Genomic DNA, 288,358 nt, shown 5'->3' on the forward strand with positions numbered 1-288,358 from the left:
AGGTGCAGAGAGTCAGAATTCGGCTCAAAAATTACGCTCAGGAGTCAAATTTCCGACATTTCAGACATTTTATAAACTGCACGGGGGGTTTGGGCAAAATATGACCCAACGCCGTTTTCAGTAATTGGCATATTTTCGGTTTGAAACGTCGTAATTTGAAACTGAAAATTGGTGCAGAGAGTCATATTTCGGCTCAAAAATCACGCTCAGGAGTCAAATTTCCGACATTTCAGACATTTTGAAAACTGCAGGGGGGTTTGGGCAAAATATGATCCATCGTTGTTTACAGTAATTGGCATATTTTCGGTATGAAACTTCGTAATTTGAAACAGAAAATAGGTGCAGTGAGTCAGAATTCGGCTCAAAAATCACGCTCAGGAGTCAAATTTCCGACATTTCAGACATTTTATAAACTTCAGGGGGGTTTGGGCAAAAAATGACCCATCGCTGTTTTCAGTAATTGGCATATTTTCGGTATGGAACGTCGTAATTTGAAACTGAAATTAGATGCAGAGAGTCAGAATTCGGCTCAAAAATCACGCCCAGGAGTCAAATTTCCGACATTTCAGACATTTTGAAAACTGCAGGGGGGTTTGGGCAAAATATGACCCATCGCCGTTTTCAGTAATTGGCATATTTTCGGTATAAAAAGTTGTAATTTGAATCTGAAAATAGGTGCAGAGAGTTAGAATTCTGCTCAAAGATCACGCTCAGGAGTCAAATTTCCGACATTTCAGACATTTTGAAAACTGCATGGGCGTTTGGGCAAAATATGACCCATCGCCGTTTACAGTAATTGGCATATTTTCGGTATGAAACGTCGTAATTTAAAACTGAAAATAAGGGCAGAGAGTCAGAATTCGGCTCAAAAATCACGCTCAGGAGTCAAATTTCCGACATTTCAGACATTTTAAAAACTGCAGGGGGGTTATGCAAAATATGACCCATCGCCGTTTTCAGTAATTGGCATATTTTCGGTATGCAACGTCGTAATTTGAAACTGAAAATAGATGCAGAGATTCAGAATTCGAATAAAAAATCACGCTCAGGAGTCAAATTTCCGACATTTCAGACATTTTATAAACTGCAGGGGGGTTTGGGCAAAATATGACCCATCGCCGTTTTCAGTAATTGGCATATTTTCGGTATGAAACATCGTAATTTGAAACTGAAAATAGGTGCAAAGAGTCAGAATTCGGATAAAAAATCACGCTCAGGAGTCAAATTTCTGACATTTCAGACATTTTGAAAACTGCAGGGAGGTTTGGGCAAAATATGACCCATCGCCGTTTACAGTAATTGGCATATTTTCGGTATAAAAAGTCGTAATTTGAAACTGAAAATAGGTGCAGAGTCAGAATTCGGATAAAAAATCACGCTCAGGAGTCAAATTTCCGACATTTCAGACATTTTGAAAACTGCAGGGGGTTAGGGTAAAATATGACCCATCGCCGTTTTCAGTAATTGGCATTTTTTCGGTATAAAAAGTCGTAATTTGAAACTGAAAATAGGTGCAGAGTCAGAATTCGGCTCAAAAATCACGCTCAGGAGTCAAATTTCCGACATTTCAGACATTTTGAAAACTGCAGGGGGGTTTGGGCAAAATATGACCCATCGCCGTTTTCAGTAAATGGCATATTTTCGGTATAAAATGTCATAATTTGAAACTGAAAATAGGTGCAGAGAGTCAGAATTCGGCTCAAAAATCACGCCCAGGAGTCAAATTTCGGACATTTCAGACATTTTGAAAACTGCAAGGGGGTTTGGGCATAATATGACCCATCGCCGTTTTCAGTAATTGGCATATTTTCGGTATGAAACGTCGTAATTTGAAACTGAAAATAGGTGCAGAGAGTCAGAATTCGGATCAAAAATCACGCTCAGGAGTCAAATTTCCGGCATTTTAGACATTTTGAAAACTGCAGGGGGGTTTGGGCAGAATATGACCCATCGCCGTTTTCAGTAATTGGCATATTTTTGGTATAAAAAGTCGTAATTTGAAACTGAAAATAGGTGCAGAGAGTCAGAATTCGGCTCAAGACTCACGCTCAGGAGTCAAATTTCCGACATTTCAAATATTTTAAAAACTGCAGAGGGGTTTGGGCAAAATATGACCCATCGCCGTTTTCAGTAATTGGCATATTTTCGGTATGAAAAGTCGTAATTTGAATCTGAAAATAGGTGCAGAGAGTCAGAATTCGGCTCAAAAATCACGCTCACGAGTCAAATTTCCGACATTTCAGACATTTTGAAAACTGCAGGGGGGTTTGGGCAAAATATGACTTCATCGCCGTTTTCAGTAATGTGTATATTTTCGGTATGAAACGTCGTAATTTGAAACTGAAAATAGGTGCAGAGAGTCATATTTCGGCTCAAAAATCACGCTCAGGAGTCAAATTTACGACATTTAAGACATTTTAAAAACTGCAGGGGGGTTTGGGAAAAATATGACCCATCGCCGTTTTCAGTAATTGGCATATTTTCGGTATGAAACGTCGTAATTTGAAACTGAAAATAGGTGCAGAGAGTCAGAATTCGGCTCAAAAATCACGCTCAGGAGTCAAATTTCCGACATTTCAGACATTTTGAAAACTGCAGGGGGGTTTGGGCAAAACAAGACCCATCGCCGTTTACAGTAATTGGTATATTTTCGGTATGAAACGTAGTAATTTGAAACTGAAAATAGGTGCAGTGAGTAAGAATTCGGCTCAAAAATCACGCTCAGGAGTCAAATTTCCGACATTTCAGACATTTTAAAAACTGCAGGGGGGTTTGGGCAAAATATGACCCATCGCCGTTTTCAGAAATTGGCATATTTTCGGTATGGAACGTCGTAATTTGAAACTGAAATTAGATGCAGAGAGTCAGAATTCGGCTCAAAAATCACGCTCAGGAGTCAAATTTCCGACATTTTAGACATTTTGAAAACTGCAGGGGGGTTTGGGCAAAATATGACCCATCGCCGTTTTCAGTAATTGGCATATTTTCGGTATGGAACGTCGTAATTTGAAACTGAAAATAGGTGCAGAGAGTCAGAATTCGGCTCAAAGATCACGCTCAGGAGTCAAATTTCCGACATTTCAGACATTTTGAAAACTGCAGGGGGGTTTGGGCAAAATATGACCCATCGCCGTTTACAGTAATTGGCATATTTCGGTATGAAACGTCGTAATTTAAAACTGAAAATAAGGGCAGAGAGTCAGAATTCGGCTCAAAAATCACGCTCAGGAGTCAAATTTCCGACATTTCAGACATTTTAAAAACTGCACGGGGGTTATGCAAAATATGACCCATCGCCGTTTTCAGTAATTGGCTTATTTTCGGTATGCAACGTCGTAATTTGAAACTGAAAATAGATTCAGAGATTCAGAATTCGGATAAAAAATCACGCTCAGGAGTCAAATTTCCGACATTTCAGACATTTTATAAACTGCAGGGGGGTTTGGGCAAAATATGACCCATCGCCGTTTTCAGTAATTGGCTTATTTTCGGTATGAAACGTCGTAATTTGAAACTGAAAATAGGTGCAGAGAGTCAGCATTCGGCTCAAAAATCACGCTCAGGAGTCAAATTTCCGACATTTCAGACATTTTGAAAACTGCAGGGCGGTTTGGGCAACAAATGACCCATCGCCGTTTTCAGTAATTGGCATATTTTCGTTATAAAAAGTCGTAATTTGAAACTGAAAATAGGTGCAGAGAGTCAGAATTCGGATAAAAAATCACGCTCAGGAGTCAAATTTCCGACATTTCCGACATTTTGAAAACTGCAGGGAGGTTTGGGCAAAATATGGCCCATCGCCGTTTACAGTAATTGGCATATTTTCGGTATAAAAAGTCGTAAATTGAAACTGAAAATAGGTGCAGAGAGTCAGAATTCGGCTCAAAAATCACGCCCAGGAGTCAAATTTCGGACATTTCAGACATTTTGAAAACTGCAAGGGGGTTTGGGCAAAATATGTCCCTCGCCGTTTACAGTAATTGGCATATTTTCGGTATGAAACGTCGTAATTTGAAACTGAAAATAGGTACAGAGAGTCATATTTCGGCCCAAAAATCACGCTCAGGAGTCAAGTTTCCGACATTTCAGACATTTTAAAAACTGCAAGGGGGTTTGGGCATAATATGACCCATCGCCGTTTTCAGTAATTGGCATATTTTCGGTATGAAACGTCGTAATTTGAAACTGAAAATAGGTGCAGAGAGTCAGCATTCGGCTCAAAAATCACGCTCAGGAGTCAAATTTCCGACATTTCAGACATTTTGAAAACTGCAGGGCGGTTTGGGCAACAAATGACCCATCGCCGTTTTCAGTAATTGGCATATTTTCGTTATAAAAAGTCGTAATTTGAAACTGAAAATAGGTGCAGAGAGTCAGAATTCGGATAAAAAATCACGCTCAGGAGTCAAATTTCCGACATTTCCGACATTTTGAAAACTGCAGGGAGGTTTGGGCAAAATATGGCCCATCGCCGTTTACAGTAATTGGCATATTTTCGGTATAAAAAGTCGTAATTTGAAACTGAAAATAGGTGCAGAGAGTCAGAATTCGGCTCAAAAATCACGCCCAGGAGTCAAATTTCGGACATTTCAGACATTTTGAAAACTGCAAGGGGGTTTGGGCAAAATATGACCCTCGCCGTTTACAGTAATTGGCATATTTTCGGTATAAAAAGTCGTAATTTGAAACTGAAAATAGGTGCAGAGTCAGAATTCGGCTATAAAATCACGTTCAGGAGTCAAATTTCCGAGATTTCAGACATTTTGAAAACTGCAGGGGGGTTTGGGCAAAATATGACCCATCGCCGTTTTCAGTAAATGCCATATTTTCGGTATAAAAATTCGTAATATGAAACTGAAAATAGGTGCAGAGAGTCAGAATTCGGCTCAAAAATCACGCCCAGGAGTCAAATTTCCGACATTTCAGACATTTTGAAAACTGCAGGGGGGTTTGGGCAAAATATGACCCATCGCCGTTTTCAGTAAATGGCATTTTTTCGGTATAAAAAGTCGTAATTTGAAACTGAAAATAGGTGCAGAGTCAGAATTCGGCTATAAAATCACGTTCAGGAGTCAAATTTCCGAGATTTCAGACATTTTGAAAACTGCAGGGGGGTTTGGGCAAAATATGACCCATCGCCGTTTTCAGTAAATGCCATATTTTCGGTATAAAAATTCGTAATATGAAACTGAAAATAGGTGCAGAGAGTCAGAATTCGGCTCAAAAATCACGCCCAGGAGTCAAATTTCCGACATTTCAGACATTTTGAAAACTGCAAGGGGGTTTGGGCAAAATATGACCCTCGCTGTTTACAGTAATTGGCATATTTTCGGTATGAAACGTCGTAATTTGAAACTGAAAATAGGTACAGAGAGTCATATTTCGGCTCAAAAATCACGCTTAGGAGTCAAATTTCCGACATTTCAGACATTTTAAAAACTGCAAGGGGGTTTGGGCATAATATGACCCATCGCCGTTTTCAGTAATTGGCATATTTTCGGTATGAAACGTCGTAATTTGAAACTGAAAATAGGTGCAGAGAGTCAGAATTCGGATCAAAAATCACGCTCAGGAGTCAAATTTCCGACATTTCAGACATTTTGAAAACTGTAGGGGGGTTTGAGCAAAATATGACCCATCGCCGTTTTCAGTAATTGGCATATTTTTGGTACAAAAAGTCGTAATTTGAAACTGAAAATAGGTGCAGAGAGTCAGAATTCGGCTCAAGACTCACGCTCAGGAGTCAAATTTCCGACATTTCAAACATTTTAAAAACTGCAGAGGGGTTTGGGCAAAATATGACCCATCGTCGTTTTCAGTAATTGGCATATTTTCGGTATGAAAAGTCGTAATTTGAATCTGAAAATAGGTGCAGAGAGTCAGAATTCGGCTCAAAAATCATGCTCACGAGTCAAATTTCCGACATTTCAGACATTTTGAAAACTGCAGGGGGTTTTGGGCAAAATATGACCTCATCGCCGTTTTCAGTAATGTGTATATTTTCGGAATGAAACGTCGTAATTTGAAACTGAAAATAGGTGCAGAGTCAGAATTCGTCTCAAAAATCACGCTCAGGAGTCAAATTTCCGACATTTCAGACATTTTATAAACTGCACGGGGGGTTTGGGCAAAATATGACCCAACGCCGTTTTCAGTAATTGGCATATTTTCGGTTTGAAACGTCGTAATTTGAAACTGAAAATTGGTGCAGAGAGTCATATTTCGGCTCAGAAATCACGCTCAGGAGTCAAATTTCCGACATTTCAGACATTTTGAAAACTGCAGGGGGGTTTGGGCAAAATATGACCCATCGCCGTTTTCAGTAATTGGCATATTTTCGGTATAAAAAGTCGTAATTTGAAACTGAAAATAGGTGCAGAGAGTCAGAATTCGGATAAAAAATCACGCTCAGGAGTCAAATTTCCGACATTTCAGACATTTTGAAAACTGCAGCGGGGTTTGGGCAAAATATGACCCATCGCCGTTTACAGTAATTGGCATATTTTCGATATAAAACGTCGTAATTTAAAACTGAAAATAAGGGCAGAGAGTCAGAATTCGGCTCAAAAATCACGCTCAGGAGTCAAATTTCCGACATTTCAGACATTTTAAAAACTGCAGGGGGGTTTGGGCAAAATATGACCCATCGCCGTTTTCAGTAATTGGCATATTTTCGGTATGGAACTTCGTAATTTGAAACTGAAATTAGATGCAGAGAGTCAGAATTCGGCTCAAAAATCACGCTCAGGAGTCAAATTTCCGACATTTCAGACATTTTGAAAACTGCAGGGGGGTTTGGGCAAAATATGACCCATCGCCGTTTTCAGTAATTGGCATATTTTCGGTATAAAAAGTTGTAATTTGAATCTGAAAATAGGTGCAGAGAGTTAGAATTCGGCTCAAAGATCACGCTCAGGAGTCAAATTTCCGACATTTCAGACATTTTGAAAACTGCATGGGCGTTTGGGCAAAATATGACCCATCGCCGTTTACAGTAATTGGCATATTTTCGGTATGAAACGTCGTAATTTAAAACTAAAAATAAGGGCAGAGAGTCAGAATTCGGCTCAAAAATCACGCTCAGGAGTCAAATTTCCGACATTTCAGACATTTTAAAAACTGCAGGGGGGTTATGCAAAATATGACCCATCGCCGTTTTCAGTAATTGGCATATTTTCGGTATGCAACGTCGTAATTTGAAACTGAAAATAGATGCAGAGATTCAGAATTCGAATAAAAAATCACGCTCAGGAGTCAAATTTCCGACATTTCAGACATTTTGAAAACTGCAGGGGGGTTTGGGCAAAATATGACCCATCGCTGTTTTCAGTAAATGGCATATTTTCGGTATAAAAAGTCGTAATTTGAAACTGAAAATAGGTGCAGAGAGTCAGAATTCGGCTCAAAAATCATGCCCAGGAGTCAAATTTCTGACATTTCAGACATTTTGAAAACTGCAGGGGGGTTTGGGCAAAATATGACCCATCGCCGTTTTCAGTAAATGGCATATTTTCGGTATAAAAAGTCGTAATTTGAAACTGAAAATAGGTGCAGAGAGTCAGAATTCGGCTCAAAAATCACGCCCAGCAGTCAAATTTCGGACATTTCAGACATTTTGAAAACTGCAAGGGGGTTTGGGCAAAATATGACCCTCGCCGTTTTCAGTAATTGGCATATTTTCGGTATGAAACGTCGTAATTTGAAACTGAAAATAGGTGCAGAGAGTCAGCATTCGGCTCAAAAGTCACGCTCAGGAGTCAAATTTCCGACATTTCAGACATTTTGAAAACTGCAGGGCGGTTTGGGCAACAAATGACCCATCGCCGTTTTCAGTAATTGGCATATTTTCGTTATAAAAAGTCGTAATTTGAAACTGAAAATAGGTGCAGAGAGTCAGAATTCGGATAAAAAATCACGCTCAGGAGTCAAATTTCCGACATTTCAGACATTTTGAAAACTGCAGGGAGGTTTGGGCAAAATATGACCCATCGCCGTTTACAGTAATTGGCATATTTTCGGTATAAAAAGTCGTAATTTGAAACTGAAAATAGGTGTAGAGTCAGAATTCGGCTCAAAAATCACGCTCAGGAGTCAAATTTCCGACATTTCAGACATTTTGAAAACTGCAGGGGGGTTAGGGTAAAATATGACCCATCGCCGTTTTCAGTAATTGGCATTTTTTCGGTATAAAAAGTCGTAATTTGAAACTGAAAATAGGTGCAGAGTCAGAATTCGGCTATAAAATCACGTTCAGGAGTCAAATTTCCGAGATTTCAGACATTTTGAAAACTGCAGGGGGGTTTGGGCAAAATATGACCCATCGCCGTTTTCAGTAAATGCCATATTTTCGGTATAAAAATTCGTAATTTGAAACTGAAAATAGGTGCAGAGAGTCAGAATTCGGCTCAAAAATCACGCCCAGGAGTCAAATTTCCGACATTTCAGACATTTTGAAAACTGCAGGGGGGTTTGGGCAAAATATGACCCATCGCCGTTTTCAGTAAATGGCATATTTTCGGTATAAAAAGTCGTAATTTGAAACTGAAAATAGGTGCAGAGAGTCAGAATTCGGCTCAAAAATCACGCCCAGGAGTCAAATTTCCGACATATCAGACATTTTGAAAACTGCAGGGGGGTTTGGGCAAAATATGACCCATCGCCGTTTTCAGTAATTGGCCTATTTTCGGTGTAAAAAGTCGTAATTTGAAACTGAAAATAGGTGCAGAGAGTCAGAATTCGGCTCAAAAATTACGCTCAGGAGTCAAATTTCCGACATTTCAGACATTTTATAAACTGCACGGGGGGTTTGGGCAAAATATGACCCAACGCCGTTTTCAGTAATTGGCATATTTTCGGTTTGAAACGTCGTAATTTGAAACTGAAAATTGGTGCAGAGAGTCATATTTCGGCTCAAAAATCACGCTCAGGAGTCAAATTTCCGACATTTCAGACATTTTGAAAACTGCAGGGGGGTTTGGGCAAAATATGATCCATCGTTGTTTACAGTAATTGGCATATTTTCGGTATGAAACTTCGTAATTTGAAACAGAAAATAGGTGCAGTGAGTCAGAATTCGGCTCAAAAATCACGCTCAGGAGTCAAATTTCCGACATTTCAGACATTTTATAAACTTCAGGGGGGTTTGGGCAAAAAATGACCCATCGCTGTTTTCAGTAATTGGCATATTTTCGGTATGGAACGTCGTAATTTGAAACTGAAATTAGATGCAGAGAGTCAGAATTCGGCTCAAAAATCACGCCCAGGAGTCAAATTTCCGACATTTCAGACATTTTGAAAACTGCAGGGGGGTTTGGGCAAAATATGACCCATCGCCGTTTTCAGTAATTGGCATATTTTCGGTATAAAAAGTTGTAATTTGAATCTGAAAATAGGTGCAGAGAGTTAGAATTCTGCTCAAAGATCACGCTCAGGAGTCAAATTTCCGACATTTCAGACATTTTGAAAACTGCATGGGCGTTTGGGCAAAATATGACCCATCGCCGTTTACAGTAATTGGCATATTTTCGGTATGAAACGTCGTAATTTAAAACTGAAAATAAGGGCAGAGAGTCAGAATTCGGCTCAAAAATCACGCTCAGGAGTCAAATTTCCGACATTTCAGACATTTTAAAAACTGCAGGGGGGTTATGCAAAATATGACCCATCGCCGTTTTCAGTAATTGGCATATTTTCGGTATAAAAAGTCGTAATTTGAAACTGAAAATAGGTGCAGAGTCAGAATTCGGCTCAAAAATCACGCTCAGGAGTCAAATTTCCGACATTTCAGACATTTTGAAAACTGCAGGGGGGTTTGGGCAAAATATGACCCATCGCCGTTTTCAGTAAATGGCATATTTTCGGTATAAAATGTCATAATTTGAAACTGAAAATAGGTGCAGAGAGTCAGAATTCGGCTCAAAAATCACGCCCAGGAGTCAAATTTCGGACATTTCAGACATTTTGAAAACTGCAAGGGGGTTTGGGCATAATATGACCCATCGCCGTTTTCAGTAATTGGCATATTTTCGGTATGAAACGTCGTAATTTGAAACTGAAAATAGGTGCAGAGAGTCAGAATTCGGATCAAAAATCACGCTCAGGAGTCAAATTTCCGGCATTTCAGACATTTTGAAAACTGCAGGGGGGTTTGGGCAGAATATGACCCATCGCCGTTTTCAGTAATTGGCATATTTTTGGTATAAAAAGTCGTAATTTGAAACTGAAAATAGGTGCAGAGAGTCAGAATTCGGCTCAAGACTCACGCTCAGGAGTCAAATTTCCGACATTTCAAATATTTTAAAAACTGCAGAGGGGTTTGGGCAAAATATGACCCATCGCCGTTTTCAGTAATTGGCATATTTTCGGTATGAAAAGTCGTAATTTGAATCTGAAAATAGGTGCAGAGAGTCAGAATTCGGCTCAAAAATCACGCTCACGAGTCAAATTTCCGACATTTCAGACATTTTGAAAACTGCAGGGGGGTTTGGGCAAAATATGACTTCATCGCCGTTTTCAGTAATGTGTATATTTTCGGTATGAAACGTCGTAATTTGAAACTGAAAATAGGTGCAGAGAGTCATATTTCGGCTCAAAAATCACGCTCAGGAGTCAAATTTACGACATTTAAGACATTTTAAAAACTGCAGGGGGGTTTGGGAAAATATGACCCATCGCCGTTTTCAGTAATTGGCATATTTTCGGTATGAAACGTCGTAATTTGAAACTGAAAATAGGTGCAGAGAGTCAGAATTCGGCTCAAAAATCACGCTCAGGAGTCAAATTTCCGACATTTCAGACATTTTGAAAACTGCAGGGGGGTTTGGGCAAAACAAGACCCATCGCCGTTTACAGTAATTGGTATATTTTCGGTATGAAACGTAGTAATTTGAAACTGAAAATAGGTGCAGTGAGTAAGAATTCGGCTCAAAAATCACGCTCAGGAGTCAAATTTCCGACATTTCAGACATTTTAAAAACTGCAGGGGGGTTTGGGCAAAATATGACCCATCGCCGTTTTCAGAAATTGGCATATTTTCGGTATGGAACGTCGTAATTTGAAACTGAAATTAGATGCAGAGAGTCAGAATTCGGCTCAAAAATCACGCTCAGGAGTCAAATTTGCGACATTTTAGACATTTTGAAAACTGCAGGGGGGTTTGGGCAAAATATGACCCATCGCCGTTTTCAGTAATTGGCATATTTTCGGTATGGAACGTCGTAATTTGAAACTGAAAATAGGTGCAGAGAGTCAGAATTCGGCTCAAAGATCACGCTCAGGAGTCAAATTTCCGACATTTCAGACATTTTGAAAACTGCAGGGGGGTTTGGGCAAAATATGACCCATCGCCGTTTACAGTAATTGGCATATTTCGGTATGAAACCTCGTAATTTAAAACTGAAAATAAGGGCAGAGAGTCAGAATTCGGCTCAAAAATCACGCTCAGGATTCAAATTTCCGACATTTCAGACATTTTAAAAACTGCACGGGGGTTATGCAAAATATGACCCATCGCCGTTTTCAGTAATTGGCTTATTTTCGGTATGCAACGTCGTAATTTGAAACTGAAAATAGATTCAGAGATTCAGAATTCGGATAAAAAATCACGCTCAGGAGTCAAATTTCCGACATTTCAGACATTTTATAAACTGCAGGGGGGTTTGGGCAAAATATGACCCATCGCCGTTTTCAGTAATTGGCTTATTTTCGGTATGAAACGTCGTAATTTGAAACTGAAAATAGGTGCAGAGAGTCAGCATTCGGCTCAAAAATCACGCTCAGGAGTCAAATTTCCGACATTTCAGACATTTTGAAAACTGCAGGGCGGTTTGGGCAACAAATGACCCATCGCCGTTTTCAGTAATTGGCATATTTTCGTTATAAAAAGTCGTAATTTGAAACTGAAAATAGGTGCAGAGAGTCAGAATTCGGATAAAAAATCACGCTCAGGAGTCAAATTTCCGACATTTCCGACATTTTGAAAACTGCAGGGAGGTTTGGGCAAAATATGGCCCATCGCCGTTTACAGTAATTGGCATATTTTCGGTATAAAAAGTCGTAAATTGAAACTGAAAATAGGTGCAGAGAGTCAGAATTCGGCTCAAAAATCACGCCCAGGAGTCAAATTTCGGACATTTCAGACATTTTGAAAACTGCAAGGGGGTTTGGGCAAAATATGTCCCTCGCCGTTTACAGTAATTGGCATATTTTCGGTATGAAACGTCGTAATTTGAAACTGAAAATAGGTACAGAGAGTCATATTTCGGCCCAAAAATCACGCTCAGGAGTCAAGTTTCCGACATTTCAGACATTTTAAAAACTGCAAGGGGGTTTGGGCATAATATGACCCATCGCCGTTTTCAGTAATTGGCATATTTTCGGTATGAAACGTCGTAATTTGAAACTGAAAATAGGTGCAGAGAGTCAGCATTCGGCTCAAAAATCACGCTCAGGAGTCAAATTTCCGACATTTCAGACATTTTGAAAACTGCAGGGCGGTTTGGGCAACAAATGACCCATCGCCGTTTTCAGTAATTGGCATATTTTCGTTATAAAAAGTCGTAATTTGAAACTGAAAATAGGTGCAGAGAGTCAGAATTCGGATAAAAAATCACGCTCAGGAGTCAAATTTCCGACATTTCCGACATTTTGAAAACTGCAGGGAGGTTTGGGCAAAATATGGCCCATCGCCGTTTACAGTAATTGGCATATTTTCGGTATAAAAAGTCGTAATTTGAAACTGAAAATAGGTGCAGAGAGTCAGAATTCGGCTCAAAAATCACGCCCAGGAGTCAAATTTCGGACATTTCAGACATTTTGAAAACTGCAAGGGGGTTTGGGCAAAATATGACCCTCGCCGTTTACAGTAATTGGCATATTTTCGGTATGAAATGTCGTAATTTGAAACTGAAAATAGGTACAGAGAGTCATATTTCGGCCCAAAAATCACGCTCAGGAGTCAAGTTTCCGACATTTCAGACATTTTAAAAACTGCAAGGGGGTTTGGGCATAATATGACCCATCGCCGTTTTCAGTAATTGGCATATTTTCGGTATGAATCGCCGTAATTTGAAACTGAAAATAGGTGCAGAGAGTCAGAATTCGTATAAAAAATCACGCTCAGGAGTCAAATTTCCGACATTTCAGACATTTTGAAAACTGCAGGGGGGTTTGGGCAAAATATGACCCATCGCCGTTTTCAGTAATTGGCATATTTTCGGTATGAAAAGTCGTAATTTGAATCTGAAAATAGGTGCAGAGAGTCAGAATTCGGCTCAAAAATCACGCTCACGAGTCAAATTTCCGACATTTCCGACATTTTGAAAACTGCAGGGGGGTTTGGGCAAAATATGACTTCATCGCCGTTTTCAGGAATGTGTATATTTTCGGTATGAAACGTCGTAATTTGAAACTGAAAATAGGTGCAGAGAGTCAGAATTCGTCTCAAAAATCACGCTCAGGAGTCAAATTTCCGACATATCAGACATTTTGAAAACTACAGGGGGGTTTGGGCAAAATTTGACCCATCGCCGTTTTCAGTAATTGGCCTATTTTCGGTATAAAAAGTCGTAATTTGAAACTGAAAATAGGTGCAGAGAGTCAGAATTCGGCTCAAAAATCATGCTCAGGAGTCAAATTTCCGACATTTCAGACATTTTGAAAACTGCAGGGAGGTTTGGGCAAAATATGGCCCATCGCCGTTTACAGTAATTGGCATATTTTCGTTATAAAAAGTCGTAATTTGAAACTGAAAATAGGTGCAGAGAGTCAGAATTCGGATAAAAAATCACGCTGAGGAGTCAAATTTCCGACATTTCCGACATTTTGAAAACTGCAGGGAGGTTTGGGCAAAATATGGCCCATCGCCGTTTACAGTAATTGGCATATTTTCGGTATAAAAAGTCGTAATTTGAAACTGAAAATAGGTGCAGAGAGTCAGAATTCGGCTCAAAAATCACGCCCAGGAGTCAAATTTCGGACATTTCAGACATTTTGAAAACTGCAAGGGGGTTTGGGCAAAATATGACCCTCGCCGTTTACAGTAATTGGCATATTTTCGGTATGAAACGTCGTAATTTGAAACTGAAAATAGGTACAGAGAGTCATATTTCGGCTCAAAAATCACGCTCAGGAGTCAAATTTCCGACATTTCAGACATTTTAAAAACTGCAAGGGGGTTTGGGCATAATATGACCCATCGCTGTTTTCAGCAATTGGCATATTTTCGGTATGAAACGTCGTAATTTGAAACTGAAAATAGGTGCAGAGAGTCAGAATTCGGATCAAAAATCACGCTCAGGAGTCAAATTTCCGACATTTCAGACATTTTGAAAACTGCAGGGGGGTTTGGGCAAAATATGACCCATCGCCGTTTTCAGTAATTGGCATATTTTTGGTATAAAAAGTCGTAATTTGAAACTGAAAAAAGGTGCAGAGAGTCAGAATTCGGCTCAAGACTCACGCTCAGGAGTCAAATTTCCGACATTTCAAACATTTTAAAAACTGCAGAGGGGTTTGGGCAAAATATGACCCAACGCCGTTTTCAGTAATTGGCATATTTTCGGTATGAAACGTCGTAATTTGAAACTGAAAATAGGTGCAGAGAGTCATATTTCGGCTCAAAAATTACGCTTAGGAGTCAAATTTCCGACATTTCAGACATTTTAAAAACTGCAGGGGGGTTTGGGCAAAATATGACCCATCGCCGTTTACAGTAATTGGCATATTTTCGGTATGAAACGTCGTAATTTAAAACTGAAAATAAGGGCAGAGAGTCAGAATTCGGCTCAAAAATCACGCTCAGGAGTCAAATTTCCGACATTTGAGACATTTTAAAAACTGCAAGGGGGTTATGCAAAATATGACCCATCGCCGTTTTCAGTAATTGGCATTTTTTCGGTATGAAACGTCGTAATTTGAAACTGAAAATAGATGCAGAGATTCAGAATTCGGATAAAAAATCACGCTCAGGAGTCAAATTTCCGACATTTCAGACATTTTGAAAACTGCAGGGGGGTTTGGGCAAAATATGACCCATCGCCGTTTTCAGTAATTGGCATATTTTCGGTATGAAACATCGTAATTTGAAACTGAAAATAGGTGCAGAGAGTCAGAATTCGGATCAAAAATCACGCTCAGGAGTCAAATTTCCGACATTTCAGACATTTTGAAAACTGCAGGGGGGTTTGGGCAAAATATGACCCATCGCTGTTTTCAGTAATTGGCATATTTTCGGTATAAAAAGTCGTAATTTGAAACTGAAAATAGGTGCAGAGAGTCAGAATTCGGCTCAAGACTCACGCTCAGGAGTCAAATTTCCGACAATTCAGACATTTTGAAAACTGAAGGGGGGTTTGGGCAAAATATGATCCATCGTCGTTTACAGTAATTGGCATATTTTCAGTATGAAACGTCGTAATTTGAAACTGAAAATAGGTGCAGAGAGTCAGAATTCGGCTCAAAAACCACGCTCAGGAGTCAAATTTCCGACAATTCAGACATTTTGAAAACTGAAGGGGGGTTTGGGCAAAATATGATCCATCGTCGTTTACAGTAATTGGCATATTTTCAGTATGAAACGTCGTAATTTGAAACTGAAAATAGGTGCAGAGAGTCAGAATTCGGCTCAAAAACCACGCTCAGAAGTCAAATTTCCGACATTTCAAACATTTTAAAAACTGCAGAGGGGTTTGGGCAAAATATGACCCATCGCCGTTTTCAGTAATGTGCATATTTTCGGTATGAAACGTCGTAATTTGAAACTGAAAATAGGTGCAGTCAGAATTCGGCTCAAAAATCACGCTCAGGAGTCAAATTTTCGACATATCAGACATTTTGAAAACTGCAGGGGGGTTTGGGCAAAATATGACCCATCGCCGTTGTCAGTAATTGGCCTATTTTCGGTATAAAAAGTCGTAATTTGAAACTGAAAATAGGTGCAGAGAGTCAGAATTCGGCTCAAAAATCACGCTCAGGAGTCAAATTTCCGACATTTCAGACATTTTATAAACTGCAGGGGGGGTTTGGGCAAAATATGACCGTACGCCGTTTTCAGTAATTGGCATATTTTCGGTATGAAACGTCGTAATTTGAAACTGAAAATAGGTGCAGAGAGTCATATTTCGGCTCAAAAATCACGCTCAGGAGTCAAATTTCCGATATTTAAGACATTTTAAAAACTGCAGGGTGGTTTGGGCAAAAAATGACCCATCGCCGATTTCAGTAATTGGCATATTTTCGGTATGAAACGTCGTAATTTGAAACTGAAAATAGGTGCAGAGAGTCAGAATTCGGCTCAAAAATCACGCTCAGGAGTCAAATTTCCGACATTTCAGACATTTTGAAAACTGCAGGGGGGTTTGGGCAAAATATGATCCATCGTCGTTTACAGTACTTGGCATATTTTCGGTATGAAACGTCGTAATTTGAAACTGAAAATAGGTGCAGTGAGTCAGAATTCGGCTCAAAAATCACGCTCAGAAGTCAAATTTCCGACATTTCAGACATTTTATAAACTGCAGCGGGGTATGGGCAAAATATGACCCATCGCCGTTTTCAGTAATTGGCATATTTTCGGTATGGAACTTCGTAATTTGAAACTGAAATTAGATGCAGAGAGTCAGAATTCGGCTCAAAAATCACGCTCAGGAGTCAAATTTCCGACATTTCAGACATTTTGAAAACTGCAGGGGGGTTTGGGCAAAATATGACCCATCGCCGTTTTCAGTAATTGGCATATTTTCGGTATAAAAAGTTGTAATTTGAATCTGAAAATAGGTGCAGAGAGTCAGAATTCGGCTCAAAAATCACGCTCAGGAGTCAAATTTCCGACATTTCAGACATTTTAAAAACTGCAGGGGTGTTATGCAAAATATGACCCATCGCCGTTTTCAGTAATTGGCATATTTTCGGTATGAAACTTCGTAATTTGAAACTGAAAGTAGATGCAGAGATTCAGAATTCGGATAAAAAATCACGCTCAGGAGTCAAATTTCCGACATTTCAGACATTTTATAAACTGCAGGGGGGTTTGGGCAAAATATAACCCATCGCCGTTTTCAGTAATTGGCATATTTTCGGTATGAAACGTCGTAATTTGAAACTGAAAATAGGTGCAGAGAGTCAGCATTCGGCTCAAAAATCACGCTCAGGAGTCAAATTTTCGACATTTCAGACATTTTGAAAACTGCAGGGCGGTTTGGGCAACATATCACCCATCGCCGTTTCCAGTAATTGGCATATTTTCGTTATAAAAAGTCGTAATTTGAAACTGAAAATAGGTGCAGAGAGTCAGAATTCGGATAAAAAATCACGCTCAGGAGTCAAATTTCCGACATTTCAGACATTTTGAAAACTGCAGGGAGGTTTGGGCAAAATATGACCCATCGCCGTTTACAGTAATTGGCATATTTTCGGTATAAAAAGTCGTAATTTGAAACTGAAAATAGGTGCAGAGTCAGAATTCGGCTCAAAAAACACGCTCAGGAGTCAAATTTCCGACATTTCAGACATTTTGAAAACTGCAGGGGGGTTTGGGTAAAATATGACCCATCGCCGTTTTCAGTAATTGGCATTTTTTCGGTATAAAAAGTCGTAATTTGAAACTGAAAATAGGTGCAGAGTCAGAATTCGGCTCAAAAACCACGCTCAGGAGTCAAATTTCCAACATTTCAGACAATTTGAAAACTGCAGGGGGGTTTGGGCAAAATATGACCCATCGCCGTTTTCAGTAAATGGCATATTTTCGGTATAAAAAGTCGTAATTTGAAACTGAAAATAGGTGCAGAGAGTCAGAATTCGGCTCAAAAATCACGCCCAGGAGTCAAATTTCGGACATTTCAGACATTTTGAAAACTGCAGGGGGGTTTGGGCAAAATATGACCCATCGCCATTTACAGTAATTGGCATATTTTCGGTATGAAACGTCGTAATTTGAAACTGAAAATAGGTACAGAGAGTCATATTTCGGCTCAAAAATCACGCTCAGGAGTCAAATTTCCGACATTTCAGACATTTTAAAAACTGCAAGGGGGTTTGGGCATAATATGACCCATCGCCGTTTTCAGTAATTGGCATATTTTCGGTATGAAACGTCGTAATTTGAAACTGAAAATAGGTGCAGAGAGTCAGAATTCGGCTCAAGACTCACGCTCAGGAGTCAAATTTCCGACATTTCAAACATTTTAAAAACAGCAGAGGGGTTTGGGCGAAATATGGCCCATCGCCGTTTTCAGTAATTGGCATATTTTCGGTATGAAAATTCGTAATTTGAATCTGAAAATAGGTGCAGAGAGTCAGAATTCGGCTCAGAAATCACGCTCACGAGTCAAATTTCCGACATTTCAGACATTTTGAAAACTGCAGGGGGGTTTGGGCAAAATATGACCTCATCGCCGTTTTCAGTAATGTGTATATTTTCGGTATGAAACGTCGTAATTTGAAACTGAAAATAGGTGCAGAGAGTCAGAATTCGGCTCAAAAATCACGCTCAGGAGTCAAATTTCCGACATATCAGACATTTTGAAAACTGCAGGGGGGTTTGGGCAAAATATGACCCATCGCCGTTTTCAGTAATTGGCCTATTTTCGGTATAAAAAGTCGTAATTTGAAACTGAAAATAGGTGCAGAGAGTCAGAATTCGGCTCAAAAATCACCCTCAGGAGTCAAATTTCCGACATTTCAGACATTTTAAAAACTGCAGAGGGGGTTTGGGCAAAATATGACCCATCGCCGTTTTCAGTAATTGGCATAGTTTCGGTATGAAACGCCGTAATTTAAAACTGAAAATAGGTGCAGAGAGTCAGCATTCGGCTCAAAAATCACGCTCAGGAGTCAAATTTTCGACATTTCAGACATTTTGAAAACTGCAGGGCGGTTTGGGCAACATATGACCCATCGCCGTTTTCAGTAATTGGTATATTTTCGTTATAAAAAGTCGTAATTTGAAACTGAAAATAGGTGCAGAGAGTCAGAATTCGGATAAAAAATCACGCTCAGGAGTCAAATTTCCCACATTTCAGACATTTCGAAAACTGCAGGGAGGTTTGGGGAAAATATGCCCCATCGCTGTTTACAGTAATTGGCATATTTTCGGTATAAAAAGTCGTAATTTGAAACTAAAAATAGGTGCAGAGTCAGAATCGGCTCAAAAATCACGCTCAGGAGTCAAATTTCCGACATTTCAGACATTTTGAAAACTGCAGGGGGGTTTGGGCAAAATATGACCCATCGCCGTTTACAGTAATTGGCATATTTTCGGTATGAAACGTCGTAATTTGAAACTGAAAATAGGTACAGAGAGTCATATTTCGGCTCAAAAATCACGCTCAGGAGTCAAATTTCCGACATTTCGGACATTTTAAAAACTGCAAGGGGGTTTGGGCATAATATGACCCATCGCCGTTTTCAGTAATTGGCCTATTTTCGGTATGAAACGTCGTAATTTGAAACTGAAAATAGGTGCAGAGAGTCAGAATTCGGATCAAAAATCACGCTCAGGAGTCAAATTTCCGACATTTCAGACATTTTGAAAACTGCAGGGGGGTTTGGGCAAAATATGACCCATCGCCGTTTTCAGTAATTGGCATATTTTTGGTATAAAAAGTCGTAATTTGAAACTGAAAATAGGTGCAGAGAGTCAGAATTCGGCTCAAGACTCACGCTCAAGAGTCAAATTTTAGACATTTCAAACATTTTAAAAACTGCAGAGGGGTTTGGGCAAAATATGACCCATCGCCGTTTTCAGTAATTGGCATATTTTCGGTATGAAAAGTCGTAATTTGAATCTGAAAATAGGTGCAGAGAGTCAGAAATCGGCTCAAAAATCACGCTCAGGAGTCAAATTTCCGACAAATCAGACATTTTGAAAACTGCAGGGCGGTTTGGGCAACATATGACCCATCGCCGTTTTCAGTAATTGGCATATTTTCGTTATAAAAAGTCGTAATTTGAAACTGAAAATAGGTGCAGAGAGTCAGAATTCGGATAAAAAATCACGCTCAGGAGTCAAATTTCCGACATTTCAGACATTTTGAAAACTGCAGGGGGGTTTGGGTAAAATATGACCCATCGCCGTTTTCAGTAATTGGCATTTTTTAGGTATAAAAAGTCGTAATTTGAAACTGAAAATAGGTGCAGAGTCAGAATTCGGCTCAAAAATCACGCCCAGGAGTCAAATTTCGGACATTTCAGACATTTTGAAAACTGCAGGGGGGTTTGGGCAAAATATGACCCATCGCCGTTTTCAGTAAATGGCATATTTTCGTTATAAAAAGTCGTAATTTGAAACTGAAAATAGGTGCAGAGAGTCAGAATTCGGCTCAAAAATCACGCTCAGGAGTCAAATTTCCGACATTTCAGACATTTTAAAAACTGCAAGGGGGTTTGGGCATAATATGACCCATCGCCGTTTTCAGTAATTGGCATATTTTCGGTATGAAACGTCGTAATTTGAAACTGAAAATACGTGCAGAGAGTCAGAATTCGGATAAAAAATCACGCTCAGGAGTCAAATTTCCGACATTTCAGACATTTTGAAAACTGCAGGGGGTTCGGGCAAAATATGACCCATCGCCGTTTTCAGTAATTGGCATATTTTTGGTATAAAAAGTCGTAATTTGAAACTGAAAATAGGTGCAGAGAGTCAGAATTCGGCTCAAGACTCACGCTCAGGAGTCAAATTTCCGACATTTCAAACATTTTAAAAACTGCAGAGGGGTTTGGGCGAAATATGACCCATCGCTGTTTTCAGTAATTGGCATATTTTCGGTATAAAAAGTTGTAATTTGAATCTGAAAATAGGTGCAGAGAGTCAGAATTCGGCTCAAAAATCACGCTCAGGAGTCAAATTTCCGACAAATCAGACATTTTGAAAACTGCAGGGCGGTTTGGGCAACATATGACCCATCGCCGTTTTCAGTAATTGGCATATTTTCGTTATAAAAAGTCGTAATTTGAAACTGAAAATAGGTGCAGAGTCAGAATTCGGATAAAAAATCACGCTCAGGAGTCAAATTTCCGACATTTCAGACATTTTGAAAACTGCAGGGGGGTTTGGGTAAAATATGACCCATCGCCGTTTTCAATAATTGGCATTTTTTCGGTATAAAAAGTCGCAATTTGAAACTGAAAATAGATGCAGAGTCAGAATTCGGCTCAAAAATCACGCTCAGGAGTCAAATTTCCAACATTTCAGACGTTTTGAAAACTGCAGGGCGGTTTGGGCAACATATGACCCATCGCCGTTTTCAGTAATTGGCATATTTTCGTTATAAAAAGTCGTAATTTGAAACTGAAAATAGGTGCAGAGAGTCAGAATTCGGATAAAAAATCACGCTCAGGAGTCAAATTTCCGACATTTCAGACATTTTGAAAACTGCAGGGAGGTTTGGGCAAAATATGACCCATCTCTGTTTACAGTAATTGGCATATTTTCGGTATAAAAAGCCGTAATTTGAAACTAAAAATAGGTGCAGAGTCAGAATCGGCTCAAAAATCACGCTCAGGAGTCAAATTTCCGACATTTCAGACATTTCGAAAACTGCTGGGGGGTTTGGGTAAAATATGACCCATCGCCGTTTTCAGTAATTGGCATTTTTTCGGTATAAAAAGTCGTAATTTGAAACTGAAAATAGGTGCAGAGTCAGAATTCGGCTCAAAAATCACGCTCAGGAGTCAAATTTCCGACATTTCAGACATTTTGAAAACTGCAGGGGGGTTTGGGCAAAATATGACCCATCGCCGTTTTCAGTAAATGGCATATTTTCGATATAAAAAGTCGTAATTTGAAACTGAAAATAGGTGCAGAGAGTCAGAATTCGGCTCAAAAATCACGCCCAGGAGTCAAATTTCGGACGTTTCAGACATTTTTAAAACTGCAAGGGGGTTTGGGCATAATATGACCCATCGCCGTTTTCAGTAATTGGCATATTTTCGGTATGAAACGTCGTAATTTGAAACTGAAAATAGGTACAGAGAGTCATATTTCGGCTCAAAAATCACGCTCAGGAGTCAAATTTCCGACATTTCAGACATTTTTAAAACTGCAAGGGGGTTTGGGCATAATATGACCCATCGCCGTTTTCAGTAATTGGCATATTTTCGGTATGAAACGTCGTAATTTGAAACTGAAAATAGGTGCAGAGAGTCAGAATTCGGATCAAAAATCACGCTCAGGAGTCAAATTTCCGACATTTCAGACATTTTGAAAACTGCAGGGGGGTTCGAGCAAAATATGACCCATCGCCGTTTTCAGTAATTGGCATATTTTTGGTATAAAAAGTCGTAATTTGAAACTGAAAATAGGTGCAGAGAGTCAGAATTCGGCTCAAGACTCACGCTCAGGAGTCAAATTTCCGACATTTCATACATTTTAAAAACTGCAGAGGGGTTTGGGCAAAATATGACCCATCGCCGTTTTCAGTAATTGGCCTATTTTCGGTATAAAAAGTCGTAATTTGAAACTGAAAATAGGTGCAGAGAGTCAGAATTCGGCTCAAAAATCATGCTCAGGAGTCAAATTTCCGACATTTCAGACAGTTTGAAAACTGCAGGGGGGTTTGGGCAAAATATGACCCATCGCCGTTTACAGTAATTGGTATATTTTCGGTATGAAACGTAGTAATTTGAAACTGAAAATAGGTGCAGTGAGTCAGAATTCGGCTCAAAAATCATGCTCAGGAGTCAAATTTCCGACATTCCAGACATTTTATAAACTGCAGTTGGGTTTGGGCAAAATATGACCCATCGCCGTTTTCAGTAATTGGCATATTTTCGGTATGAAACGTCGTAATTTGAAACTGAAAATACGTGCAGAGAGTCAGAATTCGGATAAAAAATCACGCTCAGGAGTCAAATTTCCGACATTTCAGACATTTTGAAAACTGCAGGGGGTTCGGGCAAAATATGACCCATCGCCGTTTTCAGTAATTGGCATATTTTTGGTATAAAAAGTCGTAATTTGAAACTGAAAATAGGTGCAGAGAGTCAGAATTCGGCTCAAGACTCACGCTCAGGAGTCAAATTTCCGACATTTCAAACATTTTAAAAACTGCAGAGGGGTTTGGGCGAAATATGACCCATCGCTGTTTTCAGTAATTGGCATATTTTCGGTATAAAAAGTTGTAATTTGAATCTGAAAATAGGTGCAGAGAGTCAGAATTCGGCTCAAAAATCACGCTCAGGAGTCAAATTTCCGACAAATCAGACATTTTGAAAACTGCAGGGCGGTTTGGGCAACATATGACCCATCGCCGTTTTCAGTAATTGGCATATTTTCGTTATAAAAAGTCGTAATTTGAAACTGAAAATAGGTGCAGAGTCAGAATTCGGATAAAAAATCACGCTCAGGAGTCAAATTTCCGACATTTCAGACATTTTGAAAACTGCAGGGGGGTTTGGGTAAAATATGACCCATCGCCGTTTTCAATAATTGGCATTTTTTCGGTATAAAAAGTCGCAATTTGAAACTGAAAATAGATGCAGAGTCAGAATTCGGCTCAAAAATCACGCTCAGGAGTCAAATTTCCAACATTTCAGACGTTTTGAAAACTGCAGGGCGGTTTGGGCAACATATGACCCATCGCCGTTTTCAGTAATTGGCATATTTTCGTTATAAAAAGTCGTAATTTGAAACTGAAAATAGGTGCAGAGAGTCAGAATTCGGATAAAAAATCACGCTCAGGAGTCAAATTTCCGACATTTCAGACATTTTGAAAACTGCAGGGAGGTTTGGGCAAAATATGACCCATCTCTGTTTACAGTAATTGGCATATTTTCGGTATAAAAAGCCGTAATTTGAAACTAAAAATAGGTGCAGAGTCAGAATCGGCTCAAAAATCACGCTCAGGAGTCAAATTTCCGACATTTCAGACATTTCGAAAACTGCTGGGGGGTTTGGGTAAAATATGACCCATCGCCGTTTTCAGTAATTGGCATTTTTTCGGTATAAAAAGTCGTAATTTGAAACTGAAAATAGGTGCAGAGTCAGAATTCGGCTCAAAAATCACGCTCAGGAGTCAAATTTCCGACATTTCAGACATTTTGAAAACTGCAGGGGGGTTTGGGCAAAATATGACCCATCGCCGTTTTCAGTAAATGGCATATTTTCGATATAAAAAGTCGTAATTTGAAACTGAAAATAGGTGCAGAGAGTCAGAATTCGGCTCAAAAATCACGCCCAGGAGTCAAATTTCGGACATTTCAGACATTTTTAAAACTGCAAGGGGGTTTGGGCATAATATGACCCATCGCCGTTTTCAGTAATTGGCATATTTTCGGTATGAAACGTCGTAATTTGAAACTGAAAATAGGTACAGAGAGTCATATTTCGGCTCAAAAATCACGCTCAGGAGTCAAATTTCCGACATTTCAGACATTTTTAAAACTGCAAGGGGGTTTGGGCATAATATGACCCATCGCCGTTTTCAGTAATTGGCATATTTTCGGTATGAAACGTCGTAATTTGAAACTGAAAATAGGTGCAGAGAGTCAGAATTCGGATCAAAAATCACGCTCAGGAGTCAAATTTCCGACATTTCAGACATTTTGAAAACTGCAGGGGGGTTCGAGCAAAATATGACCCATCGCCGTTTTCAGTAATTGGCATATTTTTGGTATAAAAAGTCGTAATTTGAAACTGAAAATAGGTGCAGAGAGTCAGAATTCGGCTCAAGACTCACGCTCAGGAGTCAAATTTCCGACATTTCATACATTTTAAAAACTGCAGAGGGGTTTGGGCAAAATATGACCCATCGCCGTTTTCAGTAATTGGCCTATTTTCGGTATAAAAAGTCGTAATTTGAAACTGAAAATAGGTGCAGAGAGTCAGAATTCGGCTCAAAAATCATGCTCAGGAGTCAAATTTCCGACATTTCAGACAGTTTGAAACTTGCAGGGGGGTTTGGGCAAAATATGACCCATCGCCGTTTACAGTAATTGGTATATTTTCGGTATGAAACGTAGTAATTTGAAACTGAAAATAGGTGCAGTGAGTCAGAATTCGGCTCAAAAATCATGCTCAGGAGTCAAATTTCCGACATTCCAGACATTTTATAAACTGCAGTTGGGTTTGGGCAAAATATGACCCATCGCCGTTTTCAGTAATTGGCATATTTTCGGTATGAAACGTCGTAATTTGAAACTGAAAATAGGTGCAGAGAGTCAGAATTCGGATAAAAAATCACGCTCAGGAGTCAAATTTCCGACACTTCAGACATTTTGAAAACTGCAGGGGGGTTTGGGCAAAATATGACCCATCGCCGTTTTCAGTAATTGGCATATTATCGATATAAAAAGTCGTAATTTGAAACTGAAAATAGGTGCAGAGAGTCAGAATTCGGCTCAAGACTCACGCTCAGGAGTCAAATTTCCGACAATTCAGACATTTTGAAAACTGAAGGGGGGTTTGGGCAAAATATGATCCATCGTCGTTTACAGTAATTGGCATATTTTCAGTATGAAACGTCGTAATTTGAAACTGAAAATAGGTGCAGAGAGTCAGAATTCGGCTCAAAAACCACGCTCAGAAGTCAAATTTCCGACATTTCAAACATTTTAAAAACTGCAGAGGGGTTTGGGCAAAATATGACCCATCGCCGTTATCAGTAATTGGCATATTTTCGGTATGAAAAGTCGTAATTTGAAACTGAAAATAGGTACAGAGAGTCATATTTCGGCTCAATAATCACGCTCAGGAGTCAAATTTCCGACATTTCAGACATTTTAAAAACTGCAAGGGGGTTTGGGCATAATATGACCCATCGCCGTTTTCAGTAATTGGCATATTTTCGGTATGAAACGTAGTAATTTGAAACTGAAAATAGGTGCAGAGAGTCAGAATTCGGCTCAAAAATCACGCTCACGAGTCAAATTTCCGACATTTAAGACATTTTAAAAACTGCGGGGGGGGTTTGTCCAAAATATGAACCATCGCCGTTTTCAGTAATTGGCATATTATCGGTATGAAAAGTCGTAATTTGAATCTGAAAATAGGTGCAGAGAGTCAGAAATCGGCTCAAAAATCACGCTCACGAGTCAAATTTCCGACATTTCAGACATTTTGAAAACTGCAGCGGGGTTTGGGCAAAATATGACCCATCGCCGTTTTCAGTAATTGGCATATTTTCGGTATGGAACTTCGTAATTTGAAACTGAAATTAGATGTAGAGAGTCAGAATTGGGCTCAAAAATCACGCTCAGGAGTCAAATTTCCGACATTTCAGACATTTTGAAAACTGCAGGGGGGTTTGGGCAAAATATGACCCATCGCCGTTTTCAGTAATTGGCATATTTTCGGTAAAAAAAGTTGTAATTTGAATCTGAAAATAGGTGCAGAGAGTCAGAATTCGGCTCAAAAATCACGCTCAGGAGTCAAATTTCCGACATTTCATACATTTTGAAAACTGCAGGGCGGTTTGGGCAACATATGACCCATCGCCGTTTTCAGTAATTGGCATATTTTCGTTATAAAAAGTCGTAATTTTAAACTGAAAATAGGTGCAGAGAGTCAGCATTCGGATAAAAAATCACGCTCAGGAGTCAAATTTCCGACATTTCAGACATTTTGAAAACTGCAGGGAGGTTTGGGCAAAATATGACCCATCGCCGTTTACAGTAATTGGCATATTTTCGGTATAAAAAGTCGTAATTTGAAACTGAAAATAGGTGCAGAGTCAGAATTCGGCTCAAAAATCACGCTTAGGAGTCAAATTTCCGACATTTCAGACATTTTGAAAACTGCAGGGGGGTTTGGGTAAAATATGACCCATCGCTGTTTTCAGTAATTGGCATTTTTTCGGTATAAAAAGTCGTAATTTGAAACTGAAAATAGGTGCAGAGTCAGAATTCGGCTCAAAAATCACGCTCAGGAGTCAAATTTCCAACATTTCAGACATTTTGAAAACTGCAGGGGGGTTTGGGCAAAATATGACCCATCGCCGTTTTCAGTAAATGGCATATTTTCGGTATAAAAAGTCGTAATTTGAAACTGAAAATAGGTGCAGAGAGTCAGAATTCGGCTCAAAAATCACGCCCAGGAGTCAAATTTCGGACATTTCAGACATTTTGAAAACTGCAGGGGGGTTTGGGCAAAATATGACCCATCGCCGTTTACAGTAATTGGCATATTTTCGGTATGAAACGTCGTTATTTGAAACTGAAAATAGGTACAGAGAGTCATATTTCGGCTCAAAAATCACGCTCAGGAGTCAAATTTCCGACATTTCAGACATTTTAAAAACTGCAAGGGGGTTTGGCCATAATATGACCCATCGCCGTTTTCAGTAATTGGCATATTTTCGGTATGAAACGTCGTAATTTAAAACAGAAAATACGTGCAGAGAGTCAGAATTCGGATCAAAAATCACGCTCAGGAGTCAAATTTCCGACATTTCAGACTTTTTGAAAACTGCAGGGGGGTTCGGGCAAAATATGACCCATCGCCGTTTTCAGTAATTGGCATATTTTTGGTATAAAAAGTCGTAATTTGAAACTGAAAATAGGTGCAGAGAGTCAGAATTCGGCTCAAGACTCACGCTCAGGAGTCAAATTTCCGACATTTCAAACATTTTAAAAACTGCAGAGGGGTTTGGGCGAAATATGACCCATCGCCGTTTTCAGTAATTGGCATAGTTTCGGTATGAAACGTCGTAATTTGAAACTGAAAATAGGTGTAGAGAGTCAGCATTCGGCTTAAAAATCACGCTCAGGAGTCAAATTTTCGACATTTCAGACATTTTGAAAACTGCAGGGGGGTTTGGGCAAAATATGACCCATCGCCGTTTTCAGTAATTGGCCTATTTTCGGTATAAAAAGTCGTAATTTGAAACTGAAAGTAGGTGCAGAGAGTCAGAATTCGGCTCAAAAATCACCCTCAGGAGTCAAATTTCCGACATTTCAGACATTCTAAAAACTGCAGAGGGGGTTTGGGCAAAATATGACCCATCGCCGTTTTCAGTAATTGGCATAGTTTCGGTATGAAACGTCGTAATTTGAAACTGAAAATAGGTGTAGAGAGTCAGCATTCGGCTCAAAAATCACGCTCAGGAGTCAAATTTTCGACATTTCAGACATTTTGAAAACTGCAGGGCGGTTTGGGCAACATATGACCCATCGCCGTTTTCAGTAATTGGCATATTTTCGTTATAAAAAGTCGTAATTTGAAACTGAAAATAGGTGCAGTGAGTCAGAATTCGGCTTAAAAATCATGCTCAGGAGTCAAATTTCCGACATTCCAGACATTTTATAAACTGCAGGGGGGTTTGGGCAAAATATGACCCATCGCCGTTTACAGTAATTGGCATATTTTCGATATGAAACGTCGTAATTTAAAACTGAAAATAAGGGCAGAGAGTCAGAATTCGGCTCAAAAATCATGCTCAGGAGTCAAATTTCCGACATTTCAGACATTTTGAAAACTGCAGGGGGGTTTGGGCAAAATATGACCCATCGCCGTTTTCAGTAATTGGCCTATTTTCGGTATAAAAAGTCGTAATTTGAAACTGAAAGTAGGTGCAGAGAGTCAGAATTCGGCTCAAAAATCACCCTCAGGAGTCAAATTTCCGACATTTCAGACATTCTAAAAACTGCAGAGGGGGTTTGGGCAAAATATGACCCATCGCCGTTTTCAGTAATTGGCATAGTTTCGCTATGAAACTTCGTAATTTGAAACTGAAAATACGTGCAGAGAGTCAGAATTCGGATCAAAAATCACGCTCAGGAGTCAAATTTTCGACATTTCAGACATTTTGAAAACTGCGGGGGGGGTCGGGCAACATATGACCCATCGCCGTTTTCAGTAATTGGCATATTTTCGTTATAAAAAGTCGTAATTTGAAACTGAAAATAGGTGCAGAGTCAGAATTCGGCTCAAAAATCACGCTCAGGAGTCAAATTTCCGACATTTCAGACATTTTGAAAACTGCAGGGGGGTTTGGGCAAAATATGACCCATCGCCGTTTTCAGTAAATGGCATATTTTCGATATAAAAAGTCGTAATTTGAAACTGAAAATAGGTGCAGAGAGTCAGAATTCGGCTCAAAAATCACGCCCAGGAGTCAAATTTCGGACATTTCAGACATTTTTAAAACTGCAAGGGGGTTTGGGCATAATATGACCCATCGCCGTTTTCAGTAATTGGCATATTTTCGGTATGAAACGTCGTAATTTGAAACTGAAAATAGGTACAGAGAGTCATATTTCGGCTCAAAAATCACGCTCAGGAGTCAAATTTCCGACATTTCAGACATTTTTAAAACTGCAAGGGGGTTTGGGCATAATATGACCCATCGCCGTTTTCAGTAATTGGCATATTTTCGGTATGAAACGTCGTAATTTGAAACTGAAAATAGGTGCAGAGAGTCAGAATTCGGATCAAAAATCACGCTCAGGAGTCAAATTTCCGACATTTCAGACATTTTGAAAACTGCAGGGGGGTTCGAGCAAAATATGACCCATCGCCGTTTTCAGTAATTGGCATATTTTTGGTATAAAAAGTCGTAATTTGAAACTGAAAATAGGTGCAGAGAGTCAGAATTCGGCTCAAGACTCACGCTCAGGAGTCAAATTTCCGACATTTCATACATTTTAAAAACTGCAGAGGGGTTTGGGCAAAATATGACCCATCGCCGTTTTCAGTAATTGGCCTATTTTCGGTATAAAAAGTCGTAATTTGAAACTGAAAATAGGTGCAGAGAGTCAGAATTCGGCTCAAAAATCATGCTCAGGAGTCAAATTTCCGACATTTCAGACAGTTTGAAAACTGCAGGGGGGTTTGGGCAAAATATGACCCATCGCCGTTTACAGTAATTGGTATATTTTCGGTATGAAACGTAGTAATTTGAAACTGAAAATAGGTGCAGTGAGTCAGAATTCGGCTCAAAAATCATGCTCAGGAGTCAAATTTCCGACATTCCAGACATTTTATAAACTGCAGTTGGGTTTGGGCAAAATATGACCCATCGCCGTTTTCAGTAATTGGCATATTTTCGGTATGAAACGTCGTAATTTGAAACTGAAAATAGGTGCAGAGAGTCAGAATTCGGATAAAAAATCACGCTCAGGAGTCAAATTTCCGACACTTCAGACATTTTGAAAACTGCAGGGGGGTTTGGGCAAAATATGACCCATCGCCGTTTTCAGTAATTGGCATATTATCGGTATAAAAAGTCGTAATTTGAAACTGAAAATAGGTGCAGAGAGTCAGAATTCGGCTCAAGACTCACGCTCAGGAGTCAAATTTCCGACAATTCAGACATTTTGAAAACTGAAGGGGGGTTTGGGCAAAATATGATCCATCGTCGTTTACAGTAATTGGCATATTTTCAGTATGAAACGTCGTAATTTGAAACTGAAAATAGGTGCAGAGAGTCAGAATTCGGCTCAAAAACCACGCTCAGAAGTCAAATTTCCGACATTTCAAACATTTTAAAAACTGCAGAGGGGTTTGGGCAAAATATGACCCATCGCCGTTATCAGTAATTGGCATATTTTCGGTATGAAAAGTCGTAATTTGAAACTGAAAATAGGTACAGAGAGTCATATTTCGGCTCAATAATCACGCTCAGGAGTCAAATTTCCGACATTTCAGACATTTTAAAAACTGCAAGGGGGTTTGGGCATAATATGACCCATCGCCGTTTTCAGTAATTGGCATATTTTCGGTATGAAACGTAGTAATTTGAAACTGAAAATAGGTGCAGAGAGTCAGAATTCGGCTCAAAAATCACGCTCACGAGTCAAATTTCCGACATTTAAGACATTTTAAAAACTGCGGGGGGGGTTTGTCCAAAATATGAACCATCGCCGTTTTCAGTAATTGGCATATTATCGGTATGAAAAGTCGTAATTTGAATCTGAAAATAGGTGCAGAGAGTCAGAAATCGGCTCAAAAATCACGCTCACGAGTCAAATTTCCGACATTTCAGACATTTTGAAAACTGCAGCGGGGTTTGGGCAAAATATGACCCATCGCCGTTTTCAGTAATTGGCATATTTTCGGTATTTAACTTCGTAATTTGAAACTGAAATTAGATGTAGAGAGTCAGAATTGGGCTCAAAAATCACGCTCAGGAGTCAAATTTCCGACATTTCAGACATTTTGAAAACTGCAGGGGGGTTTGGGCAAAATATGACCCATCGCCGTTTTCAGTAATTGGCATATTTTCGGTAAAAAAAGTTGTAATTTGAATCTGAAAATAGGTGCAGAGAGTCAGAATTCGGCTCAAAAATCACGCTCAGGAGTCAAATTTCCGACATTTCATACATTTTGAAAACTGCAGGGCGGTTTGGGCAACATATGACCTATCGCCGTTTTCAGTAATTGGCATATTTTCGTTATAAAAAGTCGTAATTTTAAACTGAAAATAGGTGCAGAGAGTCAGAATTCGGATAAAAAATCACGCTCAGGAGTCAAATTTCCGACATTTCAGACATTTTGAAAACTGCAGGGAGGTTTGGGCAAAATATGACCCATCGCCGTTTACAGTAATTGGCATATTTTCGGTATAAAAAGTCGTAATTTGAAACTGAAAATAGGTGCAGAGTCAGAATTCGGCTCAAAAATCACGCTTAGGAGTCAAATTTCCGACATTTCAGACATTTTGAAAACTGCAGGGGGGTTTGGGTAAAATATGACCCATCGCTGTTTTCAGTAATTGGCATTTTTTCGGTATAAAAAGTCGTAATTTGAAACTGAAAATAGGTGCAGAGTCAGAATTCGGCTCAAAAATCACGCTCAGGAGTCAAATTTCCAACATTTCAGACATTTTGAAAACTGCAGGGGGGTTTGGGCAAAATATGACCCATCGCCGTTTTCAGTAAATGGCATATTTTCGGTATAAAAAGTCGTAATTTGAAACTGAAAATAGGTGCAGAGAGTCAGAATTCGGCTCAAAAATCACGCCCAGGAGTCAAATTTCGGACATTTCAGACATTTTGAAAACTGCAGGGGGGTTTGGGCAAAATATGACCCATCGCCGTTTACAGTAATTGGCATATTTTCGGTATGAAACGTCGTTATTTGAAACTGAAAATAGGTACAGAGAGTCATATTTCGGCTCAAAAATCACGCTCAGGAGTCAAATTTCCGACATTTCAGACATTTTAAAAACTGCAAGGGGGTTTGGCCATAATATGACCCATCGCCGTTTTCAGTAATTGGCATATTTTCGGTATGAAACGTCGTAATTTAAAACAGAAAATACGTGCAGAGAGTCAGAATTCGGATCAAAAATCACGCTCAGGAGTCAAATTTCCGACATTTCAGACTTTTTGAAAACTGCAGGGGGGTTCGGGCAAAATATGACCCATCGCCGTTTTCAGTAATTGGCATATTTTTGGTATAAAAAGTCGTAATTTGAAACTGAAAATAGGTGCAGAGAGTCAGAATTCGGCTCAAGACTCACGCTCAGGAGTCAAATTTCCGACATTTCAAACATTTTAAAAACTGCAGAGGGGTTTGGGCGAAATATGACCCATCGCCGTTTTCAGTAATTGGCATAGTTTCGGTATGAAACGTCGTAATTTGAAACTGAAAATAGGTGTAGAGAGTCAGCATTCGGCTTAAAAATCACGCTCAGGAGTCAAATTTTCGACATTTCAGACATTTTGAAAACTGCAGGGGGGTTTGGGCAAAATATGACCCATCGCCGTTTTCAGTAATTGGCCTATTTTCGGTATAAAAAGTCGTAATTTGAAACTGAAAGTAGGTGCAGAGAGTCAGAATTCGGCTCAAAAATCACCCTCAGGAGTCAAATTTCCGACATTTCAGACATTCTAAAAACTGCAGAGGGGGTTTGGGCAAAATATGACCCATCGCCGTTTTCAGTAATTGGCATAGTTTCGGTATGAAACGTCGTAATTTGAAACTGAAAATAGGTGTAGAGAGTCAGCATTCGGCTCAAAAATCACGCTCAGGAGTCAAATTTTCGACATTTCAGACATTTTGAAAACTGCAGGGCGGTTTGGGCAACATATGACCCATCGCCGTTTTCAGTAATTGGCATATTTTCGTTATAAAAAGTCGTAATTTGAAACTGAAAATAGGTGCAGTGAGTCAGAATTCGGCTTAAAAATCATGCTCAGGAGTCAAATTTCCGACATTCCAGACATTTTATAAACTGCAGGGGGGTTTGGGCAAAATATGACCCATCGCCGTTTACAGTAATTGGCATATTTTCGATATGAAACGTCGTAATTTAAAACTGAAAATAAGGGCAGAGAGTCAGAATTCGGCTCAAAAATCATGCTCAGGAGTCAAATTTCCGACATTTCAGACATTTTGAAAACTGCAGGGGGGTTTGGGCAAAATATGACCCATCGCCGTTTTCAGTAATTGGCCTATTTTCGGTATAAAAAGTCGTAATTTGAAACTGAAAGTAGGTGCAGAGAGTCAGAATTCGGCTCAAAAATCACCCTCAGGAGTCAAATTTCCGACATTTCAGACATTCTAAAAACTGCAGAGGGGGTTTGGGCAAAATATGACCCATCGCCGTTTTCAGTAATTGGCATAGTTTCGCTATGAAACCTCGTAATTTGAAACTGAAAATACGTGCAGAGAGTCAGAATTCGGATCAAAAATCACGCTCAGGAGTCAAATTTTCGACATTTCAGACATTTTGAAAACTGCGGGGGGGGTCGGGCAACATATGACCCATCGCCGTTTTCAGTAATTGGCATATTTTCGTTATAAAAAGTCGTAATTTGAAACTGAAAATAGGTAAAGAGAGTCAGATTTCGGATAAAAAATCACGCTCAGGAGTCAAATTTCCGACATTTCAGACATTTTGAAAACTGCAGGGGGGTTTGGGTAAAATATGACCCATCGCCGTTTACAGTAATTGGCATATTTTCGGTATGAAACGTCGTAATTTGAAACTGAAAATAGGTGCAGAGAGTCAGAATTCGGCTCAAAAATCACGCTCAGGAGTCAAATTTCCGACTTATCAGACATTTTGAAAACTGCAGGGGGGTTTGGGCAAATTATGACCCATCGCCGTTTTCAGTAATTGGCCTATTTTCGGTATGAAACGTAGTAATTTGAAACTGAAAATAGGTGCAGTGAGTCAGAATTCGGCTCAAAAATCATGCTCAGGAGTCAAATTTCCGACATTCCAGACATTTTATAAACTGCAGGGGGGTTTGGGCAAAATATGACCCATCGCCGTTTACAGTAATTGGCATATTTTCGATATGAAACGTCGTAATTTAAAACTGAAAATAAGGGCAGAGAGTCAGAATTCGGCTCAAAAATCATGCTCAGGAGTCAAATTTTCGACATTTCAGACATTTTGAAAACTGCAGGGGGGTTTGGGCAAAATATGACCCATCGCCGTTTTCAGTAATTGGCCTATTTTCGGTATAAAAAGTCGTAATTTGAAACTGAAAGTAGGTGCAGAGAGTCAAAATTCGGCTCAAAAATCACCCTCAGGAGTCAAATTTCCGACATTTCAGACATTCTAAAAACTGCAGAGGGGGTTAGGGCAAAATATGACCCATCGCCGTTTTCAGTAATTGGCATAGTTTCGGTATGAAACGTCGTAATTTGAAACTGAAAATAGGTGTAGAGAGTCAGCATTCGGCTCAAAAATCACGCTCAGGAGTCAAATTTCCGACATTTCAGACATTTTGAAAACTGCAGGGAGGTTTGGGCAAAATATGACCCATCGCTGTTTACAGTAATTGGCATATTTTCGGTATAAAAAGTCGTAATTTGAAACTAAAAATAGGTGCAGAGTCAGAATCGGCTCAAAAATCACGCTCAGGATTCAAATTTCCGACATTTCAGACATTTTGAAAACTGCAGGGGGGTTTGGGTAAAATATGACCCATCGCCGTTTTCAGTAATTGGCATTTTTTCGGTATAAAAAGTCGTAATTTGAAACTGAAAATAGGTGCAGAGTCAGAATTCGGCTCAAAAATCACGCTCAGGAGTCAAATTTCCGACATTTCAGACATTTTGAAAACTGCAGGGGGGTTTGGGCAAAATATGACCCATCGCCGTTTTCAGTAAATGGCATATTTTCGGTATAAAAAGTCGTAATTTGAAACTGAAAATAGGTGCAGAGAGTCAGAATTCGGCTCAAAAATCACGCCCAGGAGTCAAATTTCGGACATTTCAGACATTTTGAAAACTGCAGGGGGGTTTGGGAAAATATGACCCATCGCCGTTTACAGTAATTGGCATATTTTCGGTATGAAACTTCGTAATTTGAAACTGAAAATAGGTACAGAGAGTCATATTTCGGCTCAAAAATCACGCTCAGGAGTCAAATTTCCGACATTTCAGACATTTTAAAAACTGCAAGGGGGTTTGGGCATAATATGACCCATCGCCGTTTTCAGTAATTGGCATATTTTCGGTATGAAACGTCGTAATTTGAAACTGAAAATAGGTGCAGAGAGTCAGAATTCGGATCAAAAATCACGCTCAGGAGTCAAATTTCCGACATTTCAGACATTTTGAAAACTGCAGGGGGGTTCGAGCAAAATATGACCCATCGCCGTTTTCAGTAATTGGCATATTTTTGGTATAAAAAGTCGTAATTTGAAACTGAAAATAGGTGCAGAGAGTCAGAATTCGGCTCAAGACTCACGCTCAGGAGTCAAATTTCCGACATTAAAGACATTTTATAAACTGCAGGGGGGTTTGGGCAAAATATGACCCATCACCGTTTTCAGTAATTGGCATATTTTCGGTATGAAACGTCGTAATTTGAAACTGAAAATAGGTGCAGAGAGTCAGAATTCGGATCAAAAATCACGCTCAGGAGTCAAATTTCCGACATTTCAGACATTTTGAAAACTGCAGGGGGGTTCGAGCAAAATATGACCCATCGCCGTTTTCAGTAATTGGCATATTTTTGGTATAAAAAGTCGTAATTTGAAACTGAAAATAGGTGCAGAGAGTCAGAATTCGGCTCAAGACTCACGCTCAGGAGTCAAATTTCCGACATTAAAGACATTTTATAAACTGCAGGGGGGTTTGGGCAAAATATGACCCATCACCGTTTTCAGTAATTGGCATATTTTCGGTATGAAACTTCGTAATTTGAAACTGAAAATACGTGCAGAGAGTCAGAATTCGGATCAAAAATCACGCTCAGGAGTCAAATTTTCGACATTTCAGACATTTTGAAAACTGCGGGGGGGGTCGGGCAACATATGACCCATCGCCGTTTTCAGTAATTGGCATATTTTCGTTATAAAAAGTCGTAATTTGAAACTGAAAATAGGTGCAGAGTCAGAATTCGGCTCAAAAATCACGCTCAGGAGTCAAATTTCCGACATTTCAGACATTTTGAAAACTGCAGGGGGGTTTGGGCAAAATATGACCCATCGCCGTTTTCAGTAAATGGCATATTTTCGATATAAAAAGTCGTAATTTGAAACTGAAAATAGGTGCAGAGAGTCAGAATTCGGCTCAAAAATCACGCCCAGGAGTCAAATTTCGGACATTTCAGACATTTTTAAAACTGCAAGGGGGTTTGGGCATAATATGACCCATCGCCGTTTTCAGTAATTGGCATATTTTCGGTATGAAACGTCGTAATTTGAAACTGAAAATAGGTACAGAGAGTCATATTTCGGCTCAAAAATCACGCTCAGGAGTCAAATTTCCGACATTTCAGACATTTTTAAAACTGCAAGGGGGTTTGGGCATAATATGACCCATCGCCGTTTTCAGTAATTGGCATATTTTCGGTATGAAACGTCGTAATTTGAAACTGAAAATAGGTGCAGAGAGTCAGAATTCGGATCAAAAATCACGCTCAGGAGTCAAATTTCCGACATTTCAGACATTTTGAAAACTGCAGGGGGGTTCGAGCAAAATATGACCCATCGCCGTTTTCAGTAATTGGCATATTTTTGGTATAAAAAGTCGTAATTTGAAACTGAAAATAGGTGCAGAGAGTCAGAATTCGGCTCAAGACTCACGCTCAGGAGTCAAATTTCCGACATTTCATACATTTTAAAAACTGCAGAGGGGTTTGGGCAAAATATGACCCATCGCCGTTTTCAGTAATTGGCCTATTTTCGGTATAAAAAGTCGTAATTTGAAACTGAAAATAGGTGCAGAGAGTCAGAATTCGGCTCAAAAATCATGCTCAGGAGTCAAATTTCCGACATTTCAGACAGTTTGAAAACTGCAGGGGGGTTTGGGCAAAATATGACCCATCGCCGTTTACAGTAATTGGTATATTTTCGGTATGAAACGTAGTAATTTGAAACTGAAAATAGGTGCAGTGAGTCAGAATTCGGCTCAAAAATCATGCTCAGGAGTCAAATTTCCGACATTCCAGACATTTTATAAACTGCAGTTGGGTTTGGGCAAAATATGACCCATCGCCGTTTTCAGTAATTGGCATATTTTCGGTATGAAACGTCGTAATTTGAAACTGAAAATAGGTGCAGAGAGTCAGAATTCGGATAAAAAATCACGCTCAGGAGTCAAATTTCCGACACTTCAGACATTTTGAAAACTGCAGGGGGGTTTGGGCAAAATATGACCCATCGCCGTTTTCAGTAATTGGCATATTATCGGTATAAAAAGTCGTAATTTGAAACTGAAAATAGGTGCAGAGAGTCAGAATTCGGCTCAAGACTCACGCTCAGGAGTCAAATTTCCGACAATTCAGACATTTTGAAAACTGAAGGGGGGTTTGGGCAAAATATGATCCATCGTCGTTTACAGTAATTGGCATATTTTCAGTATGAAACGTCGTAATTTGAAACTGAAAATAGGTGCAGAGAGTCAGAATTCGGCTCAAAAACCACGCTCAGAAGTCAAATTTCCGACATTTCAAACATTTTAAAAACTGCAGAGGGGTTTGGGCAAAATATGACCCATCGCCGTTATCAGTAATTGGCATATTTTCGGTATGAAAAGTCGTAATTTGAAACTGAAAATAGGTACAGAGAGTCATATTTCGGCTCAATAATCACGCTCAGGAGTCAAATTTCCGACATTTCAGACATTTTAAAAACTGCAAGGGGGTTTGGGCATAATATGACCCATCGCCGTTTTCAGTAATTGGCATATTTTCGGTATGAAACGTAGTAATTTGAAACTGAAAATAGGTGCAGAGAGTCAGAATTCGGCTCAAAAATCACGCTCACGAGTCAAATTTCCGACATTTAAGACATTTTAAAAACTGCGGGGGGGGTTTGTCCAAAATATGAACCATCGCCGTTTTCAGTAATTGGCATATTATCGGTATGAAAAGTCGTAATTTGAATCTGAAAATAGGTGCAGAGAGTCAGAAATCGGCTCAAAAATCACGCTCACGAGTCAAATTTCCGACATTTCAGACATTTTGAAAACTGCAGCGGGGTTTGGGCAAAATATGACCCATCGCCGTTTTCAGTAATTGGCATATTTTCGGTATTTAACTTCGTAATTTGAAACTGAAATTAGATGTAGAGAGTCAGAATTGGGCTCAAAAATCACGCTCAGGAGTCAAATTTCCGACATTTCAGACATTTTGAAAACTGCAGGGGGGTTTGGGCAAAATATGACCCATCGCCGTTTTCAGTAATTGGCATATTTTCGGTAAAAAAAGTTGTAATTTGAATCTGAAAATAGGTGCAGAGAGTCAGAATTCGGCTCAAAAATCACGCTCAGGAGTCAAATTTCCGACATTTCATACATTTTGAAAACTGCAGGGCGGTTTGGGCAACATATGACCTATCGCCGTTTTCAGTAATTGGCATATTTTCGTTATAAAAAGTCGTAATTTTAAACTGAAAATAGGTGCAGAGAGTCAGAATTCGGATAAAAAATCACGCTCAGGAGTCAAATTTCCGACATTTCAGACATTTTGAAAACTGCAGGGAGGTTTGGGCAAAATATGACCCATCGCCGTTTACAGTAATTGGCATATTTTCGGTATAAAAAGTCGTAATTTGAAACTGAAAATAGGTGCAGAGTCAGAATTCGGCTCAAAAATCACGCTTAGGAGTCAAATTTCCGACATTTCAGACATTTTGAAAACTGCAGGGGGGTTTGGGTAAAATATGACCCATCGCTGTTTTCAGTAATTGGCATTTTTTCGGTATAAAAAGTCGTAATTTGAAACTGAAAATAGGTGCAGAGTCAGAATTCGGCTCAAAAATCACGCTCAGGAGTCAAATTTCCAACATTTCAGACATTTTGAAAACTGCAGGGGGGTTTGGGCAAAATATGACCCATCGCCGTTTTCAGTAAATGGCATATTTTCGGTATAAAAAGTCGTAATTTGAAACTGAAAATAGGTGCAGAGAGTCAGAATTCGGCTCAAAAATCACGCCCAGGAGTCAAATTTCGGACATTTCAGACATTTTGAAAACTGCAGGGGGGTTTGGGCAAAATATGACCCATCGCCGTTTACAGTAATTGGCATATTTTCGGTATGAAACGTCGTTATTTGAAACTGAAAATAGGTACAGAGAGTCATATTTCGGCTCAAAAATCACGCTCAGGAGTCAAATTTCCGACATTTCAGACATTTTAAAAACTGCAAGGGGGTTTGGCCATAATATGACCCATCGCCGTTTTCAGTAATTGGCATATTTTCGGTATGAAACGTCGTAATTTAAAACAGAAAATACGTGCAGAGAGTCAGAATTCGGATCAAAAATCACGCTCAGGAGTCAAATTTCCGACATTTCAGACTTTTTGAAAACTGCAGGGGGGTTCGGGCAAAATATGACCCATCGCCGTTTTCAGTAATTGGCATATTTTTGGTATAAAAAGTCGTAATTTGAAACTGAAAATAGGTGCAGAGAGTCAGAATTCGGCTCAAGACTCACGCTCAGGAGTCAAATTTCCGACATTTCAAACATTTTAAAAACTGCAGAGGGGTTTGGGCGAAATATGACCCATCGCCGTTTTCAGTAATTGGCATAGTTTCGGTATGAAACGTCGTAATTTGAAACTGAAAATAGGTGTAGAGAGTCAGCATTCGGCTTAAAAATCACGCTCAGGAGTCAAATTTTCGACATTTCAGACATTTTGAAAACTGCAGGGGGGTTTGGGCAAAATATGACCCATCGCCGTTTTCAGTAATTGGCCTATTTTCGGTATAAAAAGTCGTAATTTGAAACTGAAAGTAGGTGCAGAGAGTCAGAATTCGGCTCAAAAATCACCCTCAGGAGTCAAATTTCCGACATTTCAGACATTCTAAAAACTGCAGAGGGGGTTTGGGCAAAATATGACCCATCGCCGTTTTCAGTAATTGGCATAGTTTCGGTATGAAACGTCGTAATTTGAAACTGAAAATAGGTGTAGAGAGTCAGCATTCGGCTCAAAAATCACGCTCAGGAGTCAAATTTTCGACATTTCAGACATTTTGAAAACTGCAGGGCGGTTTGGGCAACATATGACCCATCGCCGTTTTCAGTAATTGGCATATTTTCGTTATAAAAAGTCGTAATTTGAAACTGAAAATAGGTGCAGTGAGTCAGAATTCGGCTTAAAAATCATGCTCAGGAGTCAAATTTCCGACATTCCAGACATTTTATAAACTGCAGGGGGGTTTGGGCAAAATATGACCCATCGCCGTTTACAGTAATTGGCATATTTTCGATATGAAACGTCGTAATTTAAAACTGAAAATAAGGGCAGAGAGTCAGAATTCGGCTCAAAAATCATGCTCAGGAGTCAAATTTCCGACATTTCAGACATTTTGAAAACTGCAGGGGGGTTTGGGCAAAATATGACCCATCGCCGTTTTCAGTAATTGGCCTATTTTCGGTATAAAAAGTCGTAATTTGAAACTGAAAGTAGGTGCAGAGAGTCAGAATTCGGCTCAAAAATCACCCTCAGGAGTCAAATTTCCGACATTTCAGACATTCTAAAAACTGCAGAGGGGGTTTGGGCAAAATATGACCCATCGCCGTTTTCAGTAATTGGCATAGTTTCGCTATGAAACCTCGTAATTTGAAACTGAAAATACGTGCAGAGAGTCAGAATTCGGATCAAAAATCACGCTCAGGAGTCAAATTTTCGACATTTCAGACATTTTGAAAACTGCGGGGGGGGTCGGGCAACATATGACCCATCGCCGTTTTCAGTAATTGGCATATTTTCGTTATAAAAAGTCGTAATTTGAAACTGAAAATAGGTAAAGAGAGTCAGATTTCGGATAAAAAATCACGCTCAGGAGTCAAATTTCCGACATTTCAGACATTTTGAAAACTGCAGGGGGGTTTGGGTAAAATATGACCCATCGCCGTTTACAGTAATTGGCATATTTTCGGTATGAAACGTCGTAATTTGAAACTGAAAATAGGTGCAGAGAGTCAGAATTCGGCTCAAAAATCACGCTCAGGAGTCAAATTTCCGACTTATCAGACATTTTGAAAACTGCAGGGGGGTTTGGGCAAATTATGACCCATCGCCGTTTTCAGTAATTGGCCTATTTTCGGTATGAAACGTAGTAATTTGAAACTGAAAATAGGTGCAGTGAGTCAGAATTCGGCTCAAAAATCATGCTCAGGAGTCAAATTTCCGACATTCCAGACATTTTATAAACTGCAGGGGGGTTTGGGCAAAATATGACCCATCGCCGTTTACAGTAATTGGCATATTTTCGATATGAAACGTCGTAATTTAAAACTGAAAATAAGGGCAGAGAGTCAGAATTCGGCTCAAAAATCATGCTCAGGAGTCAAATTTTCGACATTTCAGACATTTTGAAAACTGCAGGGGGGTTTGGGCAAAATATGACCCATCGCCGTTTTCAGTAATTGGCCTATTTTCGGTATAAAAAGTCGTAATTTGAAACTGAAAGTAGGTGCAGAGAGTCAAAATTCGGCTCAAAAATCACCCTCAGGAGTCAAATTTCCGACATTTCAGACATTCTAAAAACTGCAGAGGGGGTTAGGGCAAAATATGACCCATCGCCGTTTTCAGTAATTGGCATAGTTTCGGTATGAAACGTCGTAATTTGAAACTGAAAATAGGTGTAGAGAGTCAGCATTCGGCTCAAAAATCACGCTCAGGAGTCAAATTTCCGACATTTCAGACATTTTGAAAACTGCAGGGAGGTTTGGGCAAAATATGACCCATCGCTGTTTACAGTAATTGGCATATTTTCGGTATAAAAAGTCGTAATTTGAAACTAAAAATAGGTGCAGAGTCAGAATCGGCTCAAAAATCACGCTCAGGATTCAAATTTCCGACATTTCAGACATTTTGAAAACTGCAGGGGGGTTTGGGTAAAATATGACCCATCGCCGTTTTCAGTAATTGGCATTTTTTCGGTATAAAAAGTCGTAATTTGAAACTGAAAATAGGTGCAGAGTCAGAATTCGGCTCAAAAATCACGCTCAGGAGTCAAATTTCCGACATTTCAGACATTTTGAAAACTGCAGGGGGGTTTGGGCAAAATATGACCCATCGCCGTTTTCAGTAAATGGCATATTTTCGGTATAAAAAGTCGTAATTTGAAACTGAAAATAGGTGCAGAGAGTCAGAATTCGGCTCAAAAATCACGCCCAGGAGTCAAATTTCGGACATTTCAGACATTTTGAAAACTGCAGGGGGGTTTGGGAAAATATGACCCATCGCCGTTTACAGTAATTGGCATATTTTCGGTATGAAACTTCGTAATTTGAAACTGAAAATAGGTACAGAGAGTCATATTTCGGCTCAAAAATCACGCTCAGGAGTCAAATTTCCGACATTTCAGACATTTTAAAAACTGCAAGGGGGTTTGGGCATAATATGACCCATCGCCGTTTTCAGTAATTGGCATATTTTCGGTATGAAACGTCGTAATTTGAAACTGAAAATAGGTGCAGAGAGTCAGAATTCGGATCAAAAATCACGCTCAGGAGTCAAATTTCCGACATTTCAGACATTTTGAAAACTGCAGGGGGGTTCGAGCAAAATATGACCCATCGCCGTTTTCAGTAATTGGCATATTTTTGGTATAAAAAGTCGTAATTTGAAACTGAAAATAGGTGCAGAGAGTCAGAATTCGGCTCAAGACTCACGCTCAGGAGTCAAATTTCCGACATTAAAGACATTTTATAAACTGCAGGGGGGTTTGGGCAAAATATGACCCATCACCGTTTTCAGTAATTGGCATATTTTCGGTATGAAACGTCGTAATTTGAAACTGAAAATAGGTGCAGAGAGTCAGAATTCGGATCAAAAATCACGCCCAGGAGTCAAATTTCGGACATTTCAGACATTTTGAAAACTGCAGGGGGGTTTGGGCAAAATATAACCCATCCCCGTTTTCAGTAATTGGCATATTTTCGGTATGAAACGTCGTAATTTGAAACTGAAAATAGGTGCAGAGAGTCAGCATTCGGCTCAAAAATCACGTTCAGGAGTCAAATTTTCGACATTTCAGACATTTTGAAAACTGCAGGGCGGTTTGGGCAACATATGACCCATCGCCGTTTTCAGTAATTGGCATATTTTCGTTATAAAAAGTCGTAATTTGAAACTGAAAATAGGTGCAGAGAGTCAGAATTCGGTTCAAAAATCACGCTCAGGAGTCAAATTTCCGACATTTCAGACATTTTGAAAACTGCAGGGGGGTTTGGGCAAAATATGACCCATTGCCGTTTACAGTGATATGTATATTTTCGGTATGAAACGTAGTAATTTGAAACTGAAAATAGGTGCAGTGAGTCAGAATTCGGCTCAAAAATCATGCTCAGGAGTCAAATTTCCGACATTCCAGACATTTTATAAACTGCAGGGGGGTTTGGGCAAAATATGACCCATCGCCGTTTTCAGTAATTGGCATATTTTCGGTATGAAAAGTCGTAATTTGAAACTGAAAATAGGTGCAGAGAGTCAGAATTCGGATCAAAAATCACGCCCAGGAGTCAAATTTCGGACATTTCAGACATTTTGAAAACTGCAGGGGGGTTTGGGCAAAATATGACCCATCGCCGTTTACAGTAATTGGCATATTTTCGGTATGAAACGTCGTAATTTGAAACTGAAAATAGGTACAGAGAGTCATATTTCGGCTCAAAAATCACGCTCAGGAGTCAAATTTCCGACATTTCAGACATTTTAAAAACTGCAAGGGGGTTTGGGCATAATATGACCCATCGCCGTTTTCAGTAATTGGCATATTTTCGGTATGAAACGTCGTAATTTGAAACTGAAAATAGGTGCAGAGAGTCAGAATTCGGATCAAAAATCACGCTCAGGAGTCAAATTTCCGACATTTCAGACATTTTGAAAACTGCAGGGGGGTTCGAGCAAAATATGACCCATCGCCGTTTTCAGTAATTGGCATATTTTTTGTATAAAAAGTCGTAATTTGAAACTGAAAATAGGTGCAGAGAGTCAGAATTCGGCTCAAGACTCACGCTCAGGAGTCAAATTTCCGACATTTCAAACATTTTAAAAACTGCAGAGGGGTTTGGGCAAAATATGACCCATCGCCGTTTTCAGTAATTGGCCTATTTTCGGTATAAAAATTCGTAATTTGAAACTGAAAATAGGTGCAGAGAGTCAGAATTCGGCTCAAAAATCATGCTCAGGAGTCAAATTTCCGACATTTCAGACATTTTGAAGACTGCAGGGGGGTTTGGTCAAAATATGACCCATCGCCGTTTACAGTAATTGGTATATTTTCGGTATGAAACGTAGTAATTTGAAACTGAAAGTAGGTGCAGTGAGTCAGAATTCGGCTCAAAAATCATGCTCAGGAGTCAAATTTCCGACATTAAAGACATTTTATAAACTGCAGGGGGGTTTGGGCAAAATATGACCCATCACCGTTTTCAGTAATTGGCATATTTTCGGTATGAAACGTCGTAATTTGAAACTGAAAATAGGTGCAGAGAGTCAGAATTCGGATCAAAAATCACGCCCAGGAGTCAAATTTCGGACATTTCAGACATTTTGAAAACTGCAGGGGGGTTTGGGCAAAATATAACCCATCCCCGTTTTCAGTAATTGGCATATTTTCGGTATGAAACGTCGTAATTTGAAACTGAAAATAGGTGCAGAGAGTCAGCATTCGGCTCAAAAATCACGTTCAGGAGTCAAATTTTCGACATTTCAGACATTTTGAAAACTGCAGGGCGGTTTGGGCAACATATGACCCATCGCCGTTTTCAGTAATTGGCATATTTTCGTTATAAAAAGTCGTAATTTGAAACTGAAAATAGGTGCGGAGAGTCAGAATTCGGATAAAAAATCACGCTCAGGAGTCAAATTTCCGACATTTCAGACATTTTGAAAACTGCAGGGAGGTTTGGGCAAAATATGACCCATCGCCGTTTACAGTAATTGGCATATTTTCGGTATAAAAATTCGTAATTTGAAACTGAAAATAGGTGCAGAGTCAGAATTCGGTTCAAAAATCACGCTCAGGAGTCAAATTTCCGACATTTCAGACATTTTGAAAACTGCAGGGGGGTTTGGGCAAAATATGACCCATTGCCGTTTACAGTGATATGTATATTTTCGGTATGAAACGTAGTAATTTGAAACTGAAAATAGGTGCAGTGAGTCAGAATTCGGCTCAAAAATCATGCTCAGGAGTCAAATTTCCGACATTCCAGACATTTTATAAACTGCAGGGGGGTTTGGGCAAAATATGACCCATCGCCGTTTTCAGTAATTGGCATATTTTCGGTATGAAAAGTCGTAATTTGAAACTGAAAATAGGTGCAGAGAGTCAGAATTCGGATCAAAAATCACGCCCAGGAGTCAAATTTCGGACATTTCAGACATTTTGAAAACTGCAGGGGGGTTTGGGCAAAATATGACCCATCGCCGTTTACAGTAATTGGCATATTTTCGGTATGAAACGTCGTAATTTGAAACTGAAAATAGGTACAGAGAGTCATATTTCGGCTCAAAAATCACGCTCAGGAGTCAAATTTCCGACATTTCAGACATTTTAAAAACTGCAAGGGGGTTTGGGCATAATATGACCCATCGCCGTTTTCAGTAATTGGCATATTTTCGGTATGAAACGTCGTAATTTGAAACTGAAAATAGGTGCAGAGAGTCAGAATTCGGATCAAAAATCACGCTCAGGAGTCAAATTTCCGACATTTCAGACATTTTGAAAACTGCAGGGGGGTTCGAGCAAAATATGACCCATCGCCGTTTTCAGTAATTGGCATATTTTTGGTATAAAAAGTCGTAATTTGAAACTGAAAATAGGTGCAGAGAGTCAGAATTCGGCTCAAGACTCACGCTCAGGAGTCAAATTTCCGACATTTCAAACATTTTAAAAACTGCAGAGGGGTTTGGGCAAAATATGACCCATCGCCGTTTTCAGTAATTGGCCTATTTTCGGTATAAAAATTCGTAATTTGAAACTGAAAATAGGTGCAGAGAGTCAGAATTCGGCTCAAAAATCATGCTCAGGAGTCAAATTTCCGACATTTCAGACATTTTGAAGACTGCAGGGGGGTTTGGTCAAAATATGACCCATCGCCGTTTACAGTAATTGGTATATTTTCGGTATGAAACGTAGTAATTTGAAACTGAAAGTAGGTGCAGTGAGTCAGAATTCGGCTCAAAAATCATGCTCAATTGTCAAATTTCCGACATTAAAGACATTTTATAAACTGCAGGGGGGTTTCGGCAAAATATGACCCATCGCCGTTTTCAGTAATTGGCATATTTTCGGTATGAAACGTCGTAATTTGAAACTGAAAATAGGTGCAGAGAGTCAGAATTCGGATCAAAAATCACGCCCAGGAGTCAAATTTCGGACATTTCAGACATTTTGAAAACTGCAGGGGGGTTTGGGCAAAATATAACCCATCCCCGTTTTCAGTAATTGGCATATTTTCGGTATGAAACGTCGTAATTTGAAACTGAAAATAGGTGCAGAGAGTCAGCATTCGGCTCAAAAATCACGTACAGGAGTCAAATTTTCGACATTTCAGACATTTTGAAAACTGCAGGGCGGTTTGGGCAACATATGACCCATCGCCGTTTTCAGTAATTGGCATATTTTCGTTATAAAAAGTCGTAATTTGAAACTGAAAATAGGTGCAGAGAGTCAGAATTCGGATAAAAAATCACGCTCAGGAGTCAAATTTCCGACATTTCAGACATTTTGAAAACTGCAGGGAGGTTTGGGCAAAATATGACCCATCGCCGTTTACAGTAATTGGCATATTTTCGGTATAAAAATTCGTAATTTGAAACTGAAAATAGGTGCAGAGTCAGAATTCGGTTCAAAAATCACGCTCAGGAGTCAAATTTCCGACATTTCAGACATTTTGAAAACTGCAGGGGGGTTTGGGCAAAATATGACCCATCGCCGTTTTCAGTAATTGGCATATTTTCGTTATAAAAAGTCGTAATTTGAAACTGAAAATAGGTGCAGAGAGTCAGAATTCGGATAAAAAATCACGCTCAGGAGTCAAATTTCCGACATTTCAGACATTTTGAAAACTGCAGGGAGGTTTGGGCAAAATATGACCCATCGCCGTTTTCAGTAATTGGCATATTTTCGGTATGAAAAGTCGTAATTTGAAACTGAAAATAGGTGCAGAGAGTCAGAATTCGGATCAAAAATCACGCCCAGGAGTCAAATTTCGGACATTTCAGACATTTTGAAAACTGCAGGGGGGTTTGGGCAAAATATGACCCATCGCCGTTTACAGTAATTGGCATATTTTCGGTATGAAACGTCGTAATTTGAAACTGAAAATAGGTACAGAGAGTCATATTTCGGCTCAAAAATCACGCTCAGGAGTCAAATTTCCGACATTTCAGACATTTTGAAAACTGCAGGGGGGTTTGGGCAAAATATGACCCATCGCCGTTTACAGTAATTGGTATATTTTCGGTATGAAACGTAGTAATTTGAAACTGAAAATAGGGGCAGTGAGTCAGAATTCGGCTCAAAAATCATGCTCAGGAGTCAAATTTCCGACATTCCAGACATTTTATAAACTGCAGGGGGGTTTGGGCAAAATATGACCCATCGCCGTTTTCAGTAATTGGCATATTTTCGGTATGAAACGTCGTAATTTGAAACTGAAAATAGGTGCAGAGAGTCAGAATTCGGATCAAAAATCACGCCCAGGAGTCAAATTTCGGACATTTCAGACATTTTGAAAACTGCAGGGGGGTTTGGGCAAAATATGACCCATCGCCGTTAACAGTAATTGGCATATTTTCGGTATGAAACGTCGTAATTTGAAACTGAAAATAGGTACAGAGAGTCATATTTCGGCTCAAAAATCACGCTCAGGAGTCAAATTTCCGACATTTCAGACATTTTAAAAACTGCAAGGGGGTTTGGGCATAATATGACCCATCGCCGTTTTCAGTAATTGGCATATTTTCGGTAAGAAACGTCGTAATTTGAATCTGAAAATAGGTGCAGAGAGTCAGAATTCGGCTCAAAAATCACGCTCACGAGTCAAATTTCCGACATTTCAGACATTTTGAAAACTGCAGGGGGGTTTGGGCAAAATATGACCTCATCGCCGTTTTCAGTAATGTGTATATTTTCGGAATGAAACGTCGTAATTTGAAACTGAAAATAGGTACAGAGAGTCATATTTCGGCTCAAAAATCACGCTCAGGAGTCAAATTTCCGACATTTCAGACATTTTAAAAACTGCAAGGGGGTTTGGGCATAATATGACCCATCGTTGTTTTCAGTAATTGGCATATTTTCGGTATGAAACGTCGTAATTTGAAACTGAAAATAGGTGCAGAGAGTCAGAATTAGGATCAAAAATCACGCTCAGGAGTCAAATTTCCGACATTTCAGACATTTTGAAAACTGCAGGGGGGTTCGGGCAAAATATGAACCATCGACGTTTTCAGTAATTGGCATATTTTTGGTATAAAAAGTCGTAATTCGAAACTGAAAATAGGTGCAGAGAGTCAGAATTCGGCTCAAGACTCACGCTCAGGAGTCAAATTTCCGACATTTCAAACATTTTAAAAACTGCAGAGGGGTTTGGGCGAAATATGACCCATCGCCGTTTTCAGTAATTGGCATATTTTCGGTAAGAAACTTCGTAATTTGAATCTGAAAATAGGTGTAGAGAGTCAGAATTCGGCTCAAAAATCACGCTCACGAGTCAAATTTCCGACATTTCAGACATTTTGAAAACTGCAGGCGGGTTTGGGCAAAATATGACCTCATCGCCGTTTTCAGTAATGTGTATATTTTCGGTATGAAACGTCGTAATTTGAAACTGAAAATAGGTGCAGAGAGTCAGAATTCGGCTCAAAAATCACGCTCAGGAGTCAAATTTCCGACATATCAGACATTTTGAGAACTGCAGGGGGGTTTGGGCAAAATATGACCCATCGCCGTTTTCAGTAATTGGCCTATTTTCGGTATGAAACGTAGTAATTTGAAACTGAAAATAGGCGCAGTGAGTCAGAATTCGGCTCAAAAATCATGCTCAGGAGTCAAATTTCCGACATTCCAGACATTTTATAAACTGCAGGGGGGTTTGGGCAAAATATGACCCATCGCCGTTTACAGTAATTGGCATATTTTCGATATGAAACGTCGTAATTTAAAACTGAAAATAAGGGCAGAGAGTCAGAATTCGGCTCAAAAATCATGCTCAGGAGTCAAATTTCCGACATTTCAGACATTTTGAAAACTGAAGTGGGGTTTGGGCAAAATATGACCCATCGCCGTTTTCAGTAATTGGCATAGTTTCGGTATGAAACGTCGTAATTTGAAACTGAAAATAGGTGCAGAGAGTCAGCATTCGGCTCAAAAATCACGCTCAGGAGTCAAATTTTCGACATTTCAGACATTTTGAAAACTGCCGGGCGGTTTGGGCAACATATGACCCATCGCCGTTTTCAGTAATTGGCATATTTTCGTTAAAAAAAGTCGTAATTTGAAACTGAAAATAGGTGCCGAGAATCAGAATTCGGCTCAAAAATCACGCTCAGGATTCAAATTTCCGACATTTCAGACATTTTGAAAACTGCAGGGGGGTTTGGGTAAAATATGACCCATCGCCGTTTACAGTAATTGGCATATTTTCGGTATGAAACGTCGTAATTTGAAACTGAAAATAGGTGCAGAGAGTCAGAATTAGGATCAAAAATCACGCTCAGGAGTCAAATTTCCGACATTTCAGACATTTTGAAAACTGCAGGGGGGTTCGGGCAAAATATGAACCATCGACGTTTTCAGTAATTGGCATATTTTTGGTATAAAAAGTCGTAATTCGAAACTGAAAATAGGTGCAGAGAGTCAGAATTCGGCTCAAGACTCACGCTCAGGAGTCAAATTTCCGACATTTCAAACATTTTAAAAACTGCAGAGGGGTTTGGGCGAAATATGACCCATCGCCGTTTTCAGTAATTGGCATATTTTCGGTAAGAAACTTCGTAATTTGAATCTGAAAATAGGTGTAGAGAGTCAGAATTCGGCTCAAAAATCACGCTCACGAGTCAAATTTCCGACATTTCAGACATTTTGAAAACTGCAGGCGGGTTTGGGCAAAATATGACCTCATCGCCGTTTTCAGTAATGTGTATATTTTCGGTATGAAACGTCGTAATTTGAAACTGAAAATAGGTGCAGAGAGTCAGAATTCGGCTCAAAAATCACGCTCAGGAGTCAAATTTCCGACATATCAGACATTTTGAGAACTGCAGGGGGGTTTGGGCAAAATATGACCCATCGCCGTTTTCAGTAATTGGCCTATTTTCGGTATGAAACGTAGTAATTTGAAACTGAAAATAGGCGCAGTGAGTCAGAATTCGGCTCAAAAATCATGCTCAGGAGTCAAATTTCCGACATTCCAGACATTTTATAAACTGCAGGGGGGTTTGGGCAAAATATGACCCATCGCCGTTTACAGTAATTGGCATATTTTCGATATGAAACGTCGTAATTTAAAACTGAAAATAAGGGCAGAGAGTCAGAATTCGGCTCAAAAATCATGCTCAGGAGTCAAATTTCCGACATTTCAGACATTTTGAAAACTGAAGTGGGGTTTGGGCAAAATATGACCCATCGCCGTTTTCAGTAATTGGCATAGTTTCGGTATGAAACGTCGTAATTTGAAACTGAAAATAGGTGCAGAGAGTCAGCATTCGGCTCAAAAATCACGCTCAGGAGTCAAATTTTCGACATTTCAGACATTTTGAAAACTGCCGGGCGGTTTGGGCAACATATGACCCATCGCCGTTTTCAGTAATTGGCATATTTTCGTTAAAAAAAGTCGTAATTTGAAACTGAAAATAGGTGCCGAGAATCAGAATTCGGCTCAAAAATCACGCTCAGGATTCAAATTTCCGACATTTCAGACATTTTGAAAACTGCAGGGGGGTTTGGGTAAAATATGACCCATCGCCGTTTACAGTAATTGGCATATTTTCGGTTTGAAACGTCGTAATTTGAAACTGAAAATAGGTACAGAGAGTCATATTTCGGCTCAAAAATCACGCTCAGGAGTCAAATTTCCGACATTTCAGACATTTTAAAAACTGCAAGGGGGTTTGGGCATAATATGACCCATCGCCGTTTTCAGTAATTGGCATATTTTCGGTATGAAACGTCGTAATTTGAAACTGAAAATACGGGCAGAGAGTCAGAATCCGGATAAAAAATCACGCTCAGGAGTCAAATTTCCGACATTTCAGACATTTTGAAAACTGCAGGGGGGGTCGGGCAAAATATGACCCATCGCCGTTTTCAGTAATTGGCATATTTTTGGTATAAAAAGTCGTAATTTGAAACTGAAAATAGGTGAAGAGAGTCAGAATTCGGCTCAAGACTCACGCTCAGGATTCAAATTTCCGACATTTCAAACATTTTAAAAACTGCAGAGGGGTTTGGGCGAAATATGACCCATCGCCGTTTTCAGTAATTGGCATATTTTCGGTATGAAAAGTCGTAATTTGAATCTGAAAATAGGTGCAGAAAGTCAGAATTCGGCTCAAAAATCACGCTCAGGAGTCAAATTTCCGACATTTCAGACATTTTGAAAACTGCAGGGGGGGTTTGGGCAAAATATGACCTCATCGCCGTTTTCAGTAATGTGTATATTTTCGGTATGAAACGTCGTAATTTGAAACTGAAAATAGGTGCAAAGAGTCAGAATTCGGCTCAAAAATCACGCTCAGGAGTCAAATTTCCGACATATCAGACATTTTGAAAACTGCAGGGGGGTTTGGGCAAAATATGACCCATCGCCGTTTTCAGTAATTGGCCTATTTTCGGTATGAAACGTAGTAATTTGAAACTGAAAATAGGTGCAGTGAGTCAGAATTCGGCTCAAAAATCATGCTCAGGAGTCAAATTTCCGACATTCCAGACATTTTATAAACTGCAGGGGGGTTTGGGCAAAATATGACCCATCGCCGTTTACAGTAATTGGCATATTTTCGATATGAAACGTCGTAATTTGAAACTGAAAATAGGTGCAGAGAGTCAGAATTCGGATCAAAAATCACGCTCAGGAGTCAAATTTCCGACATTTCAGACATTTTGAAAACTGCAGGGGGGTTCGAGCAAAATATGACCCATCGCCGTTTTCAGTAATTGGCATATTTTTGGTATAAAAAGTCGTAATTTGAAACTGAAAATAGGTGCAGAGAGTCAGAATTCGGCTCAAGACTCACGCTCAGGAGTCAAATTTCCGACATTTCAAACATTTTAAAAACTGCAGAGGGGTTTGGGCAAAATATGACCCATCGCCGTTTTCAGTAATTGGCCTATTTTCGGTATAAAAATTCGTAATTTGAAACTGAAAATAGGTGCAGAGAGTCAGAATTCGGCTCAAAAATCATGCTCAGGAGTCAAATTTCCGACATTTCAGACATTTTGAAGACTGCAGGGGGGTTTGGGCAAAATATGACCCATCGCCGTTTACAGTAATTGGTATATTTTCGGTATGAAACGTAGTAATTTGAAACTGAAAATAGGTGCAGTGAGTCAGAATTCGGCTCAAGACTCACGCTCAGGAGTCAAATTTCCGACAATTCAGACATTTTGAAAACTGAAGGGGGGTTTGGGCAAAATATGATCCATCGTCGTTTACAGTAATTGGCATATTTTCAGTATGAAACGTCGTAATTTGAAACTGAAAATAGGTGCAGAGAGTCAGAATTCGGCTCAAAAACCACGCTCAGAAGTCAAATTTCCGACATTTCAAACATTTTAAAAACTGCAGAGGGGTTTGGGCAAAATATGACCCATCGCCGTTTTCAGTAATAGGCATATTTTCGGTATGAAAAGTCGTAATTTGAATCTGAAAATAGGTGCAGAGAGTCAGAATTCGGCTCAAAAATCACGCTCACGAGTCAAATTTCCGACATTTCAGACATTTTGAAAACTGCAGGGGGGTTTGGGCAAAATATGACCTCATCGCCGTTTTCAGTAATGTGTATATTTTCGGTATGAAAGGTCGTAATTTGAAACTGAAAATAGGTGCAGAGAGTCAGAATTCGGCTCAAAAATCACGCTCAGGAGTCAAATTTCCGACATATCAGACATTTTGAAAACTGCAGGGGGGTTTCGGCAAAATATGACCCATCGCCGTTTTCAGTAATTAGCCTATTTTCAGTATAAAAAGTCGTAATTTGAAACTGAAAATAGGTGCAGAGAGTCAGAATTCGGCTAAAAATCATGCTCAGGAGTCAAATTTCCGACATTTCAGACATTTGAAAACTGCAGGGGGGTTTGGGCAAAATATGACCCATCGCCGTTTACAGTAATTGGTATATTTTCGGTCTGAAACGTAGTAATTTGAAACTGAAAATAGGTGCAGTGAGTCAGGATTCGGCTCAAAAATCATGCTCAGGAGTCAAATTTCCGACATTCCAGACATTTTATAAACTGCAGGGGGGGTTTGGGCAAAATATGACCCATCGCCGTTTTCAGTAATTGACATATTTTCGGTATGAAACGTCGTAATTTGAAACTGAAAATAGGTGCAGAGAGTCAGAATTCGGATCAAAAATCACGCTCAGGAGTCAAATTTCCGACATTTCAGACAATTTGAAAACTGCAGGGGGGTTTGGGCAAAATATGACCCATCGCCGTTTTCAGTAATTGGCATATTTTCGGTATAAAAAGTCGTAATTTGAAACTGAAAATTGGTGCAGAGAGTCAGAATTCCGCTCAAAAATCACGCTCACGAGTCAAATTTCCGACATTTCAGACATTTTGAAAACTGCAGGGGGGTTTGGGCAAAATATGACCCATCGCCGTTTTCAGTAATGTGCATATTTTCGGTATGAAACGTCGTAATTTGAAACTGAAAATAGGTGCAGTCAGAATTCGTCTCAAAAATCACGCTCAGGAGTCAAATTTCCGACATTTCAGACATTTTATAAACTGCAGGGGGGGTTTGGGCAAAATATGACCGTACGCCGTTTTCAGTAATTGGCATATTTTCGGTATGAAACGTCGTAATTTGAAACTGAAAATAGGTGCAGAGAGTCATATTTCGGCTCAAAAATCACGCTCAGGAGTCAAATTTCCGATATTTAAGACATTTTAAAAACTGCAGGGGGGTTTGGGCAAAATATGACCCATCGCCGATTTCAGTAATTGGCATATTTTCGGTATGAAACGTCGTAATTTGCAACTGAAAATAGGTGCAGAGAGTCAGCATTCGGCTCAAAAATCACGCTCAGGAGTCAAATTTCCGACATTTCAGACATTTTGAAAACTGCCGGGGGGTTTGGGCAAAATATGATCCATCGTCGTTTACAGTAATTGGCATATTTTCGGTATGAAACGTCGTAATTTGAAACTGAAAATAGGTGCAGTGAGTCAGAATTCGGCTCAAAAATCACGCTCAGAAGTCAAATTTCCGACATTTCAGACATTTTATAAACTGCAGGGGGGTTTGGGCAAAATATGACCCATCGCCGTTTTCAGTAATTGGCATATTTTCGGTATGGAACTTCGTAATTTGAAACTTAAATTAGATGCAGAGAGTCAGAATTCGGATAAAAAATCACGCTCAGGAGTCAAATTTCCGACATTTCAGACATTTTGAAAACTGCAGGGGGGTTAGGGCAAAATATGACCCATCGCCGTTTGCAGTAATTGGTATATTTTCGGTATGAAACGTCGTAATTTAAAACTGAAAATAAGGGCAGAGAGTCAGAATTCGGCTCAAAAATCACGCTCAGGAGTCAAATTTCCGACATTTCAGACATTTTAAAAACTGCAGGGGGGTTATGCAAAATATGACCCATCGCCGTTTTCAGTAATTGGCATATTTTCGGTATAAAAAGTTGTAATTTGAATCTGAAAATAGGTGCAGAGAGTCAGAATTCGGCTCAAAAATCACGCTCAGGAGTCAAATTTCCGACATTTCAGACATTTTGAAAACTGCAGGGGGGTTAGGGCAAAATATGACCCATCGCCGTTTGCAGTAATTGGTATATTTTCGGTATGAAACGTCGTAATTTAAAACTGAAAATAAGGGCAGAGAGTCAGAATTCGGCTCAAAAATCACGCTCAGGAGTCAAATTTCCGACATTTCAGACATTTTAAAAACTGCAGGGGGGTTATGCAAAATATGACCCATCGCCGTTTTCAGTAATTGGCATATTTTCGGTATGAAACGTCGTAATTTGAAACTGAAAATAGGTGCAGAGAGTCAGAATTCGGATCAAAAATCACGCCCAGGAGTCAAATTTCGGACATTTCAGACATTTTGAAAACTGCAGGGGGGTTTGGGCAAAATATAACCCATCCCCGTTTTCAGTAATTGGCATATTTTCGGTATGAAACGTCGTAATTAGAAACTGAAAATAGGTGCAGAGAGTCAGCATTCGGCTCAAAAATCACGTTCAGGAGTCAAATTTTCGACATTTCAGACATTTTGAAAACTGCAGGGCGGTTTGGGCAACATATGACCCATCGCCGTTTTCAGTAATTGGCATATTTTCGTTATAAAAAGTCGTAATTTGAAACTGAAAATAGGTGCAGAGAGTCAGAATTCGGATAAAAAATCACGCTCAGGAGTCAAATTTCCGACATTTCAGACATTTTGAAAACTGCAGGGAGGTTTGGGCAAAATATGACCCATCGCCGTTTACAGTAATTGGCATATTTTCGGTATAAAAATTCGTAATTTGAAACTGAAAATAGGTGCAGAGTCAGAATTCGGCTCAAAAATCACGCTCAGGAGTCAAATTTCCGACATTTCAGACATTTTGAAAAATGCAGGGGGGTTTGGGCAAAATATGACCCATCGCCGTTTACAGTGATTGGTATATTTTCGGTATGAAACGTAGTAATTTGAAACTGAAAATAGGTGCAGTGAGTCAGAATTCGGCTCAAAAATCATGCTCAGGAGTCAAATTTCCGACATTCCAGACATTTTATAAACTGCAGGGGGGTTTGGGCAAAATATGACCCATCGCCGTTTTCAGTAATTGGCATATTTTCGGTATGAAAAGTCGTAATTTGAAACTGAAAATAGGTGCAGAGAGTCAGAATTCGGATCAAAAATCACGCCCAGGAGTCAAATTTCGGACATTTCAGACATTTTGAAAACTGCAGGGGGGTTTGGGCAAAATATGACCCATCGCCGTTTACAGTAATTGGCATATTTTCGGTATGAAACGTCGTAATTTGAAACTGAAAATAGGTACAGAGAGTCATATTTCGGCTCAAAAATCACGCTCAGGAGTCAAATTTCCGACATTTCAGACATTTTGAAAACTGCAGGGGGGTTTGGGCAAAATATGACCCATCGCCGTTTACAGTAATTGGTATATTTTCGGTATGAAACGTAGTAATTTGAAACTGAAAATAGGGGCAGTGAGTCAGAATTCGGCTCAAAAATCACGCTCAGGAGTCAAATTTCCGACATTTCAGACATTTTGAAAACTGCAGGGGGGTTCGAGCAAAATATGACCCATCGCCGTTTTCAGTAATTGGCATATTTTTGGTATAAAAAGTCGTAATTTGAAACTGAAAATAGGTGCAGAGAGTCAGAATTCGGCTCAAGACTCACGCTCAGGAGTCAAATTTCCGACATTTCAAACATTTTAAAAACTGCAGAGGGGTTTGGGCAAAATATGACCCATCGCCGTTTTCAGTAATTGGCCTATTTTCGGTATAAAAATTCGTAATTTGAAACTGAAAATAGGTGCAGAGAGTCAGAATTCGGCTCAAAAATCATGCTCAGGAGTCAAATTTCCGACATTTCAGACATTTTGAAGACTGCAGGGGGGTTTGGGCAAAATATGACCCATCGCCGTTTACAGTAATTGGTATATTTTCGGTATGAAACGTAGTAATTTGAAACTGAAAATAGGTGCAGTGAGTCAGAATTCGGCTCAAGACTCACGCTCAGGAGTCAAATTTCCGACAATTCAGACATTTTGAAAACTGAAGGGGGGTTTGGGCAAAATATGATCCATCGTCGTTTACAGTAATTGGCATATTTTCAGTATGAAACGTCGTAATTTGAAACTGAAAATAGGTGCAGAGAGTCAGAATTCGGCTCAAAAACCACGCTCAGAAGTCAAATTTCCGACATTTCAAACATTTTAAAAACTGCAGAGGGGTTTGGGCAAAATATGACCCATCGCCGTTTTCAGTAATAGGCATATTTTCGGTATGAAAAGTCGTAATTTGAATCTGAAAATAGGTGCAGAGAGTCAGAATTCGGCTCAAAAATCACGCTCACGAGTCAAATTTCCGACATTTCAGACATTTTGAAAACTGCAGGGGGGTTTGGGCAAAATATGACCTCATCGCCGTTTTCAGTAATGTGTATATTTTCGGTATGAAAGGTCGTAATTTGAAACTGAAAATAGGTGCAGAGAGTCAGAATTCGGCTCAAAAATCACGCTCAGGAGTCAAATTTCCGACATATCAGACATTTTGAAAACTGCAGGGGGGTTTCGGCAAAATATGACCCATCGCCGTTTTCAGTAATTAGCCTATTTTCAGTATAAAAAGTCGTAATTTGAAACTGAAAATAGGTGCAGAGAGTCAGAATTCGGCTAAAAATCATGCTCAGGAGTCAAATTTCCGACATTTCAGACATTTGAAAACTGCAGGGGGGTTTGGGCAAAATATGACCCATCGCCGTTTACAGTAATTGGTATATTTTCGGTCTGAAACGTAGTAATTTGAAACTGAAAATAGGTGCAGTGAGTCAGGATTCGGCTCAAAAATCATGCTCAGGAGTCAAATTTCCGACATTCCAGACATTTTATAAACTGCAGGGGGGTTTGGGCAAAATATGACCCATCGCCGTTTTCAGTAATTGACATATTTTCGGTATGAAACGTCGTAATTTGAAACTGAAAATAGGTGCAGAGAGTCAGAATTCGGATCAAAAATCACGCTCAGGAGTCAAATTTCCGACATTTCAGACAATTTGAAAACTGCAGGGGGGTTTGGGCAAAATATGACCCATCGCCGTTTTCAGTAATTGGCATATTTTCGGTATAAAAAGTCGTAATTTGAAACTGAAAATTGGTGCAGAGAGTCAGAATTCCGCTCAAAAATCACGCTCACGAGTCAAATTTCCGACATTTCAGACATTTTGAAAACTGCAGGGGGGTTTGGGCAAAATATGACCCATCGCCGTTTTCAGTAATGTGCATATTTTCGGTATGAAACGTCGTAATTTGAAACTGAAAATAGGTGCAGTCAGAATTCGTCTCAAAAATCACGCTCAGGAGTCAAATTTCCGACATTTCAGACATTTTATAAACTGCAGGGGGGGTTTGGGCAAAATATGACCGTATGCCGTTTTCAGTAATTGGCATATTTTCGGTATGAAACGTCGTTATTTGAAACTGAAAATAGGTGCAGAGAGTCATATTTCGGCTCAAAAATCACGCTCAGGAGTCAAATTTCCGATATTTAAGACATTTTAAAAACTGCAGGGGGGTTTGGGCAAAATATGACCCATCGCCGATTTCAGTAATTGGCATATTTTCGGTATGAAACGTCGTAATTTGCAACTGAAAATAGGTGCAGAGAGTCAGAATTCGGCTCAAAAATCACGCTCAGGAGTCAAATTTCCGACATTTCAGACATTTTGAAAACTGCAGGGGGGTTTGGGCAAAATATGATCCATCGTCGTTTACAGTAATTGGCATATTTTCGGTATGAAACGTCGTAATTTGAAACTGAAAATAGGTGCAGTGAGTCAGAATTCGGCTCAAAAATCACGCTCAGAAGTCAAATTTCCGACATTTCAGACATTTTATAAACTGCAGGGGGGTTTGGGCAAAATATGACCCATCGCCGTTTTCAGTAATTGGCATATTTTCGGTATGGAACTTCGTAATTTGAAACTTAAATTAGATGCAGAGAGTCAGAATTCGGATAAAAAATCACGCTCAGGAGTCAAATTTCCGACATTTCAGACATTTTGAAAACTGCAGGGGGGTTAGGGCAAAATATGACCCATCGCCGTTTGCAGTAATTGGTATATTTTCGGTATGAAACGTCGTAATTTAAAACTGAAAATAAGGGCAGAGAGTCAGAATTCGGCTCAAAAATCACGCTCAGGAGTCAAATTTCCGACATTTCAGACATTTTAAAAACTGCAGGGGGGTTATGCAAAATATGACCCATCGCCGTTTTCAGTAATTGGCATATTTTCGGTATAAAAAGTTGTAATTTGAATCTGAAAATAGGTGCAGAGAGTCAGAATTCGGCTCAAAAATCACGCTCAGGAGTCAAATTTCCGACATTTCAGACATTTTGAAAACTGCAGGGGGGTTAGGGCAAAATATGACCCATCGCCGTTTGCAGTAATTGGTATATTTTCGGTATGAAACGTCGTAATTTAAAACTGAAAATAAGGGCAGAGAGTCAGAATTCGGCTCAAAAATCACGCTCAGGAGTCAAATTTCCGACATTTCAGACATTTTAAAAACTGCAGGGGGGTTATGCAAAATATGACCCATCGCCGTTTTCAGTAATTGGCATATTTTCGGTATGAAACGTCGTAATTTGAAACTGAAAATAGGTGCAGAGAGTCAGAATTCGGATAAAAAATCACGCCCAGGAGTCAAATTTCGGACATTTCAGACATTTTGAAAACTGCAGGGGGGTTTGGGCAAAATATGACCCATCGCCGTTTACAGTAATTGGCATATTTTCGGTATGAAACGTCGTAATTTGAAACTGAAAATAGGTACAGAGAGTCATATTTCGGCTCAAAAATCACGCTCAGGAGTCAAATTTCCGACATTTCAGACATTTTGAAAACTGCAGGGGGGTTTGGGCAAAATATGACCCATCGCCGTTTACAGTAATTGGTATATTTTCGGTATGAAACGTAGTAATTTGAAACTGAAAATAGGGGCAGTGAGTCAGAATTCGGCTCAAAAATCACGCTCAGGAGTCAAATTTCCGACATTTCAGACATTTTGAAAACTGCAGGGGGGTTCGAGCAAAATATGACCCATCGCCGTTTTCAGTAATTGGCATATTTTTGGTATAAAAAGTCGTAATTTGAAACTGAAAATAGGTGCAGAGAGTCAGAATTCGGCTCAAGACTCACGCTCAGGAGTCAAATTTCCGACATTTCAAACATTTTAAAAACTGCAGAGGGGTTTGGGCAAAATATGACCCATCGCCGTTTTCAGTAATTGGCCTATTTTCGGTATAAAAATTCGTAATTTGAAACTGAAAATAGGTGCAGAGAGTCAGAATTCGGCTCAAAAATCATGCTCAGGAGTCAAATTTCCGACATTTCAGACATTTTGAAGACTGCAGGGGGGTTTGGGCAAAATATGACCCATCGCCGTTTACAGTAATTGGTATATTTTCGGTATGAAACGTAGTAATTTGAAACTGAAAATAGGTGCAGTGAGTCAGAATTCGGCTCAAGACTCACGCTCAGGAGTCAAATTTCCGACAATTCAGACATTTTGAAAACTGAAGGGGGGTTTGGGCAAAATATGATCCATCGTCGTTTACAGTAATTGGCATATTTTCAGTATGAAACGTCGTAATTTGAAACTGAAAATAGGTGCAGAGAGTCAGAATTCGGCTCAAAAACCACGCTCAGAAGTCAAATTTCCGACATTTCAAACATTTTAAAAACTGCAGAGGGGTTTGGGCAAAATATGACCCATCGCCGTTTTCAGTAATAGGCATATTTTCGGTATGAAAAGTCGTAATTTGAATCTGAAAATAGGTGCAGAGAGTCAGAATTCGGCTCAAAAATCACGCTCACGAGTCAAATTTCCGACATTTCAGACATTTTGAAAACTGCAGGGGGGTTTGGGCAAAATATGACCTCATCGCCGTTTTCAGTAATGTATTCGTTTGCCTTGTTCGGGTTGAATGTAGACACAGTAGTCGCTTCTGTATATATTTATTGAGTGAGGCAAACAGGTGTATAACTGGCCAGCCGAGGTCCACCTACTCTGGGTCTGTGAGGATAACTGAGGCTGCTGGGAGCATGCTTGATGCTCCTCTGTCTGGCATGACGTCAGAGGCCTACTTGCCTGTGATTGGTTACATTTCAACTGACAGAATTTTGAGTATAACACCGCTCGGACACGCTACCAAGTCGACGTCCCTTGTCGACAAGCTCTGGCTAGCTATATAGTTACAATGATACTGAAAGGACCTCGGTGGCATACAATAATGGCTTACATGTGAAATTTGCATAATAAAACATTGAAAGAAGATCAGGTGTGCGTAATACAAACAACTCGGCATATATGCACCAAAAAAAAAATTCATCATAATAGGTGAAAATCATGGTAACAATGCTTTGATTAAATCAGAGTATTAAGAACATGTGTATGTCTACTGATCAGATATGAACAATACAACTCAAGGTATTGCCTAAACAAAATTATTAACATGTGTCAATGGCATGTGCTTGAAAACCATACAAAATTAAACAATTATTACATTAATAGAACAAAGTTCTGACCTAACAACCACAATTGAATTTCAAGATAGATAATTTTTTTTTTTTTCTCTTTTTTTTTTTTTTTTTTCGAAATATACAATATATTTACAAGACCAATGTACAATATATATAATGTGCAATATATTTACAAGCATATACAAGACCTGGATCAAGAAGACTAACATCTGCGTGATAGCAGTCAGGATTCACTGGCCACAATGTGGTTGCTAGAACAATAATAACTCTTATGACAAGCACTGTAAAAATACAAATGGTAGTAGACTTGACAATGGCATCTAATTCATAACAAAATAAAGTTGAGAAAAACTATACATTATATATAATGGTAATAATAAGACACATGTGGTAGAAATACTGCAAATGAGTTTTTTTTTTTTTCAAAACAAACAGAATAACTGCAGAGTGCATTCAATTATAAATTCTGCGGATATCTACACCTAGCTCATCCAGAGCACTATACAACTCTGGCTCTGACTGAAGGTCCGGAACAGATGAAACTTCATGTGACAAACTATCATCTTGAGAGATATCCTCGTTAACATCTAGCCAATGGACGTGTGGTGAGTGCACGGTTGAAACGAGAGGTCTAGATCTAAGATTATAATTGCTAGTATGGGGTTGCTGAACATCCAGTGGTCTGTCAACCACAGGAGGTGGTGTCCGAGTAGGAGTATCTGTCTGGGTAAGTTCATTGTCATCTTCCTCATCAGTCTCGTCAACAGTCATTTTAGCTAACTTCATGTGGTCTAAATGATCATTTATATACTCTCCTGTTAACAAGTTCTTAAGTCTGTATTTGTTACCTTTAATAAGCTCGATTACCTTATATGGACCCAAAAATTTCTTAGTTAACTTGTACATAGGACCAGACCTGTGTTGGTTAAGTATCATTACTACAGATCCAATAGTTATTTTATTGGGTTTAGCTCGTGCATTCCTTGCTAGAGTGAACTCGGCTGTTGCTTTGGACAGTTGTTCTCGTATTTTCTTGAATACTAATTGCATTTGTCTACGCTTCACTTGAACAAAATCATCAACGTTATATAAGGGAGTAGGAGGTACGTTAATCAATTCATTAGGGAGGATCTTATCTGTACCATAAAGAATAGCGTGAGGTGTGTCACCAGTAGAAACATTAATTGAAGAATTTATAGCACACTGAATTAAGGGTATAAAATCATCCCAATTGTTGTTATCAAAATTCAACGTGACTCTCAAGGCATCTAACACTTTCCTGTTAGTACGTTCAGCTAGTCCATTACTTGCCGGATGATAAGGCATGATGCTACATTTTTTGATGTTATATAAATCACACAAGCTAGTTAGAATACTATTACTGAATTCCGGACCATTATCTGAAAGGATTACTTTAGGCATACTATATCTACAAATTATTTGGTCATGGAATGCGCTGGCTATGGTTTCTGCTGTTTTGTTCGGGATAGGAACTAGTTCGCAAAACCGTGAAAAATTATCGACCATTACAAGCAAATGTTTGTTCCCTTTCTCTGTTTCCGCAAAATTTGTCAATAAATCCATCGATATTCGTTCCCAAGGAGCTTTAGTTGCTGGGTACACCTGAATTGGATTAGGTCCTGAAACATGTCCCTTGTGCTGTAAACAAGTTAAACATCTGTCAACATAATGAGCAATCTCCTTAGCCATTTTTGGCCAAAAATATTTCAATCGACCTTGTTGGAGTGTACGATCTTTTCCTGGATGTGCACTTGCAGGAGCATCATGGATAATTTTTAACACAGTTGGTACCAAGACAGCTGGAACAACTAACTGACAACATTTCCTCGGGGCTGTCCCTAGCTTTACTACTCTACACAGTAAATTGTCCAACATAACTAGTTCTTTCAATGGTACTGGTGGTTTATGAATCGGGCGAGTGTCTTGCTTAGTCAAAAATTTAATGACAGGTGCCCATATGGGGTCTTGTCTTTGTTCCGTTTCTACTACTGTAGCATCTAATGCTGGGTAATTTAACTGAATCGCAGCTACGTGTCGAGAAAACGCATCGGCTACAACATTTTGCTTTCCTGGAATATATCCAAATGTGGGATTGAATTCTTGAATTGTGAGCAAATATCTAGCAAACTTTCCAACTGGATTCTTATTTTTGAACAAGGGAATTAATGGTTGGTGATCTGTAAGAACATGAACTGGGTAATTATAAATTGTATCCTTGAAATGTTTAAGTGCCCAAACAACTGCCAAGGCTTCTCGTTCTGTTGCACTATAATTTTTCTCTTCTTTGGATAATGTGCGGCTAGCATAAGCTATTGCGTGATCTCTGTGACCTTCTGTTTGAAGTAATGCAGCACCTAGACCTATGTCACTAGCATCTGTAACCAACGTAAAAGGTTTAGAAAAATCTGGGTACCTAAGGACAGGTGACGAAATCAAGGCTGACTTGAGTTTTTTGAATGATTGATCCTGGGCCTCTCCCCAAACAAAGGGTTCATCTTTTCTTTGCAACTTGTAAAGCGGAGCGGCTATAATAGAGAATCCAGCAATAAATGAACGATAAAATCCTACAAGACCTGTGAACTGTCTTACGGCTTCTGCGGTACGAGGTGTTGGAAAATCACGGGCAGCAATAATTTTTGATTCATTCAATGTAATACCTGAAGGTGTAACTGTATGACCTAGGAAATTAATCTTTTGCTTTAAAAATGAACATTTTGCAAGCTTTATTTTTAAATTAGCTTCAGCGAGCTTTGCAAGTACTTTTTCAAGGTTCTGGAAATGAGTCTGAACATCTTGCGACATGATTATGAGATCATCAAGGTAAACTAGAAGCGTACTTCCTATCAATCTACGAAATAGATTTGTCATGAGCCGTGAAAAGGTTATTGGACTACTACGCAAACCAAACGGCATTCTTTTGAAATGAAAATGACCACTGGGAGTACTAAAGGCTGTCAATTGTTTACTTTCCTCATCAAGGGGGATTTGCCAGAATCCCTGCAACAAATCTAACGTTGAGAATACTTTGTTTCGACCAATACTTTGCAACAAATCATTGAGAACTGGAAGTGGGAAACGATCAGGTATTGTTACTCTGTTAAGCTTGCGATAATCGATTACAGGTCTCCAAGTCCCATCTCGCTTTGGTACAAGAATCAATGGAGCGTTCCATGGCGAATTACTCGATTCAATTACATCACTCTGTAACATTTCTTCTACAAGTCTATCTGCTTCTGCTCTCTGAGAATGGGGAAGTCGGTAAGCTGGTACATAAATAGGCGTAGTTCCTTGTTCAAGGGGAATTTTATGTGTAATAAGAGGAGTGAGACCTAATTTTTCTCCTGGTAGAGCAACAACAGCTCTATTCTTGTTCAAAATTTCCAAAAGCTGAGCCACAGAGTCAGGAAAATCAGTAGGACTGAGGTGTTGCGCTTGCACCTCTGGCTGAGATCCCTGTTCTCCTGGTGTGAGTGTACAAACAGTATGATCCATGGAGACATCATCCACAACTCGCACCGGTAACGAGTAATGGGCAAAATCTACAACATGGGTACCCGACTGGAGATGGATATCGGCATTACTTGTGTTCGCGATAAAAAGTGAGACAGTACCATCCTGCACTGTGTGCCAGGAGGGTTCAACAAATGTACCATTCACTTTACATGTTTCACTTTCCGCAATCACATCCGACAACTCAGGCACTCCCTGAACCTTAACTCTTATTCTGGTGAGAGAATGAGGGTGTAGCACAGTGTCAGTAGCCGTGGAACCACTGACTTCAGAGATGGAAGCTGCCAGGCGAGCGAGACAACGAGAATCCGTTAGGGCGTCCCCTTCCAGAAAGTCCCGATACTCATTCTCCTTAACAACTGCACAACTACTATGCTTCAATCGAGTGCCTGTTTTCTCGGGTATGCTACCACGACAATGATCTGACAAACCTACGCTTGCAAGGCGGGTGTCAACAAAATTAACATAATCTGATTGAAGGTTGAACTCGTGGCCCTGTCGATACATGCTACACAAGGGTATGACGTGGTCTTTGATACTTATGTTCCAACGATGGGGAAACAATGCAATATTTTCATCAATCATGGTGTACAGACCTAAGAGAATGTCTCCAGGAAAATGAATAATGTCAACAACTAAACATGTTATAGACAATGTGACATCATTGAACTTGAGTGGGAGGTCAATTTCACCCTGAACTTTTACTTTATTTCCTGAAATACCACTTAGAAAAGGTATGTGTGACTGTTTTAAAATAGTAGGGTGCATACTTTCAATGTCTCTAAGAGCTGAGGGCTTGACAATATTAATTTTTGCACCTGAGTCAAGAAAAACTTTTAAAACTCTACCATGTACAATGGCTGATACAAGGGGACCATCACTTGAGACTGGACAAGTTACTATTTTTGACTTATGTTGTCTGGGATATCTGCGTCTTGTTTGTGTCAAATTTACTGTGGATCCGTCAACATCTACAACTGGTCTAGAGTCAGTGTCCTCCTCTGTCAAGTGTCCAAATCTATTTTGGGTAGCTACTGAATACACAGGGAGGGCACTAGGATTGGCTAGCTTGAATTGGTTAGCGGATGGCCTTGGGGGTTTCCCGACGACATGGAGTGAACATTCTGAGCTCCAGCATTCTGTGACTGAGCATTATAATTTGAAGTTGCATTATAGCTGGGCTGGGAGTTGTAATTACGAGAGTTCTGATAATGTCTTGGACGCTGTGAGCCTCGCCAAGACTGACCATGGGAGTTACGAGGTGGAGATGTCCTTTGCCTAGCTCTACAATCCGCAGTGTGGTGACCAACTTGTTTATGGTACGTGCAATATGGAAGCCTAGAATGATTAGATTGATGAGGGGGCCGAGAGAATTGTCTAGGAGGTGATGATCTAGGGGCGGACCAACAGTCCCTTGCAAGGTGGTTACTCTTACCACAATGCCAACATGAGGGAGTGGATGGTTGTGGACTATGGCGTTTCGGCATTTTATGAGGCGGCGAATTTGACTGGGGGCTACGAGCATGGGTACGCTTCTGCGACCAAGAGTTTTGAGAATTTGTGGGAGGATGCTGAGAACTTGTAACTACATTTACAGCATCAGAGGGTGGCAACAGTTGAGCACTTCGGGGAGCTAGTTTATCGGCGGCATTGTTAATAGCCTCAAACACTTCACCAATTTCATGTTTAACACCAAAATTTTGTTGCTCAACGATTGGTTTTGTATGCTCGGGGGCAAAATGCATTAAAGTACCAAATGCTATCATTTTGGCCATAGCCTCAGGGGACAGATTATTGTCTTTATCTAACCAAGTTGAATTATTCATAGCAGAAACTAAGGCATACAGATACTGATCGAGACGGCTAGTAAACGCATTAAACGATTCACCAGGCTGCATGGTGGCATTGGCAATTTTCTTGACTAACCTATATGGGTCAAGGTCTCCTTTATTAACAAAGCGACGGCGAAAGAAATCCTTAAATTCAGGCCAAGACTGGAGGCTAACAATGGCTTTCTCATCAACAACAAAACGTGCATCACCTTTGGTTGTGTCCACGGCTGACCGTGCAATTGCTAAGTATTCGGCATCAGTAGGCTTAGAAAAACGTGCAACTGTTTTTGCTTCAACCTTACTAAACCATGATTCTAATAAACGCGATTCCCCAGCAAAAAGAGGAATAGCCATTTCCTGAGCTGATCTCTGGCCATTGGGACGAGCAACTGTTCCCATTGATTCTGAAGGGGTTTCAACAGTGGTAGGCATTGTCACAGCCGTGGAAGTAATATTTGAACGCAGATTATAATTAAGTGCACCTGGCATCAGAAATAGTATACACAAAAATAAACACAAAAAATATCAACTTGGCTAAAGTAAAAATGGCAGAAATAAAATTATTAAATTGGGCTAGGCAAGAAAATAATTAAGAACAAGCAAATTGTAAACTAAATTTAGCAATCTTTCATTAAAAAATGACTGGAATTAGATGTATGTAAATTAATTAAACCAGACTAAGCACAGCAATTTAGAATAAAAACTGGGAAATGCAATTGCAAAATTTCATTAAAAAGATTCAACACAACAAGTGGCAATGCAAGAAATATGGATGTAGCACATAAACTGGACACAGGAATGTATATAACTCCTATGGTAAAAGTTTAAAATAAAATGCTTAAAGGATAAATTTCAAGTTAGGTCTGGAGAAATTAAAAAAAATTATATTGCACAAATCCTTAACTGCTACTAAAACAAGGATTTCTTAATTCACTGGAATTTGAATTTACCAATAACACTCTAGGAGAACAATTAAAATTCAATGAAATTACTGTAAGAAGCAGGAATGTTGAAATCACACAGGAAAACTGTGGGGAGTGCAGTACTGAACCAGCTCCAATATTTAACAAGTCACTGAATGGTTAATTCACAGGATATTATGGGAATTATTACATAAGTCACTTTTTAACACTTGGCACGTTGTTCTCAACTAGCAATTACTTATCTCAGGGTTGTAATTTATGAGGATCACCAGTAGCCAAAGTAGGAGAAGCGTCGTGAAGATCTGAAGAGGCCCATGTGAGGCGTGTTTACAAACTGGATGCGACGGCAGCGCTCCTGGCGGCGGTGGCGCGAGACTCAGGGACCCCACACTGTTCAGGCTAGAGGCACGAAGATAAATTCTGACGACGACAATATTGCGACGATGGAATAACCAGTTGATACCTGCGACGATGGCTGACGACGATTGCAGTAGCTTGCACCCTCACGAAGCTTGATACTGTCAGCTTGGGTGGCGGTGGTGGTGGTGGTGGGTGTAATAGGTGGTTCCCACGTGGTGGCGCGAGGTTCAAAAATGGCTGGCGCGGGAAGCTTCCTTCCTCCTCACTGATGAGTGAGCGTTCTCACAGGAAAATATTGACCCTTACTTCTAAAACGTTAGCCTGGAGTAGTGGTTGATGGCAGGACCCCGGTCTGGCACAATATTTGATGCGTGGGTGGCAGGATGGCGGCTTATGGCGGTGGCGGTGGCGGCGGTTTTGGCTGGAACAGGAGGCGATGCTGGGTACTGGAACTTTTGCTTCCAGAAAAAAATTTCTGGATCCCACTGCTGCTACCAGTATTCGTTTGCCTTGTTCGGGTTGAATGTAGACACAGTAGTCGCTTCTGTATATATTTATTGAGTGAGGCAAACAGGTGTATAACTGGCCAGCCGAGGTCCACCTACTCTGGGTCTGTGAGGATAACTGAGGCTGCTGGGAGCATGCTTGATGCTCCTCTGTCTGGCATGACGTCAGAGGCCTACTTGCCTGTGATTGGTTACATTTCAACTGACAGAATTTTGAGTATAACAAATGTGTATATTTTCGGTATGAAAGGTCGTAATTTGAAACTGAAAATAGGTGCAGAGAGTCAGAATTCGGCTCAAAAATCACGCTCAGGAGTCAAATTTCCGACATATCAGACATTTTGAAAACTGCAGGGGGGTTTCGGCAAAATATGACCCATCGCCGTTTTCAGTAATTAGCCTATTTTCAGTATAAAAAGTCGTAATTTGAAACTGAAAATAGGTGCAGAGAGTCAGAATTCGGCTAAAAATCATGCTCAGGAGTCAAATTTCCGACATTTCAGACATTTGAAAACTGCAGGGGGGTTTGGGCAAAATATGACCCATCGCCGTTTACAGTAATTGGTATATTTTCGGTCTGAAACGTAGTAATTTGAAACTGAAAATAGGTGCAGTGAGTCAGGATTCGGCTCAAAAATCATGCTCAGGAGTCAAATTTCCGACATTCCAGACATTTTATAAACTGCAGGGGGGTTTGGGCAAAATATGACCCATCGCCGTTTTCAGTAATTGACATATTTTCGGTATGAAACGTCGTAATTTGAAACTGAAAATAGGTGCAGAGAGTCAGAATTCGGATCAAAAATCACGCTCAGGAGTCAAATTTCCGACATTTCAGACAATTTGAAAACTGCAGGGGGGTTTGGGCAAAATATGACCCATCGCCGTTTTCAGTAATTGGCATATTTTCGGTATAAAAAGTCGTAATTTGAAACTGAAAATTGGTGCAGAGAGTCAGAATTCCGCTCAAAAATCACGCTCACGAGTCAAATTTCCGACATTTCAGACATTTTGAAAACTGCAGGGGGGTTTGGGCAAAATATGACCCATCGCCGTTTTCAGTAATGTGCATATTTTCGGTATGAAACGTCGTAATTTGAAACTGAAAATAGGTGCAGTCAGAATTCGTCTCAAAAATCACGCTCAGGAGTCAAATTTCCGACATTTCAGACATTTTATAAACTGCAGGGGGGGTTTGGGCAAAATATGACCGTATGCCGTTTTCAGTAATTGGCATATTTTCGGTATGAAACGTCGTTATTTGAAACTGAAAATAGGTGCAGAGAGTCATATTTCGGCTCAAAAATCACGCTCAGGAGTCAAATTTCCGATATTTAAGACATTTTAAAAACTGCAGGGGGGTTTGGGCAAAATATGACCCATCGCCGATTTCAGTAATTGGCATATTTTCGGTATGAAACGTCGTAATTTGCAACTGAAAATAGGTGCAGAGAGTCAGAATTCGGCTCAAAAATCACGCTCAGGAGTCAAATTTCCGACATTTCAGACATTTTGAAAACTGCAGGGGGGTTTGGGCAAAATATGATCCATCGTCGTTTACAGTAATTGGCATATTTTCGGTATGAAACGTCGTAATTTGAAACTGAAAATAGGTGCAGTGAGTCAGAATTCGGCTCAAAAATCACGCTCAGAAGTCAAATTTCCGACATTTCAGACATTTTATAAACTGCAGGGGGGTTTGGGCAAAATATGACCCATCGCCGTTTTCAGTAATTGGCATATTTTCGGTATGGAACTTCGTAATTTGAAACTTAAATTAGATGCAGAGAGTCAGAATTCGGATAAAAAATCACGCTCAGGAGTCAAATTTCCGACATTTCAGACATTTTGAAAACTGCAGGGGGGTTAGGGCAAAATATGACCCATCGCCGTTTGCAGTAATTGGTATATTTTCGGTATGAAACGTCGTAATTTAAAACTGAAAATAAGGGCAGAGAGTCAGAATTCGGCTCAAAAATCACGCTCAGGAGTCAAATTTCCGACATTTCAGACATTTTAAAAACTGCAGGGGGGTTATGCAAAATATGACCCATCGCCGTTTTCAGTAATTGGCATATTTTCGGTATAAAAAGTTGTAATTTGAATCTGAAAATAGGTGCAGAGAGTCAGAATTCGGCTCAAAAATCACGCTCAGGAGTCAAATTTCCGACATTTCAGACATTTTGAAAACTGCAGGGGGGTTAGGGCAAAATATGACCCATCGCCGTTTGCAGTAATTGGTATATTTTCGGTATGAAACGTCGTAATTTAAAACTGAAAATAAGGGCAGAGAGTCAGAATTCGGCTCAAAAATCACGCTCAGGAGTCAAATTTCCGACATTTCAGACATTTTAAAAACTGCAGGGGGGTTATGCAAAATATGACCCATCGCCGTTTTCAGTAATTGGCATATTTTCGGTATGAAACGTCGTAATTTGAAACTGAAAATAGGTGCAGAGAGTCAGAATTCGGATCAAAAATCACGCCCAGGAGTCAAATTTCGGACATTTCAGACATTTTGAAAACTGCAGGGGGGTTTGGGCAAAATATAACCCATCCCCGTTTTCAGTAATTGGCATATTTTCGGTATGAAACGTCGTAATTAGAAACTGAAAATAGGTGCAGAGAGTCAGCATTCGGCTCAAAAATCACGTTCAGGAGTCAAATTTTCGACATTTCAGACATTTTGAAAACTGCAGGGCGGTTTGGGCAACATATGACCCATCGCCGTTTTCAGTAATTGGCATATTTTCGTTATAAAAAGTCGTAATTTGAAACTGAAAATAGGTGCAGAGAGTCAGAATTCGGATAAAAAATCACGCTCAGGAGTCAAATTTCCGACATTTCAGACATTTTGAAAACTGCAGGGAGGTTTGGGCAAAATATGACCCATCGCCGTTTACAGTAATTGGCATATTTTCGGTATAAAAATTCGTAATTTGAAACTGAAAATAGGTGCAGAGTCAGAATTCGGCTCAAAAATCACGCTCAGGAGTCAAATTTCCGACATTTCAGACATTTTGAAAACTGCAGGGGGGTTTGGGCAAAATATGACCCATCGCCGTTTACAGTGATTGGTATATTTTCGGTATGAAACGTAGTAATTTGAAACTGAAAATAGGTGCAGTGAGTCAGAATTCGGCTCAAAAATCATGCTCAGGAGTCAAATTTCCGACATTCCAGACATTTTATAAACTGCAGGGGGGTTTGGGCAAAATATGACCCATCGCCGTTTTCAGTAATTGGCATATTTTCGGTATGAAATGTCGTAATTTGAAACTGAAAATAGGTGCAGAGAGTCAGAATTCGGATCAAAAATCACGCCCAGGAGTCAAATTTCGGACATTTCAGACATTTTGAAAACTGCAGGGGGGTTTGGGCAAAATATGACCCATCGCCGTTTACAGTAATTGGCATATTTTCGGTATGAAACGTCGTAATTTGAAACTGAAAATAGGTACAGAGAGTCATATTTCGGCTCAAAAATCACGCTCAGGAGTCAAATTTCCGACATTTCAGACATTTTGAAAACTGCAGGGGGGTTTGGGCAAAATATGACCCATCGCCGTTTACAGTAATTGGTATATTTTCGGTATGAAACGTAGTAATTTGAAACTGAAAATAGGGGCAGTGAGTCAGAATTCGGCTCAAAAATCATGCTCAGGAGTCAAATTTCCGACATTCCAGACATTTTATAAACTGCAGGGGGGTTTGGGCAAAATATGACCCATCGCCGTTTTCAGTAATTGGCATATTTTCGGTATGAAACGTCGTAATTTGAAACTGAAAATAGGTGCAGAGAGTCAGAATTCGGATCAAAAATCACGCCCAGGAGTCAAATTTCGGACATTTCAGACATTTTGAAAACTGCAGGGGGGTTTGGGCAAAATATGACCCATCGCCGTTTACAGTAATTGGCATATTTTCGGTATGAAACGTCGTAATTTGAAACTGAAAATAGGTACAGAGAGTCATATTTCGGCTCAAAAATCACGCTCAGGAGTCAAATTTCCGACATTTCAGACATTTTAAAAACTGCAAGTGGGTTTGGGCATAATATGACCCATCGCCGTTTTCAGTAATTGGCATATTTTCGGTAAGAAACGTCGTAATTTGAATCTGAAAATAGGTGCAGAGAGTCAGAATTCGGCTCAAAAATCACGCTCACGAGTCAAATTTCCGACATTTCAGACATTTTGAAAACTGCAGGGGGGTTTGGGCAAAATATGACCTCATCGCCGTTTTCAGTAATGTGTATATTTTCGGTATGAAACGTCGTAATTTGAAACTGAAAATAGGTACAGAGAGTCATATTTCGGCTCAAAAATCACGCTCAGGAGTCAAATTTCCGACATTTCAGACATTTTAAAAACTGCAAGGGGGTTTGGGCATAATATGACCCATCGCCGTTTTCAGTAATTGGCATATTTTCGGTATGAAACGTCGTAATTTGAAACAGAAAATAGGTGCAGAGAGTCAGAATTAGGATAAAAAATCACGCTCAGGAGTCAAATTTCCGACATTTCAGACATTTTAAAAACTGCAGGGGGGTTCGGGCAAAATATGAACCATCGACGTTTTCAGTAATTGGCATATTTTTGGTATGAAACGTCGTAATTCGAAACTGAAAATAGGTGCAGAGAGTCAGAATTCGGCTCAAGACTCACGCTCAGGAGTCAAATTTCCGACATTTCAAACATTTTAAAAACTGCAGAGGGGTTTGGGCGAAATATGACCCATCGCTGTTTTCAGTAATTGGCATATTTTCGGTAAGAAACGGTGTAATTTGAATCTGAAAATAGGTGCAGAGAGTCAGAATTCGGCTCAAAAATCACGCTCACGAGTCAAATTTCCGACATTTCAGACATTTTGAAAACTGCAGGGGGGTTTGGGCAAAATATGACCTCATCGCCGTTTTCAGTAATGTGTATATTTTCGGTATGAAACGTCGTAATTTGAAACTGAAAATAGGTGCAGAGAGTCAGAATTCGGCTCAAAAATCACGCTCAGGAGTCAAATTTCCGACATATCAGACATTTTGAAAACTGCAGGGGGGTTTGGGCAAAATATGACCCATCGCCGTTTTCAGTAATTGGCCTATTTTCGGTATGAAACGTAGTAATTTGAAACTGAAAATAGGTGCAGTGAGTCAGAATTCGGCTCAAAAATCATGCTCAGGAGTCAAATTTCCGACATTCCAGACATTTTATAAACTGCAGGGGGGTTTGGGCAAAATATGACCCATCGCCGTTTACAGTAATTGGCATATTTTCGATATGAAACGTCGTAATTTAAAACTGAAAATAAGGGCAGAGAGTCAGAATTCGGCTCAAAAATCATGCTCAGGAGTCAAATTTCCGACATTTCAGACATTTTGAAAACTGAAGTGGGGTTTGGGCAAAATATGACCCATCGCTGTTTTCAGTAATTGGCATAGTTTCGGTATGAAACGTCGTAATTTGAAACTGAAAATAGGTACAGAGAGTCATATTTCGGCTCAAAAATCACGCTCAGGAGTCAAATTTCCGACATTTCAGACATTTTAAAAACTGCAAGTGGGTTTGGGCATAATATGACCCATCGTCGTTTTCAGTAATTGGCATATTTTCGGTAAGAAACGTCGTAATTTGAATCTGAAAATAGGTGCAGAGAGTCAGAATTCGGCTCAAAAATCACGCTCACGAGTCAAATTTCCGACATTTCAGACATTTTGAAAACTGCAGGGGGGTTTGGGCAAAATATGACCTCATCGCCGTTTTCAGTAATGTGTATATTTTCGGTATGAAACGTCGTAATTTGAAACTGAAAATAGGTACAGAGAGTCATATTTCGGCTCAAAAATCACGCTCAGGAGTCAAATTTCCGACATTTCAGACATTTTAAAAACTGCAAGGGGGTTTGGGCATAATATGACCTATCGCCGTTTTCAGTAATTGGCATATTTTCGGTATGAAACGTCGTAATTTGAAACTGAAAATAGGTGCAGAGAGTCAGAATTAGGATAAAAAATCACGCTCAGGAGTCAAATTTCCGACATTTCAGACATTTTAAAAACTGCAGGGGGGTTCGGGCAAAATATGAACCATCGACGTTTTCAGTAATTGGCATATTTTTGGTATGAAACGTCGTAATTCGAAACTGAAAATAGGTGCAGAGAGTCAGAATTCGGCTCAAGACTCACGCTCAGGAGTCAAATTTCCGACATTTCAAACATTTTAAAAACTGCAGAGGGGTTTGGGCGAAATATGACCCATCGCTGTTTTCAGTAATTGGCATATTTTCGGTAAGAAACGTCGTAATTTGAATCTGAAAATAGGTGCAGAGAGTCAGAATTCGGCTCAAAAATCACGCTCACGAGTCAAATTTCCGACATTTCAGACATTTTGAAAACTGCAGGGGGGTTTGGGCAAAATATTACCTCATCGCCGTTTTCAGTAATGTGTATATTTTCGGTATGAAACGTCGTAATTTGAAACTGAAAATAGGTGCAGAGTGTCAGAATTCGGCTCAAAAATCACGCTCAGGAGTCAAATTTCCGACATATCAGACATTTTGAAAACTGCAGGGGGGTTTGGGCAAAATATGACCCATCGCCGTTTTCAGTAATTGGCCTATTTTCGGTATGAAACGTAGTAATTTGAAACTGAAAATAGGTGCAGTGAGTCAGAATTCGGCTCAAAAATCATGCTCAGGAGTCAAATTTCCGACATTCCAGACATTTTATAAACTGCAGGGGGGTTTGGGCAAAATATGACCCATCGCCGTTTACAGTAATTGGCATATTTTCGATATGAAACGTCGTAATTTAAAACTGAAAATAAGGGCAGAGAGTCAGAATTCGGCTCAAAAATCATGCTCAGGAGTCAAATTTCCGACATTTCAGACATTTTGAAAACTGAAGTGGGGTTTGGGCAAAATATGACCCATCGCCGTTTTCAGTAATTGGCATAGTTTCGGTATGAAACGTCGTAATTTGAAACTGAAAATAGGTGCAGAGAGTCAGAATTCGGATCAAAAATCACGCCCAGGAGTCAAATTTCGGACATTTCAGACATTTTGAAAACTGCAGGGGGGTTTGGGCAAAATATGACCCATCGCCGTTTACAGTAATTGGCATATTTTCGGTATGAAACGTCGTAATTTGAAACTGAAAATAGGTACAGAGAGTCATATTTCGGCTCAAAAATCACGCTCAGGAGTCAAATTTCCGACATTTCAGACATTTTAAAAACTGCAAGTGGGTTTGGGCATAATATGACCCATCGCCGTTTTCAGTAATTGGCATATTTTCGGTAAGAAACATCGTAATTTGAATCTGAAAATAGGTGCAGAGAGTCAGAATTCGGCTCAAAAATCACGCTCACGAGTCAAATTTCCGACATTTCAGACATTTTGAAAACTGCAGGGGGGTTTTGGCAAAATATGACCTCATCGCCGTTTTCAGTAATGTGTATATTTTCGGTATGAAACGTCGTAATTTGAAACTGAAAATAGGTACAGAGAGTCATATTTCGGCTCAAAAATCACGCTCAGGAGTCAAATTTCCGACATTTCAGACATTTTAAAAACTGCAAGGGGGTTTGGGCATAATATGACCCATCGCCGTTTTCAGTAATTGGCATATTTTCGGTATGAAACGTCGTAATTTGAAACTGAAAATAGGTGCAGAGAGTCAGAATTAGGATCAAAAATCACGCTCAGGAGTCAAAAATCCGACATTTCAGACATTTTGAAAACTGCAGGGGGGTTCGGGCAAAATATGAACCATCGACGTTTTCAGTAATTGGCATATTTTTGGTATGAAACGTCGTAATTCGAAACTTAAAATAGGTGCAGAGAGTCAGAATTCGGCTCAAGACTCACGCTCAGGAGTCAAATTTCCGACATTTCAAACATTTTAAAAACTGCAGAGGGGTTTGGGCGAAATATGACCCATCGCCGTTTTCAGTAATTGGCATATTTTCGGTAAGAAACGTCGTAATTTGAATCTGAAAATAGGTGCAGAGAATCAGAATTCGGCTCAAAAATCACGCTCACGAGTCAAATTTCCGACATTTCAGACATTTTGAAAACTGCAGGGGGGTTTGGGCAAAATATGACCTCATCGCCGTTTTCAGTAATGTGTATATTTTCGGTATGAAACGTCGTAATTTGAAACTGAAAATAGGTGCAGAGAGTCAGAATTCGGCTCAAAAATCATGCTCAGGAGTCAAATTTCCGACATATCAGACATTTTGAAAACTGCAGGGGGGTTTGGGCAAAATATGACCCATCGCCGTTTTCAGTAATTGGCCTATTTTCGGTATGAAACGTAGTAATTTGAAACTGAAAATAGGTGCAGTGAGTCAGAATTCGGCTCAAAAATCATGCTCAGGAGTCAAATTTCCGACATTCCAGACATTTTATAAACTGCAGGGGGGTTTGGGCAAAATATGACCCATCGCCGTTTACAGTAATTGGCATATTTTCGATATGAAACGTCGTAATTTAAAACTGAAAATAAGGGCAGAGAGTCAGAATTCGGCTCAAAAACCATGCTCAGGAGTCAAATTTCCGACATTTCAGACATTTTGAAAACTGAAGTGGGGTTTGGGCAAAATATGACCCATCGCCGTTTTCAGTAATTGGCATAGTTTCGGTATGAAACGTCGTAATTTGAAACTGAAAATAGGTGCAGAGAGTCAGCATTCGGCTCAAAAATCACGCTCAGGAGTCAAATTTTCGACATTTCAGACATTTTGAAAACTGCAGGGCGGTTTGGGCAACATATGACCCATCGCCGTTTTCAGTAATTGGCATATTTTCGTTATAAAAAGTCGTAATTTGAAACTGAAAATAGGTGCAGAGAGTCAGAATTCGGCTCAAAAATCACGCTCAGGAGTCAAATTTCCGACATTTCAGACATTTTGAAAACTGCAGGGGGGTTTGGGTAAAAAATGACCCTTCGCCGTTTTCAGTAATTGGCATTTTTACGGTATAAAAAGTCGTAATTTGAAAGTGAAAATAGGTGCAGAGTCAGAATTCGGCTCAAAAATCACGCTCAGGAGTCAAATTTCCGACATTTCAGACATTTTGAAAACTGCAGGGGGGTTTGGGCAAAATATGACCCATCGCCGTTTTCAGTAATTGGCATATTTTCGGTATAAAAAGTCGTAATTTGAAACTGAAAATAGGTGCAGAGAGTCAGAATTCGGCTCAAAAATCACGCTCAGGAGTCAAATTTCCGACATTTCAGACATTTTGAAAACTGCAGGGCGGTTTGGGCAAAATATGACCCATCGCCGTTTTCAGTAATTGGCATATTTTCGGTATAAAAAGTCGTAATTTGAAACTGAAAATAGGTGCAGAGAGTCAGAATTCGGATAAAAAATCACGCTCAGGAGTCAAATTTCCGACATATCAGACATTTTGAAAACTGCAGGGGGGTTTGGGCAAAATATGACCCATCGCTGTTTTCAGTAATTGGCCTATTTTCGGTATAAAAAGTCGTAATTTGAAACTGAAAATAGGTGCAGAGAGTCAGAATTCGGCTCAAAAATCATGCTCAGGAGTCAAATTTCCGACATTTCAGACATTTTGAAAACTGCAGGGGGGTTTGGGCAAAATATGACCCATCGCCGTTTACAGTAATTGGTATATTTTCGGTATGAAACGTAGTAATTTGAAACTGAAAATAGGTGCAGTGAGTCAGAATTCGGCTCAAAAATCATGCTCAGGAGTCAAATTTCCGACATTTCAGACATTTTGAAAACTGCAGGGGGGTTTGGGCAAAATATGACCCATCGCCGTTATCAGTAATTGGCCTATTTTCGGTATAAAAATTCGTAATTTGAAACTGAAAATAGGTGCAGAGAGTCAGAATTCGGCTCAAAAATCACCCTCAGGAGTCAAATTTCCGACATTTCACACATTTTAAAAACTGCAGAGGGGGTTTGGGCAAAATATGACCCATCGCCGTTTTCAGTAATTGGCATAGTTTCGGTATGAAACGTTGTAATTTGAAACTGAAAATAGGTGCAGAGAGTCAGAATTCGGCTCAAAAATCACCCTCAGGAGTCAAATTTCCGACATTTCAGACATTTTGAAAATTGCAGGGGGGTTTGGGCAAAATATGACCCATCGCCGTTTACAGTAATTGGTAAATTTTCGGTATGAAACGTCGTAATTTGAAACTGAAAATAGTTGCAGTAAGTCAGAATTCGGCTCAAAAATCACGCTCAGGAGTCAAATTTCCGACATTTCAGACATTTTCAAAACTGCAGAGGGGTTTGGGCAAAATATGACCCATCGCCGTTTTCAGTAATTGGCATATTTTCGGTATGGAACGTCGTAATTTGAAACTGAAATTAGGTGCAGTGAGTCAGAATTCGGCTCAAAAATCATGCTCAGGAGTCAAATTTCCGACATTTCAGACATTTTGAAAACTGCAGGGGGGTTTGGGCAAAATATGACCCATCGCCGTTTTCAGTAATTGGCCTATTTTCGGTATAAAAAGTCGTAATTTGAAACTGAAAATAGGTGCAGAGAGTCAGAATTCGGCTCAAAAATCACCCTCAGAAGTCAAATTCCCGACATTTCACACATTTTAAAAACTGCAGAGGGGGTTTGGGCAAAATATGACCCATCGCCGTTTTCAGTAATTGGCATAGTTTCGGTATGAAACGTTGTAATTTGAAACTGAAAATAGGTGCAGAGAGTCAGAATTCGGCTCAAAAATCACCCTCAGGAGTCAAATTTCCGACATTTCAGACATTTTGAAAACTGCAGGGGGGTTTGGGCAAAATATGACCCATCGCCGTTTACAGTAATTGGTAAATTTTCGGTATGAAACGTCGTAATTTGAAACTGAAAATAGTTGCAGTGAGTCAGAATTCGGCTCAAAAATCACGCTCAGGAGTCAAATTTCTGACATTTCAGACATTTTGAAAACTGCAGGGGGGTTTGGGCAAAATATGACCCATCGCCGTTTTCAGTAATTGGCATATTTTCGGTATAAAAAGTTGTAATTTGAAACTGAAAATAAGGGCAGAGAGTCAGAATTCGGCTCAAGACTCACGCTCAGGAGTCAAATTTCCGACATTTCAGACATTTTGAAAACTGCAGGGGGGTTTGGGCAAATTATGATCCATCGTCGTTTACAGTAATTGGCATATTTTCAGTATGAAACGTCGTAATTTGAAACTGAAAATAGGTGCAGAGAGTCAGAATTCGGCTCAAAAACCACGCTCAGGAGTCAAATTTCCGACATTTCAAACATTTTAAAAACTGCAGGGGGGTTTGGGCAAAATATGACCCATCGCCGTTTTCAGTAATGTGCATATTTTCAGTATGAAACGTCGTAATTTGAAACTGAAAATAGATGCAGAGTCAGAATTCGTCTCAAAAATCACGCTCAGGAGTCAAATTTTCGACATATCAGATATTTTGAAAATTGCAGGGGGGGTTTGGGCAAAATATGACCCATCGCCGTTTTCAGTAATTGGCCTATTTTCGGTATAAAAAGTCGTAATTTGAATCTGAAAATAGGTGCAGAGAGTCAGAATTCGGCACAAAAATCACGCTCAGGAGTCAAATTTCCGACATTTCAGACATTTTATAAACTGCAGGGGGGGTTTGGGCAAAATATGACCCAACGCCGTTTTCAGTAATTGGCATATTTTCGGTATGAAACGTCGTCGAGCCGAAATATTTCGGCTCAAAAATCACGCTCAGGAGTCAAGTTTCCGACATTTAAGACATTTTAAAAACTGCAGGGGGGTTTGGGCAAAATATGACCCATCACCGTTTACAGTAATTGGCATATTTTCGATACGAAACGTCGTATTTTAAAACTGAAAATAAGGGCAGAGAGTCAGAATTCGGCTCAAAAATAACACTCAGGAGTCAAATTTCCGACATTTCAGACATTTTGAAAACTGCAGGGGGGTTTGGGCAAAATATGACCCATCGCCGTTTTCAGTAATTGGCCTATTTTCGGTATAAAAAGTCGTAATTTGAAACTGAAAATAGGTGCAGAGAGTCAGAATTAGGCTCAAAAATCACGCTCAGGAGTCAAATTTCCGACATTTCAGACATTTTATAAACTGCAGGGGGGTTTGGGCAAAATATGACCCATCGCCGTTTTCAGTAATTGGCATGTTTTCGGTATGAAACGTCGTAATTTGAAACTGAAAATAGGTGCAGAGAGTCATATTTCTGCTCAAAAATCACGCTCAGGAGTCAAATTTCCGACATTTAAGACATTTTAAAAACTGCAGGGGGGTTTGGGCAAAATATGACCCATCGCCGTTTTCAGTAATTGGCATATTTTCGGTATAAAAAGTTGTAATTTGAAACGGAAAATAGGTGCAGAGAGTCAGAATTCGGATCAAAAATCACGCTCAGGAGTCAAATTTCCAACATTTCAGACATTTTAAAAACTGCAGGGGGATTATGCAAAATATGACCCATCGCCGTTTACAGTAATTGGCATATTTTCGGTATGAAACGTCGTAATTTAAAACTAAAAATAAGGGCAGAGAGTCAGAATTCGGCTCAAAAATCACGCTCAGGAGTTAAATTTCCGACATTTCAGACATTTTAAAAACTGCAGGGGGGTTATGCAAAATATGACCCATCGCCGTTTTCAGTAATTGGCATATTTTCGGTATGAAACGTCGTAATTTGAAACTGAAAATAGATGCTGAGATTCAGAATTCGGATAAAAAATCACGCTCAGGAGTCAAATTTCCGACATTTCAGACATTTTATAAACTGCAGGGGGGTTTGGGCAAAATATGACCCATCGCCGTTTTCAGTAATTGGCATATTTTCGGTATAAAAAGTCGTAATTTGAAACTGAAAATAGGTGCAGAGAGTCAGAATTCGGATAAAAAATCACGCTCAGGAGTCAAATTTCCGACATTTCAGACATTTTGAAAACTGCAGGGGGGTTTGGGTAAAATATGACCCATCGCCGTTTTCAGTAATTGGCATTTTTTCGGTATAAAAAGTCGTAATTTGAAACTGAAAATAGGTGCAGAGAGTCAGAATTCGGATAAAAAATCACGCTCAGGAGTCAAATTTCCGACATTTCAGACGTTTTGAAAACTGCAGGGGGGTTTGGGCAAAATATGACCCATCGCCGTTTTCAGTAATTGGCATATTTTCGGTATGAAACGTCGTAATTTGAAGCTGAAAATAGGTACAGAGAGTCATATTTCGGCTCAAAAATCATGCTCAGGAGTCAAATTTCCGACATTTCAGACATTTTATAAACTGCAGGGGGGTTTGGGCAAAATATGACCCATCGCCGTTTTCAGTAATTGGCATATTTTCGGTATAAAACGTCGTAATTTGAAACTGAAAATAGGTGCAGAGAGTCAGAATTCGGATCAAAAATCACCCTCAGGAGTCAAATTTCCGACATTTCAGACATTTTGAAAACTGTAGGGGGGTTTGGGCAAAATATGACCCATCGCCGTTTTCAGTAATTGGCATATTTTCGGTATAAAAAGTCGTAATTTGAAACTGAAAATAGGTGCAGAGAGTCAGAATTCCGCTCAAGACTCACGCTCAGGAGTCAAATTTCCGACATTTCAGACATTTTGAAAACTGCAGGGGGGTTTGGGCAAAATATGACCCATCGCCGTTTACAGTAATTGGTATATTTTCGGTATGAAATGTAGTAATTTGAAACTGAAAATAGGTGCAGTGAGTAAGAATTCGGCTCAAAAATCACGCTCAGGAGTCAAATTTCCGACATTTCACACATTTTAAAAACTGCAGAGGGGGTTTGGGCAAAATATGACCCATCGCCGTTTTCAGTAATTGGCATAGTTTCGGTATGAAACGTTGTAATTTGAAACTGAAAATAGGTGCAGAGAGTCAGAATTCGGCTCAAAAATCACCCTCAGGAGTCAAATTTCCGACATTTCAGACATTTTGAAAATTGCAGGGGGGTTTGGGCAAAATATGACCCATCGCCGTTTACAGTAATTGGTAAATTTTCGGTATGAAACGTCGTAATTTGAAACTGAAAATAGTTGCAGTAAGTCAGAATTCGGCTCAAAAATCACGCTCAGGAGTCAAATTTCCGACATTTCAGACATTTTCAAAACTGCAGGGGGGTTTGGGCAAAATATGACCCATCGCCGTTTTCAGTAATTGGCATATTTTCGGTATGGAACGTCGTAATTTGAAACTGAAATTAGGTGCAGTGAGTCAGAATTCGGCTCAAAAATCATGCTCAGGAGTCAAATTTCCGACATTTCAGACATTTTGAAAACTGCAGGGGGGTTTGGGCAAAATATGACCCATCGCCGTTTTCAGTAATTGGCCTATTTTCGGTATAAAAAGTCGTAATTTGAAACTGAAAATAGGTGCAGAGAGTCAGAATTCGGCTCAAAAATCACCCTCAGGAGTCAAATTCCCGACATTTCACACATTTTAAAAACTGCAGAGGGGGTTTGGGCAAAATATGACCCATCGCCGTTTTCAGTAATTGGCATAGTTTCGGTATGAAACGTTGTAATTTGAAACTGAAAATAGGTGCAGAGAGTCAGAATTCGGCTCAAAAATCACCCTCAGGAGTCAAATTTCCGACATTTCAGACATTTTGAAAACTGCAGGGGGGTTTGGGCAAAATATGACCCATCGCCGTTTACAGTAATTGGTAAATTTTCGGTATGAAACGTCGTAATTTGAAACTGAAAATAGTTGCAGTGAGTCAGAATTCGGCTCAAAAATCACGCTCAGGAGTCAAATTTCTGACATTTCAGACATTTTGAAAACTGCAGGGGGGTTTGGGCAAAATATGACCCATCGCCGTTTTCAGTAATTGGCATATTTTCGGTATAAAAAGTTGTAATTTGAAACTGAAAATAAGGGCAGAGAGTCAGAATTCGGCTCAAGACTCACGCTCAGGAGTCAAATTTCCGACATTTCAGACATTTTGAAAACTGCAGGGGGGTTTGGGCAAATTATGATCCATCGTCGTTTACAGTAATTGGCATATTTTCAGTATGAAACGTCGTAATATGAAACTGAAAATAGGTGCAGAGAGTCAGAATTCGGCTCAAAAACCACGCTCAGGAGTCAAATTTCCGACATTTCAAACATTTTAAAAACTGCAGGGGGGTTTGGGCAAAATATGACCCATCGCCGTTTTCAGTAATGTGCATATTTTCGGTATGAAACGTCGTAATTTGAAACTGAAAATAGGTGCAGAGTCAGAATTCGTCTCAAAAATCACGCTCAGGAGTCAAATTTTCGACATATCAGATATTTTGAAAATTGCAGGCGGGGTTTGGGCAAAATATGACCCATCGCCGTTTTCAGTAATTGGCCTATTTTCGGTATAAAAAGTCGCAATTTGAAACTGAAAATAGGTGCAGAGAGTCAGAATTCGGCACAAAAATCACGCTCAGGAGTCAAATTTCCGACATTTCAGACATTTTATAAACTGCAGGGGGGGTTTGGGCAAAATATGACCCAACGCCGTTTTCAGTAATTGGCATATTTTCGGTATGAAACGTCGTCGAGCCGAAATATTTCGGCTCAAAAATCACGCTCAGGAGTCAAATTTCCGACATTTAAGACATTTTAAAAACTGCAGGGGGGTTTGGGCAAAATATGACCCATCACCGTTTACAGTAATTGGCATATTTTCGATATGAAACGTCGTAATTTAAAACTGAAAATAAGGGCAGAGAGTCAGAATTCGGCTCAAAAATAACGCTCAGGAGTCAAATTTCCGACATTTCCGACATTTTGAAAACTGCAGGGGGGTTTGGGCAAAATATGACCCATCGCCGTTTTCAGTAATTGGCCTATTTTCGGTATAAAAAGTCGTAATTTGAAACTGAAAATAGGTGCAGAGAGTCAGAATTAGGCTCAAAAATCACGCTCAGGAGTCAAATTTCCGACATTTAAGACATTTTAAAAACTGCAGGGGGGTTTGGGCAAAATATGACCCATCGCCGTTTTCAGTAATTGGCATATTTTCGGTATAAAAAGTTGTAATTTGAAACGGAAAATAGGTGCAGAGTCAGAATTCGGATCAAAAATCACGCTCAGGAGTCAAATTTCCAACATTTCAGACATTTTAAAAACTGCAGGGGGATTATGCAAAATATGACCCATCGCCGTTTACAGTAATTGGCATATTTTCGGTATGAAACGTCGTAATTTAAAACTAAAAATAAGGGCAGAGAGTCAGAATTCGGCTCAAAAATCACGCTCAGGAGTTAAATTTCCGACATTTCAGACATTTTAAAAACTGCAGGGGGGTTATGCAAAATATGACCCATCGCCGTTTTCAGTAATTGGCATATTTTCGGTATGAAACGTCGTAATTTGAAACTGAAAATAGATGCTGAGATTCAGAATTCGGATAAAAAATCACGCTCAGGAGTCAAATTTCCGACATTTCAGACATTTTATAAACTGCAGGGGGGTTTGGGCAAAATATGACCCGTCGCCGTTTTCAGTAATTGGCATATTTTCGGTATAAAAAGTCGTAATTTGAAACTGAAAATAGGTGCAGAGAGTCAGAATTCGGATAAAAAATCACGCTCAGGAGTCAAATTTCCGACATTTCAGACATTTTGAAAACTGCAGGGGGGTTTGGGTAAAATATGACCCATCGCCGTTTTCAGTAATTGGCATTTTTTCGGTATAAAAAGTCGTAATTTGAAACTGAAAATAGGTGCAGAGAGTCAGAATTCGGATAAAAAATCACGCTCAGGAGTCAAATTTCCGACATTTCAGACATTTTGAAAACTGCAGGGGGGTTTGGGCAAAATATGACCCATCGCCGTTTACAGTAATTGGCATATTTTCGGTATGAAACGTCGTAATATAAAACTGAAAATAAGGGCAGAGATTCAGAATTCGGCTCAAAAATCACGCTCAGGAGTCAAATTTCGGACATTTCAGACATTTTAAAAACTGCAGGGGGGTTTGGGCCAAATATGACCCATCGCCGTTTTCAGTAATTGGCATATTTTCGGTATGAAACGTCGTAATTTGAAGCTGAAAATAGGTACAGAGAGTCATATTTCGGCTCAAAAATCATGCTCAGGAGTCAAATTTCAGACATTTCAGACATTTTATAAACTGCAGGGGGGTTTGGGCAAAATATGACCCATCGCCGTTTTCAGTAATTGGCATATTTTCGGTATAAAAAGTCGTAATATTAAACTGAAAATAGGTGCAGAGAGTCAGAATTCGGCTCAAGACTCATGCTCAGGAGTCAAATTTCCGACATTTCAGATATTTTGAAAACTGCAGGGGGGTTTGGGCAAAATATGATCCATCGTCGTTTACAGTAATTGGCATATTTTCGGTATGAAACGTCGTAATTTAAAACTGAAAATAGGTGCAGAGAGTCATATTTCGGCTCAAAAATCATGCTCAGGAGTCAAATTTCCGACATTTAAGACATTTTAAAAACTGCAGGTGGGTTTGGGCAAAATATGACAAATCGCCGTTTTCAGTAATTGGCATATTTTCGGTATGAAACGTCGTAATTTGAAACTGAAAATAGGTGCAGAGAGTCAGAATTCGGCTCAAAAATCACGCTCAGGAGTCAAATTTCCGACATTTCAGACATTTTGAAAACTGCAGGGGGGTTTGGGCAAAATATGACCCATCGCCGTTTACAGTAATTGGTATATTTTCGGTATGAAACGTAGTAATTTGAAACTGAAAATTGGTGAAGTGAGCAAGAATTCGGCTCAAAAATCACACTCAGGAGTCAAATTTCCGATATTTCAGATATTTTGAAAACTGCAGGGGGGGTTGGGCAAAATATGACCCATCGCTGTTTTCAGTAATTGGCCTATTTTCGGTATAAAAAGTAGTAATTTGAAACTGAAAATAGGTGCAGAGAGTCAGAATTAGGCTAAAAAATCACGCTCAGGAGTCAAATTTCCGACATTTCAGACATTTTATAAACTGCAGGGGGGTTTGGGCAAAATATGACCCATCGCCGTTTTCAGTAATTGGCATATTTTCGGTATGAAACGTCGTAATTTGAAACTGAAAATAGGTGCAGAGAGTCATATTTCTGCTCAAAAATGACGCTCAGGAGTCAAATTTCCGACATTTAAGACATTTTAAAAACTGCAGGGGGGTTTGGGCAAAATATGACCCATCGTCGTTTTCAGTAATTGGCATATTTTCGGTATAAAAAGTTGTAATTTGAAACGGAAAATAGGTGCAGAGAGTCAGAATTCGGATCAAAAATCACGCTCAGGAGTCAAATTTCCGACATTTCAGACATTTTTAAAACTGCAGGGGGGTTATGCAAAATATGACCCATCGCCGTTTACAGTAATTGGCATATTTTCGGTATGAAACGTCGTAATTTAAAACTAAAAATAAGGGCAGAGAGTCAGAATTCGGCTCAAAAAACACGCTCAGGAGTCAAATTTCCGACATTTCAGACATTTTAAAAACTGCAGAGGGGTTAGGCAAAATATGACCCATCGCCGTTTTCAGTAATTGGCATATTTTCGGTATGAAACGTCGTAATTTGAAACTGAAAATAGATGCTGAGATTCAGAATTCGGATAAAAAATCACGCTCAGGAGTCAAATTTCCGACATTTCAGACATTTTATAAACTGCAGGGGGGTTTGGGCAAAATATGACCCATCGCCGTTTTCAGTAATTGGCATATTTTCGGTATGAAACGTCGTAATTTGAAACTGAAAATAGGTGCAGAGAGACAGAATTCGGCTCAAAAATCACGCTCAGGAGTCAAATTTCCGGCATTTCAGACATTTTGAAAACTGCAGGGCGGTTTGGGCAACATATGACCCATCGCCGTTTTCAGTAATTGGCATATTTTCGGTATAAAAATTCGTAATTTGAAACTGAAAATAGGTGCAGAGAGTCAGAATTCGGCTCAAAAATCACGCCCAGGAGTCAAATTTCGGACATTTCAGACATTTTGAAAACTGCAGGGGGGTTTGGGCAAAATATGACCCAACGTCGTTTACAGTAATTGGCATATTTTCGGTATGAAACGTCGTAATTTAAAACTGAAAATAAGGGCAGAGATTCAGAATTCGGCTCAAAAATCACGCTCAGGAGTCAAATTTCGGACATTTCAGACATTTTAAAAACTGGTGGGGGGTTTGGTCCAAATATGACCCATCGCCGTTTTCAGTAATTGGCATATTTTCGGTATGGAACGTCGTAATTTGAAACTGAAATTAGGTGTAGAGAGTCAGAATTCGGATAAAAAATCACGCTCAGGAGTCAAATTTCCGACATTTCAGACATTTTGAAAACTGCAGGGAGGTTTGGGCAAAATATGACCCATCGCCGTTTTCAGTAAATGGCATATTTTCGGTATAAAAAGTCGTAATTTGGAACTGAAAATAGGTGCAGAGAGTCAGAATTTGGCTTAAAAATCACGCTCAGGAGTCAAATTTCGGACATTTCAGACATTTTGAAAACTGCAGGGGGGTTTGGGCAAAATATGACCCATCGCCCTTTACAGTAATTGGCATATTTTCGGTATGAAACGTCGTAATTTGAAGCTGAAAATAGGTACAGAGAGTCATATTTCGGCTCAAAAATCACGCTCAGGAGTCAAATTTCCGACATTTCAGACATTTTAAAAACTGCAGGGGGGTTTGGGCAAAATATGAACCATCGCCGTTTTCAGTAATTGGCATATTTTCGGTATGAAACGTCGTAATTTGAAACTGAAAATAGGTGCAGAGAGTCAGAATTCGGATCAAAAATCACGCTCAGGAGTCAAATTTCCGACATTTCAGACATTTTGAAAACTGCAGGGGGGTTTAGGCAAAATATGACCCATCGCCGTTTTCAGTAATTGGCATATTTTCGGTATAAAAAGTCGTAATATTAAACTGAAAATAGGTGCAGAGAGTCAGAATTCGGCTCAAGACTCATGCTCAGGAGTCAAATTTCCGACATTTCAGATATTTTGAAAACTGCAGGGGGGTTTGGGCAAAATATGATCCATCGTCGTTTACAGTAATTGGCATATTTTCGGTATGAAACGTCGTAATTTAAAACTGAAAATAGGTGCAGAGAGTCATATTTCGGCTCAAAAATCATGCTCAGGAGTCAAATTTCCGACATTTAAGACATTTTAAAAACTGCAGGGGGGTTTGGGCAAAATATGACCCATCGCCGTTTTCAGTAATTGGCATATTTTCGGTATGAAACGTCGTAATTTGAAACTGAAAATAGGTGCAGAGAGTCAGAATTCGGCTCAAAAATCACGCTCAGGAGTCAAATTTCCGACATTTCAGACATTTTGAAAACTGCAGGGGGGTTTGGGCAAAATATGACCCATCGCCGTTTACAGTAATTGGTATATTTTCGGTATGAAACGTAGTAATTTGAAACTGAAAATTGGTGAAGTGAGCAAGAATTCGGCTCAAAAATCACACTCAGGAGTCAAATTTCCGATATTTCAGATATTTTATAAACTGCAGGGGGGTTTGGGCAAAATATGACCCATCGCTGTTTACAGTAATTGGCATATTTTCGATATGAAACGTCGTAATTTAAAACTGAAAATAAGGGCAGAGAGTCAGAATTAGGCTCAAAAATAACGCTCAGGAGTCAAATTTCCGACATTTCAAACATTTTAAAAACTGCAGAGGGGTTTGGGCAAAATATGACCCATCGCCGTTTTCAGTAATTGGCATATTTTCGGTATGAAAAGTCGTAATTTGAATCTGAAAATAGGTGCAGAGAGTCAGAATTCGGCTCAAAAATCACGCTCACGAATCAAATTTCCGACATTTCAGACATTTTGAAAACTGCAGGGGGGTTTGGGCAAAATATGACCCATCGCAGTTTTCAGTAATGTGCATATTTTCGGTATGAAACGTCGTAATTTGAAACTGAAAATAGGTGCAGAGTCAGAATTCGTCTCAAAAATCACGCTCAGGATTCAAATTTTCGACATATCAGACATTTTGAAAACTGCAGGGGGGTTTGGGCAAAATATGACCCATCGCCGTTTTCAGTAATTGGCCTATTTTCGGTATAAAAAGTCGTAATTTGAAACTGAAAATAGGTGCAGAGAGTCAGAATTCGGCTCAAAAATCACGCTCACTAGTCAAATTTCCGACATTTCAGACATTTCGTAAACTGCAGGGGGGTTTTGGCAAAATATGACCCATCGCCGTTTTCAGTAATTGCTATATTTTCGGTATGAAACGTATTAATTTGAAACTGAAAATAGGTGCAATGAGTAAGAATTCGGCTCAAAAATCACACTCAGGAGTCAAATTTCCGACATTTCAGACATTTTATAAACTGCAGGGGGGTTTGGGCAAAATATGACCCATCGCCGTTTTCAGTAATTGGCATATTTTCGGTATGAAACGTCGTAATTTGAAACTGAAAATAGGTGCAGAGAGTCAGAATTCGGCTCAAAAATCACGCTCAGGAGTCAAATTTCCGACATTTCAGACATTTTGAAAACTGCAGGGGGGTTTGGGCAAAATATGACCCATCGCCGTTTATAGTAATTGGTATATTTTCGGTATGAAACGTCGTAATTTGAAACTGAAAATAGGTGCAGTGAGTCAGAATTTGGCTCATAAATCACGCTCACGAGTCAAATTTCCGACATTTCAGACATTTTATAAACTACAGGGGGGGTTTGGGCAAAATATGACCCAACGCCGTTTTCAGTAATTGGCATATTTTCGGTATGAAACGTCGTAATTTGAAACTGAAAATAGGTGCAGAGAGTCATATTTCGGCTCAAAAATCACGCTCAGGAGTCAAATTTCCGACATTTAAGACATTTTAAAAACTGCAGGGGGGTTTGGGCAAAATATGATCCATCGCCGTTTTCAGTAATTGGCATATTTTCGGTATGAAACGTCGTAATTTGAAACTGAAAATAGGTGCAGAGAGTCAGAATTCGGCTCAAAAATCACGCTCAGGAGTCAAATTTCCGACATTTCAGACATTTTGAAAACTGCAGGGGGGTTTGGGCAAAATATGACCCATCGCCGTTTACAGTAATTGGTATATTTTCGGTATGAAACGTCGTAATTTGAAACTGAAAATAGGTGCAGTGAGTCAGAATTTGGCTCAAAAATCACGCTCACGAGTCAAATTTCCGACATTTCAGACATTTTGAAAACTGCAGGGGGGTTTGGGCAAAATATGACCCATCGCCCTTTACAGTAATTGGCATATTTTCGGTATGAAACGTCGTAATTTGAAGCTGAAAATAGGTACAGAGAGTCATATTTCGGCTCAAAAATCACGCTCAGGAGTCAAATTTCCGACATTTCAGACATTTTAAAAACTGCAGGGGGGTTTGGGCAAAATATGATCCATCGCCGTTTTCAGTAATTGGCATATTTTCGGTATGAAACGTCGTAATTTGAAACTGAAAATAGGTGCAGAGAGTCAGAATTCGGATCAAAAATCACGCTCAGGAGTCAAATTTCCGACATTTCAGACATTTTGAAAACTGCAGGGGGGTTTAGGCAAAATATGACCCATCGCCGTTTTCAGTAATTGGCATATTTTCGGTATAAAAAGTCGTAATATTAAACTGAAAATAGGTGCAGAGAGTCAGAATTCGGCTCAAGACTCATGCTCAGGAGTCAAATTTCCGACATTTCAGATATTTTGAAAACTGCAGGGGGGTTTGGGCAAAATATGATCCATCGTCGTTTACAGTAATTGGCATATTTTCGGTATGAAACGTCGTAATTTAAAACTGAAAATAGGTGCAGAGAGTCATATTTCGGCTCAAAAATCATGCTCAGGAGTCAAATTTCCGACATTTAAGACATTTTAAAAACTGCAGGGGGGTTTGGGCAAAATATGACCCATCGCTGTTTACAGTAATTGGCATATTTTCGATATGAAACTTCGTAATTTAAAACTGAAAATAAGGGCAGAGAGTCAGAATTAGGCTCAAAAATAACGCTCAGGAGTCAAATTTCCGACATTTCAAACATTTTAAAAACTGCAGAGGGGTTTGGGCAAAATATGACCCATCGCCGTTTTCAGTAATTGGCATATTATCGGTATGAAAAGTCGTAATTTGAATCTGAAAATAGGTGCAGAGAGTCAGAATTCGGCTCAAAAATCACGCTCACGAATCAAATTTCCGACATTTCAGACATTTTGAAAACTGCAGGGGGGTTTGGGCAAAATATGACCCATCGCAGTTTTCAGTAATGTGCATATTTTCGGTATGAAACGTCGTAATTTGAAACTGAAAATAGGTGCAGAGTCAGAATTCGTCTCAAAAATCACGCTCAGGATTCAAATTTTCGACATATCAGACATTTTGAAAACTGCAGGGGGGTTTGGGCAAAATATGACCCATCGCCGTTTTCAGTAATTGGCCTATTTTCGGTATAAAAAGTCGTAATTTGAAACTGAAAATAGGTGCAGAGAGTCAGAATTCGGCTCAAAAATCACGCTCACTAGTCAAATTTCCGACATTTCAGACATTTCATAAACTGCAGGGGGGGTTTGGGCAAAATATAACCCATCGCCGTTTTCAGTAATTGGCATATTTTCGGTATGAAACGTCGTAATTTGAAACTGAAAATAGGTGCAGTGAGTAAGAATTCGGCTCAAAAATCACACTCAGGAGTCAAATTTCCGACATTTCAGACATTTCATAAACTGCAGGGGGGTTTGGGCAAAATATAACCCATCGCCGTTTACAGTAATTGGCATATTTTCGATATGAAACGTCGTAATTTAAAACTGAAAATAAGGGCAGTGAGTCAGAATTCGGCTCAAAAATAACGCTCAAGAGTCAAATTTCCGACATTTCAAACATTTTAAAAACTGCAGAGGGGTTTGGGCAAAATATGACCCATCGCCGTTTTCAGTAATTGGCATATTTTCGGTATGAAAAGTCGTAATTTGAATCTGAAAATAGGTGCAGAGAGTCAGAATTCAGCTCAAAAATCACGCTAACGAGTCAAATTTCCGACATTTCAGACATTTTGAAAACTGCAGGGGGGTTTGGGCAAAATATGACCCATCGCCGTTTTCAGTAATGTGCATATTTTCGGTATGAAACGTCGTAATTTGAAACTGAAAATAGGTGCAGAGTCAGAATTCGTCTCAAAAATCACGCTCAGGATTCAAATTTTCGACATATCAGACTATTTGAAAACTGCAGGGGGGTTTGGGCAAAATATGACCCATCGCCGTTTTCAGTAATTGGCCTATTTTCGGTATAAAAAGTCGTAATTTGAAACTGAAAATAGGTGCAGAGAGTCAGAATTCGGCTCAAAAATCACGCTCACGAGTCAAATTTCCGACATTTCAGACATTTTATAAACTGCAAGGGGGGTTTGGGCAAAATATGACCCAACGCCGTTTTCAGTAATTGGCATATTTTCGGTATGAAACGTCGTAATTTGAAACTGAAAATAGGTGCAGAGAGTCATATTTCGGCTCAAAAATCACGCTCAGGAGTCAAATTTCCGACATTTAAGACATTTTAAAAACTGCAGGGGGGTTTGGGCAAAATATGACCCATCGCCGTTTTCAGTAATTGGCATATTTTCGGTATGAAACGTCGTAATTTGAAACTGCAAATAGGTGCAGAGAGTCAGAATTCGGCTCAAAAATCACGCTCAGGAGTCAAATTTCCGACATTTCAGACATTTTGAAAACTGCAGGGGGGTTTTGGCAAAATATGACCCATCGCCGTTTTCAGTAATTGGTATATTTTCGGTATGAAACGTATTAATTTGAAACTGAAAATAGGTGCAATGAGTAAGAATTCGGCTCAAAAATCACACTCAGGAGTCAAATTTCCGACATTTCAGACATTTTATAAACTGCAGGGGGGTTTGGGCAAAATATGACCCATCGCCGTTTTCAGTAATTGGCATATTTTCGGTATGAAACGTCGTAATTTGAAACTGAAAATAGGTGCAGAGAGTCAGAATTCGGCTCAAAAATCACGCTCAGGAGTCAAATTTCCGACATTTCAGACATTTTGAAAACTGCAGGGGGGTTTGGGCAAAATATGACCCATCGCCGTTTACAGTAATTGGTATATTTTCGGTATGAAACGTCGTAATTTGAAACTGAAAATAGGTGCAGTGCGTCAGAATTTGGCTCATAAATCACGCTCACGAGTCAAATTTCCGACATTTCAGACATTTTATAAACTACAGGGGGGGTTTGGGCAAAATATGACCCAACGCCGTTTTCAGTAATTGTCATATTTTCGGTATGAAACGTCGTAATTTGAAACTGAAAATAGGTGCAGAGAGTCATATTTCGGCTCAAAAATCACGCTCACGAGTCAAATTTCCGACATTTCAGACATTTTATAAACTACAGGGGGGGTTTGGGCAAAATATGACCCAACGCCGTTTTTAGTAATTGGCATATTTTCGGTATGAAACGTCGTAATTTGAAACTGAAAATAGGTGCAGAGAGTCATATTTCGGCTCAATAATCACGCTCAGGAGTCAAATTTCCGACATTTAAGACATTTTAAAAACTGCAGGGGGGTTTGGGCAAAATATGATCCATCGCCGTTTTCAGTAATTGGCATATTTTCGGTATGAAACGTCGTAATTTGAAACTGAAAATAGGTGCAGAGAGTCAGAATTCGGCTCAAAAATCACACTCAGGAGTCAAATTTCCGACATTTCAGACATTTTATAAACTGCAGGGGGGTTTGGGCAAAATATGACCCATCGCCGTTTTCAGTAATGTGTATATTTTCGGTATGAAACGTCGTAATTTGAAACTGAAAATAGGTGCAGAGAGTCAGAAATCGTCTCAAAAATCACGCTCAGGAGTCAAATTTCCGACATATCAGACATTTTGAAAACTGCAGGGGGGTTTGGGCAAAATATGACCCATCGCCGTTTTCAGTAATTGGCATATTTTCGGTATAAAAAGTCGTAGTTTGAAACTGAAAATAGGTGCAGAGAGTCAGAATTTGGCTCAAAAATCACGCTCAGGAGTCAAATTTCCGACATTTTAGACATTTTATAAACTGCAGGGGGGTTTGGGCAAAATATGACCCATCGCCGTTTTCAGTAATTGGCATATTTTCGGTATGAAACGTCGTAATTTAAAACTGAAAATAAGGGCAGAGAGTCAGAATTCGGCTCAAAAATCACGCTCAGGAGTCAAATTTCCGACATTTCAGACATTTTAAAAACTGCAGGGGGGGTTATGCAAAATATGACCCATCGCCGTTTTCAGTAATTGGCATATTTTCGGTATGAAACGTCGTAATTTGAAACTGAAAATAGATGCAGAAATTCAGAATTCAGATAAAAAATCACGCTCAGGAGTCAAATTTCCGACATTTCAGACATTTTATAAACTGCAGGGGGGTTTGGGCAAAATATGACCCCTCGCCGTTTTCAGTAATTGGCATATTTTCGGTATGAAACGTCGTAATTTGAAACTGAAAATAGGTGCAGAGAGTCAGAATTCGGCTCAAAAATCACGCTCAGGAGTCAAATTTCCGACATTTCAGACATTTTGAAAACTGCAGGGCGGTTTGGGCAAAATATGACCCATCGCCGTTTTCAGTAATTGGCATATTTTCGGTATAAAAAGTCGTAATTTGAAACTGAAAATAGGTGCAGAGAGTCAGAATTCGGATAAAAAATCACGCTCAGGAGTCAAATTTCCGACATTTCAGACATTTTGAAAACTGCAGGGGGGTTTGGGCAAAATATGACCCATCGCCCTTTACAGTAATTGGCATATTTTCGGTATGAAACGTCGTAATTTAAAACTGAAAATAAGGGCAGAGAGTCAGAATTCGGCTCAAAAATCACGCTCAGGAGTCAAATTTCCGACATTTAAGACATTTTGAAAATTGCAGGGGGGTTTGGGTAAAATATGACCCATCGCCGTTTTCAGTAATTGGCATATTTTCGGTATGAAAAGTCGTAATTTGAATCTGAAAATAGGTGCAGAGAGTCAGAATTCGTCTCAAAAATCACGCTCAGGAGTCAAATTTCCGACATATCAGACATTTTGAAAACTGCAGGGGGGTTTGGGCAAAATATGACCCATCGCCGTTTTCAGTAATTGGCCTATTTTCGGTATAAAAAGTCGTAATTTGAAACTGAAAAAAGGTGCAGAGAGTCAGAATTCGGCTCAAAAATCACGCTCAGGAGTCAAATTTCCGACATTTCAGACATTTTATAAACTGCAGGGGGGTTTGGGCAAAATATGACCCATCGCCGTTTTCAGTAATTGGCATATTTTCGGTATGAAACGTCGTAATTTGAAACTGAAAATAGGTGCAGAGAGTCAGAATTTGGCTCAAAAATCACGCTCAGGAGTCAAATTTCCGACATATCAGACATTTTGAAAACTGCAGGGGGGTTTGGGCAAAATATGACCCATCGCCGTTTACAGTAATTGGCATATTTTCGGTATGAAACGTCGTAATTTTAAACTGAAAATAACGGCAGAGAGTCAGAATTCGGCTCATAAATCACGCTCAGGAGTCAAATTTCCGACATTTCAGACATTTTAGAAACTGCAAGGGGGTTTGGGCAAAATATGACCCATCGCCGTCTTCAGTAATTGGCATATTTTCGGTATGGAACGTCGTAATTTGAAACTGAAACTAGGTGCAGAGAGTCAGAATTCGGATAAAAAATCACGCTCAGGAGTCAAATTTCGGACATTTCAGACATTTTGAAAACTGCAGGGGGGTTTGGGTAAAATATGACTCATCGCCGTTTACAGTAATTGGCATATTTTCGGTATAAAAAGTCGTAATTTGAAACTGAAAATAGGTGCAGAGAGTCAGAATTCGGATAAAAAATCACGCTCAGGAGTCAAATTTCCGACATTTCAGACATTTTGAAAACTGCAAGGGGGGTTTGGGCAAAATATGATCCATCGCCGTTTTCAGTAATTGGCATATTTTCGGTATGAAACGTCGTAATTTGAAACTGAAAATAGGTGCAGAGAGTCAGAATTCGGCTCAAAAATCACACTCAGGAGTCAAATTTCCGACATTTCAGACATTTTATAAACTGCAGGGGGGTTTGGGCAAAATATGATCCATCGCCGTTTTCAGTAATGTGTATATTTTCGGTATGAAACTTCGTAATTTGAAACTGAAAATAGGTGCAGAGAGTCAGAATTCGTCTCAAAAATCACGCCCAGGAGTCAAATTTCCGACATATCAGACATTTTGAAAACTGCAGGGGGGTTTGGGCAAAATATGACCCATCGCCGTTTTCAGTAATTGGCATATTTTCGGTATAAAAAGTCGTAGTTTGAAACTGAAAATAGGTGCAGAGAGTCAGAATTTGGCTCAAAAATCACGCTCAGGAGTCAAATTTCCGACATTTTAGACATTTTATAAACTGCAGGGGGGTTTGGGCAAAATATGACCCATCGCCGTTTTCAGTAATTGGCATATTTTCGGTATGAAACGTCGTAATTTAAAACTGAAAATAAGGGCAGAGAGTCAGAATTCGGCTCAAAAATCACGCTCAGGAGTCAAATTTCCGACATTTCAGACATTTTAAAAACTGCAGGGGGGGTTATGCAAAATATGACCCATCGCCGTTTTCAGTAATTGGCATATTTTCGGTATGAAACGTAGTAATTTGAAACTGAAAATAGGTGCAATGAGTAAGAATTCGGCTCAAAAATCACACTCAGGAGTCAAATTTCCGACATTTCAGACATTTTATAAACTGCAGGGGGGTTTGGGCAAAATATGACCTATCGCCGTTTACAGTAATTGGCATATTTTCGATATGAAACTTCGTAATTTAAAACTGAAAATAAGGGCAGAGAGTCAGAATTCGGCTCGAAAATAACGCTCAGGAGTCAAATTTCCGACATTTCAAACATTTTAAAAACTGCAGAGGGGTTTGGGCAAAATATGACCCATCGCCGTTTTCAGTAATTGGCATATTTTCGGTATGAAAAGTCGTCATTTGAATCTGAAAATAGGTGCAGAGAGTCAGAATTCAGCTCAAAAATCACGCTCACGAGTCAAATTTCCGACATTTCAGACATTTTGAAAACTGCAGGGGTGTTTGGGCAAAATATGACCCATCGCCGTTTTCAGTAATGTGCATATTTTCGGTATGAAACGTCGTAATTTGAAACTGAAAATAGGTGCAGAGTCAGAATTCGTCTCAAAAATCACGCTCAGGATTCAAATTTTCGACATATCAGACATTTTGAAAACTGCAGGGGGGTTTGGGCAAAATATGACCCACCGCTGTTTTCAGTAATTGGCCTATTTTCGGTATAAAAAGTCGTAATTTGAAACTGAAAATAGCTGCAGAGAGTCAGAATACGGCTCAAAAATCACGCTCACGAGTCAAATTTCCGACATTTCAGACATTTTATAAACTGCAAGGGGGGTTTGGGCAAAATATGACCCAACGCCGTTTTCAGTAATTGGCATATTTTCGGTATGAAACGTCGTAATTTAAAACTGAAAATAGGTGCAGAGAGTCATATTTCGGCTCAAAAATCACGCTCAGGAGTCAAATTTCCGACATTTAAGACATTTTAAAAACTGCAGGGGGGTTTGGGCAAAATATGACCCATCGCCGTTTTCAGTAATTGGCATATTTTCGGTATGAAACGTCGTAATTTGAAACTGAAAATAGGTGCAGAGAGTCAGAATTCGGCTCAAAAATCACGCTCAGGAGTCAAATTTCCGACATTTCAGACATTTTGAAAACTGCAGGGGGGTTTGGGCAAAATATGACCCATCGCCGTTTACAGTAATTGGTATATTTTCGGTATGAAACGTCGTAATTTGAAACTGAAAATAGGTGCAGTGAGTCAGAATTTGGCTCAAAAATCACGCACACGAGTCAAATTTCCGACATTTCAGACATTTTATAAACTACAGGGGGGGTTTGGGCAAAATATGACCCACCGCCGTTTTCAGTAATTGGCATATTTTCGGTATGAAACGTCGTAATTTGAAACTGAAAATAGGTGCAGAGAGTCATATTTCGGCTCAAAAATCACGCTCAGGAGTCAAATTTCCGACATTTAAGACATTTTAAAAACTGCAGGGGGGTTTGGGCAAAATATGATCCATCGCCGTTTTCAGTAATTGGCATATTTTCGGTATGAAACGTCGTAATTTGAAACTGAAAATAGGTGCAGAGAGTCAGAATTCGGCTCAAAAATCACGCTCAGGAGTCAAATTTCCGATATTTCAGACATTTTGAAAACTGCAGGGGGGTTTAGGCAAAATATGACCCATCGCCGTTTACAGTAATTGGTATATTTTCGGTATGAAACGTCGTAATTTGAAACTGAAAATAGGTGCAGTGAGTCAGAATTTGGCTCAAAAATCACGCTCACGAGTCAAATTTCCGACATTTCAGACATTTTATAAACTACAGGGGGGGGTTTGGGCAAAATATGACCCAACGCCGTTTTCAGTAATTGGCATATTTTCGGTATGAAACGTCGTAATTTGAAACTGAAAATAGGTGCAGAGAGTCATATTTCGGCTCAAAAATCACGCTCAGGAGTCAAATTTCCGACATTTAAGACATTTTTAAAACTGCAGGGGGGTTTGGGCAAAATATGATCCATCGCCGTTTTCAGTAATTGGCATATTTTCGGTATGAAACGTCGTAATTTGAAACTGAAAATAGGTGCAGAGAGTCAGAATTCGGCTCAAAAATCACACTCAGGAGTCAAATTTCCGACATTTCAGACATTTTATAAACTGCAGGGGGGTTTGGGCAAAATATGACCCATCGCCGTTTTCAGTAATGTGTATATTTTCGGTATGAAACGTCGTAATTTGAAACTGAAAATAGGTGCAGAGAGTCAGAAATCGTCTCAAAAATCACGCTCAGGAGTCAAATTTCCGACATATCAGACATTTTGAAAACTGCAGGGGGGTTTGGGCAAAATATGACCCATTGCCGTTTTCAGTAATTGGCATATTTTCGGTATGAAACGTCGTAATTTAAAACTGAAAATAAGGGCAGAGAGTCAGAATTCGGCTCAAAAATCACGCTCAGGAGTCAAATTTCCGACATTTCAGACATTTTAAAAACTGCAGGGGGGGTTATGCAAAATATGACCCATCGCCGTTTTCAGTAATTGGCATATTTTCGGTATGAAACGTCGTAATTTGAAACTGAAAATAGATGCAGAAATTCAGAATTCAGATAAAAAATCACGCTCAGGAGTCAAATTTCCGACATTTCAGACATTTTATAAACTGCAGGGGGGTTTGGGCAAAATATGACCCCTCGCCGTTTTCAGTAATTGGCATATTTTCGGTATGAAACGTCGTAATTTGAAACTGAAAATAGGTGCAGAGAGTCAGAATTCGGCTCAAAAATCACGCTCAGGAGTCAAATTTCCGACATTTCAGACATTTTGAAAACTGCAGGGCGGTTTGGGCAAAATATGACCCATCGCCGTTTTCAGTAATTGGCATATTTTCGGTATAAAAAGTCGTAATTTGAAACTGAAAATAGGTGCAGAGAGTCAGAATTCGGATAAAAAATCACGCTCAGGAGTCAAATTTCCGACATTTCAGACATTTTGAAAACTGCAGGGGGGTTTGGGCAAAATATGACCCATCCCCCTTTACAGTAATTGGCATATTTTCGGTATGAAACGTCGTAATTTAAAACTGAAAATAAGGGCAGAGAGTCAGAATTCGGCTCAAAAATCACGCTCAGGAGTCAAATTTCCGACATTTAAGACATTTTGAAAATTGCAGGGGGGTTTGGGTAAAATATGACCTATCGCCGTTTTCAGTAATTGGCATTTTTTCGGTATAAAAAGTCGTAATTTGAAACTGAAAATAGGTGCAGAGAGTCAGAATTCGGATAAAAAATCACGCTCAGGAGTCAAATTTCCGACATTTAAGACATTTTGAAAATTGCAGGGGGGTTTGGGTAAAATATGACCCATCGCCGTTTTCAGTAATTGGCATATTTTCGGTATGAAAAGTCGTAATTTGAATCTGAAAATAGGTGCAGAGTCAGAATTCGTCTCAAAAATCACGCTCAGGAGTCAAATTTCCGACATATCAGACATTTTGAAAACTGCAGGGGGGTTTGGGCAAAATATGACCCATCGCCGTTTTCAGTAATTGGCATATTTTCGGTATAAAAAGTCGTAGTTTGAAACTGAAAATAGGTGCAGAGAGTCAGAATTTGGCTCAAAAATCACGCTCAGGAGTCAAATTTCCGACATTTTAGACATTTTATAAACTGCAGGGGGGTTTGGGCAAAATATGACCCATCGCCGTTTTCAGTAATTGGCATATTTTCGGTATGAAACGCCGTAATTTAAAACTGAAAATAAGGGCAGAGAGTCAGAATTCGGCTCAAAAATCACGCTCAGGAGTCAAATTTCCGACATTTCAGACATTTTAAAAACTGCAGGGGGGTTATGCAAAATATGACCCATCGCCGTTTTCAGTAATTGGCATATTTTCGGTATGAAACGTCGTAATTTTAAACTGAAAATAACGGCAGAGAGTCAGAATTCGGCTCACAAATCACGCTCAGGAGTCAAATTTCCGACATTTCAGACATTTTAGAAACTGCAAGGGGGTTTGGGCAAAATATGACCCATCGCCGTCTTCAGTAATTGGCATATTTTCGGTATGGAACGTCGTAATTTGAAACTGAAACTAGGTGCAGAGAGTCAGAATTCGGATAAAAAATCACGCTCAGGAGTCAAATTTCGGACATTTCAGACATTTTGAAAACTGCAGGGGGGTTTGGGTAAAATATGACTCATCGCCGTTTACAGTAATTGGCATATTTTCGGTATAAAAAGTCGTAATTTGAAACTGATAATAGGTGCAGAGAGTCAGAATTCGGATAAAAAATCACGCTCAGGAGTCAAATTTCCGACATTTCAGACATTTTGAAAACTGCAGGGGGGGTTTGGGCAAAATATGATCCATCGCCGTTTTCAGTAATTGGCATATTTTCGGTATGAAACGTCGTAATTTGAAACTGAAAATAGGTGCAGAGAGTCAGAATTCGGCTCAAAAATCACACTCAGGAGTCAAATTTCCGACATTTCAGACATTTTATAAACTGCAGGGGGGTTTGGGCAAAATATGATCCATCGCCGTTTTCAGTAATGTGTATATTTTCGGTATGAAACGTCGTAATTTGAAACTGAAAATAGGTGCAGAGAGTCAGAATTCGTCTCAAAAATCACGTCCAGGAGTCAAATTTCCGACATATCAGACATTTTAAAACTGCAGGGGGGTTTGGGCAAAATATGACCCATCGCCGTTTTCAGTAATTGGCATATTTTCGGTATAAAAAGTCGTAGTTTGAAACTGAAAATAGGTGCAGAGAGTCAGAATTCGGCTCAAAAATCACGCTCAGGAGTCAAATTTCCGACATATCAGACATTTTGAAAACTGCAGGGGGGTTTGGGCAAAATATGACCCATCGCCGTTTACAGTAATTGGCATATTTTCGGTATGAAACGTCGTAATTTTAAACTGAAAATAACGGCAGAGAGTCAGAATTCGGCTCACAAATCACGCTCAGGAGTCAAATTTCCGACATTTCAGACATTTTAGAAACTGCAAGGGGGTTTGGGCAAAATATGACCCATCGCGGTCTTCAGTAATTGGCATATTTTCGGTATGGAACGTCGTAATTTGAAACTGAAACTAGGTGCAGAGAGTCAGAATTCGGATAAAAAATCACGCTCAGGAGTCAAATTTCGGACATTTCAGACATTTTGAAAACTGCAGGGGGGTTTGGGTAAAATATGACTCATCGCCGTTTACAGTAATTGGCATATTTTCGGTATAAAAAGTCGTAATTTGAAACTGAAAATAGGTGCAGAGAGTCAGAATTCGGATAAAAAATCACGCTCAGGAGTCAAATTTCCGACATTTCAGACATTTTGAAAACTGCAGGGGGGGGTTTGGGCAAAATATGACCAATCGCTGTTTACAGTAATTGGCATATTTTCGGTATGAAACGTCGTAATTTAAAACTGAAAATAGGTGCAGAGAGTCAAATTTCGGCTCAAAAATAACGCTCAGGAGTTAAATTTCCGATATTTCAGACATTTTAAAAACTGCAGGGGGGTTTGGGCAAAATATGACCCATCGCCGTTTTCAGTAATTGGTATATTTTCGGTATGAAACGTCGTAATTTGAAACTGAAAATAGGTGCAGAGAGTCAGAATTCGGCTCAAAATTCACGCTCAGGAGTCAAATTTCCGACATTTCAGACATTTTGAAAACTGCAAGGCGGTTTGGGCAAAATATGACCCATCGCTGTTTTCAGTAATTGGCATATTTTCGGTATAAAAAGTCGAAATTTGAAACTGAAAATAGGTGCAGAGAGTCAGAATTCGGCTCAAGACTCACGCTCAGGAGCCAAATTTCCGACATTTCAGACATTTTGAAAACTGCAGGGGGGTTTGGGTAAAATATGACCCATCGCCGTTTTCAGTAATTGGCATTTTTTCGGTATAAAAAGTCGTAATTTGAAACTGAAAATAGGTGCAGAGAGTCAGAATTCGGCTCAAAAATCACGCTCAGGAGTCAAATTTCCGACATTTCAGACATTTTATAAACTGCAGGGGGGTTTGGGCAAAATATGACCCCTCGCCGTTTTCAGTAATTGGCATATTTTCGGTATGAAACGTCGTAATTTGAAACTGAAAATAGGTGCAGAGAGTCAGAATTCGGCTCAAAAATCACGCTCAGGAGTCAAATTTCCGACATTTAAGACATTTTGAAAACTGCAGGGCGGTTTGGGCAAAATATGACCCATCGCCGTTTTCAGTAATTGGCATATTTTCGGAATAAAAAGTCGTAATTTGAAACTGAAAATAGGTGCAGAGAGTCAGAATTCGGAAAAAAAATCACGCTCAGGAGTCAAATTTCCGACATTTCAGACATTTTGAAAATTGCAGGGGGGTTTGGGCAAAATATGACCCATCGCCCTTTACAGTAATTGGCATATTTTCGGTATGAAACGTCGTAATTTAAAACTGAAAATAAGGGCAGAGAGTCAGAATTCGGCTCAAAAATCACGCTCAGGAGTCAAATTTCCGACATTTAAGACATTTTGAAAATTGCAGGGGGGTTTGGGTAAAATATGACCCATCGCCGTTTTCAGTAATTGGCATTTTTTCGGTATAAAAAGTCGTAATTTGAAACTGAAAATAGGTGCAGAGAGTCAGAATTCGGATAAAAAATCATGCTCAGCTAGAGTCAAATTTCCGACATTTAAGACATTTTGAAAATTGCAGGGGGGTTCTGGTAAAATATGACCCATCGCCGTTTTCAGTAATTGGCATATTTTCGGTATGAAAATCGTAATTTGAATCTGAAAATAGGTGCAGAGAGTCAGAATTCGTCTCAAAAATCACGCTCAGGAGTCAAATTTCCGACATATCAGACATTTTGAAAACTGCAGGGGGGGTTTGGGCAAAATATGACCCATCGCCGTTTACAGTAATTGGCATATTTTCGGTATGAAACGTCGTAATTTGAAACTGAAAATAGGTGCTGAGAGTGAGAATTTGGCTAAAAAATCACGCTCAGGAGTCAAATTTCCGACATATCAGACATTTTGAAAACTGCAGGGGGGTTTGGGCAAAATATGACCCATCGCCGTTTACAGTAATTGGCATATTTTCGGTATGAAACGTCGTAATTTAAAACTGAAAATAAGGGCAGAGAGTCAGAATTCGGCTCAAAAATCACGCTCAGGAGTCAAATTTCCGACATTTCAGACATTTTAGAAACTGCAAGGGGGTTTGGGCAAAATATGACCCATCGCCGTCTTCAGTAATTGGCATATTTTCCGTATGGAACGTCGTAACTTGAAACTGAAACTAGGTGCAGAGAGTCAGAATTCGGATAAAAAATCACGCTCAGGAGTCAAATTTCCGACATTTTAGACTTTTTATAAACTGCAGGGGGGGTTTGGGCAAAATATGACCCATCGCCGTTTTCAGTAATTGGCATATTTTCGGTATGAAACTTCGTAATTTAAAACTGAAAATAAGGGCAGAGAGTCAGAATTCGGCTCAAAAATCACGCTCAGGAGTCAAATTTCCGACATTTCAGACATTTTAAAAACTGCAGGGGGGGTTATGCAAAATATGACCCATCGCCGTTTTCAGTAATTGGCATATTTTCGGTATGAAACGTCGTAATTTGAAACTGAAAATAGATGCAGAAATTCAGAATTCAGATAAAAAATCACGCTCAGGAGTCAAATTTCCGACATTTCAGACATTTTATAAACTGCATGGGGGTTTGGGCAAAATATGACCCATCGCCCTTTACAGTAATTGGCATATTTTCGGTATGAAACGTCGTAATTTAAAACTGAAAATAAGGGCAGAGAGTCAGAATTCGGCTCAAAAATCACGCTCAGGAGTCAAATTTCCGACATTTAAGACATTTTGAAAATTGCAGGGGGGTTTGTGTAAAATATGACCTATCGCCGTTTTCAGTAATTGGCATTTTTTCGGTATAAAAAGTCGTAATTTGAAACTGAAAATAGGTGCAGAGAGTCAGAATTCGGATAAAAAATCACGCTCAGGAGTCAAATTTCCGACATTTAAGACATTTTGAAAATTGCAGGGGGGTTTGGGTGAAATATGACCCATCGCCGTTTTCAGTAATTGGCATATTTTCGGTATGAAAAGTCGTAATTTGAATCTGAAAATAGGTGCAGAGAGTCAGAATTCGTCTCAAAAATCACGCTCAGGAGTCAAATTTCCGACATATCAGACATTTTGAAAACTGCAGGGGGGTTTGGGCAAAATATGACCCATCGCCGTTTACAGTAATTGGCATATTTTCGGTATGAAACGTCGTAATTTAAAACTGAAAATAAGGGCAGAGAGTCAGAATTCGGCTCAAAAATCACGCTCAGGAGTCAAATTTCCGACATTTCAGACATTTTAGAAACTGCAAGGGGGTTTGGGCAAAATATGACCCATCGCCGTCTTCAGTAATTGGCATATTTTCGGTATGGAACGTCGTAATTTGAAACTGAAACTAGGTGCAGAGAGTCAGAATTCGGAAAAAAAATCACGCTCAGGAGTCAAATTTCCGACATTTTAGACATTTTATAAACTGCAGGGGGGTTTGGGCAAAATATGACCCATCGCCGTTTTCAGTAATTGGCATATTTTCTGTATGAAACGTCGTAATTTAAAACTGAAAATAAGGGCAGAGAGTCAGAATTCGGCTCAAAAATCACGCTCAGGAGTCAAATTTCCGACATTTAAGACATTTTGAAAATTGCAGGGGGGTTTGGGTAAAATATGACCCATCGCCGTTTTCAGTAATTGGCATTTTTTCGGTATAAAAAGTCGTAATTTGAAACTAAAAATAGGTGCAGAGAGTCAGAATTCGGATAAAAAATCATGCTCAGGAGTCAAATTTCCGACATTTAAGACATTTTGAAAATTGCAGGGGGGTTCTGGTAAAATATGACCCATCGCCGTTTTCAGTAATTGGCATATTTTCGGTATGAAAATCGTAATTTGAATCTGAAAATAGGTGCAGAGAGTCAGAATTCGTCTCAAAAATCACGCTCAGGAGTCAAATTTCCGACATATCAGACATTTTGAAAACTGCAGGGAGGTTTGGGCAAAATATGACCCATCGCCGTTTACAGTAATTGGCATATTTTCGGTATGAAACGTCGTAATTTGAAACTGAAAATAGGTGCTGAGAGTCAGAATTTGGCTAAAAAATCACGCTCAGGAGTCAAATTTCCGACATATCAGACATTTTGAAAACTGCAGGGGGGTTTGGGCAAAATATGACCCATCGCCGTTTACAGTAATTGGCATATTTTCGGTATGAAACGTCGTAATTTAAAACTGAAAATAAGGGCAGAGAGTCAGAATTCGGCTCAAAAATCACGCTCAGGAGTCAAATTTCCGACATTTCAGACATTTTAGAAACTGCAAGGGGGTTTGGGCAAAATATGACCCATCGCCGTCTTCAGTAATTGGCATATTTTCGGTATGGAACGTCGTAATTTGAAACTGAAACTAGGTGCAGAGAGTCAGAATTCGGATAAAAAATCACGCTCAGGAGTCAAATTTCCGACATTTTAGACATTTTATAAACTGCAGGGGGGGTTTGGGCAAAATATGACCCATCGCCGTTTTCAGTAATTGGCATATTTTCGGTATGAAACGTCGTAATTTGAAACTGAAAATAGATGCAGAAATTCAGAATTCAGATAAAAAATCACGCTCAGGAGTCAAATTTCCGACATTTCAGACATTTTATAAACTGCAGGGGGGTTTGGGCAAAATATGACCCCTCGCCGTTTTCAGTAATTGGCATATTTTCGGTATGAAACGTCGTAATTTGAAACTGAAAATAGGTGCAGAGAGTCAGAATTCGGCTCAAAAATCACGCTCAGGAGTCAAATTTCCGACTTTTAAGACATTTTGAAAACTGCAGGGCGGTTTGGGCAAAATATGACCCATCGCCGTTTTCAGTAATTGGCATATTTTCGGTATAAAAAATCGTAATTTGAAACTGAAAATAGGTGCAGAGAGTCAGAATTCGGATAAAAAATCACGCTCAGGGGTCAAATTTCCGACATTTCAGACATTTTGAAAATTGCAGGGGGGTTTGGGCAAAATATGACCCATCGCCCTTTACAGTAATTGGCATATTTTCGGTATGAAACGTCGTAATTTAAAACTGAAAATAAGGGCAGAGAGTCAGAATTCGGCTCAAAAATCACGCTCAGGAGTCAAATTTCCGACATTTAAGACATTTTGAAAATTGCAGGGGGGTTTGGGTAAAATATGACCTATCGCCGTTTTCAGTAATTGGCATTTTTTCGGTATAAAAAGTCGTAATTTGAAACTGAAAATAGGTGCAGAGAGTCAGAATTCGGATAGAAAATCACGCTCAGGAGTCAAATTTCCGACATTTAAGACATTTTGAAAATTGCAGGGGGGTTTGGGTAAAATATGACCCATCGCCGTTTTCAGTAATTGGCATATTTTCGGTATGTAAATTCGTAATTTGAATCTGAAAATAGGTGCAGAGAGTCAGAATTCGTCTCAAAAATCACGCTCAGGAGTCAAATTTCCGACATATGAGACATTTTGAAAACTGCAGGGGGGTTTGGGCAAAATATGACCCATCGCCGTTTTCAGTAATTGGCCTATTTTCGGTATAAAAAGTCGTAATTTGAAACTGAAAAAAGGTGCAGAGAGTCAGAATTCGGCTCAAAAATCACGCTCAGGAGTCAAATTTCCGACATTTCAGACATTTTATAAACTGCAGGGGGGTTTGGGCAAAATATGACCCATCGCCGTTTTCAGTAATTGGCATATTTTCGGTATGAAACGTCGTAATTTGAAACTGAAAATAGGTGCAGAGAGTCAGAATTTGGCTCAAAAATCACGCTCAGGAGTCAAATTTCCGACATATCAGACATTTTGAAAACTGCAGGGGGGTTTGGGCAAAATATGACCCATCGCCGTTTACAGTAATTGGCATATTTTCGGTATGAAACGTCGTAATTTTAAACTGAAAATAACGGCAGAGAGTCAGAATTCGGCTCACAAATCACGCTCAGGAGTCAAATTTCCGACATTTCAGACATTTTAGAAACTGCAAGGGGGTTTGGGCAAAATATGACCCATCGCCGTCTTCAGTAATTGGCATATTTTCGGTATGGAACGTCGTAATTTGAAACTGAAACTAGGTGCAGAGAGTCAGAATTCGGATAAAAAATCACGCTCAGGAGTCAAATTTCGGACATTTCAGACATTTTGAAAACTGCAGGGGGGTTTGGGTAAAATATGACTCATCGCCGTTTACATTAATTGGCATATTTTCGTTATAAAAAGTCGTAATTTGAAACTGAAAATAGGTGCAGAGAGTCAGAATTCGGATAAAAAATCACGCTCAGGAGTCAAATTTCCGACATTTCAGACATTTTGAAAACTGCAGGGGGGGTTTGGGCAAAATATGACCCATCGCTGTTTACAGTAATTGGCATATTTTCGGTATGAAACGTCGTAATTTAAAACTGAAAATAGGTGCAGAGAGTCAAATTTCGGCTCAAAAATAACGCTCAGGAGTTAAATTTCCGATATTTCAGACATTTTAAAAACTGCAGGGGGGTTTGGGCAAAATATGACCCATCGCCGTTTTCAGTAATTGGTATATTTTCGGTATGAAACGTCGTAATTTGAAACTGAAAATAGGTGCAGAGAGTCAGAATTCGGCTCAAAATTCACGCTCAGGAGTCAAATTTCCGACATTTCAGACATTTTGAAAACTGCAAGGCGGTTTGGGCAAAATATGACCCATCGCTGTTTTCAGTAATTGGCATATTTTCGGTATAAAATGTCGAAATTTGAAACTGAAAATAGGTGCAGAGAGTCAGAATTCGGCTCAAGACTCACGCTCAGGAGCCAAATTTCCGACATTTCAGACATTTTGAAAACTGCAGGGGGGTTTGGGTAAAATATGACCCATCGCCGTTTTCAGTAATTGGCATTTTTTCGGTATAAAAAGTCGTAATTTGAAACAGAAAATAGGTGCAGAGAGTCAGAATTCGGCTCAAAAATCACGCTCAGGAGTCAAATTTCCGACATTTCAGACATTTTATAAACTGCAGGGGGGTTTGGGCAAAATATGACCCCTCGCCGTTTTCAGTAATTGGCATATTTTCGGTATGAAACGTCGTAATTTGAAACTGAAAATAGGTGCAGAGAGTCAGAATTCGGCTCAAAAATCACGCTCAGAAGTCAAATTTCCGACTTTTCAGACAATTTGAAAACTGCAGGGCGGTTTGGGCAAAATATGACCCATCGCCGTTTTCAGTAATTGGCATATTTTCGGTATAAAAAGTCGTAATTTGAAACTGAAAATAGGTGCAGAGAGTCAGAATTCGGATAAAAAATCACGCTCAGGAGTCAAATTTCCGACATTTCAGACATTTTGAAAACTGCAGGGGGGTTTGGGCAAAATATGACCCATCGCCCTTTACAGTAATTGGCATATTTTCGGTATGAAACGTCGTAATTTAAAACTGAAAATAAGGGCAGAGAGTCAGAATTCGGCTCAAAAATCACGCTCAGGAGTCAAATTTCCGACATTTAAGACATTTTGAAAATTGCAGGGGGGTTTGGGTAAAATATGACCTATCACCGTTTTCAGTAATTGGCATTTTTTCGGTATAAAAAGTCGTAATTTGAAACTGAAAATAGGTGCAGAGAGTCAGAATTCGGATAAAAAATAACGCTCAGGAGTCAAATTTCCGACATTTAAGACATTTTGAAAATTGCAGGGGGGTTTGGGTAAAATATGACCCATCGCCGTTTTCAGTAATTGGCATATTTTCGGTATGAAAAGTCGTAATTTGAATCTGAAAATAGGTGCAGAGAGTCAGAATTCGTCTCAAAAATCACGCTCAGGAGTCAAATTTCCGACATATCAGACATTTTGAAAACTGCAGGGGGGTTTGGGCAAAATATGACCCATCGCCGTTTTCAGTAATTGGCCTATTTTCGGTATAAAAAGTCGTAATTTGAAACTGAAAAAAGGTGCAGAGAGTCAGAATTCGGCTCAAAAATCACGCTCAGGAGTCAAATTTCCGACATTTCAGACATTTTATAAACTGCAGGGGGGTTTGGGCAAAATATGACCCATCGCCGTTTTCAGTAATTGGCATATTTTCGGTATGAAACGTCGTAATTTGAAACTGAAAATAGGTGCAGAGAGTCAGAATTTGACTCAAAAATCACGCTCAGGAGTCAAATTTCCGACATATCAGACATTTTGAAAACTGCAGGGGGGTTTGGGCAAAATATGACCCATCGCCGTTTACAGTAATTGGCATATTTTCGGTATGAAACGTCGTAATTTTAAACTGAAAATAACGGCAGAGAGTCAGAATTCGGCTCACAAATCACGCTCAGGAGTCAAATTTCCGACATTTCAGACATTTTAGAAACTGCAAGGGGGTTTGGGCAAAATATGACCCATCGCCGTCTTCAGTAATTGACATATTTTCGGTATGGAACGTCGTAATTTGAAACTGAAACTAGGTGCAGAGAGTCAGAATTCGGATAAAAAATCACTCTCAGGAGTCAAATTTCGGACATTTCAGACATTTTGAAAACTGCAGGGGGGTTTGGGTAAAATATGACTCATCGCCGTTTACAGTAATTGGCATATTTTCGGTATAAAAAGTCGTAATTTGAAACTGAAAATAGGTGCAGAGAGTCAGAATTCGGACAAAAAATCACGCTCAGGAGTCAAATTTCCGACATTTCGGACATTTTGAAAACTGCAGGGGGGGTTTGGGCAAAATATGACCCATCGCTGTTTACAGTAATTGGCATATTTTCGGTATGAAACGTCGTAATTTAAAACTGAAAATAGGTGCAGAGAGTCAAATTTCGGCTCAAAAATAACGCTCAGGAGTTAAATTTCCGATATTTCAGACATTTTAAAAACTGCAGGGGGGGTTTGGGCAAAATATGACCCATCGCCGTTTTCAGTAATTGGTATATTTTCGGTATGAAACGTCGTAATTTGAAACTGAAAATAGGTGCAGAGAGTCAGAATTCGGCTCAAAATTCACGCTCAGGAGTCAAATTTCCGACATTTCAGACATTTTGAAAACTGCAAGGCGGTTTGGGCAAAATATGACCCATCGCTGTTTTCAGTAATTGGCATATTTTCGGTATAAAAAGTCGAAATTTGAAACTGAAAATAGGTGCAGAGAGTCAGAATTCGGCTCAAGACTCACGCTCAGGAGCCAAATTTCCGACATTTCAGACATTTTGAAAACTGCAGGGGGGTTTGGGTAAAATATGACCCATCGCTGTTTTCAGTAATTGGCATTTTTTCGGTATAAAAAGTCGTAATTTGAAACTGAAAATAGGTGCAGAGAGTCAGAATTCGGTTCAAAAATCATGCTCAGGAGTCAAATTTCCGACATTTCAGACATTTTATAAACTGCAGGGGGGTTTGGGCAAAATATGACCCCTCGCCGTTTTCAGTAATTGGCATATTTTCGGTATGAAACGTCGTAATTTGAAACTGAAAATAGGTGCAGAGAGTCAGAATTCGGCTCAAAAATCACGTTCAGGAGTCAAATTTCCGACATTTAAGACATTTTGAAAACTGCAGGGCGGTTTGGGCAAAATATGACCCATCGCCGTTTTCAGTAATTGGCATATTTTCGGAATAAAAAGTCGTAATTTGAAACTGAAAATAGGTGCAGAGAGTCAGAATTCGGATAAAAAATCACGCTCAGGAGTCAAATTTCCGACATTTCAGACATTTTGAAAACTGCAGGGGGGTTTGGGCAAAATATGACCCATCGCCCTTTACAGTAATTGGCATATTTTCGGTATGAAACGTCGTAATTTAAAACTGAAAATAAGGGCAGACAGTCAGAATTCGGCTCAAAAATCACGCTCAGGAGTCAAATTTCCGACATTTAAGACATTTTGAAAATTGCAGGGGGGTTTGGGTAAAATATGACCCATCGCCGGTTTCAGTAATTGGCATTTTTTCGGTATAAAAAGTCGTAATTTGAAACTGAAAATAGGTGCAGAGAGTCAGAATTCGGATAAAAAATCATGCTCAGGAGTCAAATTTCCGACATTTAAGACATTTTGAAAATTGCAGGGGGGTTTGGGTAAAATATGACCCATCGCCGTTTTCAGTAATTGGCATATTTTCAATATGAAAATCGTAATTTGAATCTGAAAATAGGTGCAGAGAGTCAGAATTCGTCTCAAAAATCACGCTCAGGAGTCAAATTTCCGACATATCAGACATTTTGAAAACTGCAGGGGGGTTTGGGCAAAATATGACCCATCGCCGTTTTCAGTAATTGGCCTATTTTCGGTATAAAAAGTCGTAATTTGAAACTGAAAATAGGTGCAGAGAGTCAGAATTCGGCTCAAAAATCACGCTCAGGAGTCAAATTTCCGACATTTCAGACATTTTATAAACTGCAGGGGTGTTTGGGTAAAATATGACCCATCGCCGTTTTCAGTAATTGGCATATTTTCGGTATGAAACGTCGTAATTTGAAACTGAAAATAGGTGCAGAGAGTCAGAATTTGGCTAAAAAATCACGCTCAGGAGTCAAATTTCCGACATATCAGATATTTTGAAAACTGCAGGGGGGTTTGGGCAAAATATGACCCATCGCCGTTTACAGTAATTGGCATATTTTCGGTATGAAACGTCGTAATTTAAAACTGAAAATAAGGGCAGAGAGTCAGAATTCGGCTCAAAAATCACGCTCAGGAGTCAAATTTCCGACATTTCAGACATTTTAGAAACTGCAAGGGGGTTTGGGCAAAATATGACCCATCGCCGTCTTCAGTAATTGGCATATTTTCGGTATGGAACGTCGTAATTTGAAACTGAAAATAGGTGCAGAGAGTCAGAATTCGGATAAAAAATCACGCTCAGGAGTCAAATTTCCGACATTTCAGACATTTTGAAAACTGCAGGGGGGTTTGGGTAAAATATGACTCATCGCTGTTTACAGTAATTGGCATATTTTCGGTATAAAAAGTCGTAATTTGAAACTGAAAATAGGTGCAGAGAGTCAGAATTCGGATACAAAATCACGCTCAGGAGTCAAATTTCCGACATTTCAGACATTTTGAAAAATGCAGGGGGGGTTTGGGCAAAATATGACCCATCGGTGTTTACAGTAATTGGCATATTTTCGGTATGAAACGTCGTAATTTAAAACTGAAAATAGGTGCAGAGAGTCAAATTTCGGCTCAAAAATAACGCTCATGAGTTAAATTTCCGATATTTCAGACATTTTAAAAACTGCAGGGGGGTTTGGGCAAAATATGACCAATCGCCGTTTTCAGTAATTGGTATATTTTCGGTATGAAACGTCGTAATTTGAAACTGAAAAAAGGTGCAGAGAGTCAGAATTCTGCTCAAAATTCACGCTCAGGAGTCAAATTTCCGACATTTCAGACATTTTAAAAACTGCAGGGCGGTTTGGGCAAAATATGACCCATCGCTGTTTACAGTAATTGGCATATTTTCGGTATAAAAAGTCGTAATTTGAAACTGAAAATAGGTGCAGAGAGTCAGAATTCGGCTCAAGACTCACGCTCAGGAGTCAAATTTCCGACATTTCAGACATTTTGAAAACTGCAGGGGGGTTTGGGTAAAATATGACCCATCGCCGTTTTCAGTAATTGGCATTTTTTCGGTATAAAAATTCGTAATTTGAAACTGAAAATAGGTGCAGAGAGTCAGAATTCGGATAAAAAATCACGCTCAGGAGTCAAATTTCCGACATTTCAGACATTTTGAAAACTGCAGGGGGGTTTGGGCAAAATATGACCCATCGCCGTTTACAGTAATTGGCATATTTTCGGTATGAAACGTCGTAATTTAAAACTGAAAATAAGGGCAGAGAGTCAGAATTCGGCTCAAAAATCACGCTCAGGAGTCAAATTTCGGACATTTCAGACATTGTAAAAACTGCAGGGGGGGTTTGTGCCAAATATGACTCATCGCCGTTTTCAGTAATTGGCATATTTTCGGTATGGAACGTCGTAATTTGAAACTGAAATTAGGTGCAGAGAGTCAGAATTCGGATAAAAAATCATGCTCAGGAGTCAAATTTCCGACTTTTCAGACATTTTGAAAACTGCAGGGGGGTTTGGGTAAAATATGACCCATCGCCGTTTTCAGTAATTGGCATTTTTTCGGTATAAAAAGTCGTAATTTGAAACTGAAAATAGGTGCAGAGTCAGAATTCGGCTCAAAAATCACGCTCAGGAGTCAAATTTCCGACATTTCAGACATTTTGAAAACTGCAGGGGGGTTTGGGCAAAATATGACCCATCGCCGTTTTCAGTAAATGGCATATTTTCGGTATAAAAAGTCGTAATTTGAAACTGAAAATAGGTGCACAGAGTCAGAATTCGGCTCAAAAATCACGCTCAGGAGTCAAGTTTCGGACATTTCAGACATTTTGAAAACTGCAGGGGGGTTTGGGCAAAATATGACCCATCGCCGTTTACAGTAATTGGCATATTTTCGGTATAAAACGTCGTAATTTGAAACTGAAAATAGGTACAGAGAGTCATATTTCGGCTCAAAAATCACGCTCAGGAGTCAAATTTCCGACATTTCAGACATTTTAAAAACTGCAGGGGGGTTTAGGCAAAATGTGACCCATCGCCGTTTTCAGTAATTGGCATATTTTCGGTATGAAACGTCCTAATTTAAAACTGAAAATAGGTGCAGAGAGTCAGAATTCGGATAAAAAATTCACGCTCAGGAGTCAAATTTTCGACATTTCAGACATTTTGAAAACTGCAGGGGGGGGGTTTGGGCAAAATATGACCCATCGCCGTTTTCAGTAATGTGTATATTTTCGGTATGAAACGTCGTAATTTGAAACTGAAAATAGGTGCAGAGAGTCAGAATTCGTCTCAAAAATCACGCTCAGGAGTCAAATTTCCGACATATCAGACATTTTTAAACTGCAGGGGGGTTTGGGCAAAATATGACCCATCGCTGTTTTCAGTAATTGGCATATTTTCGGTATAAAAATTCGTAGTTTGAAACTGAAAATGGGTGCAGAGAGTCAGAATTCGGCTCAAAAATCACGCTCAGGAGTCAAATTTCCGACATTTCAGACATTTTAGAAACTGCAAGGGGGTTTGGGCAAAATATGACCCATCGCCGTCTTCAGTAATTGGCATATTTTCGGTATGGAACGTCGTAATTTGAAACTGAAACTAGGTGCAGAGAGTCAGAATTCGGATAAAAAATCACGCTCAGGAGTCAAATTTCCGACATTTCAGACATTTTGAAAACTGCAGGGGGGTTTGGGTAAAATATGACTCATCGCTGTTTACAGTAATTGGCATATTTTCGGTATAAAAAGTCGTAATTTGAAACTGAAAATAGGTGCAGAGAGTCAGAATTCGGATACAAAATCACGCTCAGGAGTCAAATTTCCGACATTTCAGACATTTTGAAAAATGCAGGGGGGGTTTGGGCAAAATATGACCCATCGGTGTTTACAGTAATTGGCATATTTTCGGTATGAAACGTCGTAATTTAAAACTGAAAATAGGTGCAGAGAGTCAAATTTCGGCTCAAAAATAACGCTCATGAGTTAAATTTCCGATATTTCAGACATTTTAAAAACTGCAGGGGGGTTTGGGCAAAATATGACCCATCGCCGTTTTCAGTAATTGGTATATTTTCGGTATGAAACGTCGTAATTTGAAACTGAAAAAAGGTGCAGAGAGTCAGAATTCTGCTCAAAATTCACGCTCAGGAGTCAAATTTCCGACATTTCAGACATTTTAAAAACTGCAGGGCGGTTTGGGCAAAATATGACCCATCGCTGTTTACAGTAATTGGCATATTTTCGGTATAAAAAGTCGTAATTTGAAACTGAAAATAGGTGCAGAGAGTCAGAATTCGGCTCAAGACTCACGCTCAGGAGTCAAATTTCCGACATTTCAGACATTTTGAAAACTGCAGGGGGGTTTGGGTAAAATATGACCCATCGCCGTTTTCAGTAATTGGCATTTTTTCGGTATAAAAATTCGTAATTTGAAACTGAAAATAGGTGCAGAGAGTCAGAATTCGGATAAAAAATCACGCTCAGGAGTCAAATTTCCGACATTTCAGACATTTTGAAAACTGCAGGGGGGTTTGGGCAAAATATGACCCATCGCCGTTTACAGTAATTGGCATATTTTCGGTATGAAACGTCGTAATTTAAAACTGAAAATAAGGGCAGAGAGTCAGAATTCGGCTCAAAAATCACGCTCAGGAGTCAAATTTCGGACATTTCAGACATTGTAAAAACTGCAGGGGGGGTTTGTGCCAAATATGACTCATCGCCGTTTTCAGTAATTGGCATATTTTCGGTATGGAACGTCGTAATTTGAAACTGAAATTAGGTGCAGAGAGTCAGAATTCGGATAAAAAATCATGCTCAGGAGTCAAATTTCCGACTTTTCAGACATTTTGAAAACTGCAGGGGGGTTTGGGTAAAATATGACCCATCGCCGTTTTCAGTAATTGGCATTTTTTCGGTATAAAAAGTCGTAATTTGAAACTGAAAATAGGTGCAGAGTCAGAATTCGGCTCAAAAATCACGCTCAGGAGTCAAATTTCCGACATTTCAGACATTTTGAAAACTGCAGGGGGGTTTGGGCAAAATATGACCCATCGCCGTTTTCAGTAAATGGCATATTTTCGGTATAAAAAGTCGTAATTTGAAACTGAAAATAGGTGCACAGAGTCAGAATTCGGCTCAAAAATCACGCTCAGGAGTCAAGTTTCGGACATTTCAGACATTTTGAAAACTGCAGGGGGGTTTGGGCAAAATATGACCCATCGCCGTTTACAGTAATTGGCATATTTTCGGTATAAAACGTCGTAATTTGAAACTGAAAATAGGTACAGAGAGTCATATTTCGGCTCAAAAATCACGCTCAGGAGTCAAATTTCCGACATTTCAGACATTTTAAAAACTGCAGGGGGGTTTAGGCAAAATGTGACCCATCGCCGTTTTCAGTAATTGGCATATTTTCGGTATGAAACGTCCTAATTTAAAACTGAAAATAGGTGCAGAGAGTCAGAATTCGGATAAAAAATTCACGCTCAGGAGTCAAATTTTCGACATTTCAGACATTTTGAAAACTGCAGGGGGGGGGTTTGGGCAAAATATGACCCATCGCCGTTTTCAGTAATGTGTATATTTTCGGTATGAAACGTCGTAATTTGAAACTGAAAATAGGTGCAGAGAGTCAGAATTCGTCTCAAAAATCACGCTCAGGAGTCAAATTTCCGACATATCAGACATTTTTAAACTGCAGGGGGGTTTGGGCAAAATATGACCCATCGCCGTTTTCAGTAATTGGCATATTTTCGGTATAAAAATTCGTAGTTTGAAACTGAAAATGGGTGCAGAGAGTCAGAATTCGGCTCAAAAATCACGCTCAGGAGTCAAATTTCCGACATTTCAGACATTTTATAAACTGCAGGGGGATTTGGGCAAAATATGACCCATCGCTGTTTTCAGTAATTGGCATATTTTCGGTATGAAACGTCTTAATATAAAACTGAAAATAAGGGCAGAGAGTCAGAATTCGGCTCAAAAATCACGCTCAGGAGTCAAATTTCCGACATTTCAGACATTTTAAAAACTGCAGGGGGGGTTATGCAAAATATGACCCATCGCCGTTTTCAGTAATTGGCATATTTTCGGTATGAAACGTCGTAATTTGAAACTGAAAATAGATGCAGAAATTCAGAATTCAGATAAAAAATCACGCTCAGGAGTCAAATTTCCGACATATCAGACATTTTGAAAACTGCAGGGGGGTTTGGGCAAAATATGACCCATCGCCGTTTTCAGTAATTGGCATATTTTCGGTATAAAAAGTCGTAGTTTGAAACTGAAAATGGGTGCAGAGAGTCAGAATTCGGCTCAAAAATCACGCTCAGGAGTCAAATTTCCGACATTTCAGACATTTTATAAACTGCAGGGGGGTTTGGGCAAAATATGACCCCTCGCCGTTTTCAGTAATTGGCATATTTTCGGTATGAAACGTCGTAATTTGAAACTGAAAATAGGTGCAGAGAGTCAGAATTCGGCTCAAAAATCACGCTCAGGAGTCAAATTTCCGACATTTCAGACATTTTGAAAACTGCAGGGCGGTTTGGGCAAAATATGACCCATCGCCGTTTTCAGTAATTGGCATATTTTCGGTATAAAAAGTCGTAATTTGAAACTGAAAATAAGTGCAGAGAGTCAGAATTCGGATAAAAAATCACGCTCAGGAGTCAAATTTCCGACATTTCAGACATTTTGAAAACTGCAGGGGGGTTTGGGCAAAATATGACCCATCGCCCTTTATAGTAATTGGCATATTTTCGGTATGAAACGTCGTAATTTAAAACTGAAAATAAGGGCAGAGAGTCAGAATTTGGCTCAAAAATCACGCTCAGGAGTCAAATTTCCGACATTTAAGACATTTTGAAAATTGCAGGGAGGTTTGGGTAAAATATGACCCATCGCCGTTTTCAGTAATTTGCATTTTTTCGGTATAAAAAGTCGTAATTTGAAACTGAAAATAGGTGCAGAGAGTCAGAATTCGGATAAAAAATCACGCTCAGGAGTCAAATTTCCGACATTTAAGACATTTTGAAAATTGCAGGGGGGTTTTGGTAAAATATGACCCATCGCCGTTTTCAGTAATTGGCATATTTTCGGTATGAAAAGTCGTAATTTGAATCTGAAAATAGGTGCAGAGAGTCAGAATTCGTCTAAAAAATCACGCTCAGGAGTCAAATTTCCGACATATCAGACATTTTGAAAATTGCAGGGGGGTTTGGGCAAAATATGACCCATCGCCGTTTTCAGTAATTGGCCTATTTTCGGTATAAAAAGTCGTAATTTGAAACTGAAAATAGGTGCAGAGAGTCAGAATTCGGCTCAAAAATCACGCTCAGGAGTCAAATTTCCGACATTTCAGACATTTTATAAACTGCAGGGGGGTTTGGGCAAAATATGACCCTTCGCCGTTTTCAGTAATTGGCATATTTTCGGTATGAAACGTCGTAATTTGAAACTGAAAATAGGTGCAGAGTCAGAATTTGGCTCAAAAATCACGCTCAGGAGTCAAATTTCCGACATATCAGACATTTTGAAAACTGCAGGGGGGTTTGGGCAAAATATGACCCATCGCCGTTTACAGTAATTGGCATATTTTCGGTATGAAACGTCGTAATTTAAAACTAAAAATAAGGGCAGAGAGTCAGAATTCGGCTCAAAAATCACGCTCAGGAGTCAAATTTCCGACATTTCAGACATTTTAGAAACTGCAAGGGGGTTTGGGCAAAATATGACCCATCGCCGTCTTCAGTAATTGGCATATTTTCGGTATGGAACGTCGTAATTTGAAACTGAAACTAGGTGCAGAGAGTCAGAATTCGGATAAAAAATCACGCTCAGGAGTCAAATTTCCGACATTTCAGACATTTTGAAAACTGCAGGGGGGTTTGGGTAAAATATGACCCATCGCCGTTTTCAGTAATTGGCATTTTTTCGGTATAAAAAGTCGTAATTTGAAACTGAAAATAGGTGCAGAGTCAGAATTCGGATAAAAAATCACGCTCAGGAGTCAAATTTCCGACATTTCAGACATTTTGAAAACTGCAGGGGGGTTTGGGCAAAATATGACCCATCGCCGTTTTCAGTAAATGGCATATTTTCGGTATAAAAAGTCGTAATTTGAAACTGAAAATAGGTGCACAGAGTCAGAATTCGGCTCAAAAATCATGCTCAGGAGTCAAGTTTCGGACATTTCAGACATTTTGAAAACTGCAGGGGGGTTTGGGCAAAATATGACCCATCGCCGTTTACAGTAATTGGCATATTTTCGGTATAAAACGTCGTAATTTGAAACTGAAAATAGGTACAGAGAGTCATATTTCGTCTCAAAAATCACGCTCAGGAGTCAAATTTCCGACATTTCAGACATTTTAAAAACTGCAGGGGGGTTTAGGCAAAATATGACCCATCGCCGTTTTCAGTAATTGGCATATTTTCGGTATGAAACGTCCTAATTTAAAACTGAAAATAGGTGCAGAGAGTCAGAATTCGGATAAAAAATCACGCTCAGGAGTCAAATTTTCGACATTTCAGACATTTTGAAAACTGCAGGGGGGGGTTTGGGCAAAATATGACCCATCGCCGTTTTCAGTAATTGGCATATTTTCGGTATAAAAAGTCGTAATTTGAAACTGAAAATAGGTGCAGAGAGTCAGAATTCGGCTCAAGACTCACGCTCAGGAGTCAAATTTCCGACATTTCAAACATTTTAAAAACTGCAGAGGGGTTTGGGCAAAATATGACCCATCTCCGTTTTCAGTAATTGGCATATTTTCGGTATGAAAAGTCGTAATTTGAATCTGAAAATAGGTGCAGAGAGTCAGAATTCGGCTCAAAAATCACGCTCACGAGTCAAATTTCCGACATTTCAGACATTTTGAAAACTGCAGGGGGGTTTGGGCAAAATATGACCCATCGCCGTTTTCAGTAATGTGTATATTTTCGGTATGAAACGTCGTAATTTGAAACTGAAAATAGGTGCAGAGAGTCAGAATTCGTCTCAAAAATCACGCTCAGGAGTCAAATTTCCGACATATCAGACATTTTGAAAACTGCAGGGGGGTTTGGGCAAAATATGACCCATCGCCGTTTTCAGTAATTGGCATATTTTCGGTATAAAAAGTCGTAGTTTGAAACTGAAAATGGGTGCAGAGAGTCAGAATTCGGCTCAAAAATCACGCTCAGGAGTCAAATTTCCGACATTTCAGACATTTTATAAACTGCAGGGGGGTTTGGGCAAAATATGACCCCTCGCCGTTTTCAGTAATTGGCATATTTTCGGTATGAAACGTCGTAATTTGAAACTGAAAATAGGTGCAGAGAGTCAGAATTCGGCTCAAAAATCACGCTCAGGAGTCAAATTTCCGACATTTCAGACATTTTGAAAACTGCAGGGCGGTTTGGGCAAAATATGACCCATCGCCGTTTTCAGTAATTGGCATATTTTCGGTATAAAAAGTCGTAATTTGAAACTGAAAATAAGTGCAGAGAGTCAGAATTCGGATAAAAAATCACGCTCAGGAGTCAAATTTCCGACATTTCAGACATTTTGAAAACTGCAGGGGGGTTTGGGCAAAATATGACCCATCGCCCTTTACAGTAATTGGCATATTTTCGGTATGAAACGTCGTAATTTAAAACTGAAAATAAGGGCAGAGAGTCAGAATTTGGCTCAAAAATCACGCTCAGGAGTCAAATTTCCGACATTTAAGACATTTTGAAAATTGCAGGGAGGTTTGGGTAAAATATGACCCATCGCCGTTTTCAGTAATTTGCATTTTTTCGGTATAAAAAGTCGTAATTTGAAACTGAAAATAGGTGCAGAGAGTCAGAATTCGGATAAAAAATCACGCTCAGGAGTCAAATTTCCGACATTTAAGACATTTTGAAAATTGCAGGGGGGTTTTGGTAAAATATGACCCATCGCCGTTTTCAGTAATTGGCATATTTTCGGTATGAAAAGTCGTAATTTGAATCTGAAAATAGATGCAGAGAGTCAGAATTCGTCTAAAAAATCACGCTCAGGAGTCAAATTTCCGACATATCAGACATTTTGAAAATTGCAGGGGGGTTTGGGCAAAATATGACCCATCGCCGTTTTCAGTAATTGGCCTATTTTCGGTATAAAAAGTCGTAATTTGAAACTGAAAATAGGTGCAGAGAGTCAGAATTCGGCTCAAAAATCACGCTCAGGAGTCAAATTTCCGACATTTCAGACATTTTATAAACTGCAGGGGGGTTTGGGCAAAATATGACCCTTCGCCGTTTTCAGTAATTGGCATATTTTCGGTATGAAACGTCGTAATTTGAAACTGAAAATAGGTGCAGAGTCAGAATTTGGCTCAAAAATCACGCTCAGGAGTCAAATTTCCGACATATCAGACATTTTGAAAACTGCAGGGGGGTTTGGGCAAAATATGACCCATCGCCGTTTACAGTAATTGGCATATTTTCGGTATGAAACGTCGTAATTTAAAACTAAAAATAAGGGCAGAGAGTCAGAATTCGGCTCAAAAATCACGCTCAGGAGTCAAATTTCCGACATTTCAGACATTTTAGAAACTGCAAGGGGGTTTGGGCAAAATATGACCCATCGCCGTCTTCAGTAATTGGCATATTTTCGGTATGGAACGTCGTAATTTGAAACTGAAACTAGGTGCAGAGAGTCAGAATTCGGATAAAAAATCACGCTCAGGAGTCAAATTTCCGACATTTCAGACATTTTGAAAACTGCAGGGGGGTTTGGGTAAAATATGACCCATCGCCGTTTTCAGTAATTGGCATTTTTTCGGTATAAAAAGTCGTAATTTGAAACTGAAAATAGGTGCAGAGTCAGAATTCGGATAAAAAATCACGCTCAGGAGTCAAATTTCCGACATTTCAGACATTTTGAAAACTGCAGGGGGGTTTGGGCAAAATATGACCCATCGCCGTTTTCAGTAAATGGCATATTTTCGGTATAAAAAGTCGTAATTTGAAACTGAAAATAGGTGCACAGAGTCAGAATTCGGCTCAAAAATCATGCTCAGGAGTCAAGTTTCGGACATTTCAGACATTTTGAAAACTGCAGGGGGGTTTGGGCAAAATATGACCCATCGCCGTTTACAGTAATTGGCATATTTTCGGTATAAAACGTCGTAATTTGAAACTGAAAATAGGTACAGAGAGTCATATTTCGGCTCAAAAATCACGCTCAGGAGTCAAATTTCCGACATTTCAGACATTTTAAAAACTGCAGGGGGGTTTAGGCAAAATATGACCCATCGCTGTTTTCAGTAATTGGCATATTTTCGGTATGAAACGTCCTAATTTAAAACTGAAAATAGGTGCAGAGAGTCAGAATTCGGATAAAAAATCACGCTCAGGAGTCAAATTTTCGACATTTCAGACATTTTGAAAACTGCAGGGGGGGGTTTGGGCAAAATATGACCCATCGCCGTTTTCAGTAATTGGCATATTTTCGGTATAAAAAGTCGTAATTTGAAACTGAAAATAGGTGCAGAGAGTCAGAATTCGGCTCAAGACTCACGCTCAGGAGTCAAATTTCCGACATTTCAAACATTTTAAAAACTGCAGAGGGGTTTGGGCAAAATATAACCCATCTCCGTTTTCAGTAATTGGCATATTTTCGGTATGAAAAGTCGTAATTTGAATCTGAAAATAGGTGCAGAGAGTCAGAATTCGGCTCAAAAATCACGCTCACGAGTCAAATTTCCGACATTTCAGACATTTTGAAAACTGCAGGGGGGTTTGGGCAAAATATGACCCATCGCCGTTTTCAGTAATGTGTATATTTTCGGTATGAAACGTCGTAATTTGAAACTGAAAATAGGTGCAGAGAGTCAGAATTCGTCTCAAAAATCACGCTCAGGAGTCAAATTTCCGACATATCAGACATTTTGAAAACTGCAGGGGGGTTTGGGCAAAATATGACCCATCGCCGTTTTCAGTAATTGGCATATTTTCGGTATAAAAAGTCGTAGTTTGAAACTGAAAATAGGTGCAGAGAGTCAGAATTCGGCTCAAAAATCACGCTCAGGAGTCAAATTTCCGACATTTCAGACATTTTATAAACTGCAGGGGGATTTGGGCAAAATATGACCCATCGCTGTTTTCAGTAATTGGCATATTTTCGGTATGAAACGTCGTAATTTAAAACTGAAAATAAGGGCAGAGAGTCAGAATTCGGCTCAAAAATCACGCTCAGGAGTCAAATTTCCGACATTTCAGACATTTTAAAAACTGCAGGGGGGTTATGCAAAATATGACCCATCGCCGTTTTCAGTAATTGGCATATTTTCGGTATGAAACGTCGTAATTTGAAACTGAAAATAGATGCAGAAATTCAGAATTCAGATAAAAAATCACGCTCAGGAGTCAAATTTCCGACATTTCAGATATTTTATAAACTGCAGGGGGGTTTGGGCAAAATATGACCCCTCGCCGTTTTCAGTAATTGGCATATTTTCGGTATGAAACGTCGTAATTTGAAACTGAAAATAGGTGCAGAGAGTCAGAATTCGGCTCAAAAATCAGGCTCAGGAGTCAAATTTCCGACATTTCAGACATTTTGAAAACTGCAGGGCGGTTTGGGCAAAATATGACCCATCGCCGTTTTCAGTAATTGGCATATTTTCAGTATAAAAAGTCGTAATTTGAAACTGAAAATGGGTGCAGAGAGTCAGAATTCGGCTCAAAAATCACGCTCAGGAGTCAAATTTCCGACATTTCAGACATTTTATAAACTGCAGGGGGATTTGGGCAAAATATGACCCATCGCTGTTTTCAGTAATTGGCATATTTTCGGTATGAAACGTCTTAATATAAAACTGAAAATAAGGGCAGAGAGTCAGAATTCGGCTCAAAAATCACGCTCAGGAGTCAAATTTCCGACATTTCAGACATTTTAAAAACTGCAGGGGGGGTTATGCAAAATAGGACCCATCGCCGTTTTCAGTAATTGGCATATTTTCGGTATGAAACGTCGTAATTTGAAACTGAAAATAGATGCAGAAATTCAGAATTCAGATAAAAAATCATGCTCATTAGTCAAATTTCCGACATTTCAGACATTTTATAAACTGCAGGGGGGTTTGGGCAAAATATGACCCCTCGCCGTTTTCAGTAATTGGCATATTTTCGGTATGAAACGTCGTAATTTGAAACTGAAAATAGGTGCAGAGAGTCAGAATTCGGCTCAAAAATCACGCTCAGGAGTCAAATTTCCGACATTTAAGACATTTTGAAAACTGCAGGGCGGTTTGGGCAAAATATGACCCATCGCCGTTTTCAGTAATTGGCATATTTTCGGTATAAAAAGTCGTAATTTGAAACTGAAAATAAGTGCAGAGAGTCAGAATTCGGATAAAAAATCACGCTCAGGAGTCAAATTTCCGACATTTCAGACATTTTGAAAACTGCAGGGGGGTTTGGGCAAAATATGACCCATCGCCCTTTACAGTAATTGGCATATTTTCGGTATGAAACGTCGTAATTTAAAACTGAAAATAAGGGCAGAGAGTCAGAATTCGGCTCAAAAATCACGCTCAGGAGTAAAATTTCCGACATTTAAGACATTTTGAAAATTGCAGGGAGGTTTGGGTAAAATATGACCCATCGCCGTTTTCAGTAATTTGCATTTTTTCGGTATAAAAAGTCGTAATTTGAAACTGAAAATAGGTGCAGAGAGTCAGAATTCGGATAAAAAATCACACTCAGGAGTCAAATTTCCGACATTTAAGACATTTTGAAAATTGCAGGGGGGTTTTGGTAAAATATGACCCATCGCCGTTTTCAGTAATTGGCATATTTTCGGTATGAAAAGTCGTAATTTGAATCTGAAAATAGGTGCAGAGAGTCAGAATTCGTCTAAAAAATCACGCTCAGGAGTCAAATTTCCGACATATCAGACATTTTGAAAATTGCAGGGGGGTTTGGGCAAAATATGACCCATCGCCGTTTTCAGTAATTGGCCTATTTTCGGTATAAAAAGTCGTAATTTGAAACTGAAAATAGGTGCAGAGAGTCAGAATTCGGCTCAAAAATCACGCTCAGGAGTCAAATTTCCGACATTTCAGACATTTTATAAACTGCAGGGGGGTTTGGGCAAAATATGACCCATAGCCGTTTTCAGTAATTGGCATATTTTCGGTATGAAACGTCGTAATTTGAAACTGAAAATAGGTGCAGAGAGTCAGAATTCGGCTTAAAAATCACGCTCAGGAGTCAAATTTCCGACATTTAAGACATTTTGAAAACTGCAGGGCGGTTTGGGCAAAATATGACCCATCGCCGTTTTCAGTAATTGGCATATTTTCGGTATAAAAAGTCGTAATTTGAAACTGAAAATAAGTGCAGAGAGTCAGAATTCGGATAAAAAATCACGCTCAGGAGTCAAATTTCCGACATTTCAGACATTTTGAAAACTGCAGGGGGGTTTGGGCAAAATATGACCCATCGCCCTTTACAGTAATTGGCATATTTTCGGTATGAAACGTCGTAATTTAAAACTGAAAATAAGGGCAGAGAGTCAGAATTCGGCTCAAAAAACACGCTCAGGAGTCAAATTTCCGACATTTAAGACATTTTGAAAATTGCAGGGAGGTTTGGGTAAAATATGACCCATCGCCGTTTTCAGTAATTTGCATTTTTTCGGTATAAAAAGTCGTAATTTGAAACTGAAAATAGGTGCAGAGAGTCAGAATTCGGATAAAAAATCACGCTCAGGAGTCAAATTTCCGACATTTAAGACATTTTGAAAATTGCAGGGGGGTTTTGGTAAAATATGACCCATCGCCGTTTTCAGTAATTGGCATATTTTCGGTATGAAAAGTCGTAATTTGAATCTGAAAATAGGTGCAGAGAGTCAGAATTCGTCTAAAAAATCACGCTCAGGAGTCAAATTTCCGACATATCAGACATTTTGAAAATTGCAGGGGGGTTTGGGCAAAATATGACCCATCGCCGTTTTCAGTAATTGGCCTATTTTCGGTATAAAAAGTCGTAATTTGAAACTGAAAATAGGTGCAGAGAGTCAGAATTCGGCTCAAAAATCACGCTCAGGAGTCAAATTTCCGACATTTCAGACATTTTATAAACTGCAGGGGGGTTTGGGCAAAATATGACCCATAGCCGTTTTCAGTAATTGGCATATTTTCGGTATGAAACGTCGTAATTTGAAACTGAAAATAGGTGCAGAGTCAGAATTTGGCTCAAAAATCACGCTCAGGAGTCAAATTTCCTACATATCAGACATTTTGAAAACTGCAGGGGGGTTTGGGCAAAATATGACCCATCGCCGTTTACAGTAATTGGCATATTTTCGGTATGAAACGTCGTAATTTAAAACTAAAAATAAGGGCAGAGAGTCAGAATTCGGCTCAAAAATCACGCTCAGGAGTCAAATTTCCGACATTTCAGACATTTTAGAAACTGCAAGGGGGTTTGGGCAAAATATGACCCATCGCCGTCTTCAGTAATTGGCATATTTTCGGTATGGAACGTCGTAATTTGAAACTGAAACTAGGTGCAGAGAGTCAGAATTCGGATAAAAAATCACGCTCAGGAGTCAAATTTCCGACATTTCAGACATTTTGAAAACTGCAGGGGGGTTTGGGTAAAATATGACCCATCGCCGTTTTCAGTAATTGGCATTTTTTCGGTATAAAAAGTCGTAATTTGAAACTGAAAATAGGTGCAGAGTCAGAATTCGGCTCAAAAATCACGCTCAGGAGTCAAGTTTCTGACATTTCAGACATTTTGAAAACTGCAGGAGGGTTTGGGCAAAATATGACCCATCGCCGTTTACAGTAATTGGCATATTTTCGGTATAAAACGTCGTAATTTGAAACTGAAAATAGGTACAGAGAGTCATATTTCGGCTCAAAAATCACGCTCAGGAGTCAAATTTCCGACATTTCAGACATTTTAAAAACTGCAGGGGGGTTTAGGCAAAATATGACCCATCGCCGTTTTCAGTAATTGGCATATTTTCGGTATGAAACGTCCTAATTTAAAACTGAAAATAGGTGCAGAGAGTCAGAATTCGGATAAAAAATCACGCTCAGGAGTCAAATTTTCGACATTTCAGACATTTTGAAAACTGCAGGGGGGGGTTTGGGCAAAATATGACCCATCGCCGTTTTCAGTAATTGGCATATTTTCGGTATAAAAAGTCGTAATTTGAAACTGAAAATAGGTGCAGAGAGTCAGAATTCGGCTCAAGACTCACGCTCAGGAGTCAAATTTCCGACATTTCAAACATTTTAAAAACTGCAGAGGGGTTTGGGCAAAATATGACCCATCTCCGTTTTCAGTAATTGGCATATTTTCGGTATGAAAAGTCGTAATTTGAATCTGAAAATAGGTGCAGAGAGTCAGAATTCGGCTCAAAAATCACGCTCACGAGTCAAATTTCCGACATTTCAGACATTTTGAAAACTGCAGGGGGGTTTGGGCAAAATATGACCCATCGCCGTTTTCAGTAATGTGTATATTTTCGGTATGAAACGTCGTAATTTGAAACTGAAAATAGGTGCAGAGAGTCAGAATTCGTCTCAAAAATCACGCTCAGGAGTCAAATTTCCGACATATCAGACATTTTGAAAACTGCAGGGGGGTTTGGGCAAAATATGACCCATCGCCGTTTTCAGTAATTGGCATATTTTCGGTATAAAAAGTCGTAGTTTGAAACTCAAAATAGGTGCAGAGAGTCAGAATTCGGCTCAAAAATCACGCTCAGGAGTCAAATTTCCGACATTTCTGACATTTTATAAACTGCAGGGGGATTTGGGCAAAATATGACCCATCGCTGTTTTCAGTAATTGGCATATTTTCGGTATGAAACGTCGTAATTTAAAACTGAAAATAAGGGCAGAGAGTCAGAATTCGGCTCAAAAATCACGCTCAGGAGTCAAATTTCCGACATTTCAGACATTTTAAAAACTGCAGGGGGGGTTATGCAAAATATGACCCATCGCCGTTTTCAGTAATTGGCATATTTTCGGTATGAAACGTCGCAATTTGAAACTGAAAATAGATGCAGAAATTCAGAATTCAGAAAAAAAATCACGCTCAGGAGTCAAATTTCCGACATTTCAGACATTTTATAAACTGCAGGGGGGTTTGGGCAAAATATGACCCCTCGCCGTTTTCAGTAATTGGCATATTTTCGGTATGAAATGTCGTAATTTGAAACTGAAAATAGGTGCAGAGAGTCAGAATTCGGCTCAAAAATCAGGCTCAGGAGTCAAATTTCCGACATTTCAGACATTTTGAAAACTGCAGGGCGGTTTGGGCAAAATATGATCCATCGCCGTTTTCAGTAATTGGCATATTTTCGGTATAAAAAGTCGTAATTTGAAACTGAAAATAGGTGCAGAGAGTCAGAATTCGGATAAAAAATCACGCTCAGGAGTCAAATTTCCGACATTTGAGACATTTTGAAAACTGCAGGGGGGTTTGGGCAAAATATGACCCATCGCCCTTTACAGTAATTGGCATATTTTCGGTATGAAACGTCGTAATTTAAAACTGAAAATAAGGGCAGAGAGTCAGAATTCGGCTCAAAAATCACGCTCAGGAGTCAAATTTCCGACATTTAAGACATTTTGAAAATTGCAGGGGGGGTTTGGGTAAAATATGACCCATCGCCGTTTTCAGTAATTGGCATTTTTTCGGTATAAAAAGTCGTAATTTGAAACTGAAAATAGGTGCAGAGAGCCAGAATTCGGATAAAAAATCACGCTCAGGAGTCAAATTTCCGACATTTAAGACATTTTGAAAATTGCAGGGGGGTTTGGGTAAAATATGACTCATCGCCGTTTTCAGTAATTGGCATATTTTAGGTATGAAAAGTCGTAACTTGAATCTGAAAATAGGTGCAGAGAGTCAGAATTTGTCTCAAAAATCACGCTCAGGAGTCAAATTTCCGACATATCAGACATTTTGAAAACTGCAGGGGGGTTTGGGCAAAATATGACCCATCGCCGTTTTCAGTAATTGGCCTATTTTCGGTATAAAAAGTCGTAATTTGAAACTGAAAATAGGTGCAGAGAGTCAGAATTCGGCTCAAAAATCACGCTCAGGAGTCAAATTTCCGACATTTCAGACATTTTATAAACTGCAGGGGGGTTTGGGCAAAATATGACCCATCGCCGTTTTCAGTAATTGGCATATTTTCGGTATGAAACGTCGTAATTTGAAACTGAAAATAGGTGCAGAGAGTCAGAATTTGGCTCAAAAATCACGCTCAGGAGTCAAATTTCCGACATATCAGACATTTTGAAAACTGCAGGGGGGTTTGGGCAAAATATGACCCATCGCCGTTTACAGTAATTGGCATATTTTCGGTATGAAACGTCGTAATTTAAAACTAAAAATAAGGGAAGAGAGTCAGAATTCGGCTCAAAAATCGCGCTCAGGAGTCAAATTTTCGACATTTCAGACATTTTAGAAACTGCAAGGGGGTTTGGGCAAAATATGACCCATCGCCGTCTTCAGTAATTGGCATATTTTCGGTATGGAACGTCGTAATTTGAAACTGAAACTAGGTGCAGAGAGTCAGAATTCGGATAAAAAATCACGCTCAGGAGTCAAATTTCCGACATTTCAGACATTTTGAAAACTGCAGGGGGGTTTGGGTAAAATATGACTCATCGCCGTTTAGAGTAATTGGCATATTTTCGGTATAAAAAGTCGTAATTTGAAACTGAAAATAGGTGCAGAGAGTCAGAATTCGGATAAAAAATCACGCTCAGGAGTCAAATTTCCGACATTTCAGACATTTTGAAAACTGCAGGGGGGGTTTGGGCAAAATATGACCCATCGCTGTTTACAGTAATTGGCATATTTTCGGTATGAAACGTCGTAATTTAAAACTGAAAATAGGTGCAAAGAGTCAAATTTCGGCTCAAAAATAACGCTCAGGAGTTAAATTTCCGATATTTCAGACATTTTAAAAACTGCTAGGGGGTTTGGGCAAAATATGACCCATCGCCGTTTTCAGTAATTGGTATATTTTCGGTATGAAACGTCGTAATTTGAAACTGAAAATAGGTGCAGAGAGTCAGAATTCGCCTCAAAATTCACGCTCAGGAGTCAAATTTCCGACATTTCAGACATTTTGAAAACTGCAGGGGGGTTTGGGCAAAATATGACCCATCGCCGTTTTCAGTAATTAGCATATTTTCGGTATGAAAAGTCGTAATTTGAATCTGAAAATAGGTCCAGAGAGTCAGAATTCGGCTCAAAAATCACGCTCACGAGTCAAATTTCCGACATTTCAGTTATTTTGAAGACTGCAGGGGGGTTTGGGCAAAATATGACCCATCGCCGTTTTCAGTAATGTGTATATTTTCGGTATGAAACGTCGTAATTTGAAACTGAAAATAGGTGCAGAGAGTCAGAATTCGTCTTAAAAATCACGCTCAGGAGTCAAATTTCCGACATATCAGACATTTTGAAAACTGCAGGGGGGTTTGGGCAAAATATGACCCATCGCCGTTTTCAGTAATTGGCATATTTTCGGTATAAAAAGTCGTAGTTTGAAACTGAAAATAGGTGCAGAGAGTCAGAATTCGGCTCAAAAATCACGCTCAGGAGTCAAATTTCCGACATTTCAGACATTTTGAAAACTGCAGGGGGGTTTGGGCAAAATATGACCCATCGCTGTTTACAGTAATTGGCATATTTTCGGTATGAAACGTCGTAATTTGAAACTGAAAATAGGTACAGAGAGTCATATTTCGGCTCAAAAGTCACGCTCAGGAGTCAAATTTCCGACATTTCAGACATTTTAAAAACTGCAGGGGGGTTTGGGCAAAATATGACCCATCGCCGTTTTCAGTAATTGGCATATTTTCGGTATGAAAGGTCGTAGTTTGAAACTGAATATAGGTGCAGAGAATCAGAATTCGGATCAAAAATCACGCTCAGGAGTCAAATTTCCGACATTTCAGACATTTTGAAAACTGCAGGGGGGTTTGGGCAAAATATGACCCATCGCCGTTTTCAGTAATTGGCATATTTTCAGTATAAAAAATCGTAATTTGAAACTGAAAATAGGTGCAGAGAGTCAGAATTCGGCTCAAGACTCACGCTCAGGAGTCAAATTTCCGACATTTCAAACATTTAAAAAACTGCAGAGGGGTTTGGGCAAAATATGACCCATCGCCGTTTACAGTAATTGGCATATTTTCGGTATGAAACGTCGTAATTTAAAACTGAAAATAAGGGCAGAGAGTCAGAATTCGGCTCAAAAATCACGCTCAGGAGTCAAGTTTCCGACATTTCAGACATTTTAGAAACTGCAAGGGGGTTTGGGCAAAATATGACCCATCGCCGTCTTCAGTAATTGGCATATTTTCGGTATGAAAGGTCGTAGTTTGAAACTGAATATAGGTGCAGAGAATCAGAATTCGGATCAAAAATCACGCTCAGGAGTCAAATTTCCGACATTTCCGACATTTTGAAAACTGCAGGGGGGTTTGGGTAAAATATGACCCATCGCTGTTTACAGTAATTGGCATATTTTCGGTATAAAAAGTCGTAATTTGAAGCTGAAAATAGGTGCAGAGAGTCAGAATTCGTATAAAAAATCACGCTCAGGAGTCAAATTTCCGACATTTCTGACATTTTGAAAACTGCAGGGGGGTTTGGGCAAAATATGACCCATCGCTGTTTACAGTAATTGGCATATTTTCGGTATGAAACTTCGTAATTTAAAACTGAAAATAGGTGCAGAGAGTCAAATTTCGGCTCAAAAATAACGCTCAGGAGTTAAATTTCCGATATTTCAGACATTTTAAAAACTGCAGGGGGGTTTGGGCAAAATATGACCCATCGCCGTTTTCAGTAATTGGTATATTTTCGGTATGAAACGTCGTAATTTGAAACTGAAAATAGGTGCAGAGTCAGAATTCGGCTCAAAATTCACGCTCAGGAGTCAAATTTCCGACATTTCAGACATTTTAAAAACTGCAGGGGGGGTTATGCAAAATATGACCCATGGCCGTTTTCAGTAATTGGCATATTTTTGGTATGAAACGTCGTAATTTGAAACTGAAAATAGGTGCAGAGATTCAGAATTCGGCTCAAAAATCACGCTCAGGAGTCAAATTTCAGACATTTTATAAACTGCAGGGGGGTTTGGGCAAAATATGACCCATCGCCGTTTTCAGTAATTGGCATATTTTCGGTATAAAAAGTCGTAATTAGAAACTGAAAATAGGTGCAGAGAGTCAGAATTCAGCTCAAAAATCACGCTCAGGAGTCCTATTTCGGACATTTCAGACATTTTGAAAACTGCAGGGGGGTTTGGGCAAAATATGACCCATCGCCGTTTACAGTAATTGGCATATTTTCGGTATGAAACGTCGTAATTTGAAACTGAAAATAGGTGCAGAGAGTCATATTTCGGCTCAAAAATAACGCTCAGGAGTCAAATTTCCGACATTTTATAAACTGCAGGAGGGCTTGGGCAAAATATGACCCATCGCCGTTTTCAGTAATTGGCATATTTTCGGTATGAAACGTCGTAATTTGTAACTGAAAATAGGTGCAGAGAGTCAGAATTCGGCTCAAAAATCACGCTCAGGAGTCAAATTTCCGACATTTAGAACATTTTGAAAACTGCAGGGTGGTTTGGGCAAAATATGACCCATCGCCGTTTTCAGTAATTGGCATATTTTCGGTATAAAAAGTCGTAATTTGAAACTGAAAATAGGTGCAGAGAGTCAGAATTCGGATAAAAAATCACGCTCAGGAGTCAAATTTCCGACATTTCAGACATTTTGAAAACTGCAGGGGGTTTTGGGCAAAATATGACCCATCGCCGTTTTCAGTAATTGGCATATTTTCGGTATGAAAAGTCGTAATTTGAATCTGAAAATAGGTGCAGAGAGTCAGAATTCGGCTCAAAAATCACGCTCACGAGTCAAATTTCCGACATTTCAGACATTTTGAAAACTGCAGGGGGGTTTGCGCAAAATATGACCCATCGCCGTTTGCAGTAGTGTGTATATTTTCGGTATGAAACGTCGTAATTTGAAACTGAAAATAGGTGCAAAGAGTCAGAATTCGTCTCAAAAATCACGCTCAGGAGTCAAATTTCCGACATATCAGACATTTTGAAAACTGCAGGGGGGTTTGGGCAAAATATGACCCATCGCCGTTTTCAGTAATTGGCATATTTTCTGTACGAAACGTCGTAATTTGAAACTGAAAATAGGTGCAGAGAGTCAGAATTCGGATAAAAAATCACGCTCAGGAGTCAAATTTCCGACATTTCAGACATTTTGAAAACTGCAGGGGGGTTTGGGCAAAATATGACCCATCGCCGTTTACAGTAATTGGCATATTTTCGGTATGAAACGTCGTAATTTGAAACTGAAATTAGGTGCAGAGTGTCAGAATTCGGATAAAAAATCACGCTCATGAGTCAAATTTCCGACATTTAAGACATTTTGAAAACTGCAGGGGGGTTTGGGTAAAATATGACCCATCGCCGTTTACAGTAATTGGCATATTTTCGGTATAAAAAGTCGTAATTTGAAACTGAAAATTGGTGCAGAGAGTCAGAATTCGGATAAAAAATCACGCTCAGGAGTCAAATTTCCGACATTTCAGACATTTTGAAAACTGCAGGGGGGTTTGGGCAAAATATGACCCATCGCCGTATACAGTAATTGGCATATTTTCGGTATGAAACGTCGTAATTTGAAACTGAAAATAGGTGCAGAGAGTCATATTTCGGCTCAAAAATAACGCTCAGGAGTCAAATTTCCGACATTTTAAAAACTGCACGGGGGATTGGGCGAAATATGACCCATCGCCGTTTTCAGTAATTGGCATATTTTCGGTATGAAACGTCGTAATTTGAAACTGAAAATAGGTGCAGAGAGTCAGAATTCGGCTCAAAAATCACGCTCAGGAGTCAAATTTCCGACATTTCAGACATTTTGAAAACTGCAGGGGGGTTTGGGTAAAATATGACCCATCGCCGTTTACAGTAATTGGCATATTTTCGATATAAAAAGTCGTAATTTGAAACTGAAAATAGGTGCAGAGAGTCAGAATTCGGATAAAAAATCACGATCAGGAGTCAAATTTCCGACATTTCAGACATTTTGAAAACTGCAGGGGGGTTTGGGCAAAATATGACCCATCGCCGTTTACAGTAATTGGCATATTTTCGGTATGAAACGTCGTAATTTGAAACATAAAATAGGTGCAGATAGTCATATTTCGGCACAAAAATAACGCTCAGGAGTCAAATTTCCGACATTTCAGACATTTTAAAAACTGCAGGGGGGTTTGGGCAAAATATGACCCATCGCCGTTTTCAGTAATTGGCATATTTTTGGTATGAAACGTCGTAATTTGAAACTGAAAATATGGGCAGAGAGTCAGAATTCGGCTCAAAAATCACGCTCAGGGGGTCAAATTTCGGACATTTCAGACATTTTGAAAACTGCAGGGCGGTTTGGGCAAAATATGACCCATCGCCGTTTACAGTAATTGGCATATTTTCGGTATGAAACGTCGTAATTTAAAACTGAAAATAAGGGCAGAGAGTCAGAATTCGGCTCAAAAATCACGCTCAGGAGTCAAGTTTCCGACATTTCAGACATTTTAGAAACTGCAAGGGGGTTTGGGCAAAATATGACCCATCGCCGTCTTCAGTAATTGGCATATTTTCGGTATGGAACGTCGTAATTTGAAACTGAAACTAGGTGCAGAGAGTCAGAATTCGGATAAAAAATCACGCTCAGGAGTCAAATTTCCGACATTTCCGACATTTTGAAAACTGCAGGGGGGTTTGGGTAAAATATGACCCATCGCTGTTTACAGTAATTGGCATATTTTCGGTATAAAAAGTCGTAATTTGAAGCTGAAAATAGGTGCAGAGAGTCAGAATTCGTATAAAAAATCACGCTCAGGAGTCAAATTTCCGACATTTCTGACATTTTGAAAACTGCAGGGGGGTTTGGGCAAAATATGACCCATCGCTGTTTACAGTAATTGGCATATTTTCGGTATGAAACTTCGTAATTTAAAACTGAAAATAGGTGCAGAGAGTCAAATTTCGGCTCAAAAATAACGCTCAGGAGTTAAATTTCCGATATTTCAGACATTTTAAAAACTGCAGGGGGGTTTGGGCAAAATATGACCCATCGCCGTTTTCAGTAATTGGTATATTTTCGGTATGAAACGTCGTAATTTGAAACTGAAAATAGGTGCAGAGTCAGAATTCGGCTCAAAATTCACGCTCAGGAGTCAAATTTCCGACATTTCAGACATTTTAAAAACTGCAGGGGGGGTTATGCAAAATATGACCCATGGCCGTTTTCAGTAATTGGCATATTTTTGGTATGAAACGTCGTAATTTGAAACTGAAAATAGGTGCAGAGATTCAGAATTCGGCTCAAAAATCACGCTCAGGAGTCAAATTTCAGACATTTTATAAACTGCAGGGGGGTTTGGGCAAAATATGACCCATCGCCGTTTTCAGTAATTGGCATATTTTCGGTATAAAAAGTCGTAATTAGAAACTGAAAATAGGTGCAGAGAGTCAGAATTCGGATAAAAAATCACGCTCAGGGGGTCAAATTTCGGACATTTCAGACATTTTGAAAACTGCAGGGGGGTTTGGGCAAAATATGACCCATCGCTGTTTACAGTAATTGGCATATTTTCGGTATGAAACGTCGTAATTTGAAACTGAAAATAGGTACAGAGAGTCATATTTCGGCTCAAAAGTCACGCTCAGGAGTCAAATTTCCGACATTTCAGACATTTTAAAAACTGCAGGGGGGTTTGGGCAAAATATGACCCATCACCGTTTTCAGTAATTGGCATATTTTCGGTATGAAACGTCGTAGTTTGAAACTGAATATAGGTGCAGAGAGTCAGAATTCGGATCAAAAATCACGCTCAGGAGTCAAATTTCCGACATTTCAGACATTTTGAAAACTGCAGGGGGGTTTGGGCAAAATATGACCCATCGCCGTTTTCAGTAATTGGCATATTTTCAGTATAAAAAATCGTAATTTGAAACTGAAAATAGGTGCAGAGAGTCAGAATTCGGCTCAAGACTCACGCTCAGGAGTCAAATTTCCGACATTTCAAACATTTAAAAAACTGCAGAGGGGTTTGGGCAAAATATGACCCATCGCCGTTTGCAGTAGTGTGTATATTTTCGGTATGGAACGTCGTAATTTGAAACTGAAATTAGGTGCAGAGAGTCAGAATTCGGGTAAAAAATCACGCTCATGAGTCAAATTTCCGACATTTCAGACATTTTGAAAACTGCAGGGGGGTTTGGGAAAAATATGACCCATCGCCGTTTACAGTAATTGGCATATTTTCGGTATAAAAAGTCGTAATTTGAAACTGAAAATGGGTGCAGAGAGTCAGAATTCGGATAAAAAATCACGCTCAGGAGTCAAATTTCCGACATTTCAGACATTTTGAAAACTGCAGGGGGGTTTGGGCAAAATATGACCCATCGCCGTTTTCAGTAATTGGCATATTTTCTGTACGAAACGTCGTAATTTGAAACTGAAAATAGGTGCAGAGAGTCAGAATTCGGATAAAAAATCACGCTCAGGAGTCAAATTTCCGACATTTCAGACATTTTGAAAACTGCAGGGGGGTTTGGGCAAAATATGACCCATCGCCGTTTACAGTAATTGGCATATTTTCGGTATGAAACGTCGTAATTTGAAACTGAAATTAGGTGCAGAGTGTCAGAATTCGGATAAAAAATCACGCTCATGAGTCAAATTTCCGACATTTCAGACATTTTGAAAACTGCAGGGGGGTTTGGGTAAAATATGACCCATCGCCGTTTACAGTAATTGGCATATTTTCGGTATGAAACTTCGTAATTTAAAACTGAAAATAGGTGCAGAGAGTCAAATTTCGGCTCAAAAATAACGCTCAGGAGTTAAATTTCCGATATTTCAGACATTTTAAAAACTGCAGGGGGGTTTGGGCAAAATATGACCCATCGCCGTTTTCAGTAATTGGTATATTTTCGGTATGAAACGTCGTAATTTGAAACTGAAAATAGGTGCAGAGTCAGAATTCGGCTCAAAATTCACGCTCAGGAGTCAAATTTCCGACATTTCAGACATTTTAAAAACTGCAGGGGGGGTTATGCAAAATATGACCCATGGCCGTTTTCAGTAATTGGCATATTTTTGGTATGAAACGTCGTAATTTGAAACTGAAAATAGGTGCAGAGATTCAGAATTCGGCTCAAAAATCACGCTCAGGAGTCAAATTTCAGACATTTTATAAACTGCAGGGGGGTTTGGGCAAAATATGACCCATCGCCGTTTTCAGTAATTGGCATATTTTCGGTATAAAAAGTCGTAATTAGAAACTGAAAATAGGTGCAGAGAGTCAGAATTCAGCTCAAAAATCACGCTCAGGAGTCCTATTTCGGACATTTCAGACATTTTGAAAACTGCAGGGGGGTTTGGGCAAAATATGACCCATCGCCGTTTACAGTAATTGGCATATTTTCGGTATGAAACGTCGTAATTTGAAACTGAAAATAGGTGCAGAGAGTCATATTTCGGCTCAAAAATAACGCTCAGGAGTCAAATTTCCGACATTTTATAAACTGCAGGAGGGCTTGGGCAAAATATGACCCATCGCCGTTTTCAGTAATTGGCATATTTTCGGTATGAAACGTCGTAATTTGTAACTGAAAATAGGTGCAGAGAGTCAGAATTCGGCTCAAAAATCACGCTCAGGAGTCAAATTTCCGACATTTAGAACATTTTGAAAACTGCAGGGTGGTTTGGGCAAAATATGACCCATCGCCGTTTTCAGTAATTGGCATATTTTCGGTATAAAAAGTCGTAATTTGAAACTGAAAATAGGTGCAGAGAGTCAGAATTCGGATAAAAAATCACGCTCAGGAGTCAAATTTCCGACATTTCAGACATTTTGAAAACTGCAGGGGGTTTTGGGCAAAATATGACCCATCGCCGTTTTCAGTAATTGGCATATTTTCGGTATGAAAAGTCGTAATTTGAATCTGAAAATAGGTGCAGAGAGTCAGAATTCGGCTCAAAAATCACGCTCACGAGTCAAATTTCCGACATTTCAGACATTTTGAAAACTGCAGGGGGGTTTGCGCAAAATATGACCCATCGCCGTTTGCAGTAGTGTGTATATTTTCGGTATGAAACGTCGTAATTTGAAACTGAAAATAGGTGCAAAGAGTCAGAATTCGTCTCAAAAATCACGCTCAGGAGTCAAATTTCCGACATATCAGACATTTTGAAAACTGCAGGGGGGTTTGGGCAAAATATGACCCATCGCCGTTTTCAGTAATTGGCATATTTTCTGTACGAAACGTCGTAATTTGAAACTGAAAATAGGTGCAGAGAGTCAGAATTCGGATAAAAAATCACGCTCAGGAGTCAAATTTCCGACATTTCAGACATTTTGAAAACTGCAGGGGGGTTTGGGCAAAATATGACCCATCGCCGTTTACAGTAATTGGCATATTTTCGGTATGAAACGTCGTAATTTGAAACTGAAATTAGGTGCAGAGTGTCAGAATTCGGATAAAAAATCACGCTCATGAGTCAAATTTCCGACATTTAAGACATTTTGAAAACTGCAGGGGGGTTTGGGTAAAATATGACCCATCGCCGTTTACAGTAATTGGCATATTTTCGGTATAAAAAGTCGTAATTTGAAACTGAAAATTGGTGCAGAGAGTCAGAATTCGGATAAAAAATCACGCTCAGGAGTCAAATTTCCGACATTTCAGACATTTTGAAAACTGCAGGGGGGTTTGGGCAAAATATGACCCATCGCCGTATACAGTAATTGGCATATTTTCGGTATGAAACGTCGTAATTTGAAACTGAAAATAGGTGCAGAGAGTCATATTTCGGCTCAAAAATAACGCTCAGGAGTCAAATTTCCGACATTTTAAAAACTGCACGGGGGATTGGGCGAAATATGACCCATCGCCGTTTTCAGTAATTGGCATATTTTCGGTATGAAACGTCGTAATTTGAAACTGAAAATAGGTGCAGAGAGTCAGAATTCGGCTCAAAAATCACGCTCAGGAGTCAAATTTCCGACATTTCAGACATTTTGAAAACTGCAGGGGGGTTTGGGTAAAATATGACCCATCGCCGTTTACAGTAATTGGCATATTTTCGATATAAAAAGTCGTAATTTGAAACTGAAAATAGGTGCAGAGAGTCAGAATTCGGATAAAAAATCACGATCAGGAGTCAAATTTCCGACATTTCAGACATTTTGAAAACTGCAGGGGGGTTTGGGCAAAATATGACCCATCGCCGTTTACAGTAATTGGCATATTTTCGGTATGAAACGTCGTAATTTGAAACATAAAATAGGTGCAGATAGTCATATTTCGGCACAAAAATAACGCTCAGGAGTCAAATTTCCGACATTTCAGACATTTTAAAAACTGCAGGGGGGTTTGGGCAAAATATGACCCATCGCCGTTTTCAGTAATTGGCATATTTTTGGTATGAAACGTCGTAATTTGAAACTGAAAATATGGGCAGAGAGTCAGAATTCGGCTCAAAAATCACGCTCAGGGGGTCAAATTTCGGACATTTCAGACATTTTGAAAACTGCAGGGCGGTTTGGGCAAAATATGACCCATCGCCGTTTACAGTAATTGGCATATTTTCGGTATGAAACGTCGTAATTTAAAACTGAAAATAAGGGCAGAGAGTCAGAATTCGGCTCAAAAATCACGCTCAGGAGTCAAGTTTCCGACATTTCAGACATTTTAGAAACTGCAAGGGGGTTTGGGCAAAATATGACCCATCGCCGTCTTCAGTAATTGGCATATTTTCGGTATGGAACGTCGTAATTTGAAACTGAAACTAGGTGCAGAGAGTCAGAATTCGGATAAAAAATCACGCTCAGGAGTCAAATTTCCGACATTTCCGACATTTTGAAAACTGCAGGGGGGTTTGGGTAAAATATGACCCATCGCTGTTTACAGTAATTGGCATATTTTCGGTATAAAAAGTCGTAATTTGAAGCTGAAAATAGGTGCAGAGAGTCAGAATTCGTATAAAAAATCACGCTCAGGAGTCAAATTTCCGACATTTCTGACATTTTGAAAACTGCAGGGGGGTTTGGGCAAAATATGACCCATCGCTGTTTACAGTAATTGGCATATTTTCGGTATGAAACTTCGTAATTTAAAACTGAAAATAGGTGCAGAGAGTCAAATTTCGGCTCAAAAATAACGCTCAGGAGTTAAATTTCCGATATTTCAGACATTTTAAAAACTGCAGGGGGGTTTGGGCAAAATATGACCCATCGCCGTTTTCAGTAATTGGTATATTTTCGGTATGAAACGTCGTAATTTGAAACTGAAAATAGGTGCAGAGTCAGAATTCGGCTCAAAATTCACGCTCAGGAGTCAAATTTCCGACATTTCAGACATTTTAAAAACTGCAGGGGGGGTTATGCAAAATATGACCCATGGCCGTTTTCAGTAATTGGCATATTTTTGGTATGAAACGTCGTAATTTGAAACTGAAAATAGGTGCAGAGATTCAGAATTCGGCTCAAAAATCACGCTCAGGAGTCAAATTTCAGACATTTTATAAACTGCAGGGGGGTTTGGGCAAAATATGACCCATCGCCGTTTTCAGTAATTGGCATATTTTCGGTATAAAAAGTCGTAATTAGAAACTGAAAATAGGTGCAGAGAGTCAGAATTCGGATAAAAAATCACGCTCAGGGGGTCAAATTTCGGACATTTCAGACATTTTGAAAACTGCAGGGGGGTTTGGGCAAAATATGACCCATCGCTGTTTACAGTAATTGGCATATTTTCGGTATGAAACGTCGTAATTTGAAACTGAAAATAGGTACAGAGAGTCATATTTCGGCTCAAAAGTCACGCTCAGGAGTCAAATTTCCGACATTTCAGACATTTTAAAAACTGCAGGGGGGTTTGGGCAAAATATGACCCATCACCGTTTTCAGTAATTGGCATATTTTCGGTATGAAACGTCGTAGTTTGAAACTGAATATAGGTGCAGAGAGTCAGAATTCGGATCAAAAATCACGCTCAGGAGTCAAATTTCCGACATTTCAGACATTTTGAAAACTGCAGGGGGGTTTGGGCAAAATATGACCCATCGCCGTTTTCAGTAATTGGCATATTTTCAGTATAAAAAATCGTAATTTGAAACTGAAAATAGGTGCAGAGAGTCAGAATTCGGCTCAAGACTCACGCTCAGGAGTCAAATTTCCGACATTTCAAACATTTAAAAAACTGCAGAGGGGTTTGGGCAAAATATGACCCATCGCCGTTTGCAGTAGTGTGTATATTTTCGGTATGGAACGTCGTAATTTGAAACTGAAATTAGGTGCAGAGAGTCAGAATTCGGGTAAAAAATCACGCTCATGAGTCAAATTTCCGACATTTCAGACATTTTGAAAACTGCAGGGGGGTTTGGGAAAAATATGACCCATCGCCGTTTACAGTAATTGGCATATTTTCGGTATAAAAAGTCGTAATTTGAAACTGAAAATGGGTGCAGAGAGTCAGAATTCGGATAAAAAATCACGCTCAGGAGTCAAATTTCCGACATTTCAGACATTTTGAAAACTGCAGGGGGGTTTGGGCAAAATATGACCCATCGCCGTTTTCAGTAATTGGCATATTTTCTGTACGAAACGTCGTAATTTGAAACTGAAAATAGGTGCAGAGAGTCAGAATTCGGATAAAAAATCACGCTCAGGAGTCAAATTTCCGACATTTCAGACATTTTGAAAACTGCAGGGGGGTTTGGGCAAAATATGACCCATCGCCGTTTACAGTAATTGGCATATTTTCGGTATGAAACGTCGTAATTTGAAACTGAAATTAGGTGCAGAGTGTCAGAATTCGGATAAAAAATCACGCTCATGAGTCAAATTTCCGACATTTCAGACATTTTGAAAACTGCAGGGGGGTTTGGGTAAAATATGACCCATCGCCGTTTACAGTAATTGGCATATTTTCGGTATAAAAAGTCGTAATTTGAAACTGAAAATTGGTGCAGAGAGTCAGAATTCGGATAAAAAATCACGCTCAGGAGTCAAATTTCCGACATTTCAGACATTTTGAAAACTGCAGGGGGGTTTGGGCAAAATATGACCCATCGCCGTATACAGTAATTGGCATATTTTCGGTATGAAACGTCGTAATTTGAAACTGAAAATAGGTGCAGAGAGTCATATTTCGGCTCAAAAATAACGCTCAGGAGTCAAATTTCCGACATTTTATAAACTGCACGGGGGATTGGGCGAAATATGACCCATCGCCGTTTTCAGTAATTGGCATATTTTCGGTATGAAACGTCGTAATTTGAAACTGAAAATAGGTGCAGAGAGTCAGAATTCGGCTCAAAAATCACGCTCAGGAGTCAAATTTCCGACATTTCAGACATTTTGAAAACTGCAGGGGGGTTTGGGTAAAATATGACCCATCGCCGTTTACAGTAATTGGCATATTTTCGATATAAAAAGTCGTAATTTGAAACTGAAAATAGGTGCAGAGAGTCAGAATTCGGATAAAAAATCACGCTCAGGAGTCAAATTTCCGACATTTCAGACATTTTGAAAACTGCAGGGGGGTTTGGGCAAAATATGACCCATCGCTGTTTTCAGTAATTGGTATATTTTCGGTATAAAAAGTCGTAATTTGAAACTGAAAATAGGTGCAGAGAGTCAGAATTCGGCTCAAGACTCACGGTCAGGAGTCAAATTTCCGACATATCAGACATTTTGAAAACTGCAGGGGGGTTTGGGCAAAATATGACCCATCGCCGTTTTCAGTAATGTGCATATTTTCGGTATGAAACATCGTAATTTGAAACTGAAAATAGGTGCAGAGAGTCAGAATTTGGCTCAAAAATCACGCTCAGGAGTCAAATTTCCGACATTTCTCACATTTTAAAAACTGCAGGGGGGTTTGGGCAAAATATGACCCATCGCCGTTTTCAGTAATTGGCATATTTTCGGTATAAAAATTCGTAATTTGAAACTGACAATAGGTGCAGAAAGTCAGAATTCAGCTCAAAAATCACGCTCAGGAGTCCAATTTCGGACATTTCAGACATTTTGAAAACTGCTGGGTTGTTTGGGCAAAATATGACCCATCGCCGTTTACAGTAATTGGCATATTTTCGGTATGAAACGTCGTAATTTGAAACTGAAAATAGGTGCAGAGAGTCATATTTCGGCTCAAAAATAACGCTCAGGAGTCAAATTTCCGACATTTCAGACATTTTAAAAACTGCAGGGGGGTTTGGGCAAAATATGACCCATCGCCGTTTTCAGTAATTGGCATATTTTCGGTATGAAACGTCGTAATTTGAAACTGAAAATAGGTGCAGAGAGTCAGAATTCGGCTCAAAAATCACGCTCAGGAGTCAAATTTCCGACATTTCAGACATTTTGAAAACTGCAGGGGGGTTTGGGCAAAATATGACCCATCGCTGTTTTCAGTAATTGGTATATTTTCGGTATAAAAAGTCGTAATTTGAAACTGAAAATAGGTGCAGAGAGTCAGAATTCGGCTCAAAAATAACGCTCAGGAGTCAAATTTTCGACATATCAGACATTTTGAAAACTGCAGGGGGGTTTGGGCAAAATATGACCCATCGCCGTTTTCAGTAATGTGCATATTTTCAGTATGAAACATCGTAATTTGAAACTGAAAATAGGTGCAGAGAGTCAGAATTTGGCTTAAAAATCACGCTCAGGAGTCAAATTTCCGACATTTCTGACATTTTAAAAACTGCAGGGGGGTTTGGGCAAAATATGACCCATCGCCGTTTTCAGTAATTGGCATATTTTCGGTATAAAAATTCGTAATTTGAAACTGAAAATAGGTGCAGAAAGTCAGAATTCAGCTCAAAAATCACGCTCAGGAGTCCAATTTCGGACATTTCAGACATTTTGAAAACTGCAGGGGGGTTTGGGCAAAATATGACCCATCGCCGTTTACAGTAATTGGCATATTTTCGGTATGAAACGTCGTAATTTGAAACTGAAAATAGGTGCAGAGAGTCATATTTCGGCTTAAAAATAACGCTCAGGAGTCAAATTTCCGACATTTCAGACATTTTAAAAACTGCAGGGGGGTTTGGGCAAAATATGACCCATCGCCGTTTTCAGTAATTGGCATATTTTCGGTATGAAACGTCGTAATTTGAAACTGAAAATAGGTGCAGAGAGTCAGAATTCGGCTCAAAAATCACGCTCAGGAGTCAAATTTCCGACATTTCAGACATTTTGAAAACTGCAGGGGGGTTTGGGCAAAATATGACCCATCGCTGTTTTCAGTAATTGGTATATTTTCGGTATAAAAAGTCGTAATTTGAAACTGAAAATAGGTGCAGAGAGTCAGAATTCGGCTCAAGACTCACGGTCAGGAGTCAAATTTCCGACATATCAGACATTTTGAAAACTGCAGGGGGGTTTGGGCAAAATATGACCCATCGCCGTTTTCAGTAATGTGCATATTTTCGGTATGAAACATCGTAATTTGAAACTGAAAATAGGTGCAGAGAGTCAGAATTTGGCTTAAAAATCACGCTCAGGAGTCAAATTTCCGACATTTCTGACATTTTAAAAACTGCAGGGGGGTTTGGGCAAAATATGACCCATCGCCGTTTTCAGTAATTGGCATATTTTCGGTATAAAAATTCGTAATTTGAAACTGAAAATAGGTGCAGAAAGTCAGAATTCAGCTCAAAAATCACGCTCAGGAGTCCTATTTCGGACATTTCAGACATTTTGAAAACTGCAGGGGGGTTTGGGCAAAATATGACCCATCGCCGTTTACAGTAATTGGCATATTTTCGGTATGAAACGTCGTAATTTGAAACTGAAAATAGGTGCAGAGAGTCATATTTCGGCTCAAAAATAACGCTCAGGAGTCAAATTTCCGACATTTTATAAACTGCAGGAGGGCTTGGGCAAAATATGACCCATCGCCGTTTTCAGTAATTGGCATATTTTCGGTATGAAACGTCGTAATTTGTAACTGAAAATAGGTGCAGAGAGTCAGAATTCGGCTCAAAAATCACGCTCAGGAGTCAAATTTCCGACATTTAGAACATTTTGAAAACTGCAGGGTGGTTTGGGCAAAATATGACCCATCGCCGTTTTCAGTAATTGGCATATTTTCGGTATAAAAAGTCGTAATTTGAAACTGAAAATAGGTGCAGAGAGTCAGAATTCGGATAAAAAATCACGCTCAGGAGTCAAATTTCCGACATTTCAGACATTTTGAAAACTGCAGGGGGTTTTGGGCAAAATATGACCCATCGCCGTTTTCAGTAATTGGCATATTTTCGGTATGAAAAGTCGTAATTTGAATCTGAAAATAGGTGCAGAGAGTCAGAATTCGGCTCAAAAATCACGCTCACGAGTCAAATTTCCGACATTTCAGACATTTTGAAAACTGCAGGGGGGTTTGCGCAAAATATGACCCATCGCCGTTTGCAGTAGTGTGTATATTTTCGGTATGAAACGTCGTAATTTGAAACTGAAAATAGGTGCAAAGAGTCAGAATTCGTCTCAAAAATCACGCTCAGGAGTCAAATTTCCGACATATCAGACATTTTGAAAACTGCAGGGGGGTTTGGGCAAAATATGACCCATCGCCGTTTTCAGTAATTGGCATATTTTCTGTACGAAACGTCGTAATTTGAAACTGAAAATAGGTGCAGAGAGTCAGAATTCGGATAAAAAATCACGCTCAGGAGTCAAATTTCCGACATTTCAGACATTTTGAAAACTGCAGGGGGGTTTGGGCAAAATATGACCCATCGCCGTTTACAGTAATTGGCATATTTTCGGTATGAAACGTCGTAATTTGAAACTGAAATTAGGTGCAGAGTGTCAGAATTCGGATAAAAAATCACGCTCATGAGTCAAATTTCCGACATTTAAGACATTTTGAAAACTGCAGGGGGGTTTGGGTAAAATATGACCCATCGCCGTTTACAGTAATTGGCATATTTTCGGTATAAAAAGTCGTAATTTGAAACTGAAAATTGGTGCAGAGAGTCAGAATTCGGATAAAAAATCACGCTCAGGAGTCAAATTTCCGACATTTCAGACATTTTGAAAACTGCAGGGGGGTTTGGGCAAAATATGACCCATCGCCGTATACAGTAATTGGCATATTTTCGGTATGAAACGTCGTAATTTGAAACTGAAAATAGGTGCAGAGAGTCATATTTCGGCTCAAAAATAACGCTCAGGAGTCAAATTTCCGACATTTTAAAAACTGCACGGGGGATTGGGCGAAATATGACCCATCGCCGTTTTCAGTAATTGGCATATTTTCGGTATGAAACGTCGTAATTTGAAACTGAAAATAGGTGCAGAGAGTCAGAATTCGGCTCAAAAATCACGCTCAGGAGTCAAATTTCCGACATTTCAGACATTTTGAAAACTGCAGGGGGGTTTGGGTAAAATATGACCCATCGCCGTTTACAGTAATTGGCATATTTTCGATATAAAAAGTCGTAATTTGAAACTGAAAATAGGTGCAGAGAGTCAGAATTCGGATAAAAAATCACGATCAGGAGTCAAATTTCCGACATTTCAGACATTTTGAAAACTGCAGGGGGGTTTGGGCAAAATATGACCCATCGCCGTTTACAGTAATTGGCATATTTTCGGTATGAAACGTCGTAATTTGAAACATAAAATAGGTGCAGATAGTCATATTTCGGCACAAAAATAACGCTCAGGAGTCAAATTTCCGACATTTCAGACATTTTAAAAACTGCAGGGGGGTTTGGGCAAAATATGACCCATCGCCGTTTTCAGTAATTGGCATATTTTTGGTATGAAACGTCGTAATTTGAAACTGAAAATATGGGCAGAGAGTCAGAATTCGGCTCAAAAATCACGCTCAGGGGGTCAAATTTCGGACATTTCAGACATTTTGAAAACTGCAGGGCGGTTTGGGCAAAATATGACCCATCGCCGTTTACAGTAATTGGCATATTTTCGGTATGAAACGTCGTAATTTGAAACTGAAAATAGGTACAGAGAGTCATATTTCGGCTCAAAAGTCACGCTCAGGAGACAAATTTCCGACATTTCAGACATTTTAAAAACTGCTGGGGGGTTTGGGCAAAATATGACCCATCGCCGTTTTCAGTAATTGGCATATTTTCGGTATGAAACGTCGTAGTTTGAAACTGAATATAGGTGCAGAGAGTCAGAATTCGGATCAAAAATCACGCTCAGGAGTCAAATTTCCGACATTTCAGACATTTTGAAAACTGCAGGGGGGTTTGGGCAAAATATGACCCATCGCCGTTTTCAGTAATTGGCATATTTTCAGTATAAAAAGTCGTAATTTGAAACTGAAAATAGGTGCAGAGAGTCAGAATTCGGCTCAAGACTCACGCTCAGGAGTCAAATTTCCGACATTTCAAACATTTTAAAAACTGCAGAGGGGTTTGGGCAAAATATGACCCATCGCCGTTTACAGTAATTGGCATATTTTCGGTATGAAACGTCGTAATTTAAAACTGAAAATAAGGGCAGAGAGTCAGAATTCGGCTCAAAAATCACGCTCAGGAGTCAAGTTTCCGACATTTCAGACATTTTAGAAACTGCAAGGGGGTTTGGGCAAAATATGACCCATCGCCGTCTTCAGTAATTGGCATATTTTCGGTATGGAACGTCGTAATTTGAAACTGAAACTAGGTGCAGAGAGTCAGAATTCGGATAAAAAATAACGCTCAGGAGTCAAATTTCCGACATTTCCGACATTTTGAAAACTGCAGGGGGGTTTGGGTAAAATATGACCCATCGCTGTTTACAGTAATTGGCATATTTTCGGTATAAAAAGTCGTAATTTGAAGCTGAAAATAGGTGCAGAGAGTCAGAATTCGTATAAAAAATCACGCTCAGGAGTCAAATTTCCGACATTTCTGACATTTTGAAAACTGCAGGGGGGTTTGGGCAAAATATGACCCATCGCTGTTTACAGTAATTGGCATATTTTCGGTATGAAACTTCGTAATTTAAAACTGAAAATAGGTGCAGAGAGTCAAATTTCGGCTCAAAAATAACGCTCAGGAGTTAAATTTCCGATATTTCAGACATTTTAAAAACTGCAGGGGGGTTTGGGCAAAATATGACCCATCGCCGTTTTCAGTAATTGGTATATTTTCGGTATGAAACGTCGTAATTTGAAACTGAAAATAGGTGCAGAGTCAGAATTCGGCTCAAAATTCACGCTCAGGAGTCAAATTTCCGACATTTCAGACATTTTAAAAACTGCAGGGGGGGTTATGCAAAATATGACCCATGGCCGTTTTCAGTAATTGGCATATTTTTGGTATGAAACGTCGTAATTTGAAACTGAAAATAGGTGCAGAGATTCAGAATTCGGCTCAAAAATCACGCTCAGGAGTCAAATTTCAGACATTTTATAAACTGCAGGGGGGTTTGGGCAAAATATGACCCATCGCCGTTTTCAGTAATTGGCATATTTTCGGTATAAAAAGTCGTAATTAGAAACTGAAAATAGGTGCAGAGAGTCAGAATTCGGATAAAAAATCACGCTTAGGAGTCAAATTTCCGACATTTCAGACATTTTGAAAATTGCAGGGGGGTTTTAGGCAAAATATGACCCATTGCCGTTTACAGTAATTGGCATATTTTCTGTATGAAACGTCGTAACTTAAAACTGAAAATAAGGTCAGAGAGTCAGAATTCGGCTCAAAAATCACGCTCAGGAGTCAAATTTCCGACATTTCAGACATTTTGAAAACTGCAGGGGGATTTGGGTAAAATATGACCCACGCCGTTTTCAGTAATTGGCATTTTTTCGGTATACAAAGTCGTAATTTGAAACTGAAAATAGGTGCAGAGAGTCAGAATTCGGCTCAAAAATCACGCTCAGGGGGTCAAATTTCGGACATTTCAGACATTTTGAAAACTGCAGGGGGGTTTGGGCAAAATATGACCCATCGCTGTTTACAGTAATTGGCATATTTTCGGTATGAAACGTCGTAATTTGAAACTGAAAATAGGTACAGAGAGTCATATTTCGGCTCAAAAGTCACGCTCAGGAGTCAAATTTCCGACATTTCAGACATTTTAAAAACTGCAGGGGGGTTTGGGCAAAATATGACCCATCACCGTTTTCAGTAATTGGCATATTTTCGGTATGAAACGTCGTAGTTTGAAACTGAATATAGGTGCAGAGAGTCAGAATTCGGATCAAAAATCACGCTCAGGAGTCAAATTTCCGACATTTCAGACATTTTGAAAACTGCAGGGGGGTTTGGGCAAAATATGACCCATCGCCGTTTTCAGTAATTGGCATATTTTCAGTATAAAAAATCGTAATTTGAAACTGAAAATAGGTGCAGAGAGTCAGAATTCGGCTCAAGACTCACGCTCAGGAGTCAAATTTCCGACATTTCAAACATTTAAAAAACTGCAGAGGGGTTTGGGCAAAATATGACCCATCGCCGTTTGCAGTAGTGTGTATATTTTCGGTATGGAACGTCGTAATTTGAAACTGAAATTAGGTGCAGAGAGTCAGAATTCGGGTAAAAAATCACGCTCATGAGTCAAATTTCCGACATTTCAGACATTTTGAAAACTGCAGGGGGGTTTGGGAAAAATATGACCCATCGCCGTTTACAGTAATTGGCATATTTTCGGTATAAAAAGTCGTAATTTGAAACTGAAAATGGGTGCAGAGAGTCAGAATTCGGATAAAAAATCACGCCAGGAGTCAAATTTCCGACATTTCAGACATTTTGAAAACTGCAGGGGGGTTTGGGCAAAATATGACCCATCGCTGTTTTCAGTAATTGGTATATTTTCGGTATAAAAAGTCGTAATTTGAAACTGAAAACAGGTGCAGAGAGTCGGAATTCGGCTCAAGACTCACGGTCAGGAGTCACATTTCCGACATATCAGACATTTTGAAAACTGCAGGGGGGTTTGGGCAAAATATGACCCATCGCCGTTTTCAGTAATGTGCATATTTTCGGTATGAAACATCGTAATTTGAAACTGAAAATAGGTGCAGAGAGTCAGAATTTGGCTCAAAAATCACGCTCAGGAGTCAAATTTCCGACATTTCTCACATTTTAAAAACTGCAGGGGGGTTTGGGCAAAATATGACCCATCGCCGTTTTCAGTAATTGGCATATTTTCGGTATAAAAATTCGTAATTTGAAACTGACAATAGGTGCAGAAAGTCAGAATTCAGCTCAAAAATCACGCTCAGGAGTCCAATTTCGGACATTTCAGACATTTTGAAAACTGCAGGGGGGTTTGGGCAAAATATGACCCATCGCCGTTTACAGTAATTGGCATATTTTCGGTATGAAACGTCGTAATTTGAAACTGAAAATAGGTGCAGAGAGTCATATTTCGGCTCAAAAATAACGCTCAGGAGTCAAATTTCCGACATTTCAGACATTTTAAAAACTGCAGGGGGGTTTGGGCAAAATATGACACATCGCCGTTTTCAGTAATTGGCATATTTTCGGTATGAAACGTCGTAATTTGAAACTGAAAATAGGTGCAAAGAGTCAGAATTCGGCTCAAAAATCACGCTCAGGAGTCAAATTTCCGACATTTCAGACATTTTGAAAACTGCAGGGGGGTTTGGGCAAAATATGACCCATCGCTGTTTTCAGTAATTGGTATATTTTCGGTATAAAAAGTCGTAATTTGAAACTGAAAATAGGTGCAGAGAGTCAGAATTCGGCTCAAGACTCACGGTCAGGAGTCAAATTTCCGACATATCAGACATTTTGAAAACTGCAGGGGGGTTTGGGCAAAATATGACCCATCGCCGTTTTCAGTAATGTGCATATTTTCAGTATGAAACATCGTAATTTGAAACTGAAAATAGGTGCAGAGAGTCAGAATTTGGCTTAAAAATCACGCTCAGGAGTCAAATTTCCGACATTTCTGACATTTTAAAAACTGCAGGGGGGTTTGGGCAAAATATGACCCATCGCCGTTTTCAGTAATTGGCATATTTTCGGTATAAAAATTCGTAATTTGAAACTGAAAATAGGTGCAGAAAGTCAGAATTCAGCTCAAAAATCACGCTCAGGAGTCCAATTTCGGACATTTCAGACATTTTGAAAACTGCAGGGGGGTTTGGGCAAAATATGACCCATCGCCGTTTACAGTAATTGGCATATTTTCGGTATGAAACGTCGTAATTTGAAACTGAAAATAGGTGCAGAGAGTCATATTTCGGCTTAAAAATAACGCTCAGGAGTCAAATTTCCGACATTTCAGACATTTTAAAAACTGCAGGGGGGTTTGGGCAAAATATGACCCATCGCCGTTTTCAGTAATTGGCATATTTTCGGTATGAAACGTCGTAATTTGAAACTGAAAATAGGTGCAGAGAGTCAGAATTCGGCTCAAAAATCACGCTCAGGAGTCAAATTTCCGACATTTCAGACATTTTGAAAACTGCAGGGGGGTTTGGGCAAAATATGACCCATCGCTGTTTTCAGTAATTGGTATATTTTCGGTATAAAAAGTCGTAATTTGAAACTGAAAATAAGTGCAGAGAGTCAGAATTCGGCTCAAGACTCACGGTCAGGAGTCAAATTTCCGACATATCAGACATTTTGAAAACTGCAGGGGGGTTTGGGCAAAATATGACCCATCGCCGTTTTCAGTAATGTGCATATTTTCGGTATGAAACATCGTAATTTGAAACTGAAAATAGGTGCAGAGAGTCAGAATTTGGCTTAAAAATCACGCTCAGGAGTCAAATTTCCGACATTTCTGACATTTTAAAAACTGCAGGGGGGTTTGGGCAAAATATGACCCATCGCCGTTTTCAGTAATTGGCATATTTTCGGTATAAAAATTCGTAATTTGAAACTGAAAATAGGTGCAGAAAGTCAGAATTCAGCTCAAAAATCACGCTCAGGAGTCCTATTTCGGACATTTCAGACATTTTGAAAACTGCAGGGGGGTTTGGGCAAAATATGACCCATCGCCGTTTACAGTAATTGGCATATTTTCGGTATGAAACGTCGTAATTTGAAACTGAAAATAGGTGCAGAGAGTCATATTTCGGCTCAAAAATCACGCTCAGGAGTCAAATTTCCGACATTTCAGACATTTTAAAAACAGCAAGGGGGTTATGCAAAATATGACCCATAGCCGTTTTCAGTAATTGGCATATTTTCGGTATGAAACGTCGTAATTTGAAACTGAAAATAGGTGCAGAGATTCAGAATTCGGCTCAAAAATCACGCTCAGGAGTCAAATTTCAGACATTTTATAAACTGCAGGAGGGCTTGGGCAAAATATGACCCATCGCCGTTTTCAGTAATTGGCATATTTTCGGTATGAAACGTCGTAATTTGTAACTGAAAATAGGTGCAGAGAGTCAGAATTCGGCTCAAAAATCACGCTCAGGAGTCAAATTTCCGACATTTAGAACATTTTGAAAACTGCAGGGTGGTTTGGGCAAAATATGACCCATCGCCGTTTTCAGTAATTGGCATATTTTCGGTATAAAAAGTCGTAATTTGAAACTGAAAATAGGTGCAGAGAGTCAGAATTCGGATAAAAAATCACGCTCAGGAGTCAAATTTCCGACATTTCAGACATTTTGAAAACTGCAGGGGGTTTTGGGCAAAACATGACCCATCGCCGTTTTCAGTAATTGGCATATTTTCGGTATGAAAAGTCGTAATTTGAATCTGAAAATAGGTGCAGAGTGTCAGAATTCGGCTCAAAAATCACGCTCACGAGTCAAATTTCCGACATTTCAGACATTTTGAAAACTGCAGGGGGGTTTGCGCAAAATATGACCCATCACCGTTTGCAGTAGTGTGTATATTTTCGGTATGAAACGTCGTAATTTGAAACTGAAAATAGGTGCAGAGAGTCAGAATTCGTCTCAAAAATCACGCTCAGGAGTCAAATTTCCGACATATCAGACATTTTGAAAACTGCAGGGGGGTTTGGGCAAAATATGACCCATCGCCGTTTTCAGTAATTGGCATATTTTCTGTACGAAACGTCGTAATTTGAAACTGAAAATAGGTGCAGAGAGTCAGAATTCGGATAAAAAATCACGCTCAGGAGTCAAATTTCCGACATTTCAGACATTTTGAAAACTGCAGGGGGGTTTGGGCAAAATATGACCCATCGCCGTTTACAGTAATTGGCATATTTTCGGTATGAAACGTCGTAATTTGAAACTGAAATTAGGTGCAGAGTGTCAGAATTCGGATAAAAAATCACGCTCATGAGTCAAATTTCCGACATTTCAGACATTTTGAAAACTGCAGGGGGGTTTGGGTAAAATATGACCCATCGCCGTTTACAGTAATTGGCATATTTTCGGTATAAAAAGTCGTAATTTGAAACTGAAAATTGGTGCAGAGAGTCAGAATTCGGATAAAAAATCACGCTCAGGAGTCAAATTTCCGACATTTCAGACATTTTGAAAACTGCAGGGGGGTTTGGGCAAAATATGACCCATCGCCGTATACAGTAATTGGCATATTTTCGGTATGAAACGTCGTAATTTGAAACTGAAAATAGGTGCAGAGAGTCATATTTCGGCTCAAAAATAACGCTCAGGAGTCAAATTTCCGACATTTTAAAAACTGCACGGGGGATTGGGCGAAATATGACCCATCGCCGTTTTCAGTAATTGGCATATTTTCGGTATGAAACGTCGTAATTTGAAACTGAAAATAGGTGCAGAGAGTCAGAATTCGGCTCAAAAATCACGCTCAGGAGTCAAATTTCCGACATTTCAGACATTTTGAAAACTGCAGGGGGGTTTGGGTAAAATATGACCCATCGCCGTTTACAGTAATTGGCATATTTTCGATATAAAAAGTCGTAATTTGAAACTGAAAATAGGTGCAGAGAGTCAGAATTCGGATAAAAAATCACGCTCAGGAGTCAAATTTCCGACATTTCAGACATTTTGAAAACTGCAGGGGGGTTTGGGCAAAATATGACCCATCGCTGTTTTCAGTAATTGGTATATTTTCGGTATAAAAAGTCGTAATTTGAAACTGAAAATAGGTGCAGAGAGTCAGAATTCGGCTCAAGACTCACGGTCAGGAGTCAAATTTCCGACATATCAGACATTTTGAAAACTGCAGGGGGGTTTGGGCAAAATATGACCCATCGCCGTTTTCAGTAATGTGCATATTTTCGGTATGAAACATCGTAATTTGAAACTGAAAATAGGTGCAGAGAGTCAGAATTTGGCTCAAAAATCACGCTCAGGAGTCAAATTTCCGACATTTCTCACATTTTAAAAACTGCAGGGGGGTTTGGGCAAAATATGACCCATCGCCGTTTTCAGTAATTGGCATATTTTCGGTATAAAAATTCGTAATTTGAAACTGACAATAGGTGCAGAAAGTCAGAATTCAGCTCAAAAATCACGCTCAGGAGTCCAATTTCGGACATTTCAGACATTTTGAAAACTGCAGGGGGGTTTGGGCAAAATATGACCCATCGCCGTTTACAGTAATTGGCATATTTTCGGTATGAAACGTCGTAATTTGAAACTGAAAATAGGTGCAGAGAGTCATATTTCGGCTCAAAAATAACGCTCAGGAGTCAAATTTCCGACATTTCAGACATTTTAAAAACTGCAGGGGGGTTTGGGCAAAATATGACCCATCGCCGTTTTCAGTAATTGGCATATTTTCGGTATGAAACGTCGTAATTTGAAACTGAAAATAGGTGCAGAGAGTCAGAATTCGGCTCAAAAATCACGCACAGGAGTCAAATTTCCGACATTTCAGACATTTTGAAAACTGCAGGGGGGTTTGGGCAAAATATGACCCATCGCTGTTTTCAGTAATTGGTATATTTTCGGTATAAAAAGTCGTAATTTGAAACTGAAAATAGGTGCAGAGAGTCAGAATTCGGCTCAAGACTCACGGTCAGGAGTCAAATTTCCGACATATCAGACATTTTGAAAACTGCAGGGGGGTTTGGGCAAAATATGACCCATCGCCGTTTTCAGTAATGTGCATATTTTCAGTATGAAACATCGTAATTTGAAACTGAAAATAGGTGCAGAGAGTCAGAATTTGGCTTAAAAATCACGCTCAGGAGTCAAATTTCCGACATTTCTGACATTTTAAAAACTGCAGGGGGGTTTGGGCAAAATATGACCCATCGCCGTTTTCAGTAATTGGCATATTTTCGGTATAAAAATTCGTAATTTGAAACTGAAAATAGGTGCAGAAAGTCAGAATTCAGCTCAAAAATCACGCTCAGGAGTCCAATTTCGGACATTTCAGACATTTTGAAAACTGCAGGGGGGTTTGGGCAAAATATGACCCATCGCCGTTTACAGTAATTGGCATATTTTCGGTATGAAACGTCGTAATTTGAAACTGAAAATAGGTGCAGAGAGTCATATTTCGGCTTAAAAATAACGCTCAGGAGTCAAATTTCCGACATTTCAGACATTTTAAAAACTGCAGGGGGGTTTGGGCAAAATATGACCCATCGCCGTTTTCAGTAATTGGCATATTTTCGGTATGAAACGTCGTAATTTGAAACTGAAAATAGGTGCAGAGAGTCAGAATTCGGCTCAAAAATCACGCTCAGGAGTCAAATTTCCGACATTTCAGACATTTTGAAAACTGCAGGGGGGTTTGGGCAAAATATGACCCATCGCTGTTTTCAGTAATTGGTATATTTTCGGTATAAAAAGTCGTAATTTGAAACTGAAAATAGGTGCAGAGAGTCAGAATTCGGCTCAAGACTCACGGTCAGGAGTCAAATTTCCGACATATCAGACATTTTGAAAACTGCAGGGGGGTTTGGGCAAAATATGACCCATCGCCGTTTTCAGTAATGTGCATATTTTCGGTATGAAACATCGTAATTTGAAACTGAAAATAGGTGCAGAGAGTCAGAATTTGGCTTAAAAATCACGCTCAGGAGTCAAATTTCCGACATTTCTGACATTTTAAAAACTGCAGGGGGGTTTGGGCAAAATATGACCCATCGCCGTTTTCAGTAATTGGCATATTTTCGGTATAAAAATTCGTAATTTGAAACTGAAAATAGGTGCAGAAAGTCAGAATTCAGCTCAAAAATCACGCTCAGGAGTCCTATTTCGGACATTTCAGACATTTTGAAAACTGCAGGGGGGTTTGGGCAAAATATGACCCATCGCCGTTTACAGTAATTGGCATATTTTCGGTATGAAACGTCGTAATTTGAAACTGAAAATAGGTGCAGAGAGTCATATTTCGGCTCAAAAATCACGCTCAGGAGTCAAATTTCCGACATTTCAGACATTTTAAAAACAGCAAGGGGGTTATGCAAAATATGACCCATAGCCGTTTTCAGTAATTGGCATATTTTCGGTATGAAACGTCGTAATTTGAAACTGAAAATAGGTGCAGAGATTCAGAATTCGGCTCAAAAATCACGCTCAGGAGTCAAATTTCAGACATTTTATAAACTGCAGGAGGGCTTGGGCAAAATATGACCCATCGCCGTTTTCAGTAATTGGCATATTTTCGGTATGAAACGTCGTAATTTGTAACTGAAAATAGGTGCAGAGAGTCAGAATTCGGCTCAAAAATCACGCTCAGGAGTCAAATTTCCGACATTTAGAACATTTTGAAAACTGCAGGGTGGTTTGGGCAAAATATGACCCATCGCCGTTTTCAGTAATTGGCATATTTTCGGTATAAAAAGTCGTAATTTGAAACTGAAAATAGGTGCAGAGAGTCAGAATTCGGATAAAAAATCACGCTCAGGAGTCAAATTTCCGACATTTCAGACATTTTGAAAACTGCAGGGGGTTTTGGGCAAAATATGACCCATCGCCGTATACAGTAATTGGCATATTTTCGGTATGAAACGTCGTAATTTGAAACATAAAATAGGTGCAGATAGTCATATTTCGGCACAAAAATAACGCTCAGGAGTCAAATTTCCGACATTTCAGACATTTTAAAAACTGCAGGGGGGTTTGGGCAAAATATGACCCATCGCCGTTTTCAGTAATTGGCATATTTTTGGTATGAAACGTCGTAATTTGAAACTGAAAATATGGGCAGAGAGTCAGAATTCGGCTCAAAAATCACGCTCAGGGGGTCAAATTTCGGACATTTCAGACATTTTGAAAACTGCAGGGCGGTTTGGGCAAAATATGACCCATCGCCGTTTACAGTAATTGGCATATTTTCGGTATGAAACGTCGTAATTTGAAACTGAAAATAGGTACAGAGAGTCATATTTCGGCTCAAAAGTCACGCTCAGGAGACAAATTTCCGACATTTCAGACATTTTAAAAACTGCTGGGGGGTTTGGGCAAAATATGACCCATCGCCGTTTTCAGTAATTGGCATATTTTCGGTATGAAACGTCGTAGTTTGAAACTGAATATAGGTGCAGAGAGTCAGAATTCGGATCAAAAATCACGCTCAGGAGTCAAATTTCCGACATTTCAGACATTTTGAAAACTGCAGGGGGGTTTGGGCAAAATATGACCCATCGCCGTTTTCAGTAATTGGCATATTTTCAGTATAAAAAGTCGTAATTTGAAACTGAAAATAGGTGCAGAGAGTCAGAATTCGGCTCAAGACTCACGCTCAGGAGTCAAATTTCCGACATTTCAAACATTTTAAAAACTGCAGAGGGGTTTGGGCAAAATATGACCCATCGCCGTTTGCAGAAGTGTGTATATTTTCGGTATGGAACGTCGTAATTTGAAACTGAAATTAGGTGCAGAGAGTCAGAATTCGGGTAAAAAATCACGCTCATGAGTCAAATTTCCGACATATCAGACATTTTGAAAACTGCAGGGGGGTTTGGGAAAAATATGACCTATCGCCGTTTTCAGTAATTGGCATATTTTCGGTATAAAAAGTCGTAATTTGAAACTGAAAATAGGTGCAGAGAGTCAGCATTCGTATAAAAAATCACGCTCAGGAGTCAAATTTCAGACATTTTATAAACTGCAGGAGGGCTTGGGCAAAATATGACCCCTCGCCGTTTTCAGTAATTGGCATATTTTCGGTATGAAACGTCGTAATTTGTAACTGAAAATAGGTGCAGAGAGTCAGAATTCGGCTCAAAAATCACGCTCAGGAGTCAAATTTCCGACATTTAGAACATTTTGAAAACTGCAGGGTGGTTTGGGCAAAATATGACCCATCGCCGTTTTCAGTAATTGGCATATTTTCGGTATAAAAAGTCGTAATTTGAAACTGAAAATAGGTGCAGAGAGTCAGAATTCGGATAAAAAATCACGCTCAGGAGTCAAATTTCCGACATTTCAGACATTTTGAAAACTGCAGGGGGTTTTGGGCAAAATATGACCCATCGCCGTTTGCAGTAATTGGCATATTTTCGGTATGAAAAGTCGTAATTTGAATCTGAAAATAGGTGCAGAGAGTCAGAATTCGGCTCAAAAATCACGCTCACGAGTCAAATTTCCGACATTTCAGACATTTTGAAAACTGCAGGGGGGTTTGCGCAAAATATGACCCATCGCCGTTTGCAGTAGTGTGTATATTTTCGGTATGAAACGTCGTAATTTGAAACTGAAAATAGGTGCAGAGAGTCAGAATTCGTCTCAAAAATCACGCTCAGGAGTCAAATTTCCGACATATCAGACATTTTGAAAACTGCAGGGGGGTTTGGGCAAAATATGACCCATCGCCGTTTTCAGTAATTGGCATATTTTCTGTACGAAACGTCGTAATTTGAAACTGAAAATAGGTGCAGAGAGTCAGAATTCGGATAAAAAATCACGCTCAGGAGTCAAATTTCCGACATTTCAGACATTTTGAAAACTGCAGGGGGGTTTGGGCAAAATATGACCCATCGCCGTTTACAGTAATTGGCATGTTTTCGGTATGAAACGTCGTAATTTGAAACTGAAATTAGGTGCAGAGTGTCAGAATTCGGATAAAAAATCACGCTCATGAGTCAAATTTCCGACATTTAAGACATTTTGAAAACTGCAGGGGGGTTTGGGTAAAATATGACCCATCGCCGTTTACAGTAATTGGCATATTTTCGGTATAAAAAGTCGTAATTTGAAACTGAAAATTGGTGCAGAGAGTCAGAATTCGGATAAAAAATCACGCTCAGGAGTCAAATTTCCGACATTTCAGACATTTTGAAAACTGCAGGGGGGTTTGGGTAAAATATGACCCATCGCCGTATACAGTAATTGGCATATTTTCGGTATGAAACGTCGTAATTTGAAACTGAAAATAGGTGCAGAGAGTCATATTTCAGCTCAAAAATAACGCTCAGGAGTCAAATTTCCGACATTTTAAAAACTGCACGGGGGATTGGGCGAAATATGACCCATCGCCGTTTTCAGTAATTGGCATATTTTCGGTATGAAACGTCGTAATTTGAAACTGAAAATAGGTGCAGAGAGTCAGAATTCGGCTCAAAAATCACGCTCAGGAGTCAAATTTCCGACATTTCAGACATTTTGAAAACTGCAGGGGGGTTTGGGTAAAATATGACCCATCGCCGTTTACAGTAATTGGCATATTTTCGATATAAAAAGTCGTAATTTGAAACTGAAAATAGGTGCAGAGAGTCAGAATTCGGATAAAAAATCACGCTCAGGAGTCAAATTTCCGACATTTCAGACATTTTGAAAACTGCAGGGGGGTTTGGGCAAAATATGACCCATCGCCGTTTACAGTAATTGGCATATTTTCGGTATGAAACGTCGTAATTTGAAACATAAAATAGGTGCAGATAGTCATATTTCGGCACAAAAATAACGCTCAGGAGTCAAATTTCCGACATTTCAGACATTTTAAAAACTGCAGGGGGGTTTGGGCAAAATATGACCCATCGCCGTTTTCAGTAATTGGCATATTTTTGGTATGAAACGTCGTAATTTGAAACTGAAAATATGGGCAGAGAGTCAGAATTCGGCTCAAAAATCACGCTCAGGGGGTCAAATTTCGGACATTTCAGACATTTTGAAAACTGCAGGGCGGTTTGGGCAAAATATGACCCATCGCCGTTTACAGTAATTGGCATATTTTCGGTATGAAACGTCGTAATTTGAAACTGAAAATAGGTACAGAGAGTCATATTTCGGCTCAAAAGTCACGCTCAGGAGACAAATTTCCGACATTTCAGACATTTTAAAAACTGCTGGGGGGTTTGGGCAAAATATGACCCATCGCCGTTTTCAGTAATTGGCATATTTTCGGTATGAAACGTCGTAGTTTGAAACTGAATACAGGTGCAGAGAGTCAGAATTCGGATCAAAAATCACGCTCAGGAGTCAAATTTCCGACATTTCAGACATTTTGAAAACTGCAGGGGGGTTTGGGCAAAATATGACCCATCGCCGTTTTCAGTAATTGGCATATTTTCAGTATAAAAAGTCGTAATTTGAAACTGAAAATAGGTGCAGAGAGTCAGAATTCGGCTCAAGACTCACGCTCAGGAGTCAAATTTCCGACATTTCAAACATTTTAAAAACTGCAGAGGGGTTTGGGCAAAATATGACCCATCGCCGTTTGCAGAAGTGTGTATATTTTCGGTATGGAACGTCGTAATTTGAAACTGAAATTAGGTGCAGAGAGTCAGAATTCGGGTAAAAAATCACGCTCATGAGTCAAATTTCCGACATATCAGACATTTTGAAAACTGCAGGGGGGTTTGGGAAAAATATGACCTATCGCCGTTTTCAGTAATTGGCATATTTTCGGTATAAAAAGTCGTAATTTGAAACTGAAAATAGGTGCAGAGAGTCAGCATTCGTATAAAAAATCACGCTCAGGAGTCAAATTTCAGACATTTTATAAACTGCAGGAGGGCTTGGGCAAAATATGACCCCTCGCCGTTTTCAGTAATTGGCATATTTTCGGTATGAAACGTCGTAGTTTGAAACTCAAAATAGGTGCAGAGAGTCAGAATTCGGCTCAAAAATCACGCTCAGGAGTCAAATTTCCGACATTTCTGACATTTTATAAACTGCAGGGGGATATGGGCAAAATATGACCCATCGCTGTTTTCAGTAATTGGCATATTTTCGGTATGAAACGTCGTAATTTAAAACTGAAAATAAGGGCAGAGAGTCAGAATTCGGCTCAAAAATCACGCTCAGGAGTCAAATTTCCGACATTTCAGACATTTTAAAAACTGCAGGGGGGGTTATGCAAAATATGACCCATCGCCGTTTTCAGTAATTGGCATATTTTCGGTATGAAACGTCGCAATTTGAAACTGAAAATAGATGCAGAAATTCAGAATTCAGATAAAAAATCACGCTCAGGAGTCAAATTTCCGACATTTCATACATTTTATAAACTGCAGGGGGGTTTGGGCAAAATATGACCCCTCGCCGTTTTCAGTAATTGGCATATTTTCGGTATGAAATGTCGTAATTTGAAACTGAAAATAGGTGCAGAGAGTCAGAATTCGGCTCAAAAATCAGGCTCAGGAGTCAAATTTCCGACATTTCAGACATTTTGAAAACTGCAGGGCGGTTTGGGCAAAATATGATCCATCGCCGTTTTCAGTAATTGGCATATTTTCGGTATAAAAAGTCGTAATTTGAAACTGAAAATAGGTGCAGAGAGTCAGAATTCGGATAAAAAATCACGGTCAGGAGTCAAATTTCCGACATTTGAGACATTTTGAAAACTGCAGGGGGGTTTGGGCAAAATATGACCCATCGCCCTTTACAGTAATTGGCATATTTTCGGTATGAAACGTCGTAATTTAAAACTGAAAATAAGGGCAGAGAGTCAGAATTCGGCTCAAAAATCACGCTCAGGAGTCAAATTTCCGACATTTAAGACATTTTGAAAATTGCAGGGGGGTTTGGGTAAAATATGACCCATCGCCGTTTTCAGTAATTGGCATTTTTTCGGTATAAAAAGTCGTAATTTGAAACTGAAAATAGGTGCAGAGAGCCAGAATTCGGATAAAAAATCACGCTCAGGAGTCAAATTTCCGACATTTAAGACATTTTGAAAATTGCAGGGGGGTTTGGGTAAAATATGACCCATCGCCGTTTTCAGTAATTGGCATATTTTAGGTATGAAAAGTCGTAACTTGAATCTGAAAATAGGTGCAGAGAGTCAGAATTTGTCTCAAAAATCACGCTCAGGAGTCAAATTTCCGACATATCAGACATTTTGAAAACTGCAGGGGGGTTTGGGCAAAATATGACCCATCGCCGTTTTCAGTAATTGGCCTATTTTCGGTATAAAAAGTCGTAATTTGAAACTGAAAATAGGTGCAGAGAGTCAGAATTCGGCTCAAAAATCACGCTCAGGAGTCAAATTTCCGACATTTCAGACATTTTATAAACTGCAGGGGGGTTTGGGCAAAATATGACCCATCGCCGTTTTCAGTAATTGGCATATTTTCGGTATGAAACGTCGTAATTTGAAACTGAAAATAGGTGCAGAGAGTCAGAATTTGGCTCAAAAATCACGCTCAGGAGTCAAATTTCCGACATATCAGACATTTTGAAAACTGCAGGGGGGTTTGGGCAAAATATGACCCATCGCCGTTTACAGTAATTGGCATATTTTCGGTATGAAACGTCGTAATTTAAAACTAAAAATAAGGGAAGAGAGTCAGAATTCGGCTCAAAAATCGCGCTCAGGAGTCAAATTTTCGACATTTCAGACATTTTAGAAACTGCAAGGGGGTTTGGGCAAAATATGACCCATCGCCGTCTTCAGTAATTGGCATATTTTCGGTATGGAACGTCGTAATTTGAAACTGAAACTAGGTGCAGAGAGTCAGAATTCGGATAAAAAATCACGCTCAGGAGTCAAATTTCCGACATTTCAGACATTTTGAAAACTGCAGGGGGGTTTGGGTAAAATATGACTCATCGCCGTTTAGAGTAATTGGCATATTTTCGGTATAAAAAGTCGTAATTTGAAACTGAAAATAGGTGCAGAGAGTCAGAATTCGGATAAAAAATCACGCTCAGGAGTCAAATTTCCGACATTTCAGACATTTTGAAAACTGCAGGGGGGGTTTGGGCAAAATATGACCCATCGCTGTTTACAGTAATTGGCATATTTTCGGTATGAAACGTCGTAATTTAAAACTGAAAATAGGTGCAAAGAGTCAAATTTCGGCTCAAAAATAACGCTCAGGAGTTAAATTTCCGATATTTCAGACATTTTAAAAACTGCTAGGGGGTTTGGGCAAAATATGACCCATCGCCGTTTTCAGTAATTGGTATATTTTCGGTATGAAACGTCGTAATTTGAAACTGAAAATAGGTGCAGAGAGTCAGAATTCGCCTCAAAATTCACGCTCAGGAGTCAAATTTCCGACATTTCAGACATTTTGAAAACTGCAGGGGGGTTTGGGCAAAATATGACCCATCGCCGTTTTCAGTAATTAGCATATTTTCGGTATGAAAAGTCGTAATTTGAATCTGAAAATAGGTGCAGAGAGTCAGAATTCGGCTCAAAAATCACGCTCACGAGTCAAATTTCCGACATTTCAGTTATTTTGAAGACTGCAGGGGGGTTTGGGCAAAATATGACCCATCGCCGTTTTCAGTAATTGGCATATTTTCGGTATAAAAAGTCGTAGTTTGAAACTGAAAATAGGTGCAGAGAGTCAGAATTCGGCTCAAAAATCACGCTCAGGAGTCAAATTTCCGACATTTCAGACATTTTGAAAACTGCAGGGGGGTTTGGGCAAAATATGACCCATCGCTGTTTACAGTAATTGGCATATTTTCGGTATGAAACGTCGTAATTTGAAACTGAAAATAGGTACAGAGAGTCATATTTCGGCTCAAAAGTCACGCTCAGGAGTCAAATTTCCGACATTTCAGACATTTTAAAAACTGCAGGGGGGTTTGGGCAAAATATGACCCATCGCCGTTTTCAGTAATTGGCATATTTTCGGTATGAAAGGTCGTAGTTTGAAACTGAATATAGGTGCAGAGAATCAGAATTCGGATCAAAAATCACGCTCAGGAGTCAAATTTCCGACATTTCAGACATTTTGAAAACTGCAGGGGGGTTTGGGCAAAATATGACCCATCGCCGTTTTCAGTAATTGGCATATTTTCAGTATAAAAAATCGTAATTTGAAACTGAAAATAGGTGCAGAGAGTCAGAATTCGGCTCAAGACTCACGCTCAGGAGTCAAATTTCCGACATTTCAAACATTTAAAAAACTGCAGAGGGGTTTGGGCAAAATATGACCCATCGCCGTTTACAGTAATTGGCATATTTTCGGTATGAAACGTCGTAATTTAAAACTGAAAATAAGGGCAGAGAGTCAGAATTCGGCTCAAAAATCACGCTCAGGAGTCAAGTTTCCGACATTTCAGACATTTTAGAAACTGCAAGGGGGTTTGGGCAAAATATGACCCATCGCCGTCTTCAGTAATTGGCATATTTTCGGTATGGAACGTCGTAATTTGAAACTGAAACTAGGTGCAGAGAGTCAGAATTCGGATAAAAAATCACGCTCAGGAGTCAAATTTCCGACATTTCCGACATTTTGAAAACTGCAGGGGGGTTTGGGTAAAATATGACCCATCGCTGTTTACAGTAATTGGCATATTTTCGGTATAAAAAGTCGTAATCTGAAGCTGAAAATAGGTGCAGAGAGTCAGAATTCGGATAAAAAATCACGCTCAGGAGTCAAATTTCCGACATTTCTGACATTTTGAAAACTGCAGGGGGGTTTGGGCAAAATATGACCCATCGCTGTTTACAGTAATTGGCATATTTTCGGTATGAAACGTCGTAATTTGAAACTGAAAATAGGTGCAGAGAGTCAAATTTCGGCTCAAAAATAACGCTCAGGAGTTAAATTTCCGATATTTCAGACATTTTAAAAACTGCAGGGGGGTTTGGGCAAAATATGACCCATCGCCGTTTTCAGTAATTGGTATATTTTCGGTATGAAACGTCGTAATTTGAAACTGAAAATAGGTGCAGAGTCAGAATTCGGCTCAAAATTCACGCTCAGGAGTCAAATTTCCGACATTTCAGACATTTTAAAAACTGCAGGGGGGGTTATGCAAAATATGACCCATGGCCGTTTTCAGTAATTGGCATATTTTTGGTATGAAACGTCGTAATTTGAAACTGAAAATAGGTGCAGAGATTCAGAATTCGGCTCAAAAATCACGCTCAGGAGTCAAATTTCAGACATTTTATAAACTGCAGGGGGGTTTGGGCAAAATATGACCCATCGCCGTTTTCAGTAATTGGCATATTTTCGGTATAAAAAGTCGTAATTAGAAACTGAAAATAGGTGCAGAGAGTCAGAATTCGGATAAAAAATCACGCTTAGGAGTCAAATTTCCGACATTTCAGACATTTTGAAAATTGCAGGGGGGTTTTAGGCAAAATATGACCCATCGCCGTTTTCAGTAATTGGCATATTTTCGGTATGAAACGTCGTAGTTTGAAACTGAATATAGGTGCAGAGAGTCAGAATTCGGATCAAAAATCACGCTCAGGAGTCAAATTTCCGACATTTCAGACATTTTGAAAACTGCAGGGGGGTTTGGGCAAAATATGACCCATCGCCGTTTTCAGTAATTGGCATATTTTCAGTATAAAAAGTCGTAATTTGAAACTGAAAATAGGTGCAGAGAGTCAGAATTCGGCTCAAGACTCACGCTCAGGAGTCAAATTTCCGACATTTCAAACATTTTAAAAACTGCAGAGGGGTTTGGGCAAAATATGACCCATCGCCGTTTGCAGAAGTGTGTATATTTTCGGTATGGAACGTCGTAATTTGAAACTGAAATTAGGTGCAGAGAGTCAGAATTCGGGTAAAAAATCACGCTCATGAGTCAAATTTCCGACATATCAGACATTTTGAAAACTGCAGGGGGGTTTGGGAAAAATATGACCTATCGCCGTTTTCAGTAATTGGCATATTTTCGGTATAAAATGTCGTAATTTGAAACTGAAAATAGGTGCAGAGAGTCAGCATTCGTATAAAAAATCACGCTCAGGAGTCAAATTTCAGACATTTTATAAACTGCAGGAGGGCTTGGGCAAAATATGACCCCTCGCCGTTTTCAGTAATTGGCATATTTTCGGTATGAAACGTCGTAGTTTGAAACTGAATATAGGTGCAGAGAGTCAGAATTCGGATCAAAAATCACGCTCAGGAGTCAAATTTCCGACATTTCAGACATTTTGAAAACTGCAGGGGGGTTTGGGCAAAATATGACCCATCGCCGTTTTCAGTAATTGGCATATTTTCAGTATAAAAAGTCGTAATTTGAAACTGAAAATAGGTGCAGAGAGTCAGCATTCGGCTCAAGACTCACGCTCAGGAGTCAAATTTCCGACATTTCAAACATTTTAAAAACTGCAGAGGGGTTTGGGCAAAATATGACCCATCGCCGTTTGCAGAAGTGTGTATATTTTCGGTATGGAACGTCGTAATTTGAAACTGAAATTAGGTGCAGAGAGTCAGAATTCGGGTAAAAAATCACGCTCATGAGTCAAATTTCCGACATATCAGACATTTTGAAAACTGCAGGGGGGTTTGGGAAAAATATGACCTATCGCCGTTTTCAGTAATTGGCATATTTTCGGTATAAAAAGTCGTAATTTGAAACTGAAAATAGGTGCAGAGAGTCAGCATTCGTATAAAAAATCACGCTCAGGAGTCAAATTTCAGACATTTTATAAACTGCAGGAGGGCTTGGGCAAAATATGACCCCTCGCCGTTTTCAGTAATTGGCATATTTTCGGTATGAAACGTCGTAGTTTGAAACTCAAAATAGGTGCAGAGAGTCAGAATTCGGCTCAAAAATCACGCTCAGGAGTCAAATTTCCGACATTTCTGACATTTTATAAACTGCAGGGGGATATGGGCAAAATATGACCCATCGCTGTTTTCAGTAATTGGCATATTTTCGGTATGAAACGTCGTAATTTAAAACTGAAAATAAGGGCAGAGAGTCAGAATTCGGCTCAAAAATCACGCTCAGGAGTCAAATTTCCGACATTTCAGACATTTTAAAAACTGCAGGGGGGGTTATGCAAAATATGACCCATCGCCGTTTTCAGTAATTGGCATATTTTCGGTATGAAACGTCGCAATTTGAAACTGAAAATAGATGCAGAAATTCAGAATTCAGATAAAAAATCACGCTCAGGAGTCAAATTTCCGACATTTCAGACATTTTATAAACTGCAGGGGGGTTTGGGCAAAATATGACCCCTCGCCGTTTTCAGTAATTGGCATATTTTCGGTATGAAATGTCGTAATTTGAAACTGAAAATAGGTGCAGAGAGTCAGAATTCGGCTCAAAAATCAGGCTCAGGAGTCAAATTTCCGACATTTCAGACATTTTGAAAACTGCAGGGCGGTTTGGGCAAAATATGATCCATCGCCGTTTTCAGTAATTGGCATATTTTCGGTATAAAAAGTCGTAATTTGAAACTGAAAATAGGTGCAGAGAGTCAGAATTCGGATAAAAAATCACGGTCAGGAGTCAAATTTCCGACATTTGAGACATTTTGAAAACTGCAGGGGGGTTTGGGCAAAATATGACCCATCGCCCTTTACAGTAATTGGCATATTTTCGGTATGAAACGTCGTAATTTAAAACTGAAAATAAGGGCAGAGAGTCAGAATTCGGCTCAAAAATCACGCTCAGGAGTCAAATTTCCGACATTTAAGACATTTTGAAAATTGCAGGGGGGTTTGGGTAAAATATGACCCATCGCCGTTTTCAGTAATTGGCATTTTTTCGGTATAAAAAGTCGTAATTTGAAACTGAAAATAGGTGCAGAGAGCCAGAATTCGGATAAAAAATCACGCTCAGGAGTCAAATTTCCGACATTTAAGACATTTTGAAAATTGCAGGGGGGTTTGGGTAAAATATGACCCATCGCCGTTTTCAGTAATTGGCATATTTTAGGTATGAAAAGTCGTAACTTGAATCTGAAAATAGGTGCAGAGAGTCAGAATTTGTCTCAAAAATCACGCTCAGGAGTCAAATTTCCGACATATCAGACATTTTGAAAACTGCAGGGGGGTTTGGGCAAAATATGACCCATCGCCGTTTTCAGTAATTGGCCTATTTTCGGTATAAAAAGTCGTAATTTGAAACTGAAAATAGGTGCAGAGAGTCAGAATTCGGCTCAAAAATCACGCTCAGGAGTCAAATTTCCGACATTTCAGACATTTTATAAACTGCAGGGGGGTTTGGGCAAAATATGACCCATCGCCGTTTTCAGTAATTGGCATATTTTCGGTATGAAACGTCGTAATTTGAAACTGAAAATAGGTGCAGAGAGTCAGAATTTGGCTCAAAAATCACGCTCAGGAGTCAAATTTCCGACATATCAGACATTTTGAAAACTGCAGGGGGGTTTGGGCAAAATATGACCCATCGCCGTTTACAGTAATTGGCATATTTTCGGTATGAAACGTCGTAATTTAAAACTGAAAATAGGTGCAAAGAGTCAAATTTCGGCTCAAAAATAACGCTCAGGAGTTAAATTTCCGATATTTCAGACATTTTAAAAACTGCTAGGGGGTTTGGGCAAAATATGACCCATCGCCGTTTTCAGTAATTGGTATATTTTCGGTATGAAACGTCGTAATTTGAAACTGAAAATAGGTGCAGAGAGTCAGAATTCGCCTCAAAATTCACGCTCAGGAGTCAAATTTCCGACATTTCAGACATTTTGAAAACTGCAGGGGGGTTTGGGCAAAATATGACCCATCGCCGTTTTCAGTAATTAGCATATTTTCGGTATGAAAAGTCGTAATTTGAATCTGAAAATAGGTGCAGAGAGTCAGAATTCGGCTCAAAAATCACGCTCACGAGTCAAATTTCCGACATTTCAGTTATTTTGAAGACTGCAGGGGGGTTTGGGCAAAATATGACCCATCGCCGTTTTCAGTAATTGGCATATTTTCGGTATAAAAAGTCGTAGTTTGAAACTGAAAATAGGTGCAGAGAGTCAGAATTCGGCTCAAAAATCACGCTCAGGAGTCAAATTTCCGACATTTCAGACATTTTGAAAACTGCAGGGGGGTTTGGGCAAAATATGACCCATCGCTGTTTACAGTAATTGGCATATTTTCGGTATGAAACGTCGTAATTTGAAACTGAAAATAGGTACAGAGAGTCATATTTCGGCTCAAAAGTCACGCTCAGGAGTCAAATTTCCGACATTTCAGACATTTTAAAAACTGCAGGGGGGTTTGGGCAAAATATGACCCATCGCCGTTTTCAGTAATTGGCATATTTTCGGTATGAAAGGTCGTAGTTTGAAACTGAATATAGGTGCAGAGAATCAGAATTCGGATCAAAAATCACGCTCAGGAGTCAAATTTCCGACATTTCAGACATTTTGAAAACTGCAGGGGGGTTTGGGCAAAATATGACGCATCGCCGTTTTCAGTAATTGGCATATTTTCAGTATAAAAAATCGTAATTTGAAACTGAAAATAGGTGCAGAGAGTCAGAATTCGGCTCAAGACTCACGCTCAGGAGTCAAATTTCCGACATTTCAAACATTTAAAAAACTGCAGAGGGGTTTGGGCAAAATATGACCCATCGCCGTTTACAGTAATTGGCATATTTTCGGTATGAAACGTCGTAATTTAAAACTGAAAATAAGGGCAGAGAGTCAGAATTCGGCTCAAAAATCACGCTCAGGAGTCAAGTTTCCGACATTTCAGACATTTTAGAAACTGCAAGGGGGTTTGGGCAAAATATGACCCATCGCCGTCTTCAGTAATTGGCATATTTTCGGTATGGAACGTCGTAATTTGAAACTGAAACTAGGTGCAGAGAGTCAGAATTCGGATAAAAAATCACGCTCAGGAGTCAAATTTCCGACATTTCTGACATTTTGAAAACTGCAGGGGGGTTTGGGTAAAATATGACCCATCGCTGTTTACAGTAATTGGCATATTTTCGGTATAAAAAGTCGTAATTTGAAGCTGAAAATAGGTGCAGAGAGTCAGAATTCGGATAAAAAATCACGCTCAGGAGTCAAATTTCCGACATTTCTGACATTTTGAAAACTGCAGGGGGGTTTGGGCAAAATATGACCCATCGCTGTTTACAGTAATTGGCATATTTTCCTTATGAAACGTCGTAATTTAAAACTGAAAATAGGTGCAGAGAGTCAAATTTCGGCTCAAAAATAACGCTCAGGAGTTAAATTTCCGATATTTCAGACATTTTAAAAACTGCAGGGGGGTTTGGGCAAAATATGACCCATCGCCGTTTTCAGTAATTGGTATATTTTCGGTATGAAACGTCGTAATTTGAAACTGAAAATAGGTGCAGAGTCAGAATTCGGCTCAAAATTCACGCTCAGGAGTCAAATTTCCGACATTTCAGACATTTTAAAAACTGCAGGGGGGGTTATGCAAAATATGACCCATGGCCGTTTTCAGTAATTGGCATATTTTTGGTATGAAACGTCGTAATTTGAAACTGAAAATAGGTGCAGAGATTCAGAATTCGGCTCAAAAATCACGCTCAGGAGTCAAATTTCAGACATTTTATAAACTGCAGGGGGGTTTGGGCAAAATATGACCCATCGCCGTTTTCAGTAATTGGCATATTTTCGGTATAAAAAGTCGTAATTAGAAACTGAAAATAGGTGCAGAGAGTCAGAATTCGGATAAAAAATCACGCTTAGGAGTCAAATTTCCGACATTTCAGACATTTTGAAAATTGCAGGGGGGTTTTAGGCAAAATATGACCCATTGCCGTTTACAGTAATTGGCATATTTTCTGTATGAAACGTCGTAATTTAAAACTGAAAATAAGGTCAGAGAGTCAGAATTCGGCTCAAAAATCACGCTCAGGAGTCAAATTTCAGACATTTTATAAACTGCAGGGGGGTTTGGGCAAAATATGACCCATCGCCGTTTTCAGTAATTGGCATATTTTCGGTATAAAAAGTCGTAGTTTGAAACTGAAAATAGGTGCAGAGAGTCAGAATTCGGCTCAAAAATCACGCTCAGGAGTCAAATTTCCGACATTTCAGACATTTTGAAAACTGCAGGGGGGTTTGGGCAAAATATGACCCATCGCTGTTTACAGTAATTGGCATATTTTCGGTATGAAACGTCGTAATTTGAAACTGAAAATAGGTACAGAGAGTCATATTTCGGCTCAAAAGTCACGCTCAGGAGTCAAATTTCCGACATTTCAGACATTTTAAAAACTGCAGGGGGGTTTGGGCAAAATATGACCCATCGCCGTTTTCAGTAATTGGCATATTTTCGGTATGAAAGGTCGTAGTTTGAAACTGAATATAGGTGCAGAGAATCAGAATTCGGATCAAAAATCACGCTCAGGAGTCAAATTTCCGACATTTCAGACATTTTGAAAACTGCAGGGGGGTTTGGGCAAAATATGACGCATCGCCGTTTTCAGTAATTGGCATATTTTCAGTATAAAAAATCGTAATTTGAAACTGAAAATAGGTGCAGAGAGTCAGAATTCGGCTCAAGACTCACGCTCAGGAGTCAAATTTCCGACATTTCAAACATTTAAAAAACTGCAGAGGGGTTTGGGCAAAATATGACCCATCGCCGTTTACAGTAATTGGCATATTTTCGGTATGAAACGTCGTAATTTAAAACTGAAAATAAGGGCAGAGAGTCAGAATTCGGCTCAAAAATCACGCTCAGGAGTCAAGTTTCCGACATTTCAGACATTTTAGAAACTGCAAGGGGGTTTGGGCAAAATATGACCCATCGCCGTCTTCAGTAATTGGCATATTTTCGGTATGGAACGTCGTAATTTGAAACTGAAACTAGGTGCAGAGAGTCAGAATTCGGATAAAAAATCACGCTCAGGAGTCAAATTTCCGACATTTCTGACATTTTGAAAACTGCAGGGGGGTTTGGGTAAAATATGACCCATCGCTGTTTACAGTAATTGGCATATTTTCGGTATAAAAAGTCGTAATTTGAAGCTGAAAATAGGTGCAGAGAGTCAGAATTCGGATAAAAAATCACGCTCAGGAGTCAAATTTCCGACATTTCTGACATTTTGAAAACTGCAGGGGGGTTTGGGCAAAATATGACCCATCGCTGTTTACAGTAATTGGCATATTTTCCTTATGAAACGTCGTAATTTAAAACTGAAAATAGGTGCAGAGAGTCAAATTTCGGCTCAAAAATAACGCTCAGGAGTTAAATTTCCGATATTTCAGACATTTTAAAAACTGCAGGGGGGTTTGGGCAAAATATGACCCATCGCCGTTTTCAGTAATTGGTATATTTTCGGTATGAAACGTCGTAATTTGAAACTGAAAATAGGTGCAGAGTCAGAATTCGGCTCAAAATTCACGCTCAGGAGTCAAATTTCCGACATTTCAGACATTTTAAAAACTGCAGGGGGGGTTATGCAAAATATGACCCATGGCCGTTTTCAGTAATTGGCATATTTTTGGTATGAAACGTCGTAATTTGAAACTGAAAATAGGTGCAGAGATTCAGAATTCGGCTCAAAAATCACGCTCAGGAGTCAAATTTCAGACATTTTATAAACTGCAGGGGGGTTTGGGCAAAATATGACCCATCGCCGTTTTCAGTAATTGGCATATTTTCGGTATAAAAAGTCGTAATTAGAAACTGAAAATAGGTGCAGAGAGTCAGAATTCGGATAAAAAATCACGCTTAGGAGTCAAATTTCCGACATTTCAGACATTTTGAAAATTGCAGGGGGGTTTTAGGCAAAATATGACCCATTGCCGTTTACAGTAATTGGCATATTTTCTGTATGAAACGTCGTAATTTAAAACTGAAAATAAGGTCAGAGAGTCAGAATTCGGCTCAAAAATCACGCTCAGGAGTCAAATTTCCGACATTTCAGACATTTTGAAAACTGCAGGGGGATTTGGGTAAAATATGACCCACGCCGTTTTCAGTAATTGGCATTTTTTCGGTATACAAAGTCGTAATTTGAAACTGAAAATAGGTGCAGAGAGTCAGAATTCGGCTCAAAAATCACGCTCAGGGGGTCAAATTTCGGACATTTCAGACATTTTGAAAACTGCAGGGGGGTTTGGGCAAAATATGACCCATCGCTGTTTACAGTAATTGGCATATTTTCGGTATGAAACGTCGTAATTTGAAACTGAAAATAGGTACAGAGAGTCATATTTCGGCTCAAAAGTCACGCTCAGGAGTCAAATTTCCGACATTTCAGACATTTTAAAAACTGCAGGGGGGTTTGGGCAAAATATGACCCATCGCCGTTTTCAGTAATTGGCATATTTTCGGTATGAAACGTCGTAGTTTGAAACTGAATATAGGTGCAGAGAGTCAGAATTCGGATCAAAAATCACGCTCAGGAGTCAAATTTCCGACATTTCAGACATTTTGAAAACTGCAGGGGGGTTTGGGCAAAATATGACCCATCGCCGTTTTCAGTAATTGGCATATTTTCAGTATAAAAAATCGTAATTTGAAACTGAAAATAGGTGCAGAGAGTCAGAATTCGGCTCAAGACTCACGCTCAGGAGTCAAATTTCCGACATTTCAAACATTTAAAAAACTACAGAGGGGTTTGGGCAAAATATGACCCATCGCCGTTTGCAGTAGTGTGTATATTTTCGGTATGGAACGTCGTAATTTGAAACTGAAATTAGGTGCAGAGAGTCAGAATTCGGGTAAAAAATCACGCTCATGAGTCAAATTTCCGACATTTCAGACATTTTGAAAACTGCAGGGGGGTTTGGGAAAAATATGACCCATCGCCGTTTACAGTAATTGGCATATTTTCGGTATAAAAAGTCGTAATTTGAAACTGAAAATAGGTGCAGAGAGTCAGAATTCGGATAAAAAATCACGGTCAGGAGTCAAATTTCCGACATTTGAGACATTTTGAAAACTGCAGGGGGGTTTGGGCAAAATATGACCCATCGCCCTTTACAGTAATTGGCATATTTTCGGTATGAAACGTCGTAATTTAAAACTGAAAATAAGGGCAGAGAGTCAGAATTCGGCTCAAAAATCACGCTCAGGAGTCAAATTTCCGACATTTAAGACATTTTGAAAATTGCAGGGGGGTTTGGGTAAAATATGACCCATCGCCGTTTTCAGTAATTGGCATTTTTTCGGTATAAAAAGTCGTAATTTGAAACTGAAAATAGGTGCAGAGAGCCAGAATTCGGATAAAAAATCACGCTCAGGAGTCAAATTTCCGACATTTAAGACATTTTGAAAATTGCAGGGGGGTTTGGGTAAAATATGACCCATCGCCGTTTTCAGTAATTGGCATATTTTAGGTATGAAAAGTCGTAACTTGAATCTGAAAATAGGTGCAGAGAGTCAGAATTTGTCTCAAAAATCACGCTCAGGAGTCAAATTTCCGACATATCAGACATTTTGAAAACTGCAGGGGGGTTTGGGCAAAATATGACCCATCGCCGTTTTCAGTAATTGGCCTATTTTCGGTATAAAAAGTCGTAATTTGAAACTGAAAATAGGTGCAGAGAGTCAGAATTCGGCTCAAAAATCACGCTCAGGAGTCAAATTTCCGACATTTCAGACATTTTATAAACTGCAGGGGGGTTTGGGCAAAATATGACCCATCGCCGTTTTCAGTAATTGGCATATTTTCGGTATGAAACGTCGTAATTTGAAACTGAAAATAGGTGCAGAGAGTCAGAATTTGGCTCAAAAATCACGCTCAGGAGTCAAATTTCCGACATATCAGACATTTTGAAAACTGCAGGGGGGTTTGGGCAAAATATGACCCATCGCCGTTTACAGTAATTGGCATATTTTCGGTATGAAACGTCGTAATTTAAAACTGAAAATAGGTGCAAAGAGTCAAATTTCGGCTCAAAAATAACGCTCAGGAGTTAAATTTCCGATATTTCAGACATTTTAAAAACTGCTAGGGGGTTTGGGCAAAATATGACCCATCGCCGTTTTCAGTAATTGGTATATTTTCGGTATGAAACGTCGTAATTTGAAACTGAAAATAGGTGCAGAGAGTCAGAATTCGCCTCAAAATTCACGCTCAGGAGTCAAATTTCCGACATTTCAGACATTTTGAAAACTGCAGGGGGGTTTGGGCAAAATATGACCCATCGCCGTTTTCAGTAATTAGCATATTTTCGGTATGAAAAGTCGATATTTGAATCTGAAAATAGGTGCAGAGAGTCAGAATTCGGCTCAAAAATCACGCTCACGAGTCAAATTTCCGACATTTCAGTTATTTTGAAGACTGCAGGGGGGTTTGGGCAAAATATGACCCATCGCCGTTTTCAGTAATTGGCATATTTTCGGTATAAAAAGTCGTAGTTTGAAACTGAAAATAGGTGCAGAGAGTCAGAATTCGGCTCAAAAATCACGCTCAGGAGTCAAATTTCCGACATTTCAGACATTTTGAAAACTGCAGGGGGGTTTGGGCAAAATATGACCCATCGCTGTTTACAGTAATTGGCATATTTTCGGTATGAAACGTCGTAATTTGAAACTGAAAATAGGTACAGAGAGTCATATTTCGGCTCAAAAGTCACGCTCAGGAGTCAAATTTCCGACATTTCAGACATTTTAAAAACTGCAGGGGGGTTTGGGCAAAATATGACCCATCGCCGTTTTCAGTAATTGGCATATTTTCGGTATGAAAGGTCGTAGTTTGAAACTGAATATAGGTTCAGAGAATCAGAATTCGGATCAAAAATCACGCTCAGGAGTCAAATTTCCGACATTTCAGACATTTTGAAAACTGCAGGGGGGTTTGGGCAAAATATGACGCATCGCCGTTTTCAGTAATTGGCATATTTTCAGTATAAAAAATCGTAATTTGAAACTGAAAATAGGTGCAGAGAGTCAGAATTCGGCTCAAGACTCACGCTCAGGAGTCAAATTTCCGACATTTCAAACATTTAAAAAACTGCAGAGGGGTTTGGGCAAAATATGACCCATCGCCGTTTACAGTAATTGGCATATTTTCGGTATGAAACGTCGTAATTTAAAACTGAAAATAAGGGCAGAGAGTCAGAATTCGGCTCAAAAATCACGCTCAGGAGTCAAGTTTCCGACATTTCAGACATTTTAGAAACTGCAAGGGGGTTTGGGCAAAATATGACCCATCGCCGTCTTCAGTAATTGGCATATTTTCGGTATGGAACGTCGTAATTTGAAACTGAAACTAGGTGCAGAGAGTCAGAATTCGGATAAAAAATCACGCTCAGGAGTCAAATTTCCGACATTTCTGACATTTTGAAAACTGCAGGGGGGTTTGGGTAAAATATGACCCATCGCTGTTTACAGTAATTGGCATATTTTCGGTATAAAAAGTCGTAATTTGAAGCTGAAAATAGGTGCAGAGAGTCAGAATTCGGATAAAAAATCACGCTCAGGAGTCAAATTTCCGACATTTCTGACATTTTGAAAACTGCAGGGGGGTTTGGGCAAAATATGACCCATCGCTGTTTACAGTAATTGGCATATTTTCCTTATGAAACGTCGTAATTTAAAACTGAAAATAGGTGCAGAGAGTCAAATTTCGGCTCAAAAATAACGCTCAGGAGTTAAATTTCCGATATTTCAGACATTTTAAAAACTGCAGGGGGGTTTGGGCAAAATATGACCCATCGCCGTTTTCAGTAATTGGTATATTTTCGGTATGAAACGTCGTAATTTGAAACTGAAAATAGGTGCAGAGTCAGAATTCGGCTCAAAATTCACGCTCAGGAGTCAAATTTCCGACATTTCAGACATTTTAAAAACTGCAGGGGGGGTTATGCAAAATATGACCCATGGCCGTTTTCAGTAATTGGCATATTTTTGGTATGAAACGTCGTAATTTGAAACTGAAAATAGGTGCAGAGATTCAGAATTCGGCTCAAAAATCACGCTCAGGAGTCAAATTTCAGACATTTTATAAACTGCAGGGGGGTTTGGGCAAAATATGACCCATCGCCGTTTTCAGTAATTGGCATATTTTCGGTATAAAAAGTCGTAATTAGAAACTGAAAATAGGTGCAGAGAGTCAGAATTCGGATAAAAAATCACGCTTAGGAGTCAAATTTCCGACATTTCAGACATTTTGAAAATTGCAGGGGGGTTTTAGGCAAAATATGACCCATTGCCGTTTACAGTAATTGGCATATTTTCTGTATGAAACGTCGTAATTTAAAACTGAAAATAAGGTCAGAGAGTCAGAATTCGGCTCAAAAATCACGCTCAGGAGTCAAATTTCAGACATTTTATAAACTGCAGGGGGGTTTGGGCAAAATATGACCCATCGCCGTTTTCAGTAATTGGCATATTTTCGGTATAAAAAGTCGTAGTTTGAAACTGAAAATAGGTGCAGAGAGTCAGAATTCGGCTCAAAAACCACGCTCAGGAGTCAAATTTCCGACATTTCAGACATTTTGAAAACTGCAGGGGGGTTTGGGCAAAATATGACCCATCGCTGTTTACAGTAATTGGCATATTTTCGGTATGAAACGTCGTAATTTGAAACTGAAAATAGGTACAGAGAGTCATATTTCGGCTCAAAAGTCACGCTCAGGAGTCAAATTTCCGACATTTCAGACATTTTAAAAACTGCAGGGGGGTTTGGGCAAAATATGACCCATCGCCGTTTTCAGTAATTGGCATATTTTCGGTATGAAAGGTCGTAGTTTGAAACTGAATATAGGTGCAGAGAATCAGAATTCGGATCAAAAATCACGCTCAGGAGTCAAATTTCCGACATTTCAGACATTTTGAAAACTGCAGGGGGGTTTGGGCAAAATATGACGCATCGCCGTTTTCAGTAATTGGCATATTTTCAGTATAAAAAATCGTAATTTGAAACTGAAAATAGGTGCAGAGAGTCAGAATTCGGCTCAAGACTCACGCTCAGGAGTCAAATTTCCGACATTTCAAACATTTAAAAAACTGCAGAGGGGTTTGGGCAAAATATGACCCATCGCCGTTTACAGTAATTGGCATATTTTCGGTATGAAACGTCGTAATTTAAAACTGAAAATAAGGGCAGAGAGTCAGAATTCGGCTCAAAAATCACGCTCAGGAGTCAAGTTTCCGACATTTCAGACATTTTAGAAACTGCAAGGGGGTTTGGGCAAAATATGACCCATCGCCGTCTTCAGTAATTGGCATATTTTCGGTATGGAACGTCGTAATTTGAAACTGAAACTAGGTGCAGAGAGTCAGAATTCGGATAAAAAATCACGCTCAGGAGTCAAATTTCCGACATTTCTGACATTTTGAAAACTGCAGGGGGGTTTGGGTAAAATATGACCCATCGCTGTTTACAGTAATTGGCATATTTTCGGTATAAAAAGTCGTAATTTGAAGCTGAAAATAGGTGCAGAGAGTCAGAATTCGGATAAAAAATCACGCTCAGGAGTCAAATTTCCGACATTTCTGACATTTTGAAAACTGCAGGGGGGTTTGGGCAAAATATGACCCATCGCTGTTTACAGTAATTGGCATATTTTCCTTATGAAACGTCGTAATTTAAAACTGAAAATAGGTGCAGAGAGTCAAATTTCGGCTCAAAAATAACGCTCAGGAGTTAAATTTCCGATATTTCAGACATTTTAAAAACTGCAGGGGGGTTTGGGCAAAATATGACCCATCGCCGTTTTCAGTAATTGGTATATTTTCGGTATGAAACGTCGTAATTTGAAACTGAAAATAGGTGCAGAGTCAGAATTCGGCTCAAAATTCACGCTCAGGAGTCAAATTTCCGACATTTCAGACATTTTAAAAACTGCAGGGGGGGTTATGCAAAATATGACCCATGGCCGTTTTCAGTAATTGGCATATTTTTGGTATGAAACGTCGTAATTTGAAACTGAAAATAGGTGCAGAGATTCAGAATTCGGCTCAAAAATCACGCTCAGGAGTCAAATTTCAGACATTTTATAAACTGCAGGGGGGTTTGGGCAAAATATGACCCATCGCCGTTTTCAGTAATTGGCATATTTTCGGTATAAAAAGTCGTAATTAGAAACTGAAAATAGGTGCAGAGAGTCAGAATTCGGATAAAAAATCACGCTTAGGAGTCAAATTTCCGACATTTCAGACATTTTGAAAATTGCAGGGGGGTTTTAGGCAAAATATGACCCATTGCCGTTTACAGTAATTGGCATATTTTCTGTATGAAACGTCGTAATTTAAAACTGAAAATAAGGTCAGAGAGTCAGAATTCGGCTCAAAAATCACGCTCAGGAGTCAAATTTCCGACATTTCAGACATTTTGAAAACTGCAGGGGGATTTGGGTAAAATATGACCCACGCCGTTTTCAGTAATTGGCATTTTTTCGGTATACAAAGTCGTAATTTGAAACTGAAAATAGGTGCAGAGAGTCAGAATTCGGCTCAAAAATCACGCTCAGGGGGTCAAATTTCGGACATTTCAGACATTTTGAAAACTGCAGGGGGGTTTGGGCAAAATATGACCCATCGCTGTTTACAGTAATTGGCATATTTTCGGTATGAAACGTCGTAATTTGAAACTGAAAATAGGTACAGAGAGTCATATTTCGGCTCAAAAGTCACGCTCAGGAGTCAAATTTCCGACATTTCAGACATTTTAAAAACTGCAGGGGGGTTTGGGCAAAATATGACCCATCGCCGTTTTCAGTAATTGGCATATTTTCGGTATGAAACGTCGTAGTTTGAAACTGAATATAGGTGCAGAGAGTCAGAATTCGGATCAAAAATCACGCTCAGGAGTCAAATTTCCGACATTTCAGACATTTTGAAAACTGCAGGGGGGTTTGGGCAAAATATGACCCATCGCCGTTTTCAGTAATTGGCATATTTTCAGTATAAAAAATCGTAATTTGAAACTGAAAATAGGTGCAGAGAGTCAGAATTCGGCTCAAGACTCACGCTCAGGAGTCAAATTTCCGACATTTCAAACATTTAAAAAACTACAGAGGGGTTTGGGCAAAATATGACCCATCGCCGTTTGCAGTAGTGTGTATATTTTCGGTATGGAACGTCGTAATTTGAAACTGAAATTAGGTGCAGAGAGTCAGAATTCGGGTAAAAAATCACGCTCATGAGTCAAATTTCCGACATTTCAGACATTTTGAAAACTGCAGGGGGGTTTGGGAAAAATATGACCCATCGCCGTTTACAGTAATTGGCATATTTTCGGTATAAAAAGTCGTAATTTGAAACTGAAAATGGGTGCAGAGAGTCAGAATTCGGATAAAAAATCACGTTCAGGAGTCAAATTTCCGACATTTCAGACATTTTGAAAACTGCAGGGGGGTTTGGGCAAAATATGACCCATCGCTGTTTTCAGTAATTGGTATATTTTCGGTATAAAAAGTCGTAATTTGAAACTGAAAATAGGTGCAGAGAGTCAGAATTCGGCTCAAGACTCACGGTCAGGAGTCAAATTTCCGACATATCAGACATTTTGAAAACTGCAGGGGGGTTTGGGCAAAATATGACCCGTCGCCGTTTTCAGTAATGTGCATATTTTCAGTATGAAACATCGTAATTTGAAACTGAAAATAGGTGCAGAGAGTCAGAATTTGGCTTAAAAATCACGCTCAGGAGTCAAATTTCCGACATTTCTGACATTTTAAAAACTGCAGGGGGGTTTGGGCAAAATATGACCCGTCGCCGTTTTCAGTAATGTGCATATTTTCAGTATGAAACATCGTAATTTGAAACTGAAAATAGGTGCAGAGAGTCAGAATTTGGTTTAAAAATCACGCTCAGGAGTCAAATTTCCGACATTTCTGACATTTTAAAAACTGCAGGGGGGTTTGGGCAAAATATGACCCATCGCCGTTTTCAGTAATTGGCATATTTTCGGTATAAAAATTCGTAATTTGAAACTGAAAATAGGTGCAGAAAGTCAGAATTCAGCTCAAAAATCACGCTCAGGAGTCCAATTTCGGACATTTCAGACATTTTGAAAACTGCAGGGGGGTTTGGGCAAAATATGACCCATCGCCGTTTACAGTAATTGGCATATTTTCGGTATGAAACGTCGTAATTTGAAACTGAAAATAGGTGCAGAGAGTCATATTTCGGCTTAAAAATAACGCTCAGGAGTCAAATTTCCGACATTTCAGACATTTTAAAAACTGCAGGGGGGTTTGGGCAAAATATGACCCATCGCCGTTTTCAGTAATTGGCATATTTTCGGTATGAAACGTCGTAATTTGAAACTGAAAATAGGTGCAGAGAGTCAGAATTCGGCTCAAAAATCACGCTCAGGAGTCAAATTTCCGACATTTCAGACATTTTGAAAACTGCAGGGGGGTTTGGGCAAAATATGACCCATCGCTGTTTTCAGTAATTGGTATATTTTCGGTATAAAAAGTCGTAATTTGAAACTGAAAATAGGTGCAGAGAGTCAGAATTCGGCTCAAGACTCACGGTCAGGAGTCAAATTTCCGACATATCAGACATTTTGAAAACTGCAGGGGGGTTTGGGCAAAATATGACCCATCGCCGTTTTCAGTAATGTGCATATTTTCGGTATGAAACATCGTAATTTGAAACTGAAAATAGGTGCAGAGAGTCAGAATGTGGCTTAAAAATCACGCTCAGGAGTCAAATTTCCGACATTTCTGACATTTTAAAACTGCAGGGGGGTTTGGGCAAAATATGACCCATCGCCGTTTTCAGTAATTGGCATATTTTCGGTATAAAAATTCGTAATTTGAAACTGAAAATAGGTGCAGAAAGTCAGAATTCAGCTCAAAAATCACGCTCAGGAGTCCTATTTCGGACATTTCAGACATTTTGAAAACTGCAGGGGGGTTTGGGCAAAATATGACCCATCGCCGTTTACAGTAATTGGCATATTTTCGGTATGAAACGTCGTAATTTGAAACTGAAAATAGGTGCAGAGAGTCATATTTCGGCTCAAAAATCACGCTCAGGAGTCAAATTTCCGACATTTCAGACATTTTAAAAACAGCAAGGGGGTTATGCAAAATATGACCCATAGCCGTTTTCAGTAATTGGCATATTTTCGGTATGAAACGTCGTAATTTGAAACTGAAAATAGGTGCAGAGATTCAGAATTCGGCTCAAAAATCACGCTCAGGAGTCAAATTTCAGACATTTTATAAACTGCAGGAGGGCTTGGGCAAAATATGACCCATCGCCGTTTTCAGTAATTGGCATATTTTCGGTATGAAACGTCGTAATTTGTAACTGAAAATAGGTGCAGAGAGTCAGAATTCGGCTCAAAAATCACGCTCAGGAGTCAAATTTCCGACATTTAGAACATTTTGAAAACTGCAGGGTGGTTTGGGCAAAATATGACCCATCGCCGTTTTCAGTAATTGGCATATTTTCGGTATAAAAAGTCGTAATTTGAAACTGAAAATAGGTGCAGAGAGTCAGAATTCGGATAAAAAATCACGCTCAGGAGTCAAATTTCCGACATTTCAGACATTTTGAAAACTGCAGGGGGTTTTGGGCAAAATATGACCCATCGCCGTTTTCAGTAATTGGCATATTTTCGGTATGAAAAGTCGTAATTTGAATCTGAAAATAGGTGCAGAGAGTCAGAATTCGGCTCAAAAATCACGCTCACGAGTCAAATTTCCGACATTTCAGACATTTTGAAAACTGCAGGGGGGTTTGCGCAAAATATGACCCATCGCCGTTTGCAGTAGTGTGTATATTTTCGGTATGAAACGTCGTAATTTGAAACTGAAAATAGGTGCAGAGAGTCAGAATTCGTCTCAAAAATCACGCTCAGGAGTCAAATTTCCGACATATCAGACATTTTGAAAACTGCAGGGGGGTTTGGGCAAAATATGACCCATCGCCGTTTTCAGTAATTGGCATATTTTCTGTACGAAACGTCGTAATTTGAAACTGAAAATAGGTGCAGAGAGTCAGAATTCGGATAAAAAATCACGCTCAGGAGTCAAATTTCCGACATTTCAGACATTTTGAAAACTGCAGGGGGGTTTGGGCAAAATATGACCCATCGCCGTTTACAGTAATTGGCATATTTTCGGTATGAAACGTCGTAATTTGAAACTGAAATTAGGTGCAGAGTGTCAGAATTCGGATAAAAAATCACGCTCATGAGTCAAATTTCCGACATTTAAGACATTTTGAAAACTGCAGGGGGGTTTGGGTAAAATATGACCCATCGCCGTTTACAGTAATTGGCATATTTTCGGTATAAAAAGTCGTAATTTGAAACTGAAAATTGGTGCAGAGAGTCAGAATTCGGATAAAAAATCACGCTCAGGAGTCAAATTTCCGACATTTCAGACATTTTGAAAACTGCAGGGGGGTTTGGGCAAAATATGACCCATCGCCGTATACAGTAATTGGCATATTTTCGGTATGAAACGTCGTAATTTGAAACTGAAAATAGGTGCAGAGAGTCATATTTCGGCTCAAAAATAACGCTCAGGAGTCAAATTTCCGACATTTTAAAAACTGCACGGGGGATTGGGCGAAATATGACCCATCGCCGTTTTCAGTAATTGGCATATTTTCGGTATGAAACGTCGTAATTTGAAACTGAAAATAGGTGCAGAGAGTCAGAATTCGGCTCAAAAATCACGCTCAGGAGTCAAATTTCCGACATTTCAGACATTTTGAAAACTGCAGGGGGGTTTGGGTAAAATATGACCCATCGCCGTTTACAGTAATTGGCATATTTTCGATATAAAAAGTCGTAATTTGAAACTGAAAATAGGTGCAGAGAGTCAGAATTCGGATAAAAAATCACGCTCAGGAGTCAAATTTCCGACATTTCAGACATTTTGAAAACTGCAGGGGGGTTTGGGCAAAATATGACCCATCGCCGTTTACAGTAATTGGCATATTTTCGGTATGAAACGTCGTAATTTGAAACATAAAATAGGTGCAGATAGTCATATTTCGGCACAAAAATAACGCTCAGGAGTCAAATTTCCGACATTTCAGACATTTTAAAAACTGCAGGGGGGTTTGGGCAAAATATGACCCATCGCCGTTTTCAGTAATTGGCATATTTTTGGTATGAAACGTCGTAATTTGAAACTGAAAATATGGGCAGAGAGTCAGAATTCGGCTCAAAAATCACGCTCAGGGGGTCAAATTTCGGACATTTCAGACATTTTGAAAACTGCAGGGCGGTTTGGGCAAAATATGACCCATCGCCGTTTACAGTAATTGGCATATTTTCGGTATGAAACGTCGTAATTTGAAACTGAAAATAGGTACAGAGAGTCATATTTCGGCTCAAAAGTCACGCTCAGGAGACAAATTTCCGACATTTCAGACATTTTAAAAACTGCTGGGGGGTTTGGGCAAAATATGACCCATCGCCGTTTTCAGTAATTGGCATATTTTCGGTATGAAACGTCGTAGTTTGAAACTGAATATAGGTGCAGAGAGTCAGAATTCGGATCAAAAATCACGCTCAGGAGTCAAATTTCCGACATTTCAGACATTTTGAAAACTGCAGGGGGGTTTGGGCAAAATATGACCCATCGCCGTTTTCAGTAATTGGCATATTTTCAGTATAAAAAGTCGTAATTTGAAACTGAAAATAGGTGCAGAGAGTCAGAATTCGGCTCAAGACTCACGCTCAGGAGTCAAATTTCCGACATTTCAAACATTTTAAAAACTGCAGAGGGGTTTGGGCAAAATATGACCCATCGCCGTTTGCAGAAGTGTGTATATTTTCGGTATGGAACGTCGTAATTTGAAACTGAAATTAGGTGCAGAGAGTCAGAATTCGGGTAAAAAATCACGCTCATGAGTCAAATTTCCGACATATCAGACATTTTGAAAACTGCAGGGGGGTTTGGGAAAAATATGACCTATCGCCGTTTTCAGTAATTGGCATATTTTCGGTATAAAAAGTCGTAATTTGAAACTGAAAATAGGTGCAGAGAGTCAGCATTCGTATAAAAAATCACGCTCAGGAGTCAAATTTCAGACATTTTATAAACTGCAGGAGGGCTTGGGCAAAATATGACCCCTCGCCGTTTTCAGTAATTGGCATATTTTCGGTATGAAACGTCGTAATTTGTAACTGAAAATAGGTGCAGAGAGTCAGAATTCGGCTCAAAAATCACGCTCAGGAGTCAAATTTCCGACATTTAGAACATTTTGAAAACTGCAGGGTGGTTTGGGCAAAATATGACCCATCGCCGTTTTCAGTAATTGGCATATTTTCGGTATAAAAAGTCGTAATTTGAAACTGAAAATAGGTGCAGAGAGTCAGAATTCGGATAAAAAATCACGCTCAGGAGTCAAATTTCCGACATTTCAGACATTTTGAAAACTGCAGGGGGTTTTGGGCAAAATATGACCCATCGCCGTTTTCAGTAATTGGCATATTTTCGGTATGAAAAGTCGTAATTTGAATCTGAAAATAGGTGCAGAGAGTCAGAATTCGGCTCAAAAATCACGCTCACGAGTCAAATTTCCGACATTTCAGACATTTTGAAAACTGCAGGGGGGTTTGCGCAAAATATGACCCATCGCCGTTTGCAGTAGTGTGTATATTTTCGGTATGAAACGTCGTAATTTGAAACTGAAAATAGGTGCAGAGAGTCAGAATTCGTCTCAAAAATCACGCTCAGGAGTCAAATTTCCGACATATCAGACATTTTGAAAACTGCAGGGGGGTTTGGGCAAAATATGACCCATCGCCGTTTTCAGTAATTGGCATATTTTCTGTACGAAACGTCGTAATTTGAAACTGAAAATAGGTGCAGAGAGTCAGAATTCGGATAAAAAATCACGCTCAGGAGTCAAATTTCCGACATTTCAGACATTTTGAAAACTGCAGGGGGGTTTGGGCAAAATATGACCCATCGCCGTTTACAGTAATTGGCATATTTTCGGTATGAAACGTCGTAATTTGAAACTGAAATTAGGTGCAGAGTGTCAGAATTCGGATAAAAAATCACGCTCATGAGTCAAATTTCCGACATTTAAGACATTTTGAAAACTGCAGGGGGGTTTGGGTAAAATATGACCCATCGCCGTTTACAGTAATTGGCATATTTTCGGTATAAAAAGTCGTAATTTGAAACTGAAAATTGGTGCAGAGAGTCAGAATTCGGATAAAAAATCACGCTCAGGAGTCAAATTTCCGACATTTCAGACATTTTGAAAACTGCAGGGGGGTTTGGGCAAAATATGACCCATCGCCGTATACAGTAATTGGCATATTTTCGGTATGAAACGTCGTAATTTGAAACTGAAAATAGGTGCAGAGAGTCATATTTCGGCTCAAAAATAACGCTCAGGAGTCAAATTTCCGACATTTTAAAAACTGCACGGGGGATTGGCGAAATATGACCCATCGCCGTTTTCAGTAATTGGCATATTTTCGGTATGAAACGTCGTAATTTGAAACTGAAAATAGGTGCAGAGAGTCAGAATTCGGCTCAAAAATCACGCTCAGGAGTCAAATTTCCGACATTTCAGACATTTTGAAAACTGCAGGGGGGTTTGGGTAAAATATGACCCATCGCCGTTTACAGTAATTGGCATATTTTCGATATAAAAAGTCGTAATTTGAAACTGAAAATAGGTGCAGAGAGTCAGAATTCGGATAAAAAATCACGCTCAGGAGTCAAATTTCCGACATTTCAGACATTTTGAAAACTGCAGGGGGGTTTGGGCAAAATATGACCCATCGCCGTTTACAGTAATTGGCATATTTTCGGTATGAAACGTCGTAATTTGAAACATAAAATAGGTGCAGATAGTCATATTTCGGCACAAAAATAACGCTCAGGAGTCAAATTTCCGACATTTCAGACATTTTAAAAACTGCAGGGGGGTTTGGGCAAAATATGACCCATCGCCGTTTTCAGTAATTGGCATATTTTTGGTATGAAACGTCGTAATTTGAAACTGAAAATATGGGCAGAGAGTCAGAATTCGGCTGAAAAATCACGCTCAGGGGGTCAAATTTCGGACATTTCAGACATTTTGAAAACTGCAGGGCGGTTTGGGCAAAATATGACCCATCGCCGTTTACAGTAATTGGCATATTTTCGGTATGAAACGTCGTAATTTGAAACTGAAAATAGGTACAGAGAGTCATATTTCGGCTCAAAAGTCACGCTCAGGAGACAAATTTCCGACATTTCAGACATTTTAAAAACTGCTGGGGGGTTTGGGCAAAATATGACCCATCGCCGTTTTCAGTAATTGGCATATTTTCGGTATGAAACGTCGTAGTTTGAAACTGAATATAGGTGCAGAGAGTCAGAATTCGGATAAAAAATCACGCTCAGGAGTCAAATTTCCGACATTTCAGACATTTTGAAAACTGTAGGGGGGTTTGGGCAAAATATGACCCATCGCCGTTTTCAGTAATTGGCATATTTTCAGTATAAAAAGTCGTAATTTGAAACTGAAAATAGGTGCAGAGAGTCAGAATTCGGCTCAAGACTCACGCTCAGGAGTCAAATTTCCGACATTTCAAACATTTTAAAAACTGCAGAGGGGTTTGGGCAAAATATGACCCATCGCCGTTTGCAGAAGTGTGTATATTTTCGGTATGGAACGTCGTAATTTGAAACTGAAATTAGGTGCAGAGAGTCAGAATTCGGAAAAAAAATCACGCTCATGAATCAAATTTCCGACATATCAGACATTTTGAAAACTGCAGGGGGGTTTGGGAAAAATATGACCTATCGCCGTTTTCAGTAATTGGCATATTTTCGGTATAAAAAGTCGTAATTTGAAACTGAAAATAGGTGCAGAGAGTCAGCATTCGTATAAAAAATCACGCTCAGGAGTCAAATTTCAGACATTTTATAAACTGCAGGAGGGCTTGGGCAAAATATGACCCCTCGCCGTTTTCAGTAATTGGCATATTTTCGGTATGAAACGTCGTAATTTGTAACTGAAAATAGGTGCAGAGAGTCAGAATTCGGATAAAAAATCACGCTCAGGAGTCAAATTTCCGACATTTCAGACATTTTGAAAACTGCAGGGTGGTTTGGGCAAAATATGACCCATCGCCGTTTTCAGTAATTGGCATATTTTCGGTATAAAAATTCATAATTTGAAACTGAAAATAGGTGCTGAGAGTCAGAATTCGGATAAAAAATCACGCTCAGGAGTCAAATTTCCGACATTTCAGACATTTTGAAAACTGCAGGGGGTTTTGGGCAAAATATGACCCATCGCCGTTTTCAGTAATTGGCATATTTTCGGTATGAAAAGTCGTAATTTGAATCTGAAAATAGGTGCAGAGAGTCAGAATTCGGCTCAAAAATCACGCTCACGAGTCAAATTTCCGACATTTCAGACATTTTGGAAACTGCAGGGGGGTTTGGGCAAAATATGACCCATCGCCGTTTGCAGTAGTGTGTATATTTTCGGTATGAAACGTCGTAATTTGAAACTGAAAATAGGTGCAGAGAGTCAGAATTCGTCTCAAAAATCACGCTCAGGAGTCAAATTTCCGACATATCAGACATTTTGAAAACTGCAGGGGGGTTTGGGCAAAATATGACCCATCGCCATTTTCAGTAATTGGCCTATTTTCGGTATAAAAAGTCGTAATTTGAAACTGAGAATAGGTGCAGAGAGTCAGAATTCGGCTCAAAAATCACGCTCAGGAGTCAAATTTCCGACATTCCGACAAAATATGACCCATCGCCGTTTGCAGTAATGTGTATATTTTCGGTATGAAACGTCGTAATTTGAAACTGAAAATAGGTGCAGAGAGTCAGAATTCGGATAAAAAATCACGCTCAGGAGTCAAATTTCCGACATATCAGACATTTTGAAAACTGCAGTGGTGTTTGGGCAAAATATGACCCATCGCCGTTTTCAGTAATTGGCCTATTTTCGGTATAAAAAGTCGTAATTTGAAACTGAAAAAAGGTGCAGAGAGTCAGAATTCGGCTCAAAAATCACGCTCAGGAGTCAAATTTCCGACATTTCAGACATTTTGAAAACTGCAGGGGGGTTTGGGCAAAATATGACCCATCGCCGTTTACCGTAATTGGCATATTTTCGGTATGAAACGTCGTAATTTAAAACTGAAAATAAGGGCAGAGAGTCAGAATTCGGCTAAAAAATCACGCTCCGGAGTCAAAATTCCGACATTTCAGACATTTTAAAAACTGCAGGGGGGTCTGGGCAAAATATGACCCATCGCCGTTTTCAGTAAATGGCATATTTTCGGTATGGAACGTCGTAATTTGAAACTGAAATTAGGTGCATAGAGTCAGAATTCGGATAAAAAATCACGCTCAGGAGTCAAATTTCCGACATTTCAGACATTTTGAAAACTGCAGGGGGGTTTAGGTAAAATATGACCCATCGCCGTTTACAGTAATTGGCATATTTTCGGTATAAAAAGTCGTAATTTGAAACTGAAAATAGGTGCAGAGAGTCAGAATTCGGATCAAAAATCACGCTCAGGAGTCAAATTTCCGACATTTCAGACATTTTGAAAACTGAAGGGGGGTTTGGGCAAAATATGACCCATCGCCGTTTGCAGTAGTGTGTATATTTTCGGTATGAAATGTCGTAATTTGAAACTGAAAATAGGTGCAGAGAGTCAGAATTCGTCTCAAAAATTACGCTCAGGAGTCAAATTTCCGACATATCAGAAATTTTGAAAACTGCAGGGGGGTTTGGGCAAAATATGACCCATCGCCGTTTGTAGTAATTGGCATATTTTCGGTATGAAACGTCGTAATTTAAAACTGAAAATAAGGGCAGAGAGTCAGAATTCGGCTCAAAAATCACGCTCAGGAGTCAAATTTCCGACATTTCAGACATTTTAAAAACTGCAGGGGGGTTTGGGCAAAATATGACCCATCGCCGTTTTCAGTAATTGGCATATTTTCGGTATGGAACGTCGTAATTTGAAACTGAAATTAGGTGCAGAGTGAGAATTCGGATAAAAAATCACGCTCAGGAGTCAAATTTCCGACATTTCAGACATTTTGAAAACTGCAGGGGGGTTTGGGAAAAATATGACCCATCGCCGTTTAAAGTAATTGGCATATTTTCGGTATAAAAATTCGTAATTTGAAAATGAAAATAGGTGCAGAGAGTCAGAATTCGGATAAAAAATCACGCTCAGGAGTCAAATTTCCGACATTTCTGACATTTTGAAAACTGCAGGGGGGTTTGGGCAGAATATGACCCATCGCCGTTTACAGTAATTGGCATATTTTCGGTATGAAACGTCGTAATAGGAAACTGAAAATAGGTGCAGAGAGTCATATTTCGGCTCAAAAATAACGCTCAGGAGTCAAATTTCCGACATTTAAGACATTTTAAAAACTGCAGGGGGGTTTGGGCAAAATATGACCCATCGCCGTTTTCAGTAATTGGCATATTTTCGGTATGAAACGTCGTAATTTAAAACTGAAAATAGGTGCAGAGAGTCAGAATTCGGCTCAAAAATCACGCTCAGGAGTCAAATTTCCGACATTTCAGACATTTTGAAAACTGCAGGGGGGTTTGGGCAAAATATGACCCATCGCCGTTTTCAGTAATTGGCATATTTTCGGTATGAAAAGTCGTAATTTGAATCTGAAAATAGGTGCAGAGAGTCAGAATTCGGCTCAAAAATCACGCTCACGAGTCAAATTTCCGACATTTCAGACATTTTGGAAACTGCAGGGGGGTTTGGGCAAAATATGACCCATCGCCGTTTGCAGTAGTGTGTATATTTTCGGTATGAAACGTCGTAATTTGAAACTGAAAATAGGTGCAGAGAGTCAGAATTCGTCTCAAAAATCACGCTCAGGAGTCAAATTTCCGACATATCAGACATTTTGAAAACTGCAGGGGGGTTTGGGCAAAATATGACCCATCGCCATTTTCAGTAATTGGCCTATTTTCGGTATAAAAAGTCGTAATTTGAAACTGAGAATAGGTGCAGAGAGTCAGAATTCGGCTCAAAAATCACGCTCAGGAGTCAAATTTCCGACATTCCGACAAAATATGACCCATCGCCGTTTGCAGTAATGTGTATATTTTCGGTATGAAACGTCGTAATTTGAAACTGAAAATAGGTGCAGAGAGTCAGAATTCGGATAAAAAATCACGCTCAGGAGTCAAATTTCCGACATATCAGACATTTTGAAAACTGCAGTGGTGTTTGGGCAAAATATGACCCATCGCCGTTTTCAGTAATTGGCCTATTTTCGGTATAAAAAGTCGTAATTTGAAACTGAAAAAAGGTGCAGAGAGTCAGAATTCGGCTCAAAAATCACGCTCAGGAGTCAAATTTCCGACATTTCAGACATTTTGAAAACTGCAGGGGGGTTTGGGCAAAATATGACCCATCGCCGTTTACCGTAATTGGCATATTTTCGGTATGAAACGTCGTAATTTAAAACTGAAAATAAGGGCAGAGAGTCAGAATTCGGCTAAAAAATCACGCTCCGGAGTCAAAATTCCGACATTTCAGACATTTTAAAAACTGCAGGGGGGTCTGGGCAAAATATGACCCATCGCCGTTTTCAGTAAATGGCATATTTTCGGTATGGAACGTCGTAATTTGAAACTGAAATTAGGTGCATAGAGTCAGAATTCGGATAAAAAATCACGCTCAGGAGTCAAATTTCCGACATTTCAGACATTTTGAAAACTGCAGGGGGGTTTAGGTAAAATATGACCCATCGCCGTTTACAGTAATTGGCATATTTTCGGTATAAAAAGTCGTAATTTGAAACTGAAAATAGGTGCAGAGAGTCAGAATTCGGATCAAAAATCACGCTCAGGAGTCAAATTTCCGACATTTCAGACATTTTGAAAACTGAAGGGGGGTTTGGGCAAAATATGACCCATCGCCGTTTGCAGTAGTGTGTATATTTTCGGTATGAAATGTCGTAATTTGAAACTGAAAATAGGTGCAGAGAGTCAGAATTCGTCTCAAAAATTATGCTCAGGAGTCAAATTTCCGACATATCAGAAATTTTGAAAACTGCAGGGGGGTTTGGGCAAAATATGACCCATCGCCGTTTGTAGTAATTGGCATATTTTCGGTATGAAACGTCGTAATTTAAAACTGAAAATAAGGGCAGAGAGTCAGAATTCGGCTCAAAAATCACGCTCAGGAGTCAAATTTCCGACATTTCAGACATTTTAAAAACTGCAGGGGGGTTTGGGCAAAATATGACCCATCGCCGTTTTCAGTAATTGGCATATTTTCGGTATGGAACGTCGTAATTTGAAACTGAAATTAGGTGCAGAGTGAGAATTCGGATAAAAAATCACGCTCAGGAGTCAAATTTCCGACATTTCAGACAATTTGAAAACTGCAGGGGGGTTTGGGAAAAATATGACCCATCGCCGTTTAAAGTAATTGGCATATTTTCGGTATAAAAATTCGTAATTTGAAAATGAAAATAGGTGCAGAGAGTCAGAATTCGGATAAAAAATCACGCTCAGGAGTCAAATTTCCGACATTTCTGACATTTTGAAAACTGCAGGGGGGTTTGGGCAGAATATGACCCATCGCCGTTTACAGTAATTGGCATATTTTCGGTATGAAACGTCGTAATAGGAAACTGAAAATAGGTGCAGAGAGTCATATTTCGGCTCAAAAATAACGCTCAGGAGTCAAATTTCCGACATTTAAGACATTTTAAAAACTGCAGGGGGGTTTGGGCAAAATATGACCCATCGCCGTTTTCAGTAATTGGCATATTTTCGGTATGAAACGTCGTAATTTAAAACTGAAAATAGGTGCAGAGAGTCAGAATTCGGCTCAAAAATCACGCTCAGGAGTCAAATTTCCGACATTTCAGACATTTTGAAAACTGCAGGGGGGTTTGGGCAAAATATGACCCATCGCTGTTTTCAGTAATTGGCATATTTTCGGTATAAAAAGTCGTAATTTGAAACTGAAAATAGGTGCAGAGAGTCAGAATTCGGCTCAAGACTCACGCTCAGGAGTCAAATTTCCGACATTTCAGACGTTTTGAAAACTGCAGGGGGGTTTGGGCAAAATATGACCCATCGCCGTTTTCAGTAATGTGCATATTTTTGGTATGAAACATCGTAATTTGAAACTGAAAACTGGTGCAGAGAGTCAGGATTCGGCTCAAAAATCACGCTCAGGAGTCAAATTTCCGACATTTCTGACATTTTAAAAACTGCAGGGGGGTTTGGGCAAAATATGACCCATCGCCGTTTTCAGTAATTGGCATATTTTCAATATAAAAAGTCGTAATTTAAAACTGAAAATAGGTGCAGAAAGTCAGAATTCGGCTCAAAAATCACGCTCAGGAGTCAAATTTCGGACATTTCAGACATTTTGAAAACTGAAGGGGGGTTTGGGCAAAATATGACCCATCGCCGTTTACAGTAATTGGCATATTTTCGGTATGAAACGTCGTAATTTGAAACTGAAAATAGGTGCAGAGAGTCATATTTCGGCTAAAAAATCACGCTCAGGAGTCAAATTTCCGACATTTCAGACATTTTAAAAACTGCAGGGGGGTTATGCAAAATATGACCCATGGCCGTTTGCAGTAATTGACATATTTTCGGTATGAAACGTCGTAATTTGAAACTGAAAATAAGTGCAGAGATTCAGAATTCGGCTCAAAAATCACGTTCAGGAGTCAAATTTCAGACATTTTATAAACTGCAGGGGGGTTTGGGGAAAATATGACCCATCGCCGTGTTCAGTAATTGGCATATTTTCGGTATGAAACGTCGTAATTTGAAACTGAAAATAGGTGCAGAGAGTCAGAATTCGGCTCAAAAATCACGCTCAGGAGTCAAATTTCCGACATTTCAGACATTTTGAAAACTGCAGGGTGGTTTGGGCAAAATATGACCCATCGCCGTTTACAGTAATTGGCATATTTTCGGTATGAAACGTCGTAATTTGAAACTGAAAATAGGTACAGAGAGTCATATTTCGGCTCCAAAGTCACGCTCAGGAGTCAAATTACCGACATTTCAGACATTTTAAAAACTGCAGGGGGGTTTGGGCAAAATATGACCCATCGCCGTTTTCAGTAATTGGCATATTTTCGGTAAAAAACGTCGTAATTTGAAACTGAAAATAGGTGCAGAGAGTCAGAATTCGGATAAAAAATCACGCTCAGGGGTCAAATTTCCGACATTTCAGACATTTTGAAAACTGCAGGGGGGTTTGGGCAAAATATGACCAATCGCCGTTTTCAGTAATTGGCCTATTTTCGGTATAAAAAGTCGTAATTTGAAACTGAAAATAGGTGCAGAGAGTCAGAATTCCGCTCAAAAATCACGCTCAGGAGTCAAACTTCCGACATTTCAGACATTTTATAAACTGCAGGGGGGTTTGGGCAAAATATGACCCATCGCTGTTTTCAGTAATTGGCATATTTTCGGTATGAAACGTCGTAATTTGAAACTGAAAATAGGTGCAGAGAGTCAGAATTCGGCTCAAAAATCACGTTCAGGAGTAAAATTTCCGACATTTCAGACATTTTAAAAACTGCAGGGGGGTTTGGGCCTAATATGATCCATCGCCGTTTTCAGTAATTGGCATATTTTCGGTAGAGAACGTCGTAATTTGAAACTGAAATTAGGTGCAGAGAGTCAGAATTCGGATACAAAAACACGCTCAGGAGTCAAATTTCCGACATTTCAGACATTTTGAAAACTGCAGGGGGGGTTTGGGTAAAATATGACCCATCGCCGTTTTCAGTAATTGGCATTTTTTCGGTATACAAAGTCGTAATTTGAAACTGAAAATAGGTGCAGAGTCAGAATTCGGCTCAAAAATCACGGTCAAGAGTCAAATTTCCGACATTTCAGACATTTTGAAAACTGCAAGGGGGTTTGGGCAAAATATGACCCATCGCCGTTTTCAGTAAATGGCATATTTTCGGTATAAAAAGTCGTAATTTGAAACTGAAAATAGGTGCAGAGAGTCAGAATTCGGCTCAAAAATCACGCTCAGGAGTCAAATTTCGGACATTTCAGACATTTTGAAAACTGCAGGGGGGTTTGGGCAAAATATGACCCATCGCCGTTTACAGTAATTGGCATATTTTCGGTATGAAACGTCGTAATTTGAAACTGAAAATAGGTACAGAGAGTCATATTTCGGCTCAAAAGTCACGCTCAGGAGTCAAATTTCCGACATTTCAGACATTTTAAAAAATGCAGGGGGGTTTGGGCAAAATATGACCCATCGCCGTTTTCAGTAATTGGCATATTTTCGGTATGAAACGTCGTAATTTGAAACTGAAAATAGGTGCAGAGAGTCAGAATTCGGATCAAAAATCACGCTCAGGAGTCAAATTTCCGACATTTCAGACATTTTGAAAACTGCAGGGGGGTTTGTGCAAAATATGACCCATCGCCGTTTTCAGTAATTGGCATATTTTCGGTATGAAAAGTCGTAATTTGAATCTGAAAATAGGTGCAGAGAGTCAGAATTCGGCTCAAAAATCACGCTCACGAGTCAAATTTCCGACATTTCAGACATTTTGAAAACTGCAGGGGGGTTTGGGCAAAAAATGACACATCGCCGTTTGCAGTAATGTGTATATTTTCGGTATGAAACGTCGTAATTTGAAACTGAAAATAGGTGCAGAGAGTCAGAATTCGGATAAAAAATCACGCTCAGGAGTCAAATTTCCGACATATCAGACATTTTGAAAACTGCAGGGGGGTTTGGGCAAAATATGACCAATCGCCGTTTTCAGTAATTGGCCTATTTTCGGTATAAAAAGTCGTAATTTGAAACTGAAAATAGGTGCAGAGAGTCAGAATTCTGTTCAAAAATCACGCTCATGAGTCAAATTTCCGACATTTCAGACATTTTGAAAACTGCAGGGGGGGTTGGGGCAAAATATGACCCATCGCCGTTTACAGTAATTGGCATATTTTCGATATGAAACGTCGTAATTTGAAACTGAAAATAGGTACAGAGAGTCATATTTCGGCTCAAAAGTCACGCTCAGGAGTCAAATTTCCGACATTTCAGACATTTTAAAAACTGCATGGGGGTTTGGGAAAAATATGACCCATCGCCGTTTTCAGTAATTGGCATATTTTCGGTATGAAACGTCGTAATTTGAAACTGAAAATAGGTGCAGAGAGTCAGAATTCGGATCAAAAATCACGCTCAGGAGTCAAATTTCCGACATTTCAGACATTTTGAAAACTGCAGGGGAGTTTGGGCAAAATATGACCCATCGCCGTTTTCAGTAATTGGCATATTTTCGGTATGAAACGTCGTAATTTGAAACTGAAAATAGGTGCAGAGAGTCAGAATTCGGATCAAAAATCACGCTCAGGAGTCAAATTTCCGACATTTCAGACATTTTGAAAACTGCAGGGGAGTTTGGGCAAAATATGACCCATCGCCGTTTTCAGTAATTGGCATATTTTCGGTATGAAAAGTCGTAATTTGAATCTGAAAAAAGGTGCAGAGAGTCAGAATTCGGCTCAAAAATCACGCTCACGAGTCAAATTTCCGACATTTCAGACATTTTATAAACTGCAGGGGGGTTTGGGCAAAATATGACCCATCGCCGTTTTCAGTAATTGGCATATTTTCGGTATGAAACGTCGTAATTTGAAACTGAAAATAGGTGCAGAGAGTCAGAATTCGGCTCAAAAATCACGCTCAGGAGTCAAATTTCCGACATTTCAGACATTTTAAAAACTGCAGGGGGGTTTGGGCCAAATATGATCCATCGCCGTTTTCAGTAATTGGCATATTTTCGGTATGGAACGTCGTAATTTGAAACTGAAATTAGGTGCAGAGAGTCAGAATTCGGATAAAAAATCACGCTCAGGAGTCAAATTTCCGACATTTCAGACATTTTGAAAACTGCAGGGGGGGTTTGGGTAAAATATGACCCATCGCCGTTTTCAGTTATTGGCATTTTTTCGGTATACAAAGTCGTAATTTGAAACTGAAAATAGGTGCAGAGTCAGAATTTGGCTCAAAAATCACCGTCAAGAGTCAAATTTCCGACATTTCAGACATTTTGAAAACTGCAGGGGGGTTTGGGCAAAATATGACCCATCGCCGTTTTCAGTAAATGGCATATTTTCGGTATAAAAAGTCGTAATTTGAAACTGAAAATAGGTGCAGAAAGTCAGAAATCGGCTCAAAAATCACGCTCAGGAGTCAAATTTCGGACATTTCAGACATTTTGAAAACTGCAGGGGGGTTTGGGCAAAATATGACCCATCGCCGTTTACAGTAATTGGCATATTTTCGGTATGAAACGTCGTAATTTGAAACTGAAAATAGGTGCAGAGAGTCATATTTCGGCTCAAAAATCACGCTCAGGAGTCAAATTTCCGACATTTCAGACATTTTAAAAACTGCAGGGGGGTTATGCAAAATATGACCCATGGCCGTTTTCAGTAATTGGCATATTTTCGGTATGAAACGTCGTAATTTGAAACTGAAAATAGGTGCAGAGATTCAGAATTCAGCTCAAAAATCACGTTCAGGAGTCAAATTTCAGACATTTTATAAACTGCAGGGGGGTTTGGGGAAAATATGACCCATCACCGTGTTCAGTAATTGGCATATTTTCGGTATGAAACGTCGTAATTTGAAACTGAAAATAGGTGCAGAGAGTCAGAATTCGGCTCAAAAATCACGCTCAGTAGTCAAATTTCCGACATTTCAGACATTTTGAAAACTGCAGGGTGGTTTGGGCAAAATATGACCCATCGCCGTTTTCAGTAATTGGCATATTTTCGGTATAAAAAGTCGTAATTTGAAACTGAAAATAGGTGCAGAGAGTCAGAATTCGGATAAAAAATCACGCTCAGGAGTCAAATTTTCGACATTTCAGACATTTTGAAAACTGCAGGGGGGTTTTAGGCAAAATATGACCCATCGCCGTTTACAGTAATTGGCATATTTTCGGTATGAAACGTCGTAATTTAAAACTGAAAATAAGGGCAGAGAGTCTGAATTCGGCTCAAAAATCACGCACAGGAGTCAAATTTCTGACATTTCAGACATTTTAAAAACTGCAGGGTGGTTTGGGCCAAATATGATCCATCGCCGTTTTCAGTAATTGGCATATTTTCGGTATGGAACGTCGTAATTTGAAACTGAAATTAGGTGCAGAGAGTCAGAATTCGGATAAAAAATCACGCTCAGGAGTCAAATTTCCGACATTTCAGACATTTTGAAAACTGCAGGGGGGGTTTGGGTAAAATATGACCCATCGCCGTTTTCAGTAATTGGCATTTTTTCGGTATACAAAGTCGTAATTTGAAACTGAAAATAGGTGCAGAGTCAGAATTCGGCTCAAAAATCACGGTCAAGAGTCAAATTTCCGACATTTCAGACATTTTGAAAACTGCAGGAGGGTTTAGCAAAATATGACCCCTCGACGTTTACAGTAATTGGCATATTTTCGGCATGAAACGTCGTAATTTGAAACTGAAAATAGGTGCAGAGAGTCAGAATTCGGCTCAAAAATCACGTTCAGGAGTCAAATTTCCGACATTTCAGACATTTTATAAACTGCAGGGGGGTTTGGGCAAAATATGACCCATCGCCGTTTTCAGTAATTGGCATATTTTCGGAATGAAACGTCGTAATTTGAAACTGAAAATAGGTGCAGAGAGTCAGAATTCGGCTCAAAAATCACGCTCAGGAGTCAAATTTACGACATTTCAAACATTTTAAAATCTGCAGGGGGGTTTGGGCCAAATATGATCCATCGGGGTTTTCAGTAATTGGCATATTTTCGGTATGGAACGTCGTAATTTGAAACTGAAATTAGGTGCAGAGAGTCAGAATTCGGCTCAAAAATCACGCTCAGGAGTCAAATTTCCGACATTTCAGACATTTTAAAAACTGCAGGGGGGTTTGGGCAAAATATGACCCATCGCCGTTTTTAGTAATTGGCATATTTTCGGTATGAAACGTCGTAATTTGAAACTGAAAATAGGTGCAGAGAGTCAGAATTCGGATCAAAAATCACGCTCAGGAGTCAATTTTCCGACATTTCGGACATTTTGAAAACTGCAGGGGGGTTTGGGCAAAATATGACCCATCGCCGTTTTCTGTAATTGGCCTATTTTCGGAATAAAAAGTCGTAATTTGAAACTGAAAATAGGTGCAGAGAGTCAGGATTCGGCTCAAAAATCACGCTCAGGAGTCAAATTTCCGACATTTCAGACATTTTATAAACTGCAGGGGGTTTGGGCAAAATATGACCCATCGCCGTTTTCAGTAATTGGCATATTTTCGGTATGAAACGTCGTAATTTGAAACTGAAAATAGGTGCAGAGAGTCAGAATTCGGCTCAAAAATCACGCTCAGGAGTCAAATTTCCGACATTTCAGACATTTTAAAAACTGCAGGGGGGTTTGGGCCAAATATGATCCATCGCTGTTTTCAGTAATTGGCATATTTTCGGTATGGAACGTCGTAATTTGAAACTGAAATTAGGTGCAGAGAGTCATATTTCGGCTCAAAAATCACGCTCAGGAGTCAAATTTCCGACATTTCAGACATTTTGAAAACTGCAGGGGGGGTTTGGGTAAAATATGACCCATCGCTGTTTTCAGTTATTGGCATTTTTTCGGTATACAAAGTCGTAATTTGAAACTGAAAATAGGTGCAGAGTCAGAATTTGGCTCAAAAATCACGGTCAAGAGTCAAATTTCCGACATTTCAGACATTTTGAAAACTGCAGGGGGGTTTGGGCAAAATATGACCCATCGCCGTTTTCAGTAAATGGCATATTTTCGGTATAAAAAGTCGTAATTTGAAACTGAAAATAGGTACAGAGAGTCATATTTCGGCTCAAAAGTCACGCTCAGGAGTCAAATTTCCGACATTTCAGACATTTTAAAAACTGCAGGGGGGTTTGGGCAAAATATGACCCATCGCCGTTTTCAGTAATTGGCATATTTTCGGTACGAAACGTCGTAATTTGAAACTGAAAATAGGTGCAAAGAGTCAGAATTCGGATAAAAAATCACGCACAGGAGTCAAATTTCCGACATTTCAGACATTTTGAAAACTGCAGGGGGGTTTGGGCAAAATATGACCCATCGCCGTTTGCAGTAATGTGTATATTTTCGGTATGAAACGTCGTAATTTGAAACTGAAAATAGGTGCAGAGAGTCAGAATTCGGATAAAAAATCACGCTCAGGAGTCAAATTTCCGACATATCAGACATTTTGAAAACTGCAGGGGGGTTTGGGCAAAATATGACCAATCGCCGTTTTCAGTAATTGGCCTATTTTCGGTATAAAAAGTCATAATTTGAAACTGAAAATAGGTGCAGAGAGTCAGAATTCGGATCAAAAATCACGCTCAGGAGTCAAATTCCCGACATTTCAGACATTTTATAAACTGCAGGGGGGTTTGGGCAAAATATGACCCATCGCCGTTTGCAGTAATTGGCATATTTTCGGTATGAAACGTCGTAATTTGAAACTGAATATAGGTGCAGAGAGTCAGAATTCGGCTCAAAAATCACGCTCAGGAGTCAAATTTCAGACATTTTAAAAACTGCAGGGGGGTTTGGGCCAAATATGATCCATCGCCGTTTTCAGTAATTGGCATATTTTCGGAATGGAACGTCGTAATTTGAAACTGAAATTAGGTGCAGAGAGTCAGAATTCGGAAAAAAAATCACGCTCAGGAGTCAAATTTCCGACATTTCAGACATTTTGAAAACTGCAGGGGGGGTTTGGGTAAAATATGACCCATCGCCGTTTTCAGTAATTGGCATTTTTTCGGTATACAAAGTCGTAATTTGAAACTGTAAATAGGTGCAGAGTCAGAATTCGGCTCAAAAATCAGGCTCAAGAGTCAAATTTCCGACATTTCAGACATTTTGAAAACTGCAGGAGGGTTTGGGCAAAATATGACCCATCGCCGTTTTTAGTAAATGGCATATTTTCGGTATAAAAAGTCGTAATTTGAAACTGAAAATAGGTGCAGAGAGTCAGAATTCGGCTCAAAAATCACGCTCAGGAGTCAAATTTCGGACATTTCAGACATTTTGAAAACTGCAGGGGGGTTTGGGCAAAATATGACCCATCGCCGTTTACAGTAATTGGCATATTTTCGGTATGAAACATCGTAATTTAAATTTGAAAATAGGTACAGAGAGTCATATTTCGGCTCAAAAGTCACGCTCATGAGTCAAATTTCCGACATTTCAGACATTTTGAAAACTGCAGGGGGGTTTGGGCAAAATATGACCCATCGCCGTTTTCAGTAATTGGCATATTTTCGGTATGAAAAGTCGTAATTTGAATCTGAAAATAGGTGCAGAGAGTCAGAATTCGGGTCAAAAATCACGCTCACGAGTCAAATTTCCGACATATCAGACATTTTGAAAACTGCAGGGGGGTTTGGGCAAAATATGACCCATCCCCGTTTGCAGTAATGTGTATATTTTCGGTATGAAACGTCGTAATTTGAAACTGAAAATAGGTGCAGAGAGTCAGAATTCGGATAAAAAATCACGCTCAGGAGTCAAATTTCCGACATATCAGACATTTTGAAAACTGCAGGGGGGTTTGGGCAAAATATGACTCATCGCCGTTTTCAGTAATTGGCATATTTTCGGTATAAAAAGTCGTAATTTGAAACTGAAAATAGGTGCAGAGAGTCAGAATTCGGATAAAAAATCACGCTCAGGAGTCAAATTTTCGACATTTCAGACATTTTGAAAACTGCAGGGGGGTTTTAGGCAAAATATGACCCATCGCCGTTTACAGTAATTGGCATATTTTCGGTATGAAACGTCGTAATTTAAAACTGAAAATAAGGGCAGAGAGTCTGAATTCGGCTCAAAAATCACGCACAGGAGTCAAATTTCTGACATTTCAGACATTTTAAAAACTGCAGGGGGGTTTGGGCCAAATATGATCCATCGCCGTTTTCAGTAATTGGCATATTTTCGGTATGGAACTTCGTAATTTGAAACTGAAATTAGGTGCAGAGAGTCAGAATTCGGATAAAAAATCACGCTCAGGAGTCAAATTTCAGACATTTCAGACATTTTGAAAACTGCAGGGGGGGTTTGGGTAAAATATGACACATCGCCGTTTTCAGTAATTTGCATTTTTTCGGTATACAAAGTCGTAATTTGAAACTGAAAATAGGTGCAGAGAGTCAGAATTCGGCTCAGAAATCACGTTCAGGAGTCAAATTTCCGACATTTCAGACATTTTATAAACTGCAGGGGGGTTTGGGCAAAATATGACCCATCGCCGTTTTCAGTAATTGGCATATTTTCGGAATGAAACGTCGTAATTTGAAAGTGAAAATAGGTGCAGAGAGTCAGAATTCGGCTCAAAAATCACGCTCAGGAGTCAAATTTCCGACATTTCAGACATTTTAAAAACTGCAGGGGGGTTTGGGCCAAATATGATCCATCGGGGTTTTCAGTAATTGGCATATTTTCGGTATGGAACGTCGTAATTTGAAACTGAAATTAGGTGCAGAGAGTCAGAATTCGGCTCAAAAATCACGCTCAGGAGTCAAATTTCCGACATTTCAGACATTTTGAAAACTGCAGGGGGGTTTGGGCAAAATATGACCCATCGCCGTTTTCAGTAATTGGTGACTTTTCGGTATGAAAAGTCGTAATTTGAATCTGAAAATAGGTGCAGAGAGTCAGAATTCGGCTCAAAAATCACGCTCACGAGTCAAATTTCCGACATTTCAGACATTTTGAAAACTGCAGGGGGGTTTGGGCAAAATATGACACATCGCCGTTTGCAGTAATGTGTATATTTTCGGTATGAAACGTCGTAATTTGAAACTGAAAATAGGTGCAGAGAGTCAGAATTCGGATAAAAAATCACGCTCAGGAGTCAAATTTCCGACATATCAGACATTTTGAAAACTGCAGGGGGGTTTGGGCAAAATATGACCAATCGCCGTTTTCAGTAATTGGCCTATTTTCGGTATAAAAAGTCGTAATTTGAAACTGAAAATAGGTGCAGAGAGTCAGAATTCGGCTAAAAAATCACGCTCAGGAGTCAAATTTCCGACATTTCAGACAATTTATAAACTGCAGGGGGGTTTGGGCAAAATATGACCCATCGCCGTTTTCAGTAATTGGCATATTTTCGGTATGAAACGTCGTAATTTGAAACTGAAAATAGGTGCAGAGAGTCAGAATTCGGCTCAAAAATCACGCTCAGGAGTCAAATTTCCGACATTTCAGACATTTTAAAAACTGCAGGGGTGTTTGGGCCAAATATGATCCATCGCTGTTTTCAGTAATTGGCATATTTTCGGTATGGAACGTCGTAATTTGAAACTGAAATTAGGTGCAGAGAGTCATATTTCGGCTCAAAAATCACGCTCAGGAGTCAAATTTCCGACATTTCAGACATTTTGAAAACTGCAGGGGGGGTTTGGGTAAAATATGACCCATCGCTGTTTTCAGTTATTGGCATTTTTTCGGTATACAAAGTCGTAATTTGAAACTGAAAATAGGTGCAGAGTCAGAATTTGGCTCAAAAATCACGGTCAAGAGTCAAATTTCCGACATTTCAGACATTTTGAAAACTGCAGGGGGGTTTGGGCAAAATATGACCCATCGCCGTTTTCAGTAAATGGCATATTTTCGGTATAAAAAGTCGTAATTTGAAACTGAAAATAGGTAGAGAGAGTCATATTTCGGCTCAAAAGTCACGCTCAGGAGTCAAATTTCCGACATTTCAGACATTTTAAAAACTGCAGGGGGGTTTGGGCAAAATATGATCCATCGCCGTTTTCAGTAATTGGCATATTTTCGGAATGGAACGTCGTAATTTGAAACTGAAATTAGGTGCAGAGAGTCAGAATTCGGATAAAAAATCACGCTCAGGAGTCAAATTTCCGACATTTCAGACATTTTGAAAACTGCAGGGGGGGTTTGGGTAAAATATGACCCATCGCCGTTTTCAGTAATTGGCATTTTTTCGGTATACAAAATCGTAATTTGAACCTGAAAATAGGTGCAGAGTCAGAATTCGGCTCAAAAATCACGCTCAACAGTCAAATTTCCGACATTTCAGACATTTTGAAAACTGCAGGGGGGTTTGGGCAAAATATGACCCATCGCCGTTTTTAGTAAATGGCATATTTTCGGTATAAAAAGTCGTAATTTGAAACTGAAAATAGGTGCAGAGAGTCAGAATTCGGCTCAAAAATCACTCTCAGGAGTCAAATTTCGGACATTTCAGACATTTTGAAAACTGCAGGGGGGTTTGGGCAAAATATGACCCATCGCCGTTTACAGTAATTGGCATATTTTCGGTATGAAACGTCGTAATTTAAATTTGAAAATAGGTACAGAGAGTCATATTTCGGCTCAAAAGTCACGCTCAGGAGTCAAATTTCGACATTTCAGACATTTTAAAAACTGCAGGGGGGTTTGGGCAAAATATGACCCATCGCCGTTTTCAGTAATTGGCATATTTTCGGTATGAAACGTCGTAATTTGAAACTGAAAATAGGTGCAGAGAGTCAGAATTCGGATCAAAAATCACGCTCAGGAGTCAAATTTCCGACATTTCAGACATTTTGAAAACTGCAGGGGGGTTTGGGCAAAATATGACCCATCGCCGTTTTCAGTAATTGGCATATTTTCGGTATGAAAAGTCGTAATTTGAATCTGAGAATAGGTGCAGAGAGTCAGAATTCGGGTCAAAAATCACGCTCACGAGTCAAATTTCCGACATATCAGACATTTTGAAAACTGCAGGGGGGTTTGGGCAAAATATGACCCATCGCCGTTTGCAGTAATGTGTATATTTTCGGTATGAAACGTCGTAATTTTAAACTGAAAATAGGTGCAGAGAGTCAGAATTCGGATAAAAAATCACGCTCAGGAGTCAAATTTCCGACATATCAGACATTTTAAAAACTGCAGGGGGGTTTGGGCAAAATATGACCCATCGCCGTTTTCAGTAATTGGCCTATTTTCGGTATAAAAAGTCGTAATTTGAAACTGAAAATAGGTGCAGAGAGTCATATTTCGGCTCAAAAATCACGCTCAGGAGTCAAATTTCCGACATTTCAGACATTTTAAAAACTGTAGGGGGGTTTGGGCAAAATATGACCCATCGCCGTTTTCAGTAATTGGCATATTTTCGGTATGGAACGTCGTAATTTGAAACTGAAATTAGGGGCAGAGAGTCAGAATTCGGATAAAAAATCACGCTCAGGAGTCAAATTTCCGACATTTCAGACATTTTGAAAACTGCAGGGGGGTTTGGGTAAAATATGACCCATCGCCGTTTACAGTAATTGGCATATTTTCGGTATAAAAAGTCGTAATTTGAAACTGAAAATAGGTGCAGGGAGTCAGAATTCGGATAAAAAATCACGCCCAGGAGTCAAATTTCCGACATTTCAGACATTTTAAAAACTGCAGGGGGGTTTGGGCAAAATATGACCCATCGCTGTTTACAGTAATTGGCATATTTTCGGTATGAAACGTCGTAATTTGAAACTGAAAAAAGGTGCAGAGAGTCAGAATTCTGATCAAAAATCACGCTCAGGAGTCAAATTTCCGACATTTCTGACATTTTGAAAACTGCAGGGGGGTTTGGGCAAAATATGACTCATCGCTGTTTTCAGTAATTGGCATATTTTCGGTATAAAAAGTCGTAATTTGAAACTGAAAATAGGTGCAGAGAGTCAGAATTCGGCTCAAGACTCACGCTCAGGAGTCAAATTTCCGACATTTCAGACATTTTGAAAACTGCAGGGGGGTTTGGGCACAATATGACCCATCGCAGTTTTCAGTAATGTGCATATTTTCGGTATGAAACATCGTAATTTGAAACTGAAAAAAGGTGCAGAGAGTCAGAATTCGGATCAAAAATCACGCTCAGGAGTCAAATTTCCGACATTTCTGACATTTTAAAAACTGCAGGGGGTTTGGCCAAAATATGACCCATCGCCGTTTTCAGTAATTGGCATATTTTCGGTATAAAAAGTCGTAATTTGAAACTGAAAATAGGTGCAGAAAGTCAGAATTCGGCTCAAAAATCACGCTCAGGAGTCAAATTTCAGACATTTTATAAACTGCAGGGGGGTTTGGGCAAAATATGACCCATCGCCGTTTTCAGTAATTGGCATATTTTCGGTATGAAACGTCGTAATTTGAAACTGAAAATAGGTGCAGAGAGTCAGAATTCGGCTCAAAAATCACGCTCAGGAGTCAAATTTCCGACATTTCAGACATTTTGAAAACTGCAGGGGGTTATGCAAAATATGACCCATGGCCGTTTTCAGTAATTGGCATATTTTCGGTATGAAACGTCGTAATTTGAAACTGAAAATAGGTGCAGAGAGTCAGAATTCGGCTCAAAAATCACGCTCAGGAGTCAAATTTCCGACATTTCAGACATTTTGAAAACTGCAGGGCGGTTTGGGCAAAATATGACCCATCGCCGTTTTCAGTAATTGGCATATTTTCGGTATAAAAAGTCGTAATTTAAAACTGAAAATAGGTGCAGAGAGTCAGAATTCGGATAAAAAATCACGCTCAGGAGTCAAATTTCCGACATTTCAGACATTTTGAAAACTGCAGGGGGGGTTTGGGCAAAATATGACCCATCGCCGTTTTTAGTAAATGGCATATTTTCGGTATAAAAAGTCGTAATTTGAAACTGAAAATAGGTGCAGAGAGTCAGATTTCGGCTCAAAAATCACGCTCAGGAGTCAAATTTCGGACATTTCAGACATTTTGAAAACTGCAGGGGGGTTTGGGCAAAATATGACCCATCGCCGTTTTCAGTAATTGGCATATTTTCGGTATGAAACGTCGTAATTTAAATTTGAAAATAGGTACAGAGAGTCATATTTCGGCTCAAAAGTCACGCTCAGGAGTCAAATTTCGACATTTCAGACATTTTAAAAACTGCAGGGGGGTTTGGGCAAAATATGACCCATCGCCGTTTTCAGTAATTGGCATATTTTCGGTATGAAACGTCGTAATTTGAAACTGAAAATAGGTGCAGAGAGTCAGAATTCGGCTCAAAAATCACTCTCAGGAGTCAAATTTCCGACATTTCAGACATTTTGAACACTGCAGGAGGGTTTGGGCAAAATATGAACCATCGCCGTTTACAGTAATTGGCATATTTTCGGTATGAAACGTCGTAATTTAAAACTGAAAATAAGGGCAGAGAGTCAGAATTCGGCTCAAAAATCACGCTCAGGAGTCAAATTTCCGACATTTAAGACATTTTAAAAACTGCAGGGGGGTTTGGGCAAAATATGACCCATCGCCGTTTTCAGTAATTGGCATATTTTCGGTATGGAACGTCGTAATTTGAAACTGAAATTAGGTGCAGAGAGTCAGAATTCGGATAAAAAATCACGCTCAGGAGTCAAATTTCCGACATTTCAGACATTTTGAAAACTGCAGGGGGGTTTGGGTAAAATATGACCCATCGCCGTTTACAGTAATTGGCATATTTTCGGTATAAAAAGTCGTAATTTGAAACAGAAAATAGGTGCAGGGAGTCAGAATTCGGATAAAAAATCACGCCCAAAAGTCAAATTTCCGACATTTCAGACATTTTGAAAACTGCAGGGGGGTTTGGGCAAAATATGACCCATCGCCGTTTGCAGTAATGTGTATATTTTCGGTATGAAACGTCGTAATTTGAAACTGAAAATAGGTGCAGAGAGTCAGAATTCGGGTAAAAAATCACGCTCAGGAGTCAAATTTCCGACATTTCAGACATTTTGAAAACTGCAGGGGGGGTTTGGGTAAAATATGACACATCGCCGTTTTCAGTAATTGGCATTTTTTCGGTATACAAAGTCGTAATTTGAAACTGAAAATAGGTGCAGAGAGTCAGAATTCGGATAAAAAATCACGCTCAGGAGTCAAATTTCCGACATTTCAGACATTTTGAAAACTGCAGGGGGGGTTTGGGTAAAATATGACACATCGCCGTTTTCAGTAATTGGCATTTTTTCGGTATACAAAGTCGTAATTTGAAACTGAAAATAGGTGCAGAGAGTCAGAATTCGGCTCAGAAATCACGTTCAGGAGTCAAATTTCCGACATTTCAGACATTTTATAAACTGCAGGGGGGTTTGGGCAAAATATGACCCATCGCCGTTTTCAGTAATTGGCATATTTTCGGAATGAAACGTCGTAATTTGAAACTGAAAATAGGTGCAGAGAGTCAGAATTCGGCTCAAAAATCACGCTCAGGAGTCAAATTTCCGACATTTCAGACATTTTAAAAACTGCAGGGGGGTTTGGGCCAAATATGATCCATCGGGATTTTCAGTAATTGGCATATTTTCGGTATGGAACGTCGTAATTTGAAACTGAAATTAGGTGCAGAGAGTCAGAATTCGGCTCAAAAATCACGCTCAGGAGTCAAATTTCCGACATTTCAGACATTTTGAAAACTGCAGGGGGGTTTGGGCAAAATATGACCCATCGCCGTTTTCAGTAATTGGTGACTTTTCGGTATGAAAAGTCGTAATTTGAATCTGAAAATAGGTGCAGAGAGTCAGAATTCGGCTCAAAAATCACGCTCACGAGTCAAATTTCCGACATTTCAGACATTTTGAAAACTGCAGGGGGGTTTGGGCAAAATATGACACATCGCCGTTTGCAGTAATGTGTATATTTTCGGTATGAAACGTCGTAATTTGAAACTGAAAATTGGTGCAGAGAGTCAGAATTCGGATAAAAAATCACGCTCAGGAGTCAAATTTCCGACATATCAGACATTTTGAAAACTGCAGGGGGGTTTGGGCAAAATATGACCAATCGCCGTTTTCAGTAATTGGCCTATTTTCGGTATAAAAAGTCGTAATTTGAAACTGAAAATAGGTGCAGAGAGTCAGAATTCGGCTCAAAAATCACGCTCAGGAGTCAAATTTCCGACATTTCAGACAATTTATAAACTGCAGGGGGGTTTGGGCAAAATATGACCCATCGCCGTTTTCAGTAATTGGCATATTTTCGGTATGAAACGTCGTAATTTGAAACTGAAAATAGGTGCAGAGAGTCAGAATTCGGCTCAAAAATCACGCTCAGGAGTCAAATTTCCGACATTTCAGACATTTTAAAAACTGCAGGGGGGTTTGGGCCAAATATGATCCATCGCTGTTTTCAGTAATTGGCATATTTTCGGTATGGAACGTCGTAATTTGAAACTGAAATTAGGTGCAGAGAGTCATATTTCGGCTCAAAAATCACGCTCAGGAGTCAAATTTCCGACATTTCAGACATTTTGAAAACTGCAGGGGGGGTTTGGGTAAAATATGACCCATCGCTGTTTTCAGTTATTGGCATTTTTTCGGTATACAAAGTCGTAATTTGAAACTGAAAATAGGTGCAGAGTCAGAATTTGGCTCAAAAATCACGGTCAAGAGTCAAATTTCCGACATTTCAGACATTTTGAAAACTGCAGGGGGGTTTGGGCAAAATATGACCCATCGCCGTTTTCAGTAAATGGCATATTTTCGGTATAAAAAGTCGTAATTTGAAACTGAAAATAGGTACAGAGAGTCATATTTCGGCTCAAAAGTCACGCTCAGGAGTCAAATTTCCGACATTTCAGACATTTTAAAAACTGCAGGGGGGTTTGGGCAAAATATGACCCATCGCCGTTTTCAGTAATTGGCCTATTTTCGGTATGAAACGTCGTAATTTGAAACTGAAAATAGGTGCAGAGAGTCAGAATTCGGATAAAAAATCACGCTCAGGAGTCAAATTTCCGACATTTCAGACATTTTGAAAACTGCAGGGGGGTTTGGGCAAAATATGACCCATCGCCGTTTGCACTAATGTGTATATTTTCTGTATGAAACGTCGTAATTTGAAACTGAAAATAGGTGCAGAGAGTCAGAATTCGGATAAAAAATCACGCTTAGGAGTCAAATTTTCGACATATCAGACATTTTGAAAACTGCAGGGGGGTTTGGGCAAAATATGACCAATCGCCGTTTTCAGTAATTGGCCTATTTTCGGTATAAAAAGTCGTAATTTGAAACTGAAAATAGGTGCAGAGAGTCAGAATTCGGCTCAAAAATCACGCTCAGGAGTCAAATTTCCGACATTTCAGACATTTTATAAACTGCAGAGGGGGTTTGGGCAAAATATGACCCATCGCCGTTTGCAGTAATTGGCATATTTTCGGTGTGAAACGTCGTAATTTGAAACTGAAAATAGGTGCAGAGAGTCAGAATTCGGCTCAAAAATCACGCTCAGGAGTCAAATTTCAGACATTTTAAAAACTGCAGGGGGGTTTGGGCCAAATATGATCCATCGCCGTTTTCAGTAATTGGCATATTTTCGGAATGGAACGTCGTAATTTGAAACTGAAAATAGGTGCAGAGAGTCAGAATTCGGATAAAAAATCACGCTCAGGAGTCAAATTTCCGACATTTCAGACATTTTGAAAACTGCAGGGGGGGTTTGGGTAAAATATGACCCATCGCCGTTTTCAGTAATTGGCATTTTTTCGGTATACAAAATCGTAATTTGAACCTGAAAATAGGTGCAGAGTCAGAATTCGGCTCAAAAATCACGCTCAACAGTCAAATTTCCGACATTTCAGACATTTTGAAAACTGCAGGGGGGTTTGGGCAAAATATGACCCATCGCCGTTTTTAGTAAATGGCATATTTTCGGTATAAAAAGTCGTAATTTGAAACTGAAAATAGGTGCAGAGAGTCAGAATTCGGCTCAAAAATCACTCTCAGGAGTCAAATTTCGGACATTTCAGACATTTTGAAAACTGCAGGGGGGTTTGGGCAAAATATGACCCATCGCCGTTTACAGTAATTGGCATATTTTCGGTATGAAACGTCGTAATTTAAATTTGAAAATAGGTACAGAGAGTCATATTTCGGCTCAAAAGTCACGCTCAGGAGTCAAATTTCGACATTTCAGACATTTTAAAAACTGCAGGGGGGTTTGGGCAAAATATGACCCATCGCCGTTTTCAGTAATTGGCATATTTTCGGTATGAAACGTCGTAATTTGAAACTGAAAATAGGTGCAGAGAGTCAGAATTCGGATCAAAAATCACGCTCAGGAGTCAAATTTCCGACATTTCAGACATTTTGAAAACTGCAGGGGGGTTTGGGCAAAATATGACCCATCGCCGTTTTCAGTAATTGGCATATTTTCGGTATGAAAAGTCGTAATTTGAATCTGAGAATAGGTGCAGAGAGTCAGAATTCGGGTCAAAAATCACGCTCACGAGTCAAATTTCCGACATATCAGACATTTTGAAAACTGCAGGGGGGTTTGGGCAAAATATGACCCATCGCCGTTTGCAGTAATGTGTATATTTTCGGTATGAAACGTCGTAATTTGAAACTGAAAATAGGTGCAGAGAGTCAGAATTCGGATAAAAAATCACGCTCAGGAGTCAAATTTCCGACATATCAGACATTTTGAAAACTGCAGGGGGGTTTGGGCAAAATATGACCCATCGCCGTTTTCAGTAATTGGCCTATTTTCGGTATAAAAAGTCGTAATTTGAAACTGAAAATAGGTGCAGAGAGTCATATTTCGGCTCAAAAATCACGCTCAGGAGTCAAATTTCCGACATTTCAGACATTTTAAAAACTGCAGGGGGGTTTGGGCAAAATATGACCCATCGCCGTTTTCAGTAATTGGCATATTTTCGGTATGGAACGTCGTAATTTGAAACTGAAATTAGGGGCAGAGAGTCAGAATTCGGATAAAAAATCACGCTCAGGAGTCAAATTTCCGACATTTCAGACATTTTGAAAACTGCAGGGGGGTTTGGGTAAAATATGACCCATCGCCGTTTACAGTAATTGGCATATTTTCGGTATAAAAAGTCGTAATTTGAAACTGAAAATAGGTGCAGGGAGTCAGAATTCGGATAAAAAATCACGCCCAGGAGTCAAATTTCCGACATTTCAGACATTTTAAAAACTGCAGGGGGGTTTGGGCAAAATATGACCCATCGCTGTTTACAGTAATTGGCATATTTTCGGTATGAAACGTCGTAATTTGAAACTGAAAATAGGTGCAGAGAGTCATATTTCGGCTCAAAAATAACGCTCAGGAGTCAAATTTCCGACATTTCAGACATTTTAAAAACTGCAGGGGGGTTTGGGCAAAATATGACCCATCGCCGTTTTCAGTAATTGGCATATTTTCGGTATGAAACGTCGTAATTTGAAACTGAAAATAGGTGCAGAGAGTCAGAATTCGGCTCAAAAATCACGCTCAGGAGTCAAATTTCCGACATTTCAGACATTTTGAAAACTGCAGGGGGGTTTGGGCAAAATATGACCCATCGCAGTTTTCAGTAATGTGCATATTTTCGGTATGAAACATCGTAATTTGAAACTGAAAATAGGTGCAGAGAGTCAGAATTCGGATCAAAAATCACGCTCAGGAGTCAAATTTACGACATTTCTGACATTTTAAAAACTGCAGGGGGTTTGGCCAAAATATGACCCATCGCCGTTTTCAGTAATTGGCATATTTTCGGTATAAAAAGTCGTAATTTGAAACTGAAAATAGGTGCAGAAAGTCAGAATTCGGCTCAAAAATCACGCTCAGGAGTCAAATTTCAGACATTTTATAAACTGCAGGGGGGTTTGGGCAAAATATGACCTATCGCCGTTTTCAGTAATTGGCATATTTTCGGTATGAAACGTCGTAATTTGAAACTGAAAATAGGTGCAGAGAGTCAGAATTCGGCTCAAAAACCACGCTCAGGAGTCAAATTTCCGACATTTCAGACATTTTGAAAACTGCAGGGGGTTATGCAAAATATGACCCATGGCCGTTTTCAGTAATTGGCATATTTTCGGTATGAAACGTCGTAATTTGAAACTGAAAATAGGTGCAGAGAGTCAGAATTCGGCTCAAAAATCACGCTCAGGAGTCAAATTTCCGACATTTCAGACATTTTGAAAACTGCAGGGCGGTTTGGGCAAAATATGACCCATCGCCGTTTTCAGTAATTGGCATATTTTCGGTATAAAAAGTCGTAATTTAAAACTGAAAATAGGTGCAGAGAGTCAGAATTCGGATAAAAAATCACGCTCAGGAGTCAAATTTCCGACATTTCAGACATTTTGAAAACTGCAGGGGGGGTTTGGGCAAAATATGACCCATCGCCGTTTTTAGTAAATGGCATATTTTCGGTATAAAAAGTCGTAATTTGAAACTGAAAATAGGTGCAGAGAGTCAGATTTCGGCTCAAAAATCACGCTCAGGAATCAAATTTCGGACATTTCAGACATTTTGAAAACTGCAGGGGGGTTTGGGCAAAATACGACCCATCGCCGTTTACAGTAATTGGCATATTTTCGGTATGAAACGTCGTAATTTAAATTTGAAAATAGGTACAGAGAGTCATATTTCGGCTCAAAAGTCACGCTTAGGAGTCAAATTTCGACATTTCAGACATTTTAAAAACTGCAGGGGGGTTTGGGCAAAATATGACCCATCGCCGTTTTCAGTAATTGGCATATTTTCGGTATGAAACGTCGTAATTTGAAACTGAAAATAGGTGCAGAGAGTCAGAATTCGGCTCAAAAATCACTCTCAGGAGTCAAATTTCCGACATTTCAGACATTTTGAACACTGCAGGAGGGTTTGGGCAAAATATGAACCATCGCCGTTTACAGTAATTGGCATATTTTCGGTATGAAACGTCGTAATTTAAAACTGAAAATAAGGGCAGAGAGTCAGAATTCGGCTCAAAAATCACGCTCAGGAGTCAAATTTCCGACATTTAAGACATTTTGAAAACTGCAGGGGGGTTTGGGTAAAATATGACCCATCGCCGTTTACAGTAATTGGCATATTTTCGGTATAAAAAGTCGTAATTTGAAACAGAAAATAGGTGCAGGGAGTCAGAATTCGGATAAAAAATCACGCCCAGAAGTCAAATTTCCGACATTTCAGACATTTTGAAAACTGCAGGGGGGTTTGGGCAAAATATGACCCATCGCCGTTTGCAGTAATGTGTATATTTTCGGTATGAAACGTCGTAATTTGAAACTGAAAATAGGTGCAGAGAGTCAGAATTCGGATAAAAAATCACGCTCAGGAGTCAAATTTCCGACATATCAGACATTTTGAAAACTGCAAGGGGGGTTTGGGCAAAATATGACCAATCGCCGTTTTCAGTAATTGGCCTATTTTCGGTATAAAAAGTCGTAATTTGAAACTGAAAATAGGTGCAGAGAGTCTGAATTCGGATAAAAAATCACGCTCAGGAGTCAAATTTCCGACATTTCAGACATTTTATAAACTGCAGGGGGGTTTGGGCAAAATATGACCCATCGCCGTTTGCAGTAATTGGCATATTTTCGGTATGAAACGTCGTAATTTGAAACTGAAAATAGGTGCAGAGAGTCAGAATTCGGCTCAAAAATCACGCTCAGGAGTCAAATTTCAGACATTTTAAAAACTGCAGGGGGGTTTGGGCCAAATATGATCCATCGCCGTTTTCAGTAATTGGCATATTTTCGGAATGGAACGTCGTAATTTGAAACTGAAATTAGGTGCCGAGAGTCAGAATTCGGATAAAAAATCACGCTCAGGAGTCAAATTTCCGACATTTCAGACATTTTGAAAACTGCAGGGGGGGTTTGGGTAAAATATGACCCATCGCCGTTTTCAGTAATTGGCATTTTTTCGGTATACAAAGTCGTAATTTGAGACTGAAAATAGGTGCAGAGTCAGAATTCGGCTCAAAAATCACGCTCAAGAGTCAAATTTCCGACATTTCAGACATTTTGAAAACTGCAGGGGGGTTTGGGCAAAATATGACCCATCGCCGTTTTTAGTAAATGGCATATTTTCGGTATAAAAAGTCGTAATTTGAAACTGAAAATAGGTGCAGAGAGTCAGAATTCGGCTCAAAAATCACGCTCAGGAGTCAAATTTCGGACATTTCAGACATTTTGAAAACTGCAGGGGGGTTTGGGCAAAATATGACCCATCGCCGTTTACAGTAATTGGCATATTTTCGGTATGAAACGTCGTAATTTAAATTTGAAAATAGGTACAGAGAGTCATATTTCGGCTCAAAAGTCACGCTCAGGAGTCAAATTTCGACATTTCAGACATTTTAAAAACTGCAGGGGGGTTTGGGCAAAATATGACCCATCGCCGTTTTCAGTAATTGGCATATTTTCGGTATGAAACGTCGTAATTTGAAACTGAAAATAGGTGCAGAGAGTCAGAATTCGGATCAAAAATCACGCTCAGGAGTCAAATTTCCGACATTTCAGACATTTTGAAAACTGCAGGGGGGTTTGGGCAAAATATGACCCATCGCCGTTTTCAGTAATTGGCATATTTTCGGTATGAAAAGTCGTAATTTGAATCTGAAAATAGGTGCAGAGAGTCAGAATTCGGGTCAAAAATCACGCTCACGAGTCAAATTTCCGACATTTCAGACATTTTGAAAACTGCAGGGGGGTTTGGGCAAAATATGACCCATCGCCGTTTGCAGTAATGTGTATATTTTCGGTATGAAACGTCGTAATTTGAAACTGAAAATAGGTGCAGAGAGTCAGAATTCGGATAAAAAATCACGCTCAGGAGTCAAATTTCCGACATATCAGACATTTTGAAAACTGCAGGGGGGTTTTGGCAAAATATGACCCATCGCCGTTTTCAGTAATTGGCCTATTTTCGGTATAAAAAGTCGTAATTTGAAACTGAAAATAGGTGCAGAGAGTCATATTTCGGCTCAAAAATCACGCTCAGGAGTCAAATTTCCGACATTTCAGACATTTTAAAAACTGCAGGGGGGTTTGGGCAAAATATGACCCATCGCCGTTTTCAGTAATTGGCATATTTTCGGTATGGAACGTCGTAATTTGAAACTGAAATTAGGTGCAGAGTCAGAATTCGGATAAAAAATCACGCTCAGGAGTCAAATTTCCGACATTTCAGACATTTTGAAAACTGCAGGGGGGTTTGGGTAAAATATGACCCATCGCCGTTTACAGTAATTGGCATATTTTCGGTATAAAAAGTCGTAATTTGAAACTGAAAATAGGTGCAGGGAGTCAGAATTCGGATAAAAAATCACGCCCAGGAGTCAAATTTCCGACATTTCAGACATTTTAAAAACTGCAGGGGGGTTTGGGCAAAATATGACCCATCGCTGTTTACAGTAATTGGCATATTTTCGGTATAAAAAGTCGTAATTTGAAGCTGAAAATAGGTGCAGAGAGTCATATTTCGGCTCAAAAATAACGCTCAGGAGTCAAATTTCCGACATTTCAGACATTTTGAAAACTGCAGGGGGGTTTGGGCACAATATGACCCATCGCAGTTTTCAGTAATGTGCATATTTTCGGTATGAAACATCGTAATTTGAAACTGAAAATAGGTGCAGAGAGTCAGAATTCGGCTCAAAAATCACGCTCAGGAGTCAAATTTCCGACATTTCTGACATTTTAAAAACTGCAGAGGGTTTGGGCAAAATATGACCCATCGCCGTTTTCAGTAATTGGCATATTTTCGGTATAAAAAGTCGTAATTTGAAACTGAAAATAGGTGCAGAAAGTCAGAATTCGGCTCAAAAATCACGCTCAGGAGTCAAATTTCAGACATTTTATAAACTGCAGGGGGGTTTGGGCAAAATATGACCCATCGCCGTTTTCAGTAATTGGCATATTTTCGGTATGAAACGTCGTAATTTGAAACTGAAAATAGGTGCAGAGAGTCAGAATTCGGCTCAAAAATCACCCTCAGGAGTCAAATTTCCGACATTTCAGACATTTTGAAAACTGCAGGGGGTTATGCAAAATATGACCCATGGCCGTTTTCAGTAATTGGCATATTTTCGGTATGAAACGTCGTAATTTGAAACTGAAAATAGGTGCAGAGAGTCAGAATTTGGCTCAAAAATCACGCTCAGGAGTTAAATTTCCGACATTTCAGACATTTTGAAAACTGCAGGGCGGTTTGGGCAAAATATGACCCATCGCCGTTTTCAGTAATTGGCATATTTTCGGTATAAAAAGTCGTAATTTGAAACTGAAAATAGGTGCAGAGAGTCAGAATTCGGATAAAAAATCACGCTCAGGAGTCAAATTTCCGACATTTCAGACATTTTGAAAACTGCAGGGGGGTTTGGGCAAAATATGACCCATCGCCGTTTTTAGTAAATGGCATATTTTCGGTATAAAAAGTCGTAATTTGAAACTGAAAATAGGTGCAGAGAGTCAGAATTCGGCTCAAAAATCACGCTCAGGAGTCAAATTTCGGACATTTCAGACATTTTGAAAACTGCAGGGGGGTTTGGGTAAAATATGACCCATCGCCGTTTACAGTAATTGGCATATTTTCGGTATAAAAAGTCGTAATTTGAAACTGAAAATAGGTGCAGGGAGTCAGAATTCGGATAAAAAATCACGCCCAGGAGTCAAATTTCCGACATTTCAGACATTTTAAAAACTGCAGGGGGGTTTGGGCAAAATATGACCCATCGCTGTTTACAGTAATTGGCATATTTTCGGTATAAAAAGTCGTAATTTGAAGCTGAAAATAGGTGCAGAGAGTCATATTTCGGCTCAAAAATAACGCTCAGGAGTCAAATTTCCGACATTTCAGACATTTTGAAAACTGCAGGGGGGTTTGGGCACAATATGACCCATCGCAGTTTTCAGTAATGTGCATATTTTCGGTATGAAACATCGTAATTTGAAACTGAAAATAGGTGCAGAGAGTCAGAATTCGGCTCAAAAATCACGCTCAGGAGTCAAATTTCCGACATTTCTGACATTTTAAAAACTGCAGAGGGTTTGGGCAAAATATGACCCATCGCCGTTTTCAGTAATTGGCATATTTTCGGTATAAAAAGTCGTAATTTGAAACTGAAAATAGGTGCAGAAAGTCAGAATTCGGCTCAAAAATCACGCTCAGGAGTCAAATTTCAGACATTTTATAAACTGCAGGGGGGTTTGGGCAAAATATGACCCATCGCCGTTTTCAGTAATTGGCATATTTTCGGTATGAAACGTCGTAATTTGAAACTGAAAATAGGTGCAGAGAGTCAGAATTCGGCTCAAAAATCACCCTCAGGAGTCAAATTTCCGACATTTCAGACATTTTGAAAACTGCAGGGGGTTATGCAAAATATGACCCATGGCCGTTTTCAGTAATTGGCATATTTTCGGTATGAAACGTCGTAATTTGAAACTGAAAATAGGTGCAGAGAGTCAGAATTTGGCTCAAAAATCACGCTCAGGAGTTAAATTTCCGACATTTCAGACATTTTGAAAACTGCAGGGCGGTTTGGGCAAAATATGACCCATCGCCGTTTTCAGTAATTGGCATATTTTCGGTATAAAAAGTCGTAATTTGAAACTGAAAATAGGTGCAGAGAGTCAGAATTCGGATAAAAAATCACGCTCAGGAGTCAAATTTCGGACATTTCAGACATTTTGAAAACTGCAGGGGGGTTTGGGCAAAATATGACCCATCGCCGTTTACAGTAATTGGCATATTTTCGGATTGAAACGTCGTAATTTAAATTTGAAAATAGGTACAGAGAGTCATATTTCGGCTCAAAAGTCACGCTCAGGAGTCAAATTTCGACATTTCAGACATTTTAAAAACTGCAGGGGGGTTTGGGCAAAATATGACCCATCGCCGTTTTCAGTAATTGGCATATTTTCGGTATGAAACGTCGTAATTTGAAACTGAAAATAGGTGCAGAGAGTCAGAATTCGGACCAAAAATCACGCTCAGGAGTCAAATTTCCGACATTTCAGACATTTTGAAAACTGCAGGGGGGTTTGGGCAAAATATGACCCATCGCCGTTTTCAGTAATTGGCATATTTTCGGTATGAAACGTCGTAATTTAAAACTGAAAATAAGGGCAGAGAGTCAGAATTCGGCTCAAAAATCACGCTCAGGAATCAAATTTCCGAAATTTCAGACATTTTGAAAACTGCAGGGGGGTTTGGGCAAAATATGACCCATCGCCGTTTGCAGTAATGTGTATATTTTCGGTATGAAACGTCGTAATTTGAAACTGAAAATAGGTGCAGAGAGTCAGAATTCGGATAAAAAATCACGCTCAGGAGTCAAATTTCCGACATATCAGACATTTTGAAAACTGCAGGGGGGTTTGGGCAAAATATGACCAATCGCCGTTTTCAGTAATTGGCCTATTTTCGGTATAAAAAGTCGTAATTTGAAACTGAAAATAGGTGCAGAGAGTCAGAATTCGGATCAAAAATCACGCTCAGGAGTCAAATTTCAGACATTTCAGACATTTTATAAACTGCAGGGGGGTTTGGGCAAAATATAACCCATCGCCGTTTGCAGTAATTGGCATATTTTCGGTATGAAACGTCGTAATTTGAAACTGAATATAGGTGCAGAGAGTCAGAATTCGGCTCAAAAATCACGCTCAGGAGTCAAATTTCAGACATTTTAAAAACTGCAGGGGGGTTTGGGCCAAATATGATCCATCGCCGTTTTCAGTAATTGGCATATTTTCGGAATGGAACGTCGTAATTTGAAACTGAAATTCGGTGCAGAGAGTCAGAATTCGGAAAAAAAATCACGCAAAGGAGTCAAATTTCCGACATTTCAGACATTTTGAAAACTGCAGGGGGGGTTTGGGTAAAATATGACCCATCGCCGTTTTCAGTAATTGGCATTTTTTCGGTATACAAAGTCGTAATTTGAAACTGTAAATAGGTGCAGAGTCAGAATTCGGCTCAAAAATCACGCTCAAGAGTCAAATTTCCGACATTTCAGACATTTTGAAAACTGCAGGGGGGTTTGGGCAAAATATGACCCATCGCCGTTTTTAGTAAATGGCATATTTTCGGTATAAAAAGTCGAAATTTGAAACTGAAAATAGGTGCAGAGAGTCAGAATTCGGCTCAAAAATCACGCTCAGGAGTCAAATTTCGGACATTTCAGACATTTTGAAAACTGCAGGGGGGTTTGGGCAAAATATGACCCATCGCCGTTTACAGTAATTGGCATATTTTCGGTATGAAACGTCGTAATTTAAATTTGAAAATAGGTACAGAGAGTCATATTTCGGCTCAAAAGTCACGCTCAGGAGTCAAATTTCGACATTTCAGACATTTTAAAAACTGCAGGGGGGTTTGGGCAAAATATGACCCATCGCCGTTTTCAGTAATTGGCATATTTTCGGTATGAAACGTCGTAATTTGAAACTGAAAATAGGTGCAGAGAGTCAGAATTCGGATCAAAAATCACGCTCAGGAGTCAAATTTCCGACATTTCAGACATTTTGAAAACTGCAGGGGGGTTTGGGCAAAATATGACCCATCGCCGTTTTCAGTAATTGGCATATTTTCGGTATGAAAAGTCGTAATTTGAATCTGAAAATAGGTGCAGAGAGTCAGAATTTGGGTCAAAAATCACGCTCACGAGTCAAATTTCCGACATTTCAGACATTTTGAAAACTGCAGGGGGGTTTGGGCAAAATATGACCCATCGCCGTTTGCAGTAATGTGTATATTTTCGGTATGAAACGTCGTAATTTGAAACTGAAAATAGGTGCAGAGAGTCAGAATTCGGATAAAAAATCACGCTCAGGAGTCAAATTTCCGACATATCAGACATTTTGAAAACTGCAGGGGGGTTTGGGCAAAATATGACCCATCGCCGTTTTCAGTAATTGGCATATTTTCGGTATAAAAAGTCGTAATTTGAAACTGAAAATAGGTGCAGAGATTCAGAATTCGGAGAAAAAATCACGCTCAGGAGTCAAATTTTCGACATTTCAGACATTTTGAAAACTGCAGGGGGGTTTTAGGCAAAATATGACCCATCGCCGTTTACAGTAATTGGCATATTTTCGGTATGAAACGTCGTAATTTAAAACTGAAAATAAGGGCAGAGAGTCTGAATTCGGCTCAAAAATCACGCACAGGAGTCAAATTTCTGACATTTCAGACATTTTAAAAACTGCAGGGGGGGTTTGGGCCAAATATGATCCATCGCCGTTTTCAGTAATTGGCATATTTTCGGTATGGAACGTCGTAATTTGAAACTGAAATTAGGTGCAGAGAGTCAGAATTCGGATAAAAAATCACGCTCAGGAGTCAAATTTCCGACATTTCAGACATTTTGAAAACTGCAGGGGGGGTTTGGGTAAAATATGACACATCGCCGTTTTCAGTAATTGGCATTTTTTCGGTATACAAAGTCGTAATTTGAAACTGAAAATAGGTGCAGAGAGTCAGAATTCGGCTCAAAAATCACGTTCAGGAGTCAAATTTCCGACATTTCAGACATTTTATAAACTGCAGGGGGGTTTGGGCAAAATATGACCCATCGCCGTTTTCAGTAATTGGCATATTTTCGGAATGAAACGTCGTAATTTGAAACTGAAAATAGGTGCAGAGAGTCAGAATTCGGCTCAAAAATCACGCTCAGGAGTCAAATTTCCGACATTTCAGACATTTTAAAAACTGCAGGGGGGTTTGGGCCAAATATGATCCATCGGGGTTTTCAGTAATTGGCATATTTTCGGTATGTAACGTCGTAATTTGAAACTGAAATTAGGTGCAGAGAGTCAGAATTCGGCTCAAAAATCACGCTCAGGAGTCAAATTTCCGACATTTCAGACATTTTGAAAACTGCAGGGGGGTTTGGGCAAAATATGACCCATCGCCGTTTTCAGTAATTGGCATATTTTCGGTATGAAAAGTCGTAATTTGAATCTGAAAATAGGTGCAGAGAGTCAGAATTCGGCTCAAAAATCACGCTCACGAGTCAAATTTCCGACATTTCAGACACTTTGAAAACTGCAGGGGGGTTTGGGCAAAATATGACACATCGCCGTTTGCAGTAATGTGTATATTTTCGGTATGAAACGTCGTAATTTGAAACTGAAAATAGGTGCAGAGAGTCAGAATTCGGATAAAAAATCACGCTCAGGAGTCAAATTTCCGACATATCAGACATTTTGAAAACTGCAGGGGGGTTTGCGCAAAATATGACCAATCGCTGTTTTCAGTAATTGGCCTATTTTCGGTATAAAAAGTCGTAATTTGAAACTGAAAATAGGTTCAGAGAGTCAGAATTCGGCTCAAAAATCACGCTCAGGAGTCAAATTTCCGACATTTCAGACAATTTATAAACTGCAGAGGGGTTTGGGCAAAATATGACCCATCGCCGTTTTCAGTAATTGGCATATTTTCGGTATGAAACGTCGTAATTTGAAACTGAAAATAGGTGCAGAGAGTCAGAATTCGGCTCAAAAATCACGCTCAGGAGTCAAATTTCCGACATTTCAGACATTTTAAAAACTGCAGGGGGGTTTGGGCCAAATATGATCCATCGCTGTTTTCAGTAATTGGCATATTTTCGGTATGGAACGTCGTAATTTGAAACTGAAATTAGGTGCAGAGAGTCATATTTCGGCTCAAAAATCACGCACAGGAGTCAAATTTCCGACATTTCAGACATTTTGAAAACTGCAGGGGGGGTTTGGGTAAATATGACCCATCGCTGTTTTCAGTTATTGGCATTTTTTCGGTATACAAAGTCGTAATTTGAAACTGAAAATAGGTGCAGAGTCAGAATTTGGCTCAAAAATCACGGTCAAGAGTCAAATTTCCGACATTTCAGACATTTTGAAAACTGCAGGGGGGTTTGGGCAAAATATGACCCATCGCCGTTTTCAGTAAATGGCATATTTTCGGTATAAAAAGTCGTAATTTGAAACTGAAATTAGGTGCAGAGAGTCATATTTCGGCTCAAAAGTCACGCTCAGGAGTCAAATTTCCGACTTTTCAGACATTTTAAAAACTGAAGGGGGGTTTGGGCAAAATATGACCCATCGCCGTTTTCAGTAATTGGCATTTTTCGGTATGAAACGTCGTAATTTGAAACTGAAAATAGGTGCAGAGAGTCAGAATTCGGATAAAAAATCACGCTCAGGAGTCAAATTTCCGACATTTCAGACATTTTGAAAACTGCAGGGGGGTTTGGGCAAAATATGACCCATCGCTGTTTGCAGTAATGTGTATATTTTCGGTATGAAACGTCGTAATTTGAAACTGAAAATAGGTGCAGAGAGTCAGAATTCGGATAAAAAATCACGCTCAGGAGTCAAATTTCCGACATATCAGACATTTTGAAAACTGCAGGGGGGTTTGGGCAAAATATGACCAATCGCCGTTTTCAGTAATTGGCCTATTTTCGGTATAAAAAGTCGTAATTTGAAACTGAAAATAGGTGCAGAGAGTCAGAATTCGGCTCAAAAATCACGCTCAGGAGTCAAATTTCCGACATTTCAGACATTTTATAAACTGCAGGGGGGTTTGGGCAAAATATGACCCATCGCCGTTTGCAGTAATTGGCATATTTTCGGTATGAAACGTCGTAATTTGAAACTGAAAATAGGTGCAGAGAGTCAGAATTCGGCTCAAAAATCACGCTCAGGAGTCAAATTTCAGACATTTTAAAAACTGCAGGGGGGTTTGGGCCAAATATGATCCATCGCCGTTTTCAGTAATTGGCATATTTTCGGAATGGAACGTCGTAATTTGAAACTGAAATTAGGTGCAGAGAGTCAGAATTCGGATAAAAAATCACGCTCAGGAGTCAAATTTCCGACATTTCAGACATTTTGTAAACTGCAGGGGGGGTTTGGGTAAAATATGACCCATCGCCGTTTTCAGTAATTGGCATTTTTTCGGTATACAAAGTCGTAATTTGAAACTGAAAATAGGTGCAGAGTCAGAATTCGGCTCAAAAATCACGCTCAACAGTCAAATTTCCGACATTTCAGACATTTTGAAAACTGCAGGGGGGTTTGGGCAAAATATGACCCATCGCCGTTTTTAGTAAATGGCATATTTTCGGTATAAAAAGTCGTAATTTGAAACTGAAAATAGGTGCAGAAAGTCAGAATTCGGCTCAAAAATCACGCTCAGGAGTCAAATTTCAGACATTTTATAAACTGCAGGGGGGTTTGGGCAAAATATGACCCATCGCCGTTTTCAGTAATTGGCATATTTTTGGTATGAAACGTCGTAATTTGAAACTGAAAATAGGTGCAGAGAGTCAGAATTCGGCTCAAAAATCACGCTCAGGAGTCAAATTTCCGACATTTCAGACATTTTGAAAACTGCAGGGGGTTATGCAAAATATGACCCATGGCCGTTTTCAGTAATTGGCATATTTTCGGTATGAAACGTCGTAATTTGAAACTGAAAATAGGTGCAGAGAGTCAGAATTCGGCTCAAAAATCACGCTCAGGAGTCAAATTTCCGACATTTCAGACATTTTGAAAACTGCAGGGCGGTTTGGGCAAAATATGACCCATCGCCGTTTTCAGTAATTGGCATATTTTCGTTATAAAAAGTCGTAATTTAAAACTGAAAATAGGTGCAGAGAGTCAGAATTCGGATAAAAAATCACGCTCAGGAGTCAAATTTCCGACATTTCAGACATTTTGAAAACTGCAGGGGGGTTTGGGCAAAATATGACCCATCGCCGTTTTTAGTAAATGGCATATTTTCGGTATAAAAAGTCGTAATTTGAAACTGAAAATAGGTGCAGAGAGTCAGATTTCGGCTCAAAAATCACGCTCAGGAGTCAAATTTCGGACATTTCAGACATTTTGAAAACTGCAGGGGGGTTTGGGCAAAATATGACCCATCGCCGTTTACAGTAATTGGCATATTTTCGGTATGAAACGTCGTAATTTAAATTTGAAAATAGGTACAGAGAGTCATATTTCGGCTCAAAAGTCACGCTCAGGAGTCAAATTTCGACATTTCAGACATTTTAAAAACTGCAGGGGGGTTTGGGCAAAATATGACCCATCGCCGTTTTCAGTAATTGGCATATTTTCGGTATGAAACGTCGTAATTTGAAACTGAAAATAGGTGCAGAGAGTCAGAATTCAGCTCAAAAATCACTCTCAGGAGTCAAATTTCCGACATTTCAGACATTTTGAACACTGCAGGAGGGTTTGGGCAAAATATGAACCATCGCCGTTTACAGTAATTGGCATATTTTCGGTATGAAACGTCGTAATTTAAAACTGAAAATAAGGGCAGAGAGTCAGAATTCGGCTCAAAAATCACGCTCAGGAGTCAAATTTCCGACATTTAAGACATTTTAAAAACTGCAGGGGGGTTTGGGCAAAATATGACCCATCGCCGTTTTCAGTAATTGGCATATTTTCGGTATGGAACGTCGTAATTTGAAACTGAAATTAGGTGCAGAGAGTCAGAATTCGGATAAAAAATCACGCTCAGGAGTCAAATTTCCGACATTTCAGACATTTTGAAAACTGCAGGGGGGTTTGGGTAAAATATGACCCATCGCCGTTTACAGTAATTGGCATATTTTCGGTATAAAAAGTCGTAATTTGAAACTGAAAATAGGTGCAGGGAGTCAGAATTCGGATAAAAAATCACGCCCAGAAGTCAAATTTCCGACATTTCAGACATTTTGAAAACTGCAGGGGGGTTTGGGCAAAATATGACCCATCGCCGTTTGCAGTAATGTGTATATTTTCGGTATGAAACGTCGTAATTTGAAACTGAAAATAGGTGCAGAGAGTCAGAATTCGGATAAAAAATCACGCTCAGGAGTCAAATTTCCGACATATCAGACATTTTGAAAACTGCAAGGGGGGTTTGGGCAAAATATGACCAATCGCCGTTTTCAGTAATTGGCCTATTTTCGGTATAAAAAGTCGTAATTTGAAACTGAAAATAGGTGCAGAGAGTCAGAATTCGGCTCAAAAATCACGCTCAAGAGTCAAATTTCCGACATTTCAGACATTTTATAAACTGCAGGGGGGTTTGGGCAAAATATGACCCATCGCCGTTTGCAGTAATTGGCATATTTTCGGTATGAAACGTCGTAATTTGAAACTGAAAATAGGTGCAGAGAGTCAGAATTCGGCTCAAAAATCACGCTCAGGAGTCAAATTTCAGACATTTTAAAAACTGCAGGGGGGTTTGGGCCAAATATGATCCATCGCCGTTTTCAGTAATTGGCATATTTTCGGAATGGAACGTCGTAATTTGAAACTGAAATTAGGTGCAGAGAGTCAGAATTCGGATAAAAAATCACGCTCAGGAGTCAAATTTCCGACATTTCAGACATTTTGAAAACTGCAGGGGGGGTTTGGGTAAAATATGACCCATCGCCGTTTTCAGTAATTGGCATTTTTTCGGTATACAAAGTCGTAATTTGAGACTGAAAATAGGTGCAGAGTCAAAATTCGGCTCAAAAATCACCCTCAAGAGTCAAATTTCCGACATTTCAGACATTTTGAAAACTGCAGGGGGGTTTGGGCAAAATATGACCCATCGCCGTTTTTAGTAAATGGCATATTTTCGGTATAAAAAGTCGTAATTTGAAACTGAAAATAGGTGCAGAGAGTTAGAATTCGGCTCAAAAATCACGCTCAGGAGTCAAATTTCGGACATTTCAGACATTTTGAAAACTGCAGGGGGGTTTGGGCAAAATATGACCCATCGCCGTTTACAGTAATTGGCATATTTTCGGTATGAAACGTCGTAATTTAAATTTGAAAATAGGTACAGAGAGTCATATTTCGGCTCAAAAGTCACGCTCAGGAGTCAAATTTCGACATTTCAGACATTTTAAAAACTGCAGGGGGGTTTGGGCAAAATATGACCCATCGCCGTTTTCAGTAATTGGCATATTTTCGGTATGAAACGTCGTAATTTGAAACTGAAAATAGGTGCAGAGAGTCAGAATTCGGCTCAAAAATCACTCTCAGGAGTCAAATTTCCGACATTTCAGACATTTTGAACACTGCAGGAGGGTTTGGGCAAAATATGAACCATCGCCGTTTACAGTAATTGGCATATTTTCGGTATGAAACGTCGTAATTTAAAACTGAAAATAAGGGCAGAGAGTCAGAATTCGGCTCAAAAATCACGCTCAGGAGTCAAATTTCCGACATTTAAGACATTTTAAAAACTGCAGGGGGGTTTGGGCAAAATATGACCCATCGCCGTTTTCAGTAATTGGCATATTTTCGGTATGGAACGTCGTAATTTGAAACTGAAATTAGGTGCAGAGAGTCAGAATTCGGATAAAAAATCACGCTCAGGAGTCAAATTTCCGACATTTCAGACATTTTGAAAACTGCAGGGGGGTTTGGGTAAAATATGACCCATCGCCGTTTACAGTAATTGGCATATTTTCGGTATAAAAAGTCGTAATTTGAAACTGAAAATAGGTGCAGGGAGTCAGAATTCGGATAAAAAATCACGCCCAGAAGTCAAATTTCCGACATTTCAGACATTTTGAAAACTGCAGGGGGGTTTGGGCAAAATATGACCCATCGCCGTTTGCAGTAATGTGTATATTTTCGGTATGAAACGTCGTAATTTGAAACTGAAAATAGGTGCAGAGAGTCAGAATTCGGATAAAAAATCATGCTCAGGAGTCAAATTTCCGACATATCAGACATTTTGAAAACTGCAAGGGGGGTTTGGGCAAAATATGACCAATCGCCGTTTTCAGTAATTGGCCTATTTTCGGTATAAAAAGTCGTAATTTGAAACTGAAAATAGGTGCAGAGAGTCAGAATTCGGCTCAAAAATCACGCTCAAGAGTCAAATTTCCGACATTTCAGACATTTTATAAACTGCAGGGGGGTTTGGGCAAAATATGACCCATCGCCGTTTGCAGTAATTGGCATATTTTCGGTATGAAACGTCGTAATTTGAAACTGAAAATAGGTGCAGAGAGTCAGAATTCGGCTCAAAAATCACGCTCAGGATCAAATTTCAGACATTTTAAAAACTGCAGGGGGGTTTGGGCCAAATATGATCCATCGCCGTTTTCAGTAATTGGCATATTTTCGGAATGGAACGTCGTAATTTGAAACTGAAATTAGGTGCAGAGAGTCAGAATTCGGATAAAAAATCACGCTCAGGAGTCAAATTTCCGACATTTCAGACATTTTGAAAACTGCAGGGGGGGTTTGGGTAAAATATGACCCATCGCCGTTTTCAGTAATTGGCATTTTTTCGGTATACAAAGTCGTAATTTGAGACTGAAAATAGGTGCAGAGTCAGAATTCGGCTCAAAAATCACCCTCAAGAGTCAAATTTCCGACATTTCAGACATTTTGAAAACTGCAGGGGGGTTTGGGCAAAATATGACCCATCGCCGTTTTTAGTAAATGGCATATTTTCGGTATAAAAAGTCGTAATTTGAAACTGAAAATAGGTGCAGAGAGTTAGAATTCGGCTCAAAAATCACGCTCAGGAGTCAAATTTCGGACATTTCAGACATTTTGAAAACTGCAGGGGGGTTTGGGCAAAATATGACCCATCGCCGTTTACAGTAATTGGCATATTTTCGGTATGAAACGTCGTAATTTAAATTTGAAAATAGGTACAGAGAGTCATATTTCGGCTCAAAAGTCACGCTCAGGAGTCAAATTTCGACATTTCAGACATTTTAAAAACTGCAGGGGGGTTTGGGCAAAATATGACCCATCGCCGTTTTCAGTAATTGGCATATTTTCGGTATGAAACGTCGTAATTTGAAACTGAAAATAGGTGCAGAGAGTCAGAATTCGGATCAAAAATCACGCTCAGGAGTCAAATTTCCGACATTTCAGACATTTTGAAAACTGCAGGGGGGTTTGGGCAAAATATGACCCATCGCCGTTTTCAGTAATTGGCATATTTTCGGTATGAAAAGTCGTAATTTGAATCTGAAAATAGGTGCAGAGAGTCAGAATTCGGGTCAAAAATCACGCTCACGAGTCAAATTTCCGACATTTCAGACATTTTGAAAACTGCAGGGGGGTTTGGGCAAAATATGACCCATCGCCGTTTGCAGTAATGTGTATATTTTCGGTATGAAACGTCGTAATTTGAAACTGAAAATAAGTGCAGAGAGTCAGAATTCGGATAAAAAATCACGCTCAGGAGTCAAATTTCCGACATATCAGACATTTTGAAAACTGCAGGGGGGTTTGGGCAAAATATGACCCATCGCCGTTTTCAGTAATTGGCCTATTTTCGGTATAAAAATTCGTAATTTGAAACTGAAAATAGGTGCAGAGAGTCATATTTCGGCTCAAAAATCACGCTCAGGAGTCAAATTTCCGACATTTCAGACATTTTAAAAACTTCAGGGGGGTTTGGGCAAAATATGACCCATCGCCGTTTTCAGTAATTGGCATATTTTCGGTATGGAACGTCGTAATTTGAAACTGAAATTAGGTGCAGAGAGTCAGAATTCGGATAAAAAATCACGCTCAGGAGTCAAATTTCCGACATTTCAGACATTTTGAAAACTGCAGGGGGGTTTGGGTAAAATATGACCCATCGCCGTTTACAGTAATTGGCATATTTTCGGTATAAAAAGTCGTAATTTGAAACTGAAAATAGGTGCAGGGAGTCAGAATTCGGATAAAAAATCACGCCCAGGAGTCAAATTTCCGACATTTCAGACATTTTAAAAACTGCAGGGGGGTTTGGGCAAAATATGACCCATCGCTGTTTACAGTAATTGGCATATTTTCGGTATAAAAAGTCGTAATTTGAAACTGAAAATAGGTGCAGAGAGTCATATTTCGGCTCAAAAATAACGCTCAGTAGTCAAATTTCCGACATTTCAGACATTTTAAAAACTGCAGGGGGGTTTGGGCAAAATATGACCCATCGCCGTTTTCAGTAATTGGCATATTTTCGGTATGAAACGTCGTAATTTGAAACTGAAAATAGGTGCAGAGAGTCAGAATTCGGCTCAAAAATCACGCTCAGGAGTCAAATTTCCGACATTTCAGACATTTTGAAAACTGCAGGGGGGTTTGGGCAAAATATGACTCATCGCTATTTTCAGTAATTGGCATATTTTCGGTATAAAAAGTCGTAATTTGAAACTGAAAATAGGTGCAGAGAGTCAGAATTCGGCTCAAGACTCACGCTCAGGAGTCAAATTTCCGACATTTCAGACATTTTGAAAACTGCAGGGGGGTTTGGGCACAATATGACCCATCGCAGTTTTCAGTAATGTGCATATTTTCGGTATGAAACATCGTAATTTGAAACTGAAAATAGGTGCAGAGAGTCAGAATTCGGCTCAAAAATCACGCTCAGGAGTCAAATTTCCGACATTTCTGACATTTTAAAAACTGCATGGGGTTTGGGCAAAATATGACCCATCGCCGTTTTCAGTAATTGGCATATTTTCGGTATAAAAAGTCGTAATTTGAAACTGAAAATAGGTGCAGAAAGTCAGAATTCGGCTCAAAAATCACGCTCAGGAGTCAAATTTCAGACATTTTATAAACTGCAGGGGGGTTTGGGCAAAATATGACCCATCGCCGTTTTCAGTAATTGGCATATTTTCGGTATGAAACGTCGTAATTTGAAACAGAAAATAGGTGCAGAGAGTCAGAATTCGGCTCAAAAATCACGCTCAGGAGTCAAATTTCCGACATTTCAGACATTTTGAAAACTGCAGGGGGTTATGCAAAATATGACCCATGGCCGTTTTCAGTAATTGGCATATTTTCGGTATGAAACGTCGTAATTTGAAACTGAAAATAGGTGCAGAGAGTCAGAATTCGGCTCAAAAATCACGCTCAGGAGTCAAATTTCCGACATTTCAGACATTTTGAAAACTGCAGGGCGGTTTGGGCAAAATATGACCCATCGCCGTTTTCAGTAATTGGCATATTTTCGGTATAAAAAGTCGTAATTTGAAACTGAAAATAGGTGCAGAGAGTCAGAATTCGGATAAAAATCACGCTCAGGAGTCAAATTTCCGACATTTCAGACATTTTGAAAACTGCAGGGGGGTTTGGGCAAAATATGACCCATCGCCGTTTTTAGTAAATGGCATATTTTCGGTATAAAAAGTCGTAATTTGAAACTGAAAATAGGTGCAGAGAGTCAGAATTCGGCTCAAAAATCACGCTCAGGAGTCAAATTTCGGACATTTCAGACATTTTGAAAACTGCAGGGGGGTTTGGGCAAAATATGACCCATCGCCGTTTACAGTAATTGGCATATTTTCGGATTGAAACGTCGTAATTTAAATTTGAAAATAGGTACAGAGAGTCATATTTCGGCTCAAAAGTCACGCTCAGGAGTCAAATTTCGGCATTTCAGACATTTTAAAAACTGCAGGGGGGTTTGGGCAAAATATGACCCATCGCCGTTTTCAGTAATTGGCATATTTTCGGTATGAAACGTCGTAATTTGAAACTGAAAATAGGTGCAGAGAGTCAGAATTTGGACCAAAAATCACGCTCAGGAGTCAAATTTCCGACATTTCAGACATTTTGAAAACTGCAGGGGGGTTTGGGCAAAATATGACCCATCGCCGTTTTCAGTAATTGGCATATTTTCGGTATGAAAAGTCGTAATTTGAATCTGAAAATAGGTGCAGAGAGTCAGAATTCGGGTCAAAAATCACGCTCACGAGTCAAATTTCCGACATTTCAGACATTTTGAAAACTGCAGGGGGGTTTGGGCAAAATATGACCCATCGCCGTTTTCAGTAATTGGCATATTTTCGGTATGAAACGTCGTAATTTAAAACTGAAAATAAGGGCAGAGAGTCAGAATTCGGCTCAAAAATCACGCTCAGGAGTCAAATTTCCGACATTTCAGACATTTTAAAAACTGCAGGGGGGTTTGGGCAAAATATGACCCATCGCCGTTTTCAGTAATTGGCATATTTTCGGTATGGAACGTCGTAATTTGAAACTGAAATTAGGTGCAGAGAGTCAGAATTCGGATAAAAAATCACGCTCAGGAGTCAAATTTCCGACATTTCAGACATTTTGAAAACTGCAGGGGGGTTTGGGTAAAATATGACCCATCGCCGTTTACAGTAATTGGCATATTTTCGGTATAAAAAGTCGTAATTTGAAACTGAAAATAGGTGCAGGGAGTCAGAATTCGGATAAAAAATCACGCCCAGGAGTCAAATTTCCGACATTTCAGACATTTTAAAAACTGCAGGGGGGTTTGGGCAAAATATGACCCATCGCTGTTTACAGTAATTGGCATATTTTCGGTATGAAACGTCGTAATTTGAAACTGAAAATAGGTGCAGAGTGTCATATTTCGGCTCAAAAATAACGCTCAGGAGTCAAATTTCCGACATTTCAGACATTTTAAAAACTGCAGGGGGGTTTGGGCAAAATATGACCCATCGCCGTTTTCAGTAATTGGCATATTTTCGGTATGAAACGTCGTAATTTGAAACTGAAAATAGGTGCAGAGAGTCAGAATTCGGCTCAAAAATCACGCTCAGCAGTCAAATTTCCGACATTTCAGACATTTTGAAAACTGCAGGGGGTTATGCAAAATATGACCCATGGCCGTTTTCAGTAATTGGCATATTTTCGGTATGAAACGTCGTAATTTGAAACTGAAAATAGGTGCAGAGATTCAGAATTCGGCTCAAAAATCACGCTCAGGAGTCAAATTTCAGACATTTTATAAACTGCAGGGGGGTTTGGGCAAAATATGACCCATAGCCGTTTTCAGTAATTGGCATATTTTCGGTATGAAACTTCGTAATTTGAAACTGAAAATAGGTGCAGAGTCAGAATTCGGCTCAAAAATCACCCTCAAGAGTCAAATTTCCGACATTTCAGACATTTTGAAAACTGCAGGGGGGTTTGGGCAAAATATGACCCATCGCCGTTTTTAGTAAATGGCATATTTTCGGTATAAAAAGTCGTAATTTGAAACTGAAAATAGGTGCAGAGAGTTAGAATTCGGCTCAAAAATCACGCTCAGGAGTCAAATTTCGGACATTTCAGACATTTTGAAAACTGCAGGGGGGTTTGGGCAAAATATGACCCATCGCCGTTTACAGTAATTGGCATATTTTCGGTATGAAACGTCGTAATTTAAATTTGAAAATAGGTACAGAGAGTCATATTTCGGCTCAAAAGTCACGCTCAGGAGTCAAATTTCGACATTTCAGACATTTTAAAAACTGCAGGGGGGTTTGGGCAAAATATGACCCATCGCCGTTTTCAGTAATTGGCATATTTTCGGTATGAAACGTCGTAATTTGAAACTGAAAATAGGTGCAGAGAGTCAGAATTCGGATCAAAAATCACGCTCAGGAGTCAAATTTCCGACATTTCAGACATTTTGAAAACTGCAGGGGGGTTTGGGCAAAATATGACCCATCGCCGTTTTCAGTAATTGGCATATTTTCGGTATGAAAAGTCGTAATTTGAATCTGAAAATAGGTGCAGAGAGTCAGAATTCGGGTCAAAAATCACGCTCACGAGTCAAATTTCCGACATTTCAGACATTTTGAAAACTGCAGGGGGGTTTGGGCAAAATATGACCCATCGCCGTTTGCAGTAATGTGTATATTTTCGGTATGAAACGTCGTAATTTGAAACTGAAAATAAGTGCAGAGAGTCAGAATTCGGATAAAAAATCACGCTCAGGAGTCAAATTTCCGACATATCAGACATTTTGAAAACTGCAGGGGGGTTTGGGCAAAATATGACCCATCGCCGTTTTCAGTAATTGGCCTATTTTCGGTATAAAAATTCGTAATTTGAAACTGAAAATAGGTGCAGAGAGTCATATTTCGGCTCAAAAATCACGCTCAGGAGTCAAATTTCCGACATTTCAGACATTTTAAAAACTTCAGGGGGGTTTGGGCAAAATATGACCCATCGCCGTTTTCAGTAATTGGCATATTTTCGGTATGGAACGTCGTAATTTGAAACTGAAATTAGGTGCAGAGAGTCAGAATTCGGATAAAAAATCACGCTCAGGAGTCAAATTTCCGACATTTCAGACATTTTGAAAACTGCAGGGGGGTTTGGGTAAAATATGACCCATCGCCGTTTACAGTAATTGGCATATTTTCGGTATAAAAAGTCGTAATTTGAAACTGAAAATAGGTGCAGGGAGTCAGAATTCGGATAAAAAATCACGCCCAGGAGTCAAATTTCCGACATTTCAGACATTTTAAAAACTGCAGGGGGGTTTGGGCAAAATATGACCCATCGCTGTTTACAGTAATTGGCATATTTTCGGTATAAAAAGTCGTAATTTGAAACTGAAAATAGGTGCAGAGAGTCATATTTCGGCTCAAAAATAACGCTCAGTAGTCAAATTTCCGACATTTCAGACATTTTAAAAACTGCAGGGGGGTTTGGGCAAAATATGACCCATCGCCGTTTTCAGTAATTGGCATATTTTCGGTATGAAACGTCGTAATTTGAAACTGAAAATAGGTGCAGAGAGTCAGAATTCGGCTCAAAAATCACGCTCAGGAGTCAAATTTCCGACATTTCAGACATTTTGAAAACTGCAGGGGGGTTTGGGCAAAATATGACTCATCGCTATTTTCAGTAATTGGCATATTTTCGGTATAAAAAGTCGTAATTTGAAACTGAAAATAGGTGCAGAGAGTCAGAATTCGGCTCAAGACTCACGCTCAGGAGTCAAATTTCCGACATTTCAGACATTTTGAAAACTGCAGGGGGGTTTGGGCACAATATGACCCATCGCAGTTTTCAGTAATGTGCATATTTTCGGTATGAAACATCGTAATTTGAAACTGAAAATAGGTGCAGAGAGTCAGAATTCGGCTCAAAAATCACGCTCAGGAGTCAAATTTCCGACATTTCTGACATTTTAAAAACTGCATGGGGTTTGGGCAAAATATGACCCATCGCCGTTTTCAGTAATTGGCATATTTTCGGTATAAAAAGTCGTAATTTGAAACTGAAAATAGGTGCAGAAAGTCAGAATTCGGCTCAAAAATCACGCTCAGGAGTCAAATTTCAGACATTTTATAAACTGCAGGGGGGTTTGGGCAAAATATGACCCATCGCCGTTTTCAGTAATTGGCATATTTTCGGTATGAAACGTCGTAATTTGAAACAGAAAATAGGTGCAGAGAGTCAGAATTCGGCTCAAAAATCACGCTCAGGAGTCAAATTTCCGACATTTCAGACATTTTGAAAACTGCAGGGGGTTATGCAAAATATGACCCATGGCCGTTTTCAGTAATTGGCATATTTTCGGTATGAAACGTCGTAATTTGAAACTGAAAATAGGTGCAGAGAGTCAGAATTCGGCTCAAAAATCACGCTCAGGAGTCAAATTTCCGACATTTCAGACATTTTGAAAACTGCAGGGCGGTTTGGGCAAAATATGACCCATCGCCGTTTTCAGTAATTGGCATATTTTCGGTATAAAAAGTCGTAATTTGAAACTGAAAATAGTTGCAGAGAGTCAGAATTCGGATAAAAATCACGCTCAGGAGTCAAATTTCCGACATTTCAGACATTTTGAAAACTGCAGGGGGGTTTGGGCAAAATATGACCCATCGCCGTTTTTAGTAAATGGCATATTTTCGGTATAAAAAGTCGTAATTTGAAACTGAAAATAGGTGCAGAGAGTCAGAATTCGGCTCAAAAATCACGCTCAGGAGTCAAATTTCGGACATTTCAGACATTTTGAAAACTGCAGGGGGGTTTGGGCAAAATATGACCCATCGCCGTTTACAGTAATTGGCATATTTTCGGATTGAAACGTCGTAATTTAAATTTGAAAATAGGTACAGAGAGTCATATTTCGGCTCAAAAGTCACGCTCAGGAGTCAAATTTCGGCATTTCAGACATTTTAAAAACTGCAGGGGGGTTTGGGCAAAATATGACCCATCGCCGTTTTCAGTAATTGGCATATTTTCGGTATGAAACGTCGTAATTTGAAACTGAAAATAGGTGCAGAGAGTCAGAATTTGGACCAAAAATCACGCTCAGGAGTCAAATTTCCGACATTTCAGACATTTTGAAAACTGCAGGGGGGGTTTGGGCAAAATATGACCCATCGCCGTTTTCAGTAATTGGCATATTTTCGGTATGAAAAGTCGTAATTTGAATCTGAAAATAGGTGCAGAGAGTCAGAATTCGGGTCAAAAATCACGCTCACGAGTCAAATTTCCGACATTTCAGACATTTTGAAAACTGCAGGGGGGTTTGGGCAAAATATGACCCATCGCCGTTTTCAGTAATTGGCATATTTTCGGTATGAAACGTCGTAATTTAAAACTGAAAATAAGGGCAGAGAGTCAGAATTCGGCTCAAAAATCACGCTCAGGAGTCAAATTTCCGACATTTCAGACATTTTAAAAACTGCAGGGGGGTTTGGGCAAAATATGACCCATCGCCGTTTTCAGTAATTGGCATATTTTCGGTATGGAACGTCGTAATTTGAAACTGAAATTAGGTGCAGAGAGTCAGAATTCGGATAAAAAATCACGCTCAGGAGTCAAATTTCCGACATTTCAGACATTTTGAAAACTGCAGGGGGGTTTGGGTAAAATATGACCCATCGCCGTTTACAGTAATTGGCATATTTTCGGTATAAAAAGTCGTAATTTGAAACTGAAAATAGGTGCAGGGAGTCAGAATTCGGATAAAAAATCACGCCCAGGAGTCAAATTTCCGACATTTCAGACATTTTAAAAACTGCAGGGGGGTTTGGGCAAAATATGACCCATCGCTGTTTACAGTAATTGGCATATTTTCGGTATGAAACGTCGTAATTTGAAACTGAAAATAGGTGCAGAGTGTCATATTTCGGCTCAAAAATAACGCTCAGGAGTCAAATTTCCGACATTTCAGACATTTTAAAAACTGCAGGGGGGTTTGGGCAAAATATGACCCATCGCCGTTTTCAGTAATTGGCATATTTTCGGTATGAAACGTCGTAATTTGAAACTGAAAATAGGTGCAGAGAGTCAGAATTCGGCTCAAAAATCACGCTCAGGAGTCAAATTTCCGACATTTCAGACATTTTGAAAACTGCAGGGGGGTTTGGGCAAAATATGACTCATCGCTGTTTTCAGTAATTGGCATATTTTCGGTATAAAAAGTCGTAATTTGAAACTGAAAATAGGTGCAGAGAGTCAGAATTCGGCTCAAGACTCACGCTCAGGAGTCAAATTTCCGACATTTCAGACATTTTGAAAACTGCAGGGGGGTTTGGGCACAATATGACCCATCGCAGTTTTCAGTAATGTGCATATTTTCGGTATGAAACATCGTAATTTGAAACTGAAAATAGGTGCAGAGAGTCAGAATTCGGATAAAAAATCACGCTCAGGAGACAAATTTCCGACATTTCTGACATTTTAAAAACTGCAGGGGGTTTGGGCAAAATATGACCCATCGCCGTTTTCAGTAATTGGCATATTTTCGGTATAAATAGTCGTAATTTGAAACTGAAAATAGGTGCAGAAGGTCAGAATTCGGCTCAAAAATCACGCTCAGGAGTCAAATTTCAGACATTTTATAAACTGCAGGGGGGTTTGGGCAAAATATGACCCATCGCCGTTTTCAGTAATTGGCATATTTTCGGTATGAAACGTCGTAATTTGAAACTGAAAATAGGTGCAGAGAGTCAGAATTCGGCACAAAAATCACGCTCAGCAGTCAAATTTCCGACATTTCAGACATTTTGAAAACTGCAGGGGGGTTTGGGCCAAATATGATCCAGCGCCGTTTTCAGTAATTGGCATATTTTCGGTATGGAACGTCGTAATATGAAACTGAAATTAGGTGCAGAGAGTCAGAACTCGGATAAAAAATCACGCTCAGGAGTCAAATTTCCGACATTTCAGACATTTTGAAAACTGCAGGGGGGTTTGTGCAAAATATGACCCATCGCTGTTTTCAGTAATTGGCATATTTTCGGTATAAAAAGTCGTAATTTGAAACTGAAAATAGGTGCATAGAGTCAGAATTCGGCTCAAAAATCACGCTCAGGAGTCAAATTTCCGACATTTCTGACATTTTAAAAACTGCAGGGGGGTTTGGGCAAAATATGACCCATCGCCGTTTTCAGTAATTGGCATATTTTCGGTATAAAAAGTCGTAATTTGAAACTGAAAATAGGTGCAGAAAATCAGAATTCGGCTCAGAAATCACGCTCAGGAGTCAAATTTCGGGCATTTCAGACATTTTGAAAACTGCAGGGGGGTTTGGGCAAAAAATGACCCACCGCCGTTTACATTAATTGCCATATTTTCGGTATGAAACGTCGTAATTTGAAACTGAAAATAGGTGCAGAGAGTCATATTTCGGCTCAAAAATCACGCTCAGGAGTAAAATTTCCGACATTTCAGACATTTTAAAAACTGCAGGGGGGTTTGGGTAAAATATGATCCATCGCCGTTTTCAGTAATTGGCATATTTTCAGTATGGAACGTCGTAATTTGAAACTGAAATCAAGTGCAGAGAGTCAGAATTCGGATAAAAAATCACTCTCAGGAGTCAAATTTCCGACATTTCAGACATTTTGAAAACTGCAGGGGGGTTTGGGTAAAATATGACCCATCGCCGTTTTCAGTAATTGGCATATTTTCGGTATGAAACGTCGTAATTTGAAACAGAAAATAGGTACAGAGAGTCATATTTCGGCTCAAAAGTCACGCTCAGGAGTCAAATATCCGACATTTCAGACATTTTGAAAACTGCAGGGGGGTTTGGGCAAAATATGATCCATCGCCGTTTACAGTAATTGGCATATTTTCGGTATGAAACGTCGTAATTTGAAACTGAAAAAAGGTGCAGAGAGTCAGAATTCGGCTCAAAAACCACGCTCAGGAGCCAAATTTCCGACATTTCAAACATTTTAAAAACTGCAGAGGGGTTTGGGCAAAATATGACCCATCGCCGTTTTCAGTAATTGGCATATTTTCGGTATGAAAAGTCGTAATTTGAATCTGAAAATAGGTGCAGAGAATCAGAATTCGTCTCAAAAATCACGCTCAGGAGTCAAATTTCCGACATATCAGACATTTTAAAAACTGCAGGGGGGTTTGGGCAAAATATGATCCATCGCCGTTTACAGTAATTGGCATATTTTCGGTATGAAACGTCGTAATTTGAAACTGAAAAAAGGTGCAGAGAGTCAGAATTCGGCTCAAAAATCACGCTCACGTGTAAAATTTCCGACATTTCAGACATTTTGAAAACTGCAGTGGGCTTTGGGCAAAATATGACCCATCGCCGTTTTCAGTTATGTGCATATTTTCGGTATGAAACGTCGTAATTTGAAACTGAAAATAGGTGCAGAGAGTCAGAATTCGTCTCAAAAATCACGCTCAGGAGTCAAATTTCCGACATATCAGACATTTTAAAAACTGCAGGGGGGTTTGGGCAAAATATGACCCATCGCCGTTTTCAGTAGTTGGCATATTTTCGGTATGGAACATCGTAATTTGAAGCTGAAATTAGGTGCAGAGAGTCAGAATTCAGATAAAAAATCACGCTCAGGAGTCAAATTTTCGACATTTCAGACATTTTGAAAACTGCAGGGGGGTTTGGGCAAAATATGACCCATCGCCGTTTTCAGTAATTGGCATATTATCGGTATGAAAAGTCGTAATTTGAATCTGAAAATAGGTGCAGTGAGTCAGAATTCGGCTCAAAAATCACGCTCACGTGTAAAATTTCCGACATTTCAGACATTTTGAAAACTGCAGTGGGGTTTGGGCAAAATATGACCCATCGCCGTTTTCAGTTATGTGCATATTTTCGGTATGAAACGTCGTAATTTGAAAGTGAAAATAGGTGCAGAGAGTCAGAATTCGTCTCAAAAATCACGCTCAGGAGTCAAATTTCCGACATATCAGACATTTTAAAAACTGCAGGGGGGTTTGGGCAAAATATGACCCATCGCCGTTTTCAGTAGTTGGCATATTTTCGGTATGGAACATCGTAATTTGAAGCTGAAATTAGGTGCAGAGAGTCAGAATTCACATAAAAAATCACGCTCAGGAGTCAAATTTCCGACATTTCAGACATTTTGAACACTGCAGGGGGGTTTGGGTAAAATATGACCCATCGCCGTTTTCAGTAATTGGCATATTTTCGGTATAAAAAGTCGTAATTTGAAACTGTATGTAGGTGCAGAGAGTCAGAATTCGGATAAAAAATCACGCTCAGGAGTCAAATTTCCGACATTTCAGACATTTTGAAAACTGCAGGGGGGCTTGGGCAAAATATGACCCATCGCCGTTTTCAGTAATTGGCATATTTTCGGCATAAAAAGTCGTAATTTGAAACTGAAAATAGGTGCAGAGAGTCAGAATTCCGCTCAAAAATCACGCTCTGGAGTCAAATTTCGGATATTTCAGACATTTTGAAAACTGCAGGGGGATTTGGGCAAAATATGACCCATCGCCGTTTACAGTAATTGGCATATTTTCGGTATGAAACGTCGTAATTTGAAACTGAAAATAGGTGCAGAGAGTCATATCTCGGCTCAAAAATCACGCTCAGGAGTCAAATTTCCGACATTTCAGACATTTAAAAAACTGCGGGAGGGTTTGGGCAAAATATGACCCATCGCCGTTTTCAGTAATTGGCATATTTTCGGTAAGAAACGTCGTAATTTGAAACTGAAAATAGGTGCAGAGAGTCAGAATTCGGATAAAAAATCACGCTCAGGAGTCAATTTTCCGACATTTCCGACATTTTAAAAACTGCAGGGGGATTTGGGCAAAATATGACCCATCGCCGTTTTCAGTAATTGGCATATTTTCGGTATGAAACGTCGTAATTTGAAACTGAAAATAGGTGCAGAGAGTCAGAATTCGGATAAAAAATCACGCTCAAGAGTCAAATTTCCAACATTTCAGACATTTTGAAAACTGCAGGGGGGGTTGGGCAAAATATGACCCATCGCCGTTTTCAGTAATTGGCATATTTTCGGTATAAAAAGTCGTAATTTGAAACTGAAAAATAGGTGCAGAGAGTCAGGATTCCGCTCAAAAATCACGCTCAGGAGTCAAATTTCGGATATTTCAGACATTTTGAAAACTGAAGGGGGGTTTGGGCAAAATATGACCCATCGCCGTTTACAGTAATTGGCATATTTTCGGTATGAAACGTCGCAATTTGAAACTGAAAATAGGTGCAGAGAGCCATATTTCGGCTCAAAAATCACGCTCAAGAGTCAAATTTCCGACATTTCAGACATTTTCAAAACTGCAGGGGGGTTTGGGCAAAATATGACCCATCGCTGTTTTCGGTAATTGGCATATTTTCGGTATAAAAAGTCGTAATTTGAAACTGAAAATAGGTGCAGAGAGTCAGAATTCGGATCAAGACTCACGCTCAGGAGTCAAATTTCCGACATTTCAGACATTTTGAAAACTGCAGGGGGGTTTGGGCAAAATATGACCCATCGCTGTCTTCAGTAATGTGCATATTTTCGGTATGAAACCTCGTAATTTGAAACTGAAAATAGGTGCAGAGAGTCAGAATTCGGCTAAAAAATCACGCTCAGGAGTCAAATTTCCGACATTTTAAAAACTGCAGGGGGGTTTGGGCAAAATATGACCCATCGCCGTTTTCAGTAATTGGCATATTTTCGGTATGAAACGTCGTAGTTTGAAACTGAAAATAGGTGCAGAGAGTCAGAATTCGGATAAAAAATCACGCTCAAGAGTCAAATTTCCGACATTTCAGACATTTTGAAAACTGCAGGGGGGTTTGGGCAAAATATGACCCATCGCCGTTTTCAGTAATTGGCATATTTTCGGTATAAAAAGTCGTAATTTGAAACTGAAAATAGGTGCAGAGAGTCAGGATTCCGCTCAAAAATCACGCTCAGGAGTCAAATTTCGGATATTTCAGACATTTTGAAAACTGCACGGGGGTTTGGGCAAAATATGACCCATCGCCGTCTACAGTAATGTGCATATTTTCGGTATGAAACATCGTAATTTGAAACTGAAAATAAGTGCAGAGAGTCAGAATTCGGCTCAAAAATCACGCTCAGGACTCAAATTTCCGACATTTCCGACATTTTAAAAACTGCAGGGGGGGTTTGCTCAAAATATGACCCATCGCCGTTTTCAGTAATTGGCATATTTTCGGTATGAAACGTCGTAATTTGAAACTGAAAATAGGTGCAGAGAGTCAGAATTCGGCTCAAAAATCACGCTCAGGAGTCAAATTTCCGACATATCAGACATTTTGAAAACTGCAGGGGGGTTTGGGCAAAATATGACCCATCGCTGTTTTCAGTAATTGGCCTATTTTCGGTATAAAAAGTCGTAATTTGAAACTGAAAATAGGTGCAGAGAGTCAGAATTCGGCTCAAAAATCACGCTCAGGAGTCAAACTTCCGACATTTCAAACATTTTATAAACTGCATGGGGGTTTGGGCAAAATATGACCCATCGCCGTTTTCAGTAATTGGCATATTTTCGGTATAAAAAGTCGTAATTTGAAACTGTATGTAGGTGCAGAGAGTCAGAATTCGGATAAAAAATCACGCTCAGGAGTCAAATTTCCGACATTTCAGACATTTTGAAAACTGCAGGGGGGCCTGGGCAAAATATGACCCATCGCCGTTTTCAGTAATTGGCATATTTTCGGCATAAAAAGTCGTAATTTGAAACTGAAAATAGGTGCAGAGAGTCAGAATTCCGCTCAAAAATCACGCTCTGGAGTCAAATTTCGGATATTTCAGACATTTTGAAAACTGCAGGGGGATTTGGGCAAAATATGACCCATCGCCGTTTACAGTAATTGGCATATTTTCGGTATGAAACGTCGTAATTTGAAACTGAAAATAGGTGCAGAGAGTCATATCTCGGCTCAAAAATCACGCTCAGGAGTCAAATTTCCGACATTTCAGACATTTTAAAAACTGCAGGGGGGTTTAGGCAAAATATGACCCATCGCCGTTTTCAGTAATTGGCATATTATCGGTATGAAAAGTCGGAATTTGAATCTGAAAATAGGTGCAGTGAGTCAGAATTCGGCTCAAAAATCACGCTCACGTGTAAAATTTCCGACATTTCAGACATTTTGAAAACTGCAGTGGGGTTTGGGCAAAATATGACCCATCGCCGTTTTCAGTTATGTGCATATTTTCGGTATGAAACGTCGTAATTTGAAAGTGAAAATAGGTGCAGAGAGTCAGAATTCGTCTCAAAAATCACGCTCAGGAGTCAAATTTCCGACATATCAGACATTTTAAAAACTGCAGGGGGGTTTGGGCAAAATATGACCCATCGCCGTTTTCAGTAGTTGGCATATTTTCGGTATGGAACATCGTAATTTGAAGCTGAAATTAGGTGCAGAGAGTCAGAATTCAGATAAAAAATCACGCTCAGGAGTCAAATTTCCGACATTTCAGACATTTTGAACACTGCAGGGGGGTTTGGGTAAAATATGACCCATCGCCGTTTTCAGTAATTGGCATATTTTCGGTATAAAAAGTCGTAATTTGAAACTGTATGTAGGTGCAGAGAGTCAGAATTCGGATAAAAAATCACGCTCAGGAGTCAAATTTCCGACATTTCAGACATTTTGAAAACTGCAGGAGGGCTTGGGCAAAATATGACCCATCGCCGTTTTCAGTAATTGGCATATTTTCGGCATAAAAAGTCGTAATTTGAAACTGAAAATAGGTGCAGAGAGTCAGAATTCCGCTCAAAAATCACGCTCTGGAGTCAAATTTCGGATATTTCAGACATTTTGAAAACTGCAGGGGGATTTGGGCAAAATATGACCCATCGCCGTTTACAGTAATTGGCATATTTTCGGTATGAAACGTCGTAATTTGAAACTGAAAATAGGTGCAGAGAGTCATATCTCGGCTCAAAAATCACGCTCAGGAGTCAAATTTCCGACATTTCAGACATTTAAAAAACTGCGGGAGGGTTTGGGCAAAATATGACCCATCGCCGTTTTCAGTAATTGGCATATTTTCGGTAAGAAACGTCGTAATTTGAAACTGAAAATAGGTGCAGAGAGTCAGAATTCGGATAAAAAATCACGGTCAGGAGTCAAATTTCCGACATTTCAGACATTTTGAAAACTGCAGGGGGGTTTGGGCAAAATATGACCCATCGCTGTTTTCGGTAATTGGCATATTTTCGGTATAAAAAGTCGTAATTTGAAACTGAAAATAGGTGCAGAGAGTCAGAATTCGGCTCAAGACTCACGCTCAGGAGTCAAATTTCCGACATTTCAGACATTTTGAAAACTGCAGGGGGGTTTGGGCAAAATATGACCCATCGCTGTTTTCAGTAATGTGCATATTTTCGGTATGAATCATCGTAATTTGAAACTGAAAATAGGTGCAGAGAGTCAGAATTCGGCTAAAAAATCACGCTCAGGAGTCAATTTTCCGACATTTCCGACATTTTAAAAACTGCAGGGGGATTTGGGCAAAATATGACCCATCGCCGTTTTCAGTAATTGGCATATTTTCGGTATGAAACGTCGTAATTTGAAACTGAAAATAGGTGCAGAGAGTCAGAATTCGGATAAAAAATCACGCTCAAGAGTCAAATTTCCAACATTTCAGACATTTTGAAAACTGCAGGGGGGGTTGGGCAAAATATGACCCATCGCCGTTTTCAGTAATTGGCATATTTTCGGTATAAAAAGTCGTAATTTGAAACTGAAAAATAGGTGCAGAGAGTCAGGATTCCGCTCAAAAATCACGCTCAGGAGTCAAATTTCGGATATTTCAGACATTTTGAAAACTGAAGGGGGGTTTGGGCAAAATATGACCCATCGCCGTTTACAGTAATTGGCATATTTTCGGTATGAAACGTCGCAATTTGAAACTGAAAATAGGTGCAGAGAGCCATATTTCGGCTCAAAAATCACGCTCAAGAGTCAAATTTCCGACATTTCAGACATTTTAAAAACTGCAGGGGGGTTTGGGCAAAATATGACCCATCGCTGTTTTCGGTAATTGGCATATTTTCGGTATAAAAAGTCGTAATTTGAAACTGAAAATAGGTGCAGAGAGTCAGAATTCGGATCAAGACTCACGCTCAGGAGTCAAATTTCCGACATTTCAGACATTTTGAAAACTGCAGGGGGGTTTGGGCAAAATATGACCCATCGCTGTCTTCAGTAATGTGCATATTTTCGGTATGAAACCTCGTAATTTGAAACTGAAAATAGGTGCAGAGAGTCAGAATTCGGCTAAAAAATCACGCTCAGGAGTCAAATTTCCGACATTTTAAAAACTGCAGGGGGGTTTGGGCAAAATATGACCCATCGCCGTTTTCAGTAATTGACATATTTTCGGTATGAAACGTCGTAGTTTGAAACTGAAAATAGGTGCAGAGAGTCAGAATTCGGATAAAAAATCACGCTCAAGAGTCAAATTTCCGACATTTCAGACATTTTGAAAACTGCAGGGGGGTTTGGGCAAAATATGACCCATCGCCGTTTTCAGTAATTGGCATATTTTCGGTATAAAAAGTCGTAATTTGAAACTGAAAATAGGTGCAGAGAGTCAGGATTCCGCTCAAAAATCACGCTCAGGAGTCAAATTTCGGATATTTCAGACATTTTGAAAACTGCACGGGGGTTTGGGCAAAATATGACCCATCGCCGTCTACAGTAATGTGCATATTTTCGGTATGAAACATCGTAATTTGAAACTGAAAATAAGTGCAGAGAGTCAGAATTCGGCTCAAAAATCACGCTCAGGACTCAAATTTCCGACATTTCCGACATTTTAAAAACTGCAGGGGGGGTTTGCTCAAAATATGACCCATCGCCGTTTTCAGTAATTGGCATATTTTCGGTATGAAACGTCGTAATTTGAAACTGAAAATAGGTGCAGAGAGTCAGAATTCGTCTCAAAAATCACGCTCAGGAGTCAAATTTCCGACATATCAGACATTTTGAAAACTGCAGGGGGGTTTGGGCAAAATATGACCCATCGCTGTTTTCAGTAATTGGCCTATTTTCGGTATAAAAAGTCGTAATTTGAAACTGAAAATAGGTGCAGAGAGTCAGAATTCGGCTCAAAAATCACGCTCAGGAGTCAAACTTCCGACATTTCAAACATTTTATAAACTGCATGGGGGTTTGGGCAAAATATGACCCATCGCCGTTTTCAGTAATTGGCATATTTTCGGTATGAAACGTCGTAATTTAAAACGGAAAATAAGGGCAGAGAGTCAGAATTCGGCTCAAAAATTACGCTCAGGAGTCAAATTTCCGACTTTTCAGACATTTTAAAAACTGCAAGGGGGTTTGGGCAAAATATGACCTATCGCCGTTTTCAGTAATTGGCATATTTACGGTATGGAACGTCGTAATTTGAAACTGAAATTAGGTGCAGAGAGTCAGAATTCGGATAAAAAATCACGCTCAGGAGTCAAATTTCCGAAATTTCAAACATTTTGAAAACTGAAGGGGGGTTTGGGTAAAATACGACCCATCGCCGTTTTCAGTAATTGGCATATTTTCGGTAAAAAAATTCGTAATTTGAAACTGAAAATAGGTGCAGAGAGTCAGTATTCGGATAAAAAATCACGCTCAGGAGTCAAATTTCCGACATTTCAGACATTTTGAAAACTGCAGGGGGGTTTGGGCACAATATGACCCATCGCAGTTTTCAGTAATGTGCATATTTTCGGTATGAAACATCGTAATTTGAAACTGAAAATAGGTGCAGAGAGTCAGAATTCGGCTCATAAATCACGCTCAGGAGTCAAATTTCCGACATTTCTGACATTTTAAAAACTGCAGGGGGTTTGGGCAAAATATGACCCATCGCCGTTTTCAGTAATTGGCATATTTTCGGTATAAAAAGTCGTAATTTGAAACTGAAAATAGGTGCAGAAAGTCAGAATTCGGCTCAAAAATCACGCTCAGGAGTCAAATTTCAGACATTTTATAAACTGCAGGGGGGTTTGGGCAAAATATGACCCATCGCCGTTTTCAGTAATTGGCATATTTTCGGTATGAAACGTCGTAATTTGAAACTGAAAATAGGTGCAGAGAGTCAGAATTCGGCTCAAAAATCACGCTCAGGAGTCAAATTTCCGACATTTCAGACATTTTGAAAACTGCAGGGGGTTATGCAAAATATGACCCATGGCCGTTTTCAGTAATTGGCATATTTTCGGTATGAAACGTCGTAATTTGAAACTGAAAATAGGTGCAGAGATGTCATATTTCGGCTCAAAAATCACGCTCAGGAGTCAAATTTCCGACATTTCAGACATTTTAAAAACTGCAGGGGGGTTTGGGCAAAATATGACCCATCGCCGTTTTCAGTAATTGGCATATTTTCGGTATGAAAACGTCGTAATTTGAAACTGAAAATAGGTGCAGAGAGTCAGAATTCGGCTCAAAAATTACGCTCAGGAGTCAAATTTCCGACATTTCAGACATTTTGAAAACTGCAGGGGGGTTTGGGCAAAATATGACTCATCGCTGTTTTCAGTAATTGGCATATTTTCGGTATAAAAAGTCGTAATTTGAAACTGAAAATAGGTGCAGAGAGTCAGAATTCGGCTCAAGACTCACGCTCAGGAGTCAAATTTCCGACATTTCAGACATTTTGAAAACTGCAGGGGGGTTTGGGCACAATATGACCCATCGCAGTTTTACAGTAATGTGCATATTTTCGGTATGAAACAGTCGTAATTTGAAACTTGAAAATAGGTGCAGAGAGTCAGAATTCGGATAAAAAGTCACGCTCAGGAGACAAATTTCCGACATTTCTGACATTTTAAAAACTGCAGGGGGTTTGGGCAAAATATGACCCATCGCCGTTTTCAGTAATTGGCATATTTTCGGTATAAATAGTCGTAATTTGAAACTGAAAATAGGTGCAGAGAGTCAGAATTCGGCTCAAAAATCACGCTCAGGAGTCAAATTTCGACATTTCCGACATTTTATAAACTGCAGGGGGGTTTGGCTCAAAATATGACCCATCGCCGTTTTCAGTAATTGGCATATTTTCGGTATGAAACGTCGTAATTTGAAACTGAAAATAGGTGCAGAGAGTCAGAATTCGGCTCAAAAATCACGCTCAGCAGTCAAATTTCCGACATATTCAGACATTTTGAAAACTGCAGGGGGTTATGGCAAAATATGACCCATGGCCGTTTTCAGTAATTGGCATATTTTCGGTATGAAAACGTCGTAATTTGAAACTGAAAATAGGTGCAGAGAGTCAGAATTCGGCTCAAAAATCACGCTCAGGAGTCAAATTTCAGACATTCAACATTTTATAAACTGCATGGGGGTTTGGGCAAAATATGACCCATAGCCGTTTTCAGTAATTGGCATATTTTCGGTATGAAACTTCGTAATTTGAAACTGAAAATAGGTGCAGAGAGTCAGAATTCGGCTCAAAAATCACGCTCAGGAGTCAAATTTCCGACATTTCAGACATTTTAAAAACTGCAGGGGGGTTTGGGCCAAATATGATCCTAGCGCCGTTTTCAGTAATTGGCATATTTTACGGTATGGAACGTCGTAATATGAAACTGAAATTAGGTGCAGAGAGTCAGAACTCGGATAAAAAATCACGCTCAGGAGTCAAATTTCCGACATTTCAGACATTTTGAAAACTGCAGGGGGGTTTGTGCAAAATATGACCCATCGCCGTTTTCAGTAATGTGCATATTTTCGGTATGAAACATCGTAATTTGAAACTGAAAATAGGTGCAGAGAGTCAGAATTCGGCTCAAAAATCACGCTCAGGAGTCAAATTTCCGACATTTCTGACATTTTAAAAACTGCAGGGGGGTTTGGGCAAAATATGACCCATCGCCGTTTTCAGTAATTGGCATATTTTCGGTATGAAACATCGTAATTTGAAACTGAAAATAGGTGCAGAGAGTCAGAATTCGGCTCAAAAATCACGCTCAGGAGTCAAATTTCCGACATTTCTGACATTTTAAAAACTGCAGGGGGGTTTGGGCAAAATATGACCCATCGCCGTTTTCAGTAATTGGCATATTTTCGGTATAAAAAGTCGTAATTTGAAACTGAAAATAGGTGCAGAAAATCAGAATTCGGCTCAAAAATCACGCTCAGGAGTCAAATTTCGGGCATTTCAGACATTTTGAAAACTGCAGGGGGGTTTGGGCAAAAAATGACCCACCGCCGTTTACATTAATTGCCATATTTTCGGTATGAAACGTCGTAATTTGAAACTGAAAATAGGTGCAGAGAGTCATATTTCGGCTCAAAAATCACGCTCAGGAGTAAAATTTCCGACATTTCAGACATTTTAAAAACTGCAGGGGGTTTGGGTAAAATATGATCCATCGCCGTTTTCAGTAATTGGCATATTTTCAGTATGGAACGTCGTAATTTGAAACTGAAATCAAGTGCAGAGAGTCAGAATTCGGATAAAAAATCACTCTCAGGAGTCAAATTTCCGACATTTCAGACATTTTGAAAACTGCAGGGGGGTTTGGGTAAAATATGACCCATCGCCGTTTTCAGTAATTGGCATATTTTCGGTATGAAACGTCGTAATTTGAAACAGAAAATAGGTACAGAGAGTCATATTTCGGCTCAAAAGTCAAGCTCAGGAGTCAAATATCCGACATTTCAGACATTTTGAAAACTGCAGGGGGGTTTGGGCAAAATATGATCCATCGCCGTTTACAGTAATTGGCATATTTTCGGTATGAAACGTCGTAATTTGAAACTGAAAAAAGGTGCAGAGAGTCAGAATTCGGCTCAAAAACCACGCTCAGGAGCCAAATTTCCGACATTTCAAACATTTTAAAAACTGCAGAGGGGTTTGGGCAAAATATGACCCATCGCCGTTTTCAGTAATTGGCATATTTTCGGTATGAAAAGTCGTAATTTGAATCTGAAAATAGGTGCAGAGAATCAGAATTCGTCTCAAAAATCACGCTCAGGAGTCAAATTTCCGACATATCAGACATTTTAAAAACTGCAGGGGGGTTTGGGCAAAATATGATCCATCGCCGTTTACAGTAATTGGCATATTTTCGGTATGAAACGTCGTAATTTGAAACTGAAAAAAGGTGCAGAGAGTCAGAATTCGGCTCAAAAATCACGCTCACGTGTAAAATTTCCGACATTTCAGACATTTTGAAAACTGCAGTGGGGTTTGGGCAAAATATGACCCATCGCCGTTTTCAGTTATGTGCATATTTTCGGTATGAAACGTCGTAATTTGAAACTGAAAATAGGTGCAGAGAGTCAGAATTCGGATAAAAAATCACGCTCAGGAGTCAAATTTCCGACATATCAGACATTTTGAAAACTGCAGGGGGGTTTGCGCAAAATATGACCAATCGCTGTTTTCAGTAATTGGCCTATTTTCGGTATAAAAAGTCGTAATTTGAAACTGAAAATAGGTGCAGAGAGTCAGAATTCGGCTCAAAAATCACGCTCAGGAGTCAAATTTCCGACATTTCAGACAATTTATAAACTGCAGAGGGGTTTGGGCAAAATATGACCCATCGCCGTTTTCAGTAATTGGCATATTTTCGGTATGAAACGTCGTAATTTGAAACTGAAAATAGGTGCAGAGAGTCAGAATTCGGCTCAAAAATCACGCTCAGGAGTCAAATTTCCGACATTTCAGACATTTTAAAAACTGCAGGGGGGTTTGGGCCAAATATGATCCATCGCTGTTTTCAGTAATTGGCATATTTTCGGTATGGAACGTCGTAATTTGAAACTGAAATTAGGTGCAGAGAGTCATATTTCGGCTCAAAAATCACGCACAGGAGTCAAATTTCCGACATTTCAGACATTTTGAAAACTGCAGGGGGGGTTTGGGTAAATATGACCCATCGCTGTTTTCAGTTATTGGCATTTTTTCGGTATACAAAGTCGTAATTTGAAACTGAAAATAGGTGCAGAGTCAGAATTTGGCTCAAAAATCACGGTCAAGAGTCAAATTTCCGACATTTCAGACATTTTGAAAACTGCAGGGGGGTTTGGGCAAAATATGACCCATCGCCGTTTTCAGTAAATGGCATATTTTCGGTATAAAAAGTCGTAATTTGAAACTGAAATTAGGTGCAGAGAGTCATATTTCGGCTCAAAAGTCACGCTCAGGAGTCAAATTTCCGACTTTTCAGACATTTTAAAAACTGAAGGGGGGTTTGGGCAAAATATGACCCATCGCCGTTTTCAGTAATTGGCATATTTTCGGTATGAAACGTCGTAATTTGAAACTGAAAATAGGTGCAGAGAGTCAGAATTCGGATAAAAAATCACGCTCAGGAGTCAAATTTCCGACATTTCAGACATTTTGAAAACTGCAGGGGGGTTTGGGCAAAATATGACCCATCGCTGTTTGCAGTAATGTGTATATTTTCGGTATGAAACGTCGTAATTTGAAACTGAAAATAGGTGCAGAGAGTCAGAATTCGGATAAAAAATCACGCTCAGGAGTCAAATTTCCGACATATCAGACATTTTGAAAACTGCAGGGGGGTTTGGGCAAAATATGACCAATCGCCGTTTTCAGTAATTGGCCTATTTTCGGTATAAAAAGTCGTAATTTGAAACTGAAAATAGGTGCAGAGAGTCAGAATTCGGCTCAAAAATCACGCTCAGGAGTCAAACTTCCGACATTTCAAACATTTTATAAACTGCATGGGGGTTTGGGCAAAATATGACCCATCGCCGTTTTCAGTAATTGGCATATTTTCGGTATGAAACGTCGTAATTTAAAACGGAAAATAAGGGCAGAGAGTCAGAATTCGGCTCAAAAATTACGCTCAGGAGTCAAATTTCCGACTTTTCAGACATTTTAAAAACTGCAAGGGGGTTTGGGCAAAATATGACCTATCGCCGTTTTCAGTAATTGGCATATTTACGGTATGGAACGTCGTAATTTGAAACTGAAATTAGGTGCAGAGAGTCAGAATTCGGATAAAAAATCACGCTCAGGAGTCAAATTTCCGAAATTTCAAACATTTTGAAAACTGAAGGGGGGTTTGGGTAAAATACGACCCATCGCCGTTTTCAGTAATTGGCATATTTTCGGTAAAAAATTCGTAATTTGAAACTGAAAATAGGTGCAGAGAGTCAGTATTCGGATAAAAAATCACGCTCAGGAGTCAAATTTCCGACATTTCAGACATTTTGAAAACTGCAGGGGGGTTTGGGCACAATATGACCCATCGCAGTTTTCAGTAATGTGCATATTTTCGGTATGAAACATCGTAATTTGAAACTGAAAATAGGTGCAGAGAGTCAGAATTCGGCTCATAAATCACGCTCAGGAGTCAAATTTCCGACATTTCTGACATTTTAAAAACTGCAGGGGGTTTGGGCAAAATATGACCCATCGCCGTTTTCAGTAATTGGCATATTTTCGGTATAAAAAGTCGTAATTTGAAACTGAAAATAGGTGCAGAAAGTCAGAATTCGGCTCAAAAATCACGCTCAGGAGTCAAATTTCAGACATTTTATAAACTGCAGGGGGGTTTGGGCAAAATATGACCCATCGCCGTTTTCAGTAATTGGCATATTTTCGGTATGAAACGTCGTAATTTGAAACTGAAAATAGGTGCAGAGAGTCAGAATTCGGCTCAAAAATCACGCTCAGGAGTCAAATTTCCGACATTTCAGACATTTTGAAAACTGCAGGGGGTTATGCAAAATATGACCCATGGCCGTTTTCAGTAATTGGCATATTTTCGGTATGAAACGTCGTAATTTGAAACTGAAAATAGGTGCAGAGTGTCATATTTCGGCTCAAAAATAACGCTCAGGAGTCAAATTTCCTACATTTCAGACATTTTAAAAACTGCAGGGGGGTTTGGGCAAAATATGACCCATCGCCGTTTTCAGTAATTGGCATATTTTCGGTATGAAACGTCGTAATTTGAAACTGAAAATAGGTGCAGAGAGTCAGAATTCGGCTCAAAAATTACGCTCAGGAGTCAAATTTCCGACATTTCAGACATTTTGAAAACTGCAGGGGGGTTTGGGCAAAATATGACTCATCGCTGTTTTCAGTAATTGGCATATTTTCGGTATAAAAAGTCGTAATTTGAAACTGAAAATAGGTGCAGAGAGTCAGAATTCGGCTCAAGACTCACGCTCAGGAGTCAAATTTCCGACATTTCAGACATTTTGAAAACTGCAGGGGGGTTTGGGCACAATATGACCCATCGCAGTTTTCAGTAATGTGCATATTTTCGGTATGAAACATCGTAATTTGAAACTGAAAATAGGTGCAGAGAGTCAGAATTCGGATAAAAAATCACGCTCAGGAGACAAATTTCCGACATTTCTGACATTTTAAAAACTGCAGGGGGTTTGGGCAAAATATGACCCATCGCCGTTTTCAGTAATTGGCATATTTTCGGTATAAATAGTCGTAATTTGAAACTGAAAATAGGTGCAGAAAGTCAGAATTCGGCTCAAAAATCACGCTCAGGAGTCAAATTTCAGACATTTTATAAACTGCAGGGGGGTTTGGGCAAAATATGACCCATCGCCGTTTTCAGTAATTGGCATATTTTCGGTATGAAACGTCGTAATTTGAAACTGAAAATAGGTGCAGAGAGTCAGAATTCGGCTCAAAAATCACGCTCAGCAGTCAAATTTCCGACATTTCAGACATTTTGAAAACTGCAGGGGGTTATGCAAAATATGACCCATGGCCGTTTTCAGTAATTGGCATATTTTCGGTATGAAACGTCGTAATTTGAAACTGAAAATAGGTGCAGAGATTCAGAATTCGGCTCAAAAATCACGCTCAGGAGTCAAATTTCAGACATTTTATAAACTGCAGGGGGGTTTGGGCAAAATATGACCCATAGCCGTTTTCAGTAATTGGCATATTTTCGGTATGAAACTTCGTAATTTGAAACTGAAAATAGGTGCAGAGAGTCAGAATTCGGCTCAAAAATCACGCTCAGGAGTCAAATTTCCGACATTTCAGACATTTTAAAAACTGCAGGGGGGTTTGGGCCAAATATGATCCAGCGCCGTTTTCAGTAATTGGCATATTTTCGGTATGGAACGTCGTAATATGAAACTGAAATTAGGTGCAGAGAGTCAGAACTCGGATAAAAAATCACGCTCAGGAGTCAAATTTCCGACATTTCAGACATTTTGAAAACTGCAGGGGGGTTTGTGCAAAATATGACCCATCGCCGTTTTCAGTAATGTGCATATTTTCGGTATGAAACATCGTAATTTGAAACTGAAAATAGGTGCAGAGAGTCAGAATTCGGCTCAAAAATCACGCTCAGGAGTCAAATTTCCGACATTTCTGACATTTTAAAAACTGCAGGGGGATTTGGGTAAAATATGATCCATCGCCGTTTACAGTAATTGGCATATTTTCAGTATGGAACGTCGTAATTTGAAACTGAAATCAAGTGCAGAGAGTCAGAATTCGGATAAAAAATCACTCTCAGGAGTCAAATTTCCGACATTTCAGACATTTTGAAAACTGCAGGGGGGTTTGGGTAAAATATGACCCATCGCCGTTTTCAGTAATTGGCATATTTATCGGTATGAAACGTCGTAATTTGAAATCAGAAAATAGGTACAGTAGAGTCATATTCGGCTCAAAAGTCAAGCTCAGGAGTCAAATATCCGACATTTCAGACATTTTGAAAACTGCAGGGGGGTTTGGGCAAAATATGATCCATCGCCGTTTACAGTAATTGGCATATTTTCGGTATGAAACGTCGTAATTTGAAAGTGAAAATAGGTGCAGAGAGTCAGAATTCGTCTCAAAAATCACGCTCAGGAGTCAAATTTCCGACATATCAGACATTTTAAAAACTGCAGGAGGGGTTTGGGCAAAATATGACCCATCGCCGTTTTCAGTAGTTGGCATATTTTCGGTATGGAACAGTCGTAATTTGAAGCTGAAAATTAGGTGCAGAGAGTCAGAATTCAGTATAAAAAATCACGCTCAGGAGTCAAATTTCCGACATTTCAGACATTTTGAACACTGCAGGGGGGTTTGGGTAAAATATGACCCATCGCCGTTTTCAGTAATTGGCATATTTTCGGTATAAAAAGTCGTAATTTGAAACTGAAAATAGGTGCAGAGAGTCAGAATCTCGGCTCAAAAATCACGCTCAGGAGTCAAATTTCCGACATTTCAGACATTTTGAAAACTGCAGGGGGGCTTGGGCAAAATATGACCCATCGCCGTTTTCAGTAATTGGCATATTTTCGGCATAAAAAGTCGTAATTTGAAACTGAAAATAGGTGCAGAGAGTCAGAATTCCGCTCAAAAATCACGCTCATGGAGTCAAATTTCGGACATATTCAGACATATTGAAAACTGCAGGGGGATTTGGGCAAAATATGACCCATCGCCGTTTTACAGTAATTGGCATATTTTCGGTATGAAACGTCGTAATTTGAAACTGAAAATAGGTGCAGAGAGTCATAATCTCGGCTCAAAAATCACGCTCAGGAGTCAAATTTCCGACATTTCAGACAATTTAAAAACTGCAGGAGGGGTTTGGGCAAAATATGACCCATCGCCGTTTTCAGTAATTGGCATATTTTCGGTAATGAAACGTCGTAATTTGAAACTGAAAATAGGTGCAGAGAGTCAGAATTCGGATAAAAAATCACGGTCAGGAGTCAAATTTCCGACATTTCAGACATTTTGAAAACTGCAGGGGGGTTTGGGCAAAATATGACCCATCGCTGTTTTCAGGTAATTGGCATATTTTCGGTATAAAAAGTCGTAATTTGAAACTGAAAATAGGTGCAGAGAGTCAGAATTCGGCTCAAGACTCACGCTCAGGAGTCAAATTTCCGACATTTCAGACATTTTGAAAACTGCAGGGGGGTTTGGGCAAAATATGACCCATCGCTGTTTTCAGTAATGTGCATATTTTCGGTATGAATCAGTCGTAATTTGAAACTGAAAATAGGTGCAGAGAGTCAGAATTCGGCTAAAAAATCACGCTCAGGAGTCAATTTTCCGACATTTCCGACATTTTAAAAACTGCAGGGGGATTTGGGCAAAATATGACCCATCGCCGTTTTCAGTAATTGGCATATTTTCGGTATGAAACGTCGTAATTTGAAACTGAAAATAGGTGCAGAGAGTCAGAATTCGGATAAAAATTCACGCTCAAGAGTCAAATTTCCAACATTTAAGACATTTTGAAAACTGCAGGGGGGGTTGGGCAAAATATGACCCATCGCCGTTTTCAGTAATTGGCATATTTTCGGTATAAAAAGTCGTAATTTGAAACTGAAAAATAGGTGCAGAGAGTCAGAATTCCGCTCAAAAATCACGCTCAGGAGTCAAATTTCGGATATTTCAGACATTTTGAAAACTGCAGGGGGGTTTGGGCAAAATATGACCCATCGCCGTTTACAGTAATTGGCATATTTTCGGTATGAAACGTCGCAATTTGAAACTGAAAATAGGTGCAGAGAGCCATATTCGGCTCAAAAATCACGCTCAAGAGTCAAATTTCCGACATATTCAGACATTTTAAAACTGCAGGGGGGTTTGGGCAAAATATGACCCATCGCTGTTTTCAGGTAATTGGCATATTTTCGGTATAAAAAGTCGTAATTTGAAACTGAAAATAGGTGCAGAGAGTCAGAATTCGGATCAAGAATCACGCTCAGGAGTCAAATTTCCGACATTTCAGACATTTTGAAAACTGCAGGGGGGTTTGGGCAAAATATGACCCATCGCCTGTCTTCAGTAATGTGCATATTTTCGGTATGAAACCTCGTAATTTGAAACTGAAAATAGGTGCAGAGAGTCAGAATTCGGCTAAAAAATCACGCTCAGGAGTCAAATTTCCGACATTTTAAAAACTGCAGGGGGGTTTGGGCAAAATATGACCCATCGCCGTTTTCAGTAATTGGCATATTTTCGGTATGAAACGTCGTAGTTTGAAACTGAAAATAGGTGCAGAGAGTCAGAATTCGGATAAAAAATCACGCTCAAGAGTCAAATTTCCGACATTTCAGACATTTTGAAAACTGCAGGGGGGTTTGGGCAAAATATGACCCATCGCCGTTTTCAGTAATTGGCATATTTTCGGTATAAAAAGTCGTAATTTGAAACTGAAAATAGGTGCAGAGAGTCAGGATTCCGCTCAAAAATCACGCTCAGGAGTCAAATTTCGGATATTTCAGACATTTTGAAAACTGCACGGGGGTTTGGGCAAAATATGACCCATCGCCGTCTTACAGTAATGTGCATATTTTCGGTATGAAACATCGTAATTTGAAACTGAAAATAAGTGCAGAGAGTCAGAATTCGGCTCAAAAATCACGCTCAGGACTCAAATTTCCGACATTTCCGACATTTTAAAAACTGCAGGGGGGGTTTGCTCAAAATATGACCCATCGCCGTTTTCAGTAATTGGCATATTTTCGGTATGAAACGTCGTAATTTGAAACTGAAAATAGGTGCAGAGAGTCAGAATTCGTCTCAAAAATCACGCTCAGGAGTCAAATTTCCGACATATCAGACATTTTGAAAACTGCAGGGGGGTTTGGGCAAAATATGACCCATCGCTGTTTTCAGTAATTGGCCTATTTTCGGTATAAAAAGTCGTAATTTGAAACTGAAAATAGGTGCAGAGAGTCAGAATTCGGCTCAAAAATCACGCTCAGGAGTCAAACTTCCGACATTTCAAACATTTTATAAACTGCATGGGGGTTTGGGCAAAATATGACCCATCGCCGTTTTCAGTAATTGGCATATTTTCGGTATGAAACGTCGTAATTTAAAACGGAAAATAAGGGCAGAGAGTCAGAATTCGGCTCAAAAATTACGCTCAGGAGTCAAATTTCCGACTTTTCAGACATTTTAAAAACTGCAAGGGGGTTTGGGCAAAATATGACCTATCGCCGTTTTCAGTAATTGGCATATTTACGGTATGGAACGTCGTAATTTGAAACTGAAATTAGGTGCAGAGAGTCAGAATTCGGATAAAAAATCACGCTCAGGAGTCAAATTTCCGAAATTTCAAACATTTTGAAAACTGAAGGGGGGTTTGGGTAAAATACGACCCATCGCCGTTTTCAGTAATTGGCATATTTTCGGTAAAAAATTCGTAATTTGAAACTGAAAATAGGTGCAGAGAGTCAGTATTCGGATAAAAAATCACGCTCAGGAGTCAAATTTCCGACATTTCAGACATTTTGAAAACTGCAGGGGGGTTTGGGCAAAATATGACCCATCGCCGTTTTCAGTAATTGGCATATTTTCGGTATAAAAAGTCGTAATTTGAAACTGAAAATAGGTGCAGAGAGGCAGAATTCGGCTCAAAAATCACGCTCAGGAGTCAAAATTCGGACATTTCAGACATTTTGAAAACTGCAGGGGGGTTTGGGCAAAATATGACCCATCGCTGTTTACACTAATTGGAATATTTTCGGTATGAAACGTCGTAATTTGAAACTGAAAATAAATGCAGAGAGTCATATTTCGGCTCAAGACTCACGCTCAGGAGTCAAATTTCCGACATTTCAGACATTTTGAAAACTGCAGTGGGGTTTGGGCAAAATATGACCAATCGCCGTTTTCAGTTATGTGCATATTTTCGGTATGAAACGTCGTAATTTGAAACTGAAAATAGGTGCAGAGAGTCAGAATTCGTCTCAAAAATCACGCTCAGGAGTCAAATTTCCGACATATCAGACATTTTAAAACTGCAGGGGGGTTTGGGCAAAATATGACCCATCGCCGTTTTCAGTAGTTGGCATATTTTCGGTATGGAACAGTCGTAATTTGAAGCTGAAATTAGGTGCAGAGAGTCAGAATTCAGATAAAAAATCACGTCAAGAGTCAAATTTCCGACATTTCAGACATTTTGAAAACTGCAAGGGGGTTTGGGTAAAATATGACCCATCGCCGTTTTCAGTAATTGGCATATTTTCGGTATAAAAAGTCGTAATTTGAAACTGTAATGTAGGTGCAGAGAGTCAGAATTCGGATAAAAAATCACGCTCAGGAGTCAAATTTCCGACATTTCAGACATTTTGAAAACTGCAGGGGGGCTTGGGCAAAATATGACCCATCGCCGTTTTCAGTAATTGGCATATTTTCGGCATAAAAAGTCGTAATTTGAAACTGAAAATAGGTGCAGAGAGTCAGAATTCCGCTCAAAAATCACGCTCTGGAGTCAAATTTCGGATATTTCAGACATTTTGAAAACTGCAGGGGGATTTGGGCAAAATATGACCCATCGCCGTTTACAGTAATTGGCATATTTTCGGTATGAAACGTCGTAATTTGAAACTGAAAATAGGTGCAGAGAGTCATATCTCGGCTCAAAAATCACGCTCAGGAGTCAAATTTCCGACATTTCAGACATTTAAAAAACTGCGGGGGGGTTTGGGCAAAATATGACCCATCGCCGTTTTCAGTAATTGGCATATTTTCGGTAAGAAACGTCGTAATTTGAAACTGAAAATAGGTGCAGAGAGTCAGAATTCGGATAAAAAATCACGCTCAGGAGTCAAATTTCCGACATTTCAGACATTTTGAAAACTGCAGGGGGGTTTGGGCAAAATATGACCCATCGCTGTTTTCGGTAATTGGCATATTTTCGGTATAAAAAGTCGTAATTTGAAACTGAAAATAGGTGCAGAGAGTCAGAATTCGGCTCAAGACTCACGCTCAGGAGTCAAATTTCCGACATTTCAGACATTTTGAAAACTGCAGAGGGGTTTGGGCAAAATATGACCCATCGCTGTTTTCAGTAATGTGCATATTTTCGGTATGAATCATCGTAATTTGAAACTGAAAATAGGTGCAGAGAGTCAGAATTCGGCTAAAAAATCACGCTCAGGAGTCAATTTTCCGACATTTCCGACATTTTAAAAACTGCAGGGGGGTTTGGGCAAAATATGACCCATCGCCGTTTTCAGTAATTGGCATATTTTCGGTATGAAACGCTGTAATTTGAAACTGAAAATAGGTGCAGAGAGTCAGAATTCGGCTCAAAAATCACGCTCAAGAGTCAAATTTCCAACATTTCAGACATTTTGAAAACTGCAGGGGGGGTTGGGCAAAATATGACCCATCGCCGTTTTCAGTAAATGGCATATTTTCGGTATAAAAAGTCGTAATTTGAGACTGAAAAATAGGTGCAGAGAGTCAGGATTCCGCTCAAAAATCACGCTCAGGAGTCAAATTTCGGATATTTCTGACATTTTGAAAACTGAAGGGGGGTTTGGGCAAAATATGACCCATCGCCGTTTACAGTAATTGGCATGTTTTCGGTATGAAACGTCGCAATTTGAAACTGAAAATAGGTGCAGAGAGTCATATTTCGGCTCAAAAATCACGCTCAAGAGTCAAATTTCCGACATTTCAGACATTTTAAAAACTGCAGGGGGGTTTGGGCAAAATATGACCCATCGCTGTTTTCGGTAATTGCCATATTTTCGGCATAAAAAGTCGTAATTTGAAACTGAAAATAGGTGCATAGAGTCAGAATTCGGATCAAGACTCACGCTCAGGAGTCAAATTTCCGACATTTCAGACATTTTGAAAACTGCAGGGGGGTTTGGGCAAAATATGACCCATCGCTGTTTTCAGTAATGTGCATATTTTCGGTATGAAACATCGTAATTTGAAACTGAAAATAGGTGCAGAGAGTCAGAATTCGGCTAAAAAATCACGCTCAGGAGTCAAATTTCCGACATTTCCGACATTTTAAAACTGCAGGGGGTTTGGGCAAAATATGACCCATCGCTGTTTTCAGTAATTGGCATATTTTCGGTATGAAACGTCGTAGTTTGAAACTGAAAATAGGTGCAGAGAGTCAGAATTCGGCTCAAAAATCACGCTCAGGAGTCAAATTTCCGACATTTCAGACATTTTATAAACTGCATGGGGGTTTGGGCAAAATATGACCCATCGCCGTTTTCAGTAATTGGCATATTTTCGGTATAAAAGTCGTAATTTGAAACTGAAAATAGGTGCAGAGAGTCAGTATTCGGATAAAAAATCACGCTCAAGAGTCAAATTTCCGACATTTCTGACATTTTCAAAACTGCAGGGGGGTTTGGGTAAAATATGACCCATCGCCGTTTTCAGTAATTGGCATATTTTCGGTATGAAACGTCGTAATTTAAAACGGAAAATAAGGGCAGAGAGTCAGAATTCGGCTCAAAAATTACGCTCAGGAGTCAAATTTCCGACTTTTCAGACATTTTAAAAACTGCAAGGGGGTTTGGGCAAAATATGACCTATCGCCGTTTTCAGTAATTGGCATATTTTCGGTATGGAACGTCGTAATTTGAAACTGAAATTAGGTGCAGAGAGTCAGAATACGGATAAAAAATCACGCTCAGGAGTCAAATTTCCGAAATTTCAAACATTTTGAAAACTGAAGGGGGGTTTGGGTAAAATACGACCCATCGCCGTTTTCAGTAATTGGCATATTTTCGGTATAAAAAGTCGTAATTTGAAACTGTATGTAGGTGCAGAGAGTCAGAATTCGGATAAAAAATCACGCTCAGGAGTCAAATTTCCGACATTTCAGACATTTTGAAAACTGCAGGGGGGCTTGGGCAAAATATGACCCATCGCCGTTTTCAGTAATTGGCATATTTTCGGCATAAAAAGTCGTAATTTGAAACTGAAAATAGGTGCAGAGAGTCAGAATTCCGCTCAAAAATCACGCTCTGGAGTCAAATTTCGGATATTTCAGACATTTTGAAAACTGCAGGGGGATTTGGGCAAAATATGACCCATCGCCGTTTACAGTAATTGGCATATTTTCGGTATGAAACGTCGCAATTTGAAACTGAAAATAGGTGCAGAGAGTCATATTTCGGCTCAAAAATCACGCTCAAGAGTCAAATTTCCGACATTTCAGATATTTTAAAAACTGCAGGGGGGTTTGGGCAAAATATGACCCATCGCTGTTTTCGGTATTTGGCATATTTTCGGTATAAAAAGTCGTAATTTGAAACTGAAAATAGGTGCAGAGAGTCAGAATTCGGATCAAGACTCACGCTCAGGAGTCAAATTTCCGACATTTCAGACATTTTGAAAACTGCAGGGGGGTTTGGGCAAAATATGACCCATCGCCGTTTTTAGTAAATGGCATATTTTCGGTATAAAAATTCGTAATTTGAAACTGAAAATAGGTGCAGAGAGTCAGAATTCGGCTCAAAAATCACGCTCAGGAGTCAAATTTCGGACATTTCAGACATTTTGAAAACTGCAGGGGGGTTTGGGCAAAATATGACCCATCGCCGTTTACAGTAATTGGCATATTTTCGGATTGAAACGTCGTAATTTAAATTTGAAAATAGGTACAGAGAGTCATATTTCGGCTCAAAAGTCACGCTCAGGAGTCAAATTTCGACATTTCAGACATTTTAAAAACTGCAGGGGGGTTTGGGCAAAATATGACCCATCGCCGTTTTCAGTAATTGGCATATTTTCGGTATGAAACGTCGTAATTTGAAACTGAAAATAGGTGCAGAGAGTCAGAATTCGGGTCAAAAATCACGCTCACGAGTCAAATTTCCGACATTTCAGACATTTTGAAAACTGCAGGGGGGTTTGGGCAAAATATGACCCATCGCCGTTTTCAGTAATTGGCATATTTTCGATATGAAACGTCGTAATTTAAAACTGAAAATAAGGGCAGAGAGTCAGAATTCGGCTCAAAAATCACGCTCAGGAGTCAAATTTCCGACATTTCAGACATATTAAAAACTGCAGGGGGGTTTGGGCAAAATATGACCCATCGCCGTTTTCAGTAATTGGCATATTTTCGGTATGGAACGTCGTAATTTGAAACTGAAATTAGGTGCAGAGAGTCAGAATTCGGATAAAAAATCACGCTCAGGAGTCAAATTTCCGACATTTCAGACATTTTGAAAACTGCAGGGGGGTTTGGGTAAAATATGACCCATCGCCGTTTACAGTAATTGGCATATTTTCGGTATAAAAAGTCGTAATTTGAAACTGAAAATAGGTGCAGGGAGTCAGAATTCGGATAAAAAATCACGCCCAGGAGTCAAATTTCCGACATTTCAGACATTTTAAAAACTGCAGGGGGGTTTGGGCAAAATATGACCCATCGCTGTTTACAGTAATTGGCATATTTTCGGTATGAAACTTCGTAATTTGAAACTGAAAATAGGTGCAGAGTGTCATATTTCGGCTCAAAAATAACGCTCAGGAGTCAAATTTCCGACATTTCAGACATTTTAAAAACTGCAGGGGGGTTTGGGCAAAATATGACCCATCGCCGTTTTCAGTAATTGGCATATTTTCGGTATGAAACGTCGTAATTTGAAACTGAAAATAGGTGCAGAGAGTCAGAATTCGGCTCAAAAATTACGCTCAGGAGTCAAATTTCCGACATTTCAGACATTTTGAAAACTGCAGGGGGGTTTGGGCAAAATATGACTCATCGCTGTTTTCAGTAATTGGCATATTTTCGGTATAAAAAGTCGTAATTTGAAACTGAAAATAGGTGCAGAGAGTCAGAATTCGGCTCAAGACTCACGCTCAGGAGTCAAATTTCCGACATTTCAGACATTTTGAAAACTGCAGGGGGGTTTGGGCACAATATGACCCATCGCAGTTTTCAGTAATGTGCATATTTTCGGTATGAAACATCGTAATTTGAAACTGAAAATAGGTGCAGAGAGTCAGAATTCGGATAAAAAATCACGCTCAGGAGACAAATTTCCGACATTTCTGACATTTTAAAAACTGCAGGGGGTTTGGGCAAAATATGACCCATCGCCGTTTTCAGTAATTGGCATATTTTCGGTATAAATAGTCGTAATTTGAAACTGAAAATAGGTGCAGAAAGTCAGAATTCGGCTCAAAAATCACGCTCAGGAGTCAAATTTCAGACATTTTATAAACTGCAGGGGGGTTTGGGCAAAATATGACCCATCGCCGTTTTCAGTAATTGGCATATTTTCGGTATGAAACGTCGTAATTTGAAACTGAAAATAGGTGCAGAGAGTCAGAATTCGGCTCAAAAATCACGCTCAGCAGTCAAATTTCCGACATTTCAGACATTTTGAAAACTGCAGGGGGTTATGCAAAATATGACCCATGGCCGTTTTCAGTAATTGGCATATTTTCGGTATGAAACGTCGTAATTTGAAACTGAAAATAGGTGCAGAGATTCAGAATTCGGCTCAAAAATCACGCTCAGGAGTCAAATTTCAGACATTTTATAAACTGCAGGGGGGTTTGGGCAAAATATGATCCATAGCCGTTTTCAGTAATTGGCATATTTTCGGTATGAAACTTCGTAATTTGAAACTGAAAATAGGTGCAGAGAGTCAGAATTCGGCTCAAAAATCACGCTCAGGAGTCAAATTTCCGACATTTCAGACATTTTAAAAACTGCAGGGGGGTTTGGGCCAAATATGATCCAGCGCCGTTTTCAGTAATTGGCATATTTTCGGTATGGAACGTCGTAATATGAAACTGAAATTAGGTGCAGAGAGTCAGAACTCGGATAAAAAATCACGCTCAGGAGTCAAATTTCCGACATTTCAGACATTTTGAAAACTGCAGGGGGGTTTGTGCAAAATATGACCCATCGCCGTTTTCAGTAATGTGCATATTTTCGGTATGAAACATCGTAATTTGAAACTGAAAATAGGTGCAGAGAGTCAGAATTCGGCTCAAAAATCACGCTCAGGAGTCAAATTTCCGACATTTCTGACATTTTAAAAACTGCAGGGGGGTTTGGGCAAAATATGACCCATCGCCGTTTTCAGTAATTGGCATATTTTCGGTATGAAACATCGTAATTTGAAACTGAAAATAGGTGCAGAGAGTCAGAATTCGGCTCAAAAATCACGCTCAGGAGTCAAATTTCCGACATTTCTGACATTTTAAAAACTGCAGGGGGGTTTGGGCAAAATATGACCCATCGCCGTTTTCAGTAATTGGCATATTTTCGGTATAAAAAGTCGTAATTTGAAACTGAAAATAGGTGCAGAAAATCAGAATTCGGCTCAAAAATCACGCTCAGGAGTCAAATTTCGGGCATTTCAGACATTTTGAAAACTGCAGGGGGGTTTGGGCAAAAAATGACCCACCGCCGTTTACATTAATTGCCATATTTTCGGTATGAAACGTCGTAATTTGAAACTGAAAATAGGTGCAGAGAGTCATATTTCGGCTCAAAAATCACGCTCAGGAGTAAAATTTCCGACATTTCAGACATTTTAAAAACTGCAGGGGGGTTTGGGTAAAATATGATCCATCGCCGTTTTCAGTAATTGGCATATTTTCAGTATGGAACGTCGTAATTTGAAACTGAAATCAAGTGCAGAGAGTCAGAATTCGGATAAAAAATCACTCTCAGGAGTCAAATTTCCGACATTTCAGACATTTTGAAAACTGCAGGGGGGTTTGGGTAAAATATGACCCATCGCCGTTTTCAGTAATTGGCATATTTTCGGTATGAAACGTCGTAATTTGAAACAGAAAATAGGTACAGAGAGTCATATTTCGGCTCAAAAGTCACGCTCAGGAGTCAAATATCCGACATTTCAGACATTTTGAAAACTGCAGGGGGGTTTGGGCAAAATATGATCCATCGCCGTTTACAGTAATTGGCATATTTTCGGTATGAAACGTCGTAATTTGAAACTGAAAAAAGGTGCAGAGAGTCAGAATTCGGCTCAAAAACCACGCTCAGGAGCCAAATTTCCGACATTTCAAACATTTTAAAAACTGCAGAGGGGTTTGGGCAAAATATGACCCATCGCCGTTTTCAGTAATTGGCATATTTTCGGTATGAAAAGTCGTAATTTGAATCTGAAAATAGGTGCAGAGAATCAGAATTCGTCTCAAAAATCACGCTCAGGAGTCAAATTTCCGACATATCAGACATTTTAAAAACTGCAGGGGGGTTTGGGCAAAATATGATCCATCGCCGTTTACAGTAATTGGCATATTTTCGGTATGAAACGTCGTAATTTGAAACTGAAAAAAGGTGCAGAGAGTCAGAATTCGGCTCAAAAATCACGCTCACGTGTAAAATTTCCGACATTTCAGACATTTTGAAAACTGCAGTGGGGTTTGGGCAAAATATGACCCATCGCCGTTTTCAGTTATGTGCATATTTTCGGTATGAAACGTCGTAATTTGAAACTGAAAATAGGTGCAGAGAGTCAGAATTCGTCTCAAAAATCACGCTCAGGAGTCAAATTTCCGACATATCAGACATTTTAAAAACTGCAGGGGGGTTTGGGCAAAATATGACCCATCGCCGTTTTCAGTAGTTGGCACATTTTCGGTATGGAACATCGTAATTTGAAGCTGAAATTAGGTGCAGAGAGTCAGAATTCAGATAAAAAATCACGCTCAGGAGTCAAATTTTCGACATTTCAGACATTTTGAAAACTGCAGGGGGGTTTGGGTAAAATATGACCCATCGCCGTTTTCAGTAATTGGCATATTTTCGGAATAAAAAGTCGTAATTTGAAACTGTATGTAGGTGCAGAGAGTCAGAATTCGGATAAAAAATCACGCTCAGGAGTCAAATTTCCGACATTTCAGACATTTTGAAAACTGCAGGGGGGCCTGGGCAAAATATGACCCATCGCCGTTTTTAGTAATTGGCATATTTTCGGCATAAAAAGTCGTAATTTGAAACTGAAAATAGGTGCAGAGAGTCAGAATTCCGCTCAAAAATCACGCTCTGGAGTCAAATTTCGGATATTTCAGACATTTTGAAAACTGCAGGGGGATTTGGGCAAAATATGACCCATCGCCGTTTACAGTAATTGGCATATTTTCGGTATGAAACGTCGTAATTTGAAACTGAAAATAGGTGCAGAGAGTCATATCTCGGCTCAAAAATCACGCTCAGGAGTCAAATTTCCGACATTTCAGACATTTTAAAAACTGCAGGGGGGTTTGGGCAAAATATGACCCATCGCCGTTTTCAGTAATTGGCATATTATCGGTATGAAAAGTCGTAATTTGAATCTGAAAATAGGTGCAGTGAGTCAGAATTCGGCTCAAAAATCACGCTCACGTGTAAAATTTCCGACATTTCAGACATTTTGAAAACTGCAGTGGGGTTTGGGCAAAATATGACCCATCGCCGTTTTCAGTTATGTGCATATTTTCGGTATGAAACGTCGTAATTTGAAAGTGAAAATAGGTGCAGAGAGTCAGAATTCGTCTCAAAAATCACGCTCAGGAGTCAAATTTCCGACATATCAGACATTTTAAAAACTGCAGGAGGGTTTGGGCAAAATATGACCCATCGCCGTTTTCAGTAGTTGGCATATTTTCGGTATGGAACATCGTAATTTGAAGCTGAAATTAGGTGCAGAGAGTCAGAATTCAGATAAAAAATCACGCTCAGGAGTCAAATTTCCGACATTTCAGACATTTTGAACACTGCAGGGGGGTTTGGGTAAAATATGACCCATCGCCGTTTTCAGTAATTGGCATATTTTCGGTATAAAAAGTCGTAATTTGAAACTGAAAATAGGTGCAGAGAGTCATATCTCGGCTCAAAAATCACGCTCAGGAGTCAAATTTCCGACATTTCAGACATTTTGAAAACTGCAGGGGGGCTTGGGCAAAATATGACCCATCGCCGTTTTCAGTAATTGGCATATTTTCGGCATAAAAAGTCGTAATTTGAAACTGAAAATAGGTGCAGAGAGTCAGAATTCCGCTCAAAAATCACGCTCTGGAGTCAAATTTCGGATATTTCAGACATATTGAAAACTGCAGGGGGATTTGGGCAAAATATGACCCATCGCCGTTTACAGTAATTGGCATATTTTCGGTATGAAACGTCGTAATTTGAAACTGAAAATAGGTGCAGAGAGTCATATCTCGGCTCAAAAATCACGCTCAGGAGTCAAATTTCCGACATTTCAGACATTTAAAAAACTGCGGGAGGGTTTGGGCAAAATATGACCCATCGCCGTTTTCAGTAATTGGCATATTTTCGGTAAGAAACGTCGTAATTTGAAACTGAAAATAGGTGCAGAGAGTCAGAATTCGGATAAAAAATCACGGTCAGGAGTCAAATTTCCGACATTTCAGACATTTTGAAAACTGCAGGGGGGTTTGGGCAAAATATGACCCATCGCTGTTTTCGGTAATTGGCATATTTTCGGTATAAAAAAGTCGTAATTTGAAACTGAAAATAGGTGCAGAGAGTCAGAATTCGGCTCAAGACTCACGCTCAGGAGTCAAATTTCCGACATTTCAGACATTTTGAAAACTGCAGGGGGGTTTGGGCAAAATATGACCCATCGCTGTTTTCAGTAATGTGCATATTTTCGGTATGAATCATCGTAATTTGAAACTGAAAATAGGTGCAGAGAGTCAGAATTCGGCTAAAAAATCACGCTCAGGAGTCAATTTTCCGACATTTCCGACATTTTAAAAACTGCAGGGGGATTTGGGCAAAATATGACCCATCGCCGTTTTCAGTAATTGGCATATTTTCGGTATGAAACGTCGTAATTTGAAACTGAAAATAGGTGCAGAGAGTCAGAATTCGGATAAAAATTCACGCTCAAGAGTCAAATTTCCAACATTTAAGACATTTTGAAAACTGCAGGGGGGGTTGGGCAAAATATGACCCATCGCCGTTTTCAGTAATTGGCATATTTTCGGTATAAAAAGTCGTAATTTGAAACTGAAAAATAGGTGCAGAGAGTCAGGATTCCGCTCAAAAATCACGCTCAGGAGTCAAATTTCGGATATTTCAGACATTTTGAAAACTGAAGGGGGGTTTGGGCAAAATATGACCCATCGCCGTTTACAGTAATTGGCATATTTTCGGTATGAAACGTCGCAATTTGAAACTGAAAATAGGTGCAGAGAGCCATATTTCGGCTCAAAAATCACGCTCAAGAGTCAAATTTCCGACATTTCAGACATTTTAAAAACTGCAGGGGGGTTTGGGCAAAATATGACCCATCGCTGTTTTCGGTAATTGGCATATTTTCGGTATAAAAAGTCGTAATTTGAAACTGAAAATAGGTGCAGAGAGTCAGAATTCGGATCAAGACTCACGCTCAGGAGTCAAATTTCCGACATTTCAGACATTTTGAAAACTGCAGGGGGGTTTGGGCAAAATATGACCCATCGCTGTCTTCAGTAATGTGCATATTTTCGGTATGAAACCTCGTAATTTGAAACTGAAAATAGGTGCAGAGAGTCAGAATTCGGCTAAAAAATCACGCTCAGGAGTCAAATTTCCGACATTTTAAAAACTGCAGGGGGGTTTGGGCAAAATATGACCCATCGCCGTTTTCAGTAATTGGCATATTTTCGGTATGAAACGTCGTAGTTTGAAACTGAAAATAGGTGCAGAGAGTCAGAATTCGGATAAAAAATCACGCTCAAGAGTCAAATTTCCGACATTTCAGACATTTTGAAAACTGCAGGGGGGTTTGGGCAAAATATGACCCATCGCCGTTTTCAGTAATTGGCATATTTTCGGTATAAAAAGTCGTAATTTGAAACTGAAAATAGGTGCAGAGAGTCAGGATTCCGCTCAAAAATCACGCTCAGGAGTCAAATTTCGGATATTTCAGACATTTTGAAAACTGCACGGGGGTTTGGGCAAAATATGACCCATCGCCGTCTACAGTAATGTGCATATTTTCGGTATGAAACATCGTAATTTGAAACTGAAAATAAGTGCAGAGAGTCAGAATTCGGCTCAAAAATCACGCTCAGGACTCAAATTTCCGACATTTCCGACATTTTAAAAACTGCAGGGGGGGTTTGCTCAAAATATGACCCATCGCCGTTTTCAGTAATTGGCATATTTTCGGTATGAAACGTCGTAATTTGAAACTGAAAATAGGTGCAGAGAGTCAGAATTCGTCTCAAAAATCACGCTCAGGAGTCAAATTTCCGACATATCAGACATTTTGAAAACTGCAGGGGGGTTTGGGCAAAATATGACCCATCGCTGTTTTCAGTAATTGGCCTATTTTCGGTATAAAAAGTCGTAATTTGAAACTGAAAATAGGTGCAGAGAGTCAGAATTCGGCTCAAAAATCACGCTCAGGAGTCAAACTTCCGACATTTCAAACATTTTATAAACTGCATGGGGGTTTGGGCAAAATATGACCCATCGCCGTTTTCAGTAATTGGCATATTTTCGGTATGAAACGTCGTAATTTAAAACGGAAAATAAGGGCAGAGAGTCAGAATTCGGCTCAAAAATTACGCTCAGGAGTCAAATTTCCGACTTTTCAGACATTTTAAAAACTGCAAGGGGGTTTGGGCAAAATATGACCTATCGCCGTTTTCAGTAATTGGCATATTTACGGTATGGAACGTCGTAATTTGAAACTGAAATTAGGTGCAGAGAGTCAGAATTCGGATAAAAAATCACGCTCAGGAGTCAAATTTCCGAAATTTCAAACATTTTGAAAACTGAAGGGGGGTTTGGGTAAAATACGACCCATCGCCGTTTTCAGTAATTGGCATATTTTCGGTAAAAAAATTCGTAATTTGAAACTGAAAATAGGTGCAGAGAGTCAGTATTCGGATAAAAAATCACGCTCAGGAGTCAAATTTCCGACATTTCAGACATTTTGAAAACTGCAGGGGGGTTTGGGCAAAATATGACCCATCGCCGTTTTCAGTAATTGGCATATTTTCGGTATAAAAAGTCGTAATTTGAAACTGAAAATAGGTGCAGAGAGGCAGAATTCGGCTCAAAAATCACGCTCAGGAGTCAAAATTCGGACATTTCAGACATTTTGAAAACTGCAGGGGGGTTTGGGCAAAATATGACCCATCGCTGTTTACACTAATTGGAATATTTTCGGTATGAAACGTCGTAATTTGAAACTGAAAATAAATGCAGAGAGTCATATTTCGGCTCAAGACTCACGCTCAGGAGTCAAATTTCCGACATTTCAGACATTTTGAAAACTGCAGTGGGGTTTGGGCAAAAAATGACCAATCGCCGTTTTCAGTTATGTGCATATTTTCGGTATGAAACGTCGTAATTTGAAACTGAAAATAGGTGCAGAGAGTCAGAATTCGTCTCAAAAATCACGCTCAGGAGTCAAATTTCCGACATATCAGACATTTTAAAAACTGCAGGGGGGTTTGGGCAAAATATGACCCATCGCCGTTTTCAGTAGTTGGCATATTTTCGGTATGGAACATCGTAATTTGAAGCTGAAATTAGGTGCAGAGAGTCAGAATTCAGATAAAAAATCACGTCAAGAGTCAAATTTCCGACATTTCAGACATTTTGAAAACTGCAAGGGGGTTTGGGTAAAATATGACCCATCGCCGTTTTCAGTAATTGGCATATTTTCGGTATAAAAAGTCGTAATTTGAAACTGTATGTAGGTGCAGAGAGTCAGAATTCGGATAAAAAATCACGCTCAGGAGTCAAATTTCCGACATTTCAGACATTTTGAAAACTGCAGGGGGGCTTGGGCAAAATATGACCCATCGCCGTTTTCAGTAATTGGCATATTTTCGGCATAAAAAGTCGTAATTTGAAACTGAAAATAGGTGCAGAGAGTCAGAATTCCGCTCAAAAATCACGCTCTGGAGTCAAATTTCGGATATTTCAGACATTTTGAAAACTGCAGGGGGATTTGGGCAAAATATGACCCATCGCCGTTTACAGTAATTGGCATATTTTCGGTATGAAACGTCGTAATTTGAAACTGAAAATAGGTGCAGAGAGTCATATCTCGGCTCAAAAATCACGCTCAGGAGTCAAATTTCCGACATTTCAGACATTTAAAAAACTGCGGGGGGGTTTGGGCAAAATATGACCCATCGCCGTTTTCAGTAATTGGCATATTTTCGGTAAGAAACGTCGTAATTTGAAACTGAAAATAGGTGCAGAGAGTCAGAATTCGGATAAAAAATCACGCTCAGGAGTCAAATTTCCGACATTTCAGACATTTTGAAAACTGCAGGGGGGTTTGGGCAAAATATGACCCATCGCTGTTTTCGGTAATTGGCATATTTTCGGTATAAAAAGTCGTAATTTGAAACTGAAAATAGGTGCAGAGAGTCAGAATTCGGCTCAAGACTCACGCTCAGGAGTCAAATTTCCGACATTTCAGACATTTTGAAAACTGCAGAGGGGTTTGGGCAAAATATGACCCATCGCTGTTTTCAGTAATGTGCATATTTTCGGTATGAATCATCGTAATTTGAAACTGAAAATAGGTGCAGAGAGTCAGAATTCGGCTAAAAAATCACGCTCAGGAGTCAATTTTCCGACATTTCCGACATTTTAAAAACTGCAGGGGGGTTTGGGCAAAATATGACCCATCGCCGTTTTCAGTAATTGGCATATTTTCGGTATGAAACGCTGTAATTTGAAACTGAAAATAGGTGCAGAGAGTCAGAATTCGGCTCAAAAATCACGCTCAAGAGTCAAATTTCCAACATTTCAGACATTTTGAAAACTGCAGGGGGGGTTGGGCAAAATATGACCCATCGCCGTTTTCAGTAAATGGCATATTTTCGGTATAAAAAGTCGTAATTTGAGACTGAAAAATAGGTGCAGAGAGTCAGGATTCCGCTCAAAAATCACGCTCAGGAGTCAAATTTCGGATATTTCTGACATTTTGAAAACTGAAGGGGGGTTTGGGCAAAATATGACCCATCGCCGTTTACAGTAATTGGCATGTTTTCGGTATGAAACGTCGCAATTTGAAACTGAAAATAGGTGCAGAGAGTCATATTTCGGCTCAAAAATCACGCTCAAGAGTCAAATTTCCGACATTTCAGACATTTTAAAAACTGCAGGGGGGTTTGGGCAAAATATGACCCATCGCTGTTTTCGGTAATTGCCATATTTTCGGCATAAAAAGTCGTAATTTGAAACTGAAAATAGGTGCATAGAGTCAGAATTCGGATCAAGACTCACGCTCAGGAGTCAAATTTCCGACATTTCAGACATTTTGAAAACTGCAGGGGGGTTTGGGCAAAATATGACCCATCGCTGTTTTCAGTAATGTGCATATTTTCGGTATGAAACATCGTAATTTGAAACTGAAAATAGGTGCAGAGAGTCAGAATTCGGCTAAAAAATCACGCTCAGGAGTCAAATTTCCGACATTTCCGACATTTTAAAAACTGCAGGGGGTTTGGGCAAAATATGACCCATCGCTGTTTTCAGTAATTGGCATATTTTCGGTATGAAACGTCGTAGTTTGAAACTGAAAATAGGTGCAGAGAGTCAGAATTCGGCTCAAAAATCACGCTCAGGAGTCAAATTTCCGACATTTCAGACATTTTATAAACTGCATGGGGGTTTGGGCAAAATATGACCCATCGCCGTTTTCAGTAATTGGCATATTTTCGGTATAAAAGTCGTAATTTGAAACTGAAAATAGGTGCAGAGAGTCAGTATTCGGATAAAAAATCACGCTCAAGAGTCAAATTTCCGACATTTCTGACATTTTCAAAACTGCAGGGGGGTTTGGGTAAAATATGACCCATCGCCGTTTTCAGTAATTGGCATATTTTCGGTATGAAACGTCGTAATTTAAAACGGAAAATAAGGGCAGAGAGTCAGAATTCGGCTCAAAAATTACGCTCAGGAGTCAAATTTCCGACTTTTCAGACATTTTAAAAACTGCAAGGGGGTTTGGGCAAAATATGACCTATCGCCGTTTTCAGTAATTGGCATATTTTCGGTATGGAACGTCGTAATTTGAAACTGAAATTAGGTGCAGAGAGTCAGAATACGGATAAAAAATCACGCTCAGGAGTCAAATTTCCGAAATTTCAAACATTTTGAAAACTGAAGGGGGGTTTGGGTAAAATACGACCCATCGCCGTTTTCAGTAATTGGCATATTTTCGGTATAAAAAGTCGTAATTTGAAACTGTATGTAGGTGCAGAGAGTCAGAATTCGGATAAAAAATCACGCTCAGGAGTCAAATTTCCGACATTTCAGACATTTTGAAAACTGCAGGGGGGCTTGGGCAAAATATGACCCATCGCCGTTTTCAGTAATTGGCATATTTTCGGCATAAAAAGTCGTAATTTGAAACTGAAAATAGGTGCAGAGAGTCAGAATTCCGCTCAAAAATCACGCTCTGGAGTCAAATTTCGGATATTTCAGACATTTTGAAAACTGCAGGGGGATTTGGGCAAAATATGACCCATCGCCGTTTACAGTAATTGGCATATTTTCGGTATGAAACGTCGCAATTTGAAACTGAAAATAGGTGCAGAGAGTCATATTTCGGCTCAAAAATCACGCTCAAGAGTCAAATTTCCGACATTTCAGATATTTTAAAAACTGCAGGGGGGTTTGGGCAAAATATGACCCATCGCTGTTTTCGGTATTTGGCATATTTTCGGTATAAAAAGTCGTAATTTGAAACTGAAAATAGGTGCAGAGAGTCAGAATTCGGATCAAGACTCACGCTCAGGAGTCAAATTTCCGACATTTCAGACATTTTGAAAACTGCAGGGGGGTTTGGGCAAAATATGACCCATCGCTGTTTTCAGTAATGTGCATATTTTCGGTATGAAACATCGTAATTTGAAACTGAAAATAGGTGCAGAGAGTCAGAATTCGGCTAAAAAATCACGCTCAGGAGTCAAATTTCCGACATTTCCGACATTTTAAAAACTGCAGGGGGGTTTGGGCAAAATATGACCCATCGCCGTTTTCAGTAATTGGCATATTTTCGGTATGAAATGTCGTAGTTTGAAACTGAAAATAGGTGCAGAGAGTCAGAATTCGGATAAAAAATCACGCTCAAGAGTCAAATTTCCGACATTTCAGACATTTTGAAAACTGCAGGGGGGTTTGGTCAAAATATGACCCATCGCCGTTTTCAGTAATTGGCATATTTTCGGTATAAAAAGTCGTAATTTGAAACTGAAAATAGGTGCAGAGAGTCAGGATTCCGCTCAAAAATCACGCTCAGGAGTCAAATTTCGGATATTTCAGACATTTTGAAAACTGCAGGGGGGTTTGGGCAAAATATGACCCATCGCCGTCTACAGTAATGTGCATATTTTCGGTATGAAACATCGTAATTTGAAACTGAAAATAAGTGCAGAGAGTCAGAATTCGGCTCAAAAATCACGCTCAGGAGTCAAATTTCCGACATTTCCGACATTTTAAAAACTGCAGGGGGGGTTTGCTCAAAATATGACCCATCGCCGTTTTCAGTGATTGGCATATTTTCGGTATGAAACGTCGTAATTTAAAACGGAAAATAAGGGCAGAGAGTCAGAATTCGGCTCAAAAATTACGCTCAGGAGTCAAATTTCCGACTTTTCAGACATTTTAAAAACTGCAAGGGGGTTTGGACAAAATATGACCTATCGCCGTTTTCAGTAATTGGCATATTTTCGGTATGGAACGTCGTAATTTGAAACTGAAAATAGGTGCAGAGAGTCAGAATTCCGCTCAAAAATCACGCTCAAGAGTCAAATTTCCAACATTTCAGACATTTTGAAAACTGCAGGGGGGGTTGGGCAAAATATGACCCATCGCCGTTTTCAGTAAATGGCATATTTTCGGTATAAAAAGTCGTAATTTGAGACTGAAAAATAGGTGCAGAGAGTCAGGATTCCGCTCAAAAATCACGCTCAGGAGTCAAATTTCGGATATTTCAGACATTTTGAAAACTGAAGGGGGGTTTGGGCAAAATATGACCCATCGCCGTTTACAGTAATTGGCATGTTTTCGGTATGAAACGTCGCAATTTGAAACTGAAAATAGGTGCAGAGAGTCATATTTCGGCTCAAAAATCACGCTCAAGAGTCAAATTTCCGACATTTCAGACATTTTAAAAACTGCAGGGGGGTTTGGGCAAAATATGACCCATCGCTGTTTTCGGTAATTGCCATATTTTCGGCATAAAACGTCGTAATTTGAAAGTGAAAATAGGTGCATAGAGTCAGAATTCGGATCAAGACTCACGCTCAGGAGTCAAATTTCCGACATTTCAGACATTTTGAAAACTGCAGGGGGGTTTGGGCAAAATATGACCCATCGCTGTTTTCAGTAATGTGCATATTTTCGGTATGAAACATCGTAATTTGAAACTGAAAATAGGTGCAGAGAGTCAGAATTCGGCTAAAAAATCACGCTCAGGAGTCAAATTTCCGACATTTCCGACATTTTAAAAACTGCAGGGGGGTTTGGGCAAAATATGACCCATCGCTGTTTTCAGTAATTGGCATATTTTCGGTATGAAACGTCGTAGTTTGAAACTGAAAATAGGTGCAGAGAGTCAGAATTCGGCTCAAAAATCACGCTCAGGAGTCAAATTTCCGACATTTCAGACATTTTATAAACTGCATGGGGGTTTGGGCAAAATATGACCCATCGCCGTTTTCAGTAATTGGCATATTTTCGGTATAAAAAGTCGTAATTTGAAACTGAAAATAGGTGCAGAGAGTCAGTATTCGGATAAAAAATCACGCTCAAGAGTCAAATTTCCGACATTTCTGACATTTTCAAAACTGCAGGGGGGTTTGGGTAAAATATGACCCATCGCCGTTTTCAGTAATTGGCATATTTTCGGTATGAAACGTCGTAATTTAAAACGGAAAATAAGGGCAGAGAGTCAGAATTCGGCTCAAAAATTACGCTCAGGAGTCAAATTTCCGACTTTTCAGACATTTTAAAAACTGCAAGGGGGTTTGGGCAAAATATGACCTATCGCCGTTTTCAGTAATTGGCATATTTTCGGTATGGAACGTCGTAATTTGAAACTGAAATTAGGTGCAGAGAGTCAGAATACGGATAAAAAATCACGCTCAGGTGTCAAATTTCCGAAATTTCAAACATTTTGAAAACTGAAGGGGGGTTTGGGTAAAATACGACCCATCGCCGTTTTCAGTAATTGGCATATTTTCGGTATGAAACGTCGTAATTTAAAACGGAAAATAAGGGCAGAGAGTCAGAATTCGGCTCAAAAATTACGCTCAGGAGTCAAATTTCCGACTTTTCAGACATTTTAAAAACTGCAAGGGGGTTTGGGCAAAATATGACCTATCGCCGTTTTCAGTAATTGGCATATTTTCGGTATGGAACGTCGTAATTTGAAACTGAAATTAGGTGCAGAGAGTCAGAATACGGATAAAAAATCACGCTCAGGAGTCAAATTTCCGAAATTTCAAACATTTTGAAAACTGCAGGGGGGTTTGGGTAAAATATGACCCATCGCCGTTTTCAGTAATTGGCATATTTTCGGTATGAAACGTCGTAATTTAAAACGGAAAATAAGGGCAGAGAGTCAGAATTCGGCTCAAAAATTACGCTCAGGAGTCAAATTTCCGACTTTTCAGACATTTTAAAAACTGCAAGGGGGTTTGGGCAAAATATGACCTATCGCCGTTTTCAGTAATTGGCATATTTTCGGTATGGAACGTCGTAATTTGAAACTGTATGTAGGTGCAGAGAGTCAGAATTCGGATAAAAAATCACGCTCAGGAGTCAAATTTCCGACATTTCAGACATTTTGAAAACTGCAGGGGGGCTTGGGCAAAATATGACCCATCGCCGTTTTCAGTAATTGGCATATTTTCGGCATAAAAAGTCATAATTTGAAACTGAAAATAGGTGCAGAGAGTCAGAATTCCGCTCAAAAATCACGCTCTGGAGTCAAATTTCGGATATTTCAGACATTTTGAAAACTGCAGGGGGATTTGGGCAAAATATGACCCATCGCCGTTTACAGTAATTGGCATATTTTCGGTATGAAACGTCGCAATTTGAAACTGAAAATAGGTGCAGAGAGTCATATTTCGGCTCAAAAATCACGCTCAAGAGTCAAATTTCCGACATTTCAGATATTTTAAAAACTGCAGGGGGGTTTGGGCAAAATATGACCCATCGCTGTTTTCGGTATTTGGCATATTTTCGGTATAAAAAGTCGTAATTTGAAACTGAAAATAGGTGCAGAGAGTCAGAATTCGGATCAAGACTCACGCTCAGGAGTCAAATTTCCGACATTTCAGACATTTTGAAAACTGCAGGGGGGTTTGGGCAAAATATGACCCATCGCTGTTTTCAGTAATGTGCATATTTTCGGTATGAAACATCGTAATTTGAAACTGAAAATAGGTGCAGAGAGTCAGAATTCGGCTAAAAAATCACGCTCAGGAGTCAAATTTCCGACATTTCCGACATTTTAAAAACTGCAGGGGGGTTTGGGCAAAATATGACCCATCGCCGTTTTCAGTAATTGGCATATTTTCGGTATGAAACGTCGTAGTTTGAAACTGAAAATAGGTGCAGAGAGTCAGAATTCGGATAAAAAATCACGCTCAAGAGTCAAATTTCCGACATTTCAGACATTTTGAAAACTGCAGGGGGGTTTGGTCAAAATATGACCCATCGCCGTTTTCAGTAATTGGCATATTTTCGGTATAAAAAGTCGTAATTTGAAACTGAAAATAGGTGCAGAGAGTCAGGATTCCGCTCAAAAATCACGCTCAGGAGTCAAATTTCGGATATTTCAGACATTTTGAAAACTGCAGGGGGGTTTGGGCAAAATATGACCCATCGCCGTCTACAGTAATGTGCATATTTTCGGTATGAAACATCGTAATTTGAAACTGAAAATAAGTGCAGAGAGTCAGAATTCGGCTCAAAAATCACGCTCAGGAGTCAAATTTCCGACATTTCCGACATTTTAAAAACTGCAGGGGGGGTTTGCTCAAAATATGACCCATCGCCGTTTTCAGTGATTGGCATATTTTCGGTATGAAACGTCGTAATTTAAAACGGAAAATAAGGGCAGAGAGTCAGAATTCGGCTCAAAAATTACGCTCAGGAGTCAAATTTCCGACTTTTCAGACATTTTAAAAACTGCAAGGGGGTTTGGACAAAATATGACCTATCGCCGTTTTCAGTAATTGGCATATTTTCGGTATGGAACGTCGTAATTTGAAACTGAAATTAGGTGCAGAGAGTCAGAATTCGGCTCAAGACTCACGCTCAGGAGTCAAATTTCCGAAATTTCAAACATTTTGAAAACTGAAGGGGGGTTTGGGTAAAATACGACCCATCGCCGTTTTCAGTAATGGGCATATTTTCGGTATAAAAATTCGTAATTTGAAACTGAAAATAGGTGCAGAGAGTCAGTATTCGGATAAAAAATCACGCTCAGGAGTCAAATTTCCGACATTTCAGACATTTTGAAAACTGCAGGGGGGTTTGGGCAAAATATGACCCATCGCCGTTTTCAGTAATTGGCATATTTTCGGTATAAAAATTCGTAATTTGAAACTGAAAATAGGTGCAGAGAGTCAGAATTCGGATCAAGACTCACGCTCAGGAGTCAAACTTCCGACATTTCAGACATTTTGAAAACTGCAGGGGGGTTTGGGCAAAATATGACCCATCGATGTTTTCAGTAATGTGCATATTTTCGGTATGAAACATCGTAATTTGAAACTGAAAATAGGTGCAGAGAGTCAGAATTCGGCTAAAAAATCACGCTCAGGAGTCAAATTTCCGACATTTCCGACATTTTAAAAACTGCAGGGGGGTTTGGGCAAAAAATGACCCATCGCCGTTTTCAGTAATTGGCATATTTTCGGTATGAAACGTCGTAGTTTGAAACTGAAAATAGGTGCAGAGAGTCAGAATTCGGATAAAAAATCACGCTCAAGAGTCAAATTTCCGACATTTCAGACATTTTGAAAACTGCAGGGGGGTTTGGGCAAAATATGACCCATCGCCGTTTTCAGTAATTGGCATATTTTCGGTATAAAAAGTCGTAATTTGAAACTGAAAATAGGTGCAGAGAGTCAGGATTCCGCTCAAAAATCACGCTCAGGAGTCAAATTTCGGAGATTTCAGACATTTTGAAAACTGCAGGGGGGTTTGGGCAAAATATGACCCATCGCCGTCTACAGTAATGTGCATATTTTCGGTATGAAACATCGTAATTTGAAACTGAAAATAAGTGCAGAGAGTCAGAATTCGGCTCAAAAATCACGCTCAGGAGTCAAATTTCCGACATTTCCGACATTTTAAAAACTGCAGGGGGGGTTTGCTCAAAATATGACCCATCGCCGTTTTCAGTAATTGGCATATTTTCGGTATGAAACGTCGTAATTTGAAACTGAAAATAGGTGTAGAGAGTCAGAATTCGTCTCAAAAATCACGCTCAGGAGTCAAATTTCCGACATATCAGACATTTTGAAAACTGCAGGGGGGTTTGGGCAAAATATGACCCATCGCTGTTTTCAGTAATTGGCCTATTTTCGGTATAAAAAGTCGTAATTTGAAACTGAAAATAGGTGCAGAGAGTCAGAATTCGGCTCAAAAATCACGCTCAGGAGTCAAATTTCCGACTTTTCAGACATTTTAAAAACTGCAAGGGGGTTTGGGCAAAATATGACCTATCGCCGTTTTCAGTAATTGGCATATTTTCGGTATGGAACGTCGTAATTTGAAACTGAAATTAGGTGCAGAGAGTCAGAATTCGGATAAAAAATCACGCTCAGGAGTCAAATTTCCGAAATTTCAAACATTTTGAAAACTGAAGGGGGGTTTGGGTAAAATACGACCCATCGCCGTTTTCAGTAATTGGCATATTTTCGGTATAAAAAGTCGTAATTTGAAACTGTATGTAGGTGCAGAGAGTCAGAATTCGGATAAAAAATCACGCTCAAGAGTCAAATTTCCGACATTTCAGACATTTTGAAAACTGCAGGGGGGCTTGGGCAAAATATGACCAATCGCCGTTTTCAGTAATTGGCATATTTTCGGCATAAAAAGTCGTAATTTGAAACTGAAAACAGGTGCAGAGAGTCAGAATTCCGCTCAAAAATCACGCTCTGGAGTCAAATTTCGGATATTTCAGACATTTTGAAAACTGCAGGGGGATTTGGGCAAAATATGACCCATCGCCGTTTACAGTAATTGGCATATTTTCGGTATGAAACGTCGCAATTTGAATCTGAAAATAGGTGCAGAGAGTCATATTTCGGCTCAAAAATCACGCTCAAGAGTCAAATTTCCGACATTTCAGATATTTTAAAAACTGCAGGGGGGTTTGGGCAAAATATGACCCATCGCTGTTTTCGGTAATTGGCATATTTTCGGTATAGAAAGTCGTAATTTGAAACTGAAAATAGGTGCAGAGAGTCAGAATTCGGATCAAGACTCACGCTCAGGAGTCAAATTTCCGACATTTCAGACATTTTGAAAACTGCAGGGGGGTTTGGGCAAAATATGACCCATCGCCGTTTTCAGTAATGTGCATATTTTCGGTATGAAACATCGTAATTTGAAACTGAAAATAGGTGCAGAGAGTCAGAATTCGGCTAAAAAATCACGCTCAGGAGTCAAATTTCCGACATTTCCGACATTTTAAAAACTGCAGGGGGGTTTGGGCAAAATATGACCCATCGCCGTTTTCAGTAATTGGCATATTTTCGGTATGAAACGTCGTAGTTTGAAACTGAAAATAGGTGCAGAGAGTCAGAATTCGGATAAAAAATCACGCTCAAGAGTCAAATTTCCGACATTTCAGACATTTTGAAAACTGCAGGGGGGTTTGGGCCAAATATGACCCATCGCCGTTTTCAGTAATTGGCATATTTTCGGTATAAAAAGTCGTAATTTGAAACTGAAAATAGGTGCAGAGAGTCAGGATTCCGCTCAAAAATCACGCTCAGGAGTCAAATTTCGGATATTTCAGATATTTTGAAAACTGCAGGGGGGTTTGGGCAAAATATGACCCATCGCCGTCTACAGTAATGTGCATATTTTCGGTATGAAACATCGTAATTTGAAACTGAAAATAAGTGCAGAGAGTCAGAATTCGGCTCAAAAATCACGCTCAGGAGTCAAATTTCCGACATTTCCGACATTTTAAAAACTGCAGGGGGGGTTTGCTCAAAATATGACCCATCGCCGTCTACAGTAATGTGCATATTTTCGGTATGAAACGTCGTAATTTAAAACGGAAAATAAGGGCAGAGAGTCAGAATTCGGCTCAAAAATTACGCTCAAGAGTCAAATTTCCGACTTTTCAGACATTTTAAAAACTGCAAGGGGGTTTGGGCAAAATATGACCTATCGCCGTTTTCAGTAATTGGCATATTTTCGGTATGGAACGTCGTAATTTGAAACTGAAATTAGGTGCAGAGAGTCAGAATTCGGATAAAAAATCACCCTCAGGAGTCAAATTTCCGAAATTTCAAACATTTTGAAAACTAAAGGGGGGTTTGGGTAAAATACGACCCATCGCCGTTTTCAGTAATTGGCATATTTTCGGTATAAAAATTCGTAATTTGAAACTGAAAATAGGTGCAGAGAGTCAGTATTCGGATAAAAAATCACGCTCAGGAGTCAAATTTCCGACATTTCAGACATTTTGAAAACTGCAGGGGGGTTTGGGCAAAATATGACCCATCGCCGTTTTCAGTAATTGGCATATTTTCGGTATAAAAAGTCGTAATTTGAAACTGAAAATAGGTGCAGAGAGTCAGAATTCGGATCAAGACTCACGCTCAGGAGTCAAATTTCCGACATTTCAGACATTTTGAAAACTGCAGGGGGGTTTGGGCAGAATATGACCCATCGATGTTTTCAGTAATGTGCATATTTTCGGTATGAAACATCGTAATTTGAAACTGAAAATAGGTGCAGAGAGTCAGAATTCGGCTAAAAAATCACGCTCAGGAGTCAAATTTCCGACATTTCCGACATTTTAAAAACTGCAGGGGGGTTTGGGCAAAATATGACCCATCGCCGTTTTCAGTAATTGGCATATTTTCGGTATGAAACGTCGTAGTTTGAAACTGAAAATAGGTGCAGAGAGTCAGAATTCGGATAAAAAATCACGCTCAAGAGTCAAATTTCCGACATTTCAGACATTTTGAAAACTGCAGGGGGGTTTGGGCAAAATATGACCCATCGCCGTTTTCAGTAATTGGCATATTTTCGGTATAAAAATTCGTAATTTGAAACTGAAAATAGGTGCAGAGAGTCAGGATTCCGCTCAAAAATCACGCTCAGGAGTCAAATTTCGGATATTTCAGACATTTTGAAAACTGCAGGGGGGTTTGGGCAAAATATGACCCATCGACGTCTACAGTAATGTGCATATTTTCGGTATGAAACATCGTAATTTGAAACTGAAAATAAGTGCAGAGAGTCAGAATTCGGCTCAAAAATCACGCTCAGGAGTCAAATTTCCGACATTTCCGACATTTTAAAAACTGCAGGGGGGGTTTGCTCAAAATATGACCCATCGCCGTTTTCAGTAATTGGCATATTTTCGGTATGAAACGTCGTAATTTGAAACTGAAAATAGGTGCAGAGAGTCAGAATTCGTCTCAAAAATCACGCTCAGGAGTCAAATTTCCGACGTATCAGACATTTTGAAAACTGCAGGGGGGTTTGGGCAAAATATGACCCATCGCTGTTTTCAGTAATTGGCCTATTTTCGGTATAAAAAGTCGTAATTTGAAACTGAAAATAGGTGCAGAGAGTCAGAATTCGGCTCAAAAATCACGCTCAGGAGTCAAATTTCCGACATTTCAGACATTTTATAAACTGCATGGGGGTTTGGGCAAAATATGACCCATCGCCGTTTTCAGTAATTGGCATATTTTCGGTATAAAAAGTCGTAATTTGAAACTGAAAATAGGTGCAGAGAGTCAGTATTCGGATAAAAAATCACGCTCAAGAGTCAAATTTCCGACATTTCTGACATTTTCAAAACTGCAGGGGGGTTTGGGTAAAATATGACCCATCGCCGTTTTCAGTAATTGGCATATTTTCGGTATGAAACGTCGTAATTTAAAACGGAAAATAAGGGCAGAGAGTCAGAATTCGGCTCAAAAATTACGCTCAGGAGTCAAATTTCCGACTTTTCAGACATTTTAAAAACTGCAAGGGGGTTTGGGCAAAATATGACCTATCGCCGTTTTCAGTAATTGGCATATTTTCGGTATGGAACGTCGTAATTTGAAACTGAAATTAGGTGCAGAGAGTCAGAATTCGGATAAAAAATCACGCTCAGGAGTCAAATTTCCGAAATTTCAAACATTTTGAAAACTGAAGGGGGGTTTGGGTAAAATACGACCCATCGCCGTTTTCAGTAATTGGCATATTTTCGGTATAAAAAGTCGTAATTTGAAACTGTATGTAGGTGCAGAGAGTCAGAATTCGGATAAAAAATCACGCTCAGGAGTCAAATTTCCGACATTTCAGACATTTTGAAAACTGCAGGGGGGCTTGGGCAAAATATGACCCATCGCCGTTTTCAGTAATTGGCATATTTTCGGCATAAAAAGTCGTAATTTGAAACTGAAAATAGGTGCAGAGAGTCAGAATTCCGCTCAAAAATCACGCTCTGGAGTCAAATTTCGGATATTTCAGACATTTTGAAAACTGCAGGGGGATTTGGGTAAAATATGACCCATCGCCGTTTACAGTAATTGGCATATTTTCGGTATGAAACGTCGTAATTTGAAACTGAAAATAGGTGCAGAGAGTCATATCTCGGCTCAAAAATCACGCTCAGGAGTCAAATTTCCGACATTTCAGACATTTAAAAAACTGCGGGGGGGTTTGGGCAAAATATGACCTATCGCCGTTTTCAGTAATTGGCATATTTTCGGTAAGAAACGTCGTAATTTGAAACTGAAAATAGGTGCAGAGAGTCAGAATTCGGATAAAAAAACACGCTCAGGAGTCAAATTTCCGACATTTCAGACATTTTGAAAACTGCAGGGGGGTTTGGGCAAAATATGACCCATCGCTGTTTTCGGTAATTGGCATATTTTCGGTATAAAAAGTCGTAATTTGAAACTGAAAATAGGTGCAGAGAGTCAGAATTCGGCTCAAGACTCACGCTCAGGAGTCAAATTTCCGACATTTCAGACATTTTGAAAACTGCAGGGGGGTTTGGGCAAAATATGACCCATCGCTGTTTTCAGTAATGTGCATATTTTCGGTATGAATCATCGTAATTTGAAACTGAAAATAGGTGCAGAGAGTCAGAATTCGGCTAAAAAATCACGCTCAGGAGTCAATTTTCCGACATTTCCGACATTTTAAAAACTGCAGGGGGGTTTGGGCAAAATATGACCCATCGCCGTTTTCAGTAATTGGCATATTTTCGGTATGAAACGTCGTAATTTGAAACTGAAAATAGGTGCAGAGAGTCAGAATTCGGATAAAAAATCACGCTCAGGAGTCAAATTTCCAACATTTCATACATTTTGAAAACTGCAGGGGGGGTTGGGCAAAATATGACCCATCGCTGTTTTCAGTAATTGGCATATTTTCGGTATAAAAAGTCGAAATTTGAAACTGAAAAATAGGTGCAGAGAGTCAGGATTCCGCTCAAAAATCACGCTCAGGAGTCAAATTTCGGATATTTCAGACATTTTGAAATCTGAAGGGGGGTTTGGGCAAAATATGACCCATCGCCGTTTACAGTAATTGGCATATTTTCGGTATGAAACGTCGCAATTTGAAACTGAAAATAGGTGCAGAGAGTCATATTTCGGCTCAAAAATCACGCTCAAGAGTCAAATTTCCATCATTTCAGATATTTTAAAAACTGCAGGGGGGTTTGGGCAAAATATGACCCAACGCTGTTTTCGGTAATTGGCATATTTTCGGTATAAAAAGTCGTAATTTGAAACTGAAAATAGGTGCAGAGAGTCAGAATTCGGATCAAGACTCATGCTCAGGAGTCAAATTTCCGACATTTCAGACATTTTGAAAACTGCAGGGGGGTTTGGGCAAAATATGACCCATCGCTGTTTTCAGTAATGTGCATATTTTCGGTATGAAACATCGTAATTTGAAACTGAAAATAGGTGCAGAGAGTCAGAATTCGGCTAAAAAATCACGCTCAGGAGTCAAATTTCCGACATTTCAGATATTTTAAAAACTGCAGGGGGGTTTGGGCAAAATATGACCCATCGCTGTTTTCGGTAATTGGCATATTTTCGGTATAAAAAGTCGTAATTTGAAACTGAAAATAGGTGCAGAGAGTCAGAATTCGGATCAAGACTCATGCTCAGGAGTCAAATTTCCGACATTTCAGACATTTTGAAAACTGCAGGGGGGTTTGGGCAAAATATGACCCATCGCCGTTTTCAGTAATGTGCATATTTTCGGTATGAAACATCGTAATTTGAAACTGAAAATAGGTGCAGAGAGTCAGAATTCGGCTAAAAAATCACGCTCAGGAGTCAAATTTCCGACATTTCCGACATTTTAAAAACTGCAGGGGGGTTTGGGCAAAATATGACCCATCGCCGTTTTCAGTAATTGGCATATTTTCGGTATGAAACGTCGTAGTTTGAAACTGAAAATAGGTGCAGAGAGTCAGAATTCGGATAAAAAATCACGCTCAAGAGTCAAATTTCCGACATTTCAGACATTTTGAAAACTGCAGGGGGGTTTGGGCAAAATATGACCCATCGCCGTTTTCAGTAATTGGCATATTTTCGGTATAAAAAGTCGTAATTTGAAACTGAAAATAGGTGCAGAGAGTCAGGATTCCGCTCAAAAATCACGCTCAGGAGTCAAATTTCGGATATTTCAGACATTTTGAAAACTGCAGGGGGGTTTGGGCAAAATATGACCCATCGCCGTCTACAGTAATGTGCATATTTTCGGTATGAAACATCGTAATTTGAAACTGAAAATAAGTGCAGAGAGTCAGAATTCGGCTCAAAAATCACGTTCAGGAGTCAAATTTCCGACATTTCCGACATTTTAAAAACTGCAGGGGGGGTTTGCTCAAAATATGACCCATCGCCGTTTTCAGTGATTGGCATATTTTCGGTATGAAACGTCGTAATTTAAAACGGAAAATAAGGGCAGAGAGTCAGAATTCGTCTCAAAAATTACGCTCAGGAGTCAAATTTCCGACTTTTCAGACATTTTAAAAACTGCAAGGGGGTTTGGGCAAAATATGACCTATCGCCGTTTTCAGTAATTGGCATATTTTCGGTATGGAACTTAGTAATTTGAAACTGAAATTAGGTGCAGAGAGTCAGAATTCGGATAAAAAATCACGCTCAGGAGTCAAATTTCCGAAATTTCAAACATTTTGAAAACTGAAGGGGGGTTTGGGTAAAATACGACCCATCGCCGTTTTCAGTAATTGGCATATTTTCGGTATAAAAATTCGTAATTTGAAACTGAAAATAGGTGCAGAGAGTCAGTATTCGGATAAAAAATCACGCTCAGGAGTCAAATTTCCGACATTTCAGACATTTTGAAAACTGCAGGGGGGTTTGGGCAAAATATGACCCATCGCCGTTTTCAGTAATTGGCATATTTTCGGTATAAAAAGTCGTAATTTGAAACTGAAAATAGGTGCAGAGAGTCAGAATTCGGATCAAGACTCACGCTCAGGAGTCAAATTTCCGACATTTCAGACATTTTGAAAACTGCAGGGGGGTTTGGGCAAAATATGACCCATCGATGTTTTCAGTAATGTGCATATTTTCGGTATGAAACATCGTAATTTGAAACTGAAAATAGGTGCAGAGAGTCAGAATTCGGCTAAAAAATCACGCTCAGGAGTCAAATTTCCGACATTTCCGACATTTAAAAAACTGCAGGGGGGTTTGGGCAAAATATGACC

The sequence above is a fragment of the Procambarus clarkii genome, chromosome 31, assembly GCF_040958095.1.
Source record: "Procambarus clarkii isolate CNS0578487 chromosome 31, FALCON_Pclarkii_2.0, whole genome shotgun sequence".
Lineage (NCBI taxonomy): Eukaryota > Metazoa > Arthropoda > Malacostraca > Decapoda > Cambaridae > Procambarus > Procambarus clarkii.